This window comes from Oreochromis niloticus, linkage group LG23 (assembly GCF_001858045.2).
Source record: "Oreochromis niloticus isolate F11D_XX linkage group LG23, O_niloticus_UMD_NMBU, whole genome shotgun sequence".
Taxonomy (NCBI): domain Eukaryota; kingdom Metazoa; phylum Chordata; class Actinopteri; order Cichliformes; family Cichlidae; genus Oreochromis; species Oreochromis niloticus.
The window spans coordinates 40,848,005-41,073,215 of record NC_031986.2 but is presented as its reverse complement, the minus strand read 5'-3'; the positions used below and the strand labels follow the sequence as shown (position 1 = coordinate 41,073,215).

The 225,211-nt window shown below is 39.2% G+C and overlaps 15 protein-coding genes, 2 non-coding genes and 1 pseudogene across 24 annotated transcripts in view; 3 read left to right on the top strand and 15 right to left on the bottom strand.

Annotated features, from left to right (window-relative positions):
* Positions 1 to 14,900: 14,900 nt before the first annotated feature.
* Positions 14,901 to 28,881, bottom strand: armh1 (armadillo like helical domain containing 1). Of its 3 annotated transcripts, XM_005479005.3 has the most exons (16): positions 28,756 to 28,880; positions 28,332 to 28,476; positions 28,158 to 28,234; positions 27,843 to 27,933; positions 27,531 to 27,705; positions 19,113 to 19,340; positions 18,552 to 18,620; positions 18,291 to 18,457; positions 17,976 to 18,172; positions 17,787 to 17,871; positions 17,509 to 17,625; positions 17,212 to 17,284; positions 16,171 to 16,300; positions 15,424 to 15,501; positions 15,268 to 15,349; positions 14,901 to 15,176 (listed from the first exon to the last, which is right to left on the bottom strand). In XM_005479005.3, exons 5-16 carry the CDS (start codon positions 27,593 to 27,595, stop codon positions 15,148 to 15,150), a joined length of 1,320 nt encoding a protein of 439 aa, XP_005479062.1. In that variant the 5' UTR covers positions 27,596 to 27,705; positions 27,843 to 27,933; positions 28,158 to 28,234; positions 28,332 to 28,476; positions 28,756 to 28,880; the 3' UTR covers positions 14,901 to 15,147. The 3 variants fall into 3 exon arrangements, with proteins under 3 accessions (XP_005479062.1, XP_013121622.1, XP_013121619.1); XM_013266168.3 differs by lacking the exons at positions 18,552 to 18,620; positions 19,113 to 19,340 and having other exon boundaries at positions 28,756 to 28,881; XM_013266165.3 differs by lacking the exons at positions 27,531 to 27,705; positions 27,843 to 27,933; positions 28,158 to 28,234; positions 28,332 to 28,476; positions 28,756 to 28,880 and adding an exon at positions 19,638 to 19,848.
* A 483-nt stretch (positions 28,882 to 29,364) lies between these two features.
* On the top strand, positions 29,365 to 29,483 carry LOC112844021 (5S ribosomal RNA). The gene has a single exon (XR_003216576.1). It is a non-coding gene; the product is annotated as a 5S ribosomal RNA (ribosomal RNA).
* Positions 29,484 to 32,812: 3,329 nt separating this feature from the next.
* LOC112844020 (5S ribosomal RNA) lies at positions 32,813 to 32,931 on the bottom strand. Its single transcript, XR_003216575.1, has one exon. It is a non-coding gene; the product is annotated as a 5S ribosomal RNA (ribosomal RNA).
* A 7,357-nt stretch (positions 32,932 to 40,288) lies between these two features.
* LOC100710826 (mast cell protease 1A-like) lies at positions 40,289 to 41,903 on the bottom strand. The gene is made up of 5 exons (XM_005479002.4): positions 41,713 to 41,903; positions 41,487 to 41,634; positions 41,249 to 41,378; positions 40,852 to 41,103; positions 40,289 to 40,752 (listed from the first exon to the last, which is right to left on the bottom strand). Exons 1-5 carry the CDS (start codon positions 41,798 to 41,800, stop codon positions 40,594 to 40,596), a joined length of 777 nt encoding a protein of 258 aa, XP_005479059.3. The 5' UTR covers positions 41,801 to 41,903; the 3' UTR covers positions 40,289 to 40,593.
* Positions 41,904 to 62,748: 20,845 nt separating this feature from the next.
* Positions 62,749 to 63,417, bottom strand: LOC112843928 (vegetative cell wall protein gp1-like; the record flags this gene model as incomplete). The annotated part of the gene is made up of 1 exon (XM_025903287.1): positions 62,749 to 63,417. A coding segment is annotated over one exon (540 nt), but the record flags the coding sequence as incomplete, so codon positions are not given.
* A 931-nt stretch (positions 63,418 to 64,348) lies between these two features.
* Positions 64,349 to 67,829, bottom strand: LOC100711090 (duodenase-1). Its single transcript, XM_003439662.5, has 5 exons — positions 67,740 to 67,829; positions 67,521 to 67,668; positions 67,312 to 67,441; positions 66,324 to 66,587; positions 64,349 to 66,238 (listed from the first exon to the last, which is right to left on the bottom strand). Exons 1-5 carry the CDS (start codon positions 67,795 to 67,797, stop codon positions 66,074 to 66,076), a joined length of 765 nt encoding a protein of 254 aa, XP_003439710.1. The 5' UTR covers positions 67,798 to 67,829; the 3' UTR covers positions 64,349 to 66,073.
* A 1,763-nt stretch (positions 67,830 to 69,592) lies between these two features.
* LOC100711361 (duodenase-1) lies at positions 69,593 to 73,632 on the bottom strand. Of its 2 annotated transcripts, XM_013266332.3 has the most exons (6): positions 73,614 to 73,632; positions 70,995 to 71,141; positions 70,765 to 70,912; positions 70,564 to 70,690; positions 70,189 to 70,452; positions 69,593 to 70,097 (listed from the first exon to the last, which is right to left on the bottom strand). In XM_013266332.3, exons 2-6 carry the CDS (start codon positions 71,050 to 71,052, stop codon positions 69,933 to 69,935), a joined length of 762 nt encoding a protein of 253 aa, XP_013121786.1. In that variant the 5' UTR covers positions 71,053 to 71,141; positions 73,614 to 73,632; the 3' UTR covers positions 69,593 to 69,932. The 2 variants fall into 2 exon arrangements, with proteins under 2 accessions (XP_013121786.1, XP_013121791.1); XM_013266337.3 differs by lacking the exons at positions 70,995 to 71,141; positions 73,614 to 73,632 and adding an exon at positions 72,289 to 72,457.
* Positions 73,633 to 75,517: 1,885 nt separating this feature from the next.
* On the top strand, positions 75,518 to 78,419 carry LOC100711633 (granzyme A). The gene is made up of 5 exons (XM_003439664.3): positions 75,518 to 75,655; positions 75,856 to 75,997; positions 77,041 to 77,179; positions 77,333 to 77,602; positions 77,675 to 78,419. The coding sequence occupies exons 1-5, from the start codon at positions 75,601 to 75,603 to the stop codon at positions 77,837 to 77,839; spliced, it is 771 nt and encodes a 256-aa protein (XP_003439712.1). The 5' UTR covers positions 75,518 to 75,600; the 3' UTR covers positions 77,840 to 78,419.
* A 6,330-nt stretch (positions 78,420 to 84,749) lies between these two features.
* LOC100693138 (mast cell protease 1A) lies at positions 84,750 to 86,273 on the bottom strand. The gene is made up of 5 exons (XM_003439855.4): positions 86,117 to 86,273; positions 85,880 to 86,027; positions 85,502 to 85,634; positions 85,157 to 85,411; positions 84,750 to 85,014 (listed from the first exon to the last, which is right to left on the bottom strand). The coding sequence occupies exons 1-5, from the start codon at positions 86,172 to 86,174 to the stop codon at positions 84,853 to 84,855; spliced, it is 756 nt and encodes a 251-aa protein (XP_003439903.1). The 5' UTR covers positions 86,175 to 86,273; the 3' UTR covers positions 84,750 to 84,852.
* Positions 86,274 to 88,705: 2,432 nt separating this feature from the next.
* LOC100711902 (trypsin) lies at positions 88,706 to 90,053 on the bottom strand. The gene is made up of 5 exons (XM_003439665.5): positions 89,911 to 90,053; positions 89,683 to 89,830; positions 89,463 to 89,589; positions 89,073 to 89,327; positions 88,706 to 88,963 (listed from the first exon to the last, which is right to left on the bottom strand). The coding sequence occupies exons 1-5, from the start codon at positions 89,969 to 89,971 to the stop codon at positions 88,799 to 88,801; spliced, it is 756 nt and encodes a 251-aa protein (XP_003439713.1). The 5' UTR covers positions 89,972 to 90,053; the 3' UTR covers positions 88,706 to 88,798.
* A 5,969-nt stretch (positions 90,054 to 96,022) lies between these two features.
* LOC100712172 (duodenase-1-like) lies at positions 96,023 to 98,593 on the bottom strand. The gene is made up of 5 exons (XM_013266768.3): positions 98,536 to 98,593; positions 98,213 to 98,360; positions 97,983 to 98,115; positions 97,591 to 97,845; positions 96,023 to 97,480 (listed from the first exon to the last, which is right to left on the bottom strand). The coding sequence occupies exons 1-5, from the start codon at positions 98,591 to 98,593 to the stop codon at positions 97,316 to 97,318; spliced, it is 759 nt and encodes a 252-aa protein (XP_013122222.2). The 3' UTR covers positions 96,023 to 97,315.
* Positions 98,594 to 103,098: 4,505 nt separating this feature from the next.
* LOC100701614 (granzyme B) lies at positions 103,099 to 122,850 on the bottom strand. 4 transcript variants are annotated; one of them, XM_019351393.2, is made up of 5 exons: positions 122,698 to 122,850; positions 104,565 to 104,712; positions 104,340 to 104,481; positions 103,467 to 103,736; positions 103,099 to 103,375 (listed from the first exon to the last, which is right to left on the bottom strand). In XM_019351393.2, the coding sequence occupies exons 1-5, from the start codon at positions 122,753 to 122,755 to the stop codon at positions 103,208 to 103,210; spliced, it is 786 nt and encodes a 261-aa protein (XP_019206938.1). In that variant the 5' UTR covers positions 122,756 to 122,850; the 3' UTR covers positions 103,099 to 103,207. The 4 variants fall into 4 exon arrangements, with proteins under 4 accessions (XP_019206938.1, XP_013123562.1, XP_003460500.1 ...); XM_013268108.3 differs by lacking the exon at positions 122,698 to 122,850 and adding an exon at positions 104,788 to 104,946 and having other exon boundaries at positions 104,565 to 104,733; XM_003460452.5 differs by lacking the exon at positions 122,698 to 122,850 and adding an exon at positions 104,788 to 104,937.
* LOC100712441 (duodenase-1) lies at positions 107,190 to 109,900 on the bottom strand. Its single transcript, XM_025902998.1, has 6 exons — positions 109,888 to 109,900; positions 108,525 to 108,551; positions 108,336 to 108,417; positions 108,116 to 108,251; positions 107,687 to 107,950; positions 107,190 to 107,608 (listed from the first exon to the last, which is right to left on the bottom strand). Exons 1-6 carry the CDS (start codon positions 109,898 to 109,900, stop codon positions 107,444 to 107,446), a joined length of 687 nt encoding a protein of 228 aa, XP_025758783.1. The 3' UTR covers positions 107,190 to 107,443.
* On the bottom strand, positions 110,738 to 113,052 carry LOC112843838 (uncharacterized; annotated as a pseudogene).
* Positions 122,851 to 124,601: 1,751 nt separating the features above from the next.
* LOC100689822 (duodenase-1) lies at positions 124,602 to 126,077 on the bottom strand. Its single transcript, XM_005479000.4, has 5 exons — positions 125,977 to 126,077; positions 125,738 to 125,900; positions 125,518 to 125,653; positions 125,089 to 125,352; positions 124,602 to 125,014 (listed from the first exon to the last, which is right to left on the bottom strand). Exons 1-5 carry the CDS (start codon positions 126,032 to 126,034, stop codon positions 124,850 to 124,852), a joined length of 786 nt encoding a protein of 261 aa, XP_005479057.1. The 5' UTR covers positions 126,035 to 126,077; the 3' UTR covers positions 124,602 to 124,849.
* Positions 126,078 to 134,800: 8,723 nt separating this feature from the next.
* On the bottom strand, positions 134,801 to 159,063 carry fgf22 (fibroblast growth factor 22). The gene is made up of 3 exons (XM_003439669.4): positions 157,944 to 159,063; positions 137,165 to 137,268; positions 134,801 to 135,714 (listed from the first exon to the last, which is right to left on the bottom strand). Exons 1-3 carry the CDS (start codon positions 158,314 to 158,316, stop codon positions 135,520 to 135,522), a joined length of 672 nt encoding a protein of 223 aa, XP_003439717.1. The 5' UTR covers positions 158,317 to 159,063; the 3' UTR covers positions 134,801 to 135,519.
* Positions 159,064 to 165,455: 6,392 nt separating this feature from the next.
* polrmt (polymerase (RNA) mitochondrial (DNA directed)) lies at positions 165,456 to 211,254 on the top strand. 2 transcript variants are annotated; one of them, XM_005478999.4, is made up of 21 exons: positions 165,456 to 165,669; positions 167,875 to 167,973; positions 168,109 to 168,956; positions 169,310 to 169,443; positions 175,449 to 175,635; positions 177,368 to 177,517; positions 179,173 to 179,340; positions 179,839 to 180,009; positions 181,920 to 182,159; positions 183,779 to 184,564; positions 184,989 to 185,111; positions 186,122 to 186,244; positions 187,635 to 187,814; positions 188,857 to 188,943; positions 191,004 to 191,117; positions 198,466 to 198,518; positions 203,420 to 203,518; positions 203,885 to 203,957; positions 206,518 to 206,609; positions 207,659 to 207,732; positions 210,362 to 211,254. In XM_005478999.4, the coding sequence occupies exons 1-21, from the start codon at positions 165,528 to 165,530 to the stop codon at positions 210,409 to 210,411; spliced, it is 3,993 nt and encodes a 1,330-aa protein (XP_005479056.1). In that variant the 5' UTR covers positions 165,456 to 165,527; the 3' UTR covers positions 210,412 to 211,254. The 2 variants fall into 2 exon arrangements, 1 of the variants encoding a protein (XP_005479056.1); XR_270357.4 differs by lacking the exons at positions 207,659 to 207,732; positions 210,362 to 211,254 and adding an exon at positions 204,319 to 204,612.
* Positions 211,255 to 219,988: 8,734 nt separating this feature from the next.
* The window catches only part of hcn2b (hyperpolarization activated cyclic nucleotide-gated potassium channel 2b), a 42,619-nt gene continuing 37,396 nt past the window's right edge, over positions 219,989 to 225,211 (bottom strand). Inside the window, exon 8 of the mRNA XM_003439671.4 lies at positions 219,989 to 223,337. Coding sequence (XP_003439719.1) covers positions 222,367 to 223,337 — 971 coding nt within the window. The 3' untranslated portion in view covers positions 219,989 to 222,366. The remainder of the gene's footprint in view (positions 223,338 to 225,211) is intronic.

Sequence of the window (225,211 nt, the reverse complement as noted above, 5' to 3'; positions counted from 1 at the left end):
CTAAGAGTCGTTCTTTATCTTCTGATACTAGCCCAAATTACTCATTACCTTGGTAGTTATCCATTGGTTCTGTATACAACTCCACGTAAGTGCTACACACAGGACGCGCAAATAAGGTTATTTCTTCTTTACTGTCATTCTTTGGCACAACAACACAGTAATGCAAACACAGGCTTATGGGGTGACGTACAAGAACTTGTGGGTATGGGAGTGGGGGTGTGTGATCTACGAACAGAACATATACAAAATGCTGAATATTATAAACATTCAAGTCATGAATTACGATTCATTAACTTCCAATCTCACCAGAAATACAAATGGAAATTCCTGTATGAACATCTTCGTCCACTAGTTTCGTACACTACTCACCAAACCTTGCAGTACATGATATTAATTGCCAATACACCCGATAATGCTATTTCACAGAACAACAAATCGTTTTAGCTTACAGATAACAAGTGTGTAAAATAACAGCTAGCATTAGCAGCCTGAACTAGCCACATAGTGAACAGATCCAAACACATTGCGCTTCTACATACACCAAATGCCTGAATGGCATAAAAGGCTCAAGATTGTCCTTTCCAGGCAGGGCTCAATGTCTACTCATAGTTCTTTAGCTATGCACACAACTCACACCAGGCACAGACATCCACTGCTGAGTCAGTCTGACAGGTGGTTCTTGTTATATGTTAGCTCCACTGTTGCCAACTCTAAATTAAGGAAAATCGCTATTGGTTGTCCTAAAAGTCGCTAGAAGTCGCTAAATGATGTCATCGCCTAATTTGCATAATTGGTCATGCTTATGTAATTGTAACCTACATTGTAGGAGAGAGAAATAACATTGTGGAAGAGACATAAAGTGAGTAAAAAACACCCTAAATGCATTTAGAATATATTTAGAAGTACAAATTAAATTCTTTTAGCAGTTATTGTTTTTTTAATGTCATAATTCCAACCCTCCTCTTTTATCCGGGCTTGGTACCGGCAAAAGTGACCCAAAACAGGCACTCTGGCAGAGCTACACACACACATAGACACACAAAAAAGTTTATGTGTGTGTTTTTAAGTAGTTTTAAACCTTGTGATCCACAAAAAGTAAGAGTAAAAGAAGAACTGACTGCATTACAGCCAGGGCAGGAGCAGCGGCTTCACTCATTCGCGATTCATTTGCAGTTTGGACGCCTAGGGGTGGACATCACCTGCTCTGACAGCAGCTGGGGGCGACTGCTGCGTGAGGGTGATCCGCCACCTGTGAACGCTTTGGCACGGGCAAGGTGCCCCTGGCAGCACCCGCTGCTTGTTGAGAGTAAGAGCGATACGTGCTTTCATGTCAAAAAGTGGTCATAAGTCTTCCTAATAACACCAGCAAAAGTTGCCAGATTTGTGGCTAGTTGCTTTTTAGAAAAAAAGTTGCTAAGAGGTTCTGAAAACTCGCTAAATATAGCGACAGAGTCGCTAAGTTGGCAACACTGGTTAGCTCAAACTGTGCTCTGGATCGTGTGCTCAATAGTGCAACTGCGCTCTCTCGCCACAAGGGGGCTCTCCCACACAGTTGACAGCCTTAGCAAAAAGGGTCCCGTAACCATCACAGTGGCAGACATCCAAGAAAGGGTCTCCAGTATGAAGAGTTGGACAGCACCAGGCCCCGACATGGTTCACGCCTACTGGCTGAAGAAGCTGACTGCACTCCGTGAGCATCTGGCAGCACAAATGCACCAGCTGCTAGACAATGAGTGACACCCAGAATGGCTAACCAAAGGCCAGACAGTCCTGATCCTCAAGGACCCTCAGAAGGGACCGGTCCCATCCAACTACCGGCCAATAACCTGCCTCAGTACCACATGGAAGCTCCTGTCAGGCATCATAGTGGCTAAGATGAACAGGCACATCGCTCAATACATGAGTGGGGCACAGAAAGGGATCAGCAAGAATACCAGAGGCACAAAACACCAGCTATTGGTAGACTGAGCAGTCAGCTGAGACTGAGACATGTGCACTACCTGGATTGATTACAAGAATGACTCAATGCCCCACACCTGGATCCTGGAATGCCTAGAACTGTACAAGATCAACAGGACCCTAAGAACCTTCATCAGGAGCTCAATGGGGATGTGGCGTGCAACACTATAGGCCAAATTCAAGCCCATAGCACAAGTCACCATCAAGTGCGGGATCTACCAAGGAGATGTTCTGTCCCCACTGCTGTTCTGCATAGGCCTGAACCCCCTCACTGAGATCATTGTCAAGACTGGCTACGGATACTGACTACGGAATGGAGCAGTTGTCAGCCACCTCCTGTACATGGATGACATCAAGCTGTATGCCAAGAGTGAACGAGACATTGAAAAAAAAGATCAAGATGGCGGCGCGCACAGACACAGCGGCTCTACGCTCTCCACTTAGGTAGTTTTCTCTTTTGTTTGTTTTCTTCTTCATTTTCTTTCGTTTTTCTTATTGTAAAGCCAAATTTACCTACAGTCAACTGGAATTATGCAACATCGGATATAACAGCCAGATCCCCATTACCAGTGATTATCAGAGGATCAACAGCATCCCCCTGGAGATAGCAAGAACATCGTCCGCTCCATGGATTGTGCCAAGAAACGCAGGAAGCAGAAGGAATGCAAACAAAAGCGGGGATGACGGTCAGAATTGTCAGAATTGCTAGCAGGGCTAAAAAAGCAGCCTTTCAAACCACCGCTCCCCAGCATTGTCCCTACTAACGCACAGTCGGTCATCAACAAAATAGACGAACTGAACCTACTGCTCGCTGCCCAGCCACTCGTGTCTTTGTCGTCACGGCAACATGGCTTCGAGAGGAAATTCCCGATGCCTCGATGCAGCTAGCAGGCCGCACAATGCACTGCAGCGACAGAAAGATTACAGTGGGGAAAAGCAGAGGAGGTTTGTGCATTTACACACATAACAACTGGTGCACAAACACTAAGATCATCACCACAGTCTGCTCCCCGGACATAGAGGCAAGGTCTGTCATGTGCGGGCCTTTCTACTTGCCTAGAGAACTGCCTGTAGTGCTAATAACAGCAGTCTACATACTTCCAGACGCTAATGTTAGTTTAGCCCTTGCCTACCTGCACGACTCAATATCTGAGGGAGTACACATCATCGCAGGGGATTTCAACAAAGCATGATTAAGAACTGTGCTGCAGAAATTTGTTCAACATGTGAAAAGCCCCACGAGAGGGAATAACATCGTGAACCATGTTTACTCAAATATTAAGCAAGCCTACAGATTTTTCCCCTCCCCCACCTGAGTATGTCCGACCACCTCTGCCTATTCGTTGTCCCAGCATACACGCCACTCAGGAAAAGGACAAAACCCACCATCAGAACTATTAACACCTTCTCTGAGGAAGCTCTGGCTCAGCTGCAAGACTGTTTTGGCCTTACAGAGTGGAGTGTCTTCGAACATGATGGCTAGAGACTCACACAGCTGCACTGCTGGGTTACATCACGCACTGCATGGCTACTGTCACCATGGAAAAGCGGGTCCGAGTCTACCCCAACTGTAAACCCTGGATGACAAATAAGGTTCAGGCTCTGTTAAAGGCATGTAACTCTGCATACAAATCTGGGGACCAGGATATGTACAGCAGAGCAAGAACAGACCTTAAAAAAGGCATCAGAGCAGCAAAACTGGACTTCTCAAATAAGCCACAGATCACCTCTCTGTTAACAACTCCAGAGAGGTATGGGAGGGCCTGAAACATATTTCCAATTACAAAGGCAACGGGACAAATACAGATAACATGGACATCTCATTAGCAGAGGAACTTAACCAGTTCTTGCCCGCTTCGAGAGCACTGCAGACACCATGCACACCGCCCTGCTCATAGCCTCCTCTGAGCACAGCCCAGACACATTTAGCCTCCAAGAACACCAAGTTCGCTATGTGTTCAGAGCAGTAAATTAGAGGAAAGCTGCTGGCCCTGACGGAATACCTGGGGGAGTGCGCAAAGCCTGCACCGACCAGCTGGCTCCCGTGTTCACCAGACTATTCAACCTCTCCCTGTTACAGCCACTGTCCCCCAATGCCTGAAATCAGCAACAATAGTCCCAGTCCCCAAGTCCACCACCATCAGTAGCCTCAATGACTATAGACCCATCGCACTGACACCAGTGGTTGCAAAGTGCTTCGAGAAGCTGGTCCTAAAGCACATAAAGGACTGCCTCCCACCCAGCTTCGACCCCCACCAGTTTGCAAATTAGGCAAACAGGTCCACCGAGGATGCAGTTTCCACTGCCCTCGACTCTGCTCTGCATCTGCATGACTATTTGGAGAGGGTGCCCTCCTTTAAGTTCCTCGGCACCCACATATCCAAGGACCTATCTTGGTCTACAAACACATCAGCTCTAGTGGAGAGAGCTCTGCAGCGCCTCCATTTCTTGAGGGTTCTGAGATGGAACAGGCTGCAGACTGACCTACTAGTGTCCTTCCATCGAGCCACAATTGAGAGTGTGCTGGTGCACGCCATCCCTGTGTGGTACACTGGTTGCACAATAGCCGATAAGAAGAGACTACAGAGGGTTATCAGAACTGCAGAGAAGGTGATCGGCTGTCCATTCTCCTCCCTGGGCTCAATTGCCAGCTTGAGATGTCTCTCCAGAGCCAGGGCGATTATAAAAGACCCCCTCCACCCTAACCACCACCTCTTCAATATCCAGCCCTCTGGAAAAAGGTTCAGATCCATCAAGTGCAAAACCAATGGACTGAAAAACAGCTTCTTCCCGTGGGCTGTCAGAACTATTAATGCAAATTAAGAGTGTGAACAGACTTCTCCCATTCAATCACTCTGTCACTGCTATTGATTGACTATGTTGCTGAAATCCCATGTGCAATATCTCAGTCTTTCCCTGTTTTTTTTTTTGTGCATTATTTTGGTCTTCCCTTTTTCCATGCAATATTTTGGCCCATATGCAAAATTTTGGTCTTTCTGTGCAATATTTTAGTCTCTGTGAAATTACCATTCCCATCCTAAATGACCATAGCCCCTCCACCCTTATTTATTCATTATATTATATTACTGCCCTTGTATACACCCCCACAGTGTTTCTGTTTCTGTGAAACCTAGCCCCACCCTATCATGTGATTTCCTGAGGTCAAAAGGCCCAGGATGTGAGTGGGCATTAAAGCGTCTGGGAAGGGATCTCAAAACTGGATTATAGATGGCAGACAGCTGGTGTCGTAAACCACCGCCTCTGTACACAGCTACTCCAGTGCTCCATTAATAAACAGTTAACAATGCACCCAGACTGTGCTGTGATCGTGGCAGGAGACTTTAACCATGCAAACCTGAAATCTGCCCTGCCTGGATTTTTTAAAAACGTGAGCTTTTCGACGAGGGAAAATAACACACTGGACCAGGTCTATACCAATATTCAAGATGCTTACAAAGCCACCCCCCTTCCTCATCTTGGAATCTCTGATCAGCTCTCTGTCCCTGATCCCTGCTTAAAAACCTCTAATTCAAAGACAAAGACCATCTGTAAAAACAGTACAAGTGTGGACTGCAGAAGCCACCACAGCCCTACAGGACAGAGCTTGGAGGGCCACACATCTCTCATACATCAACTTCTGTACTGAGAGTGTTACTACAACAAAGACTGTTTAAGTGTTCCCGAACCAAAGCCATGGCTCAACAGCGAGGTGCGAGCTCTACTAAGAGCATGTGACAATGCCTTCAAATCAGGAGACCAACAAGCCTACAAAGAGGCACGCCAATCTCTGCTTAAAGGCATAAAACAAGCCAAGCGCAAATACAAACAGCACATTGAGGAACATTTTAACACAAACAACTCCAGAAACATGTGGCAGGGGATCAAGACACTAACTGGCTACAAAGACAATCGCACACAAAGAAACTCTACGGACATCACCTTACCTGACACCCTAAACCAGTTCTTCGCCCGCTTTGACCAACAAAACGGGGACACCATCACCCACCCTGCTGTAAGAGAGGGACGACGCCCCCATCCAGCTGGAGCAGCATCAGGCCAGAACCACACTGCGCAGAGTCAACGCAAGGAAAGCATCTGGTCCTGACAGTGTAGCAGGAAGAGTGCTGAAAGCATGTGCAGACCAACTAGCAGAGGTTTTCACCACCATCTTCAACCTCTCACTGCTACAGTCTGTAGTACCATCCTGCTTTAAGTCAGCTACCATCGTTCCAGATGGTGCACAAGAAGAACACAGTGAGCTGCTTGAATGACTATCGTCCAGTTGCCTTAACACCCATAATTGCCAAATGTTCTGAGAAACCTTTTTACTGTGTTTCATTGTTCTCATAACAGTGACAATAAAGATATATCTATCTATCTAAAGCCATTGTTGTCTCAAAGTTTCAAAGAGACTCACAGATGCAGCATGTACTTCTATACAGGTTTTCACAGTGGCTGAGAGAACTGCAGTTCATTTAAGAAATTTCTAATTGTTCAGTGCTAAACAGTCATTCATATTCTTCACTCAGGAAACCAACACTGACTAAACTCCAAAAAAAGAAGCCACACAGAATGCTCAGTGACATATTTTTCTTAAAAACATTTTACACAAACTATTCAATTTACAATTTAAACACACCAAAATGTAAAAGCTTCCTACTGGTTGATAGCTAAAAGTGGCCTCTCCCTGGCCTATTCACGCAGCTTTTCCTTCTCCGGAACAAGGATGCATCTACAAGCTGTAGGACAGTAGCTCTCGAGGACTGGAGTTGGACACCCCTGCAATAAAGGAATGTGCATTGTGGCTAGAGGGAAGGTTGTAAATCCTTTGCTTAAATATGTGGCAGGGAACAAGGTTCTTAACCTGCTTCAGATGAGTTTATTAACTAATTAACAATCGTATCCCCTGCTCATAAGAATGACCCCAAAGAACATTTTCAAGTACTTGGGAATGACTTTAATGTAAGAAGAAGACACTAACATGCTTATTGTTACTGAGTCTGTTTATTATATTTATGATTTTTCTTTGAAATAGGAGCAATTAAATAGTCAGCAAACGTTATATTCACGTCACGTTTATGCCATTTAAAACAACGTTGTGAAAGAGTCAAGCTTTTATTTGATGATAAGAGCCAAAAGAAAAGGCTGCTGGCATTTATCAGTTTTAGTCTTTTATTAAAAGCAACACTGACAGGCTCCTGCTGTCTTCTGATACTGACGTGAACATAAAGGATCATATTTAGCTTGCTAACAGCAAAATGTGCACATCAGGCAGCTGGTTTGCCAGTTTGAAGAGACTGCAATGCGAATTTCAAAAGTACAATGCTTTACTTGTATAATAAGTTTATGCTTTCTGTGAAATTTGTTCAAACACACTCACTGGCCACTTCATTAGGTACATCTGCTCAACCTCTCCTTCAGTCAAAAATCTAATGGCATCTCACACGGCAGCATCTCCGTGCATTTATCCATGTAGACATAGCCGGGTTGGGTCGCGGACCCTAAATTGTGGAATGATTTACCTCTCCACATTAGACAGGCTCCTTCCGTCAATCTTTTTATATCCTATCTTAAAACACATCTCTACTCATTGGCTTTTGTTGTGGAAGTTTTCCATTAAATAAAGCCTGCAGACAAGCGGTGAGCGGTAGCTAACATTCTTTAATCAAAACAAAGAACAGAAAACCAAGCTTGGTGGAGAGCCTGCATGATCGCGGGGCTGACGGTCAGCAGAGTCTCACTGAGCCTAGCATGGCTCTCAGTTAAATACCTTCTCCAGGAACAAAAGGCAGAACACAGCTGTTTCACACCTTAAGGTTCACACTCCCTTGCTACCTCCCAGAGTCCTCGAAGAGACAAAAGACTCTGTGGAGTTGTCTGCTTCCCCCAACTTCCTTAACAGACCCCCACCCTCTGTTTAACTGCACGAGTGTGAGACATCCAAAAATACAGTGGCACCAAGGCATTATACAATAAAATAATGTGATTAATACATAAATAAAAGAAATTCTTATACAATTTTAATACAGCATGAGAGTTATTTATTTATTTTATAATTTATTTATTTTTTTCTGCTATCTGTTATTTGGCATTGATGTTATTTGATACTTGTTATTTGGTATCAATATTTTAAGTAATTTTACTGTCTAATTTGTATCTTTGTACAGCACTACAGGCGTGACAGTTTTTTTTGTTTGTTTTGTTCTGTCCATTGTGTGCCAGAAAACAGGGTTTCTGAATGGAAAGGAAACATAATGCCGCCTTCACCTTTTCTATCAAATTAAAATATTATTTTCGAGCTCACAGATTAAAGTGGTTTGTTTGTTGTTTTCTTGTGTTTCCACAGCGAGGCCTTGAACTCTAATAAAGTGTCTCTTTTTGATACTCAGCTGGAAAGTGAAACTTAAAATGGTTCATGCGCATTAACATAATAAAGGCACGTGCTCCTGTTTTCGTTTAACGACCGTCTTGTTGTTCAATTTTTAATACCGTGGGTGGGGAATCACGAATTCAAAAAGCCTAAATTTGCACTAAGACAGTTTGATGTGGCTATTAAATACAAGTGTGTATAGCACCCTCTGGTGTTGTCCAAAGAAAATACCTCTCCGTCTGAAAGGTTTTGGAGACCTCTGTAAAAATGGTTCTGCATGATTGTCTGTACTCAAATGATCTCACACTATCAAACAATGTAAAGCGCGACTGTAACAGGCACCTTGAGGAGCTGGCGGCGCAGTTACGCCGATACTTCCCAGAAACAGACGGGTCAAACGATTGGATACGTCACCCATTCACTGCCGTTCCCACTGAGTCTGACCAGGATAGCCCGATTGAGATTGCCACAGATGGATCTCTAAAAGTTGAATACGCTCAAAAGACCCTGGCGGATTTGTGGATAGGACTGCGCACTGAACAGTCTGCGCTGGGTAAGAGCGCTGTCAAGACCGATGCCTTTCGCCACCACATATTTATGCGAAAGTGGATTTTCTGCTTTAACAAACATGAAAACAAAATACAGAGCAGAACTTTCTGTGGAAAACGATTTAAGACTCAGCTTTTCCCAAATTGAGCCAAGCATTAAGAGCTGTGTGCCTCTGCCCAAGCACATCCATCACATTAAATAAAGTTCTGTTTAATGAAAGTTCACATCTGGTCTTTATGCTCTTGACAAAATGATTAATTCTAATAAATCTTTTGACACACTGCTAGTATTAAGTAGTAAAAGTCGCGATTAAAACAGGGTCATTACTAAAATATATTGATAAATTCATTTGGTAGTGAGAAATAATCGACTGTGCAATATTTATTTTTATGCACGTGGTATTCCAATCTATTTATAGACACTAATTAAGAGTCGTTGGTAGCAGGGGGTATGCGGCCGAGGCTGACATGTCTAAAGGGGTACGTGGCAGGAAAAAGTTTGGGAACCACTGGCCTAAAGCATTTCCATTTGTTTTGCAATTTTCTAGCACGACCATGCGTTAGAACTAGCCGCACATGGACGACAATGAATGACCGGTTTTAGGTTTCAGAGAGACGTGAGGGATGCTTCCCAAAGTCTGAGCTGCACAGTCATGTTGGTCACCGCGATCGCTGCAGAAGAACTAAACTGCTGTGAGGCAAATAATTACACCGAGCTTGGAATAACCAACTGGTAATGCAGTTGTTTAAGTTCTTCGTTACCAGAATTTGAAGTAATGTAACTTGTATTTGAAGTGTATCAGCTGAGGGGGCACGGCCTGAGCTCACGGGCTTTTTAAGCCAATTCATTTTTAGAGGAGACCGGAGGTCGCTGTGTTAAAGCTGTTCTTTCTGAAATCATCTCAAATCAAATTCCAGTCAGACGTCAGCGCGCTCATCGTATATGAGCATGCGCGGCATCTTCTTTAGGTTTTTTTTCTCTCCCTCAAACAGGACCGGGCAGCTGAACCTGCAGCAGAGCAAGCGCGATTTAAATTTTACCTCAGGTGTCTGCCACCACAAAGTCCTCGATATACATGTGTTTTTGTGTGTTTTTGTTTTGTTTTGTTTGTTTATGGAGCAAAAGCAATAATTAAGAATTTCTCATGTGACCGCACATGAGAAGTGAAAAAGGCCTGTGACGAGCCCGGGCAACAACTGACCAGTCCGAGGGAAATGACAGCGTTGTGGAGGGTGTAAGCGGGCTGAGCTACAGCACAAAGAACAGTGTAAAGATGACAAACCAGTTGTTTCTTTTGTTTTGGAACAAAAAGAGGTTTTAATGTCGGTTAGAAAATAATCCCATGGTTAAAATCAAATTTGCCATCATGCCTCGTGGAGCTGACGACACAGTAAAAATGTTTAGCTTTTATAGACTGTAAAAGAAATTGTAGTTCCACTTATTTTATAATTTTGTCAGGTCTAATTTTAGTTGGTATGCATGATTACAGAGGTTAAATATGTGACATGAACTTTCACATTTTTCTCCCACAGGTGAGAGGAAGGGTACGATTAAGAGAGCCTGGAGTCCGTTTGGAAAGCAACTTCTTCTTCTTCTGGTTTTTTGTTTCCTGGACTTTTTTCCCAGGACACGGAACACATCCATAAGTAAAACTAAGTAATTAGCGGTACAAAAACTAAAGTACATCTGCTTATTCACAGTCTAGTGGAAAGAATACTTAGCAACACTTGCTTACTAAATCAAAGAATGTGACTCTTTCATATGGTTATTGAAAACCAGTGAAATTGAGTGCATAAAAGTGTTTTTTCTATTGTTATTTTTGTGCATTTACCAAAGATCGCTTTCACATTCACCATTAGGTGCACCTACACACTTCCAACACATTCACATAAACATTAACTTCTTTTTGATGCTGCATTTCTTTTGGTGGTGTTATGTTCTGGTCATCAATGAAAGCTCTCAGAAAAAGCCTGGCACCTTTGTGTCTGGGCTAACATATATCAAATGCTCCAAAGTTAGTAAAGTTATGTCATACCAAACAGCAAGCATCAAAGTGTATCATCCAATTGTTACCCAAGAACGGTCTTGCGCTTTTTGTGCACACTGCAAATAAATCACACGTGCAATATTCTTCTTCTGTATTGTCCGTTTTATTATTTTCCTTTAGCACATCACATAGTCATGTTATGCTTAGCAATGAGGAAAGGTTTTGCAAGTAACCATTAACACATATAATCTATTAGATAAGAAAACCTTGCTCTTTAAACCTTTAGTAGGTTTTTAAAAAATCCAAAGAATTCAGGTAAAATTCCCGTGAGTTTGGTTATTTTAATTAGAATCTCTGAATGTTTTATAGCTTTGTGAGTTTTAAGGCTATACAAAAAACTCGCGAGATGCATTGGCTGCATTTTTAGATAAATAGTTTTATATAACTTGTGCAAAAGTTTTCAAAATTTACAATTTATATTTGCATTTCAAGTTATGAAAATAATGTACTAAACATGTTGTGGTTTTTACAGTAAAACAAATATAACTACTACTAGGATTTTATGTTTTTGTGTGATTTCAGATCAGTTGTGTTAATACAGTATGTCAATGGAAAAAATAACTGTAAATTCCTTCACGTGAGGTTGTGCTGAAAAGAATGATACCAAGCAAGGCAAGGAAAAAAATGAAACAATTTGAAGGTGAAATACAAATGTAAAATCAAAAGTAGTCAAAAATGGCCAATTACTGTATATTTTGGACCTCAGAGGGTTAACCCAACAAATCATGAAAATTACGTTTACATTTTGTACATGACAGGGCAGATTTCTGACATTTTGTGTAAATTTGAGCATGTAACAATGAACTACCCCTATGTGGTGTAGCTTTCTGGATTTTATACTTATTGAGCTACATATTTATTTATGATACAGGCTATACAGTACATAAAATCAAAATTCACATGTTTTATGTAACTGAAATGTTTATTTATGTGGGCTACAGTCAAAGGCATTCACAGGATAAGTGATCTTTACTCAGGGGGAGTGTTTATGTCATTTGCTGAAATAACCCAAAAATATGGTTTGATAAGAGAAAATAATTTTTGAAAATATTTAACAATAAGGGATTGTATTACCAAACAAAAATTTACTCAAAGCACAAATACGGTGGTGGAGTTTTTAGAATTGTCCAGTGCAGCACATAGAGCAGCTGTTTTCTACAAACTGTTTAACAATCTAAAAAAGGAGATATGTGAAAACTTGAAGACTATATGGCAGAGAGATTTGAGTTGTGTAATTTGTAAAGAAGATTGGTGCAGAATTTTGTCATTCTCCAATAAATATATAAGAAAAGCCAGGGGTAAATTTACTCAGTACAAATTAATACACCGATGGTACTTCACTCCATCTAAACTTTACAGAATGGGAATCATTCCCAATAATATGTGCTGGAAATGTAGCTCAGATCCAGGGACATTTATGCATGCTATTTGGGAACGTGGGAAAGTTTATCCCTTTTGGCAAAAAGTATTGGACAGAATAGGAACGTGGATTGGTTCGATAATACCCTTTTCACCAAGACTGTGCTTATTAGGGGATTGGTCTGTGTTACCTGGGGTTTCAAAATATGATTTTGTGGTTATAAAGGTGGTGGTGATTGCAGCGGCCCGAGTGATTCTCAGTGTGTGGAAGGAACCATCTCCTCCAGAAATCCTCCCTTAGTTATGCTGTAATAGGTGTAGGCTGCTGGAGGATTCCCATGATGCATTGAGTATTTCCTTTTCAGTCACCTTTCTTACTCAATATGTGTTAATAGACCTCTCTGCATTGAATCACACTTGTTATTAATCTCTGGCCTTCTTCCACAGCATGTCTTTCATCCTGTTTTCCTTCTCTCACCCCAACCGGTCGCAGCAGATGGCCCCGCCCCTCTCTGAGCCTGGTTCTGCCGGAGGTTTCTTCCTGTTTAAAGGGAGTTTTGCCTTCCCACTGTTGCCAAAGTGCTTGCTCATAGGGGGTCATATGATTGTTGTTTTTTTTAGTTTATCTGCTTGCTCTTCTTTCTTGCCTGTCAACATTTTCTGCCAATTTCTCACCTTTCAACAACTACTACTTTTGATGGAACTTCAGCTTGTTCGGGTTCCTTCAGCTGACTGTTTTGCTCGATCAATATTTCTGCTAATTTATTACAATTCTGCAAAGTTTTTACGATTTCAGCAACTTTTCTAATAACGACTTCAGCTTCTTCACCTGTCTTCAGCAGACAGTTCAGCTTCTTCTGCATGTCAGTTTAACTAGATGGGATGTGCGCCGGTTTAGCACACGCAAGATGAGCAGGCACCTTGACAGCGAGCGGTGCGGGTTCAACTCCTTGCCGTGGCATTTGCCCCGGCATTTTCGCAGGAAATGCAACTTTTTCTAGTTATATTAATTTTTTTAATCGATATTGTGCGATATCTGCTTACTTGTATCTTTTCCTAATTTCTCTGCCTCTTCTTTTCGTTTTTCTTTTTTTCTAAACTGAGCACCTGATGACTTTGATCTTTTCTTGTCCATTTTCCATTGGTGTTAATTTTGCACAATTTTTGTTAATTTTGAGTTTATTAACACCCATCCCCCAACCCGAGAATCATCAGTCTAACCTATTAGACCTATTAGTGCATAGATTTGGTTAGTAGAGTTTTTTTTTCTTTCTGGGATTTCACACAAGGCAAAAAAAAAAAAAAAAAAAAAAAAAAAAAAATTTAATACACAATGGGCTTGGATTGACAACATTATGAATGAAATGTTCACTGTTTGGAAGCAGCCCGCCCCACTCCCCTTTCGACAGGTTTTGTGTGAGACTTCAGCATAGCAGCAGCAGGTCCACTGAGTGTATGGTTATTTTTGTGCCTCTATTCTGAGCGCACGTAAATAATTTTTGCAAGTACAAATGTTGCATTTTGAGGATTTTGAGGAAATTTTGATCTGCAAAATCTGGATTCCTCAAGCGATGAGAGAGAGTCTCTTCATTCAGCTATGGAGGCAACAAAAACACATTAGAAAATGGATCAAGATGAAGACAGGGGACCAGGGACTTCTTCACTTCATCACAGTGAACATATTTGGAAGCAAAGTTCTCGCTTTAAAGTTTGCTGGTAACAAGCAATCAATGATACAGATCTTTTGTTGTTGTTTTTTTGTTTTGTTGCAAATTTCTCTGCATATATGATGTGCATGTAAACTCCCAAAACAACACAGTAGTAATAAAAGCAGCAGAACACTTAAATTGTTCTATGGCACAACAAGGTAGACAGAGTTGTGATTTCTTCAAGATAAATAGAGACCTTAGAGACCTTTGGGGGACACTCCCATAGGTCTTAAATCCACCATTTGACCTTAGAACTGAAGAAGCTTCTCGGATGAGAGGTGAAATGTCTTCAAGCAACTTAAAGAAGTTTAGACCCTTTTTTCTTTCCAAGCTCCGCTTAGACTACGATGACCTGGATGACTGAGAATCTTCACAGACACCTTCATTTTAAGTTCTTTCAAATCCCTTGGATGTTGTCAAATTAATATACTTAATTGCAAAATGATTATTTTTAGATTGGGTAGTTAAATCGTAACCTTACATTTTACAGTACTTACTTTGAAGGACTTCAAAGTATCCCCAAAACTGAGGTAAAATAGTGTATCTGTGTATTGCTTAAGACCCCAAAGGGAAGTACGGTCCTCAAAAGTGGCACAAAATGGTTTATCTGTGTTGGTTTATCGCTGAAGACCCCAAAGGGGGCATTAAACATTCCCAGTCCCCAATAGGAAGGTAAAAATACTGTATGAAGAAATATTGCTTAATGAAATGAAAATCTCAAGTGATTTTTTTTATTTCTGTGGATTTGGAGGTGTAAAATTCAGTTGCCAGCCTGCTTCTAAACCAAACAGAAACAGGTGTCCCCAAAGGGTGGGAGTTAAAAAATGCGACCTCAAATTTGACTCAAGCGAGTATACACAGGTGTGTGTGTGTGTGTGTGTGTATGTGCACACACCTCAAACACATATAAATTCCAAATTTATTTATTTATTTGTATTTATTTGAGAAGAAGCCCCAAACCTATTACAGAGCTTCCATTGTCAAAGCCATTTCTCGCTCTATTAATATAAATGACTGAACTTCCCATTTTTCTAGTGATAGATAGAATATTTTTTCTTAATACAAAAACAAATGGTAGAACAGGTTATAGGCATTAATACAAAAATTTCTAAAAACCTTATTTATATCCGTTTACAAAACTATTTTTCCTCTGGTCAGCTGTCAGACTTGTTACCATTTAAAACTGAAAAAAGAAAAAGAATACAATTAGTTTCACATAGTACAGGAAATATAGGAAAATAATCAGCTGTCAAATAAAACAGTAAAATCATTACCTTGTGACATGTTAATCTGATTTGTTAGCAGCATTTCTTCTTCTGTTTCATTCATGTTCATGTATACAGTGTCAGCTTTGTTCTGTAGAAAGATTGTGATTATATTTGTTGGTACTGACTTGGAGCAATGCACCTTTAACTTAGGTTATCGCTTACTTTGAACTCTGCAAACAGAGCGCTGCCCATCACTCTCTGCACTTGGTCCTCAACAGCAGGGAAGGAGACGACAAAATACTACACAGAGATGAAAGCAGACATCAGAAGCTGATATTCATATGTCTGAGTTAATGTTCCTTTCTGCAGATGCAAAACCGAAACGGAGATGAACCAAACACATTTTTACAAATAGCCCAACTTCAAGAAAAGCAGCCTTTGTTTCCACTTAATTACAAGGCTGGCATTTTCTGGTTCTAATTTAATGCAAAAGAAAAAAAAGGGCTTTACTGGAACACAATAATTGTAAATTACTGCTTACACATTTTTTTTTAAAGAGGGTGGAAGCAGGACGGGAACCAAGAAGCAGTCATAAGAAATCAGAAGATTCTATCAGAACAGTAACAGAAACTCAAACCATCTAAAAACAGTTGAAAATTGGGCAAGACATAATGACTTTAACTGTCCTGCTTCGTAGACATGCATTAGTAGATTGCTGACAGGACCACATTAAAGCAGCCGATTCAAGCATGAGGTAATGAAGCTGACAAAAAAGCAGTCGGGTTACAACTGTGAATATGTCTTATTCTGCTGACAAGAAAAAGAACAAAAAAAGGTGAAGTCTTAAAATAGAAGGCTGAAGTGCTTCATAGTATTTTTTTTTTTATTATTTGTACCAAATTGTTGTGAGAAAACCATCATAGGCGTCATCAGCCTGCTTTTTTTGAGAAGACATACACACTGAAGTACCTCTAATGTTAGACTGGCTTGTATTTGGGCATCAGGATGTTCTCTGTTGCCCATAGTGTGCAGAAGATGCTGGATCACTCCAAGAGAGAGAAGCTCACGAGAAAGCTCTTGATCTTCCTCAGCCAGCAACCTTTAACAAATATTGAACATCATTAAAATGCAGAAAGGACATCGGGCATAAAACTGCCAAATCAAACATGGGGAGCTACCGGCTATTGTGAACCCTCGTGACATGGGAGCAGCTAAAGATAGCTACTTTATTACAATATATAAAGCTATCACACTGCCATGAATAAAATGTTATGTCATGGTTTTATCAAACCATGGCCTAAAAAGTCAGTTAAGCTTCATGCATCTCAATCTAATTAGTGGGAAGTATAAACCACTGTGAATCTAAATCACCCTTTTTGCTGCCAAAGAAAGTGGTAACAGGTGCACCGGAGGGGCAACAACAAGACACCTGTCAAAAAGGAAATAGTTTTGCAGGTGGTGACTATAAACCATTGTTCTCTTCTTATCCCTCCTGACAGATTTTTCTCTAGTTTTGCTTTTTGCTTATGACTTTGTCACTGCAGCTGGGGTTTAGGAGGTAGAGCAGGTTGTCTACTAATTCAAAGGTTAATGGTTTGAGCACCTGGCTACTACAGTCTGCATGTCAAAGTATCCTTGGGCAAGATACCGAACCTTGGGTTGTTCCCCGTGCATCTATCGTGAACAACTCATGATTTTTGTTTATACTGTCCTCATTGAGTTTCTGTGGGTGTGTAATGCAAATGTTAGAGAAGATGATCAGGTATGTATGTATGTATGTATGTATGTAAATGAGTGTGTGATTTGTTTCTAACGGTTTGGTCATAACATCCACATGAGGCTCCATGAGCACGGCATGATAGCAGTGGTCTTTGGCAACCACCTGCAAAGCCATCATGGTTTTGAACAATTCACATTATGTTCTTATTGCTAACTGGACAGACAGATATCCCTGAAGTTTAACTGACTTTGTGTTATACTGCGATTGAGGACGTTATTTGGACTCCATACCGTATTGTTTTAGCTGCAGCAGCTTGCTGTACAAATACAGGGAAAGATCCAGTCATCTCAGTCATCTTGAATTCTGACAAGATTGTACAAGATTGTCAATAAAACATTTCATGAAAATGACTGTGGCAAGTTAGGGCTCATTCACAAAATTTTAACACATTAACTGATGGGTTGTGTAACTGTATCAGAAACTGTAGAAAAGCACCAATTAAAATATGAAAAGGTGGCCATAATGGGTCAAAAGAAAGAGGTGTATATTAAAGGCTTTCACAGCACACAACCAAACTCTAATGTCACCTTTGCTGATTTGATGCTGGTGTACTTTTTCTTTAATAGGCCTCAGTAGAGCCACCAAACCAGTAAGTAGAACTGCCTTCACATCATAATGCTTCAGGTCTAAGATGAGTTTAATGGCTGTCAAAGACATAAAGAGACAAAAACAAAAAAGCTGATTAATAATAACAGGATCACAATTTTTCATCCACAGTCACAATGGCTAGGGGAATGATTTGTTATTTCACAGGATACAATGAAATGTCAGGATTAAATTTAAAAAAAATAGCGTGTCAATTTACCTTCATCCTGAACTTCCAGGTGTGGGGATCTGAGTGTGTTAAGCAGAGGCTCTACAATGCTGTAATGGGCTGTTTTCATTTTTCGCTGCAAGAGAAAAAATGTTTAAAACTAAAAATCAGTTCTGCAACACACAGACTGACTGCAGTAATATGCAGCTTTGTGCATACTCTGTAGGTGGCTGGCTTCACCTGCACAATGCATAAGGTGTGCAGAATAAGCTGCAGGGATTTAGGTGAGCTACAAGTCATGCAGGTAATCAGATATTTGTAGACTTGGTCCTGATATCTGGGATTTCCGTGGGACAGGGACTCCAAAAGGACCGACGCTGCCTCTTTGGTTTCATCTCTGTTTGATGTGGCCAGGCACTCGCCTATGACTTTAACGCCTGGAAACAAAGCAAAAGCAGCATTACTGATAAAAGAAACTATATTGTAGGCTGTTTTAAAATCTGATCTAAAATCTAAAATAAATTTACATATGCCACAGACAAATGTGAAATTTACCGTGACTTTCACAGATGATCTCCTTGTACTTGCGACCTGCTTTTGAGACAGTGAGTAGAAGTTTGATGGCTCCGGCCTTGTCATCGTCTTTGCTCTGAGAGTGGCTCAAAATGTTCAGCAGAGTGAGAACTCCTCCATCCTCCAGGAAGTTTATCAGATACTGATCACTGATCAAATGAGAGAGATGGTTTATTGGAAGAAAACATCTGTTGGCCTAAAGATATTTTTGCAGATTACAGTGCCGCATTTTGGGTCACTCACTGACAAGAAGCAGATAGGAAAATCCCAAGTGCTTTCAGCTGAAGTCCCAAGAAGGTGCCTAACATGTATCTGAAGTATTAGTAAAGGACTGTCCAGTTGATTTCCCTGTCATCCAAGAGCAGGAAAACCTTTTGTACTTATATCCTTCATCCCATCCACAGAAGTCCAAGGTCATAACTTATACTTTATCAAACCCTCACATGTGCAGGCACATTTTGAAAACTCTATTCTGATATTTTATGCTATAATAAATTCAGCATCATTTGGCTGTGTGTGTATAACAATAATATGTTTTATGATTTAAATGTGTTGTTTTCACATGTTATGCAGCCCCCTCAAATTCAAGATAGTCCCAAACCCGTGCAGGTTTAACCAGCAGAAAACTCAACAAGCCTCATTTAAGTCTCCAAGACAAACCCTGCAGGACTTATGCAAGGAAACACGAATCCCACTACTATTTGGAGATATTTACACCCCACCCAGGACACGTTTTTTGAGCTGTACAAGATATACATGTCCAAAACTAACAGTTATCCTAGACCACGGCCGAATAAAGGATACGTGAGCTTCATCCATGTGGTAAGTCGAGCTAGGAAGAGACTGGCGACCTGCGCAAACTCCAGCTCCAGCTCATAAAACGTCTTCCCCGTGTTTTGAGTCACAAAGGTGCTCAACATGCGACCGCGGACCCTCATGTCACCGCGGTCCCATTCCCGAAGAAAGCTGAGGACTTTGCCGATGTTAGCTTGTTGCTCTTGTGTTGACATCGTTTTGTTGCCTTGCTTGTCGCTGGTAAACCGAAATTAAGCAACAGTGAAGAAGCAGAGCCAGAAATCTGAATAATTATCCAGAGATACAGAATAACATCTTAAATTCAGAGGCTTGATTTTAGTAGCTTTCTTCCTCTATCCCTGGTTTACTGCTGCTAACTCGCGGTTGCTTAGTAACGGCCACACACTCTGGCACCCGGAAACTTGGTGGGAGGAAAGTAAGAAGAACTTCTGACACTACTGCCGCTAAAGACAACTACGAGTGGAGTTGACAACTTTAACAGGGTGAAGGAGTTTTTCGCGGAGAAAAAGGTACCTTTGGAAAAGCTGGTATCACTGACTACCGACGGGCTCCTGCTATGATCGGCAGACATACAGGATTCATCGCTCACTGTAAAGGTGACACAGAGTTCCCAAACTTTATGCATTACCACTGCATCATTCACCAGCAGACGTTATGTGCAAAGGTGATCGGCTTTGAGCATGACTCCGTGAGTGGACACTCGACCTTGCATTTTTAAGGGACAACTGGGAAACTGAACCATTTGAACTGTGAGCTACAAAGCAAAGGTAAGACTGTTGCTGACATGATAAGTGCTTTAAATGCATTAAAAGCCCAGATGAACATGATCTCTTTGCATAAAAAAAGAAAAAGAAAAAGATGCTGCACTTACATCATGCAGTACCAGAGTTCCCACTAACAGACAGCGAAAGCAATACCAGATTTTCTCAGTGGCAACATGGCAGTGTCATTGCAAAGTTGGATTTAATTACTGAAAAACAAATTTGGTCGTTAAATGTAACATATGATAATTAAACAAAATGCTGCAGATTTGGTGACAAGTCCGGTAAAATCTTATGATATGTTAAAAAAATTGTTAGTGGCAAGTGAAAATGTTGTAGAAATGATCATTTGAAAATGCAAATACTTGCAGAGAATTATAGAAAAAACGTGTTGCATATTCATATTTATCTGTTTCCTACCTTACCTACCTTGTTTAAACATTGTTTATAATTATTGTGAGACATCATTAACATAATCAGTGTCTTTACATAGATGAATATCATTAATTATTAATGATAACATATAGTTAAAGGTTAATTGACCAAATTTGTTATTTCAGAAGTGTGTATCAAACTTGTAGCCCTTCGCATTAATCAGTACCCAAGAAGTAGCTCTCAGTTTCAAAAAGGTTGCTTGTTCACATTAAAACTTTTCACATTGTATTTGTTTTTCCTTTTGCTTTAAATCTAGACTCTACCAGCCAAGACATTTGATGGAGTACTGAGGAACCTGGGTTTTGCCCAAGCAGAAGACAAGGCTTGTTATGTACTGGCATCACTGGCTGTGACTGAGAAAGAGAAGAAACATGTTGAGGAAGCAACAGTTGGGCAAACAAAGAATGCGTTGTGTTAAATGGTGCCTTGAAATTAATTCTGTTAGGTGCTAACAATCGTCTCCTGTCCAAGTACTGACCAGGCCCGACCCTGCTTACCTTTCCGAGACGAGAGCTGATGTGTTAATGGTGTTAATGGCATAAGCGAGAGAACTTAAAAAAACCCAGTCATGGTGTAACGACACATACACGCTTACATTTTTGTCTTCTATATGTAACTAAAAGTCTCCAAACGACAACAATGTTTGACTTACAAATCGTCTTAACACACTGTGTCCTCTCTATCACTTTAACACTGTGCTGTAATAAACTAACATGTGTTATTAATCAGATCATCTTCTTATTAAATGTAGCTAATGTCCGATAAACTGAAATCTGGGACTTAGATAGCAGTAATATTTCATACATTACTTAAACTCACTAATTTAATTAAGGGATTTGTTTTAAATTATAACGTAAAAAAAAAAAAACTACACAATGCAAGAAGGTTGTGCATGTAAATGTGCTGGCTGCTGTTTGCATGTTGTGTTCTCTGAGGGTGCTCCGGCTCCCTCTCACAGTCCAACAACTCGCTTTTTTAGGTTAATTGTCTATTCTTTTGGGAATTACAATCATCTATTGGGAATGTGATTCTGAGCGGTGAACTGTCAAGTGTGTACCCTGAGTTTTACATTATGGCAGCTGGGATAGTCTTCAACCCCCTCTCCAGCAACCCTTAAGTGCTTAAGAGGAAGGAAGAAGGAAAGGGAGGAAGGCAGAAGGAAAGGGAGGAAGGATAACTACACTTTAATAATCACAGCTGAGATCATAAAGGTTTGTGCTTTCTAGACATTCCCTGTAATGGAAAGAGCAGAGGGGTATGGTACTTCATCACGGCACTGTGGAACTATCAAACAAAAGACCCCAGTGCTGATAAGGCAACATGCTGTCCATTACCACCAGTTATGAGGACATAAGGTAGGTGGAAAACTCATCTGATCCAACCTCAGTCGCCCTAAATGAGAGTAAATGTGTTACTTTTCTTCAAGTCCTGTCATATTATTTTGTATGTACAAAAGTTTTAGAACAGAAATATCTTTATGCATGCTTAATCAACCAGGTAAGGGAATCCCAAAATGTTGATTCTGTTCAGCTGGACGTAATGTTTTCAGTGGGAGAAACGTTTCATCACTCTTCCAAGTGACTTCTTCAGTCTCAGCTGACTGCATGTTACCCCAACCTTATAAACAGTACATTTGCACAATGACTCAAACTAGCACCACTGAATGAACAATGGGTTGGTAGGTCAGTTCCTTGATCATTACAATGCAAATTTGAATGATCATTGATCAATGACCATTGATCAAAGGACATGGTTACCATTCACAGAGATTTGGGGAATGGCTGCAATCACCGGATTGTAAGATGATGAAAGCACAGAAATATTTAACTTAAAAAGATAAATCCAAATAGATTAAATCACTCTTCCCATTTTTTTTACCTTCCTGAATTATAGCTACATTTTCAGGAGGGTAAAATTAGTACTTCTGTAATGGAAGTGCCCGAGGTGACTGAGAACCCATGATTGCAAGGTGACTGAGAAATGTTCCAAACTAAGAAATCATGTTTGTTAAATATGTGTAATTTATATGTTTTTTTATTTATCCTTCTCCTTTTCTGTGGTTTTTCTTTCTATTTGTTTTTATCTATTTAATCTTCTGTAAGGCACTTTGGTCCATTGTGGTTGTTTTGTGATTTGGAGGCTGCCTTTAACAGCCGATTACGTGACAGCCAGGTGACAAAGACTGTTCCAAATGTGACCCACAAATGCATCCTCCTTTTACCTGGATTTGAACGATGATTCGGGGGTATCCCTCGTGGCCCACCCTATCCCAGGATTCATAGCAGTGGCAGTGGATAATTTTTTGATTTAAGCTTGTTCTGCAGCCACAAGAGATAGGCACCTTGCAGTCGACAAAATCCTCTGTATGCCAGAGTTTTCTAGAGTCAAATGTGAGGCCATCTGTCCGACAGCTAAAGCTTCTCCTAAATTAGGTCATGCAACAGGATCATGACCCCAAGCACAGCAGCAAATCTACAGCATGGAAGTCCAGACCTCAACCTGACTGAAATGCTGTGTATAAAGGAATGCTTGCAAATGTCAATGAATTGAAGTTATTGCTGCTGACTGAAGGTTCTGTAAAATTCCTCAATCATAGAATGATTACGATATTGAACTAAAACAAATGCCTGAATCCTAAATTGTGGATATCCTATTATTGTGATCTAAAATGTAACACTAAATGTGATTAAAACACTAAAACACTGGACTCCTGGGCTGAACGACCGTGAGAATCACCAACCCGAGGAAAACACACAATACACGAGTCCATGACAAAGACAATTCATTCTTGAATGAAGACATTGTTCAGACACATTTAAAATGCAGCCAATTGTGTTTATTATTAAACTATTGAGGAAATAGAGGGGGGGGGGGGTTAAGAAGAGGGTAAATTAAAGGGATAGAAAAGAGGAAAGAGATAGAGGACAGAAAACCCCAACAATCCCTCTGAGCAAGCACTAGGTGCGACAGTGGATAGGAAAAACTCCCTTTAAAGGAAGAAACCTATGACAGAACCAGGCTCTAGAGGGGGCAGTCAACTGTCGGGACTGGTTGGGGGGTGAGGGTGAAAGAGAGAGAGAGAGGGGGGAGGGAGATGGGACAGTGTTTTTGCACTTCAAGAGGGTAAATTAAAGGGATAGAAAAGAGGAAAGAGATAGAGGACAGAAAACCCCAACAATCCCCTCTGAGCAAGCACTAGGTGCGACAGTGGATAGGAAAAACTCCCTTTAAAGGAAGAAACCTATGACAGAACCAGGCTCTAGAGGGGGCAGTCAACTGTCGGGACTGGTTGGGGGGTGAGGGTGAAAGAGAGAGAGAGGGGAGGGAGATGGGACAGGTGTTAGGGGTTAAAGGGAAATAGGGGAGGGAGAGGTGTCAGGTGGGAAAGGGAGGGGACAGGATTGGAGAGGTGAAAATTACGATGGAACAGAGGTGGAGGAAGACGAGGTGACATCAGCAGCAGAAAACGTAGAAAACGTAGAAAAAGCAGGAGTGTCCCTCCTCCAGAAGAAACGGAAGCGTTTTTTCTTCTTTTCCAGGAGCTTTTCCACGAGCACTTTTTTCTCTAGGATAAGGGTTCTTAACTCATCGATCGTTTGTGTATTTTCCTTCTCAAGTTTCCTGCATGTTTTCTCCACTTCTTCTAATTTGGCTTGTTTTTCTTCCAGCCTTTCTTTCAGTTCGTTACATTTTGCCTCCTGCATTAGCTTTGCCTTGTGCATCTCTGTATAACACTGTTCTAATTTGTTGTGCGTGTCTTCTAGCTGCTGACTTCTCTCGATTTGTTGAAGTGTACACTGCAGGTCTTTGTTTGTTTTCTCTAGTTGCTGCTTTAACATCTGCACCTCAGTGTTTTTGCACTTCAAGTTGTTGGAAAGTTCCTCAAGTTCTGTGTTTTTTCTCAGCATGTCATTGAGCTTACTCTGCATGTCTGAGCATTGTTTTTGCAGTGTTTTCTTTTCCCCCTCCAGTTCAGTTGTTTTGTTGTTCATTTTGTTATAACGTTCTTGCAGTTTTTGGTTTTTCCTCTCAAAGTCCTGGAGAGTTTGTTTTTCTTTTTTCTGCTTTATTTCCCGTTGTTCTTTGTCTTGAAGTAGCTCTTGATATTTCTGCAGTGTTTCATCAAGCTTTACCTGCTGCGCTCCGTATTTTTCCTGCATGCCTTGGAGTTGGCACTGCATGTCTCTCTGCTTTATGTCCAGCTTTTCTTTCTCTTCAAGGATTTCTTTATTTTTTTGCAGAGCTTCATCAAGCATTACTTGCAAACCTTTGTTGTGTTTCTTGATGTTCTGAAGCTCGCAATCCAGATCTTTCTCTTTCATGTCTTGCTGTTCTTTCTCTTGTTTGAAATCCTTATTTCTTTGCACTGTTTTATCGAGCTTTATTTTCAGCGCTGTGTATTTTTCCTCCACGTCTTCAAGCTTGCAGTCCATTTCTTTCTGTTTAATTTCTTGTTGCTTTTTTTCTTGAAGCAACTCTTTATTCTTGTTCAGTGTTTTATCATGCCTTGCCTGAAGCGCTTTGTACTTTTCCTCCATGCCTTGGAGTTTGCGCTGCTTTACGTCCATTTGCTCTTTTTCTTGGAGGAGTTCTTTATTTTTTTGCAGAGCTTCATCGAGCTTTATTTGCAAGCCTTTGTTGTGTTTCTCCATGTCCTGAAGCTTGCAATCCGTATCTTCCTGTTTCATGGTCTGTTGCCCTTTCTTTTGAAGAAACTCAACCCTTCCTTTCAGCACTTTGTGATTTATCTCTGTGCCTTGGAGTTTTATGACCAGTTGTTTCTTCTCTTGGAGGATTTCTTTATTATTTTGCAAAGCTTTGTCAAGCTTTACTTGCAGCTCCTGAATCTTTTTGTCCTTGTCCTGCTCGTTTTTCTTCTGTTGGAGGACTTCTTCTGTTGGTTTTTCTTGAGCTTTATTAAGCTTTGCTTGGAGCTCAAAGATCCTTCCGCGCATGTCTAGGACTTCCATTTCTTTCTCCTTTTGAATATCTTCCTTTTCAACAAGCTGGCTGAACAATCTACCTACTTCAGCAGTCCTTCTCTCATATTCTTCTCTCAGGAACATAATCTCCGCTCGTTGTTCAAAAAAACTTTGCCAGACGTAATAGATGTACTCTGGCTGGGACGGGTGTCGCGTATTGTGATTCTCCCTGAGATTTTCCTCATGCATTTCTTCCAAGCACATCTTCTGTACTTGAATATTGTCCTCTTGATCGCAAAGAGGAGCGCTGGGCTTTACTATTTCTCTTTTGTTGTGTTTTTTCGGAGACATGTTAGAATCTGTAAACAGTGACCAGTGACTCTGAAAACGATCCAAAAAAGGCTTCTCTGGCGAGCGTTTGAATGCTGCAAACGTAAATGCTGCGAATAACAGACTAAAAGTTGTTGTGTCTCACTCCTATTTAAGGGTTTTTAGGATCAAAGGATCAAAGGATCAAAGTGGTGGTAAGATTCTAAATGTGGGTGATGTCAGAACTCTGTAAGCCAATGAGGTTGTCACATGACATTTGTGGGAGGGCATTTTTTACCTGGACAAATTATCAATAAAGTTTCAATCTCTGTAACAATGATGACAGTATAATTATTATTGTTCAGCAGAACAACAAACAATTATATTGACGTATGTGTCCAGTATGTTGGCTGATTTTCTTTTACTTTTTGCATTTGAAAATAAAAGTTGTCCTGATTTTAACACCATTACAAGAAGTGTTGTTAATTATTCATTTTGAATCATAATCAGGTTACCACAAATTGTTATTCTTAGTACTGCATACTTGCAGTGAAGAAGTTGTCCTAACAGTCATCTTAAGTAAACTGCACTCAATTTTTCTGGAGGCAATGAGTTTGCATAGTTTTTTTGAGTTCTGGGAACTACTTAGATTTTACAGTGCAGTAGTTTGAACATTTGTAATAACATTTCTGCAAACTGGAACAAACTTCTCCTTTTCTAGAACTGTTGCTAACACTTATGACATGAAAATGAATCGAGATGGAGTGATAAATGTTACTTTTCTTGTTTTGCTTATATCTAAAGTTTAAAAACAAAAATAGAAACTGTTACCTGGACTGCCTCAGCCCAGATGATGTAATATTAGCAGACATAGGGTTTGATGTTGCAGAATCTTTGGAGCTGTACCATGCTGAACTGAAGAGCCCAGCTTTCACCAAAGGGAAGAACTAACTGGCCCCTAGATTGCCCAATCAAATCTCTTAATGCCATCAGCCCTCCCCTTCCTTCACTGTGCGCTCACCTTGTAGAAAAGAGTTGAGTGTGGAAGAAATGGCAAAAATGTGGAGCTGAAAAGCTAAGAGAGAAAAAGAAATTATAAATAAATCAACGTGTCAAATTAACTGACATGTTAGCTGTTGCAGCTCCTGCTGCATTTTATGTATCTATATTGTGTGTTTTTCATAATAAATAATAAAAAACATGATTTATCCTCACTGTATGAACATTCTTGGAGTCCTTGAAGTCTCGTCATGGTGAAGTTACTCATGTGATGCGATGTTGTTATAATGGTCCAGCTGGTGTGTAGCTATCATATTAGAGTTCTCTTTCTTCTTCTGATTTTATAACATTTTTTGGTGATGGTGTCACATTTACAGTGGTTGCAACACTTGCACCTAAAGTGCCACCATAGTAACCACTGCATAAATGCAACACACTTGTTTTCTAACAGGAATCTGCAATCAGCCATTCCTTAAACTAAATCCTAACTTTGTCATTGAGCAAATTAAAAGAACAAAATCTAGTTTGAACATAAACTGAGTATTTGCACGGACATGCTCAAATTCAAAGTCATCTTTTTGTCAAAAAAACATATGGACAGGTCATACACAAGAATTTGTAATTGCAACGCTCCCACGGCCCTCGGTGTACACTAAACAACATAAACATAAAAAGATACAAATAAAATAAAAGTCTTATATACTATACATTACAATAAAATCTTATATAAACGACAGTATCCAACACAATCCAGGGTCAGAGGGCCCGGTGGCGCCAGTGTTCGGCAGCCTCGCCTCTGTCAGTGCGCCCCAGGGTGGCTGAGGCTACAATGTAGCTTGCCATCACCAGTGTGTGAATGTGTGTGTGAATGGATGGATGTAAAGCGCTTTGGGGTCCTTAGGGACTAGTAAAGCACTATACAAATACAGGCCATTTACCATTTACCATTTACAATCCAACTGTTTGATGGGAGAAATCACCTGTTTTTCATAGAACAGCAGGTAAGCTGTTCTCTGCCGCTGCTCATCATTGACGAACTCGTCATTGTATGTTAGTCAGCAGTGTGTGATGTGGTGGGGTACACGGCCTGGAAACTGGCTCATCTCTCTCATTGACTTCAGGACAACGCGGCTCATCATCTAAGGTCACCTTTTTCTTTGAGGAACACATCACCAGTTAGTTCAACCAAAATGGATGACATAATGAGAATTTGAGTGTCAATCCTAACATTCAGACTCCACATGTTCCTATAACATCTGTTCACGTGTCACACTCGGCTCTGTAGAACGTACCGTGCAGAAAAACAGCAGCGAGTTGGGAGGGCAGGAAACCTCTGTCTGGACACCAACGTCCTTGACTTCACATTTTTCAGTGCTGATGGTACTGTTATAGAAAGACACAAACAGTGCAATCACAGTGATGAAATTACAGGAGAAGAAACACAAAGCAATCAATCAGCTTTAAATAGGAACACAGTAAAAGGACCAAAACATCCTCAGACTGGCTGACGGGGTTAACACTGGACAAAACACAAAAGATTCTCCTTCATGATCCAAGAAGGAAGGAGTACCAGCAGAACTTGTTCAGACAGTAAAATAATATCGTACCTCTGTTGGGGTTCAGAAGGTGGCACGACCGTGTCTTCTGCCTTGTCTTCATTTTTGGGAAAAACCTTTGACTTTTTCTGCCAGTTACAAATAAATCCAGTTAAAAACAAATGATGCACAAATTCCTGCACCGTTTGTTTGTTCAGAGCTTATTCTCTGCAGTGGTAAACTCACCTCACAAAAAAGCCATCTGCGCCACCAGGAAGCCTTCTTTGATTTGTTCGTCTGAGCCTCAGCTGGAGGTGAGACTGGTGCAGAAGAGGTGGCTGGAGTGTCAGGGGCCACATGTTCATCTGTGAGATCCTTTCGTACACTCACACTGTAAAGATAACAGAGAAGATCAGTCTGCTGTAATGCACTCAAACTGCCCTCAGTGCCTCAAGAAAGTCAGCTAAACCGACTGCATGAAGCTGTGGACTCCACAGAGGGAACAAATCTACAACTTACACAGTAAAAACTGATTCAGCTCAAATATTCAGGCAAGTATTTACTTTCAAATGAGAAAACTGTGCATGCATGTTTATATGTGTATTTATAAATGTATACATAAACATAATTTTAAACATAGTAAAAATGTGACAGATAGCAAAGATCGTACTTTTTCAGTGGGTCCTCTCCAACACCCACAGTATCCTCCTTTATTATCCGTTTCAAATAAATCAAACAGCATGTGATTTAATAAGAACTGCTGCACAAAAACAGCATTTTTTTTTTAAATATTAAAAAAACATGACAAATCAGGCTGTGCCTTTCTTCTTCTTAGAGTCCAGCAAAACATGTTTGCACTTTTGTTGTTTGAGCAAATAATCCGTAGAACTTGTAAAGTTTTTACAAAACACTTCGCCTTCTCTCTGCAATCTCCAACTCCGGTTTGCAAAAGTCTGAAAATGTGTGAACTTACAGTCCTCAAAATGTGACACCTACAGAATGTGTTTGAGTTAGCAGGTAACAAACATAAACATGGTTACCATAGTGATAATAATAAACTTTATAATGTGTTGCTAACATTTTGGTTGTTGTGATGATTCAAATTTGTTCAGTAAACCTCATCAACATGAACATGTGTTGACATTGGCATATATTTGGATCTCATGCACTTCATATGTTACAGCGAATCGCTGTAACATATGAAGTGTAAGACAACAACAGCTATTGAACTGTGTGATATTTGCCACCTATAAAAGGACTTATGTATGCTACTTCTCTCGCTTACGGCCATACCACCCTGAACACGCCCGATCTCGTCTGATCTCGGAAGCTAAGCAGGGTCGGGCCTGGTCAGTACTTGGATGGGAGACCGCCTGGGAATACCAGGTGCTGTAAGCTTTTTCGCTTCTACACACAAACTGCAGAGGGCGCTGCTGCTCAATCAGTGGAGACAGCTTCAGTAATCACTAATAACATTTCTAAAACTGATGCTTTTTGTTTTTGTAAACAAATACATAAATAAAATAATATAACCCCCCCCCAAATAATAAAAAATCTTTACAATGCAAATGATACAAGCACCTGAATCAGTGAATTCACTTTTCTGGTGTTTTTTTTCCCGCAAGGATCACTGAGGTTCAGCTCAGTGTGATTTATGTGTCTGAAAGCTTCAGCGTGTCAAAGATGCATCAACATTATCTCCTGGCTTTAGTTTCCAGACTGTCAGTAGATGTTGCTGCAGTCTGTAGCTTCCTCCTGTTTTCAACTCTGTACAAAGAACCTCAGTGATGATGTCCACTCTACTGATCCTGAACCTCCACAGCTGTCTGATGGACTTGCTGAGATTAAAAAAACTAAAACAAACAAATTTAATAATAAAAATAATTTCAGTTCCAATTTTTAATCATTGCTGTAAGTAGACGATCAGTATCACTGCATCTAGAGCTTCTTTACATGTTTTTGTGCACATGAACAGACAGGCTATATTGAAATACTTAGTCTGAAAGATTTTTAATTCCACACATAGCGCAGAATAATGCAGTCCACATCAACTCCATCACTAAGACCTCAGCACTAAGACAAAATGTAATCATTACCTCTATGACTGTGTCAAAAGAGCATTATATTATTATCATTTCATTAAATGTTGCATATAATGAGCATAAAACTCCTCTCTGCGTTAGAGATTGTAAAACCAACCAGTGTGTCTGGTTTCACAAATGCTTCATTTTCAGGTTCATAAAATTCTCTGGAGCAGCAGCTTAGTTAGTTTTAGTTTATTTGATGAGAGATGACAGGCAAGCAAGAACATAATGAGAAACAGACAATGAGGAAAAAACATCAACATGTAGAATATACACTTATGCAAATGAAACAAGAAAGCGGCGTGTAAAGGATCCTGCCATAACTGTTGTGATTGTGATATTTTTCCTCATTCATTGAAATAACTTCTCCCACAAAATATCCACAAGAGGAAAATTCACCAGGTCAAGTCAGCTACAAATAACTGATAATATGGTGGAGATGTTGAGCAGGAATCATGTTTACCTGTGCTGAAAACTCTTTAGATTATGCATCTCCTCAAAAAAATGCATAAACGGTCAGAGAAAGAAAAAAAATCACAAGAAAAAAAACCATTCCCTGTATCTGCATCTGTTTGGGGCTTCCAAGGAGGAACTGAAAATGCGCAGGGATCTGAACGAAACAGAGCTTTCATGAGTCATTGAGGTGTCAACTTCTCGTGCTGGTGATGTGATACCTTAAGTCACCCACATTAACAAGATCTAAACTCATGTGAAATAAATTTATGTAAAGAAAGTGAATGATCTTTCATCAGTTCAGATAAATGCATCACTGATTATTCTGAACAGTGTTTTAACACTTCTGCATCACTCTAACTAACATCTTGTTGAAGTTGGCAGACAGGATTTTGAAGGTGGACATAGTGGGTCCCCGCTTTAATGAGCATAATATCAGTGAACAAATAATCCAAATGCTCATTAAGGAAGCAGTGCTCTGTAGTTATCTAAAGCAAGTGCTATCTGTTTCAGGAAATAACCGCCATCCGTAATCAACACAGGATTTTTTGAACTGTCAGGTGTGCAGACAACATGGCACACATGAGGAACGGGAATTCCTCATGTGGAAATTTGGGGAACACTTATAGTTGATGTCTTAATTATGCAAATAGCTATTATGAAGTTGATGCTTCCTGTTCTGCCAGATTAGACAGAAAACAACTATTTGTATCAAGTTACATCACATTGTCTGGAATAAAATCATTATAATAAAGTTAAATAGGTATATTTTTAGATAAAATCTTTAAGTATAATATATAAGATAATATTTCAAAGTCACAAAGGCAAAACTCTTTAAAATGGCATACCAAATGTAGGTCAAATGAATAAACTATAGCAAGGGCTTAGATTTGGTTTTGGCATTGGTGGGGACGGATGATTCAACCACCGAACCCTGTCCCGTTTCTTTTTTTTCCCCTTTTTGTCTTTGCTTCTTGATAAAAAAAAAAAAAAAAAAAAAAAGGAGAAATATACTTGCCTACATGAACCAACAAGTCATCATCCAATTTCACCTGTGATCTTGTATCACCATTGCTCTCTGAGCTTTGTGTTGGTTCTTCTGTCACCTGACAAATAGGACATACATGACAATAACAATAAAATGGGTAGCTGCTTCAGTGTGTCTGTCGATTTGTGCAGATCTTGACTCATCAGTAATGTTTGTAGGGTGAGTGCATTTTTAAAACAATTTGTGCAAACTGCACGACAAGGTGGAATATTTGCAAAATCATGACTACCTCATGATATTTTGTCTCAAAAATTAACCCTATGAATATGTCAGTACCATTAGGATGGAATTATTGTGTCACCAACATTTTAACGTTAGACATATAATTTTAACAGCCTCTGTAAACTAATATCCTGGCTTGCTCGAGGCTGCCGTTTTCTCTGACAGTTTCAGTCAAAATTAGAAATGCTACTCTGAGACTGAGATAACTAATAGTGCTGCCTGTTGTGCATTTAGTTTCCAAAACACGTTATTCATGGTTACATACAATTTTAGACCAAAGCCTAGCATAGCCTGTAACGTTATTACGACGGACACATTTTATGAGTGAACTTGACTTTAAGTGACTTACAGGTTTCTTTGAAAAATACTTTCGTATATCCAGGTTCTTCCTTTTTGCTGCCGTCCTCCTCTCCTCCTTGCAGGTCCTCGCAGCGCAGGCTCGCCGCTGCTAAAACTAAACAGGGCTCCCTGAAAGGCACAGCCAATCACATTGGCCATATTTGTCACATGAGGTAGGACTCCAGTAGAGAACGTAATTTAACTCTTTCTGCACCGTTAGGTGAATGAGACGTTGACAGATCGTTTTTTTCTTTCTATCGGGTTTGTTTTCTTTACTCGAAGAGATCAAATTATTGGTGGGGACATGTCCCTTCCGTCCATGCCAAATCTACGCCCTTGAACTATAGATCTAAAAAAGAGAAACACATCTGTTCAATCTTCTCTAGGAAAACAACGAGGATCCTTTTTGTCGCTGGACTTTCACAACCAGAGAACCGGCCTGAAGAAACCTGTTACGAAGCTTTTAAAAGTCAGCATTTTCCAAGCATCAGTTTTGGAAATGTTTTCAGTGAGTAATTACTGAAGCTGTCTCCACTGATTGAGCAGCAGCGCCCTCTGCAGTTTGTGTGTAGAAGCGAAAAAGCTTACAGCACCTGGTATTCCCAGGCGGTCTCCCATCCAAGTACTGACCAGGCCCGACCCTGCTTAGCTTCCGAGATCAGACGAGATCGGGCGTGTTCAGGGTGGTATGGCCGTAAGCGAGGAAAGCACTATACAAAAGACCTTTTATAGGTGGCAAATATCACACAGTTCAATAGATGTTATTTTCCTACACTTCATATGTTACAGCGAAAACATGCAAACATATAGTGTGTTAGGACGATTTGTAAGTCAAGCATCGTTGTCGTTTGGAGACGTTAAGTAACATATAGAAGATAAAAATGTAAGCGTGTATGTGTCGTTACAGCATGTATAAAAAGCCTTTTTTAAAGCTGCTCTCTCGCTTATAGCTCATATTTTCTGCAGTGATTGGGTGTCAAGCAAGAATTTTTTAGTGAACTGTGTCTCTTAATTTGTTTTTCTTGATAAATGGTCAGCATATCGCAAGAAGAGAATCACAGCCAGCAACTTCGGTTTGGTCCTGGGTGCAGTCCAACGGAGCTCATACCCTCCTTTCTTATGTAGACTCTGCTTGGCCAGTACAGTCTGACAGAAGGATCTAAAGTAAGCTGTTAGTAAAAATGGCTTCTAAGAATGCATTTATGACTAAGTGATAGGGCTGCTCAATTAATCGAATTTTAATCTCGATTACGATCTGGGTTTTCAACGATCATTAAAAATGACTGAGCCGATTATTAGCACCTCCCTCGTGCTTTACTCACGCGCTGCTCCGTGTGGCAAATCGAGCGCACCTCTCTGCGTTTCGAACACGCGTCACAACAATTAAGAGGACCCGAGGGAAGCTCGGAAAGCTAAGCAGAAGTTATTTGGAGAGGAGAGGATAATGGCTGCTGAAGAAAGGATGCCGTTGGTTGAAAAGAGAGGTAAAACGACTTCAGTGGTGTGGAAACCAATGTTCCCTCTAAGCTGCGCACGTGCGCAATTGCGCACTGCTGGCACGGTCTCTGCGCACAGAAAATCTGCGTTGCGCACAAAAAAAATCTAACCTGAATTGAAATTAAAATTAAAACTTTAACAATTCTGTTTTGCAGTGTTAGTCAGTAAGTGACTGGCTGCTCCTGTATGGGATTAGAACGATGCCACCTTATCCTATAGTCCAGCCAATAATGCGATTCACATTCGTATATACGCAGCCAATCAACGTGGTTGACAGGCTATGACAGCGTCCTTATGTGCCGACACCGGTGTTTTAGCTAGCAAAGCGACGTGGCTGATGTGCAGTGAAGCCACATTAATGACAACGTGTACAACCATTGGAGATGTGAGCAGGACAGACGGAACAATTGACGGAAAAAGTGTGGACTTTATACCAGTTTTTAATTTGTGTTGATAGGCCACGTAAAACCAGAGTTATGATAAAAATACCTGCAATGTTTGGTTTTCTTCCTGAATACTATCGTTGTTTATATTTACTGCGGGAAGAAACGGTAAAAACGGCGTTTTATAAGGAAAACGCTCGAAAGCACTCTCCGCCTGTGAGCAAAACCAAACCCCCCCCACCCTTTCCTATTGGTCGAAAAAAGTACCGTGTCGACCAATCAAAAAATGATATGGCAACGTGGCATCTAGTTGTTAAGAAACGGAGGGAAGTTTTAGGAGTGACGGCGGTGTTTTGAGATGTGAGAGATTTGAGACGTTTAGCGCAAATCTTGTGTAGTTAGTGTGTAGTGTAGTCAATAGTTTTGTTGTGTGTGTCAGAACAATGAGGCGGCTGCTGAATGTTACAGGTGTTACAGGAGTGATACATCTCCTGTTGTCAGGCCTGCAGGTATCAGGCTGTTGTTCTCCTTTATCTCATAGTGGACAGAAATTATTTTTTAGAGTGGTGCAAATGATTTGTGTGGCATCAGATTTGATGCAGAACAGCTGATTGTTCTGTAAATAGTTTGAAATGTTTATTTAAAAAAATGCCTTGGCTGCATTAAAAAAAATAAATAGCTGCAAAAAACTTTGTTGTTTGCCAAACTGAGTTACTTTTTTGAAGTAGTAACTATATAATTAATTGCCCAACATTGCTCATTATATACTGTATTTTGCAGACAGAGTTACAGACTCTCTCCCAGACCACAGACTCATAATACAAGTCAGAGCTTTATGAAAAAAAAAAAAGAAAGAAAGAAAGTTGTGTTTTCAAAATTGGAGTTCAAGTTATTTTTACTTCCAATAGTGTTAACATACTACACAGGTCATAAACAGGATTTTTTAAATTTTCATTGTAAGTGGGCTAAAGCAGTTAATTAAAAGTAGTCTAACATAAATGTAAATGCTGTAATTTGATTATTTTAATAAACCATGTAACTTGGATGGATTTAATGCTGGCGTGACCACAGTGCACACGTCTGATGTTGCTCACAGTGGTCCAAGGGATCGCTCAGGGAGTTTGTGTGTTCGCTCAGACACATGAAATATTTGAGGGAACATTGGTGGAAACATTATGGGTTCGCGGAGTCAGACGTGGATCAAATATTGTGCGGTATTTTGAAGTTCACTAAACATAGATGTTTACATTTTTCATTTATTTTTTATATTGCAAACATTTGCACTGTAATCAGTATTTGCACACTATTTTATATTATTTTTTGACAATCTTTAAAGCCATTATTCAATACATTGTTATTGTTAAATAAATATCGTCAAATAATCGAGATCTCAATTTCAGTGAAAATAATCGTGATTATCATTTTTGCCATAATCGAGCAGCCCTACTAAGTGATATTTTCATCCCCAAAGGCATGTGATTGGGGGATCCTTCATGAACCAAAGACCAAGCAGCTGTACACTGGCTCTTCTGGTGCCGTTTTTAAGGAGCGGGGAGTGTTTTTATCCGATGATTGCCTGCTTGGCGGTTGGCGGTCAGCTGGGACAGTCTCTGATGACTGCATAATTGAGATCATGGTCAGCCAAAACCTTGCAGGCAGCAGAAAGTAAGGACATTTTCCTATAGCTGGATGAGGCAAGTGGTTTCCTGGTATTAAAAAAGAATCACAATTACTGGCATCAGATCCAGGACAACCTACATCCCACAGGGGCCACCTTAATGTTTGGACTCCATGTGACTATGTAATCTTGTCTGTTGACAGAGAACAAACTTGGGCTGTTAACACTGAAACTTTGGAAATGTTCTATCAGGGTGTTTTTTTGCTCAAAATTCTATTGCAGCTATAAATTCGTATCTGCATGAGGAATGCATTGGTCCAACTGTTTCCAGCTAATTTTTAAATAAATTGTAAATATTTGTAAATCGTACATTTGTTATAATTGTACATTTGTAAATATATTCAGATACATTCTTAAAATTTTATTTTGATTTTAACAAGAAAATGTTTTAGACAACAACTGTTCCTAGTAAATAAAGAGTAACATATTTATCTAGTGTTCCTTATTTTTAATGAAAATGTTTGGCAAAAAAGTAGGCTTTAATCAAATAATGTAACAAGCCAATAACAAGACAATTCTCAACTTGATTCTCTCTCTGACTATATCTAGCCGGTACCTCTTGAGTTCATGCACTAACTCAGGCTCCTTCCCCACCAGAGAGATGACATTCCATGTCCCAATTGCCAGTCTTGGTAGCTGGGGATCAGTCCACCAGGGTCTCTGCTCCTGTCCGCTGCCCAGCACCTGATCTCTACAGCGCCTCCTGTGGGTGGTGGGTAGGGATGGGTATTGATAAGATTTTCACGATTCCGATTCCATTTTCGATTCGATTCTTTATCGATTCTCTTATCGATTCTTATTTTTAAAAAAGGAGAACACTAAGGTCGATTAGCTTAGAACTTTGTTTTATATCTTCTCTTTGAACAAGATAGAAATTTAGGAGTAACATGGCCTTACAAACCCAACAGTGAGATCTTAAGAGATCCACAGCCTACGGCTCTTCAATGGGGTGTCACAGGGTCCCCAGGAAAAAAAATTGTAAATGTAAAATAATAAAAAAAATATTCTTAACATAAATTATTCTGTAGCAATTACACAAGAATATCCAGTAATGTCCCTGCCTACAATTAAACACATTCACTTACCGAAAATCGGGGGCATCTGCTGTGGCAAATGGGTGCAAGCCTTTGACCACAAACTTAGTCACTGCTCGGTGACATTCGTCTATCCTGGCCTGAAAGGAGACGCTACCGGTAGACTGCAGCGAGAACTGCCAGCCAGACTGTCTGTCTCTCTCATCATGGTCACCTAAATGCAGCGCACAGTAATGGCAGGTTTTGTAATAAGGCAGATCACGCTAACATAATATGCACTGTTAGTTGATTATTTACCTGCCGCATTAACGGGAGAGGACGTGCAAACGTTACCGCTGCTGCTGGGTTGAGATTCACGACATTCATTTAAGGTCATCGCGTGTTTTGTGATCAAATGCTTTTGCATATTCGTAGTGTTTCCTCCTTTAAATGAAATATCTACTTTGCAAGTATTGCAAGTTGCCCCGTTGTCATCCGTTCTCGTAACCAAACTTTTGAGCATTTGAGCCGCTTAGGCGCCCTGCCAGGTAAATGACGCTCCGCAACGTGGTGACGTCATTCGGGGCGACTGGAATCGATAAGGGAATCGTTTGCAAAAATGGCAAACAATTCCAAGGAGTTGAAACAATAGGAACCGGTTCTCAAAAAGAACCGGGTTTTGATACCCATCCCTAGTGGTGGACCTGCAGGAGAACCTGCTAGATATAGTCGGGCCCCTGGTGAAAGGCGGCCGGCTGGGGTGGGTATCCTATTTTCCTTTCGGCTTGCTGCCTGTTCTCCCAGTGGACAAGCGGGTTTGTTCCCTGTGCCTTCAGGTTGGGGAACGGGCCCTGACTGTCATCTGTGCTTATTCACCGAATGGCGGTCCAGAGTACCCATCCTTCTTGGAGTCCCTGCGTGGGGTGCTGGAGGGTGATCCGCCTGGGGACTCTGTTGTCCTGCTGGCAGACGTCACCAGACCTGCGGTCATATGTTCTGGACACTTGGGTAAAGAGAGGGGCTGAGCTGTCAACTGATCAGCACCTGGTGGTGAGTTGGATCAGATGTCAGGGGAGGACGCTGGACAGACCTGGCGCGCCTAAACATATAGTGAGGGTACACTGGGAACACCTGACAGAGGCCGCTTCTAAGAGATCTTCAATGCACAACTCCGGCAGAGCTTCAACAGCATTCCGAGGGAAACTGGGGACACCTCCTGTGGGAGGTACTCCGGGAGTATGGGGTGTTTGGCCCGTTGCTACAGGCCATTTAATCAGTCCATTTGAGGATTCAGGGTTGACCTTGAATCCTCCCTTAACTATGCTGCAATAGGTGTATACTGCTGGGGGATTCCCGTGATGCACTGAGTATTTCTTCTTCAGTCACCTTTCTTACTCACTATGTGTTAATAGACCTCTCTGCATTGAATCACACTTGTTATTAATCTCTGTCCCTCTTCCACAGCATGTCTTTTGTCCTGTCTTCCTCACCTCACCCCAAGGTCACGGCAGATGGCCAGCCCTCCCTGAGGCGTATGATTCTTGTGTTTTTCTCTGTATGCATTATTGTAGGGTCTACCTTACAATATAAAGCACCTTGAGGCAGCTGTTGTTGTTGTTTGGTGCTGTTTAAATAAAATTGAATTGAATTGAAATTGATTCAGCAGCTCATAGTCCCACACCAGGTAGCAAAGACACAGTTCTTACATTGCTTCATCAACTCTGTGAACTGCATACTTATAAAACGAGTTTTCACTTTGGAAAGTGGGATGGTTTTCTGGAAATTGCATGAAAAGATTTGCAATTTCAACAAAATAAGACAAACACTAGTCAGAAGCCATTTTGAGAATGCAGTGGGGGAGAGGTTAAAGTGATTTTAATCTTCCTTGTATAGACGTATCCGAAATGCAAACATTTGATCGGAAAGGTTGAACTCAGAGGAAAGATTCATACAGCAAGTCAGTGAAAAGTGATTTTTAGAGAGCCATAGGTTTACACAAATGGGGAGAAGTCTTTAGTTTAGTTTTTTTTTTTTTTACCTGATAAATATCTTGACATGTTGACTGCAATCAGATGACACATGAGTGTGCAAATGACTGAGGTCTGGATGCAAAGCTTTGAGGTTTGAATTCAGAGAGAGGATGACTGTGAGCATAGATGGTCTCTGTGTTATATAGATACAGTCTGTGTTGTTTAGGCCTCATTACTATGCACATTTTCACTGGGTCTCTGCTGATCAGCCTTTAGAACATGACATAGTTTAAGTCTTTTTGTTTTTTGTGCAAAATGCATTGGATACTTGGCTGTTCCAACTGCACAGAGGTCACCACGTGATGTTTGTAGAGGAGGAGCAGTTATGGGTGATGAAGACATGGTATTTGAAAGATGTTGGGAGAATGACTAGGTGTGTCCCTTAGATTTAGATATTAGAACTACATTAAGAAAAAATGTCTTTGATTAATTTGAGAATAAAGTCAGAATTTTGAGATTAAAGTCAAAAATGTATCTTGAAAAAAAAGGTTGAAATGTGAGGATTACCCTTGTTGTCTGAAGACATACTGCTACGGCTGCTATACCCTGTATAAAATGCCTTGTTTAGGCGAGTTATTGAAACAAATTGACCAGCTGTTTTGTGATACAGCATACATCCCCTTGTATGTATCGATTAAACCATCGATAACCTTTCTATCTGTCCATTACAAGCCATTTTCTTTTGTGCAAATCCACTCTTCAACAATTGTGTGTTTTTCCATCCAGTTGCAGTCTTCTGCACCATCTTATCAATGTTCTTATACTGATCACCACACTGTGTTTACGTGCTAAAAGAGAAATGATTTCCTTCCTTTTTACTAAAACCGATTCTGAAGTACAATTTCACTCAGAGGATAGTTTGTAATCTGTAGTCTCCACATTTCAACTTTTTTCTTGAAATACTATTTCAACTTTTTTTCTCAATTATTTTTTCTTAATGTGGCCCTAATACTCGTTTGTACACCTTCAGGGAATGATTCAGATGTAGGAAGAGCACTGGAGTTAACAGGAGTACTTGAGTGCTTCCCAATTGACAGTGAAAAAAATTAAATCAGGTGTCATTTCCCCTTTTTTGTGTTTCACAACTTGTGATTACACTTTTGTTTATTTATTACTCTTTTCATTTTTTTCTTGGCTTTTTTTTCTTTTACTCTATGATTTATGATCTATTAGCTGTGTCAAGCTCAATGTTCCTCCTTGTGGAAATGTTTTACCCAAACACTGATAGCTCAATTTCCATATTTTCCCTTCACATAAACCCCATTCGTAAACATGAAAGTTTCCTGTTCATTGGGGGTTTCTTTACCAGATGTGTTAGCCATGCTCACAATTGTCTAATTTTATCTAGCATGCTCAAGTCTCCTATAGACCCTGAATACAAACAGGCATGGGATTCTATTTTTGACACCAAGCTTGTTGTGGAAATCTGAAATAAAATGAGGTGCACACAACCACGTTGTTTTCATTTGCTTATTTAACTTTGGGGGTCAAACAACAGTACAGACAGCACGCCAGCAGAATTACAAGCACCGAAACATATAAAGTTACAAGTTATCTACATGCCATGGTCATAAAATACATTTAGAACATTGTAATAAAAGATAACTTGAACATCAACACTTGCTATAGCTGAAAGAATGCATGGTGACAGACTAAAGCGATAAGGAGCTTTAAATTCAATAAGGTCAGCTTGACAGAGCGAAGTAGCAGAATCTTTTTAATTTTCACTTTTGGTTACATCGACAGAGCAATCAGGAATGCTTAAATTACACCTCTGAGAATCTTGTCGATCCACTGACGGTATTTTGAGATGTCCGTATAGACATTGGGTGCATCTGGGTATTTGCAGTTTAAATTTTTGTTGAAAGAAACAACACCAACTGCGAACCCGTTGCAGACCAGAGGACCACCGGAATCTCTCTGTGAGGAGGACATAATTTAATTTTGTCAGTTTATATTAAGGGTTTCATATATTTTGTAAATTCAAATCAGTTTATATTGAAAGGACAGAAAACATACCTGACAGAATCCTTTATTTGTTCTATAGCCACCTGCACAGATAACGTTGTCAGGAAGATTAGGCCATTTTTTCTTACAGAGTTGATATTGAATGACAGAAACGTTCACCACTCTCAGCTCATTAGGTAGAGCGTAATTTTCAGTGAAACCCCATCCAGCCACCTGGCACACTTTATCTTTTTGTAGTTTTATTTCAGCATGTGGAAGCTGAATTATCTGTGCTGTGCGGTCTAGTTGAACTTTCCTAGATAACTGAAGACACAACATGAAGTGAAAATTAGAAATGTCTGTTTTCATACAGTAACTCTTTTGCTGTGATGTAATTTGAATTATAATGCCACAAATATAGGGTCTTATAATTCATGTGAAACTGTTACAACTATGAATATGTACTTACTTTAAGGAGCATGATGTCATCACCACGTTGAACATTTCTATAATTTTCAAACTTGATGGATTTTTTAATCTCTATTTTTTCATGATGGTCGTTGAGATTGTGGCTTCCAAGAACAACATGTGTAAGGTTCCTGAAGAAGTAATCAATGAGACTTGGTCAGTACATTTTATAAGAGCATTTTAATGAAATTAATTGGAAATTGCCACAAAAGACATTGGATTACTTAAAACTTACTTACTCATTGTCACAGTGTGCAGCAGTGACCACAAAGTCTTCAGTGATGAGAAATCCTCCGCATATATGACCTTGTTTGTTCTGCACTGAGACCATATAAAGCATTGAGTTCTTTGCTGCCTTTTCACCATGTATAATCGCACTTCCATGCCCTAAAAAAGTAAAACCAAAATTAAGTTAATGTCCCAACAAATGTTTGGAAATTGATAACAAAGACTTGCAGTTCTTACCGAGGCATGCAAGAAGATGGAACAGTAGAAGTTTTTGCAGACCGTGCATGATGTTAGCCAAACGGTGAACTGTTTCTGGTAGGAGCATCAAGACATCTTTTTATAGGGTTTTTTTGCCTTGTTGGTAAGTATGATAATAATCACTCTCATTTTGACTTCCAACCACATCCTTTTCACCCACCCAGGCCACCCCCACTTTGAGAAATGTGAGAAATGTTGCGAATGTCTTTTTTGTGTTTTATTATGGATGGGTAAAACCAAGAAAAAAAAAACACCTTACATCTGATGACCAAATGCTGATCAAACAACTTTTTTAAGGAGACAAATTTTGTGTGCTTTCTTGCCCAGGCAAGATTACATATCAGAAAGTGAAAGTGTAACACATTACAGAAACAGTGTAATTACAATACCTTTTTAAAGTCTCACCTTTGCAAAACAATATTTTTTAACTGAGTTTTAACTTTGTGGATACTATACAATCACAAGAGCAACTAAACACCCTGCTGCTGGTGATCTTCTACAGATCCACCATTGAGAGCCTGCTCACCTATGCAGTGACAGTGTGGCATGCCAGCTGCAGACAGGAAGAGACTGCAGAGGGTGGTAAACACAGCACAAAAAATCATCCTTGTCTGCCATCTATAACTCCCGTTGTCTCAGCAGGGCCAGAAACATCTTGAAGGACATTACCCACCCTGGCTACCATCTTTTTAACCTACTGCCCTCTGGCAGGCGCTTCAGATCCATACAGGCCAGAACAAACAGACTCAGGGATAGCTTCTTCCCCAAAGATATCACCATGCTCAACTCAAACTTGCACAAACGTAATTTGCACTGAAATATCTGCACTGACTGTGTCATCGTTCTCTGGCTGTCTGTTTGTGTTACTTGGTTTTGTGTATTTATATTATGTATTTATATTATTTGTATAGTTATATTATTGTATAGTTTTTTGGAGCTGCACTCTTATGGAGCTGTTTTAAATCTTCTTATACTTTGTATAATTACAATAAGGACTTTCAATTCAATCACAACTGGTATTTGTATTGAGGATTTTCCTAAACGAATCACTCAAAAGAAACACCATTATTCGCTGGAATAAATCAGAGCTACTGAAACACATTTGAATTCTGTGATGTATTGTTTTTCAGTCAGGGAAATCACAATTACCAGATTCATGAATTTCATTGTTGTCAGTTACAGCAATAAAACTACTGCAGTCACACTATTAATAAATGTCAAGAGATGTACTCTAAGACACTTCTTCAGCTGAGAATCAGAGAGGAGAAACACACAGTTTTACTTGCATGCAAGGGCAGTCACAGAGCACTCACACTTGGAGTGAGGGCTCCGAGACTCGCGCTCTGCCACTGCCCTGGTCTTTATTTATACACAAGAAGAGTAATACGTTTGTTCAGTGGAATGTTGATGCGTGAGCATGTGCGGATATGTGTGTGTGTGTGTGCGCGTGTGTGTGTGTGCCAGGAGAGGCTCCTCTACCTGGTACAAAATGAAACTGCTCATTAAGCTCTTATCTAGCAGGTACTGCTCCTTCCCTGCATGATAACGGGTCACAGTGAATCAAAACAGTCTGAGTTATAAAGAGGTCATCATGCAGTATTCTATCATATGCAAACTTATATTATTAAAAGATTATACTGACTACAATTTTCTATTGACATTCCCTCCTGTTGTCACGTATAACTTTTAAGTGAGATATCAGTATGTAACATCTTGTTGTACATTTTCTGTCACATCATCATTAATCACACAAAGTCTTCATGTTCCAACAGGTCGGAGTCATCATCATCATTTGTCACGGCTATGTATGCAGCAACAGTGGAAACAATTATGCGGTTAATCATGAGTTTTAGACATGGCAGTATACATGTTACAAAAACACAAAATAAAAGTAAAAATATTCCAACTCCAATGAGTAGTCTTTTTAGCACCTGTAGCCAGGAGCCAGTGTAAAGCCAAGAAAACCAGTCACTTGTATTGCTTACATAGTCATGATTTTAGGCCCGCTGGATCTGTCTCAAGGCGTTCAGGGCGTCAGTCATGTTTGATGAGTGTACATTGTCTGGTATATAAGTGCAGCAGGTGTTGTTGAAGAGGACACAAAGTCCCCCTTTCTCTGCTAGTATCATGTCCAGAGCTACTCGATGTTGCATCACTGCGATCCGTAATGCATCAATTTCCTGGTTCTGCTGTTCGTTAATCTTGCACGAAGCGTTCAGGAAAAGTCCAAAACGGTAGTCCAGAGTTTCAATCCTCAGCATGTTTGTTCCGGTTCCCACCCAGGGGAACAATGTGTGGAGTACTTTCTGTCCGGTAGTCCATAATTTGAATTCTTTGGGTACATCGCTTCCCCATATTGGGTCATGTGGCTGAATTTCAGGAGGCGTTGATCTTCTTTTCCGGCGTGCTGTAGAAGTGGTGTTTACTGCGGTCATCCTGAAAGTGTGGTCTGACAGGAATATGGGAGCACATGTTCCCGTCCAGCCTGGGGGCAGTATGAAATATGCCCGTTGTCCACATAGCCAGGCCATTCCTTGCACCCAGTACGTGCCATTAGATGGTCCAGTCGTGTTCACAGGGGCACTTTCTCCCCCTCCGGCGGTCCGGTTGCAGTTAGTGGTGTTTCCAAGCGGCCTGCTACCTTTGCTTTGTTTGTAGCACATGGAGTGGTTCTTTCCTGGGGTTTGGTCCAAGAACACTGGGAAGTGGATGGATGTATTGCGGTTTGTCATATTGAAGTTGATCCAGAAAAGTTGATCACATGCTCCTTTATCAAGTACAACGTCTTCAACGGTGATTTTCTTGCGTTGTAACCCTCCTTGAAGGTTGACATGAAGAGTGTAAAAGGTAGATGGGTTTGTCTCTTTGAGGATGATTTGGCTGTGTTGGAATCCAATGCCAGCGAAGCTAGCTGAGTGTGTTTGTGTGAGTGAGTGCGGAGTAGAACACGTGGTCTGTGACACGGTTGTTGTTGTTATCATGGGTTCCTAAGCAACCAAGAGTGCGTCCGAGTGTGACAGACGTTTATGCTGGACTTCGCTTTTTAAAAAAAAAAAAAAAGAGTGACGGCTCCTTAGCTGCGCGGGTTCACACGGGCCTGAGCCGTGCGGTTAATCGCATGCTTATAAATGGAAGAGATTAAGTTTCCAGAAAACACAGCAGCCTTGAAGAGCGCCAGCCCACATCAGCAGCAGTTAAGCTATGCTGTGGTGAATGGTTTTCCCCCACCCCGTGCTGACACAAAATGTTTAGATGATTCTTTAGATTTCCCTGATCAACAACAGCCTGTGCTCCAGACCATTAATTTAACCAGTTGTTAACAGTAATCTGCATTAAGCTTAAGGTTGCTCAAATTCAGTACAATGACATATGAGATGAAGTAAAATAGGCAAATATTTTACCTAATTACGTGCATAGAGGCACTTTGAAAACTGTCATCCTAATATGAGCCATTGTTGAGATATAGAGCACACCTATGAAAACAACTATTATGCTGAACCCTGTGTGAAATGGCTGAAAACTACATGATGGAGAAGCTGAGTTGAATATGAAAGTGCAAGTCTTTGCCACTGTGGGCAAAGCACGCAACCACTGTGTGAGGTTGTGTTGCGGTCTCTTCTGAGCTGATGAGCAAGCTACACATTATCAGATCGGGAGCTGGCTGAGAACTCATCAAAGAGAGAGAAACAGAACTATGATAACTCGAGTATGTAGCGTATCCGTGAGTTCAGCTTCGTCTTTCAGATGCGCAGCAGTTTTCCTGGATCTTGACTCATGTGTGTAGAGTGTTCATAGCATCAGCATCATGTTTTTGTTTATTTGTTTTGTTGGGTTGAAAAATAATTAAATAAACTTGTGATCATACTTATGGATCACCATGGCACATATCATCAGCCATATGGTTTATTTAAGCAGATGAAAAAAGTGAGTGTGAATGTGCCTGACGTCGCAGTGTGTGTGTGCGTTGTGTAAACGTAATTGTCACAAATTGTGAGAGCGGTGATTCTGCAGGTCACCAGCTAGTGTAAAGAAAAAAAAGAGTAAAAAAGAGACAAAATCTACATTGTAGATGAAAAATCATAGGAAAAAGGTTTTGTGTTTATTAGCCAAGAACAACTACAATAGTAAACTAAGTAAGTAAACTTTATTTATTAAGCGCTTTTCGCAGATAGACAATCACAAAGCGCTGTACATAAATATTAAAATAAACAATAAAATCGATAGACAATGTACACAATATAAAAGATCAAATGTAAATAATGTAAAAAATATAAAATATGAAGAGATCAACAAAAGGCTTGTTTAAACAGAAAAGTTTTTAACTGTTTTTTAAAACAATCCACAGAGTCAAGCAAACGTAACTGTAGTGGTAAACTGTTCCACAGCCTTGGTGCAACAGACTGAAAGGCTCTGTCCCCTTTTGTCTTCAGTCGTGTACGGGGAACAACTAACAGACTTTGAGTCTGTGAGCGGAGATGACGAGCAGCAGTGTATTTTATAAGAAGCTTGGATAGATAATCTGGGGCCTGGCCATTTAGTGCTCTATATGTTAAAACAAGAATTTTAAAGCGAATTCTAAACTCTATTGGGAGCCAATGTAAAGAATATAAGATGGGAGTGATGTGAACACGTTTGGTAGAACGAGTTAATAGTCTGGCTGCTGCGTTTTGTATTGCCTGAAGGCGAGAGAGAGATGATTTATCCAAGCTAGTAAACAGGGAATTACAATAATCTAGGCGTGATGACACAAATGCATGAATTAGTTTTTGCAGTTCAGCTGAGGAAACCATATGTTGCAGTTTAGATATGTTTCTTAAATGATAGAAACAGGAACGAGACAAAGATTTTACATGAGAGTCGAGGCCCAGAGAAGAGTCAAATATTACTCCGAGATTTCGAATATTTGACTTGACAGATGGACAGAAGGAGGCAAGAACCTGACTGATTTTAGAATGTAGCTCAGGAGGAGCTATGATCATGGTCTCGGTTTTGTTAGTATTTAGAACAAGGTAGTTGCTTGAAAGCCAATCAGAAACCTGGGTTAAGCACTGGACTAGGGTGGACAACCTATCCAGCTGATGAGGCTTAAAGGACATATGGAGCTGAATGTCATCAGCATAAAAATGATAAGACAGGTCGCTAAAAGATTGAATGATACCAGCTAAAGGAGGCATATAAAAAGAAAATAGTAATGGACCTAAAACTGAACCCTGTGGGACACCACAGGTCAGGGCAGCAATGTCAGAGGTGAACCTATCAGTCCTAACAGAAAAGGTCCTGTCTGATAAGTAGGAAGAAAACCAGTCTAGGGCAGAGCCAGATACACCAGCCAAAACCTTCAGCCTGTTAAGTAGGATTTTGTGATCGATGGTGTCAAAGGCTGCACTAAGATCAAGCAAGATGATCACAGAACAATTCCCTGCGTCAGATGCCATTAATAGATCATTATAGACTCTAAGGAGAGCGGTCTCTGTAGAGTGCTGCTTTTGAAAGCCAGACTGAAAAGGGTCAAGGATGTGTAATTTACATAATAGAGACCTGAACTGATTTTCAACAATTTTTTCAAGTAATTTACTTAAAAATGGCAATTTTGAAATAGGTCGGTAATTACTAGCAGAGCTAGGATCAAGGTTCTGTTTTTTTAACAGAGGAGATACCACAGCATGTTTAAAATAAGATGGAACACAGCCTTGCCTCAGTGAACTGTTGATGATGGATAGTAAAGTGGGACCAATGCTGGCGATAGACCCAGACAGGACAGAGTGAGGTAATATATCCACAGAGCATGAAGAGGATTTCATTTTACCTAAAACTATAATTAAGTCATTTAGTGTGATTGGAGAAAAGGAGGTAAATGATCCAAGACAGCAAGGGGTGTCTTCATAAGGGGAGGCACTTGAGGAAATTTTGGATTTCAAGTCCATCACCTTATTTACAAAGTAATTAAGGAAAGTATTACAATCTTCATCAGAAAGCAGCAGAGCATGCTGGGTTGGAGGAGAAACAATACTGTTGATGGTATCAAATAGAATTCTTGAATTATTTTTATGACGATTTATAAGATTATTGAAGTAAGAGGATCTGGCCTCTTTGACTGACTCATTATATAGGTAAAGTAGTTCTTTAAAGTGCTCACGATGGACAGTCAGACCAGTGGACTTCCACAGGCGCTCTGCTTTTCGATAGGAGCGTCGAAGACCACGAGTCTGATTATTTAACCACGGTGTGCGGGAATTAATAGAGCAATAACTGCTTTTGAAAGGAGCAACCTGATTTAAAATGGCAAGACAGTGTTCATTAAAAGAATTAGTTAAAAGCTCAACCTCATTAGAAGAACTTTTAAAGTTAAAAAGAGAGGAAAACTCAGAAATTGTAGAGTCGTCAATAAAGCGCCTGCGCCTAATAGAACCTTGAGGATGGGACTCTGAATTAACAGATACAGTAAAAGAGACTGACTTATGGTCGCTAAAAACAACTTCATTTAAGTTCATGTGGTCAAGGGAAACACCACAGGTGAAGACCAAGTCCAGAGTGTGCCCAGCCCTATGAGTAGGCCCAGCTACATGCTGAACAAAGTTGAAAGAGTCCATAATGCTCAGGAACTCCTTAGTGGTACTGTTTGTTGAGTCATCCACATGAATGTTGAAATCTCCAACAATGATAACCTTGCCCATTTTAATGGTGGAAGTTAAAAGGTCTTGTAGGTCTGACAAAAAAGACGCAGCAGACCCAGGTGGACGATAAATTAAAATGCCGTATATGGGCTGTTCTCTTCCAATTTTTATCATAAGCATCTCAAAAGAGTTGTAGCAGCTTGAAGAAATCATCTGGCATAAAAAAGTCTTTTTAAAAATTACAGCTGTTCCACCTCCTCGTCCAGATATCCGAGGTGCACAGAGAAATGAGCAGTCAGCGGGACAAAGCTCTAAAAGATGTGAGACTTCTTTCTCACGTTGCCACGTCTCAGAGATAAACATGAAGTCAAGCTTCTCAGAGCAGAACAAGTCATTTAAAATATAAGACTTATTGGCGATTGAGCGGGCATTAATTAACATCCATTTAAGGCTGCGACTCACCAGGACAGGGGTAGAGTTTCCAAGGAAAGAGTCCGCGCTATGCGCCAAACGGCGCAGCAAAACAGGGTTCCTGCCGCGGTGAGGCTTGGGTTTCCAAGCTTTCAGATGACAGCCTGGGTGGTACACATAGTGGGTTGTGGGGATTGATCCGGTTCCGACAAGTTTCAGCCGAATCTCACCGGTAGCAACCCAGGAATAGAGCCCCCGAAGGTCCATCTCTTTCTGGAGACGACGGAGCAGGACGTGAAGGCCGGCTCGCTTCCCCCGCTTTCTCCGACAAGGCCTCTGAAGCAAAAATGAGCTAATCGGCAAGAGTGGAGGTAGACCGGGTGCTGCGTCGTGCTCTAACGGTGGTAGGAAAACAGCCTCATTTCGTTGACTCTGAAAGTTATTCATTGCAGATTTGATCGCTAGTAACGCATGACGATCATAAATCCGAAGGGAGGTGACACCAGAAAAAACTGTAACAAAAACACTTGCATAGCATATAAAATAAACAAACACTCGGACAAAGGCAGCGGCACAGCCAAACACAGGCGCCATCTTGACCGGTAAACTTCGATGTTGAGGTTGCCAACATCGAAGTTTACCGGAAGCCCACACACACGGACCAGTACCTCCTGTTTGACTCCCATCACCCTCTGGAACACAAACTTGGAGTAATTAGGACCCTACACCACCGGGCAGAACATGTTCCCTCTAAGCCTGAAGGGAAAAAGAAGGAACACACACATGTAAAGGAAGCACTGAAAACATGCGGTTATCCGAACTGGGCATTCATAAAGTCAGCAAAGAGGCACAGAAAAGAAGATCAGACACCAGCGGGGGAGGATAAGAAAGACAGACGCAACAACGTTGTCATCCCCTATGTAGCCGGTGTATCAGAGAAACTCAGGACAGTTTTCTCCAAGCATGACATCCCAGTGTACTTCAGACCCAGCAACACACTCAGACAGAAACTGGTTCACTCGAAAGACAAAACTCCAAAACACAGACTTAACAACATGGTGTATGCGGTACAGTGCAGCGAGGAATGCCCAGACCTCTACATTGGAGAGACCAAACAGCCTCTTCACAAGCGCATGGCACAATATAGAAGAGCCACCTCCACAGGACAAGACTCAGCAGTCCATCTGCATCTTAAGTATAAAGGTCACTCTTTCGAGGATGCCAATGTTCACATTTTGGACAGAGAGGACAGATGGTTTGAAAGAGGAGTGAAAGAAGCCATCTATGTCCACTGTGAGCGACCATCTTTGAACAGAGGCGGTGGTTTACGACACCAACTGTCTGCCATCTATAATCCAGTTTTGAGTTCCCTCCCCAGACGCCTTAACGCCCACTCACATCCTGGGCCATCTGACCTCAGGAATTCACATGACAAGGTGGGGCCAGGTTTCACAATGAGCTCACCCGAAACCCTGGCTGATTAGGTCCCACACCCGCTTTCACACCTTAACGCATGTGATTAGAGGATCACCAGGGGGTCCTTTGTCCCTCCTTGGGGGGATACTCCCACTGGGTTTAAATCTGGAACTCTCGGCCATTTGACCTTAGAACTGAAGAAGCTTCTCGGATGAGAGGTGAAACGTCTTCAAGCAACTTAAAGAAGTCCAGACGCTTTTCTTTGCAAACTCCCTTGACTACGATGACCTGGATGACTGAGAACCTTCACAGACAGAGGAAAGCTGTTGTTTAATGTGGAAAATCAAAATTTGGGTTAGCAAACCTGGGGAAAATAATACTGACTGCTTAAGTGGAAAATTGTGAAGGAATCTGAACCACTGAAAAAGAAACATATACAAAATCACACACACAAGCAGAATATGCATTAACCCTACTAACACAAACAAAAGAGAGCTCATGAAGATTAGACAGCATCTTGAGCATGTGAGTCTGTTTATCATCTTGTCCAAGTCACTTAGTGTGATGAAGAGTGATGCAAAGACCAGTGGACTCATAGCACATTAGTTAGAAAAATGATGATCAATTAATAGCAGAGAAGTGTGTAGGAAAGGCAGCTTTAAGAACATGCCCTGCTGGAGATGCAGCTCCAGAGACATTGATTAAACCTGCCTAATAACACAAACACACATGCAATGAAAATCAGCTTGTTATCTCTCATCAGTGTTAAAATAGTGTCAATTTAACAGACACTTGTTATCAAATGCTGAATTTATCCAATGCTGACAATTAACTAACTATGTTGCAGGACAACAGTTTAATTTTTGTGGGAAAAAAAGATTCTGGTTTGACCAACCAGTTATCAGACAATAAATTTAGTTGTTAATATAGTAAAATGGGAGATACTTTCTGCTTGATTGATGCAGCACAAGTAATTTACTGTATGAGGGAAAATTCAATTTTTGTGATAATATTTTGAACATGCATTTCTGTTGTCCTGTCAACTTAGTGGGTTAATAGCTGATATGCAAATTGGTTGATGGTTCTTAGATTAATGAAAGGTCATTGAATTCTAGCACGAGTGAATGGGATGTGTTGGAGTTTGTAAGAGTGGAGACTCTAAAACACTGAGTTTCCTGTTGTGATGTGCGAGTGAATCCTGCACCCAGATACACAACTCTGAATACATGAGAACAAACTTCTTTTGCGAAATGCATGACAACATGTCACATGTTTTATGATGACGGGGAAAAAGGAAAACTAAATAAAATCTGTGGCCTAAATGAGTAAAAGGTACAGATTAAATTCATAGCTAATAAGACATTAGGGTTATGTTGTATGTTGTGCGGCTGATGGTTGGTTTTGAATTAATCTAGCTGATGATTTTTCTTTTGTTGTGAAGTTGAGCCTGCCAATTAGTATGATGGTTTGATAAATCATGCTAATGGTATGATTTACCCTCCTGAGATGAGAAGTATGTGTCATGACTTAACGAGGCCTTTTTATTTTGATACTTTCACAGTGCACTGAAAGTTTTGTTTGATGAGCTCCTTTGGAGCAGATCTGCACGATTAGAACAGAAGCGCTATACGACACGTCGTCGAGAAAATTGTTGCAAGTGAGTTTCTCCACATTAAAATGGGCTCAGGAGAAAGTCACTTATCTGGGACAATTAGAAAATAAGTTCCTGTCCAAAAGGATTCAACGAGAAAATCCAGTCTAAATTCTTTTCTTTTTGAAATGACATCATTTTGCTGTGAGTGGATGCTAAAGGCGACAATAGGTTCCACTGTCAGCAAAGGAAGAATGAATGAATGCATGAATGAGTAGAAGAGAAAAAAAGGAAAAAAACACTGACTGACTGGTAAAAGCGGACAGAAGCTGACAGACTGACTGACATCACTGTGCGAAGTTAACGCCCACCTGACAAAGGTGCAGATGAATCTATGTGTGTTTCTTTTTACAAGGAGCAGGAAGATGATAGCAACATCTGAGGTTGCGTGACGATTTAACCTTTTAAATGCCACTCTCTGTGTCTGTGCATCTACCAGGGGTGTTATTCACTACCTTGTGTTGCTCACGGAGGTAACTGTGAGAAAGTGTGTATACACCTGCGCAGCGCTAACATTTCTACAGCATTACAGTTCTTCATGTGATTTGATCATGTGATTTATACCAGGATAGCTGGTTGATGTTTTCTACTACAGGATTTCTGGGTCCATGTGTGAAGAAAACTGTGTTTACAGGTTATGAGTTGGTGATGCTGTTACACTGTGTTGTAGGGGAAATGTTAAAGGTTACTTTGACGATGTGAATAACATGTGAGACATTTCCTGTGTTGAAACTAGTGTCACTTCTTTCCACAGAATAGAATAGAATAGAATAGCTTTTTATTGTCACTGTTACAAGAACAGTGAAAGGCAGTTTGGCATCTCTCCATGTGTGTGAAGTACACAATAGCGTAAGTATTTACACAATGACAAATTTACATTTACACAAGAAAGATATGTACAAGTTATACATACACCTGCAAACATACACGCACATACATACATATATGTATATATACATATTTGCATCCGTACATGCATACACACACATATTTCCACATACACACTTACATCTATATACATACACATACATGCCATCTAACTAGCAGGTGCATTGAGAGGTGCAGTGTGATCAGTGATATTGCACATTGAGTGGGGTGGGGGGTGCTGTTGGAACTATACTAAATAATGTTATAATAAATACAGTTTAAAGAGGTAGGGGTGTTGTTTGCATTGAAGTATAAACAGAAATACGATTTATAAATAAGGTGTAATGTCCATGAGTGTTGGCAGTGCAGTTATCCTCCAATCAGGGTGGAGGTAGGGCATGTTTGACAGCCTGTGGGTAAAAACTTCTGTTGAGTCTGTTTGTCTTCGACCTGATGGACCTGTAGCGTTTACCAGAGGGAAGGGGGGAAAAAAGTGAGTGTCCAGGGTGTGAGGGGTCTTTAATGATGATGCTGGCTTTCTGCTGAAGTCTGCCAGTATAGATGTCTCTGAGGGGAGTTAGTGAGGTGCCGATTGCCCGCTCTGCTGCCCTCACCACCCGCTGCAGTTTCCTCTTGTCCTCCGCAGTGCAGCAGTTGAACCAGAGTGTGCAGCAGTAAGTCAGAAGGCTCTCAATGGTGGAGCGGTAGAAGTTTACTAGCAGTCTTTGGGGTAATTGAGCCTGACGTAGTTTCCTGAGGAAGTACAGCCTTTGTTGTGCTTTCCCTACCTGGTGGGAGATGTTTGTGGATCAGGTAAGGTCGGCCGAGATGTGGACTCCGAGAAACTTGAAGCTTTCTACCCTTTCTACCTCCTCCCCATCAATGTAGAGGGTAGAGTGCTCAGATCGCTTTGTTCTTCTGAAGTCGATTACCATCTCCTTGGTCTTGGCTGTGTTCAGATGCAGGTTGTTGTCGTCACACCATTGCTTCAGATGCTGAACCTCCTCTCTGTACGCTGAATCATTGTTGTTGTCGATCAGTCCTATGACAGTGGTGTCATCAGCAAATTTTATAATGGTGTTACTGGTGTGGATAGGTGAACAGTCATGGGTGAAAAGTGAGTATAGGAGGGGACTGAGGACACACCCCTGTGGGACACCCACATTCAGAATGAGGGTGGAGGAGGTGTGCTCTCCCATTCTTACGTTCTGGGGTCTGTTGCTCAGGAAGTCCAGTATCCAGCTGCACAGTGAGCTGCTGAGTCCTAAGTTGCTTAGTTTATTAACCAGTTTGTGGGGTTGAACTGTATTGAAGGCAGAGCTGAAGCTGAAGCTATAGATGGCTAACTTTATGGTCTTTTTATAGCACCTCTGGACCCTGTCAATTTGTGCCTGACCTCCAGGATTGTCCATGTATGTTGCTAATGTTTGTTTTTCTAAGAGTGCATGCAGAGGATTCAGTAGAGACGGACAAGTAACATGAGAAAGCAACTAAGACATGCAGTGTTTATGGAATAGTTTGATATGGGGCTCATTAGCTGGCCACTACTGAGCTCCTAGTGATAAATACATGGAGTGACTTTGCTTAAGGGAAGTCACTGATTACATTAATGTTAACTGAGTACATGGGATGATCCATGTCTGAGGCAAATTATGCCAATAATTGTGGTTTACTGATTTGAGAAAACCTGCACATGATACTTGTCCTGTTGATGCTGAGTGCTTTATTACTCTTATAATACAATTGTTTATAAGTGTGGAGTTCGATTTCACTTCCAGATCTTGTTTTCCAGGCCATGATGGTGTGTATGATGGCTCCAGGCAGAGCCAGATGTTGAGCACACTTACTGTGCAAAACACACTAACATCTTTTATTGCAGGGTTACGGAGCTACTCCAGAGGAGATGCCCTGATGTTGCCTGGGACGTGATCTAGCTAACCTTTTTCTTTAGGGCAGGAATCTGGTTTTGATGAGTTGACTCATGGGAGTGTCCATGCGTCAAGAGGAGGGGTCCAGAATTAACATTAAACAATGTTTTCTATGATTTTTGCAGTACTTTGTGTGATTAACAGTTCATTTACGGGTATTAAACCTATGCGAAGTGGTGCATCCATGTTCAGATGAGGCATTGATGGTCCATAGATGAAGCTCACCGAACTAAAGAATGTGGTTTGATGATGATTGACATGCTTTCCAAGTAGAAGTTTTTTCCTCCTAGCAAGGAAATACAGGTGCAGCAGTCAGAGTATTGCTGAAAGGAATCTCCTGAGAAATCTTCAGAGACCCAGTGAGAAGCAACCCATTCCAGGCATAGCAGACAGTCCAGGCAGTGGCAGGGTTTTAATAGTTTTGCAATTTTCATTAGTTTTTATTTTTATTTCGTTTTGACTTCAGATTTTCAATTTTATATTAGTTTTAATTAGTTTTTACCAATTGTTTGCTAGTTTAGTTTAGTTTTTATTTTTTGGAAAATCCTTAGTTTCAGTTTAGTTTTGATTAGTTTCAGTTATAGTTTTAGTTGTGTTTGCAATAAAGTGTAACAAAATCCCAGTTTCATCATATCAGTCATTCTCTTCTGCTTATCCTTGGGTATGTTGCTATTCCAGCTACCATACCCTGCACCCTGGACAGGTCGCCTGTCTGTCGCAGGGCTAACATGCAGAGACAGACAACTCACATTCCCACCTATGGGTTCTTTAACTAAATAAATAAATAAATTAGGGCAGATGAACAACCATTGATACCAGGCAACTATAAAATGTATATCTTGGCCCCAATGAGACTATTAACTCTTGCAGCACCGGGTGTTAAGGCAATTGACTCACACAGTTATGTAGATATCCCAGTCCTATTGTCTCGGGTTGCATCACGCTGCCTTGCCTGGGGTTAGCTTCTGTTTCTGGGGATGAGGTTTGAGTGTGCTCCCTTACCTTCTCCAGGTAAGCTAGGTTAGCCTTCTTGTGTGAGCTTTTCAAGTGCACTTTAAGGTTTGTGGGATTTTTTTCCCTTTAGAAATGTCCCTCATAATTTGTCTCTTTCCACTACAAGACACTTGCTTTATCCAAAACACAGTCATATTCAAAGCAATCCGAAATTGGACTCTGGCGCTTTCTCCAGACTTTTCCTGACATGATTCTGCGCGTGGACGGAGCAGCAACACAGACGACTCGACTAACGTACTGCCACCTGCTGGCATAATGAGACACAGCAAGAAAAAAACCTGGAAACTAAACTTCATTTTCACCCTTGACTATTGTATGACACGCACACATCAACGAAAACTAAACGCATTTTTGCAATAAATTCAGTTAATTTTAGTTAGTTTTGGGAACACTCATTACAGTTTTAGTTAGTTTTCCTTTTTTTGTTTTTATTTTTATTTCCGTTAACGAAAATGTTTTTTCACTTCTAGTTTTCGTTATTTCGTTAGTTTTCGTTAACGATAATAACCTTGGGCAGTGGTTGAGGTCAAAGGTCGAGCTGTTTGGGGCCCATTGGGAGATCAGATTCCACAGCCACAGCAAGGACCACGAAGCTGCGAAGGATGAGAGCTGTGCCAAGGGGGCTTTCCAGAGGCCAACAGAGGAGATTGCGGACAACAGACGGGCACCTGAAGGATGAGGGGAGCGTGCCAAGCTCCACCGACAGCGCAGGGGGAGTTCAAGGATGACATCATGATTCTGTGAGAAGCGCAGGAGCCAGAAGCTATGAGGATTTTCCTGCAGAGGATGGACAATGGAGGAGTCATAAATATCCCCCATAGGACAGAGGCCATAAAACTAGAGTGCTGAAGAGGTCTGCAGCTTTCACGATATCTGAGACCCATGTTGACAAACGGCAAACTCAACTGGTATGTTTGAATTTCTATTCTACATACATTTGGACTCTGGTCCTATGGACAGTGATGGAAACAACTGGAAGACACATTTATGACGCCCTGCAGAACTTAAACCACTCTGCAGAGAGACGTGCGATTTACATGTCTTGCGGAGGAGCACCACCAAGCTGGAGTGTTTTTGAAAATGTTAATTTCTCTTTTGACCATTAACAATTCATTTGTTCACTTGTAGGATGCAGTTTACCATTGCATGAGATCAATGAGAACTTGGATAACTGCTAATATGTTTGTCAAACTGTATACGTTTACATATGCTGAGTATAAAAATGGTTGCATTGACACTGTCAGGCATGAGGTGATCATAACTGGGGACTTTGCTAGCATAATTGTCAAAAGGGGGGAAATGTTAGATTTGTATTGTTTATTGCCATTTATGCTTAGAAATATTTACTCATATATGCTTAGAAGTATATAATCGATTGTGTAGTGATAGGAGGTTTGATCCTTAATAGTCTGTAACAACTCTGTGTAGCATGAAGAGGGGAGTGTGTTCACTCCTCTTCAGAGTGTTCTGGCATAGATCACACACCTCCTAGGAGAGGTCGTATCTTCTCCTGCTGATATATGGTATAGCCAACATACGTATATCTGTTTGAGTGTAAGAGCCTTTTGTTCAGATGTACCGCTAGACTCCTGGCACCAGCTTTGGGGAGTCTTCACGGGGTCACATTTTGACCCCACACATACACACACACACACACACACACACGGTATTCTTTGTTCACATGTATACCTATGTCATATGTTAATGAACCTATGCATATTCATGGAACCACAATAAAAGAGCAGTGTTACGGGAGAGCGGACGAGAGCAACTGGGGTCAAGCGAAGGAACGGCGCCTGTCCAGTTCTCTCCCGTGCACGTGAAACATAAAGAATGTTGCCTACTCGTGTCTTGCTTGCTGTGTAATTACATTGCCTTCAACGTTCCAGCGAATAGGTTCAAGCTACAAACCTATCATCTGCATTAGTAAATCATATGCCTAATCATTATGTGCCACTGTGATCCACAAGTATGATCACAAATTTATTCATTTTTCAAACCAACAAAACAAAAAACAAAAACAAAACAAGTTACTGATGGCTTGAACACTTTGCACACATAAGTCAGTATGCAAAAAGGCTGCTGCCCAAAAACAAATCAGAAGTGTGAGGGGAAAAGAAAAACTAAGCTCACAGACAGCTGCATGTTAGAGCTCTCGTGCAGCTCCTGCTCTAAAAAATGTGTAACTTGCTCATCAGCTTAGCAGTGACCACATATTTAATCCACCTTCTCAACTGTGCAGCTTTAGCTGTTGTATACAGGGTTTAGCTTATTAGTTGTTAGTATAGGTGTGCTCTATATTTCAGCAATGTCTCATCTAGGATGACAGGTTTTCGAGCAGGTCAAGTGCCTCTATGCACTTGATTAGTTTAGATATTTTCTTTATTTTCTTCATCTCATATGTCATTGTACTGAATTTGAGCAAACCTTAAGCTTGATGCAGACTACTTTTAACAATTATCCACCTCACATCATAGCTGACTGAGGTGCCTCTTCATATTAATATTATGGTATTATTAATGTTATTATCTTTTTATACAATATTTTATTTATATTTTATTTGTGTCCACCAAGGGCTGAGGGTGAGCTGCAGTCTCACCCCTTCCCAAGCTGGAGACATTTTCCTTTTCACACGTTTCCTTGGCTGAACAATGACACAACCTTAATATACCTTATGCATCTCTCTATTTCATTTAATATGTGTTTGTGTGAGTTATGTATTTTCTTTCATTCTATTTAGTCTGGGCACGGTCTTCATCCCAACTATGTTTCATTGTAAATACCAGTTTACAGGTTGTTATCCTTGCTATCATCAACTTGAATACATTACAGTTAAGTTCTAAATCAATTTAGCCTTTTGTTTATTTTACTTTATTCCTCTTGCATTTATATGTATTCAGTTGGGTCTGTTTCCAGTCCTTTTTAAACTTATACTTAGATCTCTAATTTTTTACTTGGTGAGGGATTATTATGTTCTTCCTAGTCTGAACTGCTCTCTTCACCTGAGTTACTATCCTATTCTGAGTCACTGTCTTCTTTGTTTCTTACAGTCACGTACAAAATGTCCCTCTTTTCCACACCTCCAACATGTAGTACTAAAACCACTGCTTGGTGTGTGTCTAGGCCTGCCTCTACCCCCTGCTCCTGCCCTGTGCATTCCTCTCCCTTTCTTTTGGATTACTCCTGCTCCGATTTGTTGTTTTCCTAAACATTCCTCATCAGGTGTTAATTTTGCTTGTGTATTCTCCATGTTCAAAGATTTTGCTGGGCCTTCACTGGCACGCTTGACTTCAGAGTGGTTGCTGATACGGCCTTCGACTTCACTTCTAACAGTGAAGCGGTATCAGTTTTATGAGACAAAGCTCAACCGTTCTCCTTTGTCACCAGTATGTGAGCCTCAAGCAAAGAAAAACAAAATAAAACAAAATAAAATAAAATGGAAGTAGTTCAGCAGCGTATTGTGCTGTAAAATCAACTTACTTCCAAACACACATATACATACACACAGATAGACATTTGCGCGCTAATTTGTCACGAAGTATTTCACGGTCACTTCTAGAACCACTCTAAATACAGTTCCTTGTGGCGAACTTAAACCTTATTTGTCACGAGGTATTTGACGGCTACCTCTAACCTATTTTACGCGTATCACGAAGTAATTCCGGCTACAGCAAACCTATTTTGTGCATTTCTTAAAACCTTCTCGGCGGTTATATATATCAAAATAGTGTTTCTCACCCTCAGACGTTTCACTGGTGGTTCGGATCGTCAGACTGAATCCCACCGCCGTGGACCAGACTAAAAACACCGGCCTGGACCCGAATTTTAACGTCCCAGGTCTTTCGGCCTCATCTAAGAGGGCTGTGCACAGACTTCGGTGCTGGCTTCCCACGGCATCAGGAAACAGTGTGTCAGATCCTGGAACAGAGTCACAGATAACAGTTCTGATGTTTCTGATCCGGCTCGAAGGACCAAAATAAATGTCAAGAGATGTACTCTAAGACACTTCTTCAGCTGAGAATCAGAGAGGAGAAACACACAGTTTTACTTGCATGCAAGGGCAGTCACAGAGCACTCACACTTGGAGTGAGGGCTCCGAGACTCGCGCTCTGCCACTGCCCTGGTCTTTATTTATACACAAGAAGAGTAATACGTTTGTTCAGTGGAATGTTAATGCGTGAGCATGTGCGGATATGTGTGTGTGTGTGCGCGTGTGTGTGTGTGCCAGGAGAGGCTCCTCTACCTGGTACAAAGTGAAACTGCTCATTAAGCTCTTATCTAGCAGGTACTGCTCCTTCCCTGCATGATAACGGGTCACAGTGAATCAAAACAGTCTGAGTTATAAAGAGGTCATCATGCAGTATTCTATCATATGCAAACTTATATTGTTAAAAGATTATACTGACTACAATTTTCTATTGACAATAAGTAAAACAGCAATTGATACATACAGATAAGAGTCCAGCATTATCGCTCATCTGTTAACGTGCTAACTGAACACATCAAGTTTAACTGGCTATAAAATGTTGCTGATAATTCTGACTTTCAACAAACAACCACATGCACATCAAAGAAATACAGCATAATAAAAAATAATATTAATAATAATACAGATACACACATATACACAAAGTTTTATACATATTGCATGTCGGTTAAAATTGCAACACTCTATTGATATTTATTTGTTTGCATTGTTTTTTCGTTATTTTATTTTGGCTCATATTCTGTCCAAAGTTTCTGAGACTTTTTGCCATCTTTTGGCATCGGACTCTGCGCTGCTTCGCATCACCAGAACCTGAACTCAAGCCACTGGCTCCCTTTCAGCACAAGTCTGAAGGGCAGCCTGAACCTGCTTTGTGCCCTGCACACCCCCAGCCTGCACCTTCTGGTCCTGTTCCGCCATAGGTTTCCACACTGTCTGGTCCTGCTTCGCCCAAGCCGGTGGTCTGCACTCCACTTGAGTCAGTGGTCACTGCACAGTCTGGACCTGCTTCGCTCGAGGGTCTCCGTTGACCTCCTGAGGGGTGCAATCTTTGCGGCCACCATCGGTCTCCAGTCCTGTCGCCCGATGGTTTTTGTCATTATTGTCAGCCTCCAGACCCAGATCCGCTCCGCCTTCATTGCTGGCCTCCTGGTCAGCTTCCAAAATTGCTCTGTCTTCGCCAGCGGCCTCCTGAACTGTTAGTTCTTTGTTTTGGTCTCTAATGCTCCTGTTTTTCTTTGTGATCACTCGAAACACAAAAGATGAACCTTTTGCTAAACAGTCTGTTTTGCTGGTAAGTATGATTATTATCTACAATATTTTGATTTCTAACCACATCCTTTGTTCAAGGTAAGTTTGCATGTTTGACACTTGTGTTGCATGATCATAATCATAGTGCCACATCAGTGGCAGACATGCTCGTCCATCATTATGCTAACACAATTTGGTGCTCATTTTTAGTTTAACTTTTGAAATTTAAGACACTTTAGGCCTCCTGTTTTGTTTCAGTCAATATCCTTTTTGGCCTCCTGGTCAACTGTAGGTACAAATCAAGTAACTTTGGATACTTTTAATGAGTGGAAACTCAGATGTAAAGACTTTACTGTGGAAATCAAACTTTGTCAGTATGATTAAGTGGCTATTTTGGATTATACCTCATTGCCAGTGACTTTTGTGACTTTCTTCTTTGCTTTTTTCTCTTACTCTCTGCATCTTTCAATGATGAAGCACAGAAACCAGTTTCCTGCTTCAGTTCTATCATCAGACTCATTGGTTTTCCATTTACACATAAATGACTAAGATATGACTTAACGGAAGCAATGCACGTCATTGGAGTCAAGTTAACAATAAATTTTGCATCCACCAAGGTCTTCAAGGTCATCTTGGTTATGTAATGGTTGAAAACTGACAAAAAGCCTTATAGTATAGTGTGTACTGGCAACATATAGACATTATATGTGGAAGCAAACTACAATGTATTTAAAATTTGTTTATTCCAAGCTTTTTGGATTTTCTTTTCTCTGATTTTTCACATACAATGATCGACTTGTAGTTTAACTATACTCACAAGTAAAGAAGGCAGATGCCAGGCTTGAGACAACTGAATGGCATTATCTTTGAGATCTACAGCAAACTAGATGAACCACAGACACTACAGGATCCAGATAAGCTACTGCTTGTAGAACATGTACGTAAACAGTTCGTTGCACACACATTTGCTGATTTCTCATGCATTTAGTCTTTGTACCACTAGTCTGCCTATATTATTATTTTGCATTTGTTTTCCTATAAAATCTTTAGCTGTAGTACATGATGCATATAATCTATTGCTGTATAATTCAAATCACATTAGCCTGTGGACAGAGTGTCTGCTGTTCAGCCATTAGAAGATGCCATTCAACAATTTAGCTCACTGAACTGTCTGATAATGTTAGGTGTAGGCTGTGTGCAGGCAGGAGTGGTGGTAAGGAGGACCCAAAGTGCAGACTCTCGGAGGCAAAAAGGTGAACTCAAAAACAGCTTTAATGCTGAACTCAAAGTAACAAACTTCCAAAGTGCAAAATAAACTCAGGCAAGCAGACAGAAACACACAGCATAGTAAATGGTAGATCGCGACAATGACAAACTGAAACACAGGGCTTAAATACATAGAGGGAGCAATCAGGGAATGGGCAACAGGAGGGAAACACAGCTGGGGCAAATCAGGACTAACGAGACAAGGAAGCAAAACCAGATATATTAACATAAGACATGGACCTTCAAAATAAAACAGGAAACATAACACAGACTCACAGGCAGGCACTACAGCAGAGGGAACAGAGACATGGGACCAGGGCAGACACAGACACTGACTGGACACGGGGATATAGCAACTAAGGATACACAGAAACGCGAACTAGACAAGGGGATACAGCTGACAGGGGAGACAGAGCAACTAGAGAAGACAGAGACATAAACCATAAGACAGAACTCAAAGAAACCAAAGACTAGAAATTATAAATAATATAATAAACTCAAAAGCCCTGGGTCAACGACCCAGGCATCCTAACAGTACCCCCCCTAAAGGGCTGGCTCCCAGACAGCCCAAACCAAAACAAAAAGCAACCCAACCAGGGCGGGCGGTGGGGGTCCAGGACGGAGGGACCGAAACAAACTAAACACAAGGAGCTAGAAAACAGCAAACACCGAAACCCAGAAAACAACTCCAAACAACCAAGAAAAGGCTCACAAAAGGTGCAGGCGGCCAGGAAAAACACTTCACACAAAGTTCAGGGGGCCCAAGAGTCCAGAAAAAAGTTCAGGAGGCCGGCCGGGCGGGAGGCACCGGCGGCGACGGAGCAGGTCAGGAGGCCGGCCACGATGGCGAGGATGCCCAATCATCGGCCTGGAAGGGGGCCGTCCACGACGGCAATGACGTCCAGTCATCGGCCTGGAAAGTGGCCAGAAAGGACGAGCAGGCCGGACAGGACGTGCAGGACGAGCAGGCCGGACAGGACGAGCAGGACGAGCAGGCCGGACAGGACGTGCAGGACGAGCAGGCCGGACAATCAGAGGCCTGGAAGGAGGCCGGCGCTGTAGAGGCGCAGGATGTGGTCCGGACGTCGGCGTGGCCGAGGCAGGACCAAGCGAAGCTGAAGCCGAGGCCAGACCGGGCGAAGGCGAAGACTCGGAGGCCGGACCGGGCGAGGGCGACGCTGCAGGCGACGCCGAAGCTGGACCAGACGACGGCGGAGCTGAAGCCGTAGCTGGACCAGGCGAGAACGAAGCCGTAGCCGTAGCTGGACCAGGCGAGGGCGTGGGAGCCGCAGGTGGCGGCACTGCAGGCGACGGCACTGCAGGCGACGGCGTGGGAGCCGCAGGCGACGGCACTGCAGGCGACGGCGTGGGAGCCGCAGGCGGCGGCACTGCAGGCGACGGCACTGCAGGCGACGGCGTGGGAGCCGCAGGTGGCGGCACTGCAGGCGACGGCGTGGGAGCCGCAGGTGGTGGCGATGAAGGCTGGACGGGCCCCTCGGACCCTCCAGCGGAGGCAGAAGACTGGACGGGCCCCTCGGACCCTCCAGCGGGAACAGAAGGCTGGACGGGCCCCTCGGACCCTCCAGCGGAGGCAAACAAAGGCTGGACGGGCCCCTCGGACCCTCCAGCGGAAGCAGACGGTAACTGAGCAGGCGACTGAGCTGAGAGGTGAGCTAACGTTTGAGCTATGGATAGAAGTCATCCTAACAGATAAAGCTTTCAGCAGAGGTCTGTATTTCTGAATTTAAAAAAGTCCATGTCAGATGCTAAGTCATTACCTTACGTCATCCAAATGTCATCCATAATTTTCATTCTTAGATAAGAACTGATTTCACTCTTGCCACCCTTGTCCACATGCTGAATCTCTTAAGGCTGTTTCCCTTGTACTATGCCACATTATTAAGGAGACTAGTGTAAGGTCATTCAGATTCTCAGCGCACTGTTCTTCTCTTTTCCTAAGTTCTTATTAATTCTCGTACCCAGCTCAAGGACAAGAGGTCAGGAAAAGACGAAGGGAAGGATTTCTGGAATGTATCCTATATTAAATGTTTTTGTTTTTTCTTGACTGTTTAAAATGTTTGTCCTTCTGCAACCTCCATAGCTAGAATTATGCACTGGAATCTCGAGAGATTAAGTAAACAGACATCCAGAGGTGAAGTTTTTACACACTGTAACTTTGTCATAAGGATGGACCCACACCTTGAGCATTGGGAAAGGTTTAATAAGTTTATTTACAAGCTGTGAATAAAACAGAATGGCACTGTCGGGTGAGATTGAGGCTGAGTACATTATCTGGCTGACACGAAGATCTGCCCACATCTAAGTGTGTTCTTCAGTCTTAAAAAATCAGCCTCTGTGCCTTTGATAAGCTGCAGATGAGTTAATCAGCAGATTGATTAAGTAGAGAAACCAATAGCGGAACAGAAGAAGTTGTATTTGGCTTTTCTTTCTACACATTGGTGTAAAAACAGTCGTTTTTAATGAGCCTTCTTTTTTTACATCACTTCTCAGACGAGACATTTTTAGGCTAGCTTGGATATCAGATCAGAAAGTGAACGTTCTTAGTTCTTACCTCGCCTTTTACCTTCAAAGATAATGTAATTTATCTAATTTTAAATGGACAACTTTTTTGAAATGAAGAGCATAAAAAGAAACACCATTATTCATTTGCAAAGGCCAAAGCTACCAAAACACATGTGATTAGTGTGAGAAACTGTTTTGGAATGAACAAAACCACAGTCACCAGAGAGATGAAAACACTGCATTCACACTGGCTAATGACTAAAACAACAATGGCTTACTAATAACTAGTGCAGTTACATTTACCCCATAGCATACAGCAGATAGGAGTCGAGCATTATCTCCCATCTTTCAATCTGATTGAACATTTGTAAATGCTTAGAAAATGTTGCTGACTAAAAATACTTGCTTTAGACAAACAACCACAAGTACAGCAGTAAATGCAGATACATGCATATTCACAAGGTGTTAGACATATTGCATGTTCTGCGTGCAGAACTAAAACATTGCTGAGATACTGAATTCATATATGCATGGTTTTAGTATTAGGGCATTTTATATTTTGGCTCATATGTGAGCCATGTTTTCCGAGACTTTTTTTTTTTTTTTGGCTATCGTCACGGGTCTTAGGTTGAAGCAATTTTCTTTTTGTATCTATAGCAACGTTTTGCTTTGTAAAGTGGAAAAAACTAAAAACCTTTGGCCTGTTCCTTGGATGTTCCCACAGCAAAGTTGCCCAAAAAATTTTGAAAACCAGATGAGTAAGAGAAAATACAGTTTCAAGCTTCAGGTTTTATTTTTTGCTTTTGGAGTCACTGTAATGCCAAAATGCTTAAAGAGATTTAATCATTCCTGACACCTGACAGTATAACAGAACATCTTGACTCAGGATTACATTTCACTTCATGAAATGAATTTAAATGATATTCATATGGAAACATGAAATACTGCAGTAATCTCACAGGTTGGAGGTGCTGTTGGTTGGTGTCACGAAGGAAGAGTTGGCTTTCATAGTGTGAGAGGGAAGGTACATCCTGGACAGCCTGCAAGTTGGTTGCAGGCATAACACAAGGAGACAGAAAACCATCACTCTAAAATCTAAAATCATCAATTAAGCAAACAAGTGTGTTGGTAAACTATGGGAGAAAGCCTCGGCCAACAAGGAACTTTAAACCCAGAACCTTCTTTCAGTAAGTAAATGGTTCTTACCACACACTATTCTGATCTCACACCAAACTCTCCATTTTCTTGTTTCTGACATATGTGAAAAGTTAATTGAACGCTGCCCCCTAATGGTGAAAATCTAGCTCTGATTATGGCAAAAACTCCCATTGAGGTCTAACAAAATGATCATGACTGGTTGGAGCCTAGGGAAGGAAGGTAGGACAAAAGATGCACTGTGGAAGAGAGCCAGAGATTAATAGCATTTCTTTTTCTTAAGAATGGGTTTGATCCAAGAAAGGAATTTTGATATGTCTGTATAAACGTTGGGGACATTCGGATAGTCGCAGATTTTGTTGTTGTTAAAGGAAACGACACCAACTGCCAAATTGTCACACACCAGAGGGCCACCAGAGTCACCCTGTGAGGAGGAAATATTATTATTTGATTTGTCCATCATCAATCTTTTTTTAATATCATAGGTTGTAGAAAGAAAAAAAAGTTACCTGACAGATTCCTTTGTTTTTAAAGTATCCACCTGCACAAATAACTTTAGCCGGAAGGATATTCTGCCAAACACTCTGACACCTGTCCTTGTTAATGATGGGGACATCCACCACTTGCAGCTCGTCAACACTTTCACCATTACTTTTTATGGCCCCCCATCCAGCTACAATGCAGGTTTTGTTTTCCTTTAGGTTAATTTTTGGATGTGGAAGTTTAATTGGCTTAATAATTTTGTTTCCTTCCAGGCGAGCTTTCCTGGACAGCTAGTGGCAGAAAATAAGAAGTGAGATAGAAAAGAGAATACTTAAGGCAAATTTAATAGGGTTTAAATCCAAACCATAACAGTGTGTCCACATGTGTAGCTGGTCAGTTGAATAACCAATATGTACTACAATACACAATCATCACTAACATGTTTATATGAATTAGAACATCTATTAATGTGCAACACATTGTTAAAGTAAATAAAAACACATGTTTGTCACATATATTGCAAAAGGCAAGCAACAAGGAACTTTTTTTCTTTCATGTGCTTTCCTATGATTAATGTATCCAGGGCCAGTTACATAAAATAAACTACAGTATTGTGTAAAAGTGTTGAGGCACCACTTATTTCTTTATAGTTTGCTTCCAAGGAGCCAGGCTTCACACATGGCTTGCTGAAATGCATAAAATTCATGTCATGTCCAGTTCTTATACCTGACCATTTTCAGAAGATTTCTGATTTTCAGAATTCTTTTTGAACAGTGATGAGGATAGTGCGGTTTGACAGGCATAAAATGGTATTTTTTCACCAACATGGTGACTGTCAAACAGCTACTAGCCAAACACTTGGCCAAAACAAAACCAAAAGACAAAATCTATCTATATAGCATCAACAGAACAGATAAACGATATTAGGAAGTCATGTAAGTAGGACATGCAGCAAAAACCTGACACAGGACCTAAGAGATACATGTCTATGAGATTCAGTAGTTATCTACTTACTTTGAGAAGCATGATATCATTTCCAGATAGAACATCATTAAAAGAATGTTTGCACATCTTCACATCATATCTCATTGTGTCATCAACCTTCTTGAGATTGTGAGTGCCCAGAACAACACTTGTAGGATTCCTACATTAATGATAATAGAGATATTGAATGTCTATATTTAGATGAATTTGAGGTTGCATGAAGAGTTTTGATTACTTACTTAGGAGCACAGTGCGCCGCAGTCATTACAAAATATTCACTGACAAGGAAACCTCCACATATGTGTCCATTGTTGTCTTGCACTGATGCCATATACATCATCTGCTTTTTCTCAGCCTTTCTACCTTTTATGATTTGACTCCCCAGTGCTGAAAGCAAATGTGCAAAATTTAAAAGCAACACGCTTTTGCACATTTGTAAGAAATGGATAAAATCTTACCATTATGTCCAAGAAGCGTCAAAATTTGGAAGAGCAGAAACCCTTGCAGAGCGTGCATGATGCATGGAAGTCGGGTGAAAAGTCTGTTGACCACTTTATGCTTTACCTTGCACTGTCTGTGGTTTGTGGTTTTGTTTTGTTTTTTCACTTCCTGTCTTCTCAACAGTCATTTCACATTTATCTTCACAGAACATTTGAATCACTCTTTATGCTCTTAGAACTGAAAAAGCATTTTGGATGAGAGGTGAAACGTCTTCAAGAAACTTCCAGACGCTTTTCTTTCCGAGCTCCAGCTTAATTAACAGAGTGATGTAGAGTAAATGCTGTCACATGTATATGGAGATACATGTATACAATCTACACACACAGAAGTAGTTTGTGCAGGATCCCTGATACATCTAACTCACGAAATATAATTAAAAGCACTGTCTTGTTGGAGTGCTCAACAAGACAGACAACAAGACAACAGAAGCTCCATGATCATTTCTAACAGGCTGAAAAACACGAATGCAGGAATCAAGATATCCAGAAGAGCAGCATGGTTAGCAAACATGGCAGTTTTTGTAGTTGTGTAATGACCTACTTTCACGGTCCTATTTGTGTACATGTGTATATTGATGTGTGTGCAAAGCAGACCAAACCAGATCGTCACACTACCACGACATATTTTACTGTCTGTGTTATTTTTCTTTTCTGAAATGCTGTTTTATGTCAGATAGCAATGGTACACACACACCTTCCAAAAAGTTAAACTTTTGTCTCATCATTCCACAAAGTATTTTTCCAGTCTTTCAAGTCTTGGGGATCATCAAGATATGTTTTAGCAAATGTCTCTTTGGTCAGCAATGGTTTTCTCCTGAACTCTCCCATGGATGCCATTTTTGCCCAGTCTGTCTTATTGTTGAATCATGAACTGAGCTTGACTGAGACACGTGAATCCTGAGGTTCTTTAATGTTGTTCTGGTTACTTTTGTGACCTGGATAAATCATGGATGTGCGCTTGGAGTAATCTTGGTAGGCCGGTCACTCCTGGGAAGGTTCCACTTATCTGGGGGCCGGGTTGCGGGGGCAGCGGCCTAAGCAGAGAAGCCCACCTCCTCCAGCTTGTCCGGGGGAACACCAAGGCGTTCCCAGACGTTCTAAGGCCAGTCGAGAGATATAATCTCTGGTCCTGGGTGTCCTGGGTCTGCCCTGGGGCCTACTATCATTGCATATAAATTCACAGAACTGCATTCGGAGTCTGCGTTTGAGTCCTGCCTGCTCTCGGAGTATGACAACCACCCAGTGATCCAAAACTGGACCATACATATCTATAAACATTCTAAAAGCATGTTGATCTACAAATTACCACAGTATAAAATTAGTTTACAACAATGCCCTATACATTCTTTTAATCAACTTGGTGATGTACAGTTGGAGCACTGTTGTAAACAAATTTTAAAAAACACAAAAAATTACATCCTTAAGATACAGTCGGTACTTTTTCTAAACTATTTTAGTGATATGCATAAGAGATTAAATGACTGCCAGATTTGATTACTATGTGAGCCGTGATGCATTTGTTTCTCATATCACTATGACAAGCAGAAATAGTAGTTCCTACCAGTCATTCAGACAATCCCAATAATATAGCTAATTTCCATTGTTTTCCTGTCAATCATAAACTTCTAATTTACCACAAATTATTAAAATATCTATATTTTAATATGAGAATTGATTCTAGAACATATTTTGTATCGGAATAATTGGTATCAATCTGTACACCACTAGATGGCATCAATGCTAATGACATTTTGATCTGATCTGCCCATCACTAGCATTGCAGATTACAGTTTGTTTACATGAGTGTCTCTTTTACGGTTATAGCTGTTGCTCACTCAGCAGTCATGTCACATTCAGTATTCATTAGTATTTAGTTTGTTTCTCATTAGCTGCCAAATAAATTGCAAAAAAATAATAAAATGCTTTGACGATTGATGATGATTAGTACTATATGTTGCTTATTCTTCATGTGACACCAAATTATTTTCTGGACTCCCTTGTTATTTTTTTTAATGAAATATTCCCCTTCTGATATTGTTACTAATAAAACCAGACCGTGGACTAGCAGATACAATTTTTATTTCTTTTTTTTGGTCACACAAAGAAAAAGACAGCAAAATGAAGCAATACAGCAGAAAAACAATTGTAGTTTTACAAATAACTATTTGGGTTTTTCAGAATTGCATTGATCCATAGGAGGTATTTTGAGATGTCTGTATAAACATTGGGTGCTTTAGGGTAGTTACACTTGCCGTTTTTAAAAGAAACAACACCAACAGCTAATCCTGCGCACACCAGAGGACCACCTGAATCACCCTGTGAAAAGGAAGAATTTTAAGGTGTTTATACATTTGACAATGAGAGACCAGTTATTAATTTCAGTGAAAGGAAGAAGAAGAAAACATACCTGGCAGAATCCCTTGTGTGTGGGGTAGCCACCTGCACAGATAACGTTGGCGGGAAGACGTATATTTATGACAGAATATTGTTTCTTACAGACTTTCTTGTTAATGACAGGTACATCCACCACCCTCAGTATTTTGGTTAGAGCACCATTTTCCGTTATTCCCCATCCAGCCACTTGGCACACTTCATTTTCTTTTAGGTTTATTTTAGCTCTTGGAAGTTGAATTATTTTTACTTTGTCGCTTAGCTGAGCTTTTCTAGAAAGCTGAAGAGATACAAAATCAAATCACAAAGTTAACATTCAAAATTCTTATGCTGTAATGTAACGTAGATAATTAGATCACACAACTATGTCATTTCAAACTGTTGTACTTACTTTAAGGAGCATGATGTCGTCGCCCAGTAAAACACTTAGATAAAATCTAGTCTTGAATTTTTTATTGATTCTTATTTTTTGGCCTTGGTTGAGATTGTGATTACCGAGAACAACGTGCGTGGGGTATCTGAAACAGAGATTATTGAGAGGTACTCAATACATTTCCTAAACCTGTTAAATAACATGAAGACTGATACTTACTCATTGTCACAGTGTGTAGCGGTGACAACAAAGTCTTCGGTGATCAGAAATCCTCCACATATATGACCATTTTTGTTTTGCACTGAGACCATATACAACATTGAGTTCCTTGGGACCTTCTCCCCACTAATGATGTCACTTCCATGTGCTTCAAAGAAAAGAAAAGAAAAAGCATGCTAATGTCCATATGAAATGGTTGGAGAATAATGACTAAGAACTGTAATTCTTACCAGCTTGTTTGAGACATGTCAAAACATTGAGTAGCAGAATTATTTGCAGACCGTGCATGATGCCAGGAAAACAGTTCACTTCATTGTAGGCGTGTCAAGCTGACACATTTATAGTGCTTCTAGCCACATCCTTTTTTCAAGATAATTCTGAAAAGTTTGTTAATGCAAAGATAACTGATTTGCTATGTGAAACACATCGATTATGGTATGTGTATAAATTTATTTAAGTATGCTATACAAATTAATTAATTCATTTTTATCATTCCTAAATGTAAATTGTTGTGTTGTGTTTTAAATTGAATGGGTAATTGGGTGAAAGAATTTAATTAATATTAAAAAAAAAAACTTCAGCATTGATCCATCCATTTCCTTCTGCTTTCCCTGCCAGGGTCACGGCAGGGCTGAAGCCACAAAATAAACTAACAAGAACTTATTTGTACTGTGAGATAAACATAAAAACTGCACACAAAGACCCCAACCAACCAGGAAGTTTGAACCCAGAAGCTGGTTTCAGTGAGGAAACAGCTCTCATTATGGAGCAAACACTGATAACTAAACATGTATACATTATATTTAATTTTATTTTAGTTTTGGATGTTATAAAATAAACAAATGAATTTATATTGTAAACTGCAAAGAAAACAATACAGTTTTGATGTAAGATATGTAAGATGAGTAAGATGAGTAATTAGATACAGAAAAAGAGTAACAACTAATCAAACACTTTATGCATCACCTTGCTGTCTGTCTGTCTGTGGTTTCATCAACACTTTTATCTGTTTCTCTTCTGAAAGTTTTCATCCAGAGAAAATCAAAGCATTTTTGTTGTTGTTTTTTTGTGGGTGTTGTTGTTTGCTTCTAGGGGTATGAAAACTCACACCTTGGCTTGACAGCCAAACATGTGAAACAATGAAACCAGTTTCCAGTTTCACAGATGTTTAAGCAGCATATATCACTGTTTAGATTGTCAACATGTATGTAACATTAAGTAAAAAAAATCCATAAAGGCATAATAAACAGCGACCACATAAAAAGACAAAACAAAACAATAATTTGCTCCAATCTGCATGTAGAAGCCCTGTTACATGAAAGGAAAAAAGCCATCCCCAGTAGTATTGCAGTTTATTGTAATACTTTATTTCAGGACAATGTTCAGGCTGTTAATATGTGTTATTTTCTTAAGGTTAGTTTTGTTACAAGATTGAGGATCCCATAAAATGAGCAGGGCCTAATGACAGGCCCTGTACTAGCAGCCTAGTTCAACTTTTACTTTCTGTTTTCTGGATTCACTTACCCTAACATCAGCGATCACATTAGGGTATGGTTGCAGCCAGTGTTGGGGTCATTACGTTACTTAATTACTCACTTTGTCAGTAAATAAATATTCTAAACATCTACAGCGAGTCCACTTCCCTTCACCTGACATAGTCTTCATCAGGTGTTGAGGAACCAGGACACACTGATGAAAAGTCAGCTACTGGACAAGAAGGCATAAGTGGACAAGGGATGACAATAAGGAATTTTTTGAATACCACTATGCATGTAAGTTTTATGCATTTATCAGAAATGACCACAGATGTGTTATGTCATTAAACTGTCCACCAGTGAACACAAGTGAGTGGTCAGTAGTGACATATTTATTCAACAAGTGAAAGACTCGCATGTAAGCTTCAAGATGTTTTGCTGTAGAACCTTGTGGCACATGTGCAATATTGTAGTATACTTCTCTATACTAGGTGAGCCACATAAACCACATTTTCCAGATTAAGATTTGAGCTCTGATGCTGACAGTTGTGAAACTATTGCTATGGTTAGTTGGAAAGCATCTACATCCACAGTGCTTCAAATCTGTTAAATTATCTTTCAGTGTCTGCAGAAGTTCTGTGAATTTATTATTTTTATCCTTATCATTGGCTATCTGTAGGTGTAGTAACAATAGATTTGCTTTTTAGGGTGTACATGGATGCAATCTGTTTTTGTGCAAAGTTACTCTGCAGTGAAGGTTGAAGGTAACCTTTTACTGGGTCTCTGTTATTCGACCACTCAAACAAGATATTTCAATAGTTTAAGTTATTAAGTTGTTTGGCAAAATTCTGTCAGATGTTTAAAAAAAATCCAAGCCAGTCTAAGCCAAGTTAATATCCTAGCACCCCTAAAATCATATGGCTTTTTCAATAGTTTCACCAGTGATGGCTTGTGTGGAGCTGGGACAGCCAAGTATTTCAAAATGTGTTACACACAGATAAACACAAACTGCATCTGCACCTAACTCATGTTAGTGCAAATATTAGTATTTAGTTGTTAGTAATAACAGAATCTTAATATTACTTAACAGGAACTCCCTGAAAATGGCATGTTATTTGATCTTGCATGATGAATTTACTGTTGTTGTCACAGTGTGCAGAAGCAGACTGTGTGGAGTGGACAATAAAGGACCCAAATGCAGCAAAGCAAAGCGTGGAAACAAACTTAATATTAACTGAAAATGAGCAGTTTATTAAAGGCTGGTTTTAAATGTGTAAAACAAGGGGCAAAGGCAAAATTACACACTAACCTAAACTGGGTGAGCTAAAGCTAAACATAAAAAACCCTGAACATGAACATCTTAACATGACAAACCTGAAACATGACGAGAAACAACAGACAACCTGACAAGGAATGAATGAAAACATACTGACTAAATACACACAGGAGGTGATCAGGTCAAGTGGAGACACATGGGGAAACAGCTGATTAGAATGAACATAATGATGCCACAGGGGAAGTAAAACTAAACACAATGAACACGGGACACCAGACCTCTTCAAAATAAAACAGGAAACATAATGAGACGCAGACACAACACAAGATTGACAACATAGGACACGCAGACATGAAACATGCGAAGAGCGAGGGAGACTGAAACATATGGGTGCAGACACAAGGGGAATCTAATAAACAATGAACTACAACAGGGCAACATAGGCAAAATACAAATGAACTTAGATAACGTAATGAACTTCAACATAAACCATAAACATCAAAATATATTAAAACTCAAAACGCTGGGTCAAATGACTCAGGATCGTAACAGTTGTGTGTTTCTGTTCATGAGTTTTGTTTGTCATTTATATAGAATTAAACAAGTAAAATAAAAAATACTGATGGCTGCTCAGTTTCCTAATAGATGCATCTATGTATAAATTTGAAAATCTTTGGTGACATACTTGAGTTATCGTGTTCCCGAGATTTTTGGAAAACCTGACCTCTGACCTCAGCCTTGACACCATTATTGAGATTTGAACTCATCTGGGATTTGTAGCAGATGAGCCTATGGCAGGGGTTGGCAACTCCAGGCCTCAAGTGAGGGTGTCCTGCAGGTTTTAGATATCACCCTGGGTCAACATACCTGAATCAAATGATTAGTTCATTACCAGGCCTCCGGAGAACTTCAAGACATGTTGAGGAGATAATTTAGCCATTTAAATCAGCTGTGTTGGATCAAGGACACATCTAAAACCTGCAGGACACCGGCCCTCGAGGCCTGGAGTTGCCTACCCCTGGCCTATGGTATCAATTTGAATACCAAGGTGACATGTTTCTTGAGTTATGATGTTCACAAGATTTTCAGAACATCTCACCTCTGACCACAATGCCAAAGAACCAATATTTGTTCATTGTTTTCTACCTTCTCTTTCTGTTCGTCATTAGATTAGAGATTATTAGATTATTATAAAAAGGTTTCCTGCAAAAGTCAGTTACAGTAATCTCAACACAGAAATTGGTGACATTTGATTTAAATTACCTTAAATTTAGCTTTTGCACAGATTAGTCAATTTAGGTCTCATGTTATGTTTCATTGACACTTTTATGACTCTTGCAGTTTTCATACTAAACCACAAGGTGGTGTTCTCTACTATATTTTGTGGGCACTTGTGTCTTCAACCCAGTTCACTGTAATCCAAGTAAAACTATAAAATCAATCATCAATATTAAAAAGCACATTTACATGTAAACAAATTCACAAAGACTTACTAGTGTAAGTCTTGTGGTGCACATTTATAGTACATTTGGCAAATATGACACACATATAATATCTAGCATCTAACTTAATAACAAATGACAAAAACTCAGTATTAAACATTGTCTGCGTGATTACTTTTCATTCTTCTGGTGAAACTACTGCATCTACAACTATTCTCAGTAAATATTGTGTCTTTGTTATCATTTACCTCTGCACATACGGTTTCCTTGATTTTTTTCTGAAGTACACAGCAGCTTTCAGAAACCCTTAAAAGTAGAGCTGAAAGTTTAAGTGACCGGACTGCTGCCTGTACCCCGTGACAATGTGAGTTTCACTAACCCTCCCCTATATAGCAAAAGGGTGTGTGTGTGTGTGTGTGTGTGTGTGTGTGTGTGTGTGTGTCGATTGGGTGTAACTGTAGTGATGGTGGGGGGGTGGAGGAGGAATAATTTACACAGTACAGTTTTTAGGATTTGATTGGCTGTGTCCATTTTGTTGACTCATTAATTACTGTGTCCAGACCACATCCTTTCAGCTCAAAATATTAAGCCGTGCATCACAGTAGATTTGAAAATATTCAACATTAAAGACAGATAAGAAGAAATGTTGCGCCTCATCGTTTTCATCTCATGTGGCCTTCTCTTCTTCGTCCAGTCAGGTGAGTAATGTTTTATATTTTACTTTCATTTACTTACTGATAATTGTCTCCTTCATGTAAATAAACCGAATACAAAGTCCCTTTACTGATATCTTTTTAGTCTTAGAAAGCCATTAATGCTGGGTGTTTGTTTCACTCACTTGTTCTTGACTTAATGTGCTGATTTTGTTATACGACTGGATATTTTCTTTTTGCTTTAGGTCATGGTTCTGAGATTATTGGAGGAGGAGAAGTCAGGCCACACTCACTCCCTTTCATGGCTTATTTGTTAAGTAAACACAGTTTCTGTGGCGGGACATTAATCCATCCACAATGGGTCCTGACAGCTGCACACTGCACCAAGTACGAACCCGAGTTACTTTTCTTGAAATTTAAAATCAAAATATTGCAGTATTTTTTTTTTTTTTTGAAACAGTGAGTGCATGATAATGATATTGGTTAAAAAACAGATTATGTCTGTAAACACTGATCACTGATATGGTCCGTGTAAACCTTTTTGCAACTTTACAAGTCTATTATTTTAAAGACCTCATTATATCACCCCAATAGAAAACTTCTTTCTCAGACTGCTGGCTTACGTGTGGTTCCAAAGGGTCTTAAACAAAGAACGTGAGACAGAGCCTTTAACTCTCAGACCCTTTCAGGATTCATGAGAAAGACACCCCTCTACATTCAAGAATAGGCTTTTTTGAAAAAACATATACTGCAATAGGCCTAGGCTGCTGGGGGACATCCCATGATGCACTGTGTTAATGTATTTATGCACCACTCTGCATTTAATCATTTGTTATTATTCATTTCTGACTCTTTCCTCCCACTTCAAGGTGACTGTTGTTGTGATTTGGTGCTATATGTGATGCAGCTGGAGTAAATTGAATATACTCATTAATAATTGATGGATTTCCTTATGTTGATAGAAATCCAACTGGCATTTACTTGACATGTCAGTGTGATCTACCTGCGGTTCTTTTTTAAGGAAAAGCCTCAGCTCTTAGGAAGAAGCCTGTAATACATGAGTAGATTTGACTGTTTGGTACATTACTGAAACAAAAGTTGATCACACTCCTTCCAGGCTTCAGTCACAAACATGCAAAGAATAATGCCTTTTAAAATGTAAATATCAAAATTATTTCGTGTTACACCTGCTCTAGAGCAGGAACAACAACATGGACATTTGCTTTTGGTCTGTATCTTTTGACTTATTTGAGCTATCCAACTAAGTTCTGAAATATTTAGTCCTAAGTCCTAAATAGAGGACATCCAGGGCTCTCTATTGATATCTCATGTGTCTGAGTGGCCTCTTTTAGCCCCGACGAGGAAGGAAATCTTAAAAAAAGTTCAATGTGAACTGTCATCACTACAGTAAAGTTTTTGTTATTTGACAGAATGAGGTGGGTTATCCTAGGTGCACACTCCATAAACGAAGAGGAAAAAGGTTCCAAGCAGGTCCAAGCGGTTGAGGAACTCTTCCCTCATCCTGACTATTATCACTATCTCCAGGGCAATGACCTCATGCTGCTTAAGGTAAGGTGATAATTGAGTGTCTAATAGCAATAGGTGGTTCAAGACTTTTGAACAATGCTGCAAACATACTTACTTTAAGGCCAACTCTGTGAAGGTAATGTATAGACAGCCATTATAAATATGTAATATTTCTTTTTATTTCTCTTTTTTTAGCTTAAGAAACCAGCAAAGATAACCAAAACTGTGAAATACCTCCCGTTGGGGAAAATAGTCAAAAGGCCTGCAGATGGGAGAAAGTGTCTGGTGGCTGGATGGGGACAAACTGAAAACAATGAAACATCAGATGTCCTCAAGGGTGGCCATGTAGCTGTGATCAGCAGACAGAAGTGCAACTCTTGTGATTATTACAACCGCAACCCTTACATCACCAGGGACATGATTTGTGCTGGTACATATGGCAAAAAAACCGATTCCAGCTGTTATGTAAGTATGACAAATGCATGTTCTTTTTATCTTTTGTTCATATATTTGATCATATATTTGATCTTGCTGCAGGGGGATTCAGGAGGACCACTGCTGTGCTACGGAATGTTGGTTGGAGTCACTTCTTTTGGACCTCATGGGTGCATGACAAAACCTGGAGTCTACTCGTTTCTCTCAAAGAAACAACTAAAGTGGATCAAAAAAACAATGAAGTCATCTGAAACCAAAAATCAGTGAAATCAAGCTGTACCAGCTAAGCGAGACGGGCATATTTGATGCTTTTTAAATCTGTCAGCGCTGTCACTGTTAACCACTTCCTTGAACATTATCCATTTTATTTCATTCTTCCTCTTCTTTATGATATTTTAGTTTTTACAGACTGTCCACATGATTGCAGCCCATGGTTAGTCTGTTAGGTAGGTTAGGTAAATTTGGCACAAACATTAACTTTTTCCAAATATCATATAACTCAAAGTACCTCCAAATGTGAATGCTCTTGTTTGTTGCAGAAAACTACAATGCAAACAGGAAAAGGATATTTTTAATGTACATAATAAATAAATAAATGAAAGTGAAAAAACAAAGCGAGATTAGCCAAAGAGATTCACCATGTCATGTATTGCAAACTTAAGCTGAAAATGAATGAATCTGTAAGCAAACGTTTTGACAAATATGTTTTTTTGAGTATGCTTTAATGTTCATTTCATTTCTCATTTTAAGTATTTTTGCTTGAAAAGCCCAAAACAACAATATTTTTTCATTAACTTTCTAGCTTTTCTACTTTCTAATAAAGCTTGTGGCATTATAAAAACAACAACACATCTTTCATTTTCCTGTTCTTTTCTTTTCTTCTTCTTTTTAGTGCATTTCCTTAATTGTGTCATTGCCTTACAGTAATTCCTAAGTCATCTTCATAAAATTTATATTTCAGTCCTTTAGTGTTCAAGTTAAAGGCATTTTATTCCTAATATTATTTATTGTAATATCTGTAAACAAGCTACCAGATGGCAAAAAAGTAATTATTCTTGAATCTTATCAAGATGGTTTCCTGAAGTACGATTAAAAAAAAGTCTGATATTCATCATCGTTCGGAGATTATTGGAGGGAAAAGAAAATTATTGCCGTATTTATTTTTAACAGACTATGCAAAAGATTGTGATTGTTTTAAAATTGAATTGTAACAATTTCACAGATACAATCAGGTTAAAAAATTTTGTAGCCTTACATGTCTGTACTTTAACTGTACATTAACTATTTACATATTTTCTTATTACATAGAATAGAAAGCATGGTGAAATTGACATCCCTGAAATCATATGAAAACTCTGATGAAAGACATTTGTAGGTTTGAACATTGCATATTACTAAAACAAAGAGTGCTGGAAAATATTTCATAAAAAGTAACATTGATATTTTTCAGAAAGTAAAAGAAAATGAATCAATTCTGTGTTAATGTTTTAATTAAAAAGTCTTTCAGGCTGCCTGGCAATCTGATAATGTTGATAAAACTAGAGGATTAAAACTGCTGCGTGTATTTAAAAGAAAATTTTTGTAGTATTTACTTACCAAACGTGTGTTCCTCTTGGTTTTACAAAATAAAACCAGATGACTGGTTGTAGATAAATAGCTGGCTCAACTTGAATGCGTGTGTTCATTCATTGCATACTCTAGGATTCCAAGAGTACCATATAACTTGTCAAGTTGTAACGAGTTGGGCCATTAAAGTTAAATAGTTGACTCAGTTTGAATTTATGTAAATGGTAAATGGCCTGCATTTGTATAGCGCTTTACTCAGTCCCTAAGGACCCCAAAGCGCTTTACACTACATTCAGTCATTCACCCATTCACACACACATTCACACACTGGTGATGGCAAGCTACATTGTAGCCACAGCTGCCCTGGGGCGCACTGACAGAGGCGAGGCTGCCGGACACTGGCGCCACCGGGCCCTCTGACCACCACCTAACTGACCACCATGTGTTAATACATTATCTATCTTCAAAGATTTTTAGGACCATTATGTGTTATATCAACTAATTCAGTTACAGAAAGATGCACTAGTTAAAACAATTAGTAGATTAACAGCAAATATCATCCGGTTCCATAAAGGTAAAAACAGCAGCATAAGTGAAATGCGGAGACTCAGACTTCTATGACTTCTATGACTCTGTGGTGGCCTCAGCCATCTTTTATGGTGTGGTCTGCTGGGGGGGCAGCATCTCTGCTGGGGACAGGAAGAGACTGAACAGGCTGATCCGAAGGGCCAGCTCTGTTCTAGGACGCCCTCTGGACCCAGTGGAGGTGGTGAGTGACAGGAGAATGGTGGCTAAGCTGTCATCCCTGTTGGACAACATCTCCCACCCCATGCATGAGACTGTGACAGCACTGAGCAGCTCCTTCAGTGGGAGACTGCGGCACCCACGGTGTGGGACGGAGAGATTTCGCAGGTCTTTCCTCCCCACTGCTGTCAGACTCTACAATAAAGACTTTTGCAGCTGATCAAACACACAAACCCACACATGTGCAATAAGACTGCTATACGTGCAATTCTTCTTCTGACGAAGTTGTGTTTTTGTATTTTCCTACTCAGTTGTATATAGTATTTGTATTTCTATTTTATTCTATTGTATATATTATTCTATTCTATTTTATTCTATTGTATATAGTATTTTATTTTATTTTATTGTATTTTATTGCATTCCAGTGTTTTCTAATTTCTGCTACATAACTTTGCACTTTTGCTGTAACAAAACAAATTTCCCACCTGTGGGACTAATAAAGGCCATCTTATCTTATCTTATCTTAAATATATTTAGACAGCAATTTGTTTGAACTAGTATTTAATTTATCATTAGAGTCAACTGCTGTGAAGTGAAAAGCTATTTTCACTCAATAAATCTTATTTCTTTATTATTTACTGCCAACCTAATGAGAAAAACACAACTTTTATCCAGTAAACACTTGGTGTCATATGACTTCTCACTTACAGTGGCTTGCAAAAGTATTCGGCCCCCTTGAACTTTTCCACATTTTGTCACATTACAGCCACAAACATGAATCAATTTTATTGGAATTCCACGTGAAAGACCAATACAAAGTGGTGTACATGTGAGAAGTGAAACGAAAATCGGACATGATTCCAAACATTTTTTACAAATAAATAACTGCAAAGTGGGGTGTGCGTAATTATTCAGCCCCCTGAGTCAATACTTTGTAGAACCACCTTTTGCTGCAATTCCAGCTGCCAGTCTTTTAGGGTATGTCTCTACCAGCTTTGCACATCTAGAGACTGAAATCCTTGCCCATTCTTCTTTGCAAAACAGCTCCAGCTCAGTCAGATTAGATGGACAGCGTTTGTGAACGGCAGTTTTCAGATCTTGCCACAGATTCTCGATTGGATTTAGATCTGGACTCTGACTGGGCCATTCTAACACATGGATATGTTTTGTTTTAAACCATTCCATTGTTGCCCTGGCTTTATGTTTAGGGTCGTTGTCCTGCTGGAAGGTGAACCTCCGCCCCAGTCTCAAGTCTTTTGCAGACTCCAAGAGGTTTTCTTCCAAGATTGCCCTGTATTTGGCTCCATCCATCTTCCCATCAACTCTGACCAGCTTCCCTGTCCCTGCTGAAGAGAAGCACCCCCAGAGCATGATGCTGCCACCACCATATTTGACAGTGGGGATGGTGTGTTCAGAGTGATGTGCAGTGTTAGTTTTCCGCCACACATAGGGTTTTGCATTTTGGCCAAAAAGTTCCATTTTGGTCTCATCTGACCAGAGCACCTTCTTCCACATGGCTTGTGGCAAACTGAAACGGGACTTCTTATGGTTTGCTGTTAACAATGGCTTTCTTCTTGCCACTCTTCCATAAAGGCCAACTTTGTGCAGTGCACGACTAATAGTTGTCCTATGGACAGATTCCCCCACCTGAGCTGTAGATCTCTGCAGCTCGTCCAGAGTCACCATGGGCCTCTTGGCTGCATTTCTGATCAGTACTCTCCTTGTTCGGCCTGTGAGTTTAGGTGGACGGCCTTGTCTTGGTAGGTTTACAGTTGTGCCATACTCCTTCCATTTCTGAATGATGGCTTGAACAGTGCTCCGTGGGTTGTTCAAGGCGTGGGAAATCTTTTTGTAGCCTAAGCCTGCTTTAAATTTCTCAATAACTTTATCCCTGACCTGTCTGGTGTGTTCTTTGGACTTCATGGTGTTGTTGCTCCCAATATTCTCTTAGACAACCTCTGAGGCCGTCACAGGGCAGTTGTGGAGCTGTTTTGCAAAGAAGAATGGGCAAGGATTTCAGTCTGTAGATGTGCAAAGCTGGTAGAGACATACCCTAAAAGACTGGCAGCTGGAATTGCAGCAAAAGGTGGTTCTACAAAGTATTGACTCATGGGGCTGAATAATTACGCACACCCCACTTTTCAGTTATTTATTTGTAAAAAATGTTTGGAATCATGTATGATTTTTGTTCCACTTCTCACGTGTACACCACTTTGTATTGGTCTTTCACGTGGAATTCCAATAACATTGATTCATGTTTGTGGCTGTAATGTGACAAAATGTGGAAAAGTTCAAGGGGGCCGAATACTTTTGCAAGCCACTGTATTTCCAGCTCATAACTAGAAATCCAGTTGGTAATTAAATTTTGCAGGTTTACACTATTCTGCATAGATAACATTTTATTGGACAATTAAATAAGCAATGTACAAACCCCAGTGAATTATAAAAGCTGTTTAGCTCTCACTCTTATTTTTTGTCAGCGGTTTACTCCAGGCTTGTTGTAATAAACGAACCCACACGCATTTTGTGAGCATATCTTACTTGCAATAACAGATTTAGATTCATTTAGTGATCTAAAGTTCAAGAAGGCCGATGTAAAACCATGATAATTTGCTTTGGAAACTTTTGACAAATTTTGCATAATCTTCAGATTATGCAGCAAATTAGATGAACCACAAAAACCACAAATCAGATAAAATTTGAACGTCAGTGCGCTTCCCCAAACTCCCAGTTTGACATTTTGGCTGTATTTAGTCGAAAATTGATAAATGTAATTTTGTAAGTTTCCCAGACATGATGACATTAGAAGGACTTTGGTAACTCAGTATACTGCATTAGGGTTGATGCCATTCGTAAATTTTCAGATTGACCTCTTCCATCATAAATTTGGTCTTTGATTGTAGGTAAGTGTGAATAAAATGTAATTAGAATTTCAAAAATAGTAAATATTATTGACTTGAAAACCAAAGCTAGCATACAGGCTTTAATTCTAGATTGTCTTTATGAGCTATTTTATGGAGCAGCTAAATTCACTGAATCCTTGCAGACCGATTGACAGAATGTAAAATAACAACGTCACTTCTTATCACTGCATCCTAGATTTGTCATCATTTGCTTGCGTGTCTAGAACACTGTCACCTTTATTCTTATCTTGAACTTTATGACCACATCCTTTATGTAGTGTGAACATGCAGCTTGTGATATCTTGGTCAATCATGATATCTTTTGTGGTTCCAGATCTTTTGCAGTGGCTGCATTGCAACACAATTTGTCATATTAATCTGTATTTCTTCCTTTATTTAATCATTTTCATTTTACATTTTGTAAAAGTGAAATCATATTTGAATTCTAATTGATATACTTCTGCTGGTGTCCTGCAGGTTTTAGATGTGTCCTTGATCCAAACCAGCTGATTTAAATGGCTAAATTATCTCGTCAACATGTCTTGAAGTTCTCCGGAGGCCCGGTAATGAACTAATCATTTGATTCAGGTGTGTTGACCCAGGGTGATATCTAAAACTTGCAGGACACTGTCCCTTGAGGCCTGGCGTTAATGTTAATGCACTGAGCTAGTACTGATGGTGTTTCTTGGTCAATGTGTTGGCTTTTTCCTCATCCATAGTTCCCAGATGCATTGCATATAACTCCTTTTACTGGGTTGGTTGGCATAGTAACACTGAATTAATTCAACATTATCAGCCTTTTTCCAGTACCCCAGTTCTCATTAGTATATCCTCAAAACTTGACTCGAACAGTCCAAATACCAGTAATGTCCGAGCTGGCTTCACTTACATGCTCCGCACACCGTGTTGGATAATAATTTACACAATGTTTAATATTTACTTTATCTTGTCAGTTTGATATGTGACAGGCTCATTGCACCTTCTTGTGTAATTCTGTTCTTGTTGGTGGATTGTTTTGGAGGTTTGTACCTTTCTAAATACATATAATCTATAATTTTGTGTGTTTATTTTAATTTATATTTTATACAAAAAACCAACCAAAAAAAATGATGAAGGCAGATGCATGACCTGAGATATTTTGCTGATTTTTTTTTTTTACTCTTGCGACAGCCTAATGACACTATATCCGAGTTCTACAGCCAACTAGATTAACCACAGAAATAACATTTTCTAGATTAAGATTTACTTTAATTAGACCACAAACATATGTCCGCCTTCATGATAAAAAGAAATTAAATCTCCTTTCCTTTCAAAGGTTTTACATATCAGAACAAAATTTAAAAAAAGATCTGGTCTAAAAATAAACAAATTAAGGCTTCACTCTCCTGTCATTTCAGACAGCACTGTACTAAAGCTCCTTGCCAGTCAATTATATATATATATATATATAATCATATATTATGTATGCATCCAGCCTTTTTTTTTTTTCTCACCGCTCTGAGATCAGTTAGGATCTATGGAAACACAGCTAGCATTAGCAAGTAAATTTTATCTTGTTAGTCAACAATAAAGCTATGCTCATGATCTCAGAGCCAGGGGCGGTCCTGGCCTGTTGGGTGCCCTGGGCAACCGCCCATGTCGCCCATATCAAAAGCTGCTCAGAGCAATTACATTTTCTTATTAAACCCAGGGTTACAGAGCTCAAGCCTATCCTAGCTGTCATAGCGTGCACGCCAGGGTGCACTCTTAAAACTACCCAGCCAACCTTGAAACTTGATCTCATCTCATCTAATAACTGCACCATGCTGAGCGAAGACTGCATTTTTTTTGTTTCTGACTCCAGGGGAACATTTTTACTGTCCCTTAAATCATTTACTGGGGATTTATTGTGTTAAAATTAGCTAAATAACATCACAATAATATTGTCACTACAGCAACTTTACTACAATTACATGTCTGCTGAGAAATATTTGAAACATTTATTTATTCTGCATCTAGATAAAACACAGAGTGATTTAAATGCACAACTACAATAACAGTGTGTCAAAGCAAAGATTTATGTAAGATTTAACAATGCTTTGTCTTGAGAATCCCGTTGATCCAGTTAAGGTGTTTTGAGATATCCACATAGACATTTGGTACATCCGGGTAGTCACATCTGCCCCATTTGTTGAAAGAAACAACACCAACAGCTGTATCATTGCAGATCAGAGGGCCACCAGAATCACCCTTTCAGGGTTAATCAAAAGAAAAAAATGTTTTATACAGAATTTCAAGTAAGCATGAGTTAGCAGTTAATTAAAACAAACAAACAAACAAACAAACAAACAAACAAACAAACAAACAAACAAACAAATTAAAAAAAACATACCTGGCAGAATCCTTTGTTTGTGCCATAACCACCAGCACAAATAAGACTGTCCGGAAGACCCGGCCAGTTCTCCCTACAGACCTCTGGGCTGATAACAGACACATCCACTACTCTCAGCTGGTGAACTAATGGACCATCAGTTTTTGTCATACCCCACCCAGCCACAAGGCACCTTTCATTTTCCTTTAGCTTTATTTCAGAAGAGGGAAGTTTAATAATTTGGATGCTTTTGCTTGGTTGGACTTCACTAGAAAGCTGGGAACAGATTAAGAGACTGTATATGCAAATGTTCTAGATATCACAAATAGGTCTTCTGTGTATTAAGTGGAAAAAAAATCGACTTACTTTGAGTAGCATGATGTCATTCCCATTTCCAACACCTTTATAATATGGGTGTATGCATTTCATGATTACATCTTTCATGGTGTTAGCAGGCTCGCTGAGATCGTGGGTGCCAAGAACTACTCTCCTTGGATTCCTAAATAAGTTGCAAGTCAGAGATATTCAGTAGGTTTTCTAAACGGTAATGGTATATATATATATATATATATATATGTGTGTGTGTGTGTGTGTGTGTGTGTGTGTGTGTGTGTATAATTTTAAGGGAGAAATTGTGAGATACATTGTGCAGCAGGTGAAAAGTGTTGCATATTAATAGGAACTTCTGAAGTGATTTCTTATCACATTACTCACAAATGACCTTTAAGCAGGATGATTACTTACTCTTCATCACAGTGTGCAGCAGTGACCACAAAGTCCTCACTTACAAGAAATCCTCCACAATCGTGGCCATAGTTGCTCTGCACCGAGGCCATATACAACAGTGAGTTCTCGGGAGCTTTTTCCCCATGTATAATTTCACTTCCAAGTGCTAAAGACATTAGAAGATAATTAAAATGAGTTAAAAGTGTCAATATTCAGCTTGCAGATGACTAAAAGTATTTTTATAGTGTGACTTACCATTTTGTCCAAGGCACGTCAACACATGAATTAGCATGAATTCGTGCAGAGCATACATCTTGGCAGAAAGATATTCGCTCTGTCACCATGGAACTGTGTAGTAAGCCCTTTTATGTGGTTTGCACTGACTGATCCCTATCCATTTTATCACAGCTGCAGTGACTTCCTTTGGTAAATGTGGTTTTGTAACTTTCCAAAACAAATACTTCCAGTTATCAGCACTGATCAAAACTAGTTATTAAATTTATACCTCTTTCTCAGTAAAGGTCTATCAGCATGACAGTTTTTGGGTAACACATACATAATGACTGTTAAGCATTAGTAAGGTATCAGTAAGTACTTCATTCATTATTTATAAAGCATTAGTATGCAACTTATGGGAACAGATAAGTGTTTTTTTAAGATGATGTGTACTTTATTGATCCCCGTGGGGAAATTCCTCTCTGCATTTAACCCATTCACTCTGTGAAGCAGTGGGCAGCCATTGGGTGCCCAAGGACCTGTGTGCTCAGGGGTACCTCAGGGTAGCCGTTCAGTGGATTCGAACCCCCGACCTTTCGATCATGGGGCCACCACTCTACCTACTGAGCGATCCCTGCCCCACATTAATAAGGTCATATATAATGTGTTCATTGTATCACAAACACTAATCAGAGACAGTTACTAGTTGTTATGTATTTTGTGACCTCATCAAAAGTGAGGACTATTTTTGCCTTATAGAAGAAAATAAAAGTATATCAAGAGTTGAACAAGTCTCAACTATCTTCACAACAGAAAAGTGATACAGACAAAGCACAAAGAGATACAGAACATACAAATGTATTGCTAGATGCAAACATAGCACACCCGAGGACTGCAGAACACTGAAATGTAGCTAGGCCCACAGTCGAAGTTTGAAAAAAGGGGCTTACGAGAGAAAGATACATGAAGACGTTAGAGCTACAGGGTACTTTAACATAAATATACTAATGCTTCTTCATTTAAAATAAAATATGGCTAAGGTCATCACAAAACACACAACATGCTATATTTAAGCTTATAAACCAAAATAAACATTTATATCTCTATTTGTAAATTACATACTAAAGAGCAGTAATGCTTTAAATAATGATAAATTAAGCCCTTAGTAATACCTTACTAATGCAGAATCGTGTGTCAAAAATGTTGCCACTTTTTTGTCTCCTAGTTGCCTTTCAATTAACTACTGCATTATTGAATAAAGCTTACAGTTAGGGCTGGATCAGGTGACCTTGAACCATACTTTAGTTATGCTAATAGTCTAAGGCTTATGGGAGGGTCTTCTAATGCACTGAATATTTCTTTTTCGCTCACCTCTTTACATTGTCAGTGTGATTAAACACTATACGTTATGTGGCTCTCTTCTCCCCCCCCCCACCCAGAAGGTCAGACTTCATTAGACTAGTTCTGATGGACGTTTCTTCCTCTTATAAGGGAGTTTTTCTTTCCCACTGTCTGCAAGCGCTTGCTCATAAGGGTACATCTGATAGTTGAGGTTTTCTTTCTATTATTGTACGGTCTTTCCCTACAACACAAAGTGCAACTGTTTGCAGCAACTGTTTTTGTGAAGTGGTGCTATATAAACAAAACTGAATTAAACAGAAGAAGCTTGAAGGTGATAAGCCAGGCAGGTGAGATTTGTTACTTAGTTTGAATCCACAGGCTGAGGCTTTTCTGTATAAAGTTAGTGTATAAAGTTTGCATGTTCTCCCGTATACACGGGTTCTCTCCTGTTACTCCAGCTATCCCCCACAGTCTAGACGCATGCTTGTTAGGTTACTTGGCTATTCTCAATTAGCCATAGGTCTGACTTTGTGAATGAATGGCTGTCTGTGGTAGCCATGTGACAAACTTGTGACTTGTCTTTCGCCAGTAGGTGGCAGTATTTTACAAGATAGTGTTAGTATATTTGCACTTGTAATCAAAAAAAGTATTTGCCAGATTCAGTTACATAAAAAAGTCCCTTGTAAAACTGAGCCAAAGACAGAGTCAAAGCGAAAAAAGTTTGTGAACTGAATTAAATTTGTGGACCCCAAACTGCAGCAAGTCCTCTGAGGCAAAGTCAAGCCTGTAGGTGATAAAATGGGTGCGTGAAACTTTCTTCAATCAACTAATTAGGGTAGAAGACCTGTCCAACACTGCCTTATTAAGTGTTGGACTAGTCACTCTTCCATCTTTTGTTTCTTGTGTCTTTCTCATTAGATCCAAATTTGTCATTTTTAACCTAATTTTGTTAAAGTTTACATAAATATCTTAATATTATCTTAAGAATTATGATAATTGTATTAATGATTAATCATGGCAGTCAAAACACGTAGCTCATGTAGCTTTTGTTTGCCCCTATGTGCATCAGTGAGTATCTGTACAGGAAAAAAAATGTTTGAAGTAAGCTTTCTCAGAGTATTCAGTTAGCATTTTATACTTTTTAGATCTCAAAGAAGACATAAAAAAGACGTTAGTTGGCCTTCACCTGAGACAAAAATGACCTCTATAGTATTCTTGTTTCTTGTTGTTTTGTAAACTAAGATTATTACAAAAGGAAATTAGACAGAAAATTTGGAATAGATTTTTATTGCTATATTTTGTCACACTGGTAATAACAGACAGCCATGTTTTTAATTCGTTTATCTTTTGCTTCTACAGTAGCAACACAAAAACACATTTTTAGGAAGATGTTGCGGTTAGCAGAATTCCATTGATCCACTTAAGGTATTTGGAGATGTCTGTGTAGATATTGGGTACATCTGGATAAGCACAGTTGTAATTTTTGTTGAAAGAAGCAAGACCAACAACTAACCCGTTGCACACCAGAGGAGCACCAGAATCACCCTGTCAGGAAGAAAGAGGAAAATTTCTATTTCATATTTAATTTAGGTTGTTCGGATATTTGTCAACAAGAAACAAGCAGACGCATTCAATGAATGAACAGAAGCCGTACCTGACAGAATCCTTTGTTTGTGCCGTATCCACCTGCACAGATAACATTGGCAGAAAGACCGGGCCATTGTTCCCTACATACATATTGGTTAATGACGGACACGCTCACCACTCTCAGGTCATCGACATTTTCACCACCAGTTCTATTTTTTCCCCAACCAGCCACCTGGCACACTTCACCTGCTTTTAGGTTCATTTCAGCACATGGAAGTTGAATTATTTGTACTTTGCATCCTAGCTGAGCTTTCCTAGACAGCTGGAGAAACACATCAGAAAGAAAAAAATCCCAAATTCTTAATTTCATAACATATTAGCAGTGTTATTAGAATGGAAATCATTAAATCAACAATTATGGCACTTGAAAGCGTTGCTTGCATGAATACATACTTACTTTAAGGAGCATGATGTCATTACCCAACCAAATGTTGGAGTAAGAGGGGTGCTTAAATTTTTTTTCAATATTTATTTGATAACCCTTCTTGATATTGTGGCTGCCAAGGACAACATGTGTGGGGTTTCTGAAGGAGGACAATCATTAAGAGCCATTAATCAATTAAACTGATGCAGTTACACGAGTCAAAGAGGTCATCACGAGAAGACTGATTACTTACTCGACGTCACAGTGTGCAGCAGTTACCACAAAGTCTTCAGTGACAAGAAAACCTCCACACATATGGCCATCAATGTTCTGCACTGAGACCACATACTGCATTGAGTTCTCTGGGGCCTTTTTCCCATTTATGATGTCACTACCATGTACTACAACAAAAAAACATCAAAATTAGGCTGATGCTCCATTAAATGATCAGTGAAAAACAACCAAGAATTGTAATTCTTACCAATTTGTCCGAGACATCTCAGAACATAGACGAGCAGAATGTTTTGCAGACCGTGCATCATGGCAGTTAATTTGTATTTGTAGGGGTGTCAAGATGACCCTTTTATACGGCTAATTTCCACGGTGGCATGTATCAGCACAATCTTTCGTGTTTTGACTTCTAACCACATCCTTTGCTCAAGTAAGCGTGCAAGTTCTGCATTTGTATTATCCTTGTATGATCTAGTTTGTCCTAATTACTTTACCTCAGCAGTCTGAAACAGATTGTATTATGAGTGTTATGAGAATGTTTATTATTCTGACATTATTTATTCTTAATTTTCTTACTTATGACACTGTTTAGCATTCACTTTTAGTATGAGTTTTGGGATTTGACACTTGATTTGGTGCTTTCAGTATTATTATACGGACCTTCTGCTCTTCTGTAGATACAAATCAAATAGCTTTTGTTGGATGCTTTTAAAAAATGAAAATACAGATGTCACGCCACGATTCTTATTTGAGGAAATCATACATTGTCACTATGATCAACTGGCTGTTTTGGATTTTAGTTCCCTCTCAGGATTTTCTCTTCAACCGTATTGTGCATCTTTCAGTCTCCATTGTTCGCTCCGGGTTATTTTGGACCTGCTTCTTGCTGTTTGTGAAGTGAAAAAGGGTTAATTTGATGTTTCTGTAGCACCTTGATGTACATTTCTTTGATGATTAAATTAAATGCTGATGTCAGTGATTTCAACTAACTCCAATATATTTTTGATTTACTGATGAACCACAAAATTATATTGGAGTTAGTTTTGTCCTACCTGTGACGGACATTGCATTTGTATTGTAACAAGTCAACTCATCAACAAATGTGGGCAATAGAAACGGAAATACTTGTGCACTCAGTGCACTTTTATACAACTGACCTACTAACCTTCCAATTAGTAGGTGACCTGCTCTACCTAGTGAGCCACAGTCACCCCACAGTTTGTTAGCCTTGCATTGTAAGATGTGACTAATTGCTTGTAATTAACATCTAATTAACACTTAACTTGTAATGTTGACAGTTATTTGGGTAATGTCAATATAATAAATAGACCAAGTAATTAATAAGCTACTGCTGTAGCAAATATCTATTTCTATTTTAGACAGAAGCAACAACATTACCAGATCAGTATCAATATTTCCTTTATAGTCATGGCTGTAGCTCACTGACCTATCATGTCCATATTCTGTATTTGTTAGATTTAAGGCCTAGTTTGTAAACACAGTTTGTATCATTTGGCTTCTTGCTTAATTCCAGTAATACTTGACAGTTAGGACCCAATTATTCCCATCTTCCTCAAGGATTGTCAGGTCCAATCCACCTTAAGGCTGAATAGTAATGTAATTGGTTAATTGAATTTAGAAATAGTTTTATTTATTTGTTTTTAATTTCAGTTTATTTGAAGTATAATGTCTCAGATTTTTATGAAAATGGTTCACACACATTGCGAGAGTTGTAGTTTACTTAATCCAACAAGTAAAGAAGGCCGATGCAAGGCTCTGATTCTTTACCGTGGGAACACTTGACACAGTGATATTTTGCATCAAACTATGAACTGCAGGAACTGGAGATAAGATTATAATTTGAACTGTGCCTATAGTCACGATTATGAAACTGTTGCAAAAGTTAGTAGAAGAACATGTGCATAACCAAATATTGACACGTGCGCATCTCATGAAAAAAGGATTCATTCTATTTTTGCCAGAATATTGCAGTATACTGCCGCCAATACTGGTGTAGAGTGGGGTCGTCTTAGCGATACATTAAAATTTGACTTAGGTCCCCCAAGGTCTTCAAGGTCAAATTAATGGTTTATTAGTCAAAAATTGACAAAAAGTACGCTTGTTGTGTGTGGTGTGTTGCTATATGACTCCAGGATTTCTCACAGCTGGCCAAGGTAATGCCATTCAAGTAAAAGTATTCACTGCGTAATGACATGACTCAAGTAGTCTTGTGGAATGGTCTAAAAAGAATCTAATTCTAAATGTGTATAAGACCATAAATGGTGTTTCAATTTCGAGAGAAGAGGACAACAACATGACCCGCATCCTTACCGGGACAAGAGGTTGATCCAAGAAAAATGCAGACTGCAATAGAGAAGCTCTATTTTCTGATGGAGATGAACTCTTTGATATGTGCAGCAACATGATGGAGATTTTCTATCACTTAGCTGAGCACCATCTACTTCCTAATCAATATAAAATGATTAAGAAGTGGACTCATCTTTCAGGCTCTTATGAATCTGTTCATCCTCACTGTTTGTGAAGTTAAACAAGTTAAGCAAGTAAAACCTTGCTCTATATCATTTGTCATCTTTCTGTTATTTTGAGTTTTGGTAGCGCGACAGCATTTCTTCGAATTCCTTAATGAACCACAGAAACCAGTTTTCATCTTCAGTGTGAGTATCAGAATCAGTGGTCTTCCAGTCAAAGTAAAAAAAAAAAAACAAAAAACCCCAAACCCAATGCAATCTAAAGTGACACATTTCCTGCTTTAAAAAGTCAGTGGTTAGTGTAGCTACATTGAGTAATTCATAAACTAAAAGCAAGCATCATCCAGTTCCACAAACGTAGAAGCAATAGCACCAGCAGAGTATGTCAATCATCATTATTTTATCTACTATTAGGGTCACTTCTAACAGCTGCTAACTGAAAAGCTATTTCCACTCATTACTGCACCTCATTGGTTTCGCAAAAAGAGTTTCTGCTATATGGCTTTTTTTCCCTACATACCGAGACCTCCTGATATACCACAATTGTTATATGTGGATGCACCATTTGCCCTGGGAAAATGGTGCATATATATACATATATATATATATATATATATATGTATATATATATATATGTATATATATATATGTATGTATTGGCGGGGGAAAGTCTGCGTGCCTCTTTGTTCAGATGAGCTTAGATATCAGATCAGAAACTGAAAGTTAAAAGCTCAGAAATACAGTGGTACTACAACCATACAACTTTAAAAAAATGTCTTGGCTTTTTAACATTTCTTTTAGAATCCATTCTTCACCTTGATGGACACTAGATGACTTTTCTAATGCATAACAGAAAAGAAATTCTATCATTCTTAGATCACAAGATTTAATTTTCTTAAAAGTTTATCAAACTTAGAATTACACAGCTGTAGCCTGTCATGTCTGTCAGAGGTTGATAGACAAGGTACCCTGAACAGGTCATCAGTCTCTTGCAAGGCTGGCAGAGAGACTGTTTGCTTACTGTACAGTTACAGTTTGTTACTTAACCTAATAACCGTGTCTTTGAACTGTGGCAGAACATGCAACACTGCACAGAAAGACCCCAGCCAACCAGGAACCTTAAAAAATGAAGCTTCTTTTAGTAAGACAGTAATGCTAACCACTATGCCACCATGATGTCACCAAAACGCTGAATTTTCTTGTTTTTTTTTACTGTAAGTGCAGCTATAGTAAAATGTTCTGGTAAGACACTGTCCTCTACTGGTGAAAAGTTTAGTTGATTTTTACAAATCTGATTACAAAAAACTGCCTTCAACAGGCAAACAATGATATACAATGATTACTTATGATTATAAAACATCAGCAATGAGAATTTGTTCTAAAAATGCTGCAAATGTTATAATTCTAAAACAGAATATACTGTGGATATTTCTTGAACTACATACCATTGTATTTACTTAAGCTATTTTTCAAAATAAAAAAATATAAATATAAATGTGCCATATATATGTGTTTAAATTAATATTTAACCACTATATTTACCAACTCTGAGACTGTACACAAGTAAACACAAAATGCAGTTTCTAAATGAAGGTGTTTATTATTAAGGAGAAGAAAAACCTAAGTGTATCTTATCTTAATATTGTGATATTATTTAACACTTGGGTAGTCATGGTAGTTTGAGGAGCTTGGAAAGAAAGTGACTGAACTTCTTTAGATTTCTGATTCACCTTTTATCCAAGAGTCTTCTTCCGAATTTAAGAAGGAACTGAAGAAGGCTCTTGGATGAGAGCTGAAACATCTTCAAGAAATTTAAAGACGTCCAGTACTTCTCTTTCCAAGTTCCCTGGATTATCTCACTCTGTTTACACACTAAAACAAACAGCTGGAAGGCCTGTTATCAGCTGTTATCTGATGAAGCTGAGGAGACACAGACCGTAAAATTCCATCAAAGCTAATTTGCTTTGAATTTTATATGCACTTGGTGGTGAAGTGACGGTATATAAGGTTGCATTACTTAGAACTCCTTTCTGTTCTACCTGTGCATATCTAATGAACAAGGATAGAACTGGGTGACTTTTTTTGTTATAAAATGTATATTTTATACTATCTAATATATAGTTGTGAAAAAGTGTTTTCCACACCACTTCCTGATTTCCTACTTTTTTGTATGTTTGTCACACTTAAATGTTTCAGACCATCAAACAAATTTAAGTATTAGACAAAGATAATACAGGTGAACACAAAATGCAGTTTCTAAATGAAGGTGTTTATTATTAAGTTGAAAAAATCCAAATTTGCATGGCCCTATGTGAAAAAGCTAATAACTGGTTAGACCAACCTTAGCAGCAACAACAACTGCAATTGAGCATTTGTGATAACTGGCAATGAGTCTTTTACAGTGTTGTGGAGGAATTTTGGCCCACTCAACTTTGCAGAATTGCAGTAAGGCATCCTCAGGGTTTTCGAGCATTTACAGCATTTTTCAGGTCATGCCACAGCATCTCAATCAGATTCAGGTCAGGATTTTGACAAGGCCACTCCAGAGTCTTCATTTTGTTTTTCTTAAGCCATTCAGAATTGGACTTGCTGGTGTCTTTTGGATCATTGTCCTGCTGCAAAACCCAAGTTTGCCTCAGCTTGAGGTCACGAAGAGATGGGCGGGCGGCAGAATTCACGGTTCCATTTTCCATAGCAAGTCTTCCATGTCCCGAGGCAGCAAAACAGCCCCACACCATCACACTACCACCACCCAATTCTACTGTTGATATGATGTCCCTTTTCTGACATGCTGTGTTACATTCATGCCCGATGTAATGGGACACACACTTTCCAAAAAGTTTGACTTTTTTCTGTCAACAGAGTATTTTTCTGGGGATCATCAAGATATTTTCTGGTAAAACTGAGACGAGCCTTTATGTTCCTTTTGATTAGAAGTGGTTTTCTTGAAACTTGAAACTTCATCTTGGCCATGCAAGCCGTTTTTACCACTCTCCTTCTTATGGTGGAGTCATAAACAGTGACCTTAACTGAGGCAAGTGAGGCCTGCAGTTCTTTAGATGTTGTTCTGGGGTCTTTTTTGACGTCATACATTCGTCGTTGATGTACTCTTGGAGTAATTTTGGTCGATAGGCCACCACTGGGATTGTGAACCTTTTCCAGACTGATAGATGTTAGTGACTTTGTTTCTCAGCTGTTTCTTTGGGTTGAGAATGTTGTGTTGCTTTTTGAGATCTCTTTGCCTGTTTCAGTTTGTCAGACATGCTTGATTTAAGTGATTTCTTGATTCACCAGGTCTGCCAGTAATCAGGCATTGGTGTGGCAATGAAAGTGAAATGTGTTTAACTACAGTTAATTCATGATTTAACAGGATGGGGTAATCACTTTTTCACATAGAGCCATGTAGGTTTTTCTTCTCCTTAATAATAAACACCTTCATTTAGAAACTGCATTTTGTGTTTACTTGTGTTATATTTGTCTTTTTTCTTTAAATTTGTTTGATGATCTGAAACATTTGCAACCATAGAAAAAAAAAAGGAAATCAGGAGGCAAACTCTTTTTTACACCACTGTATGTTGTTAACCAAAGTTCTACCAAAATTATGTTTCTTGTTTTTTTGTTTTTTTTAATAATTACAGTATTCTCTTTAGAGTAACAATGAAATTCTAACGTCAATGGCATGCATTTCTACTGCAAAAATAGAAATGAAAAAAATACTGTCTTTCCCCCGGTATAGCACGCCTGAATTAAACATGTTTTCCAGTATTGCTAAATAAATTCTTGAACATAGTTAAACTTATACTTAGCTTCAGCTGTTTCCAAAAATCAATTACGAATAAAATGAATTGTCACATCTTTATTAATAGTCACAAGTTCCCTTCAAGTAAAGATTCAGAAACAATTTGAAATAAGTTGTCAGTTCACACAGTATGAATTTAGGTTTGTAACAATTCTGAAACTGAAATGTGTGCGTATATCACATCGTGGTTCCATCTTTCCAGAACAAGCCACCCATGTGAAGAGTTGAAAGTCTGCAAGTGCGGTAAACAAAATCTTTGCAGATTGTTCATGTGACAGCTGAGCTGGAAATGAAGTTGTGATCATTAGTTTGCATATAATCATCATGGGCATGAATGTCATACTTAATTTGGGGCTTTTAATAATTTCTTTGAACTGTTTCTGTTTTAAGGTGGAATGATTGTACAACTTTTATGAATTTTGGAAACCAGAATTTGGTGTCCAATTTTGAATGCATTGTGAAATTTCTCTAATCCAGTTAGAGTGAAAATTAAAATTTTATATACAGGCTTAAATATAGACATACCCTCACTTAAATCTTTTAATAAGTGATGGTGAAGGCTCTACAATGTCTTAATTTGACAAGGTGCAGGGCTAATCTTGCTAGGTCCTCATAACAATGTCCAAGAAACTAAGATTTACACAAATTGAGCCATTTCTAAACAAGCAGATTATCAGTTTAAATAATTAGTACAATTTACTCTGATGTGTCATCACTTTGCCAAGGTCCAAAAGAAGACCCAAATATCTTCCAGGCCCTCAGATAACAGGAAATTGGTTAGAATATTAAGTACTAACCATGAACCAGCCAGACTCAGCCCTGCTATGACCTAGAAACGTCTGAAACACCAGTTTCACTGTCGATGTTCTCGTTAACCCCTGAGTATAGCGCTATGAATGACACATTTCATCTTTTCATCTTTGTATGCGATAAGCTCCAGTAGGATTGTCCTTTATGTGTTATTGGTTCCTTCCATTTAATCTCAGATCAGTTTAATGTTGAAAGGAGGATAGTGATGTGAAATAAAAACTCCCCGCAAATGTCTTAAACCTAAAGTAACAAGTCTGCATGGAATAGAAAGAAGAAAGTACAGAAATTTGTGTAAAAATGCACAGTAAACAGTAAAAAGTTGCCAGAGAAATAAATAAATAAAGTATAGATCCTTAAAATTTCTGAGATTGAGACTGAGGAAACACTGGCGGTACAATAAATATGAAACAAAACAGATCTAAAATACAACAATTCAAGGGCTAACGACTCTAGAACATGAGTAAATAGAAATAAAAACCGAAGCTAAAACCCAGGGATCATGACAGAGAGCAAAATGTTTATTTTTGCTTCTATTGTAGTAATAAAAAAATACATTTTTAGGAAGGTTTTGTAGTTGCCAGAACTTTGTTGATCCATTGAAGGTATTTTGAGATGTCCGTATAGACATTGGGCACATCTGGGTAGTTACAGTTGCGATATTTGTTGAAAGAAACAATACCAACAGCTAACCCGTTGCACACCAGAGGACCACCAGAATCACCCTGTGAGGAAAGAGGATTTTCATTTTTCATTTCATATTTAATTTAGGTTGTTCAGCTAATTGTCAACAGGAAACAAGTAGACATAGACAATGAAAGGACAGAAGCCATACCTGACAGAATCCTTTGTCTGTGCCGTATCCACCTGCACAGATAACATTGACAGGAAGACCGGGCCATTGTTCCCTACAGACTTCTGGGTTAATGACAGACACATTCACAACTCTCAGGTCATCGACAACTGAGCCACCATTTTTAGTTGTTCCCCATCCAGCCACTTGACAAATTTGATTTTCTTCCAAAGTTATTTCAGCACATGGAAGTTGAATTATTTGTACTTTGCAGCCAAGTTGAGCTTTCCTAGATAGCTGTAGACACACAACAACAGAAAGTAAAAATCAGAAATGTCTATTTTTCTAGTACATTTGTAGTAATTATGTAATCTAAATAAATCAACCATGAATTACATCACCTGTAATGGTTGTTTGCGTAAATATATACTTACTTTAAGGAGCATGATGTCATCGCCCAGCCAAACATCATTAAAACTGCTGGGCTTGAATTTCTTTTCGACGATTATTTTTGTATTACTGCCCTGCTGGAGATTGTGGTTGCCAATAACAACATGTGTGATGTTCCTAAACAAGTAATCATTAAGATGTGGTGAATATGTTTAAGAAAACTACTTTAATGGAACGCATCAAAGACTGCCCCACAAGAAAATAGATTACTTACACAGTGTCACAGTGTGCAGCCGTTACAACAAAGTCCTCAGTGACAAGAAATCCTCCACATACATGACCCTTGCTGTTCTGCACAGAAGCCATATACAACATTGATTTATCTGGTGCTTTTTTACCATGTATGATGTCACTTCCATATCCTGCAAAAAATTAAAAAATAAAGTAAGCCAAAACACTGTAAATGTCACATTAACACGCTCTCATGATTCTCAAATGACACACTTTGTCTGTGTATATACATAGTTTCTCTTTCACTTATTTTGTCAACAGCAGGGATAGTGATAAATGGGCAGAGAAGAATAATGCCATTCATACCTAGTTGTCCCAGACATGTCAGAAGATAGACCAGCAGAAATGCATGCAGGCTTTCCATGTTGCCACTGAAACAGCCTCTGGGGGTGTGAAGGAGACCCTTTTATACAGCAGTTTGCTGTGTTGTCACGTATGATTATCATCGTTCTTATTTTGTTCTTATAACCACATCCTTTATTCGGTGTATGTGTGCACTTCATTTGGAACCTTGGTGTTATCGTGCTTATCATAACTGCACAGTACCTCATCAGTCTTAACCACACTGGTTATTTTATGAGTTTGACCTTATCACTGTCTCACGGACTCCTTCATTATGAATTGTTTTTTACGTCACTTTCTGCCCCCTGATTTGATTCATTCTGTGTCTTTTTGACCTCTTCTTCTTCTATAATCACTAATCAAGTCAGATTGATTAAATCAGTACCAACAGACTTTTCAATTCTTTTATAGAAACCAAAGTCTGTCAGAATGATCAATTGGTTGTTCTCTCTGAATTACTTTCTTTCAGCCTTACTTTGTTCTTACTAGGCTACTGTAGACCTGCTTCTCTTCACAGTTTGTAACTAAGTGTTTTATGAGTGGTTTATATGTCACTGATATCGCTGAATGTTATGTGTTTCAAAGTAAGTTACGGTTAATCACATAACATTTTTAAGCAACGCACTAATGTAAATGTTGAATAGCACCTGGACTGGTTCTCACACAGCACTTTTCTACTCTACTTGAGCACTCACAGCACTTTAAACAACATACCTCATTCACCCATTCATACTAATTCACACAGGCACTTTTTATCTATGCTTAAGTGCTGTTTACACTCTGATGGATACATCTGGGAGTAACTTGGGTCTGGTATCTTGCCCAAATATATTTGGCATGCAGCGTGCTATTCACTAAATTCAGTAATCACATTACTGTTACAATGATGTAAGTTCTGGCATTGCAAAGGTTCTGAACTTATCGGCATGAATGTCGAATGGAAAGATATCTTTTTCTTAATGCACACTTGCACTGCAATCACAGAAAAGCTATTCTGAGGTGACTACACCTGTAGTATCACTTCTTGTAAGACAAACTTTTCGTGCCCTCTTTTCCAGGCAAACTTAGATATCAGATTAGATAGTGACAATTTTAAACCCACGGATACAAGAGCGGTACAGCTGCAGTTCTATTTTTTTAATCTCAGCTTTTGAATGCTGTTTTCGAAACCTTATGCCCTTTTGGATACTGCTGACCAACAAATCATAAATGAATAATACAAAGGAAACAAAGGTATATTTTTATGTAGCTCAAAGCTCACTGAAATACTTTACATTCACTGTGACAAAGTATAACTGAACCACAGAAACCACAGATAACAAATTTCATGCAGAACATCAATGTTCTCACAATCACAGTGACGACAGTGAAATATAAAACTATAAGCTTACTGCTGAATAGTAGTAAGGGGGAAAACCTTAATATATTTACATGCTTATATGTTATGTTATGTCCTAAGTAAATTTAAAGATTAACATTTTTCACTTCAGTATTTGGTGCTAGTATGAAAGAGAGATACCGCTTCTGACTTTACTGACTTCAGAGTGACTTTGTGTTGACCTCACATGTCACAAAGCCACTGGAGAGATTGGCTCTTAATGAAGTTTTGCACTACCTCACATTATAAACCCTTTATTATGGGCCTCTGACATGATGGGCCAAGACAAACAAGCTGGAAATTGTTTGTTTGGTGACCTGGATGAACTGCTTCAGGCAGGAAGAGCGTGTGATGATTGCGTGATATAAGATAAGGTGTCTTATACCATGGTCTGCAAAGCTTGAAACACTTTCATAGCATTAGCTGACAAGAATGTGATGAGTTCAGCAAATGTTGTTAGATCAAAGCTGTTGTTTTTCTTTTGCTCCACTTTCTTTGGTTCCCTTTCACACTGCTACAACTAGATGACTAAGAGAAACCACAGCTTCAGTCTTCAGGTTTTACCACCTTTTCTTTTGCATGTTTTATGGTGGCATGTGCAAGTAATTTCTTAATTCCTGACTGCCAGCAGTGTGTGTGTGTGTGTGTGTGTGTGTGTGTGTGTGTGTGTGTTTAAAAAATGCATACACTTGACTAACTGGTGATACATTTGACTGGTGTGAAGACGTTAGTGTGGTTGTTTGTTAAATGGGAAAGGAATATTAAAAGAGGCAAAATGGAATTTGTGAATCAGAGATGTGTATATAATTTCCACACGATATGCACAAAGAAGACAGATTTTGGAAGCCTGCAAAAAAAGAATAATTATCTATTATTTTATATATTTATTGTACAGTTGTCAGTCTATCAGTATGTCATTTACCATAGTAATATAGTAAATGTGATGCAACTGACAGATACTTAATCTATTATCTCTGTTTTATTAGTTATTTAATTCTCCATTTATATGAATTTGTGTTCTCTGATACTTTTACTGCATTGTTTTAATTAATTTTAATCCATGTTAGGTCTCCTTCTCTAAGTTTTTATGCATGCTACTACATGTGCAGTTGCACCAAAAAACACAACACAAAAAAGCATTGTTCTTTAATGCAGATATGTGATGTACAACCACAGTTGTACATAACCAAAAAAGCAGAAAGGCAAGCAGAGAGGATCTCATAAACCCGTATTTTATTCACAATAGAGCACAAAAATATACGAAATGTTTTAACTGAGAAAATGCAGCAGTTTGAGAAAAAGAAAATGTCATTTGAATTTTATGGCATCAAATATTTTCACAAGCAAGAGAGTGTGTGGAGGTCATAATTATTTATCTAATTATTAGCAACAGTAGACTAACAAGATGTTAACAGTAGCTTTATATTAAAGGTTGTAAACTGTCTGTGAAAAAAACCCAATCTTGCTTCATGTTGGTGGTTTTCACTTTACAATAATGAAGCAGTCATCTTATTGCCCTTGAAAGCTATAAAGCTATCCACCAAGCTATTAACTGGGTATCTGGGAATTTTCTTCTTATTTCTTCTTATTAAATGCATCTTAACTGTTTTTAGTTAAGAGGAAGAAATCAATCTACACCTGCAGTGGGCTCTGTAATAACACAAAAACAGTACAGAGAAGCCCCAGTTTATACCCAGAAACTTCTCTCCTTAAGGAAATAGTGCTAACTACCTACCACCCTGATCTCAGACCAAATACACACATTTCTTGTTTATCACGCAAACTTTCTGGTAAAACACTGTCCCCTAGTGGTAAAAAAGGTCTTTTTAATTTACCAAAATCCCACTGCAAGAGCAAACTGATGCCATCGTGGTCCCATAAAATGTGTATGTTACAATTTTCAGTGTTTTTATTCATTATTACTGTGTTTTCCTCCATTACACTGATATCTATTCAAGCAATGGGTAACTGGTCCATCTAGGAAGTCACTTAAATTAGCTGTTTAAGGAAGCAACATCAGATGTTAACGTTCACACCTTAGAGCTGAACTTCATTACACAATGCCATACCTGTTCCATTTAAGGGTGGCATTGTGCTTGAGTGAAGGTTTAGCAAGTGGGTTCTTTATTCCAACGCTGCCTTACACCCTTGTATGTGAGGTTTGCATGTTCTCCCTGTACCTGTGTGGTTTTCCTCCCAGAGTCAAAAAGACAACAGTATTAGATCATAGATGTGAAGGAGAAAAAATGCTTGAAGTGTATAAAATAAAGCGCTGTGTGAATATATGGCTCTCTTAATTTTTTTTGACAACATAATAAAAAATAAGGCACTGACTATATAGTTTCACATCCATCCAACTGGCATCCATGAATGATAAATAATTTAATTATGGACGGCCAGAGTTGTGTACCTGAGATGACCATATAAGGGATGTTTCCTCTCGATGACATCATAAACCTCCAAGGGTAGAAATAATCTGAAATGAAGTGTGTGGAGCAATCTGACGCCTGAACTTTGGGCTCCAAATGATTATTTGTATACAAAATGACTTTTGTCGTGTTTAATACGAGGGTCACTATTGACACATTATATCCACATATTCACATTCACACATTATATGTTATTTGAAATTGAATTGGTGTCTGGATTTTGGTTTCTTTTTCATAAATAACAGCATGCACAGTATAAACTGATGTAAAATAAAATGTGCCAAAAGTCTACTAAATACAGGAAATTAATTCATGAATTATCAAAATTTTATGAAGTCACTCGACCTCCCAATAGCCACGTACAATTCTGATGTCAAACAAAACTATACATTTTTTTTTAATTTATTTGTTCTGATGACATTTTTATCTCATGATATGGACTGAGGACTTTGTGCCATGGTGAATTGCCTGTCCATGTTTGCAGTATCGGGCAGGCTTTAGTAAAATGAGATTAAATTGACCTGCATATGACTGTTTATGAGCTTTCTGACTTGTCAGTGGATCTTAGTTCTCATTAGTTTATATAATACAACCAACGAACCACAGGAAAACCTTCTTTAACTTTTTTCATACATTATACTAACTTGCGCACTTCAAAGCTACTATGTGACTGATCTCTTTGTAAGCTTGACAATGAAAGAGTCATCAGCAGTTTTTTTAAAAGGCCCTTTAATGTTAGATATTGCAGAATTTAAGCAGTTTACACAGCTCACATATCACTTGCCCAACAGTCTTACAATACACCCACAACACCATTGAAAATACTTTTTTACCCTTTGCATTTTTTTTTCTTGAGAATATCTGTGATCCAAGGAAGAAATTGTGATATATCTGTATAGACGTTTGGGACATCTGGATATTTACAACTATTGTTGTTGTTAAAGGAAACAATGCCAACAGCCAACTTGTTACATATGAGAGGACCACCAGAATCACCCTGTGAGGAAGAAATATCAGTTATTAATTTGTTTTTGTTTGATAATTTTGATGTTTACACTATGTTTGATAAATCATATGAAAAAAATTACCTGACAGATTCCACTCTTTGCTTTGTATCCACCGGCGCAAATAACATTTTTTAAAGTTATTCCCCACAGCTTCTGACACTTGTCCTTGTTAATGATGGGAACATTTAACACTTGCAGCTCATTAACATAACCAGATCGGTGTTTACCAGGTTCTGTGGGCCCCCATCCAGCTACACTGCAGATCTTGTTTTCCTTCAGGTTTAGTTTTTGAATTGGAAGTTCAATTAGCTTAACTGGTTTTTTGTCACCCAGGGGAACTTTCTTAGACAGCTGGAAAGATAAAAACAAAAACAAACAAAAAAAAAACACAGAAAATAATAGTGATTATTATTGATATCAGTTATGAACATGTCAGATTTGTGTGTATTTAAGGTTCTCCAGTATTTGTCTTTGCATGTCTCCCAAGACATGAAAGTGCGTGCACTTGCATAAAGCAAATTACTCTACAATACTATCATTATCACAAGCGTATTTAGATGTATTAGTATATCTATTAATGTGTCATATGTTTATTATTGTTACAGCAAATTAAGAAAAAGTGCTTCTTTGTTTTGTTGTGGAACTAGAAGTCATTTCATGTATTACAATTGTTGCTGTTTTTTGGTTTGTTTGTTTTTTACCTGTACTACAAACAAATGTGCTTTGATTGGTTGAAGCTAAAAGAAAGTCATATAATTTTTGAATGGTTTGATTATAAATGCTGGCAGAAAGTGCCAGAAAATGTTTCTCTGAATGATTTAGGGTTTTTTGCTGTTCTTTTAATTTTATTTCTTTTATATTTTCCTCCCTGTATTAACTATTTTAATTATTGATTGATTCATAAGAACGTCTGATATCCTTTGTGAAGCTGAGACTGAATAGATGAATACTTACTTTGAGAAGCATGATGTCATTCCCATTTGTAACATTCTTGAAGGCAGGGTGTCTGCAGATCATTTTTACTCCATATCTCATTTTCTTATCTGCCTTCCTGAGATCATGAGTGCCCAGAACAACACTTAAGGATTTAGGATTCCTGCAGGAATGATTGAAAAACAAAATAATTATTTATATTTACATGAATGTGACATTGCTTGAAGAGTATCGGTGGTTACTCACTCAATAGGACAGTGTGCAGCAGTCATTACAAAGTCTTTACTGACAAGGAATCCTCCACATTTGTGTTCAGTGTTGTTTTGTACTGATGCCATATACTGCATGGACTTTTCCTCAGCCTTTTTGCCATTTATGATTTCACTTCCCAGTGCTGAAAATAAATGAAGAAAAACTGAGAGTAATATATTTTTTGCATAACTTTAAGAAAAATATTTTGCAATCTTACCATTTTGTATGAGGCATGTCACAGCTGTGACTAGAAAACACTTCTGTAGAGCGTGCATGATGCGTGGAAGTCAAGTAAAAAGTAAAATGTCGTTGTTTAGGGGGCAGTTTGCCTGCTTTATGCATCACCTTGCAATGTTTCTGTGGCTTTCATCAACACTTCATATCAGTCACTCCTCCCACATCTATGTTTCATTTATCTCCACTAAACATGTGATTTCTTTATTTTTTCTGTTAAATGAACTTGAACTAACTAATTGAAGCAAATTAGTTTAAATTTAATGAATTTTGAATTAATATCAGTATCTCTCTCTCTCTCTCTATATATATATATATATATATATTTAGATATATAGATAGATATATCTATCTATATATATATATATGTATTGTAGAACCAAGCAAAGGTGTGAAACACCAAAGAGCACCAAAACCTGTGAAAACTGTGAGTCACTGAAACCACATTTTTCAGCTACACCTTCACAGTCGCATGTCAGATGTTAAAGTAGTGTTTCTACAGTATACCACTGTTAAAATGCATGAAAACATGAAATAAGTGTGTTGTCAAAAAAGTATGTAGATTACTATAACTAACTGAGCAGGACTCCAACTTAATGTAAATGGATATATGTATGTATAGAAATACTCTTACTGTACACTGTACAGTGTTTTTAAATACTAAATCCATATATTTATAAAAACACTACAAATTTATGCAAGTCTTACTACATGATTACTCTCCTCATATCTAGCAGAGGACATCAGTTTTCAAGTCAAATCTAGTGACTTTATTGTGATTTCAACCATGTGCAGTGGTACAGTACACGGTGAAGTGAGACGATGTTCCTCCAAGACCAGGGTGCTACACATAATACATAACAGAGAATCAACACAGCACTACATATAGTGAAAGTGTGCAAAAATTGAAAAAACAAACAAACAAAAAAACCCAAACAAAGACAGTGCAACACCAGACAGAACAGAAGACACAAGAGGGTGCAGACACAGCAGTGCAACAGAAAAGTGCAACAATGACAGTTGATTAAATAAGTCTTGTAACATTACTACAGTTTGCTCTCTCTATCAAGCCTCTTTCCTGTTATTTCCTGCTAGTATATTACATTTGAATGTGTAGTTGTTTCTAGAAGTTTGAGATGAACAGCTGAAGCACTTCAAAAATGGACACATAGTGCAGCAAGTACACATTTTAGAGATTTATTTATTATTTATTTATTTATTTATTTCACTTCCTAGTGCCCAAGAAGAAATGTAGAAAATTTGAGAGAGAATATTTTCACAAAATATTTTGAAATCTTACATTTTTTTATAAGACATGTCATAGCCTGAAGAGAAGAAGAGAAGAGCAGAAACTCCCTCAGAGTGTGCATGACGCATAGAAGTCAAGTAAAATGTAATTGTTTTAAGGGGGCAGTTTGCCAGTTTTATGCATCACCTTGCAATCTGTAAGTGGTTTTCATTTAACACTTACCATCTTTCTCTCCTCTCAAACTTTTGTTGCACATTTATCTCCTCTGAATGCACACGTGTCTGCATATGTGTGTGTTGAAGGTGTGAAACATGTCTTAGCATCAAAAATCATCATCATTTTTACAATTACAGATGTTAAAGTAGTGCAGTGACAGTATCTTACTGTTGAATTTGACCAGCATGAAGAAACTATGTGCAATGACAATAAAGTTGAATTCTAAACTGTGTTTTCTAAAATAAAAAAAAATAAAAAAAAAAATATATAGGTTGCTGTCTTGATGCGTACTCAATCTTCCAGGTTAAGAAATCCTAAAAAGTCATTAACATGCAGATTGTCATGTCCATTGATCAATGGCCATTAGTACCATTGATAGAGAGTTTGGCAGTCACAGCATTGTAAGATGCTCAAAGATGATCTGTCACCATCTGACAAGGCTGTGATTGCCCAACCCTCTGCAGCAGAGTTGTCTGGATACTATTGGAGTTCCTCTGCTCTTTAACCATCACAGGGAGCATATGCTGATTATTTGGTGGAAAGCCTTCGTCCTAAGGACATGAACAGGCAAAGCACAGCAAATAATGGATGGATTGGATTGCATTTATATAGCGCTTTTTCTAGGCACCCAAAGCGCTTTACAATTCCACTATTCATTCACTCTCACATTCACACACTGGTGGAGGCAAGCTACAGTTGTAGCCACAGCTCCCCTGGGACTGACAGAAGCGAGGCTGCCATATCGCGCCATCGGCCCCTCTGGCCAACACCAGTAGGTGGTAGGGTAAAGTGTCTTGCCCAAGGACACAACGACCAAGACAGAGAGAGCAGGGGGATCGAACCGGCAACCTTCCGGTTACAGATGAGCTTCCCAATCCCCTGAGCCATGGTCCCCCAAAATATAGACACATAGCACATAATGCAGTTTTAGTTATATATTTATTCTCGTTTAAGTCTGCTGTAATACACTGATGAGTTTCACATTATGTTTAAAGCTCTGTCTGGAGTGATTTAAAATGCTCCCCACTATCTCTAAAGATGACAAAAATAATTGTTTTATTTGGATTTTTTTAAAATAGCAGTAATCAGCTGTCTCATTCTGTAGTTATGGATATTGCAAATGACGGAGCTTTTATTATTATTTGTGTCAACGTCCACAATATAATTCAAACATTTAGCAAGTCTTTTTACTGAGAATGTCTTTAATCCAGGGCAGGAATTTTGAAATGTCTGTATAGATGTTGGGGACATCAGGATAGTCACATTTATTGCTGTTGTTAAAGGAAACAATACCAACTGCCATCTTCTTGTCACATACCAGAGGACCCCCAGAATCACCCTGTGAGAAAAAAAAACCATCTTTATTTGATTTTGTTTAACAATTATGATGTTTACACTATAGTTAAAATAAAAATACCTGACAGATTCCTTTATTTTTGTAGTATCCTCCTGCGCAGATAACATTATCAGGAATATTATTTTGCCAAGTCCTCTTACACTTCTCCAGGTTAACGATGGGAACATCCACCACTTGCAAGCTATCAACAGTTTCACCACCACTTTCTGTGGCTCCCCATCCAGCGACTGTGCAGGTTTTGTTTTCTTTTAGGTTTATTTGTTGAGTTGGAAGTTGAAATGGTTTAATTCGTCTTTTTTTGTCCAGGTAAACTTCCTCAGACAGCTGGAGACAAAAAGAAGAACTAAATCAAATCAAAAATCTTCAAATTTTCTGATTACTCAGTGCTGATGAATTGAGATCTCCAAATATATCATACATATCATATCAACATATAATATTGTAATAAATGAGTTGATAAATACTGAAATTAAAGAGTTATCTACTTACTTTGAAAAGCATGATATTATTTCCAAATTTAACATTGTTGTAAGAAGGGTGCTTGCACTTCTTTTTTATTTGATATACCATGGTCTTCTCAGCTTTCTTGAGATTGTGGGTGCCCAGAACAACATTTCCAGGTTTCCTGCATTGATAATAATTAAGAAGTCTGCAGATATATTCATATTTAGGTGATGAACAGGTTCCTTGTAGGATCTTGGTAACTTACCGATCATCACAGTGTGCAGCAGTCAATACAAAGTCTTCACTGACAAGGAATCCTCCACATACGTGTCCTATCCTGTCTTGCACTGATGCCATATACACACTGTTAGACTTTTCATTTCCACTTTACGGTAACATTACTGGCGTCACTGTTGCCAGCGTCATACCGTGACGCCGTATTACTGTAGCTTACCGTTCTGCAGGATGATACCGTTTTTTGCTGTTGTGGTATAATACTCTTGGACAAATTATGGTAACGCACCGTAGCTCTTTTTTACGGTATCACACTGGCGTCACTGTCGCCAGTGAGATACCGTTATGTTGTAAATTAGGGGAGACCGGGGATAGTTGTAACGTGGGTCAGTTGTAACACTTCCAATTTCTCCAATCAGGGCTAAGTTTCAAATGATGTGATTCATCCTGTGCATGCCCAATTCAGTTCTGCCATCACATGTGAAAAATCAGCACATTTTGTCAAACACAGACAATTTAACATGAAAAAAAGTAATTTGTATGCCAAAAAGTAAGTTTTTCTACTTTATTTCAATTTCTAATAGCATTATCTGCTTATCTGCATTATCTGCTTTAAACTCATCAAACTTAAATTATGTTATTTGTATGTCTATGGGGATATATTCTGTGTAGGTCTTTAGTGCTAATGTTTTAGCCGTTGGCTGTAATATTAGCTAGTTCATGGCTATAGGAGTCTGGGTCAGTTGTAACAATAATGCAGATGTTACAACTTATCACACTATTACTTTAACTTATATTAAACAAGTTGGGGCAACGACATCAGCAGAGAGAGGTTCACTGGTCGCCTTTGTATGTAGAATAGAATAGAATAGAATTCAACTTTATTGTCATTGCACATGTCACAGGTACAGGGCAAAGAAATGCAGTTTGCATCCATCCAGAAAGTGCTTTAGTCGTGATATAGATATATTACAATATAAATTAGCAATAATAGAGATGTGTAAGTATATTACAGAAATGTGCGGTTAAAATTAACCAAAATTAATGAAATATTCAGTTGCAGAAAATTCCATCATCTGTCTTTTTGGGGGGGTTGGAATATACTCAAAAGCTAGATTTCTGCATTGTGTCACACACACATAGCTACATAAATGGCTCTATGTGCGTTGAATAAAAAAGATTACATGTTAATGTTTTGTCAGTACCCTTATTTCATTGTGTTACATTTCACCCCAGGATATGTTACAACTAACCCAGACTATGGGGTTAATTGTAACATTTCACTCTTTGTGTTTGAGACCATACCATGCAATGGGTAATTGTGCTGCAGAGAAAATGTCTGCACTATTTAATAGCAGAGACATGTAAATACTTTGCATTAAATTTTCAATCCACTACCTTAAAAGAGCTCCAATTTACAGACAGAAATGTCAAAAATGTTACAACTATCCCTGGTCTCCCCTACGTCAACAAAGTAACATCATACTGTGATTAAGAAATTGGAATACTACCGTTTATTCACGGTATGTCACTGTAAGCCCACTACAAGGTAATAAACTGCAATATATTTACCAGTAACTTACCGTTATCACGCATCATCAGTACCAAAAATATTCATCTCTGCTAGAGGATACCGTGTCCCAACATGCGGTCATTTACTGTTAAATTACGGTAAATTACGATGTGTTAAAGGAAACAGTAACATACTGTAAGAGACTGGAGGGTTAAAAAAAAAATTGTATTGTATTAAGAAAAGGTACCATTTATTTATTTATATTTATATAAAAACATATATATATACACACACTATTGATCGATTGATCGATTAGATAGATAGATATAATTCATGTGCTTTACACCACTTTTTATTTCTGTTCTGATTTTCCTCTGCTGAAATACACATTTCCAAAATCAAAAACTGAAAAGAACTGAACACATATTTTGATTGAGGAAGCATTTGTTTTTACTAAACCATTTAACCCATGTATTTCCTCAGATGGTTGTACAAACAATAATGATATTATGTCATATCCATATCATAAAGGCCAACATATGCTCAAGTGATGAGTTTTCTTAGTTATATTTTGTAGGGTCTTAAACCTACACTGTGAAGTGCCTTGGCATTCATTTTGTTGGCACCATACAAATAAACTGAATTGTAATGAATAGAATATCAAGCCCCAAACTTCTGCCTTTATATACACTTTATCCAAAATACTGGCTCACACCACCAAATCAATGCACAAAGCAGGGTCCACAACGACATGGATGAGCATGTGTGGTGTGAAGGAACTTGACTGACCTGCACTGAACCCTGACCTTGCTTTGTGGACTGAGTTCATTGATTTGTAGGGTGAGCCAATACATGTGACAACTAAAGTGTAAGTAGCTGAAATAATTTTTAACAAACGGGTAAAAGAAGGGAAAAAAAATCAAAACTGTTGCACTTAAAAAACCTGTTGGACAGAGACAGCGTCTTGTAAGATGGTGAGAGAGCTTGTCTTCATTGTTGTTCACCTCGTGTAAATGTCCAGAAAGCATGGGCCATGGATCATCTGTGGAGACACAGGTAACAACACATTGTTCACTTAAATTATACAAGAAATTCACTAAAAATGGCAACAGCAGTTACCTAATTTGAAGTTTTCCACTCAAATTCAGTAAGCCGCTGGAGGAAAGTTGTGACATGAAGGTTAATGCGAACAACCTTTCGCTTCACAGTGGTCCCAGTCTTTCTGCTTGTCCCAACCTTGGAGGTACATTTTGTTCCCTCTTCAGGGTTTATCCTTACAAAAAACCTTAAAGCATGCCACAATAAATAGTAACATACAGTAACATTGAGTTGTGATTTGAAATAATGACCTACTTAGGGATAATTTATTCATCATCTATCACAATTAGCTGACTGTTCAAACATAGCTCTGAATCAGTTCCAATGTTGCACACGCTGACTCCTGGTATTCCAGGTTCAATACATAGAATGAACCAAAGAAGACATCGCATCAGCAAAGGTGTTCTCTTTGTCCAGCTCAACAATTACACGGCCCTCTGCACTCACCCTCCAGCAGGTGGCGGTCATTGAACTTTGTCCTTAAATGTATAGGGGCAACATTGTCATTATGCAACACAAAATAATTTCAATACTTCACTTCTTCACACTGTCTAGATAATCAAAAAGCAAATATCTACGTACAGTTAATTATTAATGGCCTTATGTACATAAGTCCGTTTTAACATATTAGAATTGTACATAATTGGGAATTATTCTGCACATTAAACACACCTAACAAAGAGTCAGCCCAGTTAAATTACCGGAGATGAATCAACTGTATGGTTATTTTGGAGTTTATAGTTTGTGCTGCTGTTAAACTTTACAGTATTGACTTCAGTATTTCTGCTGTTGGTGTAGCTAGACTACCATGTTGATCAGTAATATGTAATGTGAAATTTGATATTGTTACTTTGCTGGATTCACTGAGACACATGTCCAACAACCTTGGTTTATAAAGGAAATAACAGAAATGTGAGCTAAATAAACAGAGACTGGATACCTGTCTGCCAAACAGAAACTGTAATATGGTCTAATCAGTTCTATTTCAAAAATGACTTCTTACCAAGCATGATCAGCCTTGGGGTGATTGGCAGGTTGCTCTCTGCTTCAAGGGATATCCTGGTAGATGTTTCCTGCCAGAAAAAGGACCAAGACATTTTATGTAACAAAAAAAACAGGACAGCAAGCAACAGCATTAAACCTAGAGCTGTATTAAAGAAGCTTACATCTGCTAAGACAAAGAGGGAGTCTTCATCTTCCTTGTAATACTTCATCATGAGAAGTATGGCTGCTGTGCCAATCTTGTTGTTGGTCAAAACTTCCTCACTTTCTATCTGCTGAAAAAGTGTCCTTATACCAAGGTTCCATTTGAGCTTCTGGCTGGAGAAATAGTTAACAATCCTTCTGCCTTTGGTGATGAGGGCCTGACTTAAGCGCTCACTGATATCGATGCCTGTGAGTTTGTGAAAGTGGTTCAAAAGACCTTTCCGAGTAAACAAGAATGGCCACTGCCCCTGAATTTCAGCTATTGAAAGTGAGGGACAACTGTTGATAAGCTGCCGCTGAGAAATATATGTGAGGCACATGAAGTCATCCACATCAGGTCTCTCCACAGCTCCAGGTCCTTGTGAATTAAAAATTGTTAACAGGATGTGTTTCTTTTCCTCTAAAGAAGCTGGCGTTTCCCCCTCAGGAAGTTCAACTGGCTGCCAATTAATACAACCATAGCTATCAACAAGGCATCTAACTTTTTTAGGTGAGGTTGCATTACTGTTGGGACTGCAGTCTTCCTCATTCCTGGTTCCTGGTTTGTTTGACGAAGTCTATGTGTTGTATTATCTCGATTAACATGTTCAACTCTAGATTTGATGCTTCTTAGTAGTGAATAATGTCCACAACCCAGTCTTTCTCCCTTTTCAGTAAAATCTGCAAATGTTCGAGGGTATCTGTTTACAATGATTTTAGCAACTTCTTCACAAGATGCACGTTTAAGGTTCCTGCAGTGAACTTGCATGGCCTCCACAACAATTCTAACCATACTTCTCCTGTCCTCTGGATGAGCTCTGTCTCCTCTTGCAGCAGTCGGAGTGGAAATCTTTCCCAAGGAATCTGTAAGTGTGAGACCCAAGAGCTGGAGTAATGGTTGTACATAGTGGTGGACGTGGAGGAGGAGGGGTGAGGTGGATGGCTTGATGTTTCAGCTGATGCAACAGGGCAAGGCTCCAGAGTAATGGTGTCATTCAGGTTCTTTGGTCTGTTGCCATCTAAAAAAATAAATAAATAAAGATCATCGGAAAAGCTACCTTAAAAAGCTACTATGTCAACAAATATGTCCTCACTAAAAGATGAACCCTTCAAGTGTGTGAATGTGTGCGTGAATGGGTGGATGACTGGATGTGTAAAGCGCTTTGGGGTCTTTAGGGACTAGTAAAGCGCTATACAAATACAGGCCATTTACCATTTACCATTTCAATTAGGATTGAGTAGTAACGGCAAGGCAGTTTTTGGGGACCTTGTCTGAAGATGAAAAGAAGCAATCCCAGGATTGCAAAAGAACTACAAACTCAAGGTCTTGCATTGAAAAGACCTTGAGTCAATATATTTTACAGTATGTCACAATTTCAAACCCTTAGTTGTACCACTACCAATGAAAGGTTAATGGTGTTAGATTTAGTGTCTACTTTTGTTTATGTTTTCCGTGTTAAGTATCTACCAGACAATGTGAGCCCCAAAACGCTCTTCAATATTATACTGTCAAAGTACATGTGTAGTATGGTGAAGAGAAAAAAAAGCTAATCAAGCTAATCAGTGACATATGAGTCTATGAGTGACCTTCAAATCATAGACTCAAGTCTATAATTTGTACAGAACCTACACAAACCTTTAAATGCAAGAAGCAGTTTACGTATTTGAATTGGTGTGAGAAAGGGTTTGAGATCTTCCGCCTCCACAAACAAAAGATCGCTTTTTTGTTGTACACCAATAATGTCCGTCAGATGTTCTACAATGCAGATTATTTTCTCTCTGTCTAGTGTCGGCAGGAGGCTTGTGAGTTCCTCTTCAATTTCCATCCCTGAAAGAGAATTAAGAGGAAACTGAATGGCGTAGGGAGACAACAAAAAGGCCTGCCATGTTATAAAGTGGTAGTGGGTAATAATCCATCAGACTGTCAGCATTTACACACACTCTTCTTTCTGTAGGGCAACGCAAGCAGTGAAGTCCAAGGTCAATGAGGAGTACTGAGTGATGCAACTCGAGCATAAAGTACAATTCAGAATCGTTAACAAGTATAACAGCTATCTTCCCAAAAACCAAGCCATCATCAGTGTCATCTACAATGGAAACATAGCCTTTCACATACTTGGTACCTTTGTAGACAACTGCTGACACATCCAAAGTTTGCCACAGCTTCTTGAATTTCATTTCATTCATTCATTTCATTTATTTGTTCATTTCAGGCACAACAAAATACATATGTTGAACATAAAGTGCACAAAACAAAAAAAAAAACAAACAAAAATTACCTGAAAAGGAGTGGGATGAAGAAAACTTATTAAATCCCACCCCTATACTCACTCATCAACAAAAACAATAAGCTTCCCACAGCTACGCCCATCGTTGCAAAGCATCATACATATACATACGTACATATATATCTACACACACATGGACATATATGTACATACATACACGCACACTTTTTTTTTTTTTTTTTTTGAATATATACCAGCAATGGTAAGAGAAAAGACATTACAGAGCACACTAACACCATTATTGAGTATACTGTGACCAGACCAACTGTTTGTAGAGGAATTTAAATCTATGAATATTTTTGCATTGTTTCAGTTGTAAACTCAGACTGTTCCAGATTTTCACACCACATACAGACACACAAAAACCTTTACGGGTTGTTCGAATTCTGGGTAATTTGAATTTTCCGAAGCCTCTCACATTATAACCTCTTTCTCGAATTTCAAATATAGTTTGTAAATTTGCAGGTAGAAGTTTATTAAAAGCTTTGTATAAGATTATGGTTGTATTGTAATTAACCAGATCCTGGAATTTAAGTAACTTTGCCTGAAGAAAGAGTTTGTGAGTATGATCTAGATAACCAGCCTTGTGAATAATACGCAGTGCTCGTTTCTGTACTGTAACTAATGGATTAGTTGTATTTTTATATGTGTTTCCCCACACTTCCACACAATATGTGAAATATGGAAGAACCAGAGTACAGTACAGAGTACGAAGTGCATCTTTATCAAGGTATGGTTTCACTTTGTTCAAAACTGCGAGGCTTCTGGAAATTTTGGTTTTTATATGTCTGACGTGGGGTTTCCATGAAATTTTGTTATCAATTATGACTCCCAAAAATTTGTTTTCACTCACATTATCAATTGGTACACCTTCAATGATGATTGGTAATTCTATATTATATTTTAAATTACCAAAAAACATTGCTTTAGTTTTACTTATATTTAATGATAATTTATTTATATCCATCCATTTTTTAATTAATTTTAGCTCCCTGTTTACGGTCATTACAAGATCAGTATAACCATCGCTGCTGAAAAATATGTTGGTGTCATCTGCGAACAGTATGAGTTTAAGTACTTGAGAAACATCAAAAATATCATTTATGTACACATTGAAAAGTTTTGGTCCCAACACTGACCCTTGGGGAACACCACATGTAATACCAAGTTTCTCTGAATGGTAATGCCCTATGCTAACATATTGTTCCCGACCCGTTAGGTAACTTTTTAACCAGTTACCAGCTTTCCCTCGAATACCATATCTTTCCAATTTATCCAATAAAATTGAGTGATTGATTGTGTCAAAGGCCTTTTTGAGATCAACAAAAATACCAACTGCATATTTGTTTTTATCCAGTGCATTAGTAATTTCTTCTACTGCCTCAATTATCGCCATTGAATGAGAGTGTTGTAAAGATGAGGATTCTAATCACTTGTTTCTCCAATGATTTGAACTATAGGTGGAAACATTTGGCCCACTGAGAGGTAGGACTGCAGTAACTGATGCCGTTCAGTCTTGCATAAGTTGACAAAGTTATGCACTGTTCTTGTACATGCTTTGAAATACGAGTGCTTGCTCTCAAACCTAAGGGTCCACAAACGAATGAGTGGTCCAAAGTGAAGGATAAGCTCTGCATAATGTAACAAATAGTGATGTTTTGCTTTTAAAGCTTTGTCAGGAAACCTACTGTGTCTCAGGTATATATAGTCCTCTATGAAAAAAGTTCTTGATTGATTTTGTCCACTTCTGCTTGTGGAATATTAAATGAAGACAGTTTGTCAGACAGTATTGCAAGAACATTGTGCATTGCACAGCTGAGAAGATCCTGAAATTCCTCTATGATGCTCTGTATAGTGCTGGTTGGTAAGAGCATTTTAGCCTGCATTACACAAAGCCAACTGTCTTCTAATAGATTAACTGTGTCCTGTCCTTGTATTATGGCAAATTCCCCAATTTCTTGTTGCCTTGACTGCTGAACTGTCTACTTATGTTTTCGAGAAATACGGCTGGAAAATCATGTTCGGACACTGAAGTATTTAGAGCAATCTTCAAATGGACATAATACTTTTTTCCCGTCTTTGATGTGAAATCTGAGATGGGCACAGAGTTGTAAAGTTTTGTGCAGCATACCCACATCCAGGAACTTGACAGCTGAGGTCACCCGTGAACTTCTCTCAGTGGTCTCCCTTCTTGTTCTGTGATTCCTATGCATATGTGAATGAAAGACAGAAAATGTTCTGAAAGTGGCAGGACAGTTCTCAGTTCCACAAGAAAGCCTGTAGTTAGCTACATGTTTGTGGCTTTTAACATGCAAACTGAACAATATAAATTTGTGTGCACGGAAGCCACAAAATTTACAAATACACATAGTTGCAAAAAGTTCAATGACCAATTGCCTTTCCTAAATGACATGTGCAATGCAAAAAAAAAAAAGAAAAAAAAAGAAAAATAAGAGTATTGTCAATAGGGACCAATTCCCAGTTTTTACATGATCAAAATTATTAACAAAAGGCTTCAATAAACAGAAAATGTGTGCTGACAAAAGACAAGAGAGCAGTGCACAAAAATGAAAAGATATTTGAGCTCGACGCTTTAATGGGTTTATCCTGACTAAGTCAGCACTCCGCACCGTACAGGTAGTACAAACACACCTGAAAACACTGACCAGCTAACAGCTTTAAGCATTTGGGCGCAACCTCGGTAGTTCACCGATTCACCTGTTGCAAATGTCCAAGTTTCTATCAAGTCTCATAAATCCATCGGCAACTATTACCTAACTAGTCTTTTGAGTCTCCACATTCATAGATATTGATATTTTGTCTTAGCATTTGAATGAAAATAACCTGGCAGGGTAGCTTAAAAGTCAAAACAAACAGTAATAAGTCTGTGAAGATTCTCAGTCATCCAGGTCATCGAAAACAGTAATAAGAACACGTTTCTGACTTCTCTCGAATAAGTGAAAAAACACTTACCGTCAGAGTGATTAGCTGGTGTCAATCCAACTTTAATGTTTCCCATGTCAGTCAGTTTTAGGGAAAAAGTGTTAAGTTTAGTTGTTTCATTTACTTTTGAGATAATCCCGCATGGACGAGAAATTTGGAGTCTAGCAGAGTTGTCACGAATAGCATACGATCTTCAGATATAATCCAATCAACCATGCATTTAACCTGACTGATCTCCATCCAGTTACCTCTGACTACTTCTAAGTTGCACATGTTAACGGTCCGTAAATTGTCTCTGTTGTTCTTCCACCATCTCATCATCACTCTGTGCTGCAGCGAACTGGATCTGTGGCACAGAATAGTTGATGGTCATGTTGTTCTCCTGCTTTGCAGCTTTGTTTGAGTCTGAATTGCGTCTTAAACGTGCAAAACTAAGAAAAGCAGATCAATATTTTCTTCTTCTTGTTATTTAATGGTGGTTGGCAACCAGCGAAAGGAGCATTAGCCGCCGCCTCGATCAATATCTTCTATCCCCATTGTTGTTTTAAAAGTGTGCGCCATACGTCACGTTTTACGTCAGGTAAAGGTGTGGTCTCGACTATCGCTCTCCCATTGAGTTGTGTAACCAGTGCTACACACACCTGTCGCATAACACGCTTTAAAAACACAACCCAACGTGCTGAACATGAACAAACAAAAACACCCGTGTTACATTATCATGTATATCCAGGACATCTCTTCTGAACCAAGATGAAGTGGTGCTACAAGGAGAGTGCATTTTATAGCAGTCTGGCCTGCCACAAAATGCACCGCTAAAAATACAGTTTCTGCTTGTCCCAGAATTTATTAAATTTGAGAGTGAAGTTGTAGGACTGATGCTGGTTAGTGGTGTAGGTTTCATGGATGTGACACCTGAACTTGTGTAAAATGACCACCAGAGCATATTCCGAGACTTCTGGTTAGTTCACTGTAGTTAGGCAGAGGTGTCTTAAAAGTACCACCTTACAGAAAAAATGAAGTTCCCGTATAAAAAAGAATAAGAAGAGAAAATAGCTACACCCTGCTAAATGAAGTAACTTTTAAACATTACTCTAAATGTAACATATAGAAAGGAAATCAGTCTAAGTATACGTTACCTACATTGGCCCCCGTTTTAGTATATATTAGTATAGAAGTATACTTGAAATGAACTTTTGGATGTACTTTTTGTTCACTATAACTGTACTAGCATAATGTCCTTTCCAGTCTATAAGAGTATACTTAAAATATACTCTACTCTAACACAATACTAAACTTACAAGTATACTATTGATTTACTTTTTAGTTTATATTTGGCTTACTTCTGGTTGAAACATAGTAATTAAAATCCAGTTGAAACATATTTTTCACATGTAACAAATCACTCCATTCCCCAGACAGTCAGATAATAATTCCAAATATCAGAAGGCTTCCTTTGCAGAGAACTACACTCATAGATCACGTACCAGAATTATATTGCAAACAGGTGAGAAAATGATTTGACAGTTGAGGTTTATTAACTATTAACCCTTTTCACTCATGGTTTAAACATTTTTTTTTATCCCACTTACTCTGTTCAGAAGGTAAAAGACATTACACAAGAATTTGTGACAAATTCTTGTTTAAAACATCAATTATTTGTTTCATAGTTGTTTTAATTTTACAGTTAAAGCACTGCAATGCTTGCTGGGTATTTCGTTGTACTTCTTAGTAAACCTCAGGTATACTTCAAATACTTCAAATAGTGTAGCTGCAACTTACTCCTTAAGTTAAAAATGATGCTGTATATTGTAGTTTATATGTTATACTACTCTCACAATGAATTGCATTTTATGGTAATACACTCTGAATGAGGATTTAGGTAATTACTCTTAGATCTACAGTAGAAAACAACAGAAATCCAGATGGTGTAATAGTATAATCTCAGTAACATCACCAATTGTTACATTTGCTGTATTTTACAGCTGTTTCCATGAGTACGGTGAGTTACCGTAAAAATAATGTAATCTCATGGAATTTTCCCACAATTACTTGCAAATTACAGTACTAAACTGCAAACATCCTTTAGAGTTTTTTACTGTTGATTTTGCAGTACTAAGCTATGGAAATTACTGCAAAGGCTAACAGTGCAGCATTGGACTCTTCTTGGCAAAATGAAATTTGTGAATCAGAGATGTGTATATAATTTCCACACGATATGCACAAAGAAGACAGATTTTGGAAGCCTGCAAAAAAAGAATAATTATCTATTATTTTATATATTTATTGTACAGTTGTCAGTCTATCAGTATGTCATTTACCATAGTAATATAGTAAATGTGATGCAACTGACAGATACTTAATCTATTATCTCTGTTTCATTAGTTATTTAATTCTCCATTTATATGAATTTGTGTTCTCTGATACTTTTACTGCATTGTTTTAATTAATTTTAATCCATGTTAGGTCTCCTTCTCTAAGTTTTTATGCATCCTACTACATGTGCAGTTGCACCAAAAAACACAACACAAAAAAGCATTGTTCTTTAATGCAGATCTGTGATGTACAACCACAGTTGTACATAACCAAAAAAGCAGAAAGGCAAGCAGAGAGGATCTCATAAACCCGTATTTTTTTCACAAAAGAGCACAAACAGTACAAAATCTTTTAACTAAGAAAATGCACCAGTTTGCGAAAAAGAAAATGTCATTTGAATTTTATGGCGGTACACATTTCCATAAGCAAGAGAGTGTGTGGAGGTCATAATTATTTATCTAATTATTAGCAACAGCAGACTAACAAGATGTTAACAGTAGCTTTATATTAAAGGTTGTAAACTGTCTGTGAAAGAAAACAATCTTGCTTCATTTTGGTGGTGGTCACCTTACAATAATGAAGCAGTCATCTCATTGCCCTTGAAAGCTATAAAGCTATCCACCAAGCTATTAACTGGGGATCTGGGAATTTTCCTCTTATTAAGTGCATGCTGTTGTAACTGTCTTTAGTTAAGAGGAAGAAATCAATCTACACCTGCAGTTTATCACTGGGCTGTGTTAAAACACAAAAACAGTACAGAGAAGCCCCAGTTTATACCCAGAAACTTCTTCCTGTAAGGAAATAGTGCTAACTACCTACCACCCTGATCTCAGACCAAATACACACATTTCTTGTTTATCACTCAAACTTTCTGTTAAAACACCGTCCCCTAGTGGTGAAGGTGAGAGTTAAATATCAGATGTCAACGTTCACACCGTAGAGCTGAACTTCATTACATAATGCAATACCTGTTAAATTTCAAGACTGTATACTGTACATTTCCATTTGAGGGTGGCATTGTGCTTGAGTTGAAGGGTTAGCAAGTTCCAACCCTGCCTTACACCCTTATATGTGAGGTTTGCATGTTCTCCCTGTACCTGTGTGGTTTTCCTCCCAGAGTCAAAAAGACAACAGTATTAGATCATAGATGTGAAGGAGAAAAAATGTTTGAAGTGTATAAAATGAAGTGCTGTGTGAATATATGGTTCTCTTATATTTTTAACAACATAATAAAAAATATGGCACTGACTATATAATTTCACACCAATGTAACTTTCTGACTTGTCAGTGGATCTTAGTTCTCATTAGTTTATGTAATACAACCAACAAATGACAAGAAAACCTTTAACTTTTTTCGTACATTATACTAACTTGCCCTTTAATGTCAGATATTGCTGAATTTAAGCAGTTTACACAGCTCACATATCACTTGCCCAACAGTCTTACAATACACCCACAATACCATTGAAAATATTTTTCAACCTTTGCATTTTTTTTTCTTGAGAATATCTGTGATCCAAGGAAGAAATTGTGATATATCTGTATAGACGTTTGGGACATTTGGATATTTACAGCCATTGTTGTTGTTAAAGGAAACAATGCCAACAGCCAACTTGTTACATACGAGAGGACCACCAGAATCACCCTGTGAGGAAGAAATATCAATTATTAATTTGTTTTTCTTCAATAATTTTGATGTTTATACTATGTTTGATAATTCAAATGAAAAAAATTACCTGACAGATTCCACTCTTTGCTTTGTATCCACCGGCGCAAATAACATTTTTTAAAGTTCTTCCCCACAGCTTCTGACACTCGTCCTTGTTAATGATGGGAACATTTAACACTTGCAGCTCATTAACAGATCGGTGTTTACCAGGTTCTGTGGGTCCCCATCCAGCTACACTGCAGATCTTGTTTTCCTTCAGGTTTAGTTTTTGAATTGGAAGTTGAATTAGCTTAACTGGTTTTTTGTCACCCAGGGGAACTTTCTTAGACAGCTGGAAAGATAAAATCAAAAACCAAAAATAAATGATTAAAATTGATATCAGTTGTGAACATGTCAGATTTGTGTGTTTTTAAGGTTCTCCAGTATTTGTCTTTGCATGTTTCTCAATCTATGATAGTGCGTGCACAAATGTGGGTAGGAACTTGCATAAAGCAAATTACTCTACAATACTATCATTATCACAAGCGTATTTAGATGTATTAATATATCTATATTAATATATTAAAATATATTAATATATCGTTACAGCAAATTAAGAAAAAGTGCTTGTTTGTTTTGTTGTCTAACTAGAAGTCATTTCATGTATTACTATTGTTGCTGTTGTTTGTACGTACACTACAACAAAATGTGCTTTGATTGGTTGAAGCTTAAAGAAAATCATATAATGGTTTGACTCTAAATGCTGGCAGAAAGTGCCAGAAAATGTTTCTCTGAATGACTTAGTTTTTTTTTTTGTTCTAGTAATTTTGTTTATTTTATTTATTCATTCATTTTTATTTTTTTTTATTTTCCTCCCTGTATTAACTATTTTAATTATTGATTGATTCACAAGAACGTCTGATATCCTTTGTGACACTGAGGCTGAATAGATGAATACTTACTTTGAGAAGCATGATGTCATTCCCATCTTCAACATTCTTGAAGGCAGGGTGTTTGCAGATCATTTTAACTCCATATCTCATTTTCTTACCTGCCTTCTTGAGATCATGGGTGCCCAGAACAACACTTAAGGATTTAAGCTTCCTACATGAATAATGAATGAGAAACCAAAATAATTATTTATATTTAGATGATCGTGACATGCTTTTGGTGGTTACTCACTTAACAGCACAATGCGCAGCAGTCATTACAAAGTCTTCACTGACAAGGAATCCTCCACATCTGTGTTCAGTGTTGTTTTGTACTGATGCCATATACTGCATGAACTTTTCCTTTGCCTTTTGGCCTTTTATGATTTCACTTCCCGGTGCTGAAAATAAATGAAGAAAAATTGAGAGAAACACATTTTTTGCATAAGTTTAAGAAAAATATTTTGCAATCTTACCATTTTGTATGAGGCATGTCACAACTGTGAATAGAAGACACTTCTGTAGAGCGTGCATGATGCGTGGAAGTCAAGTAAAATGTCGTTGTTTAGGGGGCAGTTTGCCTGCTTTATGCATCACCTTGCGATCTTTCTGTGGCTTTCATCAACACTTCCTATCAGTCACTCCTCCCACATCTATGTTTCATTTATCTCCACTAAACATGTGATTTCTTTGGTATTATTTTTTCTCTTACATGAACTTGAACTAACTAACGAACCAAATTAGTTTAAATGTAATGAATTTTAAATTTATATCTATCTATCTATATATATATATCTATATATATATATATAGATATATATATATATATATGTATATGTTGTAAAACCAAGCAAAGGTGTGAAACACCAAAGAGCACCAAAACCTGTGAAAACTGTGAGTCATTGAAACCACATTTTCCAGCTACACCTTCACAGTCGCATGTCAGATGTTAAAGTACTGTTTCAATAGTATACCACTGTTAAAATGCATGAAAACATGAAATAAGTGTGTTGTCAAAAAAATATGTAGATTACTATAACTAACTGAGCAGGACTCCAACTTAATGTAAATGGATATATGTATGTATAGAAATACTCTTACTGTACACTGTACAGTGTTTTTAAATACTAAATCCATATATTTATAAAAACGCTACAAATTTATGCAAGTCTTACTACATGATTACTCTCCTCATATCTAGCAGAGGGCAACAGTTTTCAAGTCAAATCTAGTGGCTTTATTGTGATTTCAACCATGTGCAGTGGTACAGTACACGGTGAAGTGAGACGATGTTCCTCCAAGACCAGGGTGCTACACATAATACATAACAGAGAATCAACACAGCACTACATATAGTGAAAGTGTGCAAAAATTGCAAAAAAAACAAACAAACAAAAAAACCCAAACAAAGACAGTGCAACACCAGACAGGACAGAAGACACAAGAGGGTGCAGACACAACAGTGCAACAGAAAAGTGCAACAGTGACAGTTGATTAAATAAGTCTTGTAACATTACTACAGTTTGCTCTCTCTATCAAGCCTCTTTCCTGTTATTTCCTGCCAGTATATTACATTTGAATGTGTAGTTGTTTCTAGAAGTTTGAGATGAACAGCTGAAGCACTTCAAAAATGGACACATAGGGCAGTAAGTACACATTTTAGAGATTTATTTATTATTTATTTATTTATTTATTTCACTTCCTAGTGCCCAAGAAGAAATGTAGAAAATTTGAGAGAGAATATTTTCACAACATATTTTGAAGTTTTACAATTTTTTTTTATAAGGCATGTCATAGCCTGAAGAGAAGAGCAGAAAATTCCTCAGAGTCAAGTAAAATGTAATCATTTTAAGGGGGGCAGTTTGCCAGTTTTATGCATCACCTTGCAATCTGTAAGTGGTTTTCATTTAACACTTTCTATCTTTCTGTCAAGGTTTTGTTGCACATTTATCTCTGCTAAATGCACACATGTGTGTATGTATGTGTGTGTGTGTGTTGAAGGTGTGAAACATGTCTTAGCATCAAAAATCATCATTTTTACAATCACAGATGTTAAAGTAGTGCAGTGACAGTATCTTACTGTTGAATTTGACCAGCATGAAGAAACTATGTTGATAGAAGAAACTATCAATGGCAATTGGTACCATTGTTAGAGAGTTTGGCAGTCACAGCATTGTAAGATGCTCAAAGATGTTCTATCACCATCTGACAAGGCTGTGATTGCCCAACCCTCTCCAGCAGAGTTGTCTGGATACTATTGGAGTTCCTTTGCTCTTTCACCATCACAGGGAGCATACTGTGATTTTTGGTGGAAAGCCTTCGTCCTAAGGACATGAACAGGTAAAGCACAGCAAAAATAGACACATAGTATTGCACATAATGCAGTTTTAATTATATATTTATTCTCGTTTATGTCTGCTGTAATACACTGATGAGTTTCACATTATGTTTAAAGCTCTGTCTGGAGTGATTGAAAATGCTCCCCACTATCTCTAAAGATGACAAAAATAATTGTTTTATTTGGATTTAAAAGCAGTAATCAGCTGTCTCATTCTGTAGTTATGGATATTGCAAATGACGGAGCTTTTATTATTAATTGTGTCAACATCCACAATACAATTTAAACATTTAGCAAGTCTTTTTGTTGAGAATGTCTTTAATCCAGGGCAGGAATTTTGAAATGTCTGTGTAGATGTTGGGGACATCAGGATAGTCACATTTATTGTTGTTGTTAAAGGAAACAATACCAACTGCCATCTTCTTGTCACATACCAGAGGACCCCCAGAATCACCCTGTAGGAAAAAATATCTTTATTTGATTTTATTTAACAATTATGATGTTTACACTATAGCTAATATAAAAATACCTGACAGATTCCTTTATTTTTGTAGTATCCTCCTGCGCAGATAACATTATCGGGAATTTTATTTTGCCAAATCCTCTTACACATCTCCAGGTTAACGATGGGAACATCCACCACTTGCAAGCTATCAACAGTTTCACCACCACTTTCTGTGGCTCCCCATCCAGCGACTGTGCAGGTTTTTTTTTCTTTTAGGTTTATTTGTTGAGTTGGAAGTTTAATTGGTTTAATTCGTCTTTTTTTGTCCAGGTAAACTTTCTCAGACAGCTGGAGACAAAAAGAAGAACTAAATCAAATCAAAAATCTTCAAATTTTCTAATTACTCAGTGCTGATGAATTGAGATCTCCAAATATATCATACATATCATATCAACATATAATATTGTAATAAATGAGTTGATGAATACTGAAGTTAAACAGTTATCTGCTTACTTTGAGAAGCATGATATCATTTCCAAATGTAACATTGTTGTAAGAAGGATGCTTGCACTTCTTTTTTATTTGATATATCATGGTCTTCTCAGCTTTCTTGAGATTGTGGGTGCCCAGAACAACATTTATAGGATTCCTGTATTGATTATAATTAAAAAGTCTGCAGAAATATTCATATTTAGGTGATGAACAGGTTCCTTGTAGGATATTGGTAACTTACCACCTATCACAGTGTGCAGCAGTCAATACAAAGTCTTCACTGACAAGGAATCCTCCACATAGGTGTTGTAGCTGTCCCATAGCTGTCCTGTTTTGCACTGATGCCATATACAGCATTGAATTCTTCTTGGCTTTCTTACCTTTTATGATTTCACTCCCCTTCACTGCAAACAAACAAAAACAATGAAGAACAATTATCTCACATGTTTTTTAAAAAAAGATAAGATACTGAATTCTTACCATTTTGTTGGAGACAAATCATTGCTAGGAAGAGCAGAAACAGTTGCAGGGTGTGCATTGTGCCTGTGAAATGCAGTCGTTTAGGGGGGCAGACGACTACTTTATGCATCACCTTGCAGTCTGTTTGTGGTTTTCATTAACCACACATCCTGTGTATCTCTCTTCTCAAACTTTTGTCAGACATTCATCATTGCAGTCTTATTTTTTTTTAGATTCTTTTTGTGGTTTTATTTTGATCTTTAAAGGGCAGTCCTGTACTCTCATTATTAAATGAATATTAAATGAATTAAAAAGTATTCCCATTTTCTCTTTGCCATTTTCTCTAGCAGCGAGAAACATCACACCTTTAACTGTGAAACGTACACGAGCTGATGAAGTTTTCTCTTCCAGCAACAGCTTCGTAATTACGGGACTTAAAGAGGTCTTAGCTGTTCAAAATGTTATTGTTTAGTTTGATTCAAATAAGTGATTCTAATAATGTTGATTACTATTGTGAGTGATGCAGATTTAATGCAAACACATACACACTGCACCTGATAGAGTGCTTTCAATTACTAAAAAAGTATATTTATAAATATGTCACACATTTTTACATTTTATGTCACAAATTTTATTACATTATGCTTCCTCTCCCCATAGTGTTGTTGCTCAATACGTCATGATATGTTGCAGAGGGCAGCAGAGTTCTCTATAAGGCTTTTAGAGAGGCTTATAGGGAACTGTAAAAGTGGACAAATAGGGCAGCAACCATCAGAAGGTTGCTGGCTCAATCCTCGGGGTTTTCATCAACAGGACTTCCTTCCTTTCTGTTTCTTTTCTTTACACATTCATTTATTTATGACTCTTTTTATGGTTTTATTTTGCACTTTAAAGGGAACTCTGGACCTCTCACCACCAAGTGAACTGACATTTAATGAGGTTTAAAACAATGCCAGTGCAAATTGCTCTCCTTTTTTCTTGTTTTCTGTAGCTGTGAGAAACATCACACTTTGAAAAACTGTGAAAACTAAATGAGTCACTAAAATCACAGTTTCCAGCCACACCTTTGCACAGATGTTAAACTAGTTAAACTAGTCTGTCTTTTCAAAATGTGGTGCAAAATTCAAATAAAAGTAAGTACAGTAAGTAAAAGTCATATGGTTTACTGCAATTTCATTCATTTGAAGTGCTGTCAAGCAAATACACATACAGAGATACATTATATACACAGACTGAAATATTTACGCTGCACCTTATCAATCAATATACATCACAAATCAGTCCTATTACATTAAGCTTGTTCTTCTAATATCTGCAAACCATAAAATATCATATTCTATATGTGTACCGCTCAACTGTTGCTCAATACGTCTTAATTTTGAGCATAAAAAAGTTCATAGGTCACTAAGCTTTTGAGCTGCTCTGCTCTCTGACCATCAGAGGGAGCCATGCATCCATCAGTATGAAGTCACAAATTGAGACGCTCTTCTTAACACAAGCTGTGTTCGTCTGTCATTTATGAAAAAAAAAGCAGAAATCAAGTTATTCCTTTGCAGTTATGAGCAAATGCTAATCATTTCTTCTGCCAGAAAATATGAGACACCTCTGACACTGAAACATGAAACAACTGAGGATATGTAGATTTACTTACTGTCTCCATTCATATTATTAATATTATAATCTTGAATGGTTCATTTTTGGATGTGTGTGTATGTCTCTTACTGGCACTTCGATAGTGGAAAGCCTCCGTCTTCACAAAGATGAATGCTGTGTTTGAAGCTATTAAACCAACTGTATTATGAATAAGCACAAGAATGTAGAAAGGGACACACAGTCATATGCAAAAAAACCAAACAAAAACATTAGGCGATGCACTGGTTTCTTTTATGCAATGTTCAAAGATTAACAGACATGCCAGTTGAAACTCCCAGTTGTCCAAAAAGTCAGAGTCCCCATTTACTCTCATTTCGGTGCAAAAAGCACATTTGGCTTCTATAGCTAATTTATCTCTTTATAAAAAAGTAGTATGGAGAGTCTTTTTTTTACATTTTGGAAGTAAGGGCCGTGGTCGCTTTGATTGATAGGTGTCCCAGCGGCATGTTTCTGCTAATTCCATGTCCAAAAACCTCTTAATGTCCCTTCTGACTCTATCTGTATTATACTCTAATAAACATTCACACTACAGGATACAGAAAAATGTCTTCTTTTTGCATTAATCCTTTGTAAGATTTGACTGGAAGACTGTTTCTCTGCAGATACTGGATGCAGCATCCTTAGGTTTTTCCAGCCAGTGTCAAATTCTCTCTGCAACAATATTGATTAAAGACCTTTACACATCACGCTCGCTGCGTGACACAACATGTGGGTTTTAATCCAACACCAACCTCCTCAGCTGGTTTATTTTAAACATTTTCGCCGCAGAAATCAAGCACATTTTGATATTGTGCATAAATGTCATTAAAGGACACCTGTTAATCTTTGAAGTTGGAAAAAAACCCCACAGTGCTGAAGAAATATCACCATGCGTACAGTGACAAAACACAGAGGCTGTCTAGTTTCACTGGCATGAAGAACTTCTTCACACACGGCACGAATTGAGCAGTAGGGTGGATAGGCTTGGCACAGCGCAAACTTTGCATGAAGTGACTGACTTTGGTCTTTTCCCTTTACTAACAGCCAAAGACAACCTCATGATGTTGACTGGGATTCTGGCCAACATGTGGCCTGCCTAAGCTGACCAAACTATGTAGAAGGTTCCCCTTTAGCCTTTTTTTTTTTGTTTATTATTACCTTTTCATTTGTGATCTTTCTCCATTAATGGTACAACTTATGTTGTTTAAGCAAATAAAAATCAACACAGTGTTACTAAATGTCTATACAGAGGAAGTTTGCGTACTGTCATTCAGTGCAAAAAAATAGCCAAAATATGAGAACTTCAGCTGGACACTGTACTTCCCAGATCAGCTGTTGAGGAACGCAAAGGAAAGACAGACAGATGCCAACACGTGTATACATAGAGTGAAGTCGTACTGGACTGTGTTATTGTGAAATGTGTTTCTGATATTCTTTTTATGTTTGTAAATATCCAGAACATTAGCTACACTTTCAGTGTAATGCAGTCCAGGACAAAATTATTACAAAGTACAGACTATGAGCACATAAACAAAGGGAGCTGACATGTTGGATTGCATTAGACTAAACAGGTTTACCCAATAGCATGACTGCTGAGTGCACTGCTTTTTTTTTTTTAGTCTTTTAGCGTGTCTACTGCAAATGTACAGTATCACTGCTGCTTACAGTTAAAAGCTTGGTAAAGCTATGAGAGCTATTTAAGGCTTAAGGTACATATCTAGTCCTCATAAGGCCTTAAAATTATTTAAATACAATCTCCGATAAACAACAACATAATACATCATTATTTAGGCATTATTTAAAAACTATGTCAAAATGCAGAAAAACTAAGTAGACTCCATTATTCAATATCTTAGAACAACCTTAAGCAACAATAAATATTTTCTATATGACTTTATCAGTCGTTCACACCATCATGGTGGAATTTTGGGCTGCTATTTTTTTAATATGTTGCTTCATTTCATTGTGGTTTGCAGGCATTTGTTGTAAATCTCAGATGCACAGCTACCATATCACAAACCTTTGAGAAGTAAATAATATTAATAGCAACAAGCAGCTAATTAGTTAAAGCTGCCATAAAAACCTTTTGCACTGGAAACACGTAGCTAGAATCTATGATTTAAAAGATACTTGTCAGTACTTGAAAAGTTCTCAAATTAATAAACATATTTTTAATTTTATTTTTTCATTTGTGCTTGGCAGCCTCTGCAGTGATACAAAAGCTGTACTGATCGGTTGTGGTGATGAGAGGTAAGCATGAAAGCAAAGTTTTCGATTCATGTGTTATTTCTTGTTCCTATCCTCACCTATGGTCATGAGTTCTAGATGGTGACCGAAAGAATAAGTATGTGTATACAAGGGGTGGTTTTTTCACTTCGAATAATAGCTGGGCTCTCCCTCAGAGACAGGAGGTGCTTGGTTATTTGAGAGGTTCTGAGCAGAGCTGCTATTCCTTCCCATTGAAAGAAACCAGTTGAGGTGACTGACTAGATTCCTGCTGGTTCCCTCCTAGGCAAGGTGTTACGGGCATGTGCTACTGGGAGCAGGCCCCGGGGAAGACCCAGGACTTGCTGCAGAGATCATATCTCTCAGCTGGCTTGGGAACAACTTGTCTTGCTCAGACTGCTGCCTGTCCATAATTTATGTTATTTTTATACTCACCTAAAAAATCTGTGACCCCCAGTTGCCCCATGGATGGTGGAACTATTATCCAGAAAGATATTATTCCCAACAGGATGGAGCTATTTCATCGTAGGCAAACGTTGATAACACCGAAAAAATTTGTAGTGACCTTTCCTTCTAAGGGGAATAGTGAACCCCAACCATATGAGAAATGTCCCCTAAAAAACAGAGCCACCTGATCCCCTCACTGAATGTGTGACAAAGTGTTGTTGTCACTTCTGTGTAGCTCTCAGCAAGAAATCACTACTGCTACTGGTATTTCTAGCCTTTAATATGTTCTTTTTCAGGGATCAACTTTGCTGTCACACAGTCGTCTTTCCATCCATCTCCTCACCTCATCCCCTGGTGTCTGGCAGGGCTGCAGATATTCAAAGAATGCCTGACATGGCATTTGGCGAGTCAGCACCACATACCTTTGGATGGCATGGCAGGGCTTAAGGGGAAATGTGGCGCATATGCCACTCAGCAGCCCTGTCTAAAGTCTACTAAGTGGCTTCAAACATGAACACTAATCCAGTCAGTGATGAGAAGGCCTCAGTCTGATAGCCGTGTAGCAGACTGCCAAGTCTGTCAAAGCACACGCTCAGGTTCAAACAGAACACAATGGAGAAAAACTCTGAAGTTCAAAGGGAATTGCAGCAGCTTTAATGAAACTGTATTTCCTTTGCAGGTATTTGTGTGTGATGAATCAATTTGTTCTTGCTTTTCCTCTCTTTTATGAAAAGTTTATTTCCAAAAGGTGACTCAGGACAGAGAACTCTGTCTTTGCTCTCTCTTTGTGCAAATAAATGTGACTACACATGTACACAGCAAGAGAGAGAGAGATGTAGATACTAATATAGATGTATTTACAGATATATAAATATGTGCATTGCTACAGCATGCACTCATAGTACTACATTGAGAAACATGTGTTTTCTACATAACTGAATTGATATTTTGAAAACAGCAAAAGGCCTTTGCAGAAATATGAAGAAAGTTTCCCATGTCCTGTCTTAGAGATAATAGCAACAGCAGCATTGCGACATATTTAGTATTTCCAGAGTGTTGAAATTATAGGCAAATCAGGATTTTCCTATATACGTACTGTGCACATGTAGGTGGTTAGAAATGGAAAGACCAACTGCAGCTTTTAGAGTGTTGATCTCTGCTATCTATCTATCTATCTATATATCTATACTGTTTCTCTGAGTGTGTCTGCCTCTATTTCTGCCCCTTTACATCTCTTTATCGATCTTTTATGCTAGAATTCACCTTGAATTGTCCATATATTTTTACATGTGTGTCGTGGCCACAAATCATGTGCATATAGATGAATAGGCGCTGTGATCTCATAAATTTGTTCATACAAACAGTGTATACATAATAACCATACACACATGCAAACATGTTCAAAAACTCACATGCACACTCATCTGTCGTCCACCCTTCAGTCCATCTATTCAGCTTTATAACTTGGGCTGTTTTTGTAACAAAACAAGCCCTAATCCTAAATTCAGGGAGCTGTGAATGTGCCTCAACAAATGGCAGACAAATGAGAAGGATTAGTGAGGGCCTGTGAAAGAGTGAAAGGTTTGCCATTGATCTACGGTGGTCCTGTTCTCTTTCAGGGCCACTCGGTTTGAAAACCCCACTGAGTAAGAGCATACAGGGCCACTCCAGAGCCCCCTAGGCCACCGAGAGACACACAACAGCCACAATTAGTCTCAGGAGCTGTAATGGCAATTCAATAAGCGCTTTAAAATTGTGCCTTAGTCTGTCTGCCACCCCCCAACCCCTCCCACTTCTCCCATTTTCGTCTACATACATAAGATTGGTATTAAGAAGGGCTCTTTTTTTTTCTCTTTCCCACCCACCACAGTTCTTTTCAGTCACTGTGAGAGAAAATGACCACACAGGGTTTCAAAGGTTCTAGAGGCTGTGGTTTGTTGTCGCTGAAGCAGCATGACTTGTGCCCCTGTAGATTTTGGCTGAGGCCCTCAAAATGGGCTTCTATTATTACTTTTTTTCTGTCAGTCAGCTGCAAATTTATTTTGTTGCATACAAAGTTACCTTCTCTATGAACATTAATTGTGTTGGGTCACGCAGAATCCCATCTATTTTTTACTGATGTGAAGACATGCCGTACTTTGTGATGATGTAAGTATACAGATATTTCCATCAAACTCACCGTAAACCTTCTGAGGCCTTTCCAAAAACATGAACACATTACCTGCTGTGCCGCTTACCATGTGCTGTCTTTAGATACTTGTGCAACAACATCAGTGCGTGACTCACTCCCTCAGTCCTCTGCTTATGCGGGTTAGATCAAACACAGCCCAAACACCTGTGTTAGTGACATCAGCACGTCACTGCAGAGGAGGAGTTGAGGATGTGTTCTGGATGGCTGTCATTTGCATTCTCCTGAGGTCTCTCTCTTTGGGACATTCCTTGTTGATTTTGCACAGTGTTTAGGTTTTTCCTTTTGCTTCATGATCAAAGGGCAAAGCTTTTGATCAGGACTTCCAAAGGCTCCCCTCTTGTTTTGCTGGCGAGCGCACTGACAGGACAGTGGTGGAGCAATGATAATTACAGCTCCCATTTGCTGTCCGTGGAACTGGCACCAACAGCCAGTCGCACCCTCAGGCCAAGGAGAAAGAGATTCTTGGACGGTTTAAGGAAGAAAGAGGAGAGGTAGAGCACAGGAGATGGAGGACACTGACAAAGAAACGAGTCAATCAGGAGATCAGTCAGAAAATGGGATTTCTCTGTTCTGTGCAACCATATTTTTGAATGGACTTTATAAAGTATAAAAGCATATTAATAAAGCTTCAATAGCTTATTAATGTTGATGACCCCCATCTTATTTGCTTTCTAAATTTTATGCCAGAAGACAGTTAGATAATCTGGGAACAGACTAGAAATGGAGTATAAAGTTCATCTAGTACTCTCCAGAGTTAAGGTAACTTTCTTTTAAGTGAAAGTTTTACGCAACATCTGCAAGATTTGCAAATATTATTTACTTCTCAAAAATATAAGCGCACCTCTGGTGTGCACAACAGAGGACAAAGACATTTACGTGGCAACAGTACTGCCAGACCCCCCATACCGATATTCTGTGTCACACCCAGACCGTCAGAGCTGAACTACAGTGTGACTTCACGCCATTCTGACCAGACATGTACCCCGTCACAGTAATCTCACATTATGACAGGCTGAAAGGTTGGCCTTTATTCACCCCAAACACCCACTATTCATGCCCGAGTCTCCTTTCTGTTCACTGAAAAGACCGAGTGGCCTCCTGTGCCACCGAAGGTCTCGTCTGTGTGTAAATGATCTTGATGCTCGGCTGCATAGTTCATAACCACAGAGCTTTCATTAGACACGGGGAGGTCCTCCACATCAACACCAATCCCGCTGTGAGTTTCTTCATGATTATGATGAGAGGGGGATTATGTCGAAGTGCTGTGATGGAGATGTTACCAACTCTTAACAATCAGCGCCATGCACAGGAGCAGATTAAAATGACATTGTCGCTCTTCATGACTAAAAAAAACTATTTAAATAAGGCTTGTAAGCACGTGAGCCGTGACTGCTGATGTATCCACATTTTTTTTATTGAAGTTTACCATGAACCAAGGCACTCAAATTACTTTACTCAATTGAAATGGATCCAGGGACTGTTTGTTCTGAGAATCTCTTGTTATATATACACACGGCTTTTAATTTCTATTGTGGAAAACTGCTTATGATAAATGGATCACAAATGTACCAACATCCAGTAGTAACACAAATTGAGCTGAATATGGACTGAATATTATTTTCCCTTATTTTAAACAGTAGGACTACAATCCAACAAAAAAGTCAACAATAACAATAAACATCAACTTCAAACAGTTAAAGAGTATAAAAGTTTTAAATATATTAAATGTTCTATTAGCCTTGTTGTCGAGAAAACGTTAGAAAGACTTGAAAGAAGCAGACTGTAAAAACCATTTACTATGGCGTACGAAATTAATGAAGCTGCTGCTATGCAACGCCGTGTTTGCCTACTGCTGCTAGAAAGCGTTAAATGAGTCAAAGCAGATGTCAGCGATTTCACGACAGAATTAAAGACCAAGATTCAGAGACTAGATGAAGCTCATCGCATGTTCTCTGTGATCTGATTTCTAATCTATTAACTGTAGGTTGAATGAGAGAAGCAGAGTGACAGAAGCATGCACAGACGTTGAAAGGGCATGTCAAGAAATCCAGCATGTTATCCCAGTAGTTAGCTTAGTTCCTGTCATGTTCTTGACATATATCAACATATACACACAGAACAGTACAACTATCGTTGTCTTTGAGTCAGTACAATTCAACTGCATGTCATTATCTTTTTTCTAGTGGTGTCAGTTTTTTCCCAAGCAACAGTGAACATGTATAAAATTTGTACCAAGGACTTAGCTGAGGCTTGAGGTCATGAGTAGAGGTTCCCCTTTTTCTTTGATTCTTTGGAGTGTTCTCATTGTGTTTATTAACCCATTCATTATGTTAATTTATCTCTATTTAAAAAAAACCAAACATTTCTATAATTGTTCTATTGCATATCCATCCGTCAGTTCTCTTCCAATAATCCTTGTCAGGGTTTGTTGCATAAATGTAGTCATTCTTAGCCTTACAGAATATTATTTCACACACTGCATTGAAAACAGAGCTGGATGCAGTGCGAATACATTAAAAAAATGTTTTTCAGGTTGACCTGCACATGATGCAATGTACTGATAAATTCACATGTGCTTTTTTGTGAGGCTAAATATGCAGCAAAATGAAGCCAAGCTGCTGGAACTGAGCTACTACGCAGATGTTTTTAATAGTAGAATTTGATCCTGCCCACTGACTTATAAGGGTCTCTTTTAATAGTGATGTGTTTTCTTCACAAATCCAAATTTTATCATTTGAAAGCCCCTGTCTCACTATCTCCCCTTCTGTCCTCTCACCTCAAACATGTGCGCTACAAACACAGGTGGTTTGGTGGCAAGATAGATGTCTGAATGTAGCGTAGTTCTACTGTATTTTGCTGTATTACTGAACATCATTAGAAAATGCAGAAAATAACTTAAGAGTAGATATTATACTACCTCTACAAATGTTACAGACCTCAGCAAATGTACATTTATGTGACAGGAGGATGGAGTAATAAAAATACACATTGTGTCACAGCCACATCAACACTAGTCCTCGGAAGGAGGTGAGCCATCCAGTTGTTGGTCAGAGTTCAGACTTGGACCGCTACGAGGGGAGCATAGGCAGGAAATGAGTAGATGGGTGTCTTCGTCTAGCCTTGTGACCTCGCCTCGGTTTACCACGCCCATTCAGCGAAACAAACATTTGCCTGCCGCTGTGTTTCCAGCGAAGCGAAGCATATGTATTGTAGCCGTTCTCCTCAATGCGCTCTTTAAACTTGCAGCTCGGGTTGTACTTCACCTGTGATTGCAGGAAGAAAGAGAAGAGACTTTAAAGAGGGTGTGAGCAATTAACCTACTGCTAACAGCTGACTGCTGTTCCTTCTCTGTACAAGGCCAGCTTATAAGTGCACAAAGGTTAATGACAGTTGTTGTAGTAAAAGATTTCCAGGTGTTTGCAGTATATACAGTGAGTTTATCCACTGTAATGATCTGGGTTGTTTTTCTCAGGTAGTGGAAGTAAGAATTAAAGGGTTGGTTAACCCAAATTTGAAAGGAATTTCCCAATCCTCACCCTTTAGAAGACATTCACCTCTTAAATATCTTTTCCATCAACTCTGTGCAGTTTGTTTTAGTGGATAGGAACAGGCTTTCCATTCCAGAAACAATATTCTGGTTATTTGAGATATGTTTACGCCTGACATTTTCATTTTCTTTGGGACCATTTTCTAAAAAGTGATCTTTGACAGAGACAGATGATGGTGAGTTCTGTGAAATATCTTGGTTAACTGGGACATTATTATTGGAAGGACATATTCATTTCTGTTCGCTTACGTTAAATTGAAATCTTAGACACAAGAGCTTAAAACGCTTACAAATGTGAAAAGGCGTAAGTGTGACGAAGCGGGTGACTGGTGTGTGTCTTTATTTGTGATTTGGATTAATTGAACCTGAAGTGTTCTCAGATTAATCACAATATAACAATAAAACAAAGGTTTTTTTCTTAAAGGCACCTAAAAATTCAACCTTCAGCAAAGCCACTTTTCCACGGGTGGTTACAGCTTCTTATCAGTAAGGGTCTCAAAAGTCGCAGTTACAAGAGGCTCTGCTGCATTCCCTTTTCCAGATTGTTATCAGGCTCCTGTAACGAGGCCTTCTCTGTGATAGCATCGGGATAAAGTGAGCATGCCGTGATTCATCTGCCATTTTGTAAAGTCCACCATCGGGTCTATTTATGTCCTATTTTGTGTGTTAGATGGTCGGAGGCACTTGTCTTATCACTCATCCCTGATGTTTTCATCTTCAAGCTTTAAGTACACGAGCTAGACACCACACACCTCAGTTCTGAACTGTGCTTGATTTTAACAATGAGTGGTGATTACTTTTGAAAGCTGCTGTGCAAAACAACAATTGGCAGATGGCACGCAAGGACTTACATGAACCCAGCTGGCTATTTGTCATTGCTGGTTAGGTTTCTTTTCTCTGCTGTCTATTTTGATGGTGGAGCAAGCCAGCTCAAGCTTTTGTATAGTCAGACAAGGTGCAGGTGTACAGCCATGATTGATTATAACAGTCTGACATCTCTCTGAACTTTCCATCAGAAGATTTCTCAGATTTTCCCTCTCTTCGGGAACATCAAACATAGGGTGGCATTCATTTGGGACTCATGTATATCCTGCAACCCCAACAACTTTCCTTCCCTGTCCAGAAGTCTTGACCTCCAGAAAAATGTTGCCAGGTTGTATACGCACCGATCCAAAGAGCGTGCCTTTCTTGGACATAGCTAAGTACAGCCCGGTGCTGACAGATTTGATGGCAACAACTCCCACACTGACAGATCGGATTTCCATCAGGCCTGGAAAATAAAAGGAGAACAAGGGGCAGGATTAGAAAGATCCAGATTTGGGAGCTTCTTCCATCAAAAGCCATTCTATCATTAGTGATTAGTTTATCAGACAGCCATATGCTCTGAGGAGAGAGAGTCCAGGACAAGAGAAAAAGCTCACATAGAGCAGGACATGTACAAGAGTCTCACAAAAAATTGCATTCCTATCAGATCACGTCAGGGTTATAATTATATTTTCATAAAAGCTTAATTGAGCAATTTTAAAAATGTACCCATGGATTCCAAACTGCATCAATGTTGTAACACATGCTTATATATCAATCATACCATCTACTGCTACTACATATATCAACTATAGGCCTGCAACTATTGGTAAATGTAAGTATTTTGTTGATTATTTCACTGATTAATTGAGTAATCAGTTTTTAATGAGCAACAAAAAATATTCAAAAGAGAAAAAACAAACATATGGGTGACACATTCATGATTACATGGTGATGACTGAGCGCTACAGAGCAGGTTCATTAAACAAAGCATCGAAGCAAAACATTTATGTCAAGGATTTTTATGATTGAGTTATTTGAATGACTTGATGAATCATTGCAGCCCTGCTATCAGTCATACTTAAATGTGAACATAATCATCCTGCCGAACTGCATCCATGCAACTCTCCAGAAGCAGCCCTCACGTTCATGCTTTGGTCATGCTGCTGTTGTTTACTGAAGGACATAAAACCTGCCTCTGGTGGTAACTTATGTCACCCTGTGAAAATCTCCAAGATGAAGGGTTCTACCTAGTTGTTTTTAGAGATGTCCTGTCTCACCACAGCGTCCTTAATAGGAGCTAATTAATGGAGATTAATGCTTCTTTTGGTTTTTCTTCCTTAATTTACCTGCAAATAATCTCAAAAGTGCTTTGATGTCTTGGTTTGTTGGGTGCAAATCCTTTTTTCTTATGCCTTGTAAACCAGAGAAGCAGAAAAGATGCTTTCTTTTCTGTTGCTAAAAGGCCACTGTTGGATATTTGTAAGAAAAAGAAAGATTTCTTAGCTTTGGACAGACGTGGGTATACACAACACTAGATCAAGGTGCTGAAGTTCTGCATGAGCCAAAGCTGGTAGGAAACGAGTGATGGTGATGAGTCATAAAAGCAGCAGTGGGCCACAGGTCTCCCAAATGACCAATCCCCTTCTGTTTTGGTAGAACCACAAGTCTTGTACAGAGCAGTGACTGAATAAAGTTCCTGAATAGTTCTGATGAAAAAGAAATGCAAATAACAGAATAACAGTGGCTTTGCAGGTGCTGCACTGTACTGTGTTTTTAAAGTCTGTTTATTTGTGCAATTCAGAATTTTTTTTGGCGCTTACAGGACGGTTCAAATACTTAGTGCAATTGCTAATCTTAACATGCTTTTAGACTAAATAATAAGAGTTGCAATAATAATAATAATACACCTCCTTGATTTTTCAGACCTGTTGGATCCTACTTAGTATACCTCTACCTATATTGCTCACTACCAATGGAAGTATACTTCTTCCTAAACATAGACTAATATGAAAATTCTTCAGCCACCCCTAATTTCATTATATTTTGTTTCCAAGAAGCCAATTTTTTCTCAAGGAGGCGAGCGAACCCAAGACTAATTGTCTTGATCAATAGTTCTCCATGCTTTCTGACAGTCTTTCAGTGTTGTTCACTGCTTTTTCACTCATTTTCATACAGTCTTTGTATTTGACCATTTTCATGGCAATTTTTTTATTCATTAATCTACCTAACACTGGCCTATGAATATTTCAAAAATGAAAAAAGGCTCCATAGTCAAGGGATGAGCCAGTGTTTTCTCTACACATAATTGACAACTTAGCAAAGAACCGTTTGTAAATGATATCTTTAGCCACTTTGTTACTAGGAGCCTGTCACAAACATTATTTGTTCTCATTTCTGTATTTGAATTTACAGTTTGACAGACATAAAATAGTATTTTTGCACCAACAAGTATTGCTAAACAGCTATTAGTCTAAAACCTGATACATTTCACCATGGTGTGCAGCGCATTCTTAAAAGATTTGAGGAAACTAGACAAATAAAAAATGACTGACAAATTGAGGACAATAAATGAAGTGTTAGGCCTTAAAAACAATAAGATGAACTGTATCTGAAAGTCATGTACTTAAGAAACAGGAAAAAAAAATCTAGACCTGAGATATGGCCTAAGAGATGCATCTGGCTCTTCAGTTGATCCATCTACTGTTTACTGAAGCTTCACCAGAAATGGTCTCAGTGGAAGGTGTCTGTCAAGAAGTCATTCTTAGGGAAAAGACTGAGGTACGCCAAATTACACAAGAACCTGACTGAAATTCAGTTCCAATAGGAATGTTGGAGTGAGGTATCCAAATTTGAAAGTTTTGGATCCAATTTGTACTAAGGAGATCAGTGCAGAGGCACCCCAACCCTCACCATGGATAGTAACCAAAACCTTTCTGTCTGTGCACATTTGTGCGTTTCAGTATTAAAGAAAAAAATGATAGCATCTCTTTCTAATCATATACAAATGACAGCACAATACAAAATTGCATATAGCAATACTAACTGCTCCCCAGGCTGCTATCAGTGCCATCAGACTAATGTTGCTGCTCTAACACAGAACATCTGCAGTGCTCCAAACATAAGAAAAAAACACATACATCTTTTACATTTTAAGCACAGAAATATCTGACATCAGGGATTTTTACACCCTGAACATCACTAGTCTTGTTTACCAAGTGAAGTCATAGTCTATATACACTGATACAAAGAAGTACAGAGTAAAAAGGAGGGGGGGAGGGTAAAGTACACAAACACAAACCCCTGTTGAGTGTTTTTCTTCTCTGACTGGAACACGTAAATTAAATCCTCTCTCTGCTCGTGCAAAGCTGCAGGCAAGGAGTCCATCCAGGTATCAGCTGCCCAGCTGCACCCGCATCATTCCTCATTGTCTCTGATCCTCCAAGAAAACATTGCTACTTTGATGGTAGCCTCCTTTTTATGAGTGCTGTTTACAAACACCGGGTGTGCTATGGTGGCACCTGGAGCGTGCAAGGGACTCATCAGCAATTAGCTGAGCCTCTGCTGGTGATTGTTGCACTGCAAGGGTTTATGGGGGATTAGTCCAGGCCAATGAAAACCGCTGGTGCCTGAAAGTGGTGCCAGCAGTAATTGTCGTTATTTGCTGGCTTGAGTTCCAGGCACAGTAGGTGTGATGGAAGCATGTTTGTTACGTCGGAGACAATGCAGGGACCTGAATGTAAATAGCTACGTTTGCTCAGGTTTAACATATCGGGTTTAAAGCAAATACGAGTAAGGAGTATAATTATAAAGGGCCTTGAGGCAATTTGCTGCTATAGAAATAAAGTTGAATTGAATTTTAATATTGGGACATAAAAAATAAACTATATATATTGAAGAACTCATTGTATTTTTTTCTTCTTTTAATGGATCTTGCAATGGGATTGGACATTCTCTAGAGGGAATTTATTAAGGAACACCTTAAATATTCTCCTGTCCTACTCCAGGTCTCATGCGCTACACTTTATTCAGTTTATTCGTGCTCATTGTTGTAACCGATAGACACAAAAGATCTGAGGACATGGAATGGGGATTTCACATTGTCTAGAAGAATCACTTGGGCTCTGGACGCTTGACCACACATCTATAAAGACCAGTTAGATCCATATAACTCACAGTCCCCCCTTTGAAAAGTCACTCCATTGTGTTCAAAGCCTGAGAAATCAGAGTGAGGTATTTCAAGCTATTAGAGAGCTTATTCTAACTGCTGAAATCCAAAGGTCAGTTTGGTGGAGTGCTCTGCGCTCACAGAAAGAATAATATTGACATAGGTTTACAGGCAGTACGCGTTTTTTATCTGTAACTGTTGTATTGATTGAAGTCAGTTTGCTAAAATTAGATAGTCATGAGGATATGGCCTCTGCAAATGAGATTAATTTCTGTTTGACAAATTGCCCCTGTTTCTGGATATGTCTAACATTTTGAAATTCAGTAAGGCAGTGATTCAGTACTTCATAAAACGTGTTTTGATTGATCGCTATACTTTGAGATAATGATATATATAAATATTTCAAAGTTTTGAGCAATTTCTTATTCAAAAATCTGCTTCAAATGTTGAACAAAATCACAGTTTGACGGAAGAGGGAGAAACACAATGAAGACAAATTAACTCTTTGTCAGTGAGTTGCACTGGAAACTGAAGGTCACTTCTTCGCCTCGTTCTGCTAAACAAGTATCAACTGATGGCCCCATTGAGCTCATGAAAAAGGCACTTTTGGCTTCCCACTTGCAACTGGCAAGATCTCTTAACCTTTGACATGTTTTGGCTGGGACTGTCAATAAGCTCAAGCTGCCATTACAAGCAAATCCTGCACTATACATGTCTAGTCAACTGTGGACTTGCCATTTACTTCTTCTCCATGGGTTTTTTTTTAAAAGCATAGAAAAAGTCTTTTACTCAGTCTCTTTTTACTCTTTCTTTTCTTTCCGTCCCCCATTTTTTGGACGTTAGCCCATCGTCAGATCATTCAAGCCTTCTCTGACCTTGGAAAAAAAGCAGAAAGGAAAGAGAGAGACACTCACAGGGTTTCCTTTTGTCAGACTCATGGTATGGGGGAAGAGGAAGGAGGGAGTACAGGATGAAGGTGCTGGTTATAAGATGGTGGCCTCGGTGGTGGGGGCAGAAGCGTCCAGAGCCCCTCCACCCTACTCCTCTACAAGTCTTTGTTACTCACCTGAGAGGTGAAGAGCTAGACAAGATCTTATTAATGACCGAGCATTTTGAATAGGGCTATGCAAACTGTGGCAAAATAGTTCCTTCCATCACAAATTTAGAGTAGAAAAGAGTGAAAGACGGAGCAAAAAAAGAATGGAGAAAAAAAGATATTTTTCTACTCCTTTCCTCCTGTCTTCTTTTTGTTCCTTTTCCCAGGTCTTTAATTTCTTGGGTTGCCCCCTTGAGCCGCCCTCCATGGCTCAGTGCTCGACCAGAGCAGAGCCTGGGAATCTTGGAGTTCCCGCTGTGCTCCTGGTCTTGATTGACATACCTTTTCAATTATTTCACAGTTTGCTTGCTTTTTAAACGAAGAGGGCCCTGTTGTTTTTTTCCTTCTGCCCTTCTTTTCAAAACAAGCTTTTCATGTCGGGTTCGGGCTGCCAGGCCTAATGGCTGTGACCAGCACCTTTGATCTGCCATGACCCCCTCAAAGGGTCTGGTACTGGGCAAAGCAGCCGTCTGTGTGTATCGGCACAGACAAAGGCTACATCACTCACTATTCCTTTAAACACCTTGAGAGATTACCATGAGAACCAGCTTTCTAGTGGAGGCCTTGACAGGTGCAGTGATATGGAAACTTGCACATTGAGCCCTGAATGTACAGTAAATAATTTGGAGGGTCTTGTCGGAAAGGAAAGTTTTGCTTGGCTAATCCCAGATTTAAATATTTAACATGCACCTGCCAAAATACAAATATGCTCCAGCAATTTTAAGGAACTTTGGGTTTTTGGACACCATTTGGAAAAAAAGATGGAAAAAATGTAAATAAACACAAATAACTCATGGTGAAATTTGCACATTTAATATGCGTGGAACAAAATCAAACCTTTCGTTTATAGTAAATCCAGAATGCCTCTTTGATGGCTTTATCCAGCTATTTTTGAAACTCAAATTAGACACAATATGAACTGCTCTTTTCAGGCCTTTTTATTCATTCTTCACTTAATCACTTTTCATGTAGTCAACTGAGCATGACACCATGAATGCTAACAGGAATATCCTGTTCCAAAGTATGCATCTTTATCTCGTTTTGTGGAGTTCATTACGTCAAGAAAAAGACAAAAGACACGCAAAATGTGTGTTGGAGATAACAGTTCTGATAAGTTTGCTTAAATTTAACCAACATAGTCATATAATTGTGCTACAAACCATCGGGTTGGTTTATATGTCATCTTCCTGAAAAAGCTGTAATTAGAACAGACTTGTGATTATTCTAATGGTAATGGTGCATGACAAAACATGCATGGTTCATGGCTCGTGGTTCAGTCGGGAAACTTTCTCTTCTCTGCATGTTAGCTCTCTTAACTGTATAAATAAAGGGAACAGTTTAACCTGAAAACTAATGCACTTTGGACCAACATTACCTGCAGCCAAACAAACTCAGGCCACAATTCCACATTTCTCATTCATTTAATAAGTAATGGGAAATAATAGACCAGAGGTCAAAGCTGATGTCTTGACAAGACAACCCCAATAATTATATGCAATGACTGATTATATGACCAAATAGCATTGCTAAAGCAGTGTAATCAAATAGCAAAGAGGCAAACAATAGCTTGCTAGCTTCTGAAATTTAAACACTTCCTATCGATCTTATTGATCGGTAGGGGAAGGACAGTCTATTTATAAGGCTCATATATTAGAAGTCTGATATCACTGCTGGAACGCAAGTGATACTAGTGCAGTGATGATCTCATTGCAATGAGTAGCTAATATGAAAGCTGATCTTCTATTTTATTTGTAGATTTTGACAGGACATAAGAAAAAAAATATGTATAGTGAGCAGTTGGTTTTAAATGGTTTGCAATTTGAATATGTATAACAATCCCTTGCAAAGGAGACTTCAGATTATCAGTATGTTATGTCTAGAGTATGGTTTAGTTAAGCTAATTTCTCTGATTAACCACATAACTTTGAAGGTTGATTTGACATTCGCTTACTCATTTACGTCTATTTCAGCCTGCAGACCTAGACTCTGTGATCTCTAGATGGGGGTGAAGCACAAGCTGAAAACCTGTGTTAAAGCACACTATGCCAAATATATTAAACGTGAACTGTGACTTAAGGTTTCTTCCAGTGAATTTTCCTTATCAACCAAATTGTGGAACTGGGACAAACTCATCACGTTTCTCAGTTGCCGGATTGTCTTCCATTCCTCGGTAGTCCTTGTTTTCATGTGTTCTTGGTTTCCAATATTAATCACATGCTCACAGATTAACATGCCTACTTCTACATCTGGAAACCACTCACAGAGTGCGTTCTTAAGGACAACCAGTTTGCTTTCTTTGTCCAGTGCGCTGCGCTAAGCCACTTGAACCCGGTCCTCCTCAGGATGAGGAGTATTACAGTTATCTCTAAAGTGAAGTAAACACAGTCAGCTATCTGCTTCTTTGTACACAATAGGCTGAATTTTTTTTTTTAAGTAATGGAATTATATTGTGGGTCAATTATAGCACAAGCCAGTAGTAATAATGTTAAAGTGGCTATAAACAATGCTTTAATATGATGTGAAGTAAACTACTAACAATATTTACATTTAAATAAAGAGCTTACACTTTGATTCAGGGTATTTTTTGCCACCAAATGGCAACAGCACAGATTTGTATGAAATCCATTGAAACTTTAAACACACGATTCCTCCAAGGAGAAACAAAAGAGCGAAAAGAAAAACATAAATGTTAATGTGTGTATTTCACAGTTGCTTTATGTTCAAAACTCCTGAAATCCAAACATTATCAACAGATATCCAAGGAAAAACATGCGGTAATTAACATTGTAATGTTATTGATATATTGTCTGAAACTCCTGTAGCACTCTTGGTCATAGTTCTGTGAGTTATATGCCATAATAATTGCTATCTTCTGCTTTAAGTAACATAATAATCTCATGTTTTAACTACTATAATGGGTCCTATTATTCTTATTCTTATTGCAATGTCCAAAAAGAAAGCCTCACAGTCAAATGCTATGCTATGCTTACTTCAATAGGCTCATCCAACATCCATGATCTCCCAGTCGGACCACTAACCTCTTCTCACTAACCTCTTCTCCAGCACATCCCATATTCTCAGTGATATTAAAGTCTGGAATCTGTGCTGGCCAATCCATGTGAAGCGTTCTTTCACAATCCTAGCATTGTCATCTTACAGCCATGCCATAAGGCAAGAAAAAACTCCCAGTGATGGAAAATGTGGTCATTCCGTATATTTAGGAAGTCAGCTGACCTCATTTCTGGGGGCATTTAATCCAGTGGAACTTTATATTCATTTTCATTAATACATACACACCTTTAGTTGAGTCAGTGTTGACTATGTTTCATCACCGTGACATTTATTTTTGTTTGAATGAGTGTGATCAGGTTTAAAATACAAATGATGCAATCCCGCTGTGGCTTAATAGACCAACCAGTTCTGGACAGCAATATAAAATTTACAGTCTCTTTAAAAGGAGCTGCCTCTCTGAGACTGCTGTTTCAGGATTTATGGATATTGTGTGTGTTGTATATGAAAGCAACTGTCAGTCTATAAGAACACCGTAATGCCTTTCTACAAACTGTACCTTCCCTTTTCTCAATGTCTTTAAATAGTCAGCCTGATTTTCACTGCTGTTTGCTGTTTCATTCTAGTTATTTCCTGGCTAGGTCTTCCTCTCCCTCCTTACTGGCCCCTTTGCAATGGGTCTCCGGACATGCATCATACCTATTAACTCTTACAGGGCTGGAATGATTTATTTCATCCTTTTACCGGCAGCTATAAGATATGTCTGCTCTGAGCTAAGCCGAGTGGGGTTGGGCTATTCGCATGCACAGTAAACATGAAAGGCTGTGACACACAAACACTGAGTTTGTAGGTTTTTAGTGTTTTTTTCCCCCCACAGGGGCAGGAAAGTAAATAAAAACCCTAAAAAAATCTCTAACATACTGAGTTAATGAATTAGCCAACCCTCAGTCATATCATCCACCACGTGTGAGTCAAGGAAGCACATCCAGTATGCTGAAAACCTTGGCCTGAGATCTGATTCTGTTCCTTAAATGAGCTCAGACTGTCTGAAAGCCTGAACAGTGTTTCTCTTGCTTAGTTTAGCTTTGAATTCAGTCAGATGAAGTCATGAAGGCTTTGATCAAACCAAATTGAAAAAAAAAATACACAACTAAGATAACAGCAAAGGAAATAAGAAACAGGGTTACATTTGCACCCTTTTTCTTACGCACTTGAACTTCTGCAGATGTAAACATGCTGTCAGTCTCTTAATTACTCAGCACACACGTATGCATGTGTGCTGTCATTTAAATATAACTGTATACAAAGGCCACTAACTCAGGGAAGTAGGACACAGCGAAACTGGTTTGCATGTGTGCTTTCTGTCCAAATACATTCCCTTGTATGTGGCCCATCCTGTCAAAAGAAAGAAAAAGGACGATGGATAGAAAGAACAGGAAGAAAGGAGAGAAAAGACTTGCAGAGGGTTGCTCTTCCCTGCCCATGTATCACTTGCTTTCCCACATTCCATTAAACTCTCAGGAGAGATGAGGGTGAAGATGAGACTGATAAGATTCTGTCTTTTAAAAAAAAAATTCAGTCCATATTCAGTGCCTGGGTCTTATTTTCAGCCGTGATTTTTCTACTACTACTACTTCTATTATCATTATTATTATTGTTATTGTTGTTGTTATTGGTTTTTTCTTAGCTTTTACAGCCCTGCAGCAATAAGTGAATCAGTTTGTGTAAATTGCTAATTTTGCTGATTTCATCCACGAAGTCATCCGAGCACATTACAGAGAAAATTCAAAAATGATTTGAAGTGCTGTCTTTCAGACGTTGTTGTGTGCAGGCAGGTTTTCAGGCCACTCTACCTCCCTGTCGCACTGGCTACTGAGGGAGGTGTAAAGCTGAGCCGATCTACCTCTGGGCAAGCCAGTGCGCAGGTTTTCGGAGCCTGTGAACAAGCCGCATGGTGGTGATCTGCTGAAAGCTGACTCCCACACTCCCTCGGCCCCAGCCCCGGCCGCAAGGGGTGACATTCTCTCACACACAATCCAGAGACCGGTCCTCTTTCAGGACTCACACTCGGCCCAGTTACCCCCACCTTTTCATACGGTTGTGCTAGGAGAAGTACTCCAGGGATTAGCCCAGTCAGGTCTTTCAAAGGCCATTAGAGCAAATTACAGGTATCTTCTTACCAGTGCGCTGGGACAGGCCAGGTGAGGGGCGTAGAGGCCAGGCAGGAGTGCAGGGGTCAGCTTGGGACAAAAAGACAAGGCCACCCTGGGCCCCACTCTATCGGAGTGTCTCCTTGGCTCCACAAACTGGTAGACCTGCATCTATGAATGGCTCACTTGATGGGACCTCAGAGACATTGTCTCACTACCGTAACTTTAGCCTTTTTTTCTTAGTACCCTCTACCCCCACATCTCACTCTCTCCCTGTTGATTTTCCCGTCGTTAAATCGATGTGGGCATGAGTTTGCCCACATAAATGATCACACAAAATGACTACAAAACGCAAAATCTACATGACTTGAACCACGGTGGGTTAGTTGATACTCACCTGATCTACCGTGGTAGAAAGGATATAACCTGAATGCTGCAAACACAAATTGGTATGTGCATTACAAAAAGACCTGGCATCAGTTGAAATCGAATTTGAATAACATTAACTATTTCCACTTGAAAACTAAATTTAACTTGTAATGGCAACCACACAACCATTAATGTGTGGTCTGTCAATGTATCAGTATGCTGCAGGCGTCGTGAGACTGATTCTGTTGATAAAGTTGTAGAGATGGCCAAAGGGAGTTCCGCATCCTGCCATTTTCTCTAGACTACACACAGACACACACTCTCACCCACACACACATGCCTTTTGGCCACTTGTGCCGGCCACACTCACATACACATACACACACATATGCCTCACCCTATCCCAACCGGTGGATGACAATCTAGTGGAAGAGCTGCGGAAGTGTTTCATTAGACAATTACCGCTGGTAGATAAAGCCTGCGTTCCCACAGTCCGCAAGGTTGGGGGGTCAAATGTGACCAATTACCCTCCATCCCCTCACAGGACAGATTAGCCTGTCTGATTTATCCCCAGACAGACTGACCCAATACTCCAAAATCACCATCCACATCTGGATACGTTGTGCATGTGTCAGGGGAGGCAGCTGTATGTGTGTGCATGTGAACAATTTCACTCCTCATAAACATTGCTTCTACTCTTAATAAAACAATGAAATGCACCAGCAGGAGCTAAATGAAAAGTGAATTTAAAGACGATAACGTGCAAAGAAAATCTTCATTTGGCAAGCCAAAGACTCTGACAACACTGCGCTCTTCTTTACCACACACTTCCGAGTCATTAGTGTGTCTAGAGGTTCTGTCAGCATGTTATCCATGGTTGTTATATCACTGAACACAAGCTTCCTTGGCCAAGCAAAGCTTTGATTGTATGTAATGGAACTTCAATCAGTTCATTAGGGACCCCCAGGATGCCGAATCAGACCCTACCAAACCCTAAATTTATGAGTGCAGATGGGGAGGCAAGCTAGCCAGAAGAGGGTATACTAGAGGACGACTGGAAGGTTTGGGTTAGTGGGGGTGGAGGCCTGCTGTAGTCAGACTGAGGGATTGGAGAGGTGAAAAAGGTTAACGAAGCCCACAGTGTGCACCACTCCTGTTCGTCTGTGCCTGTGTGGTACCGAGTGGCTGTAATCTCCGACCAGGAGGCATTCTCTTTAATCAGGGAGGGAGACCAGGGAGAGCAAACTGCCTCCAAATCATGCATCACATCCGTAACAAGCGGACGACAAACTATCAAAGGCTTCACAGATAGTTATGAGCTGATCTGCCTGCCGTGAGGTTTGTGACTCACAGCTTCTGAATTTTCCTGAACTTTAAGATACCCCAGGAGGGCAGCAGGGATGGCGGGATCCATGTTAAACTGAAGTCATCTACCGTGCTACTTAATAAATAACACTAAGCAGGTGAATTGCATCTGTGTCTTATATGGTTGGTTGTTCAGACCGGATTCAGTGGGTGTAAGCATACTCAGGGAAAGACATTGTTTTTGCTGGTTTCTACCCTCATTTTTAGGATGCTCTGGCGAAAAAGATATATAAAGATCACTGATAGCGGAACCAACCAAGCAGCTGCAGTCACGTTCAACTAGATTTAACCTTTGAATTTGAGTTAAAAAGTTTATTAATAAAAAAAACCCCTGAGCTAAAAGTGTGTGCAGGCAGGTATGATAGATGCACCTTAATTGCCCACTTATTCAAAAAATGCATGCATGCCGTATTAATGCCATGTTGGAGTCAGTAATTACAAATGCCCCAACTTCAATTCAAAATCTAGGAAATAATTACAATTAAAAGACCTTTTCTGTATATTTCTTCAGGTTTGAAGCTTAGAAATTCATTAAAGTATAAAAACCAAACAAACATCCTGAAGTTTTTTATAGTATTTTTCATTGTAAATGCACAATATTTCATAAAGGGGGGGTCACTTGGCTACTTTTACACATCTGGCCATGAGAAGACCTGTGCAGCCTGAATGTGCAACTGAATACAGTAATAATCTCCGTCAAGCAAGCCTTCCTAATTTCAAAAATAGCGTCTCAGGTTGGACCAGAAACTTGATCATTAATGTTAAAAGAAAAGCAAAGTGGGAGATTAAACAGGTCTACTGAAGGTGTGATAGTGGGCAGTGCATGTTTTTGGTGCTTAACACATACTAACGACAGAAACAAATGTCTTGTCCTCTACTGCAACAAGGCTAATAAAATGATAAGAGTACTTACAAAGTTTAAAACCAAGCGACCTTTTTAATCTCAACAATCAATCCAAGATAACGTGACTGGCGATACATTGTTGGTTGGCATGTGTATATGGCAGTACTATTATATATTATTTTTAAATAATTGTCATTTAAATCCCACATAGTTTTTGCAGTTTTCCAGTCCAGTGTAGTTGTTCAGTAGTAGGCTAAAAAATAAAGAAACCTGATTTAGTTTGGAGAGTACTGCCAACTTTAGGTATGTGCATATGCAATTCAGGTGTGCAGGTGTTCCAGTGACTGAGCACCAGGACACAGAATATTCTCTGTGGCCTGAGCTCGCCCCATATTTACATTATTAAAATGAGATGGGCATACAGGAGGTGACAGAAGGCACAAGAGTGAAATCAGGCAACCTGTCAGAGCTGTCACTTGCTCCACTGGCCAAAGGGCCCTGACCTCAATCCTATCCGTTGCAGGGGAGGAAAGGTGGAAACGGATACAGCTGGAGAGAGACGGTGACAGGTAGGAAAGGCCAGCAGTCAAAAAGAGAATAGTGAAAGTATGCTTTTATTGATATGTACAGACTGACATTCATATGTATTGCGTTTCACATGCATATGAATATTTTGGTCAGGTGTGGACAGCTGCAGAACAAAAAAATAAAAACCATTCAGCTCTGAAAATCCAGCCCATTCTTCCCTATTTATTCCAAAGTAGGTCCAAAATAACAAGGCAAGAAGAACGATCGTGCAAAGAACCAGGAGCTATAGAAATGCAATGTGATGCATGATGTGGACTATACTGTTTCAGCTATAGCACTGCAATGCTTTGTACCACCCTCTGTGTTCTAATGAGGAACGTGGCCTTTCAGATGAGAAAAACACCCACGTGCACGCGAGCTCGCACATGTCAGTGCGCATGCAAACACACAAACATGCATGCATCCGAACTGAGTGCAAGGTAAGGTCTGGTTCATATTAGCCATTAGGGAACGGAAACGCACATCTTTTTCAGCTTAGGGTCCACTTCATGCTCCTGCAATGGCACACGTATAAACACAGGCACATGCGTTGGGAACATACACGCACATTCAAGGAGCTGACATGATATTCACATCCTGCCCATGTTCATTTAGTGAAATGGCCTCAGAGATAAAAAGCAGGTATGGGTTGTTTGTAATGCAGTTCAGACAAGACTCTGCATGGTCTCAGGATGTTGGAATGCACGGACTGAACCAGAGTTGCTGTTTTTAGTCTCTCACATTTGCATTAATTATCCTACTACTACTTTCAGGAAACAAACTTAAAACACAATTATTCAGTCCAGCTAGTTAAATCTATTTCAGTTCAATTCAGTTTTATGTATATAGAGCAAAATAACAACAACAACTGCCTCAATACGTGTTATATCATAAGTATAATGTAAGCATGGTGAAAATAGCCGTAAGGTAACCTCTTTGCCTCAGTTTTTTGAATATATCTTACATATTTTTGCATTATTTTTTTAACCAAATATCGTTAAAATGCAGTAAAACTTTTTTGATTTTATAGATTTTTCTCCTTTAAGGTCCAATCCAGCTGCAAGATATATTATATGCATTTTTACCTTTGGTTCCAAATTTGGTAATCCCCTTAACATTCACCATCCAAAGCCAGTTTTAACAGTTCGATTTTGTTAAAATGAGCATTACATTTTTAGGAGTTCTTTGCCAGACTTTTAGTCAGGCATCAAATTTCTTAACATAATCTTAAATTGCCCAGAAAACACGACACAACATCATGATAAAGAATGTCGAATTATCTCTGACTTTCTAATAACTTTTAGCACTGATGTAACTGCGATTAGCCGGTAGTAGAGGCAAGGTGTGTGATTTTCATTCTGCGGTCGTACACAAAATCACACACATTATGACTTAATTGCCTAACAGCATGTCAATATTTAGCCATGCAGGCTGATAGGCAGCCTTTGGTTGATCTGTTTATGTTTGTGAGAGAGATTAAAATCTGCACGCGCTAGAGCTTCCTTGTGTTCTTGTAACTTATATGGTAGAGAAGCCCCAGATTCACCTGAAAGTCACCTCGGAGAATAGCCTCCAGTTTTATAGCCTCCTATTGCTCTCTCTTATGATAAAACTTATGAGAGGCATACGTGCTTTAAGGGTAACAGGTGCATAGCATTCCTAGTGCAATTCTTCCAGTGATTTTAGGTTAAATGCAAACACCTCTAAACTCTTGTAGCTGTAGCCAGTCAGCCATGACTGTATTTAGGGATGCCAAGTTGTTTCTTTTTTCCCATCTACAGCAGGGGTTCTCTTTCAGCTTCTTTATTCCTGGGCCAGTGGTTAAACGCCGTCCAACACATGATGTCTGGCTCAGTTCAAGCGGCGAGGTGAAAGGCTTTATTGGAAGGGTCAAAATAAAACCATTAATCTGCCTTGGTCTATCTAAGGTTGAGGCAAGACCGCTTTCCTCTGTCTCAGTGGGCTGATTACGTCAGTGCACGTGTGTGTGCATGTGTACGATTCGAGAGGTAAGTGGCAGCTGCTCCTTCATGAATATTTCCTTTGGCGAATGATTTCAAACATGTGGTGCTGCATGAGTAAGGCTAGCTAGTCGTCTGTTCCCAGCTGATTTAATTAATATGTTTTACACCTTCCACAAAAAGCTCTTACTGTAATAAGAGCACTAATGTGGTCACATTGAGGAAAAGGCCATATTTTTCACTCTAAAAATGAAGTGCTTGGCTGTGAACATGTTCAGATTTGTGTTGCTCTACTGGAAATAATTGTTGCTCGTTACACTGATGTTTAAAGCACCTAAATCATAGTGTAGCTTTTGGAAAGCAACAAGTCTCCTCATGCGAGAGGATGAAAAGTAATGCAAAAACTACTCATCCTCCATGGCCCAATTAATATTTATAGAGTAGGTAGTCTTGGTCTATTATGCACCTTAATACTTTTCTGGTAAAATCATTTGGATATTGATGTATTTCTATCTTGCTATTAAGTCATTCTCTGCTTTTTACAAACTTAAGGATTACATCGTCAGTCAATGGTGTCAAGGTTCAAGCTGTTGGTTGCTGGAACTGTGAAGTCTTCTCTTTTGTGTTACCTTCACACCCACAGGATGTCCATAGCTGTGCGATGTTATAAAGGACTTGGTTGTCAGTGCCAAAGTCAGACTCTATAAACCTGCTGATGAACCCCGTAAACCCCAGAGAGGAGCTGGAGCCAGACTACTAAAGGTTGTTAGCTACTAATTGCTACATTTCTAGGGCCCATTGAAGACGTCAAACCCATGTGGCAGAAACCAGGGATGCTCTACTAATTAGCCTGACACTGACACTCTTGTCCTCCAATGTTCCCAGGACAGTGATAGTCTGTAAATTTGTATGAAGGATTTTAACATGTCAGTAAAACATAAATGTGTATCTGTGATGTTTTATGTGGGTTTTTTTGTCTCTTAATAACAGAAACTGCAATTTAAGTATTGATTTCATTTTTTTTTCCTCATACAAGCTGTGGTCGTGCCTTTACAGTGAAGACTGGGGGGTTAATGCATGATTCGTGGGATTTTACCCTCCTACTGGCATCCAAAATGTCCACGAATCCCTTCTCAGTTGAGACAACCCAGAGGAAACCTTAATGCCTAATGAGCAACGGGAAGCGCTCCAGCACTCCTCTAGCCTTTAATTTCCACCTCAATACTAAGCAGAGCACGCCCCAGCCCTTCTCCTAGCCTCATTAACATGTGTATTCTTCCAATTCAAAACACCAAAGTACTTCCTTCAGCCAGGTGCTTCCCTCTTTGGCCCCTCCAGCCTTGGTGCTGTTGATCCAGTCACACATCCCAGTCTGAGCTATAGCAGAATTAATGGTGAGTCATGGTGAGGTTAAAAAAAAGGCCAGGGTAGAATAACCCTTCTTCCACCTTTAAAATGGCAGACAGCACAGAACAGACATTTTGTAATATCTGTTGTTTTTGAATGTTAGTGACATTGTCCTTAAAGTGAAACGTGTGTTGATGATGAACATTGGTATTTTTAAATTGTCTCATGCTTTGCTGTGCCATTGCTTTAAAGCACTGTGCATGCGTAGTCAACTAGGGCTTTAGTACGTCACACAAATGAGTAGCAGCATAGCACATGACTATATACAAGTGATGCTTAAACAGTTAAAATTTGTGTATGTGAAAATATCTGTGCTAAGACGTGCATGACAATGAACTGTAAATAAAAACAAATGTTGTTTCACAAACTACTTCTCTGTAAAATGCAATAAATTGAGTTTTACGGCTAAAAAATAAAGATTTAAATTTTTTGCTCCTACTGCACATCCTTTTTTGACACTGTCCATCTAAAAAAACCAAAAAAAACAAAAGCAACTATTTTGTCTTTGCAAGACTGTCCGCCACACTCGTCTCGTCCTTTTATGATTTTAAAATTCAAGTCAGTCTCTCCTGTGTGAGTGACAGTTTCCCCTGTGTATGAAAACTTTGAATAATTTCCACAACATATTTCAGTTGGGTGGAAGGTTTTCACCCCATGGTTTTGCTCCAAGTCAAATACACTCATGAACTTGGAAAACATTCACATCAAACAGTAACATGTTGCACACCAAGGGAAATTTAGTAAATACAACACACCCCGGCTGCGAGAGCTGAGAGGCTATAGAGGCGAAATTAAGTTAGTCTGGCCACAGTGACTTTTTGCAGTTGTAGCGGTGTCACCTTATTTCCTAAGTATGAACTGGCTGATGCTACTGGAGGCTGACCAAGTGTTTGATGATTGTAGCCACACACATGTAGTCCATCTATTTAAAATATAAGGAAAAAATTAAAACATGCAATAAAACATACACAGGGTGGCTTGCCAAAAAATATTTTGTAAAATAGATAACAGACTTGACAATTACAATTACAAGTAGCCTTCATTTGTTAATTAAACTGGACTTTAATAATTACACATGCTGCATTAATACTCTTCTACACTAGGTGCCCATAACTATTGTAATTGGTCACAAACCAGTTGCTGGGTGTGTCTGCGCAGCTGTTGTGCTTCAGGACAGTCTAATTAGCAGGCTACGATTGGTAGTCCATGACAGGATATGATGTGTACCTGCCTCTGAAGCTTTTGTAAACACTTGGGTGTGTTTTTCCCTCTAGATCATTTTCTGCTTTACTATAGTTCAAAAGAAAAACATGTTGTCACCCTCCCTTCTGGTCTCTCAAAGGACTGCACTTTGACTCTTCGTGTGGCTGTTTCAAGTTATTTTTAGTAACACATAATCTTTTTTTATTATATGTGGAACTATAATTGGAGCATGTAGGTTGACAGGATGTACTCAGATTATAGCAAGATAATTTATCTTGATTTGTCTCTATTTTGATTAACAAATATAGCCGATAATTTACAACTTTCTTGATTGCAAAAAAAAAAAAAAACTTGAGGAAATTTTGTGGATGGAGTCCGCTGTTTTTGTTTCAGTGTGATTTTTCTGTGTATTTCCAGATTCATACTCACATGGAAGAATTTTTTTAGATATTTTTTGGGCGGCTCATTGGAAATGTAACTGATATACATTCAGGCTGTTTAGTCTGCTTCTACATAGTCGTACAAAAAGAGAATTAAAACTGTCCTTTAACTACAAGGCTGTTTTAATAACTTAATAATTGTCTTTATGCTCTTTATGTCACACTCATAAGTCATTCATCAAGAATTAAAACTGAAGACTGTTAAATAAAAACAGGTTTATTTGCCACATACATGTTTTGTATTCTTTATCTCCCTTCAGCCCCGTCCAGCTGTCTCATCCTTTAAATCCTTGAGCCCTTTAAGTTAGCATGTCTCCCACTTGCCTCTTCCCTCAGCTGTTCCATGCCCCTACTCCACTGGGATTGATACAATATTTTCCAGCCTCAATTAGCAGAGAGCCTGTTGACTAATTCCAACTGTTTTTGCACCTGAGAGTTGTGAGCTGGGGCTGGAAAAACTGAGGTTGGTGAGGCGGAGGTGAGGGACGGTGCCTGGGTGTAGCAGGCAAAGCTGTCGGGGCAGCAGAGCTGTGTCGACAAGAGTGTAAGGGCAAACCAGAGGACAGAGTGCTGGGCAGGTGGAGGATGGGGCTAAGACTAGCACTAGGAAATGCTATAGGTTACACAAGTATATTAAAGGCAGAATTAGGACTGGGTCTCTCGGTATTGGTCTCTGTGAGGATCTATGTGTTTTTGCAAGTAGATTCCCACAAGAGTTCAAGCACACCTTCATCATATACATTACACTATTCTTAAATCAGATGGAAAAAATATATCTCAAAAGTTTTATTAGAAATCTTAAAAAAAAGATTACTAATGCATTGTCTTTCATGTCTAGTACCTGATTTATGTCATTTACCATGTATAACTTTCTACTTGTTCTGCCTTCAGTCTATAGCATAGAGAAATCCTCTTGCTCAGGACACTTACAGTTTAATTTCAAGGTCTCTGCAAGAGTAACAGTGCTCTTAAACAGAAAAGGAGATCTCAAAATGGTCTTAAACCAGATCTGTCCCAGTGTGAGTTGCAACCACAGGCTGACCACAAGGTTCATTTTGTTAAATCTAAGGCAAAGCCTACATGACCGCTGGTTTGGCACGGTGCTCAGCTCAGGGTGCAGAACACACCCTCATTCTGTGTGAGTGCCGAAAGAACCGTTCTTTCCACCAAAGGAAATGAGAGGATGATGGCTAAAGTGTATGAGGACATTACATCTAAGGGGACTGTACTTTTTTATTAATGGCTACTACAGCCTCCTAAGAGTAAATGACCCAATTGGCAAAAAGTAAAAAAGCATACATTTCACAATCAATTTTGCTGTTTTTAAGACATTTTAAATGTCAATTTCTTCTTTTTGCCAAATGTCTTTCAGTCCTTCGGCGTGACTTCTGCCAAACTGTCAAATACAAGCAAAGTTTGGGAGTAGTATTTTGTTATGGTAGCTGACATTTATTACCACTAATGTGAAAGAATAATGTCCCAACTTGGATATGCCCACGGGTCCAAATTTAACACAGCAATAACTCATCTCAATTTGAATTTATACCAGTGTGTGTGGCTTTTAAAGGTTCTGCCAGGTGACTAATCCCGACAGGTTAACAAATGTCATCCAGTCTGCCGCTTGGAGATCACTGAAATGGTGGCAACAGACTGACTGGCTTGTTAGCTGGACGCAGCAGCTGTTCTCCCCCAGTAGCTGTATGGAAAAACTCTGACTCACCCCCTTGTATAAAAAGGCATTAAGAACCAAACACATAAATATTACAGTCAAAGGCAAAAATGTCTCTAAGAGCTGTCCAATAAGTCAGTCAGCCAGTGACTAATGGAGAGGAAGGTCAGATCCAGAATCAGTTCATCTGACCTGGTCAAGTAATGGTGGTTAAGAAACCATCACTGCATGAACAAGGTTTTCTCAAGTGTCCACAAATCATAGATTGTCCGACAGATTACAAACTGAACGACACAGATCTGTCTGAATATGCTCGTCCAGTTGAGCACCGTGATTTGACATATTGCACTTTTATCTTGTTTAACTCGTCAGACATAATGTGGGTTTCTGGGCAAAGCCACACTGCTAGAAAATTTTACATGAAATTCCTACTTGCATGTACACCCACAGAAAGCCATATAAAATCACACCAACAGAGCAGATGAACTGTGAAGATTACAAATCGGTCTGTGTTGGAAAAATGTGTTTCAGATTACACCTGGTACCTATGACTGATGCACTTTCACCACAGTTTTGACAGGTTAATTTCCAGTGAAAGGGAAACTTTTTTTTTTCCAAGACCACTTTGTCTTTCCTCAGTGCCTGCTGGCCCACGAGGAGTCTAAACCATCTCTAGGTTATTCCCTTCCTACCTAGCAACGCTTCCGCCCTGTTCTAAACAATGCAACACAAATTGCTCAGCAGTGATATGACTAAGGGATATCCCCATAAACAGCTGTAAAAGCGAACAGATAAGAAAGTTCAGCCATAAAAATAAATCTGAAAACGTCACAGGGCATCCTCCCTCTGACACAAATTTCAGAACTTCAGCAACTTTTTTTCACTTTACTTACTGTCAGCGTAGTTTTTACGTCGAGTGCCGTCCACCTTGCCGGTTTTGTCAATGCAGAGGAAGAACTTGTTGGCAGAGTAAAGTCGCCGAAGTCGGACGTCACCCTCTAAGTGATTATAACTGCGCGTGTGCCTTTCCAGTGTCCATGAACAGTTGATTCCGCTTGCGAGCACCTGAAGGGGTTCATGCCCTACTCGAGGAGGACAGGCCCCCGTGACGGTACCAGCGGTGACCAAGAGCACGGTGAAGCATGCCAGGCAGAGGGAGGCTGCACTAGGCAGGGGGAAATGTGGACCAGCAGAGGCTGCAGTAGTGGTGGTGCTGAGGGCAGCTTCAGGACAGAAATGAACTGCGGACGCCGTCCATCTGCACATGGTGGGTCAGACTCCCAAGGTGCACCTTGTGCAAGCTGTAGGCATGCTGATGATCAGGAGAAGTCCCTGTGGAGGGAGAGAAGGAAGGGAAGCGGCACTTACAGCAAATCCTCTGGATGTCACACCCGATCTCCACTTTGGGCTGAAAGCGGGCCTTCCTTCCTACAGAATCGGTTTTGCCAGAGTTCCTCCAGTTGTCATCTTCAGTTGTGTTTGTTTATTCTTTTTCTCTCCTCCTTTAACAAAGCGTTGCAATTTAACAATCCACTTTTTTGAAGTTCCTCCTTGATGCTGCTCCTTGCTTGTTTGTCGTCTCTTCCTTTGACTGAAGTCTTCTTCACTGGTCCATAATTAAAGTCCTGGGCTCTATGAGGATTCACATTCGTGTGTTTGAATGAGTGAGTGTAAATGTATAAGTGTGTTTCTGTGCAAGTTTAAGCATGTGTGCGTGCACCTTGCGATGCTCTGCTGTTTCCAGCTGGGTAGGAACAAGTTGCCTGTCTGAGTTGCTGACCCGTGGCAGAGAAAGAGTTGACTACTTCTAGTGTGTGTGTGTGTGTGTGCGTGTGTTGTGTGTATGTGATACTGAGAGAGAAAGAGAGTGAGTGAGAAAGAGAGGGAGTGAGTATGGGAGGTGTTTGTGACAGAGAGAGGTAGCGAGAGTGTGTCTGTGTGTGTCAGAGTCTGTGAGCACAGGGCAGCGAAGCAGTGAGGCAAGCGAAGCCACGCTCTGCTGTGTGCAGTCAGTCAGTCCTCTCTTCTGTGAAGGCAGCGGCTCAGTTGTCCTGCATTTTATCCTGGGCAGGGCCAGGAGAAGGGTGGGGGGATGGGGCCACTGCACTCATTCATAACCATTTCAAACAAATGAGAAGCCTTACATCAAACACCATCCTCATTTTAATCTCTTGCAGAAAACTTTGCTCTGTGAGAAATAGGTAGTTTGCCTTTAAACTTGAGGATTTTTTCCGCTTTTTGTGGTTACAGACACCTGGAAAGGCTCAAACTTTCTTTCAACATGTGAACGGTGAGACATTTTGTAACACAGTCAAATCAGCTCGATTGCTGTCCAGTTAAACCTTTTTTGACACCTTCACTCTCCACATGGGGCAAATTAAGGGAGCTTTCCCCTTTTTTTTAATGGTTGCTGGTTTGAATCATCAAGCAGTCAGAAACACAGAGCAGGTTGTGAGTGTTGGTAGACCTAGTCCAGATGAAGTCTGAGAGTCTTTCTGATCGCCTTTGTTAATATTTCAATGGGACGGTGTCTCTGATCTTTACCATTTAATTTGGCAGAGCAGGATGGAAATGAAGAACACCTTTTTTTGTGAGTTCACACACTTGTCTGTTTTTAGAGGCTGTGTAATAAGCCTGATTAGATCAATGACCGCAGTCAATGCATTATTATATATTACAATTTTTAACAATATAGGGAAAACTAACAAAAACATCTTGAATAGTCTTGAAATTTATGGAAAATGTTGTCATTTTGGTAAAAAGATTCAAAGAGCCAGCAGCCAGGAACAACTAATGCGATTCAAAAGTATGCGTAAGAGCGTAAAACACAAGATGAAAAAAATTACCAATTAGCTTTGCCACTCATCTCCTTTTCTTTATTTGGGTCCTTGTTTCAATTAGCACACGGACCTGAGGCCACACTTGTCCAGTGTGTTTCCGAGGGCTTCATGTTCACAAGTGGGACAGTCACTTCACACTCTGTGGGCTTTTTGACTGCCCCTAGAGACTTGAGCCCTTTTTGCATCGCCACAGTTTGCCCCAGTTTTCAGGGTTTCATATTAGGTCATAGTACCTGGCTTTAGAACCAGGTACTAAAATAGTACCTGGTCAGTTGAGGTTCTAAAGCAATCTGAGCAGGTACTAAAATGTAACGTCGTCAGACTGCATGCCACAGATTGGCTGGTCAGTGGTCTAAACTGCCATTTTTGAAACCCAGTAACGAGGGAAATGTCTACAAAAAACAATGTTGTGGTCCCCAAGTTTGACAAAAAGCCACAGACCGAGCAGCAGGTATATCATTGCCTGGATGTCCACCTTTGTTGTAGCGTTCTCTCACATATTAATTACGCTCAACTTTTAATACCAGATCGCTCAAGCCATTCCTATACATGCCATTGTGATCTTGGTGTCTGCCAGCCTCCATGTAAAGGCTAGTTTCAGCATAAATCTAAAAACCCTGCTTCCATTTCTCTTCAGTTTATCAGAATTTAAAGGAGCTTTAAATGAGCTTATCAGCATCAAGCTTCCAGGTCGTTGCACATGTTATTTACTCTAAGCTCTTCACTGGCCTCAACGTGTACTTTTACAATATTTCACTAACGATGCTCAAAACAACGTCAGACACTCCCAGAATGTGCAATACAGTTTTTTAAAAAGTATTTTAGTCAAGAAGAGAAGCCCACTTAGAGTAAAGAATAATTAAATACAAATAATTATGTTTGTGTCACTGCCAAAACACAACAATACAAAGACATAAAGCCATGGACAGCAAAATGGCAAAAAGAGTCCCAAGGAAGTCCCAGTTGTCCTTCCTATTCTGAAATTTCCTGTAATTAAAATCATACAATCATTCCAATGTAGAGCAGAACTTGTCAAAAATCTGAGCGCCTCCTGAGGTCAACAACAAAGCTCAGTCGTCATGTGAAAATCAGATGTGGCAGCAGATTGCTTTGTGGCGTCTTAGAAGTACATTTTTGGAGTCTGAGCTCAGTGCCAGAGCACACACACAAGCATAACGTGTCTCTTTGTTTTAATATCTTAGCATGCAATGTCTTGATGTTTTATAGTGTGAATGTTTGATGTCAGAAACTACAGCAATTTGTGATTCACAGTTATAACATATACTAAGAATTGATTAAATTTCCATTTAAGCTAGTTTTGTTCAGAGTCTAGTATCCAGTCAGCATGTAGTGCTGCATAATTTCTAATTTTATAGAGCAGAAACGAGCACAAGTGGAGCTTTAGAAAATGCAGGACTGGTGCTAATGGCTTTTTTGAGGCTGTAATTCAGGACAGTAGTTCTTAGACCTTTGCTCTAAGCATCATTGCACTGGCATGCTATCATTTACAAATACAGACTCTGCATAAAGGAATACCATTAATTAAACATTTAAGAAGCAGTGGAAAAAATTACAATTTTAATGATGGAAGTAGCAGAAAGGTTAAAGAAGTGATCTCAGTTCATACTAATGTGTGTGGGCAAGAATATCTGAGCAGAATATGATGGCAATCCATCCAGTAGTGGTTGAGAACACCACAAATGCCATCCCTGTAAAGGGGAAATATCAGGTGACTGAGAAAGTCAGTGGGATGTGCCCCCTGGGGACCATGTATCTCTGCACAAAATGTCAACATATTCCATCTAATAGTGCTTGAGTTGTTTTTCTGTCCAGAACAACATGGTAGAAAGACCAATCGTAAGACTAGCAATGTCATCCAAAGAGTAATGGCTAAAAAGATCCTGGATTAGTTTCCCCCTTAGCGGAGTTGAGCCATGCAGCGTGGGTGTGCCATGAACTGAAAACAGTGAGAGCCGGCACCCATGGAGGATGTTCTCAAGTAGAGGAACCTAATCTCTCCCAGCAGGGATCCAAGCGGCTCTGTAAGTGTATGAATAGAGATAATATCTCTATAATGAGGCCTGTTTTGTACCATCAAAGTCTTCAAAAGGGTCTGAAATATGACCCCCTTCCTAGAACTGACAAACCCTCAGTAATAGCTCCCTATTATTAATTGTTTTGCCTTCCTGCTAAATCCTTGTCTCGCTCTTTCTCCTGTAGCTACTTACCCTTGAACTAGTGCTTTTAAGCAGCCTCACATTGTGCTAGTTTAAAACTTTGGTGTGTTTGTTATCATTGTTTTAGATTAGAATCTTCACAGATAAAATACCTTGCTTCCTCTTATTCCAAAGCATAAAATATTAAAACACTCACGTAAGGAAGTTGTCTCATACACGTCACTCAGTGGCAGTAATTGCTTATCATTTCAGAGCGTCCAAGATTTGTTGTTCTAGAGCCAGCATAGCTGTGCTCGCTATCTATGAGCTGTGGCTGGCTGACAAATGTACGGATGCTGTTAAACGTCCACTGAGGATATTTGCATGTCCTGCTTCGTGACTACTGTCTATTGTCAGCAATGTTATGATAACTGGATTGTCTATCTGATGGTGTGAAAAGTTCTGAGAAATGCAGTGTCACAGTTCTTCACAAGTTGTTGTTAGGGATGATCAAACCTCTGTAGACAGATAATCTGATCTACCAGAGGCATATAAAAAAAGACACAGATGAAACAGATACATTTTTGTGGATGGAAATAAAATCTTGATATGGAGATTGACCTAGCACCATGGTTCTCTTAAATTATTCCAAAAAGATAAACATGTAAATGTGTGGCACGAAACGTGACAGGACATTTTAACGTCTTCACTATCTCAATCGATCTTAAGATGGACGAGTGTGGAAAATCTGTAAGAGTAGTGGGAGTACATCAGTCCATTAAAGGCCCTTAAATGAGACCACGAGATTCTTCTGAGGTCAGTCTCCCTGTAATGGACATTAATGGATACGGGATGAGCAGTTTTTGTAATGTATGCTCTTGGAGTAGAATATATATTTTAAAAAATGAATTCCGAGGTACATGTATGGAGGTTCTATAGAGAAGCTGGATGAAGAAGCCTGCTTTCCACACACAAGCTATCACATTATTACCATGTAAGTGATGTAGAGTGCACACCAACAAGAGGTTAACAAGCACACACAAACACATGCCAAAGGCATTTAGCAATACACGCATCTCACAGAGGAGTATCTCCATCAAGTTTCCCTAACCAGGTGAAGCAGTTTCAAAAAACAGCCGTCTTCAATGTGTTAAACAAATAGGGAGCCCCTACAAAGGTGTGCAAAAGAATCCACATGATCAAAGTGTATGAGAATGGCAGCCTTGTCCTGGCCTGGCCATTATCAGGCCCCATGAATGCCTGTCTTCTCCTCTTTTGTCGGTCGGGGCATTGACAGTCACTCACCCGGCAATGACTGTCACACCAGTGCAAAGAGCCAGCCGCCGACAGGGGCCAACCACATCAAACGAGGCTGTCAAGGGGCCCTGCTCGTGAACCGTTGCAACAAACACCTCCTGATCCTCACCTACAGCTCAGTAGCAGACACCCACCGCTGTGCTCTCAGCCGCAGCTTCCACTGAGAAAAGATGTACTGCCCGGACCTCATTTCCCTCTCTGGCCCCCTCCCTTCTCTCTTTCTCTCTGTCAAGTAGTGCTTGTGTTAACCTGCAGCCTGCCGAGACACAAAGAGCTGCTAAAGTGTTTAAGAATGCTTTATGGACGCATGACAAGGGGAGGCTGACACTGCTGGGGGTCAGAAAGTATACAGGATGTGAATGAAATAAATTCAGTTTTACTTTCAATTTAAAGTTGTGTCACACTTAATTTAAAATATATGAAAGTCGAACTTCAAAAGCTGTCTAGAAAAAGAAGACAGTAATTTCCAACAGGCCGTAACGAGTACTCTGGGCTTAGACAGCAGGAGAGCATGTTACGTGTTCCACTACGAGCCTCAGATTACTTCACTGGCAATAAAGGTAAGATAGAATGCAATATTTCCTGGAAGTTTATATCAAGTAACTGCCAGAGTAACTGCAGGGTTGTAAATACTGTACTATAAAAGTCATACTCACCTGACTGAATTTGATGGCACTCAGTGTAGAAGCTTTTAAACTTCTACACTGAACGTTAAGAGAACGTTAAACCAAATGTACATTTTAATTAACATTTATACAATAAAATATCTTATGCAAATTTGTTACATTACCCACTTAATATTCAGTATTTACATCTGCACACAGATGACTGATACTACAATAATGAAAATCCAAGAAAAACAAGCAGATTTTAGTGTATATAACTAGTACATAGAGAATTCGGCCACATTACTGCTTATTACTCAATAATCGTGTAAGCCAGTCATTTTCACCTTTGCCACCAATTTGACTTCAGGCCCCATGTTGAATGGCTGTGGTGACACTGCCACCTACAGGCCAAACATAATTCATCTTTTAGTACACCACACTGTGCAGCAGACAAATATTTCACCGATGCTTCTGAAAACACAGAAAATGAGGTAGTTTAAAAAACAAAAGAAATAAAAACTTTTAGTGCTATATAAATGACATTTTAAAAACATTTTCTCTAATGGTAAAACTTACATAACCAAATTAGTGAAAATCGAACGAAAATTTTGGACTCTCTTAAAATTTCTCAGCAAAAGTCATAGACCTTCCTCAAATGTGTGTTAGTGCAACAGAACCACTTGCAAAGGCAGGTTTTTGGGAGTTAGATTTCCTATATTTCTGAAGGTCTTTTGCAAAGCACTGCTGGTGTTCATGCAAGCCGATAACATACTGTATTTCTGGGATTTCCACTTTAACACATACAGAGATAGCACCATCCCATTGAAGTGGCAGATGTCGGTATCTCTCCCAACACACATCTGGTAGTGGTTGTGAGGTTCTCGGAAAGAACCGAAGTGTCCTCCCGGAGCAACATGTGTTTGAGAGGAGGATGATGGTCAGTCAGCTAGATGCTGGGATCTTGACTTGCTTTAGATTATGGACAACTGCAGGCAAAAGCTTTTAAGATATTTCTTGTTCAATAGCGAACAGTCTTTCTTATATACAAGCCAGTGGTTTGAGATGCACAGTCCAAAAGTAAAGTGCTACTGCCTGACCTTGCTGCTGTCTTGTGCATGTATACCAAAATGCCAGAAAAGTAACTCATTTACGTTGACTGTAGGCAGTGTGCATTTATCTTTGTATGGGGCTCTTTGCTCCACTGTTTGACAGTCAAAAGAGTCATGATACCAACTCCACTGGCTAGCACTATAAAAACTCCAACTATTAATCGTTAAACAGAAAGAAAAAAGTATAAATTTGAATAAAATTTTAAAATTCTAAAATATTCAAGGGAGAAATAAATTAATAAACATCAACTGGGTCATAAGAAGAAGTTGTTGTTGTCTAATTATAGTGCTAGTCATTCAAATACGTTAAACAAAAACGCTTAACTCGATTAGTCTGCACTCGACTCATCGAGCCTTTAACAGCGAATATCGCTTCTTGCGATTAGCTTGGTCTCATTTAAGATGGCTGCCTAGTGTTCTGAAGTAACGCGGTTATTACATGTCAACATGTCTCTTCTTAGAGTTTGTGCCTTTGCCAAACTTCTGAGTCGTCGGAGCTTAATTGAAAAATGCGCTGTCCGCGTGTCTTTTGCGGACTGCTGTCAGCCGTGTGCGTCGGTGAGAGGTGGCGCAGTTAGATGGATATCAGGTGAGAAAACAACAGTGTAACTGCAATGTGAGGTGCACATTTGGCGACTTTCTTTTGGGTCTCTGTTGTATATCATTGCCTTTGTATGCTGAGTGAAAGCACGGATTCCCAGCTGTCGGATTTCGTGTTAGTAATTCAGAAATTGCTGGTGATGTGTGGGCTCAGTCGGAAGCTTGGCGGTGCTTTGCTCTCCTCGTCCTTGTAGAAAACGTTGAACCTCCTCCTCTGTGCAGTAATGGTAAAACTAAAGCAAACTAAGTTTTAAGGTTTGACATATCAGGATATAATAATAAAGCATTTGATCCGTACCAGGTGTTAAAAATAGGTAAATACAACCAGAAATGATGCGCAACACATGACACACCACACGTGTCATTATTTATTTAACAGAAATCGAGCCAAAAAGCAGCTTGTAGAACCTCTATTAGCAGCAGTAACTTGAAGCAATGTTTTTTATCCGACTTTATCTGCCTGTCACATCGTTGTCGAAGAATACTGCCCCCCTGTTCTTTGCAGCATTGCTTCAGTGCATTTGTGCTCTAAGATTTAGCATGCCATCTGAACAATCTAGGGTCTGAGATAGAGCTCTTTGTTTTTTTGTAATTTCTCTGAGAATTGCAGAGAGTGGAGTAAGATCAGTTCCTTTTAAGATCACTGCTGATTTCTCTCCTCATTATCTTGGTGTCAGCACACACCTGACAGCCAAAACTTCTGTTTTCACAGAGGTGCTCACACTTGCTCATGATCAGTTAAAAAGGTGCATTTAATTAATAGCAGCTGGCTGCTAGTTACCTTTTTAAATCCTATGGAAGCAAGGGTGTACTTAGATTTTCAACACACTGCTTCTGCGTCTTGGCTTAGTTTCTGATAAATAAATAATGATACAGTGTAATATGGCATTTGTTGTTGTTCATATGAGATTGTGTGTGCCTAATTGTAAGAGCTGGCTTACAATCTCATATGAGTCGGCTCGCCCGACTGTTTATGAAGGAGTTTCACCACTGGAATAGCTTCTCTCAGACGGACTCCTGTGAACCATGGCGCATAGAGAGCATTGGTAACAGGGTGACATTGCTGACATTACGCTACTGGCGATATCCAGCTTTTCTGACTCAGGCAGTGCCTATGGGCACTGTGCAGTCTCGGAATGTGGTCACTACGGATTCAGGCCTGTTCGGTTCGGAGGGTGTTCACGAAGGGCAATCTGTGAGAGGTCTCTGAAGCAGCACTCTCCAGCAATTGCACATAAATTATCTGTAGCCTCTGGCAATGTTTCTCGCTCTCGGACGCTTCCTACCATTTCTACATATACATCACGTTCTTGTGAGGACAGACAATGCCATACCAGCCATGCCATACCAATACCAGCGTTTTATTTTCATGAGCAGGGCCTCATAAGGGCACGTCTATCACTAAGCAGCAGCTCTCACAATGGATTGTGGAGGTGATTGCTCTTGGGTACGTTTGGGGCGGCAGGCACCAGAGGGCCTGCAGGCTCACTCCACTTGTGGTCTGGCAGCGTCCTGGGCCCTTTTCAGAGGGGTGTCAATTCAGGATATATGAGCAGCAGCAAGCTGGTCTTCACCTCTCACATTTTTCCGGTTTGCACAGCCAATCAGGATTGGCAGAATAGAATAGAATAGAATAGAATAGAATAGAATAGAATAGAATAGAATAGCCCTTTATTGTCATTGTACATGTACAACAACATTGTGGGTGCTCAACATCAACTGTGTGGAATAAAATATAAATAGTAGACAGCAGGAATAAAAAGCAAATATAAAATCAAGAGTGATATATACAAAACAAGATAAATATATACAAAAGTAAGAGAAAGGCACGCATCAGAGAACAAGTTGTAAAGTGGTTGGAGGTAGTGCAAAGAAAAGACTTGGTCTGAATAGAGTCCGTGTGTGAGTGGCCTAAGTGATGTGGGTTACTCAGACCATGGCTCAGATTAGTGAGGTGGATGGGCAGGGGTGGGTTGTGAGATAAATGCTTCTAAGGAATACGCAGGAAGGCACATTCTATAGTTAGACATCTCACTGATGCTGCTCTGAAAACCGGGGTTACTCAAGTAACCTAAATTTTTGCAATGTGGTTGTCTATATCTTTAAACAATAAACAAAATGCCTTCAAAAGTGAAAAGCCAGGCCTAAGCTCCTAAATAATGTCTCATCATTTGTTTGTTTGTTTGTTTTATAGGAACATCTTTGCAGCTTCAAAACATAAATGTTTCATCTAGAATTCCAAAGACCGATGAAGCAAAGAAACGCGCACTGGAACAATTTCAGCTGTTAGACGGTATGTCACTGCAGATGGCAGTTATAGATCTTTGTGTTGTTTGTGATATGTTATTATAGTATTTTACAGGCTAATGTAGACTGTGGTGCTTTCTGTATTACTCATTTAGTAACATTTTTGTAATGTTCCCTCCAGTACTTGAGGCCAGAATCCAACAACTACAATGTGACGTCGTTCTAGATGTCCAACATGCAAAGGTGCAGTTTATGAAAGCGCCTTCTCATGGAAGAGGTACTTCATCTGGTAAGGGCCACAGAAGCACACCCCAGGAGAAAACTGACATGCCTAAATCTGGACAGACTGGCGATAAAGGCTCCTTTAAATCTCAGCCCCGCCGCTGGATAGAAAAACTAACTCAAGAGAAGAAGAACAAACTTAAAAAACAGCAGCGCCTCCAGCAAAAAATGCAGATATGTGTCAAAGAGAAACTACCAACAACATCATCTAAAGGTACCAAAAGCAGCTTGATGTCCACAGGTACAACACATAAAACAATATCTACTGGAGTTAAAAAGAGCAGAGGTCATTCAAAACTGTCAGATGAAATACGAGCTGCAGTTTCTTCGACAGCTACCACAGCTACTGCCACTGCCATGGCAGGAGCAGCCACCGTGCCACAAAAAGCATCTAAAAAGAAACGAAAAGACTCTAAAATACAAAAAGAGGGAACTGAACTGACTGGTACTGACCCTCAGGGCACAGCCGAGGAGCTGGCTGAGGTGGAGGAGCTGGAGAAGAGACTTAATCAACAAGTAAGCCATTGGACATTGTCAAGTAAACCAGAGCGCATGCAGGAGGGCAGTGTGGGAAATGCATGCCAGGACATCAGTCTTAGCATCTGCTCATACTTGGAGGCCTGTATATTTGCCGGGGACATCGAGCGGGCACATCATTTCCTGCTCAGTCAGCACAGAGTTATGAGTCGACGAAAACATCTCAACACAGGCGTTTACAACATCATGATGAGGGTGTGGGCCAAAAAGGTGAGTTCAGAAATAAAATTCAGGAGATGAGCAAAGCAGCTAAAGGAAATTCACACATGACTTTTATTGTTTGTGGTTTTTTAAGTGTAATGCGTCAAAATATGTTCTGTGACAAAGATCCGTGGGCCCACTGGTACTTAATTGTTTAGGGCCCTCTTCAAATATCTGTGGGCAAACATGCAGTTGAACATGCTCTTATTCTCTCTGCCCTTTAATAATAATCCGAAGAAACTAAACTAAGCCTCATCTTTGGTCACTAATTTTGTTGACTTTAATTTTCACTTGTTTGCTTGGTATCATGGACTCAGGATAATTAGGCTCACTGCTCTCCCTGATATCTCTTTCATTTGTAGGGTACATTGAATCAGATTGGCCGCATGTTTATTCTTTTAGAAGAGGCTGGTCTGAAGCCAAATCTTGGTTCCTACTTTGCTGCTTTGGAGTGTATGGGTCGCAACCCAAACTGCTCCCCAAAGGTTGTTTCAAGGTATGTTGCAAAGATACACACGCACAGGGATCATAAAGAGGTGTGTTTATGCCAACGTGTTTCAAATTGCACCACATGTATTTCAGCATATGTGACATTTCAGAAGAGAGCTAACACTGTGCTGCTGTGGGATAGAGGTCTCGTAGCAACATAAAGATTTACCAGCAGGGGTCATAATCAGCTCAGGCTTTTTACTTTTGGGTGAAATTTCTGGCAAAGTGTATTTATTATAAATGTTTCTGCTGATGTGATAGTAACATACTTGCTCATTTTAAGAGCATCAATTGAATGTTTTTCGTGTAGTGTTCAATCATTTTCCTTTAGCCTGCAGGGCTGAAAAAATCTGATTTCTAGCTGCATGTCCTATATTCTCTTAATATGTTTTTCCAAAAGTGAGCTCATTAATACCATGCACATCTAAGAATTGTGGTCTGTTATTGTTTTATAAGTCTGTTTTGCAGTTTAGTCGTCTTTTGTGTCACTGGAGAACAAAGGAATGCTTTGTTTTGATAAAACTGTATTAAGCTGACACCTACCAGTATTCCTTCTACTTGCACTAATCACTTTTGTAGTTTCCATGGCAATCCAGCATGGCATTATGATTTTCTCAACTTTTTGTCAGTTTTAAATCTCTCTATTAATTAGTGCTGCTCTCACAAGGTCGCTTGAATTTGTTTTGGTTGTGGCAGCATTCTGACACAGTCTTAATGAGAATGGGTGAGGACTAATTACATTTCTACAAGGCAGCTGAACCATACAGATAATAATTGTAGTGTAGTTCATTTCTTCTTGGATTTTGCAAATGTATTAATCAAGGACAATCTTGTCAGTGTGTAGCCCAGTTCCATCTCAGCAATAACTGGGTCATCCTGACAGATCGCTACAAGCTGGGTTTGGATCTCTATTTAAAATATAAATAAAACCAATATGCAATTATTTGCAAATAATTTAAAACCCCTAACCCTAAAAAATGTATTTTTTCAAAAATGCATGCCTTTTAAAAAATGTATGCAGCTAAATGTTAGTATTGGAGGACACATCAGGACTTCAGGGAGGTCAGCTTAGTACCCGGACTCTCTTACTGCGAAATTGACATTGGCCTAATGAAACAACCAACCTTTCTTCAAAATGTCCTCTTGATGTCAGCATATGTCGCTCCTTCACAGATGTGCCTTTTGCACTACTGCACACCTCTATACATTATCAAAGGTGGCTTTGGAAGTGTACGCTAATAACGAAACCTGAATATTGCTCTTTTTAGCAAAGAGAAAGTGGAATCCATCAAATAACAGTTTATACTTTTGATTCATTACACTGTAGGAAGATATTCCACTTCATCTTGGTCCATCTTAAAAAAGTTTGGACCAAAAGTCAGCTGTTTTAACTATATTTGTGGATGCCGCTAAAAACTGTTTTCACTTAAAAGTGTTTCTGAGCCCATTCAAATTTTTTTTTAAATTTTATCTTTTAAATTGTTTCAATTTTAGCTGCTTTGAATCTTTTAAATATTTTACCTGGTAGATTATAAATGCACAATTTGTTTTCACAAGTTTATTAAATTGTAGAATTTTTAAGCAGTAATCCCCCATTTCATTTTTCCTTTGTCACTCCTATTCCAAATATTTTAAAAGATGCTGCTGGCGTCCCATTCAAAACGTCTATATATGTTTAAATAAGCAAGTTTCAACCTTTCAGCATGTCTTTGTTTTGTTCAAATAAACATGTGGTTTCTAAAACACTTTTAAAAACGTTTCTGGAAACAGTTATATTAATTTAATTGCTTAATTGCATGACACTCAGAAAATATAAACTTGCTAAGCAAAGCTCACAGTTTCAGGAGAAGACTGTATTTTGTCACAGCACCGGTGCCTGTTTGATAGCAACTAGGAGAAAATGCAGTCAGCTGGCCTGCTGCCGAGGCAGAGGCGGGGCTCATATTTAATTTTCTTTTTTCCCTTCTGATAAACCTAACATTAGTCTTATAGCAGATGAAAAACTACAGAGCACAGGGGTTGTTTTTTTCATTTACCCTCTTTTATAATATGCAGCCCCTGTTTGAACACAGCTACATAAATGCTGCGTCCTTGATGAGAATGCTGTCTGACTACAGAAGTTATTCTGACAGCAGCTGAGAAACATGGAGGATAAATGAATACAGGTATAATTCTTTATACAGAAAAGATTTGTTGTTTTTTTTTGCCTGTCCTGTTCGGCACTGTAGCAATCAGAATTATTGTCTAAAGGCCAAGAAAAATGCCCAGAAGATTATTTTCCCAAGTGGATCATTACGGCTTTGTCATCCTGGTCCACTTGATTGAGCTTTATTATTTATTTATTTTTTTACTTTTAAGTTATTAGAGTTGTAACAGACAGGACCGGGGGATAGGAAAGACAAGAAAAGTTGGGAAAAAGCTCAAGAAAAGGAGAGGGAAAGAAAAACAGAGGGGACGAGAGACGGAGAGAAAAGAAACTAAAAATCTGCTTGATCACCTGCTGGGAAAAAAGAACAAGCAAAAAGAGAACAACACATTAGGGAAACCACAGCAACAACCAACATAAACATAACTAACAGTAACTAATGAATATTGAATGTTACTGAGCAGCACGCAAGACCGACAACCCTCATGTCTCTTCTGGCTGTAATCAGTACTTTTCCAGATTTCATCTGCTTAGTCATGTCACGTGCTTTTGCTGAAAACGCGTACAGAACAGCACGGACACTTCAGTCTTTGACTCTGAGGACATCACCTTATGCAGTGTGCTCCAATGGCGATACAGGTGGCAGGGCATTAGGGTTGACGGTGGGTATCTGGTTGGTCCATCGATCACTGTAAGCTGATGCTCATATGACATTGTTGTTCAGCAGTGCTGCCCTCCCGCTCTGTCTCTGGCTAAGCAGCTTCTTCTTTCCCCTACCTTATTCATTATCTTTCACTACTTTTTGTTGTTGTCATTAAATCCCTGTTTTCCCTATGCCCTCCCTCCCTTTTTTCTTTTTTCTTTCTTTAATAGTCCAACTGCTATACTCTTCTAATACTGAAACCCCCAAAGTCTGTCCTGCAGCATCCTTGCCCTCAGTGTAACAGTGTGCTTCTTCTGTCTTTTTCTCACATGCACAGCAACATTCTGAAACACACACTCTCATCCCTTTATATTTTCCCTTTATAAGTGCTGTATCCTCCAGAGCGCTATATTCCCTAAGGTGCAGCAGAACGGTCACAGGGCTGATTGTACTCTATCTTTCAACCTCTCTGCCCTCTTTGTTCCTTTGGACCACATTGCCAGCACCCAGACTAATCCTGTCTTTGTTCAGGGCTCTCTCATTTACCCAGGACAAAATTGCATCTTGCATCACAAGAGACTCTGAGGCATGAGTGAAAATGCTCAATTTTTTTTAACCTCTTTGGCCTCCTTTAAAATATTTCAAAACTTTTGAGTAGTATTACAGTCCCTCTTTTGTTTGTTAATCAGTGACATTCAGTTCCCTGCACACTTCTGATGAGCCTCAATAGGTGGAAACTGCTGAGCCAGGGTTTCCTCCAGTTGCTAATTAACGTGCTGTTATTTATAATTGTCTTGAGTAAAAGGTGTGCCGGGTGAAGCAGAACTCTGTTATCCTTGTTGTCAGTGACAAATGGGTTTTCCTTACTCGTCTCTTGGCTTAGCCATGTAGTTCTGTTGTTAACCTGAAGGGAGCACTGGTGCCAAACATGCTACCTACATTTTATATGTACATTATTTTTATCAATATTATCACTTTTTTTCTAGCATATAGTATCTCAAAGATCCTACATGCACGAGACCATTATTTGACATCTGATAGTCTGATACTTTGTTTTTTATTTGTACGGTTTATAGTAGCTGTGTTTCTCCTGAATCCAAGGCTTTCAAAAAATACTTTGTTATATGTGTTTCATAGTTTGCATATGCAGATTCTGAATTAAATATTACATCTAATAGGACTGCATATCCATAATAATTTACTCAGACCTCTTTAACCCCTGAGTCCCACTAGTCATAAAGGAATAAAGCTGCAGCAGACGGAAAATATTAATTCACAGACCTTTTTAGGCATCGTATATCAAACTGAGTTATGGACTACTCATTACATTACACTTCTCATTTATATTCCAACAACACTGGAATTGTCTGCATTCTGTAGTCCAGTCATGGAGTCTGCGCTCTCTCTAGGAGATTCTGTTTAAATAAACATTTCACTGGTGTCGTCAGTGGCCATCTGCCTCTTGATTAAACTCATACTTTTGAGACTGACAGAAGGCCTGTCAATGCAAATACTTCAATTGATATTCTGCAACTCTTGATCAGGGCAGAAGAAACATATACAATGATCCCAGAGGGAGTTTTTTTTTTTTTAAATTAATCAGGGAGCCAGGAAGTTATATAATTAAGTTATCCTCTTCCCACATCAGCAGGCAGGTCAGATGTTATAAACTCGACTTGTGATCATACTCTGTGGTCTGATCCATCATAATAACCATAATCTCCTTCGAAAATGAAAATCTACCTCTTGTGTCCTCGTAGTGGCATTCCAGCTAGCTTTGTGAGTGCTCCCTGGCTAATCTGATGGAATGAAGAGGTACTAATACCTTCTGCTACGGGTTTGAGGAACATTTTTTAAATATACAGTACTATGCTTTGCTTCCAGCACATTTGGCAAGTGAAAGGTCATTGGTGTGATTCCAGCCAGAGACACAAATCCCCGTTGGTGTTGCGTCAGGAAGGGCCTTTGATGTAAAAGTTAACATGCAGAGCTCCTGGTGTGGCGACTCTTTGTGGGAAGGGAGAAGCCTATACTGTACTGTGCAAAAGTCTTGAGCTACCCATCATTTCTTGATGTTTTAGTTCCACAGAGTCAGATGTTCTGCTAATTTAATTTAATTTCATAGTTCCTTTTTGCACTTTGTTGTATCGGCCTGTCACAAAAACATTATGTTCCTTTTTTCGTTAGTTAAATCTATGAAAATGCCAAAGACAGCACAGTTTGGCAGATATAAAATACCATTTTTGCTCACTGAGGTGATTTCTAAAGAGCTATTGACCAAAAACTTACAGTGTGTCCTTAAAAAATTGAGGAAACTAAACAGGTAAAAAGCCTAATTACAGCTGATGAACAGTTATCAGAAAGTCATGAAACAAAATTAAGCAAAGACCTGACGCTGGACCTGAGTCGATCCATTTAAACAAACAACAACCTTTATTTGTCACATACAATCATACAGAGTACAACATGTAGTGAAATGCTTCTGTCTGAGCTGCGGACAGGCTGCAGACGTAGCCGCACCATTCCAGGGCTTGGTTTGGGGGGGTCTAGCCAGGACCCTTACTGGATACTGGGTGGGAATCGAACTTGCAACTCCCGCTCTGTTTGCTGAAGCCTCATCAGAAATGGGTAAAAGGGTGGCTGCGAAGAAGCCATTTTTAAAGAGGGAACTTGGGGAGAAAAGGATGAGGTATGTTAAAATTGGTCATACTGACTTTCAAGCTCAGTAGAATTATAAAAACTCTGTTTTGGCTTATATGCTGTATTTCATGTTTGCACCTTTTAATAAATCACTGCATCCGTTTCCCATTGTCCTAACAAACTATAAAGAAATCAGAGGTGGCTTGAGACTTTTCCACTAAATAGATGTTAGATTTTCCACCTGGCGTTGAAGCATTACAAAACTTTCCAAACTTTTGTGGCATGTGTGATAACTTTTTAGCTTTATCATATTTAAAATATGCTTATGTTCTTCACACTTCAAAACAAAATCTTCTCATTTTAACACATATTGTATAGTACATACTGTATTTGTAGTATTTTCAAATTAAAATAGGATTTAAATTAATTGCAAATGATTGCATTCTGGCTTTTTTACATTATTTTTTTAATACTGTGGCAGCTTGTCCCACTGACTAGTATCTTTAGCTCACTACTGACGTTACATAAGTTTTAAGAGACAATATACATGTGGCACACAGACTGTACGTTTCTGCATTTCCAGGTGTCTAAGCCAGATGGAGGAGGATGGCCTCTCTGTGGATGATCTGTTCAACCAATGTGTTTTCCGGCAAGATGAGAGGGACATGCTGCTAAAAGCCATACGCATCGTAAAGCCAGAGTATCAGCCCAGCCTCAACATGCACACAAGCCAGTTTTCTTCATTGCTGGTTCAAGACTTCTACACAGAGGTATTACAGAGAGATCTTTTTTATCAGCGAACTTATTTACTGACAAGTTGGCGTATGGGAAAATTAGATGCCCTTCTTTTCTGCTGATGTCAAGATAGTGGAAGTTAAATAGTCAATCCACATATGCACGTGTTCATCTGGTGTTTGATCTTGCCATTATCTTAAACTGAAATCGTTGGAAATGATGGTGACCGCTGCATTTTTTTATGGTCGGATGACAGAATCCGCATCTTTGTATTCATTAACCATTAGCATTTACTTTAGTTGGCGTTCACAAAAATCTTTAAAAGCATTATGTAAAGAATTTATTTAGAAACTGAATGTGACTTAACACAGGTAGGAATTATTTTTAAGGCTCACTGTTTTGCATGTTTCGCCAAACCGTCAGAGCTGGGGAAGCTGTCACAAGGCTCCAGCTTGACTACGAAAGATTTGATTGTCACCCCTTCACAGCCAGACAGGCACTGTTCTATTTATAGTGAGCCACGTCTGCTTTCTAATGGGTCCTCTGCTTTAGTTGCCTCTCCTCCTCTCACCTCTCCTCCTCCTTCCCACCTCCCTACTCCTCGTGATTCCACAATTCGTTAACAGCTTTTCGTACCATTGTAGTATTTTTAGCCTCAGTCCATGCAGCATATTCACTTTTAGACCTCTCAGTCTTATTGTTAGTGTGTGTGTGTTTGATAGAGGGATGGTAGCAGTCAGTAGGTCTTATGTTATGAGTGTAAATGTGGGACTGTGCCACTTCATGATATGCCAAAAGGTCAAATGTGACCCGATCTTTCCTGCTGGCTTTTAATGCATTTATAAAGGTAGTTTGTAATTTATCTGACTCTGACTTTTTTTGGCAGGTCGTAGGGGCTTAAAGGCTGTTCAAATAACTGGCCCATTTGATAACAGAGTGGCACAATGAATGATCTCTGGAGGGTTTTCAATCAGTTTGAGCAGCAGAAACACAGACTAATTAAAATACTGTTTGTTGCTGTGTGAAGAGATTTTGATTAAAGCTTCAGATCATACAAAATGCAGTTTGATCTAGTTTCAACTTGTCATTGGAGAGTGTATTATTCTCTCATTTAATTATCTGTTTCATTGGAAAGTGTCCTATATTTGCACACTTTTTTAAAAACCATGCTTTTAATATTGCTTATCTTGCTGTATTAAATACAGCTCACTTTTCCTGCTCAGACTTATTCCAAAAAGTACTTTATGGTCACAGTGTGGCCTCACCAGTCTCCAGACCGCAGTACAAAATCTGTCTTGCTAAGCAGCAACCAAGAAACCTAAAAGATTTAGAGTTCTTGTAAAGAGGAGTGAGCCGACCTGGTGACGAGGGTTTCTCCACCAAGTACTAAGTACTGTTTTCTTTGGGGATCAAATACTTATTTCACAGAATGAGATGCAAATATATATGTATATTTATACCTTTTATGTAATTTTTTTTTGTTCTGGACTTTTGGTTTATATTCTGTCTCTCTCCATGCAGATAAAACCACTATAAAAATTAGAAGCCAATACCATTGAGCCATTACCTAAAGAGGTATTCGCCATAGGTGAAGCTCTGAGTTTTAAATGGAAGCAGAATTAGATAGGTGGCTATGTGGGTGGTTGGACAGGTGCCTGGGTTGAGTTGAGTTTGTTGCATTAGGGTTTGTGGTTTTGAAGGTTAGGCTCAGGGCAAGAAAGATATCGTTTGTGTCTGTCTGATGTTTGTTTACATGTTATATTTTAGAGGGCGGACCACACCTACCCAAAATTGGACTTCACGCAGGAGGATCTCCAGGAGCGTTTTAAACGTCAGCTGAGTGTGGAACAGGCCTGCACCATCACCATAGACTCTGTGGAAGCTGCCAAGCCCGTCACCGAAAACATGGCGAAAATGGTAAATTAAGCGACTCGTTTCCCTTTTTCATCTTCAGTTTGTCCTTTATGTTGACTTTTTTTGTATACATACAAAGTGCTCTGATACTCATGAGAATGGATTGTGTAATGAAAAGGATTCAGCTATTAATGACACCTGGTTAGTTGTTTTGTTTTAGAACCAACAATCATCTTAAATGACACAGATCAGGTCAGTGGTAATTTTAACGTTCATGTTCCACACATTGTTTTGTGGTGTTGCCTTTGCTCTGTTAATGTTAGTTATGGGTAATTAATTATTATAATTTGGGAAAGATTGCATTCAGTTAATATGATTCAGATCTAAACTCAATGCAAACATCATGTATTTTGTTGCCCACACCAAGACTAGTGTTCTCATTCGTGAGCATGTGGTGGTATATGTCTTTTAAAGAAAGATATGTTTCAAAGTAACTTTTTCCTTCTCTTTCTTTGGTTGTTGGAATGAAAAAAAAAGTTTCATTTCTGCTGGAAGAACATTGCATTCTTGCTGTTTTGTGCTGTCAGTTTGTCCTTTTGAACCACAAAAAAGCCGACAGATCTCCAGCAAAACACAGCATACTGGCAGTGTAATATTCAGACTGTAGAGGATGTGTATCTTTTTGGCAGTAATCTGCTTTTTTTGGTATAATTATGATAATATTTATAATGTTTTATTGAGATATAATTATTTTTCTCTGATGCAAATTTTAAAACGATATGCATGCAGGCTTGACAGGTTAGATGAAGAAACATTGTATTCCTGCGGTGTGCCTTTTTACGAACTCTGGCATTTACAGTCTTGGCTGGGCCGTCTGTCTCTGCAGATGGGCTATGTGGGAAGCAAGCAGGCAGAGAGTCCCTGGTGGTCAGGAAGCATTTACAGACAGGCAGGGCAGAATAATAATGTATTGTAATGGAGGCCGCTGGGGAGAATGCAGAGTCACCCCTCTATTCACAATCCAGACTGGGTCTCTGTTTCAGTCAAACTAAAGAGAAAACATTAACACATGCACACGCAGTCATTTAACTTGAGTGCAAGTAATGTAAGAATCAAAAGTTGCTTAGGTTCATAGCAGCCATACATCTGCAAATTATTAGTTGGCAGTTGATCAGCTTTGGAGGTGAAAAGGGCCAGCCTGGTCCACGTTACTCTTCATAAAGCTTTTTTTATAGGACCTTGTAGAGTAGTATGGTTTAGTAATCACTTGAACTAATCGACCATTAATAAGTTTGATGCATTCAAATTGCAATTTCTAACAGGCTAGACTTTGAAAACACAGAGCAGACTCTTCCTTTCTGTTTTAGCCTTAGAAAAACAAGTGCTTGACCCAGTTGTGTTTTCTCAGAAGGCTAGTCTCTCTTCTCACTGTCATTTGAATATATCTGGGCCAAACAAGCTTAAGCAACTAATGAAATTCATGGTCATGTTAGACACAAGGCTTCCGTCCAGTGAGATGTGACCATTTCTACTGCAAATTTCAAATGATCTTCCATTTGGATCATGTAGTATCTGATCTGAAGGCTTCTGGATTGGGTTTTTTGGTTTGTTGTTTGTTTTTCTTTCCCTGACAACTTCACCAAATTGACCCTTTATGGTTTTCATGCTATTGGGCACTTTCATGAAATTGATGACATCCCTTTGTGTTGTCCTTTCAGAGGGAGCTGTTGGCAGAGCAGCGGATACAGTGGCAGAAGATCCTCCTCCAGGCCTTAAGGGAGAGCAAAATGATCCTGGCAAAAAGCAACACCAGGGACTACAGACTTAACCTTTATCCATATCTGTGTCTCCTGGAAGATAAAGAATATGTTGACATCATGATACAGGTAATACAAGCCACCTAGCCCAGCCTACCGATCAATGAAAAGCCAGAATTTTAAGATAGTACAAAGACTTGTGTCTGTTTTGATAAAGTTGAGAACAATTTTATTTTACTACAGCATTACAAAGTGGCCTGTACTGATGTTCTGTCTTTTGTTTTTTTGTCGTTGCGTTTGACACAACCAATATGGGAAAAACCACAGAACACAAATCAAGTAGCTAACAGTGGCAATGTCCATCAAAACATCACATTATAAGAGTTAAGCAGGACTTGCTTTCATCAGATATCTTTGCTTCCAGTACAGGGGAAATATGCAGGGTATGAGAACCAATTCTAGAATACAGTTTGCATTATAATCTTTCCCTCTGATCCCACCAACCCCCTTTTTTCCATTAGGCTAATAAGGCTTTACAAAAGCCTTGAACAGTCATTTGCTGTTTTTTATTTATTGATATGTTGTTTTTTAATGTAAGATATCTTTTAACTGTGTTCCTTTGTCCAGAGTGTTGCCAACTTGCCTCCTAGCGGAGAGTCGCTGAAGATTTTAGCTCGAGATCTCGGCAATAGGGTCTTCACCAAGTACTGCGTGCGTCAGAAGCACCAGAATCAGACGGTGGAAAAGTTGGGCAGCATTTATAATGCCTACACAGACCTACTGGCCAAAGATACTAAGGTAAAAAAACCCCCACAAAACTCATAAATTGTTAGCGAGAGATATGCTTTGCATGCTGTACTGCATAGCAGTTGTTATAAAGTCTGCAATATTATGGCTGAAGTATGATGTAGTTACTACTGATTTGAAAGCACAAAACAGATTTCTAAAGTCTTATCTACTGTTTTTATCATCCAGTGTGGCCTATCGGCTTTCATTTCTCAGCACTGCATTCTTTTTATATCATATTTTGCTTCCCAGAAGCCAGACCCAATTTGTTTTACCAATTAAACTACAATATTTTCATGTTATGAAGCCAAATGTTGTGGACTTCTATAAACTTTGTTTGCGACCTTGTTCGCGAGCTCATTGAAATGCTGTTTACTCCTTTTTAGCAAAATGAAGGACTGTGTTTCCTCAATGGGACTTTACAGGCAGCATCACTGACTCAGTGTTTTGATGGTTCTGGAGCACTGAGGGAAAAATGCGTATGTCATCAAGACTATAATGAGCAAGAGCTCATTATAGTCCACCAGTTAGTTAGACTAGATGTTAGTTAAGGTGTTTGTTTTATGAAAGGCACTTTATATGCAGCCTTTGTAGTTAAAATGGTGCCTGTTAAAATGTTTTTCATTGTTGTTTTGACAGCTAGTGTTACTTTCAATTCTCCCTTATCAAAGTTCTCACTTTACATATTTACGTGTTCAAGGATCAATTTTGAAGATAAATGTCAGAAACAATAGGCAACGCTCCCTGTTACTGAAGGCTACTCGTGTTTATGTACAGTATTTATTATTAAACGTCCACGTAAAATTAAAATCTGGGCACCAGAACTCCTCATTTTTGGGGGAGAAGGTGGACTGCTAAGGTATTAGCTGACATTAGCCTGGTTAGTAAGCTGCAGCAGACGGGCACATTTATGCTGATCAGTAACCAATAAACAAAAAACAAGAATTAGACTGTTCAGAACTAAAGCACAAATTTCTTTTCTGGACTGTAGCACACAGTGAAGCCATATTATTTGTCAGATAATTCAACTAGAGTGCTCCAAAAGGCACCAGAAGCACAAACGTAGTCAAGAGGTCCAATCAGTGATTGCAGTCAGTGGACGTGAGACCTGGCAGGCAGTAATAAGCTACAGCTTCCTGTGTTTGCACATCTAATGATCAAAGCAGCTATTCTAATAACCTTAATTGTTTGTCAGCCCTGGGGGTTGCCATTTGACTTCAAGTTAAATTCAGAATAACCATAAAGGGGTTATAATTAAAAAATAGCCAGAATTAATAGAAAAATGTGTTCATTTATCTGATGTAATATATGGTCATATGGTTTAGGAACAGTGTAAATATAGTCTTGGTCGATAACCAAGCTCTGGGAAATGTAGCTTGCATTTATGAGTGCAGACTTGTAGTGATTTAAAACTTAAATTCTTAATATTCAGTCATTTCACCAGTTTTGGGGTTTTTTGTTAATTTTGTTTCTTGTATATTTTTGTATTTCAGTTTTCCTCACTTTTTAAGAGCCTGGTAAAAAGATTTTGATTTTCTCTTCCCTCTGGCGTTCTTTGTTTGAGTCTTCTCCTCTTTTAGCCACTGAATAAGCAGAAATAACAGAACGAGATGAAATAACTCAGGGCCAGTGGAAATTATGATCACTAGCAAGTACATACAGTGGAAACAAGAAATGCAAAGACAGGCATGTGGGGTACCCGTTCAATCAGTCGTGGTGGTCTGAGGATCCAGGACTTAAGACCAAGGATAAACGTTCAGAGCAAATAAAACCAGCAAATATATAGCTTGCTCATGCTAACTTTCATAAAAGAGAAAATACTAGAAAATGGTTGTAACTCTGAATCTTTATGTCTTTGAGGTACTAACAAAATAACACACTTTCCTCACAAAATTAAAACAACCAACCTTTTATCCCTGCAGGAGTATGACGTCCTTCCAAGGGAGCAGTGGTGGAAGCTGGAGATGGAGCAGAGTTCAGGACCTACGCTGCAGGGGGGCGAGACAAGCTGGCCATACATAGTAACTCTGGAGCTTGGCACGTACATGGTGGATATGATGGTTAAAAATCTTAAAATTAATAGCGACATCCTGAACCCAGCCTATGACAGGAAACTCATCCCCATCCTCTACCACATGTACACCTTTCGCAGCACCCGGCAGGTACGGTGGAAGTTCTCTCCTGGTCTGTTCCACAGAGGTATCATTGAAGCACATGATTTGATAACCTAGGGTTGGTGGTGACTCTATTAAAGCATGTTTTTTAAATGAAACACCTATTACAGATTCCTGACTAAACAGGAAGGTTAAAACAGATCCTCTTGATTAGGTTCCTTTTTTCGCGTTGCAGACTGAGAGAAGTCCAATACCTTCTGATAATCTGATAAAAGGATGTCTGAGTATTAACCCAGAACAAGAAAAATATCCTTTCAACTGAGATTTATGGAAAAAAAAAGACCAAAGATTAGGGGATCTCCTAGAAACTAGGGAAAATTATATGATGGATTAGAAAAACAAAACACAACTGTTGATTATAAGGACCCTCGATCAGTCAAATCAAATCAAATTAATTGTGAATTTTTGCTAATTGTGTACAATTAGTCTGATTAAATGATTGACCCAAAAGAGTTTAAGAACAGCAGACTTTTCATTAAAAGAAAGAAGCCATGCAGAAGCAGAAACAAAGGGAAAAAAAAACTTAAAGGCTTGACCTTCACTTTGGACAAGAGAACTGTTCTAAAGCCCGTTACCTTGAACACTTGAGCAACCTCCTATCCTGCGTGACGCTCAAAAGAGTGTGTTTTATAAAACCATTTCCCCACAGTGTGAATTGGCAAAGGGAACAGTTGAGTGAGATGAATAGGTCTCAGGCTAATCCCTTTTTTAGTGTCCCCTTAATTGGCTCGCTGATTTACTGCCACAGGACCCTGCAGGAGGGTGAGGCATGTGTTGGGGGGGTGAGTACAAAGAGAGAGAGAGAGAACTGTGGATTTTTGGGACTTGAAGCACTTTGGCAGCGGGGCATACCTATTGCTGAATTTCATTCGTGTGTAATTTTCTGTCTCTCTTTGTTCCATTCTACCTTCTTTTCTCTTATTCTTCCCGTCTCCCTTCTTTCCCTGTGTGGAGGTTAGCCCATCAGGGGAGCATCCTAATGATTTTACTGCGCAGCATGAAAGTCTGACTCATTCATGCAAACCTGAGGTGTTTCTGTCAGGTTACAGTGATTTTTTTTTTTTGTTGTCTTCTTTTCCTGTCACTACGGTAACTCTTTAACATCAAAGCCCTATTCTAGGAAAAACTATCATCCCTAATCCTCTGGCTCTGGAGCGGGGTTGGCATGTAACAAACATAATAACAGTCAAGTAAAGATGTTACACTCGTTTTTTTCAAAATTGTGGCGCTACACTTGCCCATTTTATTGTGATTTTCAGTATTTATTTAACACCAGTAGTATGAATGGAAGCATTGATATTAATATTTATTTTTTTATCTCAGCTGTTAGTTTTTTTAAGACAAGATTTAGATTAAAATATTTTCTCATATGTCAGTTATGATTTAAACTTCTTTAAAACAGAAGTCGAAACGTGTTTCTTTTATACCTTTATAAATCAAATTTGCACTTAATGCTGACCATACCCTGTCATGATTAACCAGGCTTTAGAAATAAGCTGAGGAAGTCCCTTTCATGTCGTCGTAATTGAAACAGAAATCTCTGTTCACTGGTGCGTCTGCTCTTTTTTAGTTTGCGACTGATTTTCTTGTGATGTTTTACCCACCAGATTGGCTTCATCAAGCCCCACCCCATCCTTACTCAGATGCAGCAGGAAGCCATGGAGACCAAGTTGACTTTTGACTCCTATGTGATGCCGATGCTGTGCCCTCCAGTGCCCTGGACATCAGTCAAGTTTGGAGCATACCTGCTCACGCCGACAAAGCTGATGCGCACAGTGGACGGGGCGACCCAACACGAAGAGTTGTTGGAGAAATGTCAAAATCTTCATGCCATCTATGACTCTCTCAACCAGTTGGGCAACTGTGCCTGGAAGATCAACAAACCTTTGCTGGACATTATTATCTCCATCTTTAATGATCGTGGAAGCGATAAGCTAGACATCCCACCTCCTTTGTCGGAAGCTCCCAAAATCCCTCACTTCAACCCACAAGATCCCACTTATACAGCTAGTGAGAAGGCCCACATGAAAAGACAGGTGATCAATGCCAAAAAGAAATGCAGCGAGATGCACAGCTTACGTATGGATGCTCTCTATAAACTGTCCATCGCCAACCACATGCGAGACGAGATCTTCTGGTTCCCTCACAACATGGACTTCAGGGGACGTACCTATCCATGTCCTCCATACTTTAATCACCTGGGAAGTGATGTCACACGGGCAATCCTTATGTTTGCGGAGGGGAAGCTGCTTGGTCCCAAGGGCCTGGACTGGTTAAAGATCCACTTGGTTAATCTTACAGGATTAAAGAAGAGGAGCTCACTACAGGGCCGACTTGAGTATGCCAACACTATCATGGAGGACATACTGGACTCTGCCGACAACCCTCTAAATGTTAGTACTTGCTGCTCATTCACTGTATAGTAAGACGTTCCACGTACACTCATTACACTCATTATAAAAATCTTGGTAATTTGGGGTTTTTAATGAGTTATTTGAACTTGATTGTGCGGTGTGCATCTTTAATGACTTTATTAAAAAAAGAATTGAGTGTTTTGGATTTTCTCTAATCCATACAGACTCAAATATATACATACACACTCACTAATATTTGGTTATTTTCTCTTTATACTTGTTTGTACGTATATGTATTTCGTAAAAGTGGATAAAGCAGTTTTTAATTACTGAGACAATGCCAATGACACACTGGTTTAGTCTAAACATTGAATACTTTAATGTGTAAAACGTTTTTTTTGTATTCCTACGAAAGGTTTGTATGCAGTATAATCTGCTATGTGCTTGTGACTTTTTCTCTCAGGGTAGAAAGTGGTGGATGAATGCAGATGAGCCATGGCAGGCTCTGGCCTGCTGCATGGAGATAGCCAATGCTGTGAGATCTCCTGATCCAACACAGTTCATCTCTTATTTTCCTGTTCATCAGGTACGTAACAGACTGAGAGAGTTATGCTTAATGAGTAGCATATTAGTCACATTAAAGTCCAAATAAAATGTAAAAACTTTTTGAATTTTGAACAGATTGTTAGAGTTACTCATCTTACATGTTCTTATTGTAGTTCAGGTTTATGTCTTTCAAAAAAAAGAAAGAAAAAGGTTGCATCATTCAGTGGGTCTATTTTAGATGCCAAATCAAAGTTAACAAACCAAGACCTCCTGTGCGATGTGCACCATTTCATGTCATCTGCTATAAACCTGTCAACCTTATCTTGCAAGCCAGAAACCTTTTTGACATATCCTGCACGAGGATCTGACATTTAAACCAATGCGTTTTCTCAACAAAAAAAAAGTAACAGAAAAATCATATAAACCATTGTCATTCTTAGTGACATGCTATATTTGTAGAACAGTGTATATACATTAACTGTGAAACATCCTTTTGTCAAGAATTCCCTGATTTAGACCATTAACCAAAATATGTGGCTGAGTAAAGCCATCTCATCTGCACCTCAGGCCTTTGTTAATAAGGTTCTTATAATGTTGTTATAATGTAATTTTCTAATTTTATTTTTCACTACTCAAAATGTCTCATTTTTGTTGCAAAAGAACATTTTAATCCCATTAGTGAATACAAGCTATTGTCTGTCTCAGATTAATTATACCCAACATTGCTGAAACTCGCATTAATAAAAATGCATGAAATGCAAGTAGCATTATTTTATTCCCTTGACTTCAAAGAATAAGACAAAGAAGTGGAGAAGATGTTTTTTAGACAATTAGACCAAAAGTGAGTGTAATTCACAAAGTATTTAGCACTTCCTCTTTGCAGATGTGTTAAAAAGACAGTATCTCCAAGCATTTCACTTAATTGAGGGGTGAAGTTCAACTTAACTACTTTAGATAAAATTGACCCAATCAGTGCTGATCCTTGTGATTCTTTCTCTGCTGTCTGCCTCCACAGCACCGCTTTAATCTTTTTCTTCACCTCTTCTCCAGGACGGCTCCTGTAATGGTCTCCAGCACTACGCCGCTCTAGGCAGAGATGTTATTGGTGCTACATCAGTCAATCTCATGCCCTGTGATGTGCCCCAGGATGTCTACAGCGGAGTTGCACAACAGGTCCGCTCTGTTTCTTTCTTTGAACTGCACAGACTTACGGTTACACTGATTAATGATGGCACATTTCAGTTGCCAAGCATGTTGCAGATCTTCACCTGTTAGTATTCAGACTGCTCAGTGGATCCCACAGTGAGTGACAGGCTGTGGCATTGAGATTATATTTTAGTTTAGGCCTTCAGAAGTGCTTGGTTTCTCTTGCTTTGCATGAAAGTGCAGAGAAAGTCTTGAATGGTGAAGCATGAGCATGCGTGCTTTTAGGAGACACAGTTGGAAGATAAGTGTGATGTGCTGAGATTTCAGTACTGAAAGAATCAGAATGAACAGAGCAAAAACATCCATTTCAGAAGTCCACACACAGTAACTGTAATGTTTACCTCAGAGTATTTCATTTATTGTTAGATACCATGATGACATTAGCTGTGATGTAAGAAGCTACATGGATAAATTAATCATGGTGGGGTTTACTGTACAATAAGCACTGTCATTGGCTGGTTTGTGGACCTTGTCTCCAGGCACAGTTGCTAATCTTTAGGGACCCTGTTAAATTAGTGGATATCTGGACCAAGGTTTCCTATTCTAGTGACCAGTCATTGTTCATGAATTCAGATTCTTTTTAAAAAGAAAAATAATTACCAGGCAATAATTTTAAAATTGCACTTCTGCTCCTCTTCTGCTCTCCACATGGACTCTTTGCCTGCATACAACCAAAGCCTGTTTAAACATGATTGGTCTAAAGAATTTGGACTGCAGCAAATCAAATCAAAACTCATAAAGCCTTCCCTACAGACTCTGTATATTGTTGTTGTTGTTTTATGTTAAACAATAAGTAACACTGGCAAGAGTCACATTAAATGGTAAATGGACTCATTCTTATATAGCGCTTTTCTACTCTCCTCGAGTACTCAAAGCGCTCTATACAACATGCCACATTCACCCAATCACACCCATTCTCACAAGCACTTTCTCTATACTGAGTGCTTTTCTAACTACATTCACACTCCGATGGATGCATCGGAGAGCAACTTGGGGTTAGTATCTTGCCCAAGGATACTTGAGGACTGGAGGAGCCAGGGATCGAACCACCAACATTCCGATCAGTAGGTGACCTGCTCTACCTCCTGAGCTACAGCCATCCCCAACTACCCCCAAACATTACTTAAGACTGCTTTACAACAAGCACTGAAAAATAGCTTTGCTGATCATTAAATGAGTTTTCTGCTTCTAGTCTCAAAGCCGTGAGGACTCACTTCTGTTATAAGGGAAAGCCGTTGGTCACATATTATATTAATGTCACATAGATTTTATCTGTATTCATTTTTGGGGAAGCTTTAAATTGTCCTCCAAAAGACCTCCTTTTAAAAAAAGTTTTCATATGTAAATTGTCTACAAGGTGGAGGAGTTACGAGCTCGGGATGCAGAGAGTGGACTGAAGATCGCCCAGGTGCTGGAGGGCTTCATCAGCAGGAAGGTGGTTAAACAGACAGTGATGACTGTGGTGTACGGAGTCACTCGCTATGGCGGACGCCTCCAGATTGAGAAAAGACTGAAGGAGATTGACGAGTTTCCCAAGGTATAGTAATGGTGAAAGAGAGTGGCGAGTGAAAGAGTTCCTTCATACACGCTATGCTATTTTTAGCACGGTATCAGCTCAGTATAACAGACCGGCCCCTTAACACAGGACCTCCTCTGTGTGAGGGCTTCTTCTCTCACCTTGTGTATATTCTTGCAAACGCTTTAAACTCTAAAGGTTTTGCTATTTTTAAGTAGCTTTTTTTATACTTACTCTTTTATCTTCTGCATGAATGTAAAGGGTTTAAAGGATTTAATGCACTGCAAATAGCGGGCACGTATTGTACAATCATCACATTTGATTCTGCAGCCAAAGGTATTTCAGTCAGTTTGACCTTGACGTAAAGAGTCATACTACACTGTCTCTAAATGAGCTGCATGGAGCCAGAACCGATGCTTTTAATATTTACTTTGATCAGATTTATTTGTGATCACATTGCATGGACGTTTCAGGGAATGCAATCCAACAATAGCTATATTTGATATCCTGCGCACAGCCACTGCGTGTCTATTTTTAGTTATCTGCACTTTGATTTGGTTGGGCCTGAATTCTCCTTTGATGGACACACCCTTTCTGTTACATGACACCAAGAAAGGAAAATGGAAGAACTGAATCTTCTCACAGCGCTCCACTGTCCCATAGCTACATAATTCCTTACAACAGTTAGAGTTAATCTCATTGTCTGTGTAGATGGGATCAGCATAACTCTACTGTCTGCTGTCTACTATCTCACAGGCATTCTGCTAAATGACTTCTGGATAATGTTCCTAATTGTTTAAACAGGGAATTAGGGGGAAGTGTAATTGTGAGTGATTACAGTGGGATGGATGGTGAAAAGAGGGCAGGGCCTTCTGAAGAGATCATATCAGTGTAATGAGATGCAAAAAATTCCACACCCTGATTTGTAACACTAATTTGCATCATACATGTAGCCACCATTAAAAGCACATTTAAAAGCTAAAATGCATGTTTTTCATTTTAAAATTTAACAAATTAAACAGTTTGACCAACTATGAAAGACTCTTGTGTTGTTTTTTTACAGGAGTTTGTGTGGGATGCATCCCATTACCTGGTGCGTCAGGTGTTCAATGCCTTAAAGGAGATGTTTACAGGGACCAGAGAGATACAGGTGAGCTCATCACACGTACATTACAACTTATGCAAATGATAAAATGATCTTATCCAACAAATTATCATCAGTCTGTGGTGGCACTCGATTAGAAATATTGTTAAACACATTATTTGAGGAGATATAATGACTGTTTTTTCCCAGGGAGTGCTGCTGTCCTTTATTTTCTTTATACTCGGCACTCTGTATGTTCTTTAAAGTTTTGGAGATGAGCCCACTATTGCTATTCTGGATAGCAATATTGTATTCTCGATAAATATGCAAGTTTCACTAGAACACATCCACACATGCAGTAAATTCTGCAAATACAGCAAAAAATACAAGTATTCATTAAAAACTGCAACTAAAATAAAAGTATTCAAGCCTTTTCTCTGTGTTTATAACGAAGATACCATCTGTTATGGTTTAAAATGTTATATGCCTATAATTAGTGTGTAACCTCTATATTTTTTGTTCTTGTTTTATTTTATTTTTTTCTCATACAGTAGGTTAATTAACAAGCTACAGGCCCACATTTCAGCATATGTGACTAATAATTAATCTGTATTTGCTGTGACATACAGACTTTTAAAGAAATTTCTGTGCTTCATATACAACTAAACACAACTCATTATAGTCTTGCAAAGATAAATCTGGAAAAGTTTTAGTTGGCACTAAATTACATTGTTTTTAAATGAGGTTTGTTTAAGTTGCTAGATCATTACAAACCTCTAAAGCATGCTCTGCCTACTGATCTACTGCTGCAGATAGGCTCTTATTTGAATTTTATTAATAGCGTGTTTACTTTACTGTTACCCTGCCAATGGCACCTATTCATCACATAGATTCCATTAATAGATTTAGGACGTGCACCTGGTAGGGGATTGTATATTATCTCTAGAGGCAGAGAGGAGTCTGCCGAACCATTATTACCACCAACCACTGTTTTTGTGTGCGTGTCCTGCGGGAAACATGCAGGGATAGCCCAGTCTGGGATGATAAATACCCTTCCTAACATACCTTGGTGCCGATGTGATGCTAGTGCCTGCGTGAGTGCGTAAGTGTGTGTATCCCCCGCTGCTTTTATAGGTCATACCCACTTGCGTTTCACAGGGAAGAGCTGAAGTATGAGAGGAAAGAGAGAGGCAGCTGTTCAATCTTTGACGCTGTTATCCCTGACCTCTCCTACGTTCTCTGTACATTTCCCATTTATCCTGTCAACACTGCCGCTCATTACCTTCAAATTGTGCTCCCACTGTTTGTCCACTGTCTGTGTCCACCTCTGTCTGTATGTTTGCCAATCAGTCAATTTTTCAAGATCTTTTTCTTGTTAATCTCTGACGTCGGTTTCTTTGCTTTTGCGGTTCCTTCATTTTGTGCTTTGATTGTAGGAGGCGAGGTGATGTTTAATGGAGCAGCTTCTGGTCAGGTTGCTAACTCCATTTGCTAGGACATATTTATCTTTCCTACAGCTCAGTGAGTGTGCATTTGTATGTGTGGCAGAACCCTTATGGGACATTAATAGGACTTCCATTTTTGGAGACAGACTGTTCCAGACACTTATGCAAACAGTGCTGTCGGATATTCCAGAGTAAGCGACAACTTCTCACCTGTTCAGCAACAAGTCTGCAACAGTTGTTAGTAGGTGCTTAAAGTAGAGCAGCAGAAGTAGAGTGAGCAGTAAGTGCATAAATCCTTTGTTGATGCTCTAGGCAATGAAAGTGTATTTCTTTTCCTGTTGTTTCAAATGCATCATAGTGTTTTTTTACGGTTTAATTTTGTGAATGCGATAACTTGAGAACAAAGTTTCGTTGGATTTTGGGATTGATACCACAGGTGTGCCTACTTGGAGGCTGAGAGATAGCATTGGTATCTTACTTCCTGGTATAGCAAGCCCTGTCCAGCTGAACCTAAAATCTTCATCAACATCAATTTAACCTGATTTAAATTTAGTTACACTCTTGTCAGTAACGTGTTCTAATCACTCAAACATGTCACACAGTCTACATCCTTGACTAATATTAAATATTTCCATCACTGTGTCCCCTCATGTTACCTCTGATTGAATCCATTTGTTACAGGACTGGTTGACTGAGAGCGCCAGGCTCATCTCTAAGTCGGGTCACACTGTGGAATGGGTGACACCCCTGGGGTTACCCATCATTCAACCATACCACCGCACGCGCAACCAAGTGGTAAGTCTCACCTTAAGACAAACGTGGAAGCTCTTTAATCTCCTCTCTGTCTCTCACCAGTCTATTGCAGTTAGTGTCAGTTTTCTTTGTGTCTGACGTTACCTGTTATCGCCGTTGGTCTTGTATGTTAATCTGTTTCTTACTTGATGACTGTGTATCGCTTCTCTTCATGGTCATTTTGACAGCTGAGCCAATTACATGCCAGTCTTCATTTCACTCTGTTTTTACAAATTCACTACCTGAACTTTATGTTGTTTTCTTGTATCTTGGCTTCTCTTTATCTAAGCTTTCGCTGCTTTCTCCATACATCTACAATTGACCTTTTCATAGCACATACTTTACACAACTTTTGACATACATGAGTTAGAGAATAAACTGTTAACTGTTCTCTGACATACCAAGCATTTATAGAAACCTTCTGTCCTATGTTGTTTGTCACATGTAAATTTGGATACATCATTGTATTTTTGCTCTGACTAATATTTCATTCATGTATACCGGTCTTTTAGATTAATTGGACTTTATGGAATTTCAAATGAACCTGGTTTGTCATTGGCTTAACACATGAGCTGAATAAGCATTTACACGTACTTATAGTACCCTGTACTATAAGTACCCTGGCTTTTAACCGGTTTTGAACAACCTGGACTTTGTTAGCACTTGTTTTGTTTGTTTGTTTGTTTAGAGAAGCAGGCCATCATAATGCTGCTGATAGAATATTGTAATTGTTGTGAGCGGACAAACTTTAATGGAGCTCCCCAGAATCACTATGGAGATCCTGACGGTATCATATACAGAGAACATATCTGTGGCTTTTATATAATCAACAACACTCACATATGTGGTGTACTTTTAGGTGTTGTGTTGTTGATTATATAAAACCACTGTGACCTCTAATATCCCTGTTTATGAATCAAGTGAAAGGTGGAGACAGACATGTAGTGTGTGCCAAGTACAATCAGAGAGCTAGCTCTGGGCTTGCCCAGCATGCAGCCTGCTCTTTTAGTATGACATCAAGCATAAGGTTAGCTTAGAAAGGGAGTGACACCTCATGAGCAGGTGCAAGAGAGCGAGGGTGACAGATGGTTTAGTCCCCTGAGGGTGCATCTCTTTCTCTCTGTTGGTGTAGTAGGACACGTTCCCCTGATTTGATCTGCTTCTTTTAGTGTCCAACAGGGACAATGGAAATGATTAGCTGTGCCTCTTTTCAAGGCCTAAATGAATGAAGAGATAACTTCATGGCTGATTGAGGTCTTAGCTTATGTTTCACAGATAGCTTTCTTCACCCCCTACAATAACTCACTAATCCAGTTGCATCACTGAGCAACAAAAATGAAACTAACTTGCAGAAAGGTCACCTTTTCTCTGCGTAGCTGGATTAAATTCAATCTCCCAGTCTCCTCTCTGCCTCTTAAATCCAAGGCCACTGTGTTTTTGAGGGTCATTAGTAATTAGACTCTAGATAGAGTGGAAAGATGAAGTATAATGCACAATGAGAAAACCAATAACTGGGGAGACAGTAGCTACAGTGGCATAACATCAGACTGGAGTGTGTGTGTGTGTGTGTGTGCATGCATGTGTGTACAATGCTTCATTTCTGTTGGTTTTCCCTGTGCATACGGAGTTGGGATACAAATGCTGACCTTTGTAATCAAGGATTTTCCATGGCTGATGGAAGGTGAGGAAATTAGAGTAGGATAGAGTAGCTGAATGAAGCATGAACATACATCAGGGAAGCAGCCTAACAGGATTGGGAGATACTAATCGGATCATAGGTCACTCTGGCTCAGATACCCTGTTTATTTTTATTCCCTCTCCCCAACACAGCTACAGTGAAATCTCACTCTCTGCGGATGGTGACACAAGGGAATCATCAGCTGGATTGGCTGGATTTGACTGGATTTCGAGTTTATAGGATGACTAAAGCTTGTGATCTAATGTCCTCTGTGCAGAAAGAATCAGTTACTTTGGTTTTTGGTGGTGAATGCTGATGGGCACTGTGCATAATTTCTTTTTTTGTACAGTACTAAAGAATAAAGTACAGTGGTGGTGGCCTATAGCAATACAGAAATAGTGCACTGCTAATAAATAACTAAATGTAATGGGTTACAAACCCTCGGAGCTAATTCCTTTGAATAAAAGTTTTAACAAATCAGTCATGGATGGATTATGAGACAGTGGGCCCCGAGCACAGAGATGTAAAAGGTTCCCCGCTCCCTGATATGAGAGTGAGATACATGCACATTGGTGGTCATTCATGGCTTTCTGTTTGTTTGGTTGTTTGCAAGCCTTTGCCATCTTTTGGCTCGCCTGAAGTTTTTTTTCTGTGTGCTTTTGTTGTCCTTTATCAAAGATAGATATAACTACTGATTTACTCGCCAGATTTTTATGGGCTTGGTATGTATTCTCACTTCTACCTCTCTATTCTCACTTGTCTAATAATGAAAAGATGGTAGGCTGTGTCTGTGAAGCTTGTTTTTCTTTTGGATATAAGCACGTTTTCTCAAGAGTTGGAAAACATGGGGTCTGCAGAGCCAGAATAAGTTGGCTTTTCATTCAGATTCTGGAGAACTATCTCTAAATGTCGATGTGATGCCCTCCATACCTCCTCATGCTTTGGAACTGAAGACACGCTGTTCCCAGGAGAAGTATGATGTTTCATTGAATGTGCAGAATCTTGTGGCATTTTGGGGTGAAATAATAAATGCAGTTTGAGTATCAAAGACACCCCCAAGAGGTAGGCAAGAAAAAAAAAAGTTTGTAAGAAGAAGATTTGGAAAAGGTCAGTGAAAGTGTTGCTTAGAGGGGCGGTGTGAGATTGTGAGTCTCCAGCTGTTTTCATCTGTCTTCTGGAGGAGAAGGGAGAGGCCCAGGGGATACACAACAGCAGAGAAAGGTGGAGTGTTAAATGTAGGACAAAACTGGTTCCACTCCAAAAAATAAGGTGTGTTATAAACCATCATGTGATGAATAGGAATACCCCTCTTGGCTTATATGTAGTTATTGATGGCTTTTGTATCCATGACCATCTGCACCACAACCCTGACGTGATTTAGACTACAGGAGCTTATTCCCCACAGACACACAGCAGGACTGGCCGAGATCTCATTAATCACATCCAGGGTTTCAGTCGGGTCCTGTACACAAATCACACACGTATACATTAAAATGAAGGTTATGGCTTTTGGTAGTGACCTCATTAACAGCATGGCAGTCCATTACTCACATCGATGGTAACCTGCACTTCTTTCTCTCTCGCCACATCCATGTCACGGTTTCTCCTTTCCTTTCCTTAAACATGTTCCCTCACAAGTCCCCCTAAAGTGATGATTGATGATGTGGCAATCATTGCAGAAAGTAAAGGGATTCAGTGCACATCTGTTCCAAAAGCCTTCATTCATAACCGTGTGATTCGGTCATTCATTACTCAGCATCCTTAAACGTAGTAGAGCCACTAACTGAAACATATAAACCATGTCACCTTTCCACCAGACCCTAGAGAGCTAACCATATGACATGTTTGCTTTGCAAGGGGTAATTATAGACTCATGGAAAAAACAGCTGAATGGGGAATAGTTAAAAGAGAGATGTGCACCCCTGTGAGTCCTCAGTGCTTATTGAGAAGAGAAGCAAGCTGCATCAGATAATGGAGTTGTCCATTAACACTTGACTTGCGGTTATTTAAGTCTCCTAAGGGTGTCATAATGGCAGTGGTCATGCTGTGGTTCTTTTAGAAGTCATTTGTGCAAGCTTATTATCAAGAGCTTGGGATGCTGTGCGGTTGTGATTCAACCTTGTGTGTTAACCAGAAGTTAACTAGTAGTTCAATCCCGAGTTCCTCTGGGGTATCAAAGTTCCAAATGCATCCATCAGAGAAGGGTGGGATACTTTTAGTCTTTAAAGGCTTAAAATAAAGCACTACGATAAGATAAGATGACAAGATGACCTTTATTAGTCCCACAGGTGTATGAATGTGGCTTGGTAGAAAAGGACTTGTTGTGTCTCACATCCTTTAAAAACATCTGCGGAAGACCAGTTCTAGTTTTTGAAAGTGAAATGTTCTCCCATTTTTACTTGTTAAAGGATTTTAGCTGCGTAACAGTTTAGGGCTTTCTTATTATTAGCACACTACGGGTCAGATTTACTAACATTCTGTTCCAATAAGAAACCCGCTTTTGCCTACAAAAAGCTTCTGTCAGGATTTACTAAAGACTTTGCAGCATCAATTTTGCAACAAGCATTTTTGTGGCTGGTTATTTACAGCTCACAATTTACTGCAAGTTGGGGAAACAATATTTGAAAGATGAACAAGTGCATACTGGATGTAAGCCCTTTGCCTATTCACTGAGTCCTCACCATCATCCTCACATATTTTTGGCCCTCAGTAATACTGTTTTTTGATTAAACGAAGGAGAACTTATATGAATTGAACCTAAACTTAACATAGCGTGAAAGGGAATGAGGAGGAGAATCCCAAAACAAGACACCTACAAGGATGTGTGTTGTTTCACAGACAGCCAGGTTATTTTTTACCACAAGGAGAGAGATCTGTACACAGACATAGACATAGAAAATTTCACTGTCTTTTCTCAGCAGTGTGCACACACAGAGCAACTTTTCATGTTTCTTTTTTCTGTAATTTATCTATTGGAGCCATTATGTACTATACTGAAATGCCACTTTTAATGAGTGAATGGAAATAAGGGCGATCTGTGCATTTATGCATGTGGCATGGTAACAGTATCTTCATTAATGCACCGAGGGCTCAGGATGTGACTATAAATAATGTTTTGTGCTCTTCTACATATTGTCCAGGTCAGCTGTTACAAACAGCTTTCAGATTTATATGATGGAAAAGTTTGTAATAATGCATCTGTTGTTTCGATAAACACCACACTCAGCCCCCAGCAATTTCCAACACAAGAGTTTGTCCGTAAAAGCTTATTGATTGTCCTTCAGCTGCTTCTCATTCATCTGAGTTTTCAGAGAGAAATACATGTAGAATACCTACACTTACTCTGTATTATTTTAATTATTAGGCTATTCTTTCCCTAATCAGGTCTGCTTATTTTTGACTCACTAATTTGTAATGCTCTTGATGGAATTCTGATGGTTGTTGAAATTAACTGACCGTGTCCTTGTTTATAAATTAGCATATTTGAGCCACAGAACTTTCCACTCTCATTGGGGCGCTTTTTTGAAAATGCAGCATCATGCTAATTTTTCATATTACAGTGTTCAATGTTTCAATGTCCAGGTACTCCAGTTTTTGTATCTGAACCCTTACTTCATGCCACGGTGTTGTGGTAAGTGTAGAATCTGGTTTAGCATAGTGTTGGTGACAAAAGCAAGGCCTTGCCTGAAAAAGACACACAGATCATAGCTTTTATGCTCAAGGAACTCTAGATATTATTATTATTATTATTATATAAAACTAATGTCTTGAAATGGTATTTTTACACCCAGTTTATACTAGCCTGATGCCAGTTAACGTAATTAGTTGTAACTGATGTGCAGATCAGTGGAGTCACATTTTACACAGTGTGTTTCAACCACTTTGAAAAAGTTATCTTATGAAGAGTAAAACGGATGAAAGGAATGACCCAATCCAGAAACACATTTTGACAAAACAGATTTTACAGTGAGTCAAAAACAGCCGGTGACTGATAGAAGCATCCATCTAATGGACACCTAAGCCATCCAAACTGAAAGGGTCATCACTCAGCCATCATGCTGCTCAACATGGATTTGATGATTATTATTTGCCTGTTTGTGATGCAGTCCCATGTGTTGACCTAAAAAGCAAGGAAATGGATGCAAATTTGTTTTAATGAGAGCTCATTAATTATTGGGAACAAACAAACAAACTCAAACACGTTTTCCATTCAATCATAATGCTGTGAGTTCAACTTGTTCTGAACAGTGAAAATGATATGCGATGACATTAAAAGCACTTGGATTACTCTTAGTACAGATAAATGTGTTTCACTCTGAAGGTAATAAATGGCATCAACCAGCATCAACGCTCCATTCCAACAGTGAAAAGAATAAAATGTGTTTGTGCAGCATAACAGACATTAATACGCTTTAACATTAGTTTAAGCTCAGTGCAAGGCAAGCACATTCATCAGTGTGGTTGCCTGTTCCTAGAAGTATCTCTTTCTTGATAGTACTCTTCATTCCCACCCAGGCATGGTTCCAAGGGTCAAGGAAAGACTGACCTGACATACATGTTTGGCACAGCTAAATAGATGGACTCCAATCTTACAGGGGCCAAGTCTCCTCCCTATTAGCAATAACTATGAATAAAAGCTTGAGTAATGCTGCATTTTATTTAATAATAATAATAATAATAATGTGTATGTGTTAGTCCCCGTAGGGAAATTACTCCTCTGCATTTAACCCATTCACCCAGTGAAGCAGTGGGCAGCCACCAATGCAGCGCCCGGGGAGCAGTGTGTAGGGACAGTACCTTGCTCAAGGGTACCTCAGGGTAGCCGTTCGGTGGAATCGAACCCCCGACCTTCCGATCATGGGGCAACTACTCTACCTACTGAGCTATCCCTATTTATCCTTCCTTTTAATTTGGTTCGCTAGTTATTTATTAGGGTTAAGTGGATAATAGCCATATGGAAGCCACTTCTTGGTGCCTCATAGATGAGTATTGGACTCATGATGGATATCTAAGGAGTCAAAACCTACATTACCCACAGTGTACAGTTCAATTTAATTACATTTTTTTTCTACTATGGCTCTCTTTTCAATCTCTTATACAAATGGAATTCTCACTTCTAGTAGTTCCAACCCTGTGTGTGTAAGTGCATGCTAGATTCACTGGGATTAGTCCCTGTTTTTTGTTTTGTTTTTGTTGTGTTGTTGTTGTTGTTTTAATCAATCTTATTGTGGGGTTGGACCACTAAAATCCTAACTGACAAATCACTGACAAAAACCACCAATATTTTAAATTTCAGAGGTATTCTTCTTGGTGGAGTATCTGTACCGCCCGACTCCATGTATTCATTGATCTAAATAAGCAGTTGATGTAAGAACTGAAACTATTCTATGTGTTATTAAACCTGTTTTGGTGGTAAATAATGATATTTTCAGCCTATAATCAGGTCAGGGTGTTGGGCGTCTACTATAAACAATTTTAGTTCAGAGAGGGATGATCATTAGAATGCCCTTTACCTTGTTTTGTTTATTTTTTTCTTAGTTTTGAAATAACTAATTAAATAACTAATAGATTTAAATGAGAGACTGATCACTACAGGATGAACATCTTGTGCAGAATTCCAATATCATTTAAGAGTTTGACTTGATGTCTCTGTCTTTTCTTTTGTCTCTCCAGCTGAAGAGTACCATGCAGCACATAAACCTCAAGATAAGCCACGACACCAAAGAGTAAGTTCTCCTGTTTCTGTCAGTTTCTCCTCTTGCGTTGTTAACTCTGACCCACAGCATATGTAAAGTGACCACTTTGCTCTGCTGTGGCACCCATTGACGTTTTCAGCTGAAAGGTCCATTATTGACCTAGAATATGGACACAATGCGGGTAATTACTTCAGGCTCTTTCTTTCTTTCTTCCTTCCTTCCTTCCTTCCTTCCTTGTTGCCTTTGACTTTTGTAGTCACAAATTTTAGAAATATACCTTCACACTACTTGACAAATCTCTTGTTAGCTTTTAGAGGTGAAGAAATGTGGAAATTAGAGCTCCCTTGAGGCAGTTAGCTTGCACTTTGAGGCACTTCAGCCACACTGTCTCCTGTAGCTGTTTTCACTAATTGGATACTCAGACTTTGAAATATATTTGCATTTGTCATAAAGTAGAAAATGGCATCAGAGGTTTTTAGGAACCTCTTTGAAAGCATAGTTTGAAAGCGCACTGTCTGTTTCAATTATAAGTGGAACTGAGATCGAAATGAGTTGAAAAATAAGTTCAGGCCACTTTCCATAAAGCCTCATTTATAGATCTAGTAATGAAAGTCAAATAACTGGCTCAATACCTTATTAACTTGAAGAAGATGGGATTATGCAATAGGAAGAGGCTGCACAGGCTACAAAATCTGTCAGTCAAGATAAGAAAGCATTAACATGTGAGAAATGGTGAAATGTATTCCACTTATTTTTCTATAATAAGAGGCACTTTCTACAGTAGTGTGCAAAAGTTCCTAACCACACCTAATTTCTTTATATTGTTCTAAGAAAATGGGAAGCAGGTCCAGCAGTTGTTTGAAATATGTTCAGACATACATGGAAATACAGTATATAAGGCAAAAACAGAGTTTGCACAATTTGAAAATCAATATTTGGTATTAGCACCTTTATTCTCCAGCACAGCTTGAACTCCCTTACGTAAACATGTATTTTCTTCTTAAAGGTATGCTTTTACTACATTGGCTGTGTGTATATGATAGTTACCCTGCTGAAAAATCAAATGTAGCCAATCAGAAGCTTTCCAGATGGTATTGTGTGGTGGATCAGTAATCATAATTTCATCAGATTTGACAACAACCCCAACACAATTGGCTGTAAAGCTCCAAAACACAACAAGACCTGCTTGGTGTTTTACTTGATGTTGCACCTCTCTCATGCTCTCCTTTGTAAATATTGATAATGATTTGAACAAAAAAAAAAAAACAAAAACATTTTAGTTCATTACTCCATAAGACCTGTCGTGGTCAGTCTGACTTGAAATTAATAAAATATTCCTCTGAGAATGGTCAGGCAGTTAATGACCAAAGAAAGCCCAGAGAACTTTTGCTTGATACCACTATAAAAAAGTTACAAGTCTTTTTTTTTTTTTTTTTTGGAAGCAAAATGGAAAGAACCTAAAACTTTTGCATGGTACTTTACATTAAAGATTGCATGACACAGCCTGAAAAAATGCCTTTTAAAATTTACTTAAGGGTTAAATTAGACTTATACAATTGTCATACAGCAAAATAACTGTCTTCATGAGTAGAATTTCAATGTCTTCCTGATTTAACAGTTCTTAAATGTAAATTTGCTTCACTCCTTTAAAGCCAAACATTCATCTTCTGGTACTGATGAACTGACCAAGAGAGGCTGAGCTATAACATGCCAATGAATTCAACATGTTGAAAGATGAATTATCACTAAATTTCTTTTTGCCATCTACAAAACTGCAAAGAGCTAAAAATGCGTGGATAGAGAGGTTAAAGAAAAGACAGAGAGGTGAGCAGAGAACAAAAGGAGACAGTGAGAGACAGCGATGGAGTCTAGGAATGACAGAGTGAGAGCACTGGAGACACAGATGACAAAGACTGACAGCCATCCTCCTCAGTCTGACATCTACAGTACACCACAGATCCAGTCCTTTGAATATCAAAACAGGGCAAGGGTTAGAAGGAGTCAGAGGGAGAAAAGAGTTCAGTCTGAAACTTGAGATTTGCTGTCAGCGGAAGCAAGCTGACATTCTGAGCCAGACTGCACACAATCATTGTGATTTTCTTTGGCCTTTCGCTCCACACACACACAGAACCACACATATTTACGTGATGTACTTAAAGTAAACTGATCTAACAATATAGTTTTAAAAAGGCGCAGTAGTAAAGGAGTACTGATGGCTTTTAAAATCTCAGTTTTCTTGCTTTTTCTTCTATTCTTCTTTTTTCTTTTTATAAAAAACAGGCGTTGGTTATCCAGACCTGTGCTGTGAAATACAGTCTTTTAGATGCAAGCCCTATAAGAGTTGCTTGTTTGCTCTGTAGAAAGAGCAGTTTCACCTCAGAGAGTGTGGGTTGCTAACCCTCAGAGTACTCCCTGTCTACCTTTCCATTCTGTTAGGCTTATGGGATTTAAATCTGACATTTTTGTTTTTTGTGTATGTGTGCATGTCAGGAAAAAGAAAAAAACTATTTCTGTGCACTGATACGCAAGCGAGCTTGCAAACAAATTTCCAGGAATTTTGATTTTGCTGAGCTTAAGGCTCAAACAGCAGAACTGAAAGCACTTGGTAGTAGTCTACATTTCCAAGCCAAAAGAAAAATGGACAGACGGATAAGAAGACTGACAGAGACAGTCATGGTTTATGCCTGTGTGTTTGATTTAGCTTTGGCTCAGGCTGTCTGTGCTCTTTCTGCATTCCCATTAGAATGTTGTCGTCTGTGGCAGCCCAGAGGATTTGAATGGCACAGGCACAGGGTAATGGGAACACAGGGGATGCAGATTGGCAGGATGTTTTTTAACCACCAATTTCATCATCAGAATCACCAGCATTGCATTTATATTACTTCTGTAAGCATAAACCAGGCTGCGCCCCGGAGATCACATAGCACAAAATAAATATTGATGTTGAAATCCATCCACACAGCAGGGCTTTTTTTTCCACAGTGTGACTTTTTATAGCTCAATTATGACTAATAATGTTAATGATGCATCCATTAACAGTAATAAATTCATGTGTGCTTTTCCTCCTACATTGATTTTTATTAGCTGGAATTAATTGTCCATAATCAAATAAAGTTTATTAGACTTCTCGGGATTATCTGACCTATAAAAAAAAAAATATGTGGACAATTAAAGACATGTTTAAATAAAACACAGTTCTTAAGCTCCAATCTGTGCGTGTGTCTGGTGAAAAAGATAATATGACTTTTTCATTGATAAGGTTTTCTGAAGAAATAATCTCAGTAACTATAAAGTTAATGGGAGTTTAGCCTAGCGTAAAGACAACACAGCCTTCATTTTTCTGTACCGGTTTTTATTTATCGCTCATTCAGTATGGATGTGGATAGATTGTGTCAACATGTGAACTACAGTCATGCTAGAAATAGTAACCAACTTTACAGAAGTGTAGTTCAAAATAGAGGTCCAACATTGGTCATTAGTACTAATGTAATAAAGACCAGTGAACACTCTTGGATCAGAATGTCAACTTGTTAATGGGCATTATGGCTTCCTTATCTTTCAGCCTCTGATCTAACAGTCTTCTAACAGTCCATAATGGTTAGCACAAGGTGCCATTATAATGTACAGTGACTCCCCCTACAAATCTATCAGCCATATGTGATTTCATTCTGGTAGACCTCCCCTTAATGGCTGTCTCATTGAACAGCACTGCATTACTTAAAGCACAGCTGTTATTTTTAGTCTCCATCTGACCACATGCTGGATTTTCTTCAGTGTGCCAGCTCAAAACTGTTTTAAGTGAATTTTATTTTGGGGACAAGGACAATTATTGTAGATCAAAGACTTTGTAGTTGGGCCTGAAAAACTCCTCTGTCTTTACAGTGCGCTGCTTAAAGTGTACCGTGTCATACCATGTCATCTCCACCAAATATTCTCCCTCAAACCTCTGAACGCCCAACATTTCCCCATGTATCCGCACAATGTGCACACAAGGATTAGACACATGCATATAGACTGTGCACCTTATATTTTTATAGATAGAAGTATAAAAGATGCTGTTGTAAACAAAGTTTCAGTGTGTGTCATATTTGGTGAACTGCAGCAAGCTGCATGCCTCCACATTCATACAACAGCAGGATCATTGTTGCTCTCTAAAGTGGTCCTTATTGATATAGTGTACATTAAATTCTTGTTTACAAGAAGCTTATACTAGTATAGAATATAGATGACTATTACACCGACACCGACCTATATTCGACCTGCATGGCTACTCATGTGCACCCATTTACTTTATCCATAGTTAAGTAGGTATGTGATAAGGCCACAGTGTATTCGTTGGCTGGGACATTTGGCACTTAATATGTCAGACAGTTAAAGATGTTACAGGAGAGCTCTGGACGGACACTCTGACCCTGTGAATGTTGGAAAAAACAAAAAGGCTTGCTCCAGGTCATGCTCCTGACTTGAGTATTGCCTCCAGACTTGGGCATAAAGGACTCTTCCACGGAAAACTCCACTTTTGTCTCTGAGCTGTAGCCAGCGACTCAGCTTACTCCACACCAGTGAAATGCTTAACATGAAGTTTTATGCAGAGTTTGGGGTCTGCACAAATTTCCCGTGTTACTTCCCAGATGTGCGCATGCAAGTGATTGGAACGTATCTTCGATGAAGCAAAGCTCACATAGTTTCTGAAGTAACCTGAGGTGCACAAGGACAGGCTTTTGATGGGGATAGTGGAAAGATTTAAATGTGGTTTTATTTTTACACAGACTTAAACATAAACAAAAAAAAAAGATTGGTAACTGTCTCACTCTGGGAATTATGAGCACGGTTCATAATGAGGCCATTTCAAGCTTGTGTACAGGAACCATTAGAGAAAATAAATATATAAGATATTATATGTCTGCGCTTTGTTCTCTGTCTTTTCACAGGAGACCAGACACAGTTAAACAGAAGAATGCTTTTCCACCAAACTTCATTCACTCTCTGGACTCCACACACATGATGCTGACATCTCTCTACTGCTATAGGTAACGTATCAAAAGCCTGAAATTAAAGATTCTTTACGTCTTTTGTTGGTGTTACAGAATCATTTTTATAGAGTCAGATATTGGCATTCTGTGTATTTGCATGATCCCAATTTGGCTTTGAAAAAGTGCAGTCTCATATTAAGTCCATTCATGACCTCAAATAGGCATTCTGTTAATTCATTCCCTCTACATGACACTATAATTGGCTTTGAATGAATAACTGCTGTTGACTTGCTAGGTTTCTAATAAAGTCCTGTGCACTTACCTTTTAAAGTAACACTGTCTACTCTTTCTTTTGTCCTTTTTCTGTGATGTAATTGCTGCACGTGACCTGTCATAATGCCTTTGTTTCTCGTCCTCTCTCAGTTCTGGTCTGACTTTTGTCTCAGTTCATGACTGTTTCTGGACGCATGCGCTCACTGTGGACACCATGAACAAGGTAATGTATTAAAGCAGTCAGTCTTTTGCTCCCGCCTGTGCAGTTTACTTCATTTTATCACAGCTGTTTCCAGCATGTTTTGATCATGTATATTCAGGGTTTTGTGCTCGCCTTCTTTTGTTGATTAATTAGTTTAAAAATGACACGACTGATTATGTCTTGCTTTCTTTAGCCGAAACTGAGCAGTGTTTTTGTGTTTCTGAAAGCAATGAGACCTGCGCTTCTTTTAGCATTTTTACAGCCGAAGCAGGTGATAAAAATATTTTGTGCAGCATCTATGACTAGTGCTTCAGTTTTGGGAGAACAGCTTGGTGATGCCAGTGTAACAAACTTCTTTTGTCACTGCTTTGTACATATACAGGCTGCAGGTAGCACCAGCAGACAGAGCCTGATGTGCTGAATAAATGACTGCCTGCCCCCGCCAGCTGAAACTCAGTTGTCAGGCCCAGACTGAGACACAGCATAGAATAAAATGGATCAAATTACCATAAGGCCCCAATTTTCTGTAGATGTAGCTTCAGAGCAGTCGGGGTTTTATGTCTTCACCCAGTCTCAGAGGAGTTAGAACCAATGAAGCAGTTCCCTCTCACTACATTTATTCCCTTGCATATTCTCCGTCTCATCTGTGTGAGTGTACGCCTTCCTCATTACACAGGTAATTGAACACAGTGGTAGACGGGGGGTATTAAATATCTTGGTCAACACCTAAGCACACGAAGAAGATTCTTGTTTTAATGGGAACTGATTCTTCCCTCACCTGCCAATTTCTCTGGACTGCGCATCCTATTAAAAGGGCACGGATCCTATCAGTGCTGGGTGAGGGTGGGGTACACCTCTGATTCACTGAGAAATGCACCCACAGATAACAATAATTAAATGTTCAAGGAAACTGATTTAAACAACATAATTGATAAAGGTAACTCATAAAGGAAGGAAGCTTTAGTTATAGCTCTTCTGGTACATTCAGAGATATAAACTTTAAAAAGCTGGTGTGGATTTTTTTTTTTTAACAAGACGTGGGGGAGAAATAGTCCAATAGTAAAGCCGTATATGTTACTGTATATTTACAGTACTATGCAAAAGTCTTGACCCACCCTTCATTTCTTTATATATGGTAAGGAAAATTTTTACAGCACTTAATCTGCAAACATACATGAAAATACAGTTTATAAGGCAAAAAAAGTTTTTACAGTCCTAAAAAGCTTGAAAGTCAATATTTGATATTGACTTTGATATCTTTTGTTCTGATGATGAGTTAAACCATGAACTTTCAAATTTGGATTCATGACTCTATCAGATGTGTTGTCGCTGATTTTCAGTCCAGTTCTTGTGTAATTTGGCATACATCAGCCCTTTCTCCCCATGTCCCTTCCGTTAGAATGGCTTCTTGACAGCCACCCTTCCACTGAGATCATTTGAGATGAGCTTTCACTGAACAGTAGAGAAGATGGATAAACTGAAGGTCTAGGCCTGATCTAGGTTTAGGCCTGACACATGTTTTGTTTTGTTTTTTGTCGTCTTTTCTACTTTCTGGTTTTCTTGGATATCTTTTTAAGGATGCATGGTGCAGTGTGCTGCGATATTAGCTTTCGGCTAACTGCTCTTTGGGAATCACCATGTTGGTGCAAAAATACAACTTTATGCTGTCGTGGTTGTCAAATTGTGTTGTCTTTGGAAATTTTCATAGGTTCAACCAAAGAAATGGCAACAAATTATGTTTTGTGACAGGTTGCTTGTAACAAACTGGCTAAATTTTTATGTGTAACAACATAACACAGGTTCATCCCTTGAGTTTAGGTGCCTTTTTTATGTTGAAATGATTCATAGGTCAGAGTTAAGGTGCAGCACACAAACAAAACAAATTCCTCTAAAAATGGTCCAGCACAATGACTGGACTGAAAATGAGTCCAAAGGAAACTCAAAGACCATTTTTTTTAAAAAGAAAATTACAGAGTTTGGCTCCTTGGCAACAAAATCTAAAGAAATGAAGAGTGGCTCAAGACTTTTGCACAGTACTATATCAGCCTTTACAGAAGGGTGCAAAAGTTTTAGGGTCTCTGATAAGCAGCTTGACGTGCCTGTAGAGATTCAGTGATGATCTATGGTCTTCTCATGAATGACTATTAATTAGCTATTAAATTAAGTTACCTTGAGCCAGCAAATGTGTATCATGGGGTTCTTTCAAAGTATGGAAAAGAATTTGATTTTAATTAGACTTGTGTGATATCCAGACCTGCATAAATATGGAAATATTAACACAGCTCATCTATTCCTGTTATCTTCTAACTTTAATAAATTGTATCCACCCTACCTTATCGTTCAGTACATTTGACAAAAATAGGTTTTGAAGCAGAAATGGAGAAAACATACAGCCAAGGCAAAGTTGTTTAAGCTCTTGGAGCTGGTCCATTTGCCAGATTTGGTTGCATCCCTTTATATTTTTTCTCTTCTGTGCTCCATTCATTGTTTAGTTGGTCAGCAAGCCAGAGGAGTCTGTTGGTCAAACGTTTAAACCGAACTAACTCAAAGTGCACTTCTCTCTGCCTCGTCTTCCTGCCAGGTTTGTCGGGAACAGTTTGTCGCCCTGCACAGCCAGCCAATCCTTCAAGAGCTGTCCAACTTCCTGCTTCAGAAATACTGCACAGGAGTCCCGTGAGTTTACACCCACATGGAGGAGCACTTTTGACTGGGCTCGTACACACAGATCCCAGGAGCGCTACTGTGGTTGCTCAGGCAGCAAAATATTTGTCATACAGTATCAACATTTCAGTGAAATATTATGTAATAGGTACTAGTTCATATTTTCATACTTAGTTGCACCTATCTGCGGTCTGTGCCTCTTGTTCTTACATAACAAGCCATCATTCTCACGAGTCTCTGTGTTTATGCTATATTGTATTACCTTTAATGAGATCTTTATGATATTTGTGATATGTGCCACCACAGACTGAACATATTCAGCTACTACATGTGCACAGGTTATAAAACAGAAGGCAGACAAACATAAGAGGGCTTTATAGCCACTAATCTCAGGGCTTTGTGTCCTTGTAAAGCCCTGAGATTTTCTACAGTTTCTACATGACATTAGATACAACATGATTCTCTCTCCCCATGTCCGTCTTACTGTCCTCCCCCTCAGGGTGAGTTATGCTCATCACCTGTGTTTTTTCTCAATTTTTAATAATTGGACACCTTTTCCAAAGCCTCCACTTCCACAGCACCTTCTTTATCTCTCTTACCATTATTACTGCCTAGTTTCACGAACACGTTTTTCATTCCAGGATGTGTCAGAGAAGAGGAAATGTGGAACTACAAAGGCATTTTGGGTTTCTTTATTCATCAAAATATAGAAGTAATTTTTTTCTAGTATCAAAAAATAACCCTGCTCACCTGTGCACAAATGTATTTTGCTGTGTAGAGTTTTTATGCAGAGTATAAAGTTGATCTGCAGAATGACAAAACTGCACAGACAAAGAGAGCAGACTTTACTGTGGTGGCAATGAGACCTTCTTCCCAGTAGTTACATTTTTAAACCAAAAAACATATTTATATATTCAATTAGTTTTATTTTTGTTAACAAGGTAGAAAGAACAGACAACTGCGTTTGTAGGAGGGCTGAAAATCCTTTGACTTTGTACTCCTATAGAGACAAAAGCACATTTTTCCCTGAGTTAACTTTATTACTCTCCTCTTTGTGGCAGGACTGAAGCCAAGAGCAAAAAGTACCAGGAGTATAGAAGGCTGTTGATGCTGCTGGCCAAAGTGCCCCAGACAGGTCAGTTTGAATGAGGCTGTGTGGCTCCCAAACACCTGAGCTTGATGGAGTGTTTACAAGGACAAGGTACAGGGTGATGGGGTTTGTTCCTAATTGGGCAGAAGAGAACTTGTACAGGTATACCTTAAAGCTCTTTTTGAGGTTAGCAGAAGGACAATACTGGTGGACTGTATGAACTGGATCCATCCACAATTCAGTATTTTCCTTCTTGTTTTATCATTCTAATTAGTGTTGAATAATGTCAGACTTGGTCGAATAGCCTGATTTGGTCCCAGATTAGAGTATTCTACATTTTCAAAAGCTAAATGACTAAAGAAAATAAGTAAAAACTAATAAGCTTGTGTCATTGTGTGTCGTAACCTGCATGGCCACCAGCAGGTCCAGCTTCCTCACTTTACCTGTTGATGTAATTTGTGTTTCTATCCATTGTTCTCCTGAGTGGAGGTGGTGCACAGAGGCAGTCTCTCTCTCTGTCTCTCTGTCAGGTGGATGCAGGCTATGCTGTTATGTAACCTCTTGCTCCATCTCCATCTGTACACTTATGATCTGCTTGGCACTGACAGCTGGGTTGTACCAATTGATTGCTGTTAATTGTGTCCCTCCTCTGCATAATCAGCTTATGTGGCTGAGAGCGGTCAGGTGTGCACCTCGGGCGTCTGTTTTCCCGATTGTCCGCAGTTTTCATTTCAATAGAAGGCCCCACTGAATGTGGAGTATAATCTTTACTATAAAGGATCCAAAACGTATGATTATCAGGTTTCAGCGTGCGTGTAATGAAGAGCATCAGTTGATGAGGTGTATCTACAACTATAAATTTAGGGTTTTAAAAAAGGCTGGAGAGAGAACTCAGTGACCTGTGAATGTTTTACCAGCTGGAGTCTGAGTTTGGGAATAACTGATTCACCGTCTGTGAGAATAATGATGGCTGTCAGCTATTCTGTTTGTGTGTGCTGGACTTGGAGTTAAGAATGCAATTTAATGAATCGGTTGTGGGTGCAGTATCTTCTTATCAGTCTCACAGGGCCAATAATTTAAGAAAAAACATAATAAAGACAATAAATTATTATACATAGTTTATGGAGCAGCTTGGATGCCTGCTGAGAGGGCAGCAAGTATCCAAACATGAATGAAGGAACAAAAAACTGTATTGATATCTATGTTAGTTAGTTAGTATATTAACTTGATGTCAGCATGTTCCAGCTATAATAAGCCTTTTCACTCTTCACTTTTTGTGTCCTTTCCTCAATAATTTATACAGCAGCTCCTGCTGGTGTACCTAACTGTCAGAGAGGCAGAGAGCACACAAGGCTAAGCACAGAGTGCCGGACAGGACCTCATTCAGACCTAAAATTAGCATTCATGTGGTAATGGAAAATTTACGTGTGCCCTCCAATTTGAAAATTAAAGTTTCACTTAAAAAACCCACTTAAAAGAATAATTTTCTGCACTTCTTCTGTGGCATAAAGGTTGTAGTTGGTCTTTTAGAACAGTTTGTTCAGATTTATTCAATTTTGGATGAATCATAGATTATTTTTAATAATTTGGATTATGCAATGTATTATCCAGTCACTTCAAAATAAAAAAAAACCTTATGTGATTTAAATTTGGCCAATCTGCTCTTCAAGATCATCTTGGTTGCTCACTGGAAGGAAGTGACCACACTTGCTCTCGTCGCATGCGCCAGGTGTTTTCACCATGGTCCTCAAACTCGTACAGATAGCAAATATAAGTGTTCTCATTCAAACAGACCCAAATTTGCAATGGTGAATCAGATTCTGGGATGCGAGTTGACTCTGTGACTGTCAGTGCAGAGTTATGCTGTAACATCCTGAGGCATCAGGGGGAAGACATTTAGTGGAAACAACCTAAACTGTGGTGTGTGCCAGCATGCCACTGAGAGCATGAACAGAGCACACTGAAAATGGGTTGTGTTTTGTGGGCACACCAACATAATGTTCACTCATTCCTCCTCATACTTCATAGCACTTCCTGAAAATGAAAATCAAGTTCAAGTTTTGACACCGTAGAGGATCCAGCAGACAGTGCAAAGGCACAAGTACAAAGAGGCATAATGGACCTTGAATGGAGTGAGCTAAAAATGGTACCTGTTCTAAAAACGACTCAGACTGTTACAAGAAGTTGGTCTTCATTTGTCTCCTGCTCACATTGGGGAAATATGCTCGATCCCTGAACCTTTTGATTGCACCTAATATTTTGGTTTATTACCAAATGCTATGCTGTGATGCTAAACTTTTCCCTTATCATGCAAATATAACAGCAGCTTAACTTTAGCTAATTGTTGCTGTTCTTCATACATTTATTTTAATTCTCAATCCAAAAGTAGCTCACAAATGATCCTTTAATTAAGTAAACATGGTAGCTCACACTGCCTTTAATGTGTTCCCGTGGAAACTAGCTCTGTGAGAATGATTCAGTTGGAGGAGATGGTGCTTGTGTCTGCACTTTTTTAAATAATATAAGAAATCAGTGTTACACAGGAGTTTTTTTTCACCAAATGCAGCAATACTATGTGGTACTTTTTTATGTGTTTTTATGTAGGTCATATAATTTGTATAACTACTGTCCTGTGACTAAATGTGCTCTGACACATTGCGTCCTGCCTCTCCAGGTGATTTTGATCTCCAGCGGGTGAAAGAATCCACTTATTTCTTCAGCTGAGAGCTTCGTGAGAGCGAACCAGTAGAAGGAGATGAGTGGAATTGACAGAGTGCAGCAGGGAGGCTGCAGGCTCCAGGGTCCCTACCGGCTTTGTCTTCCACAGACATGAGGACATTGATCCAGCCGCACCCTGCCTGCCTCCTGGTCCTCAGCCTGGCTGGAGCTGCTGGAGGCGTTCACAGCGAACTCGCCTTATTAACTGACTTCTAGACTGATGGGAAAATGGTGGGATACTCATCCAAGTGAAAAATGAGGGAATAAGCGTTGGATGGAAATGCTAAGACTTCAATTACGGAAAAGTACCTCTCTTAGTAGACTCTACCTGGCCATATTCAGGTTTGTGTGAGTGTGCGAGTGTGGGTGGGAGTGAGTGTGTTCATTCGCTATACTGAATATAATGTGAACTGTGCCAGTGTGTTCATCACTCAAATATTTTTGCTACTCGAGCAAAAAAAATTCTACCTACAGTCTGTTATTGTGGATGATTGCTTGTGTGTGTGTGCGTGTGTGTGTGCGCGCGTGTGTGTGTGTGTGTGTGTGTGTGTGTGTGTGCGTGCATGTCTGCTGGTATCATGATGTAAAGATTTCCACTGAGCACCGACCTGCCTCTGCAGCCCCTACCTCTGAATGGCAGCGTGGTGTCTGAAACATTTTGTCTTCTTTGGAAGACGTTCAAAGAAGAGACATGTGAAAGATGTGTTTTACTGTAAAATTAGTGTAAAGGACACAGAAACCAAGATATGGCCGGACGAGTCAGGGTCTCTGAGATGGAGCCACAATATTCTCACCTTCTTGGAAACTAAACACTTCACTGTTGCAATAAAATAAACATGCTTCTTAAAATGTCTCCTCACTTATTCAAAGCTTCAGTCAAACATTTGGTATTCTTAGTGTGCTTAAACAGGATGAATCGGACTGCCTGTTATTTAATCGTATCTGCATATTTCAGTGCTATTGTTTAGACTGTTAGATGAAGGCCTCCTTTTAGATGTACCACAAAGGGTTTGCAGGCTTCACTAATCAACTCAGATCTTATTTTTCTGGGCCAGTGCCACATCTAGAAATAAAAATAGCAGAAGTGCTATCTGATCATTGCTGGAAACGTTACAGCAGTTTCAGACAAAAGGTGCCATTGATGTTCAAAGGCAAATGTAGGCTCAGCCAAACAAAGCTGGCTGAGTGGCAGTGTAATGAAATGGAAATGATCTTTGAGGGGGCATAAGTCGTGTGTGCTGATTGGACACACACAGATTTGTGTACGCTGAATTTTTCTTAATTTTATAGTAAGGCTATAAAATTAATTTATTTTTGGTGGGGTTTTTGGGGATGACAATTAATGTTGAGTACTATAAGAAAAATTAGTTAAACATTTGTCTTTTAAATATATTATTAGAAATTATTCTCAAACTGGTGGGTGCAGAGCCACTGTAGGTGAGGTGTATCAAAAAATCAGTAAAACTAAGCTGAATATGATTTTTCAGGGCAAATATGAGTTTGATGGTTGATGTGCTAAACCTCATTTACTAAAATTAATAAGAAAAAGTCTGAAAACCCCTGGTATGACCAGGAGAAAAAAGGTTTTCATTTTGAGAAATGAGCATGTTTGCTGTCTTGTAAATGGTGTTAAGCTAAGCTAACCTGGTGCTGTTAGTTTTTTATAGCCAGCACACCTTTAGAATAAAAGTGAAATCCATACTACTGTGCAAAAGTGTTGAGCCACGCCTCAGATCTTTCGATTATGCATCCAAGGCACCAGACTTTCTGTAACTTTTTAAAGTGGTCCTGAGAAAAACTTCTGAGGGTCTTTAAAAGTTTTACTTTGGACATTGGTTGCTTTTTCACTTATTTTCAGTCCCGTCCTTAAGTCACTTAAGAGTAATTTGAATGTTATTTCTATAGCACCTTTCAAGATAAATGTCAGAAAGTGATTCTCAGCAAAATACCAGAAAAGAAAATTGAGTTAAGATCTCAGATCTGATGCTCAGACGTAGAGAGTTCTGTGGGCAACTGTTGCAAACATTTTGTCTCCTTTAGTTTTTAGCCTCATATGATGCACAATCAGTAAACCCTGATCACATGACCATAGAGAATTCTAAGGACGTAAGGATGTAAAAGTTCACTGTTGTAAGCTGGTGCTTGTCCATGAAGAGCTCTAAAAGTCAAAACTTATCAATGACTCATTCAAGCATAAAAAAACGCTCATAACCCAAAGAATAAACCAGTGTTGTATGTAAATGTAATCTGGCAATTTACCAGTTGTAAAATGGATCCTTGGGTTCTGTTACTAGTAGTCTCTCACAAAAACACATCACTAATTCTCATTTATTTAGTTGAACCTATGAGAAATGCCAAAATTACCAGTTTGACAGGTATAGAATTGTATTTTGGGTGATTCCCAAATAGCTATTAGATGAAAACTTGACATATCTCAGCATGTTGTGCATTGTGTCCTAAAAAAAATGAGTAAACTGGACAAGTGTTAGTTTTTCAGGCCTTAAATTTCATTTTGTCTATCTACAGCATATAAACAGTATCTGAAAGTTGTGTCTTTCAGAGATAGGAAAAAATGTCAGCAAAGACCTGACACAACCTGAGAGATCCATCTGGATGTGCAGCTGATCCATCTACTGTTCAAGCCTCATCAACAAGATTCAGTCACAGTGCAAGAGTGGCTGTCAAGACGTCTTGCTTAAGGAAGAGAAATGGGGAGAAAAGGCTGAGGTATGCCAAAGAACTGGACTGAAAGTGAGCGACAACACGTCTGTCAGTGTATAAGAAGGTCAGGACAGATGCACAGCAGTGAGTGCCGCAGCCATCTGTAAAACAATGTGGCTGCTCTGTCGTGGTTTTGGCATTCCACTCAGTGGCGTCAGAGATCTCGTCAAAATTGATGGAATTACTCTTCAGTACCATCTGAAAAACAGTGATTTGCACAGATTTCATTTTTCATTTACTCATGCTTTTACTGCACTTACAGCGCGCTGATCCCAAACACACTGCCAAAGCAAAACTAATTCGATAAACATGCAACGGAACACTATCAATCATGGATTGGCCTCCCCACAGACCTCAACATCAGTGAAGTAGAATGTAATCATGTTGACAGATAATGGAGTGAAAGGCAGCCAGCATCCAAAGAAGAGCTTTGAAGTGCTGTTCAAGAAGCCTGGAGAACTGTTCCTCGTGACTACTTCAAGAAATGACAAGAAAGCTGCCTAAGAGAGTTCAGGCTATATTGAAGATATTATGTTGAAGGTGGTCATACCAAATGTTGGCTTTCACGCTTGTACAAACTTTGTTTTTAGCTTATGTTCAGAATTTTATGCATTTTTGCACACATATTCAATGAACTGCATCAAGACTTTTACACAATTCTGTGATTCTTATTTAACTGCCATGTTTTTTGTTGAGTAATGAAAAAAAGCTATGATTTTGACTTTAATCTTAACCTGACGCACACCAAGCAAAGGTCTCTATTCAGCAGACATTAGCCCAGAGCTGCCTCTCCTTTCCTTTGATTTTTTTTCCAACTGGGCTTCAAGGACGGCGCTCTCTCCTGTAAAGTGCTCTTAGGATCACACATACTTAATACGTATCGTGTTTCACAACACGACTGCCTGAAAAAAAGTGTTACTTGACCTGAGCTCAGCACCGAGGAGTGGTCATGAATGAGCGCCTCATACCAGATGCCTGTGTGGGATGTCTGACTATAGTATAAGCTTTAAAATTATTACTCTACAACACTAAAAATGGTGGAACCTGTTAGCAGGTTACTGTAGAGGGGGGGAGGTCAAGGAACAGACATCTGTTTTTGTTGGGAGGAGGTGTGCTGTTTGCCAGAACTGTGGATGACTTTGGCTAAGGGAGTGCACAGGATATTGAAGATGATATTACAGCTGACGTGTAGCTTGATGGGCCTGTCGCGTTGTCTCTGAGGTGATTCCCTGGATGTTTGCTGTTAGATCCTTTGAGCTTCGCTGGTCAAACCTGCACTAATGGAGCAAGGTTGAAGCAAGAAATAGTCAGGTAGCTTCCATTACAGGCCATAAGCCTGCATAAGAGAATATATATATATTACAAGCAGCTGTTGGGGCAAATGTTTGACAAACCCTTCACATGAAGGCCTCTCTAGAGAAATTAAAAGGTAGAGCATAATCTTTAGGATTGCACAAATGTTCTTTTAATGTACATGAAACAAGATTCTTTAAGCGCCTTATTTAATAGTCACTTTTTAATCATCTCTGCTAGCAAGTCTCAGAACCTCTAATACAAATCTGGTTTGTTATGATGCTTCAACCAGATGCTGAATGCTTAGGATGCTTTTTTCATTCATTTACATAAAGGTGAAAATCACTGTATTCTGTTTTTAATTATATTTTAGGCAGCATCACAAATGTTATGGAAACGGGAATGGTATTTGTGAATGTAAGGAGTTACTGAGGTCTGCTTTCTGTTGGCAGTCCAGCTACAGTAGATGTGACTTAAGTGGGGACTCTAAATTGGTGATAAGTGTGAAAGAGACTGGCTACATTAGAGCTATGACAAAGTGAGGGCCTATGTGGGGTGTTCCCCTGTCTCACACTCTAAGCATTCTGGCATAGTCTCCAACCCACCATGGCCAGAAATAGAATTAAGATATATGCATAGAAGCAATAATAAATTAATTAATCAAAAAATCTTAAATCCAACAACTTCTAATATCTATCACGGCCTATCTTGAATGTACTGTGTGTCACTGAATGTAGAAGCACCATCAGACATTATTGGAGGGCTTTTACTAAGCTCTTTATTCTAGCTGCTGCATCGGAGAGGAGACACCACAGAAGTGTTGGTCGCTATCTGTGAGACATGCCAGAACTGGAAGCCACTCTTCGATATCCGCACCACTCACTTTTACCGAGAGGACTTTGATTTTCTTGCCAGGCTCCTGGGCTCTCCTCGTCTATCTCCCAGCACTCAGCAGCACTGGCAGGGGAGCACACTGTACAGACAGCCCTTGTGGGAGCAAACAGGGTCGTAATTCTATGACAGCAGGGGAGAGGAAGCAGAAGGCACCGCAGGGACGGGGGCTGGGTGCTCTGGTGTTTAGGAGACGGGTGGTACTGTGTTGGCAAGTGTGTGTCAGGTATTAGTGTGAGTTGGTCTGACATTTAGTCTGGCTGACTGGTACTGATGCATGATTAACAAACATCAATTTTCCTGTAAGTTTCAGATGGAAAGAAGTAAACCCTCCGAGGCTTCTTTAATCATCTGCATGTCAACCTCTAAGTGGCAAACTCACACAATAAGTGTGAAGTCTATTAAATTCCCCCTTTAGAGACCATCTGTCTCAGCACTGCAGGGAAAACTGTGGCTCTTGAAATGGCACTACAAAAATGTCTGAGAAAGGACATCAAGAAGAGGAAACTTTTGTGATTTCTGTGTTTCAGAGTTTTTGAAGATTTTCGAAATGGTTGAGATTACTCATTCAAAGCCTTTTAGAATTTTAGGATATTTTGTCTGGAAAAAATATGAAAAAGTAAGACCCAACTTAATTATTTTATTTACTTACTTACATTAAACAACTGAATATTTTATGATTCTTCAGTTTGATCACATACAACTTTCCTGTGCCCTAATCATACAATTTGACTCCATGTGCTGGATGTCTGTTGCAGCTGACTTTGCATTTTTGGCCTCGCTCCCTGCTGTTTTTATAGAGCGCTGTGTGTAAAAGTTCATCCTGCTGCAAAAACAAAACGAGGCATATTGGCATACTGATAATGCAATCATATTGAAAATGTTATTGAAAATACAATACTGCAGTTCAAAGTGAGCATCAGCGAATCACATGGCACCAACTCACTGCGTTTATTCATATAGACATGGATTGGATAATGCGCTGCAGTTCAAAGTGAGCATCAGAATGGAGAAGAAAGGTGCTTTAAGAGACTTCTTTGGGTAATAATGGGTTGTTGGTGTCAGATTTCAGAAGAGAAAGGTCAAACTGCTTCAAGCTCATAAGAAGTAAAAAGTAACTCAAATACCCACTACAACCAAAGTATGTAAAAGAGCATACCTGAACAAACAACACATCAAACTTTGAAGCTGATGGGCTGCAGCAGCAGGAGACTACACTGTGCTGCACTCCTGTTAGTATAATTCACCATTTCCCAGAGCTCACATCATCTCAATCTGGTTTCTTTAACATGACAGTAGGTTTATTGTACTCAAAAGGTCTATACAGTCACCAGATCTCAATCCAATACAGCGTTTTGGGATGTGGTGGAACAGCAGATTCACATCATTGACTTGTTGCTCACAAATCTGTAGCAACTGTGTGATGCTAGTTTGTCAATATGGACAAAAATCACTGAGGAATGTTGTGAACACCTTATAGAATCTGTGCATGATGAATCAAAGCAGTTCTGAAAGAAAAAGGGGTCCAACCTCAGCAATGTCTACCAAATACGGTAGCCAGTGAGTGTATGCTATAGCTTGGATTTAGGGAGCAAAGCATAAAGTAATTATACTATATAATGTTCTATAATTTCTGTTGTTGGAGGCTTGGGTAATTTTTTTGGTGGTGATGGGGAAATCATTTTGTGTTAGTATCTTGTCCAAGTACGTTTTCCTGTGATTACTTACATTACACGCTCCCTTGATCCTTTGCAACCTTTAGCTTGTGGAACCAAGAATGCATGCAACTGAGACTTCAACTCTAATTGACATTGACCTGTTGACATTATTGTTGTCTATGATTAATTATAATAATTACATTGCATAATGAGACTCGTTATTCCTATCCCAGGTGTTTATCTAGATCAGAGACTTGCAGGGAAAGGTCACGCAGAACAGCTGGGTAAGCTTTCCTTACCAACTGCTTAAGTCCCTCTCAGGAAATCCCCTCACAAGCTGTGAGAGAATTTATATTGAACACAGTCTTGTAATGTATATTTGTATCAAAAACACATTTGTACAAGTAGTTCAGTGGAAGTCAAACACTGTAGATGGAAAAAATATATATATTACAGAGGGAGCATTTATTGATGTTAATGAATCTCTTTTAATCGTTAGAGACTACCAAAAGGGAGCACACCTCAGCACAAGTTGGAGTAAGCATTGTGTGGAATAAATCCTTCATGCTGAATGATGTCTTGCATAATTAAATAAATATTTGCACCAGCAAAGTGCCTCTTCCAGTCCATGGTCAAAACGCTCAGAATGCCACCAAAACCACAAGTGAGCTGAAGCCTAATATTCACTATATGACTGAGCGAAAGATTTTTGATGATCGCTTTTTGTTTTCTAGAAGGTTTTCTGCTAAATCAGCTAGAAAAGCAGAATAAGATGGATATTAAATCTGTTAAAACACCACTATATGTAGTTGATAATTTTTTCCGAATAACCTTTATTTGAATTATAAATAATGACTTTACTTTCAACGTAAAGTTTTTGTTACAGGATCTTCTGGACAGATTTCTTGGTAAAAACGTTAAGATCCCTGTACATGCGAAATGCCTCTGTGGTAATTTGGTGCATGCCTACTTCCACATACAACCTGGATTCATCATGAATTTTTCAGACCAACATGTAGCCAGCAAGGTAGGTGGAAGTGCAGCAGGCATCAATAACCCCAAGGTTCATGTAAATTATTGATACTTCCAAATGCTCAGAAGGAAAGGACTAGGTTGAGTGGCGTAAAAAGGACTAATAAACATCACATTTCTGAAGAGAAATCTTAACCAGTTGTATTTTTAAAATAAAAGCTACATTTAGAGTTTAAATTTGCAGAAAAAATATTGCAGTGTTTTAGATTTAAACAATCAATAACAGCTCTGACAAATGAAAAATACCTTTAAGACCTACAGTGAGCAGAGACAATCATCTGCTTTTACTGTATTAAGAAGCTCTGATTCTATTATAACGCAAAATTATTGACTCTTTGCATGTTTGTGCTTTTCTAACATGCTAATCTAAAAAAAATCACCTAAACATGAGGCAGTGGAATCATACTGTAGCCAAATACAATTTATTGGTTTAACTCTGTAGTGGGATATATGTAACAGTGACGTTTGCATTCTGAGGAGCTCGCATTTTTACAGCCACACACAAAGAATATAGTATATGTATGTGGAAACTACCATATTTGCTAGGCACTAGGTATGCACAGTACATGTTAGGACATATGACAACTGCAGAGTGGCTCAATAAAAGAAATTCAGGTCCCTGACTCAGAAACGCCTGCACTGCACTGTTGATTTTTTTCTTAAAGTGACGGCTGGAGATTGTCGGTTTGCTTCAAGGGAGTTTCCCAGAAAAGAGGTTGTCTACATTTGTCTGTAGATTTAAGGTATTGATTGGCTGTAAGTATTGGCTTTGTACCGAGTCACTGTAATATTGAAGGTTGTTAGACTCACAAGTCAGGGATCTGACAACATGGAAAGAAATAATAAATAGAAACTGAATCATGTCACACCAAATCCCATAAAACACAGAAACAGCCAGTATAAAAATTGCATCATATATTTTTACCTTCTAGTTGCTTATTGGTCAGTAAGAGTGAAATAATCCAAACTCGTTCGCATAATTGTACATCTATGATAATGTCGATGACACAAAATCATATCGTCGCCCAGTTCTTATGAACAGCCCTTGTAGGTAAACATTTTAAACACCCTGAATCACCACGCTTTTCTCCTGTTGATGAACTCAGAGAAATAAAAACTGGAATGGTAGATACTGTAGTTTAGCATCAGAGAAGCACTGAAGCTAAGAAAAACGAGGCTCTATGAAGAAAGCACACAAATAAGCAAATACAGATGCTTCTGTTGCTGTTTCCACTGCCGTGTCTGAGTGTGCATGTGTGTGTAAGCACAGCTGACTTACCAAAGCCTTGAGCGTGTACTGAAAAAAACGAACAGCTGAGCTGTTGTAACATTTACATAACACTAAATATGTTTGTAAAGTTGCAGAAGAAGTTTTTAAAAAGTGCATTTACAGGATTGAGGGCAACACACTATTGATGCTTCAGGGGAAAAAAATAACCCCAAAATGCGCTGGTAAAAGAACCAGGTTTTGCAAGTTGACTGGGGTGTGAAATAACAAAAATAACTTACAACGCAAACAGTAGAAGAAACCATGCAGACCTCACAGCAACTGGCACGGGAATATATACAAACTCGGTGTGGTAACTGTAGAAAAACAAGCGATACATCCTCTGTAATACAAACAGCTTTTCTCTCCTTTAATTATTATTTTCAAGTAATATCAGTTCATACCAGATGATAATATGCATTCTGTCAGAGATTACAAAGAGATTCTTTTTTTTCAAACATTTTCTTCATCTGATTTTTTTTAATAGCAGATCTACATTTACAGTAAACTAGGTTACATTAATCAATAGTCTGGTTTACATGATGCACACTATGTTTACACATAGAAATACCATGTCTGTCACGTTAGTGTTAGTGGACAGTAAGCGCTGTTTAAACGTATCTGCTTTCAGACAGATGTTCAACAAATTCTCGGTAAAGTTTGGGAGCGCAGTCTAAAATATGAAATATTGCATCTTCGTTAACACCTCAAGGACAGAACATGATCTGCATACAGTGGTCATTCACTCCGTTTCAAACAGTTATTGCTTCATGTGATAAACATCACTTTCAGACAATAGGACTGAATGAGTTTAGTGTTGTCTGATTTTTATGCTAAATCACTGTGAGGTTTGCATACAAAAGAATTGCAATCTTTGGAACTTTGGTTTCACTATTTTCACACTTAATCAAAACATGGGGTTTATTTATAATCATTAAACTTGAGCTAGTAATATCTTGTGATACGAGTAAAGGTATTGACTCAGTCTGGTTTACTCTCTTTCTCTGTTACACCATCATCCTCTACTGTGTGCTTTCCACTAGCGTAAAAATATCTATAAACTAATTTAGTCACGAAATGCATTTCCTGTCCTAACAGAGTGCCTCCAGGACACAATGTGAAGTTCAGCAAAATACCATTCTCATAACAAGCCTCTATTAATTATTTTGGAGTAGCTAAATAGGTTCCACGGGGCATAATTTGGGGATAAAACAAAAGCACAACAGACCTCAAAAACACGATACAAAAATACTTATAAACCTTCAACTTTGTCCCATTCAGAACTCTCAAGGTGGATAACAACGCCTCAACTGAAACTAAACAAAATGAAAATGCAAAATGATCATAGGAGAGGAACTCATTATTGGCACTGTATAATGAAATCCAATTGAACGAGAATAATAACAGTCCCAAACAGACCCGGGGGATTCCAATTTCCACACTCATTACCCAGTAATGGTTCAGGCATTAGTGAGATGAGGTGAATAGAATATCGGGTCCAGGAGAAAAGGTTCCCTTCTTAATGCTTTTGGACACAAATTGCCAGTATTCCATGACCTCTTATTGAAGCCTTAATGACAGAGGCACACTGCAATATACATCCTGCAAAGTATCGGCACTGTCCTTGGCTGTGGACCAAAACTGTAGCATCAACAGTGGCATTGAGCTTCGCGGGAGTTTCATTATCAGTGTGAATTGACTTTGGCGTAGTGACACATGGCCCAAACTGCAACTAAAGGAAAGTGAGATTAGGGGTTAGGAAAAGAATGAATTTACATTTTGATGAGGGAATTTACATTTTAACTATAAAATTTATTTTAATTGGCTGGCAGTGAATTACAATTTGTAAGGTTAAACAGAACATTTTCACAATTGTGGGATATTACCACTTACATGACTTTAGTCCATAAACCTGCACTCCAGGGGATGGTATGTGTGTGATCGTCAAGCTCAGGTCCTCCATCAGAGGCCACATATATATGTAATTAAAAGGAATTATATATTTACACTTCTTTATTATCTACTTCTATGATCTACTTAAAGCTGCATCAATCAGTTTGTAGCTACTTGAGGGCAAAACTTACCTTAGAAAGTTGCTCACATGAGCAATATTACACTATATATTATTGCATCACAGCTCTTTTTTACTGGGATGCTGGTTAACTCTGTTTTGGTCTCAACAAGGTCATTAAAGCATTATTCATCAGCTTGTTGCTGAATTTGTCTCTGTTGTTGCTGCTGTGCAGGTCATTTCAATATTAATCATTTGCTGGAAAAAGACTGAACAGTACCACAAACTTAAGGTGTTAAAAAAACCAAAAACATGATTAGAGTCACTGTTAATTTAAAGTACAGTGATTAATGCAGCTTTAAATAAAACAAACAGGCAGACATATACTGTAGAAATCAGTGGCTTGGCTTGAAGAAAAAATACAATCGTAATTTCAGCATTGAGGATATTAACTGTCTGTGATCTGACATGTCTGGGACTTATTTATCTGAGTTAAGGGCTATCAGATCCTATTAGTCTGATTTATAAAGTCAAAGTAGACTGCTTTTAGACTGTATACTTTGAAATATCATCTTTCATTGTTTTAATATTGTGCAGTCTTGTTCTTATAAATTTGGCCTTTTGCAGCAAACCTACTGAGAAAATCTGCTCAAATATAGCAATAAGATCCCACTAAAGTGCCAACTTCTGATACTTTAAGCACATCCCTGAATTTCTTTAACTCTCATCCAACCCCAAGTTTGCATAAAATGAGGTGAAGGAAGGGGTAGTGAAGCAAATTTCCCATGTGTTGTGGATTATGTTGTGAATTAAAAACACTACTGTACCATTACCAATCTGTGCAACTAGTACTTCTGTGAGTAGAAACATCTGAGTGCTGCAATTTTAAAAGTCACGGTACCGACTTTATTATATTAGAACGGTCGCCTATCAGATTCTCCCTGCTGCATCTCATTCAACATTCATACGATCGGATAGTCAAACTGGAATAAAGAAAAGAGGAACTGTAAGAGAGATAACAGAAAACTCCCCATGTTCCTGTAGTCAAGATCCTTGTTGAGTCACTCTCCAAGTGTTTTTAATCAGGTTCACAAGTTTGAGGATAGCCTGGATCTGACTTTGATGTGGTCTGTCTCAGGAAGGCTCACTATAGAGTCCTTCTTGGGGAGTCCCGATTCTCCCAGACCAGTTCCCACTCCTCCTACTGCTACCCCTGCACCAGATGCAAAACCATGAACAGAACCAGGGAGGGATGCTACAGGAAAGGCCCCAACAGACATCTGGTGTGGGAGAACCACCCTGTGTGGTATGGCGCTCCGGATGCCTGTCTGACCCAGTGGGGTGTGAGGGGGCTCAATGGAAGTGGAAGAGACTCGTGTAGATTGGGGTGGACTAGGGACAGCTGGTTGTCCCATCTCGTGAGGCAGTGAAGGCTGAGAAGCTGACAGTGCCCTGGCATCTTGGCTCAGACTTCCCATTTGCAAAGAATGGGTGCTCTTATGTGTGCTGGGCCTGTGCACGGGGCTGGCTATGTGCTGCTGGACTAGAGAAAGCTGTGAGCCTGAGGTGGGACCAGCCAGGGCACTGGATCCATACTGGAATGATCGCCCGCCGACTGCTAGTGGGCTCTGGACAGGGGGGCTGGACAGGACCGGAGCAAAGGCACCAGAAACAAGGAGTTGAGACTGTAGTGGAGAGGCTGAGACAGGGCTCGATACACTTTGCATCACCTGAAATCTCCTCATCATCCTGGGAGACTGCAGGTTACCCAATCCCACAGAGTTTCCTTGCATGGGGGGACAAAAATTCATGGCTACAGCCTGCTGGAGAGTGGCAACTGCTGAATTGTGGGCCTGGGTGGAGGAACTTGGAGGAGTAAAGATCCCACCGGTTAGTGGAGGCGTCATGGACATGGCCCGTGGGCGTGGCACATCCACCTGTTGAACCATCTCCCGATCATATTTAACTATCTCCTGGATCATCTCATTCTCACGATTGTTGAAAACACCTGAGTTGAGATCATGCTGAACTTTGTGCATCAGGATCGAGTTCTTCTTGCCTGTAAAGACATGGAAAAAGGAAGAAGTCTTGCTATAGCAAATGGAAACAATGCAAAAAATGAAAGAAAAAACAAAGCAGACTTTTATGCTATATTTCCATACCTTACAAATTGTTAACAATATGCTAAACAGAAAAAAAAGCTTAATTTACACACACATATATACAGATATACTGCCTGTATCCATTTTTTTTGCAAACAAGCAATCCAAGACTGATGGACACACAGACACAGGAACATCCTCTGCTTACTATAGGGTAATGCAGAGGTGCAGGCAACCATTATTTCTGCAGTGCATATGATGTAAGAGGGAGCATTTCACTGACAATACATTAGCCGTACAGGAGAAAACACTATTTACTTCAATGTATTTCTAATGGTCCATAATCTGTGCAACTAATGGACGGCTATTACAACTGCTAATTTAACAGCTTATCAATAAACAGCACCAACTGATGCCTTTATTGCTAAATTTGATGGTCGCAAGCATCATAAACTGCAAACAAGAGATTTGTGAAACCATCTGAGGAAAAGGTCTGTGTCCCAGTTTATATGGCATGGGGAGTCTCGCCTTGAACACCACACTTGTGTTGGCTGGCAGATCCTGACAGGCCACATCCAAATTAGGAAGCCAACCTCTGATTTTTATGTGAAAAAAAAGAGAGAACCTGAGCTGCCAGCAAAGCACTGAATCCAGCCTTGCCAGCTCAAAGCACAGCTGGATGCAATGCTGGATGAGTGGCCCCAATTTCAGAAGCAGTTGCACAGCTGACTTGAGGCTTTTCCCATCATCATCTCAGCTGTGAGTGCGGTGGCCAAAAACACGCACTTGAACAAGTGATGTGTGATCTATTTTCTTAGCAGAAGCATACACTTGGTGAAGTAAAAAACAGCCACGTGATGAATCCGACACTAAAAACTGCAATTTCTCCACACTATTTCATAAATGCGCCAAGGAGAGAGGACACACCAGGGAAAGAAAAGTACAGTATATGCACTCTGATCTACAGTAACATGGAATGCACAGGGCATGAATCAGTGAGTTGGAACCATCCCAGCATGCACCAGTTCATTCCTTAATTCACTTTTGTGTTATAAATTCATGTGACGGTCATAATGCTTTAAAATATTAAGCTGGTTAATGTGATCTCAGACTGTAAATGACGCACAGAAATGCACTGCTTCTTATAGCAAAACCTCTTGAAAGCACTCAAAAGTAAAACAGTAAACCAGCTGGGATTATAAAGGCAGATTTGTACAAGGCATTATGATGTATGCCACTGAGGAGTGAACTGCAGAATCCCACTTAGTCCTGAAAAAACTGTCTGCACAGATAAAACTAAGACAGAGTAATTCAGGTGAAAGCAGGTGTGCATTTCAGCTGAGGGCCATCCTGGGTCACAGTAGTACTGCAGAGAAGAGAATAATGGGATCGCACAAGTTCAAACCCACCGCTGTCAGGCAAGTAAGATGACTGTGTTAGAGACTATTGTGTATGATACCTGCTGAGTGCTGAGTGCCTTCTCTCTGATGTGATGCCCAGATAGGCTGATAGTCAGTAAATAGGCTCTCTCTCTCTCTCTCTCTCTAACACTAACACCTATTCACTCTAATCAGTGACTTACATTTGAGGAAAAGGCAACTAATGGTAAGATGAGGTGAACAAATCCTTAATATGTCAGCTTTCAAGGAGAAAAGTAGAAGGCTCATTGCAGGTGAGCATTAGATACCATTAGAACAGGAGGCAATGAAGTATGAGAGGAAAAGATGGATGCTGTGATGTGTTGCTGCAGGGATTGGACATGTTGAGACCAAAGACAAGATTCTGGCAGCCTTCCTAGCAAAATCCAGATGACCCAACATCTGTTGTGCCC

Coding starts and splice junctions, on each gene's coding strand:
- armh1 (XM_005479005.3), bottom strand. CDS start 27,595: ATGACGAGTTCGTCAATGATGAGCAGCGGCAGAGAACAGCTTACCTGC. Junction 18,621..19,112: donor ACCACATGGATGAAGCTCAC/GTATCCTTTATT, acceptor CTAATACTTCAG/ATACATGTTAGGCACCTTCT. Junction 18,458..18,551: donor TTCCTATCTGCTTCTTGTCA/GTGAGTGACCCA, acceptor TCATTTGATCAG/TGATCAGTATCTGATAAACT.
- LOC100710826 (XM_005479002.4), bottom strand. CDS start 41,800: ATGCTCCTACCAGAAACAGTTCACCGTTTGGCTAACATCATGCACGGT. Junction 41,635..41,712: donor CCATCTTCTTGCATGCCTCG/GTAAGAACTGCA, acceptor TTACTTTTTTAG/GGCATGGAAGTGCGATTATA. Junction 41,379..41,486: donor GCTGCACACTGTGACAATGA/GTAAGTAAGTTT, acceptor TTACTTCTTCAG/GAACCTTACACATGTTGTTC.
- LOC100711090 (XM_003439662.5), bottom strand. CDS start 67,797: ATGCACGCTCTGCAAGGGTTTCTGCTCTTCCAAATTTTGACGCTTCTT. Junction 67,669..67,739: donor GACGCTTCTTGGACATAATG/GTAAGATTTTAT, acceptor ATTTGCTTTCAG/CACTGGGGAGTCAAATCATA. Junction 66,239..66,323: donor AAAACAAAGGAATCTGTCAG/GTAACTTTTTTT, acceptor TCCTCCTCACAG/GGTGACTCTGGTGGCCCTCT.
- LOC100711361 (XM_013266332.3), bottom strand. CDS start 71,052: ATGCACGGTCTGCAAATAATTCTGCTACTCAATGTTTTGACATGTCTC. Junction 70,691..70,764: donor GCTACACACTGTGACAATGA/GTAAGTATCAGT, acceptor TCTCTGTTTCAG/ATACCCCACGCACGTTGTTC. Junction 70,098..70,188: donor CACACAAGGGATTCTGCCAG/GTATGTTTTCTT, acceptor TCCTTTTCACAG/GGTGATTCAGGTGGTCCTCT.
- LOC100711633 (XM_003439664.3), top strand. CDS start 75,601: ATGTTGCGCCTCATCGTTTTCATCTCATGTGGCCTTCTCTTCTTCGTC. Junction 77,180..77,332: donor ATGACCTCATGCTGCTTAAG/GTAAGGTGATAA, acceptor CTCTTTTTTTAG/CTTAAGAAACCAGCAAAGAT. Junction 77,603..77,674: donor AAACCGATTCCAGCTGTTAT/GTAAGTATGACA, acceptor ATCTTGCTGCAG/GGGGATTCAGGAGGACCACT.
- LOC100693138 (XM_003439855.4), bottom strand. CDS start 86,174: ATGTATGCTCTGCACGAATTCATGCTAATTCATGTGTTGACGTGCCTT. Junction 86,028..86,116: donor GACGTGCCTTGGACAAAATG/GTAAGTCACACT, acceptor TAATGTCTTTAG/CACTTGGAAGTGAAATTATA. Junction 85,015..85,156: donor CAAACAAAGGATTCTGCCAG/GTATGTTTTTTT, acceptor TAACCCTGAAAG/GGTGATTCTGGTGGCCCTCT.
- LOC100711902 (XM_003439665.5), bottom strand. CDS start 89,971: ATGATGCACGGTCTGCAAAACATTCTGCTCGTCTATGTTCTGAGATGT. Junction 89,590..89,682: donor GCTGCACACTGTGACGTCGA/GTAAGTAATCAG, acceptor GTCCTCCTTCAG/AAACCCCACACATGTTGTCC. Junction 88,964..89,072: donor CAAACAAAGGATTCTGTCAG/GTACGGCTTCTG, acceptor TCTTCCTGACAG/GGTGATTCTGGTGCTCCTCT.
- LOC100712172 (XM_013266768.3), bottom strand. CDS start 98,593: ATGGAAAGCCTGCATGCATTTCTGCTGGTCTATCTTCTGACATGTCTG. Junction 98,116..98,212: donor GCTGCACACTGTGACACTGT/GTAAGTAATCTA, acceptor TTACTTGTTTAG/GAACATCACACATGTTGTTA. Junction 97,481..97,590: donor CAGACAAAGGATTCTGTCAG/GTATGGCTTCTG, acceptor CTTTCCTCACAG/GGTGATTCTGGTGGTCCTCT.
- LOC100701614 (XM_013268108.3), bottom strand. CDS start 104,845: ATGCACGCTCTACAGAAGTGTTTTCTAGTCACAGCTGTGACATGCCTC. Junction 104,734..104,787: donor GACATGCCTCATACAAAATG/GTAAGATTGCAA, acceptor TATTACTCTCAG/TTTTTCTTCATTTATTTTCA. Junction 103,376..103,466: donor CAAAGAGTGGAATCTGTCAG/GTAATTTTTTTC, acceptor TCTTCCTCACAG/GGTGATTCTGGTGGTCCTCT.
- LOC100712441 (XM_025902998.1), bottom strand. Junction 108,252..108,335: donor GCTGCACACTGTGATGATCG/GTAAGTTACCAA, acceptor TTATCAATGCAG/GAAACCTGGAAATGTTGTTC. Junction 107,609..107,686: donor AAAATAAAGGAATCTGTCAG/GTATTTTTATTT, acceptor TTTTTCTCACAG/GGTGATTCTGGGGGTCCTCT.
- LOC100689822 (XM_005479000.4), bottom strand. CDS start 126,034: ATGCACACCCTGCAACTGTTTCTGCTCTTCCTAGCAATGATTTGTCTC. Junction 125,901..125,976: donor GATTTGTCTCCAACAAAATG/GTAAGAATTCAG, acceptor GTTTGTTTGCAG/TGAAGGGGAGTGAAATCATA. Junction 125,015..125,088: donor AAAATAAAGGAATCTGTCAG/GTATTTTTATAT, acceptor TTTTTCCTACAG/GGTGATTCTGGGGGTCCTCT.
- fgf22 (XM_003439669.4), bottom strand. CDS start 158,316: ATGTGCAGATGGACGGCGTCCGCAGTTCATTTCTGTCCTGAAGCTGCC. Junction 137,269..157,943: donor ACGTAAAAACTACGCTGACA/GTAAGTAAAGTG, acceptor TTTATTTTCCAG/GCCTGATGGAAATCCGATCT. Junction 135,715..137,164: donor AAGGCACGCTCTTTGGATCG/GTGCGTATACAA, acceptor CTGCAATCACAG/GTGAAGTACAACCCGAGCTG.
- polrmt (XM_005478999.4), top strand. CDS start 165,528: ATGTCTCTTCTTAGAGTTTGTGCCTTTGCCAAACTTCTGAGTCGTCGG. Junction 168,957..169,309: donor TGAGGGTGTGGGCCAAAAAG/GTGAGTTCAGAA, acceptor TTTCATTTGTAG/GGTACATTGAATCAGATTGG. Junction 184,565..184,988: donor CTGCCGACAACCCTCTAAAT/GTTAGTACTTGC, acceptor TTTTTCTCTCAG/GGTAGAAAGTGGTGGATGAA.